This window comes from Eublepharis macularius, chromosome 11, assembly GCF_028583425.1.
Source record: "Eublepharis macularius isolate TG4126 chromosome 11, MPM_Emac_v1.0, whole genome shotgun sequence".
NCBI lineage: Eukaryota > Metazoa > Chordata > Lepidosauria > Squamata > Eublepharidae > Eublepharis > Eublepharis macularius.
Genome location: NC_072800.1, coordinates 70,312,165 through 70,568,764, shown reverse-complemented (window position 1 = coordinate 70,568,764; position 256,600 = coordinate 70,312,165). Strand labels below are relative to the sequence as shown.

The 256,600-nt window shown below is 43.2% G+C and overlaps 2 protein-coding genes across 2 annotated transcripts; both read right to left on the bottom strand.

Annotated features, from left to right (window-relative positions):
• Positions 1–41,963: 41,963 nt before the first annotated feature.
• GAD2 (glutamate decarboxylase 2) lies at positions 41,964–86,719 on the bottom strand. The gene is made up of 16 exons (XM_054991401.1): positions 86,644–86,719; positions 85,915–85,974; positions 85,523–85,672; positions 83,861–84,094; positions 72,328–72,418; positions 71,272–71,384; positions 68,604–68,719; positions 65,819–65,898; positions 62,805–62,859; positions 58,338–58,454; positions 57,582–57,646; positions 54,124–54,202; positions 50,544–50,693; positions 44,849–44,956; positions 43,535–43,624; positions 41,964–42,137 (listed from the first exon to the last, which is right to left on the bottom strand). The coding sequence occupies exons 1-16, from the start codon at positions 86,717–86,719 to the stop codon at positions 41,964–41,966; spliced, it is 1,758 nt and encodes a 585-aa protein (XP_054847376.1).
• A 5,530-nt stretch (positions 86,720–92,249) lies between these two features.
• MYO3A (myosin IIIA) lies at positions 92,250–214,758 on the bottom strand. The gene is made up of 37 exons (XM_054991488.1): positions 214,591–214,758; positions 210,412–210,546; positions 192,759–192,863; positions 190,707–190,806; positions 171,116–171,192; positions 167,805–167,950; positions 164,384–164,449; positions 163,465–163,620; positions 154,316–154,325; positions 153,841–153,966; positions 153,502–153,618; positions 152,003–152,107; positions 151,826–151,909; positions 149,377–149,579; positions 148,164–148,262; positions 146,677–146,791; positions 141,646–141,772; positions 139,884–140,094; positions 137,424–137,571; positions 134,510–134,663; positions 133,408–133,496; positions 131,447–131,576; positions 130,813–130,892; positions 130,635–130,676; positions 129,995–130,072; positions 127,133–127,338; positions 126,003–126,114; positions 124,801–124,963; positions 122,351–122,437; positions 120,149–120,272; positions 119,274–119,475; positions 118,359–119,207; positions 116,943–117,081; positions 102,708–102,817; positions 98,120–98,160; positions 94,686–94,826; positions 92,250–92,531 (listed from the first exon to the last, which is right to left on the bottom strand). The coding sequence occupies exons 1-37, from the start codon at positions 214,756–214,758 to the stop codon at positions 92,417–92,419; spliced, it is 5,160 nt and encodes a 1,719-aa protein (XP_054847463.1). The 3' UTR covers positions 92,250–92,416.
• Positions 214,759–256,600: the final 41,842 nt, after the last annotated feature.

Genomic DNA, 256,600 nt, shown 5'->3' with positions numbered 1-256,600 from the left:
ACTTGACATTATTTCTAATTGTATCACACAATATATAAATGATACAGTTAAAATATATGAGTTTAGGAGCGGAGAGTAACTATCAGCTGAGATCATAGATTTTTGTTGTAACCTTTAAATGGTTGTTTCAGGGGGATAGCCGCCATGTTGGTCTGCAGTAGAAGAGCAAGATCCTGGTCCAATAGCATGAACTAGATTTCCATGGTATGAGCTTTTGATAGTCAAAGCTGATAAGCTCAAAAACTCATACCCTGGAAATCTAGTTGGTCTTTAAGGTGCTATTGGACCCAGATCTTGCCCTTAAATGGTTAGCTCTTCTGGTCCACTCTTCAGGAGATAAACATTAGTCTTGGTTTTAAGCATAAGCCTGTATTATTTTCTTTGATAAGATTTGTCCCAAGTTCCAATATAGTTATAATCAATTTCTAATTAAATGGTTCAGTGTTTTTCAAGATACAGCCAGGATTTTTTTCAGTGCAGTCTTAATTAGAGTTACACCTTTCTCAGTCTGTTGCAGTCAATGGGCTTAATAAGGTCTAACTCTACTTAAGACAGCACTGCCAGTATCTGAAAGTCTTCTATAAATATGGAGATAAGTTTGCTTTATGCATTTTTTAATCCATCTGGCAGGTAGCCTGCATCTGATGGTCATGCTGTACTTCAGAAACAGCAAACAGTTGATGCAGCTGTAGAGAGAGTTATGAAGTAGTAGTGCTTAGGCTGGTTTGGAAATGCATTATCAGAATTCTGCTAAGATCTTAAACCAGGTTCAGATTTATTTTTGTTGGCACGGAATTCTTGGTTGCACTTGCTTTATTGGAAGCTGATCTGTATCATTCTATGATATCTTGCATGAACAGATGAATAATGGAGGCTCAGGGCCAAACTACAAGTGATGCCTGACACTAGTTGGACACTTGTCAGCTTCCCTCAAGTTTTGATGGGAAATGTAGGCAGCTTGGCGGAATGTTGGACAAGTGACAGTTGAAAAGTCCATTGGACAGCAGTCAGAGAGCCAAGCTACAAGACCAGGATGCCTGCATTTCCCATCAAAACTTGAGGGAAGCTGACAAGTGTCCAACTAGTGTCATGCATCACTTGTAGTTTGGCTCACAGTGATTGGGTTTTGATCGGCTGAAGTGCAATGCTGTGTAGAGTTGCTCTCACTGAAGTCCATTGAAATCAGTGGGCTTAAACTAGAGGAGTACACTGCCAGTGACTATGTGGTTGAGTTGGGGTGGGGGGAGTTGCATCCACAGCTAATGTAAGAAGCTGATGTTGTGCACTGGTTAAGATCATAAGCTGTGATCGTTCAGATCTCGTCTCAGCAGCAAACTCATGCCTTCACTTATTTATTTATTCCCCCTTCATTTAATATAATAATAATCACGTTCAATTTATATACCACCGTTCAGGACAATTTAACTCCCACTCAGAGCAGTTTACAAAATGTGTTGTTGTTATCCTCACGACAATCACCCTGTGAGGTGGGTGTGGCTGAGAGAGCACTGAGAGAGCTGTGACTGACCCAAGGTCACCCAGCTGGTTTCAAGCAGAAGAGTGGGGAATCAAACCCGGCTCTCCAGATTAGAGTCCTGCCGCTCTTAACCACTACACCAAAATGGCTTTCTCGCTTAGCCTTAGGATGAATTACACAATTAAAAAAACTGCAATAAGAACATACAACCAGTGAATAAAACAATTACAAAAGTAGAGAACAATGCACTGGAGAACAGTAATATATACAAGGAACAAAGCAATGAGAACTGTCTAAAATTTCACAGGCATTCACTATCAGAAAAACCCTTTCTGAAGCATTCCATTTTACACAAGTTGTCACAGCCTCAGTTTCCCAGCTGCAATATCGGGTAATAATATGGCATGGAGTGGGGGGGGGATAGCTCAATGGTAGAGAATCTACCTGGTATGCAGAAGGTCCCAGGTTCAATCTTCAGCATCTCCAGTTAAAAGGATCAGGCAGGAGACAATCCCATCTGTCTGAGACCCTGGAGAGCTGCTGCCACTCTAGACAGTATTGCCAGCTGATGGACCAAGGGTAGGAACAAAGCTTCATACTAGTGCACCTTGTGTAAGGATCATTGTGATAATGTGCATGAAGAACCTTGGACACTGAAAATGACATTGAAATGCAGACTGTTGCATTCCAGAATGCAAATACTCAAGTACACACATTTGTAAATAACTTATGAAAAACACAAATGTTTAAGTCTGTTGTTTGGATTTTTAAAATAAATTTAAACTGGGACCCACTCCTGGGTGCTGGGCACATCCTTTGATTGAATAATTCATAATTGTATTTTTACGCCACCTCTAGAGGGAACTTACCTGAGGTGGCTTACACGCTATATAAGACATAACACAATGCACCGTAACAGTGGTTAATTGAAACCCAGCATTAAAAAGTGTAAAAACATAAAACATCAAGCTGCTAAAATGAATGTTAAATCGTTCTTAGACGAAAAGCAGAAAATAAAATGGCATTAAAATCAACCACTGGGTAAATTAAATGTTTTTGTCTGGAGCCTGAAAATAGCATGGAGGCCAGGTGAGTAGGATTACCAACCTCAAGGTGCATTCTGGTGTTTTCCCAGGATTACAACTGATCTTCAGACTACAGATATTAGTTCCCCTGAAGGAAATGCTAGCTTCCAAGGGCAAAATCAATAGCAACACACCCCTTCTCGTTCCTTCCCCTTCCCAACTGCTGCCCTCCTCAGGCACTTCCCCAAATGTATTGTCCAAGGCTTTCACGGCCGGAGAACGATGGTTGTTGTGGGTTTTCTGGGCTGTATTGCCGTGGTCTTGGCATTGTAGGAACTACAATGCCAAGACCACGGCAATACAGCCCGGAAAACCCACAACAACCATCACTTCCCCAAATCTCCAGGAGTTTCCCAATCCCAGTCTGGAGTTGGCAACCTTACATATAGAAATTTCATTTTACCTGCATATAGGGTTTGTTTAAGCATTACAAAATGCCTACTTATTAGCAAACGTGTGTATGCATGTAATAGAAATACATTCTTATGCAGTCATCACACTAGCAGAAGACTGCATTCTGTACAGGAATTTTGTAAAATTTCCCTTACACAACATTTGTTCAGCAGCACATGTGTGTCATGCCAGTAGTGAAGGGATATATTTTCACCCGTTTGCTTCATTATTTCAAACTAGCCTAGCTAAAGATTCCCCTGTGATGTGTGCATAGGGGCTTTAATGTAATCACTTCAAAGCAAATATGACCTATGGAGTGATTTAAACTGGTAATCGCATCCGAATTGCATGACTGTGACCCTCGACTGAGAGGAGCATAAAAGACATCTGGGAATATGGATAGATTGAAAGCAGGTGGCTTCAGAAGAGGCTTACAGATGCTTTGCATCAAACACAAATAAAAGCCCTCATGTTCACTTTGGAAAGCCAAAAAAGGACCAAGATTTCATATACATTGTAAAATATTTTGTTTGCTCAAGGAAAAGGTTTGTTGGTTTTATTAAGAATGAAGGAACAAAAAAGGGGTGTTTATCTTGTGCCAAACGGCTGAAGGTATCTGAAGCAAGCATTTCCATTATTGAATCAGCATTAGAATTCCTGGAAGGACTTTTCAACCAGACTTTAAGTTTATTTAACTCATTTCTTTAGCTTTTTATACTATGCCAATGAATTCATATTTTATATTATGATCTGATGTTTTGCACACAAGTAATTACTTTTTCCTCTGTCGGTTCCAGAGAGAAAATGTAGGAAAAAGCACACACTGTGATTTTTAAGAGGAGACAAAAATTATATTTGCCATTTATCACTCATTTTATCAATCAGTACAGTATTACTGAGGGAATATGGCGGAACATAACTGGTGGAACAAAAAGAATAACTGGGCTGTGGTGGCGGCAGTAGTAGAAATAAGTTTGGACCCCCTCCCCCAACTCCCCTTTCAGAATTCTGTCAGCTCTTAGGGGCTACAGCAGGTGCCTCCTGACTTGCAGTTGCTTTAAACATTTTGTCCTTTTAATTGGTCACTTTTGAGTTTAGTTCACAAAATTTATATTTTGCAGCATACTCCAGGAGTCCTCTGAGGAAGTAGACCCATACCTTTTCTTTGCTTAGTCTGCTTTTGAATATATTGAGAGCCAGTTTGGTGCAGTGGTTAAGAGCGGCAGGACTCTAATCTGGAGAACCAGGTTTGATTCTCCTCCACTCATCCACTTGAAGCCAGTTGGGTGACCTTGGGTCAGTCACAGCTCTCTCAGCCCCACCCACCTCACAGGGTGATTGTTGTGAGTATAATGATAACACACTTTGTAAACTGCTCTGAGTGGACATTAAGTTGTCCTGAAGGGCGGTATATAAATCAAATATTATTATTGTTATTATTTTATTTCATTAACTGGAAATTTAATAAGTCTGTCAGTTGAAGTTGCTTTGAATGAATCAGTTGACAAATCACCAGTGTGATTTAGTAGCTCCTGTGTCTAATACTGAGATACCTGGATCTCAACACTTGCACAGCCATGAAATGTCAGACCTTAGGACAAATCCATTCTCTGGTCCATTGTGGAGAAAAATGAGATATATACAAAATGAAATAATAATAATAATAATAATAATAATAATAATAAATATAGCTGAAGAGAGGGGAGTTCTTGTGGGTCCCCTGCTTGTCATATCTAATTTCTAGGGCTCTGATTAAAGAATCATTCAGTTTTCTTTAATCAGAACCCTAGAAATTATATACGATAGTAAAACAGCATATTGCTTGTTAAATCTGCATATAATTTTGACACGATTAAAATAATAGATCTAAAATGCTACTTTCTTTTAGATATTTCAAGTACATGTAGCAATAGGATGCATTCTCAGATGTATGATGGTACTTGCTATTCTTTTAAATACTAGAACCAAAAATATTTTTAATTTTTTAAAAAATCAGCTGTTCAATTCATCATGCACAAAATTTTTATTGCTGAAAAGATATTTAGCCAACCAAATATTATAGCCTTTCTTGTTTCTTTTAATTCATTTTGCCTGTCTCTAGGCATAATTTTCCAGAGACAACTTAAGATAGGATCAAGTCATAAAATCTGCTGCCAAGCACAAAATCTAATCTTGCTGTCTTTCCTGGGAGCATACATAAATATTTGCAAACCTAGGTCCTTCTCCTGAATATATTCAGGGTCTTTTATGTAGCAATAAATGGATCCATCTTCCTATTTTTCTTTGTTTATAAGCCATGTGTATGCAAGTGATAATCTGTTTGCATGTACAGAAATACCACTATAGAAGTTTAGTTGGAGGACTGCTTTGGAACCCCATAAACATTCAGCGCTTGAGTTTGCAATGTTTGTTCATTCTCCGGCCAAAGTATGGCTAATCAACAAAATATGCTAAATTAATCCTGTTAAAAAGTCCATCCCCCAGTAGGAGTAGAATCTGAACATGAGTTTACTATCTACCAAGTATGTAGAGAAACAATATAGTGGCTAAAGTGCAGGAACACAATCTAGGAGACCTAACTTTGAATCCCCATTCTGCCAAGTGCTTAATTACCTTGGGCCAGTCACGCCGTCCTACCTCACAGGGCTGTTGTGAGGATAAAATGGAGGAGAGGAGAATGTTATAAGCTGCTTTGGTTATCTGTTGTTCCCAAGCTGTCATTAAACAAAGCTCTTAAATGGAATCCACTGGCCCCACCCTGACAACAGACCTGCATGTTTGTAGTAAGGCATGGTGGGGAGGGGAGGGCTTCCTTATCCTGCTTCCAGTTCATCTGTTCATCAGTCGGTCCTGCTGGACTCATAGGAGGCTTTAGTAGCTTCAACGAAAGCTCTCTTTATTGCTTCCAACTGGAGCCTATTCACATGTTACAGTGAACACGCATGCATACTACCTTGATGATAGTAGAAGAGCTTGAAAGGATGGCCGGCACAGATATATCCAGGGCTTATTTCGAGGGGGAATGCACAGGAACGCAGTTCCAGAAGTTCTCCAAAGAGGCCACATGTCAGGTGGCTCCATCCACCTGACTCTCAACAATTTTGGGCCTGTTTCAGCCTGGATTGGGGCCAAAACGGCCTGGATCGGGCTCTGACGGGTGGTGGATCACTCTCCCACTCAGCAGCGGCCCGATCCTGACCATTTTGGGCCCCTTTTCTGCCATTTTCAGCCCCTTTTTGCCATTTTGGGCCCAATTTCGGCCCTGAATGGCCAGGATTGGGTCCAAAACAGCCAGGATAGGTGATGTCAGGGGGTGTGGCATATACAAATCAGTTATACTAATGACACATGTCTGGTGATGGCAAGGGGTGTGGCATATGCTAATGAGTTGTGCTAATGAGTTCTTTCAGCTCTTTTTCTATGAAATGACCCCTGGATATATCCTACATATACATCTATTTGTAAGAAAGAGCCAACATATATTCACTTTGAAATTGAAACTAGGAACCAGTCACTGGACAAACATGGGCTTTGTATCACATGTTCAGCTGCACATGCATTAATTGTAACATGAGAATTACTCAATGCACATGTTTTTAAAAATCAAGTGTACACCATACGCACATTGTTTGTATGATAACTGTAACTTGTGAATAGTGCTAAGGAGGCATCATGAACAGGAGATGAAGTGAAAAATGAGCTGGAAAATGAACTGCAAGTCAAGAAATAGAGTAAAATAACAGCTCGGTCACAAACACTAGTACCTTCAGGCATATTATTTAAAAGCAAAACACAGAAGTATCATCCAGTGGGACCCACAGACGCAAGTGATAGAACATAAGACCTTCTGCATGCAAAATATGCACTCTACATCCTCAGTTATGGTATTATCATGTTAAATTCTTGAATCAGAGGAGAATTGACCCGCCAGGAATGAATCTTTAAATTGTTCTCATTCCACATGTCTGGTTGAGTATTTCAGCATTAATCTGAGAGCGCAGAAAAGTATAATGTACCTGGTCTGTTTATTAACAGCAGATCTGAGAGTACTTCTGCCTTTCAGGTACTTCTACAGAACCAGGTTCTGTTCTTGCTCCCATCTTCCAGAGCAGGTCATCCCTGAGATGGAAGGTAGAGAGAGTGATGGAGATGATTTGGCAAAATGGGTCTAAGAAAGATTCCCTGGTGATGGTGGTGGAATATAGCCGATTTATGGTGACCCCTGCTGGGGTTTCCAAAGTGAAGAGACTGACTAAGGTGGTTTGCCATTGCTTGCCTCTGCGTAGAGGCCCTGGTCTTCTTTAGAGATCTCCTATCCAATTAATAACCAAGGCTGAACATGCTTAGCTTCAGAAATCTGACAAAATCGTGCTTGCCTGGGCTATCCAGGTCAGGGTTAAGATTCCCTAACCATTGCTTTTATATTCGGTTCCATGGTTACTTGTGTGTGTGTGTGGGGGGAAACATCTAACCCCCATCCATTTTCTCTGCGGCTTTACTGAAAATAATCCATGTTCCCTTTTCTTACTGGTGTTAAAAATACATCTTTAGGAAAAGTCTCATGACTGCTTCCCTAGTTTGCCCTTGAGAAAATTAGAACAATATGAATTCCTCAAACAACAATTAGTGTTGCCATCTGTTACTGCCAGCAGATGGACATGATGATACCCTTGCGCTCTTTGCTTTAGAAGCAACCTTTATTGCTTTCCTCTATGTGATACATGCATCAAACTACATTTTCTCTCACTTGAGAGAGAAGTGCCCTGGAACCTTTTGCATTTTCTGTGCGAATCAGATTCTGTTTACTACTTCATACATGTTTTCAAAAGAAGTATCATAGGAGCCAATAGAACTAGAACTTGCTACTCTGAGGGCAGGTTGCATGCAAACTGACTGGTAATCTAAACTAGAACCCATGCCATGCTCAGTTTACTGGGAGCCAGTGTGGCCTGGTAGATGAAGTGGGTGGCTTTGCCGGAGGAAGCCCATGCTCAGAAAGTCAGTGTGGTGCAATGGTTAGCTTGTTAGGATAGGATCTGGGAGTCTCAGGTTTAAATCTTCAGTCTGCCAAAGAAGCTCACGGGGTGATATTAGGCCAGGCATTTCCCCTCATCCTAACATACCTCATAGGGTTGTTGCTGTGAGGACAAAATCAAGGCAGGGGAAAGATGTTGTAAGCTGTTTTGGGTTCCCACTAGGGAGAAAAGAGGGATATCTACTAATACTAAAATCCCCACTCGCCTATGGACCTTGCTATGAGACCTCGGCTTTGTTGCCTCCTCTTAGCCTAACTGCCCTCACCAAGTTACTGTGAGCATCACAGGGGTGGAGGAGAGCCACCATTTTTCAAGAAGCCTGGTCATTTTCTTGGAAACGGCATTTAGAAGAACGTTTTGAAAGCTGCAGAGGGATGGTTGCACCTCATTCTGCCAAGGAACCTCAAACCTACCAATTGGTGAGATTTTGCATCATCTCCTCTGCCATGTCTACTTATTTAGGAAATGAAAGTAGCAAAAACCTGTCAGGGGAAAGTGCACTAAAATTCCAGGTAATTATCTAGATGCTATTCACAAACTAATAATCTTTAACTCCCACCATTGCAACATCCTCACCTTCCTATAAGTCAGCCTGACAGATTTACACTCCAATGCATCTGACAAAGTGAGTTTAGACTCATGAAAGCATCTGCTGGAATACATTTTGTTAGTTTTTAAGGAAGAAAAAGCCTTGCTTTTTCATTCAGATACGAGGATTATAATTTTGTGTTCTTGACTTTGCTGTAGAATCCGCACAATTCATTTGCTGCATAAAGACAGCTATGAGAATCAATAATGTGACTCACCCAATGAAGATAAGACTGTTTGTCTAGCAGTGCCCCATTTTGTCCTAATCAGTTCTTTACTTTGGCTTTGTATTGGTGGTTGTTTGTCTAATATTTAAGAAAATTAAGAATCAGAGTACATATATTCACAACTAGAAAACATTTCCCCCAGAATTTTGTCTGCCAACCATTGAAAATAATTTATTTTTCAAAAGAATGCTTAAAGTAAAATTTTCCTCTAGCCCTCTTGGCCTAGTCTGGGTTGGCAAAGGGACAACAGGAAATGCCTTGTCTTTTTAATAGGTAGAAATGGACAGTTACAACTCTTCATGGCATGGAGCTAAATAACATCACCTAATAATTTCTACAGGTCAAACTGTTATTAAAGGGAAACAAGGGTTAAGAGTTTTAAAGCTAAAAACTCAACTGGACTAGGGAGACAGGCTTAGTCACGTGCAGATTTTAAAGCAGCTTATGGCAATTAGCTAGATTTGAGACCGGTAGCGCCTTAAAGACCAACAAGATTTTCAGGGTATAAGGTTTTGAGAATGACAACTCTCTTTGTCAAATACCTATGCAGAAATTAGCTGTGTGAACAATTTCATTGTGAACACAAAGTTAACTGGAATAAGACACATTTGGTCACATTTGATGTTTTCTGAATCTATGACTAATTCGGCATGCTCTAATGGACACCTTGGCATTTGTTTTGAGCTTAGTTTTATAACTAGATACTTTTGACATACAATGCATTAAACTGGAGGGCTGTGACATATCCAATTCTCCTCTAGAACCTGGTTACATAGACTGCAATCCTAATAACACTGTCCTGAGACTAAGCTCCAGGAACAGCACTTATCTTTGAGTAGGATTGTTCCCATCGAGATCAAGCTTAAAGAGGTGTACTGAGGCTTACTCCCAGGATGGTGTTCTTAGAATTGCACTGATAGTATATTCTCCTAAGGAAAACTGTCATCGGGCACCCTGGATACAGTGATATAATACAAAATTCCTCTCTTTTCCATATCACTTGCCGAACATTACTTGGTGCAGCTTTAATCACTTGAGTCACAATTCCATTTCACTGTTGCTGAATATATCAATGTGCCCCTTCGCATTTTGCTCGAGGTTGTTTCAACACTGAGAAATTATGTAGTAGAATGTTGTGCTATGGGATCACACAGAGGGATCTACAACCCTTGGAAGCGGGGGTTCAGGTTAAGAAGCCACCTTTGTTTGAGGTTGAGATGAAAGATGAAGCAAATGAAATGTGAGTGGGCAAGATGGCATCAGTTTCTTCCACCATCGACACAAACGTAACATAACTCCCATGCATTTTAGGCCAAACATTCTGCCTTGCATTATACTGATGTTTAACATCTGTGAATATCCAATACCAGGACAGTTGTGAATTCTTTTGCCAAAGATTGTAGTCTGCATCTCTGATACAGTCTTTCAAAAGTTTATATCTAGTAGGGATATGCACTGAAAACATTTCCTTTTCAGTTTTGGAGTTTCTGAAGGAACTATGTACCATTACTGTTTTTTCCCTGAATGGAGCATTGACAGCTCAGATCTAATCCTTTTTTTGTTTGTTTGTTATAATGAGTTTGGGCCCTTTTCTTTGCAATGAGGGTTTCCGGACTTTTGGAGGGCAGCTGTCAGATGCTAGCATAATCTTGATGGAAGGGGAGGAGATGGAGTATCCCATGAACTGTCTGTTTTTGCATACCCTATGTATCCAGTATTGATAATCTGTTTCTAAAACCTGTGCACCTATTCTAGCCATTCCAAGAATGCCTGTTTTGAGGACTGTTTATTTATTTATTTATTTGTCTGTGGCACTCTGATCCCAGATAGCGGGAGATACATTTGTTAATTCAAGAGTACATGGCTTGTGGCATCCTAAACAGAATGCCCTTTACTAGGACAGTGGCAGATCAAGAAATGCTTGTTTGAAATCGCATGGCCAATTAAGAGAGGTGTGACAGACTGCCGCTGAAGTTTGTAACAGCGGCAGCAGTGAAATTCTTATACATTTGCAGTTCTCAGAGATGTTTGGTGAGGAGGTCTGTTGGCCCCTGATGCAGTCTGGAAACAAGCGTTGTTGATGACCAGTTCCTTGTCGGGTCTCGGTCCTGCAGAGTGTTCCATCTCCTTGTTCCACCTGTTGAAAGAAAATGAGAAGAGTGCATCTACCTAAGAACTTACCTTGAACAGGAACGAGGGGTCCTCACGGCTTCTCTGGTTTGCTGTCTATGTTTCATCTCTGCTTTGAACTCTGATATGAACTTGATTGCACCATTGGATATTTCTGTATTGGCCGACTTTGAACTGTTTATTGCACATTGTTTGTTTATGTGATTTGATATGCTTATAACAGTATTGTTATTTATTCATTGCACTGCGCCACTTTAATACACTAGAATTTCAGAACCTGACTGACTGTATCCCTTAGTTGTGGGTTTCCACTTTGATTACTCAGTTTGTTGCTAAGGGAGCTTCCTTTTGTTTTACTCTGACTGGCAGCAGTTTTCCAGGGTCTCCAGCAGAGAAAGACATTGCCTGGAATCCTTTAACCGGAGATGTCAGTGACTGAACCCGGGACCTTCAGCACACAAAGCATGGATTCTAGCATAACAGTGTGGTCTGCCCTTGCCAGCTTAGCAATGCAGCTTCATTCTTGTTTTCTTGGTGAAAAGTCATGCGGAGTAGTTGACTTGCTTCAGATAGTCAGGGAGAGAACTGAAGTGCCACAACTGAAGTGACAAAAAAGAGAGCATCTGCTTCGGTGTGCAGGAGGTGCCAGGTTCAATCGCTGGCACCTCCAGTTTAAAAGATCAAGTAGCGGATGAAGCAAAAGACCTCAGCCTGAGAGCCTGGAGGACGCACTGACAGTCAGAGTTGACAATATTGACCTTCACAGGCCAATAGTTTGGCTCAGTATAAGACAGCTTCGTGTGCTCAAGGGGGAGAATAGAGCAGGTATCAATCCCTGCTGCTGTTGTTTGCCAGTCACCTGGCAAACTATGTAGCTAGTGGGCTACCGTGGTGGCTGGTGCCCACTGAGGTTGGTGGAACATAATCTGCAAAATAAATAAAAGCGGGAGAATTGCATTTCCCCCCTTTGGGTTGTGCTTTTATACACCAAGTTCATAGTCTGCTAATGACCTAACGCACAAGGCAACGTACAGGCTGAAAGAGCAAGTCCACCTGCAACCAGTGGGCTGGAACCTCTTATTCAGTGGTAAGGGAGTTTTATTTCCTCCTACTGCTCAGGGTTAAATTGTTCTGAACAGCATATTACAGCCAAGCAGCTTCCCACAAGGTTACATGCACACTGTGGTAAGCTCGGCAACAAGGATCTACACAATGTTTCCTTGGGTTCAGACCTGCTCAGTGACATTGTGGTTATTGTTAGCACAGTCCATTTGACTCTTGCAACATAATATTTGTATGCCCAGTATTGCCTCAACCGTCTGTAACATTAAGGACCTTTTCCAATGGTGCAGTTGTAACAATATGTAGTTAATTTACAGTGTGGTTAAATCTGGCTGCGTTTTACTTAGTACTAGATGATCTTAAGAAAACAGCCCTTCGGGCCCGTCTGACATGTTCTGAACTGCATATTCTCCATGGACTTTGTTTCTTTAAAGGCTTGTGCTTTATGCCCCCAACTGTATCTGTCAAGGCTTATGGTCCATCAGCCAGAAAAATATTGTTCCTTGGAGTTCACTTTCAAGGAGGGCCCATTCATTTCAACAGGCTCAAGGAGCCCCATACATCATTCCTGCTGTTTATTGCTGCATCGGTATGTTGGAGAAATGGCTCAGGCCCGCTGAGTCTTTTATCTACTTTCCATAAAAAGAAGGAGACGTGTTTTTCCAGTGTCAGAAATAGGACTGTCCAGCCTTATTTTACCAGTAAAATGCCAATCCTTATGCTACAATAAAGTCGGTTAGTCTTAAAGGTGCTATGAGACTCTTTACTATTTTGCTACTACAGACTAACACGGCTAACTCCTCGGGATCTATGCCAATCCTTGTAACTGATGAGGGAAATAGAGTCAGAGGGTTTACAGAATGCTAAGGTTTTTGAATATCAGCATGCACAGAGATTGCACTCCCGGCAGGATCCCTATCCACAGGGGCTGGTTGCAGATTTTTATGGGCCCTTGGGCACAGAAAGTCTGTGGTTCCCTTCATTGCAGCTCCCTCCCTTACACCACAGGTGCAGCTTTCTTCTCTCCCTGCAAACGCAAATAAGGGCCAAACTACACATTATGGCTACCGCTTGATTGCCAGGGGGATTTGCAGCAGGGCACCAGCATTGCAGGATCCCAATTCAGATCAGAACTGTGGCATGGGGGAGGGGCAAAGTGGCTCCTGCATCCCCCTGGGCCATTCCCGGTCTGAATCAGGTCCTGGTAGCACTTTAAAATTGAGTTCCCATGGGAAACCTGCAGCTGGCAATGTGTAGTGTGGACTTAAGCTCTTTACACCCTGACAGTGCTAGTGAGTATAAAAAGCGATTGAAAGCATTGCAGCTCTGCTCTTCCCAATGTTCCTCTCACAAGCCCACGAGTGATTGCTCCCCCGCCCCCAAGACCCTGCAATGTAGCAGGGACCTCTGGGGGCAATATCTTACTTTCTAATGGGAAAGTTGACTTGAAGACACAGCTAAGTATGCAATTCTCTTGTTCCCTCCTTCTACTGTTGCCAAATATTCGATTGGCTCAGTATCTCCATGCCGCAAGGAGCCATCTTCCAGATCATGGAGGTCTGGAGGAGCCCAGCTACAATGGCCCGGGATGTAGGTGCTGTCTATCCATGACAGAAGGACACCCAGTCTTGTACAACCCCAACTCCTGGGCTGGTTCTAGATCCACTGACCCGGCTCACTCAAGGCCACAGGCTGGAGATTAAAGACCAAGAGGCAAGAGCTCTTTGGCTTTTGCCCTTATTTTCCTGCTTCCGGTCATATCCAAGATAAATAGCCTGTAACAGAGAAGACAGAGAAGCCTGCAACAAAAAACAGAAGCTCTATGGTTGTTGTGGGTTTTCCGGGCTGTATTGCTGTGGTCTTGGCATTGTAGTTCCTGACGTTTCGCCAACAGCTGTGGCTGGCTTCTTCAGAGGTGTAGCACCAAAAGACAGAGATCTATCTCTGTCTTTTGGTGCTACACCTCTGAAGATGCCAGCCACAGCTGCTGGCGAAACGTCAGGAACTACAATGCCAAGACCACGGCAATACAGCCCGGAAAACCCACAACAACCATCGTTCTCCGGCCGTGAAAGCCTTCGACAATACAACAGAAGCTCTGCCCAAATCTTACTCAGTAGGCAAAGAGATGCCCCCTTTCTCCCCTGCTAGAAAAACCTTTGGTTGTCCCTAGGCTAAACTCCTTGGGGTTTCCTTAATTAGAACTAGGTTTATGATGCACGTTGGCCTTAAATATTGTTTACATTTATGTACACTGGCCCCAGAGTTAGATGATTAATAGTGCAATCCTGAGCAGAGTTTGTAAACTCATTGACTTAAATGGATTTAGAAAAGTATTGCTCTGCTGAGGATTGCCCTGTGAATGTCCAAATTAAAAAATGATTCCATTTCCATCCAAAAATCCCTAATCTCCTGACAGCTCTGGCACATTTGATCACTTATAATACTCTCTGCTCAGCCAGAGACCAGTGAATTCCTTGCAAAAACTTTCTGCTCAATCAACTGTGAGATTAGATCTATGGCATGTTTCCTATATTCACCAAAACAGAGCAAGTTGCTGCTTTGGATGAGTTATTTGCCTGGATTTCGTATTTCCTTTTTAAATGGGATATATCAACAGTCCATAAATTAATTTCCTTCAGTGCTCCATGTGTATCAATTTCCTTTTTGCTCTAGGTAAGTTTTTGTCCACAACGTCTCTCCATAATTTTTTTAGGAGTTCTCAGTAACAGAAAAGTTTTTGAAGCTGATGCACAGGAATAAATTCTGAGTCAAAGCATGCTTGAGTTCAGTGTTCAACCGCCACTGCACTCCTGTGAACTTGAAGTCTTGTTTGGTCTTTTCCATTGCCAGTCAAAGTGGTTCACTGTCAAAAACCAGAAGAATTCGGAATCCTAATAAACAGAATGACCTTGGTTGAAGACACAGCTAAACCCTTCTAGCATAGTACAAAAGATCCCAGTAAGAGCCAGTGATGTAACATGATATTTGAGTGAATGACCCCAATCTCTGGGTAGTGACCCTTAACTGTGCATGCATACTGCTGCTCAGAGTCAAAGCTGGAGAGAGAGATCTCAGATCTGATAAAGGTAGCCTAGGAAGAATAAACTGGCTTGAACTGATTCAGCAAAAAAGAAAGGGCTTCATCAAGTCCGTATGAAAATCCTGGTGGATGCAAACATGGACTTTCAGAAATGGGCATTTTAATACACCTAAGCTGTATCTCAGTGAAGATGGTGAGAATCACGCATTATGATTTTTTCAGCTATGTATGTCCCTCCTGAATAGCAAGATACAGACATGATTCAAATACATTTTGTTTCTTTGTGGATGAGCCTGGAAGATCTGCTGATTCATGGTTTTTGCTACATAGTTTAAAAAGATAAGAACAAATTGGTTTGTAGTTCAGAAAAAAATGACTAATTATGGCTAATTATAGCTTGAAGTGAACATGGAGAGAATATGCTCAAGGATAGCCCCATGTAGTGACAAGCCATTGTAACCCCCATGAGGTAACTGGTTTAGCCGAGTAGGGTGGAGTCAGTAGCTAGAGCCAGGCAGCTGAGGAAGGAGGTGGTTGCTGGAGGGCCGAATAATAATTCATATGCTCTTATCACCTTGAATAAGGTAACCAAATGTTGTATGTGAACAATATGACTTAAAGTGGTGTTTGTGTATTGTGTTTGGATGGTGTTACTGGGATTATATTGTTTTTGCAGGGCTGTAATTCCCCAAGAAGAGGACAGAAGCCTGGGCTACAGTTGCTTCGAATTGGAAGGATAGTGAAAAAGAACTCTTATTGCTTGTCTGATTTCACTAAGTCAAACTGTTTAACTTTTCAAAAACATTGTTGGTTTAAAGTTTTGTATGGTTGCACTTAGGAGTTTAAAGGAAAAAAAAGAGTTGTATTGAATTAATTGTTAAAAGGTTTTAAATTTTTTTAAAAAACCTTAAATTTGTGTGAAAGTTTGCTTCCTAAGCTCCATAGAATGCATGCAAGAGGGGGCTCGTTTGCCTCTTTGGGGAACGGACCCCGTAAATACTGGTGGAGATATCCTGTTGTTACTACTCTTGCATAGCCTTCCTCCTTGCCACTAATTCCCCATCTTACTCAAAACGAGGCCCATTCCTGGTAACAACAGTATTCAAACCTTGGTTTCTGCCAGTAAAATGCAGAGGAGGGGCAGGGCCCTTTCAAGGCTTGAGGGGAGAAGGCAGGGACTGACTTGGAGTGAAAAACAGCCCTGGAAAAGGGCCTCACCTCCACCCCACCCTGCCCCTGCCCCTAAAGGAGCGTGGCTGAGAGGCTGTTCACTTGCTGCTACTCTGCTCCTCAAAAGCCAGACGCTGCTCCCTCACCTTGGCTGGGGCTTGGGTGGGCTAGATGGTGCCTTCTTTGCCTCACCTCATGTGCTGCTTGAGCAGGCCAAGGGCTGGCTGCTTTGCCTTGCCTGACACAAGGCTTGGACACCACTTTCCCCACATTGTGTGGAGCTTGGGCGGGCTGGACACAGCCCTTCTGTGATGGGGCTGGCCTGGCCCAGGTGGGGGGAAGTCATCAGCCCACTGGGAGGGATTCCGGTGCCTATAATAGCCCATCCATCCTGGGAAGAAGAATTGTGGCCAGGCCTGAGAGCAACCACCAGGCAACTTGCTACCTTAAGATTTCTTTGACTCACTCAAGTCCAGCTGCTTTCTACTGCCCAACAGCAGCCACCCCACAAAAGGCCGTATGTATATTAGTTACAGTTTCAGACTGTGATCCGGGAGACCCAGGTTCAAATCCCCACTCTGCTATGGAAACTCTCTGGGTGACTTTGGAGAGGAAAACGGGACAGAAATACTTAAATACATAAATGGAAGTCAGAAAGTATGGCTTTTTAGGACCACCTTCATTGCAAGATATTCAGGCTGCCATCCTAAGAGCACTTTCCTGAGGGTGTATAGAATGGGACTTACTTCTAAGTAGACCTGCTTAGGCTTACTCTGCATGCTCAGCAAAACGAGTCTAACATTCTGGCCTGGTAATCAGAACTTGCTGTTCTAGCCACTCAGAAACAGCTCCTAAAGACAGACCTTCTATAGGATCTGGAGTGCATTCTTTGACTTGCATAATTAAACCACACACACACTCTTCCCCCCTTCTTTTGATAAAAATTCCATCAATACATGTATAATCACCATGAAATTGTGTATGGTATATGGGAGAATGCTGGGCATTATCATGTTGCTTTGTGTGTTAAAAACATTAGCAAGTAGAGAGCAGTAAGACATAGTTCATCCAGCTCAGTGTTGTCACCACTTAGCATTAGTTCTCCTAAGTTCTAGACAAAGGCCTTTCTGACCATTGCCAGCTAAGACCCTTGAACTAGAACTGCCAGGATCTGAATCTGGGTCTTAAAACATAAAAATCTGTACATTCTTTCCCAGGACTCCTACTTCTTCCATTTCTCCACACCCTCTACCCCTCTGCACACCCCACCCTATTCAATCACACCTGCCATTGTCATTCACTGGCTATTATCACTCTGCTTCTGTAGTCACTCCACTCTCCAAGATATAAGGACAGATGGGCCATTTTCACACTGCTTACTGGCCACGGAACGTCATGCCAAACTCCCAGAACGACAGCAACTTCCTGGTGCGATTTCATGCAAAATCGCGCCAGGAAGACACTGATCGTCTTCGTCCTTCTGTGCAGCCCCACATTGGGACTGCGCAGGCGCAGGCCAGCCGCGGAAAAGATTTTTCTAGCTTTTAGAGATGTGAAGGGGACGTTCGGATCCACCGCGCATGTGCGCCGGTGTTCCCACCAATTTTGAATGCATATATATCCGAACATCCCCGGCATTCCCTCAGTTCCTTTTTCGCCGCCATCAAAAAGGTTCTTATTGTCTAGCGTTATTTGTCTCTCAGCATCTCTTCGGAGTTTCTTGATCGTTTCCTTCTGCTGTTCGGTTTTTTCCTGTGTCATCTGTCGGGAGATACCGTTCAAAATGTCTCAGACATCTTTATTTAAAAAGTGTCTGAAATGCGGCACGAAAATGACACACTCAGATGGCCATGAGCTCTGTCTCATCTGCCTGGGCGAGGGGCACGTCGTGGAGCGTTGTGCGGTATGCATGTCTTTCACCCCGAAAGCGAGGAGCGATCGAAAGGCCAGGCTCCGTGCCTTCTTGTGGGATGCCAACCTTCTCCCCCCCCAAGCCATCGGGCTCATCGGGAGATAGGCCCCGCTCCGCCGCTCCGTCACCGGCGCCATCTCGTAAGTCGCCAGAGCCGCTCCCATCGGAACCGACAGGGCAACCCATTCCGGAGGCCCGATCTGACTCCGGTTCCGTGGATCGTCCTTTGAGCCGGAAGGCCAAGAAGCGTACGTCATCCAAATCGAAGCCCTCGTCCAAAGCTTCGGCCACAGAGGCTTCTTCGGAGCCCCCGCCTAAAAAGGCCAAGGCCAAGTCAAAAGCCAAGGGCTGTGCACCATCCCCAGCTCCAACTGTGCCACCCGGTACTCCGCCCAGACCGGTCCTGATAGCTGACGATGTGGTGAGTCTCCACACCCCGTCACCTCCTTGCACGCCTCCTCCGTCGGTTCCGGAGGAATTCCTGCCGTTCCCGCCTTTCTTGGAACCGTTTCAGCCATTCGAGCGTTCCCTGCCGTCCGCCCTGGCGCCTTCGGAGTCCTCCGTTCCGATGCCGTCCACCTCGTCGGTTCTGGCACCGTTTCGCTGGCCTGCCCCGGTGCCCGCTCCTCTACCTCCTTGCCAGTCTGTCCCTGGGATAGGGAACATGGCCTCCTGGCAGGATTTCGTGGCCTGGTTCCAGCAGTCCGTGCCCTTCCTGCAGCATCCTTCGGTTCCGCAGCCTTCCGTTCTGGCTCAGCCGATCGTGCACCCTGCGTCTGCTCCTCCTGCGGCTAGCGTGCTGGTCCATCCCTCGGTTCCTGCACCTCGTCCTTCAGCCCCGGTCGATCGCCGGACTTCGGTTCCGACGCAAACCCCGGCAGAATTTTCAGATTCCAAGGATGAGGAGGGCCTGGCTTCCCCGTCAGAATACTCTTCGGATGTGGCTTCTGACCCTTCCCCGGATGACACCGTGGGTGAGCTTCGTTCGTCGTCCCCAAACGACGACTACAGAATGTTCGCCGAGCAGATGGTGAGGATGGCCGCTGCGCTGGAGATAGACGTTTTCTCCACGACTTCCAAGCCCAAAAGCAAGCTGCTAGAGGCATTGTATTCCGGGTCCCCCGCGTCGGTGGCGTTCCCCCCTGTGGAAGATTTCATTGACAATGCCCTTGTGCTCTGGCAGACACCGGCGTCCCTGCCGCCGACGGCAAAGAAGGTCGAGAGGTACTACCGCCTGAAGCAGGACTGCCCGTACCTCTTCACTCACCCTAAGCCCTCTTCTATCGTGGCGGAGGAAGGTCAGGCTCGGTTCCGATACGGTTCCTCTTCGGCTCCGGCAGACCGGGAAGGCAGGAAGCTGGATGGCATGGGCAGGAAGATCTACTCGTCCGCGTCCTTGGGATTCCGTATAGCAAATTTCCAAGCTATAATGGGATCCTATAATTTATTCCTGTGGAGAAGGCTGTCCTCTTACCTCTCCGACCTCCCGGAGGATTGCCGCCACCTGGTTAAGGCCCTCCAAGCCAAGGCCATGAAGCTGTCAAAACAGCAGATGACAGCTGGCAAGGACGCCGCCGACTCTGCAGCGCGAGCGATGGCGACTTCGGTGGTCCTGCGTCGGCACGCCTGGCTCCGGTCCACGGCCCTGCCGCCAGAGAAGAAGGCGAAAGTGGAGGATTTCCCGTTCGAGGGGCCCCAGCTCTTCTCGGAAAAGACGGATGAATCCCTTTCCCTGATGAAGAAAAATCAGCAAACGGCCAAGTCCCTGGGAGTCGCCCCCTCAGCTCAGCTGTCGGGTCCGAGGTATCGTTATGGTCGGTTCTGATCCTACCAGACCCCTTATCAGCCTTACCAGCAGCGTCAAGGGCGGTTCTTCTCGGGCCAGTCCTATGGTCACCGATCCTATTCTACCCAGCAGCGTCATTCTTCCAGGTGCTCCGGCCGGTCCAAGGGCAGGCAACAGCCCTCTTCACCCAAGCCTTCAACCTCCGTGCAGAAGCCCTCTGTCTTCTGACTAAGCCTGAACGCTCCCCTCTACTGCCCGGTTCTTGGACAGGCTTCGGCCTTTTTTGCCCTGTTGGCAACTTGTTACATCTGACACTTGGGTCCTGTCTATTGTGGCCCATGGTTACAAATTGTTATTTATTGATGCACCTCCCCTTTCTCTCCCTCCCCATTGTTCTCCATGTTGTGATGTTGTGTTACACAATAATGTTATAGAGTTGGTGAACAAAGGTGCTGTCCGGGTGGTCAATGTCGCTACTTCCCCTTGGGGATTTTATTCGAGGTACTTCCTGGTGGATAAGAAGGATGGAGGTTCCCGGTCCATTTTGGACCTTAGGGGCCTCAACAGTTATTTAAGGGTTGAGAAATTTCGGATGTTGACCCTGGCACGGGTTATAGAGCTCCTGGAGGTTGGCGTCTGGCTAGCTATTCTAGACTTGAAAGACGCCTACTTCCACATCTCCATTTTCGAGGGCCACAGAAAATACCTGCGGTTTGTCTATGTGGATTCTGTGTATGAATATACGGTGTTGCCCTTTGGGCTGGCCTCTGCACCCAGGGTCTTCACGAAGTGCATGGCCACCGTGGTGGCATATCTACGGTCCAGGGGATGCTTTATCTACCCATACCTGGATGACTGGCTCCTGGTGGGACCCTCAGCTGACTCTCTCCAGGCCCATATTGCCCTCGCTTTGTCTGTACTGGCTAGGTTGGGCTTGGTGGTTAATGGGGATAAGTCTATCCTAACTCCGGGCACAGCCATTAGGTTTATTGGGGTTCATCTCGACTCTCCACGGGGCAGAGCCTTCCTGCCCCCGGATCGCCTGACCAGGCTTTCCTCCTTAGCCCGTCATTTCCTGCATAACCGTTTCCAAACTGCCCTTTTGATCCAAACGTTGTTGGGCCTTATGGCCTCCTCCACAGGGGTAGTTTTTTTCGCACGCCTGCATATGAGGCCTCTGCAAAACTGGTTCGTCCGGAGGTACAACCCCCTCACTATGGGCCAGCATCAGAAGTTCTCCATTCCCAGGGTGGTGCAGCGCTCCCTGGCCTGGTGGACTGTCCCGGAGAACCTGTCTGAAGGTTGTCCTTTTGGCCCTTTCCTGGCAGAGGTCACCGTCTTTACTGACGCCTCCAACCTGGGATAGGGAGGGCGCTGTGGGCAGCTCTCGGCCCAAGGTGTCTGGTCCCCAACTGAGGCATCCATGCACATTAACCTTTTGGAGCTTAGAGCGATCCATTACTCCCTTGCTTCTTTTGCAGATGTCATTCGGAACAGGAGGGTTCAGGTCCTGTCGGACAATACCACAGCCTGCTATTACCTCAACAAGCAGGGAGGGACGGTCTCGCTCAAGCTCTGCAGGGAAGCAACGACTCTCTGGAAGTGGGCCATGGTCAACAACGTCCTTCCCAGGGCCATTCACATTGCCAGGGAGCTCAACACCGCAGCAGACATACTGAGCAGGGTGTTTCTACCTCAGCACGAGTGGTCTCTCAACAGGGTTTACCTCCACCAGGTCTTCCGCACATGGGGTACACCACTCATCGACCTCTTCGCCACGGCCCACAACAAGCAGGCCCCGCTGTTCTGCTCCCGGGCCGGAATTGGCCGTCACTCCCTAGGGGATGCCTTTCAGATACCCTGGTCCCCAGGGCTCTTTTATGCCTTCCCGCCCTTTCCGCTCCTGCACAAGGTCCTCTCCAGGATGAGGGCCTACAACACCCACTGTATCCTGATTGCCCCACAGTGGCCTCGCCAGGATTGGTTCCCTCTCTTACTCTCCCTTTCACAGGGACGGTGCCTAGTACTACCACCGGCCCCGGACCTATTAACCAGGGATGGGGTCAGGCACCACAATGTGGCGGTTCTGAGCCTGGCTGCTTGGCTCCTGTGCGCTCCGGAGTAGGCCTCTCCTTGGAGGTTCTTAAAGTCATTCTAAATGCCCGGAAGCCGTCGACCAGGCTATCCTACCAGAGGAAGTGGTCATGTTTTTCCCGGTGGCTGGCCCCAAAACGGGTCTCTCCTTTTGATTGCCCCTTGCCTATGGTTCTCGACTACCTCCTATATTTGTGCTCACAGGGTCTTGCCTTCCCAAGCATTAAAGTCCATATGGCTGCGATCTCTGCTTTTCATGAGCAGATTGATGGAAAGACCGTTTTTACACACTGGCTTTCCAAGCAGTTCCTAAAGGGCCTTTTCAAGACCTTCCCTCCTAGGGCCCCGCCGATTCCTCAGTGGAGTCTGTCCCTGGTACTCTCCCAACTGATGCTCCGGCCCTTCGAGCCCCTGTCCACCTGTCCCTTGCCTTTACTCACACAGAAGGTAGCCTTTCTGGTGGCAGTCACGTCCTCTAGGCGTGTTGGGGAGCTGTCTGCTCTGAGGTGTGACCCTCCCTTCCTGCAGTTTTTCCCTGGTACGGTCATGCTCCGCACTAGCATGGAATTTCTGCCCAAGGTGGTCTCCAAATTTCACCTACAGCAAAAGGTGGTCCTCCCTTCCTTTTTTCCAACACCCTCATCCCCAGGGGAACGAGCACTACACACATTGGATGTAAAGCGTGCTTTATTGTTTTATTTACATCGCACCAAATGTTTCAGGAAATCTCCTGCCCTGTTTTTGTGTTACTCTGGCCCTCGCAAGGGCTCACCTGCTTCTGCCCAGTCCATCTCTCGCTGGATTGTGTCTACAATTAAACTTTGTTATCAGCAAGCTGGAGTCCAGTGCCCCTTGTTGGTTACCGCTCATTCCACTCGAGCGCAAGCTGCTTCTGCTGCCTTCCTGCGAGGAGTGCCGCTCCGGGACGTCTGCCAAGCTGCGACATGGTCCACTGCAGACACTTTCATCAAACACTATTCTGTGGACGTGAATGCACGGCGTGAATCAGCTGTTGGCACGGCTGTCCTGCATTCTTTGTTCAAGTAGACACTCACACCCGCCCCCATTGGTGAGATGCTAGTTATTCTCCCAATGTGGGGCTGCACAGAAGGACGAAGACGATAAACAGGGTTTCTCACCTGTAACTGTTGATCGTCGAGTCTCTTCTGTGCAGACACACATTCCCTCCCACCTACCCTGCTGTGAGTGCTTGGTTTCTGAGTTTCTCCGGCGGCTCAGGTGAACTGAGGGAATGCCGGGGACGTTCGGATATATATGCATTCAAAATTGGAGGGAACACCGGCGTACATGCGCGGTGGATCCGAACGTCCCCTTCACATCTCTAAAAGCTAGAAAAATCTTTTCCGCGGCTGGCCTGCGCCTGCGCAATCCCAATGTGTGTCTGCACAGAAGAGACTCGACGATCAACAGTTACAGGTGAGAAACCCTGTTTTCGTTCTGGGAGCTTGGCGCAATGTTCCGTGGCTGGTAAGCAGTGTGAAAATGGCCATGGACTCATATTCTAGCTGTATCGGAAGAAGTGAGCTATGGCTCACGAAAGCTCAAACCCTACCACAAATTTTGTTAGTCTTATAGGTGCTATTGGACTCTGGCTCTTTTCTGCTTCTAGGATCCCCCACTGTTCAGGATTAGAGGCAGAAGCCTCAGTGGTCCCTTCTCATCACACAAAGAAGCAGAATACGTTTGTGCAAATTTTCATGATTGTTTCAGATTGTAGATTCTGGTTTCTATCCAACTTTTTAAAGTGTAGCGCTAAGTGAGTCAGTTGCAAATGTTTTATGACACATTTTTATTCTAGTATAAACCTCTGTGGACTAGGGCCCATTTCATCCACAGTGCGAGTCCCTGAAATCTTAAATTAGAATAAAAACTGGTTAATCTTTAAGGTTCAGCAAAACACCTATTTATTTTATTGAGCTCTAAACTGGTTAATCTTTTAGGTTCAACAAAACACATTGTTGTTTTATCGAGCTCTAGTTGTAGACCTAACAACTGGTGACCCAGGGTGGGCTCTGGGCAGCAGTGGCGTCATGAGGGAACCAAGCTTCATAGCAAAGTTCAAGAGCTTATTCTTAAATGTATGCTTGTGTATTTCAATAACATTTTTAAAAACTGAAATGTTTTCATGAAGCCTTTTCTACCATCTGAATGGTTTAAAAAGAATACAAACATTGGAACAAAAATCCTCATAAAAATAGTTACAACAGTGTTATCCAAACAAATCAGATAGTCACTTCCCTGCCTTTAAAAAAATACAAAGGGGTTTGTTTCTTTGGCATTCGTAGACAATAGATGGGCCCATTTAATTGTTTATGACAATAGTCTTTTCTGTCAGTCCAGAGACACAGATGCTCCTGGGGAATAATCAGATATGGTCTGAAACATATAACAATGTACGTGCCAGATTCCTTAAGGGTCTTTTAGGATCCATTTACACCTCTGCCAGAGCTGTTAACACCTCATTAAGTTTTTCCCTGTGGATAGCTTTCCTCAGACATTAAATGGGATGAGGGGCTAGGGAGAAAAACTCTTCATTAGATTCATGGATCTAATAATCCCTCTTAGAATTTCTAGGCCTGAAACCCTGGCTAATGTGAGTTCGGCAGCAAAATTTAAGAGAGTGAGCTCAGGATAAATTATTTCTGCAACCCACTAGCCGAACTGGGCCCAAAATTCTAGACCTTATATTAAATGTGGCTTGTCGAGCTGATATCAGGGATGTTGAGAACTTCACACCAAGCTTGTTAGAGAACCAGACGTTCTGTTTTCAACAATCATGATCACACATGAACCAAGCCTTGGATCTCTTTTCACTGTACAGTTTGAGCAGGGGACCAAACAGCTTTGTGGCCGCTTTATCTCTGTGGTTTCTAACTTTAGCGTCTTTATGATTTGCAGCCTTATTTGGTATCTGCACAGTAGACGATGTCAGTGTCACCCAGAGTAGCTAGGTCATGTTGCTAAAGTGCACTGGTCACACAGTGTGTTCCCCCTTGCCCATCTAATCAAATTGGCAGCCGTGAACATTGTTAACACAGGCTTCAGACAAATACAAAACAGTAACTTTAAAAAAAACAGTTTATAAATCGCTGACAGGCTTGTTCACTTACATAGTTGGTTGCAGAATAGCATGTAGCAATGACAGGTTGGGGGATCGAGGAGAACTACAACTGCACTGTAGGGTTCCAGTGGGCTGGATCCTACTCCTATCCTTCCACTCCACTGAGCAAAGTTTGTTTATTTATTTAAACATTTTTATCCCACCTTTCCTTTTGGTGCAGGTTTGAAGCCTTCCTCCAATCGAAGGAGACTTCATCAAGCGGCTCTTCCAGAGGAGGAAGACAAGCAACATGAGCCAAAACGGTGGGTGCTTGAGCATCCTTAGTTGACGTATTTTTTTTTGTACAAGGTCTTCTGTGCTTTTGACAGCAGCCTGACCCATAAAAGTATAGAAGGCATTTGGAAAAGAGTTTGGATGAAAGTTGGGGAAGCTGGTGGTAGTTTTACATTTTGTTCTGTATTTATTCTCTTTCGAGCCTGCTGTTAGATGACTCAGAGTTTCAGCTCTGCTTTTCCTGCTGCATTTTTTAATGTTGCTTTTTCAGTGTTGTTTATGGTACAGTTTTGTTGTTTATGATGGTCTTAATTACACTATGCTTCAAGAGCCTTGTGCTATGAAGCAGCATAGAAATACCATAATTAACTAAGAGGCAAACTATATGAGATGAATGACATGCGTATGACACATGAATGCACTTACACGTATTTCCTCATTGCTTTCCTGTTCACTCACACGCTACGGCCACACTGCACTCGATCCCTTGCTTGGATTGGCACATGTTTCTTCCCTGTTCCTCCCAGATGAGAGATGGTATCCCATGATGCACCTTCTCTTCTTGCATGCTCAAACCTTCCTCTGCAGCTTTTCTGAGAGGGGGACTTGTTTACTCAGTTGGAAGTATCGGCGGAAAAACCCGCTAGGTTTCCTGAGGGGGGGGGGCTGAAAATGGGGGTTCCACACCTCTGCAGAGATCTTGCATCTATGGAAGCATCTATGGAAAGGGGTGGGTGGGCAATCCCCATGTCAGAAGCCATGGCAGCGTTTATTGCTGTCAGCTAGAATCAACTATTTCATGCCTGTTTGTCTCCAGCCATCTCTGATCAATATTATCTATGGGGGAAACTATGGGGTTATCCAGGGGGATAGGGGTGGCATTTTGCAAAATAAATGTACAACATTTTCAGGGGACCTACTGCTAATGGTCTTCTAAAGACCTACCAAGTTTCAGGGAGATTGGACCTTGGGGAGCCATTTTAATCCCCCCCAAGAAGGTGCCATCAGCCACCCCATTTTTTTACTATTGTAGAGAGAAAATGGCAGCAACTGGAGAAACCCATTGATCATGCCTTTCCTGGGGTTAAAGCTCCATGAAACTTGGAGGGTATTTAGAGGACAGTGAGGAGTAGGTCTCCTGCAAATTTGGAGGATTTTGGACCTTGGGGAGGTCATTTTAGAGCCCCCCCAAAGTAGGTGCCATCAGTCCCCCTTTTTTTTACTATTGTGGAGAGAAAATGACAGCAACTGGGGAAACCAATTGATCATGCCTTTCCCAGAGTTCAATCTCCCTGAAATTTGGGGGGTCTTTAGAGAACAATGAGGAATAGGTCTCCTGAAAATTTGGAGGATTTTGCTTTCAAAATGCCACCCCAGCCCCCAAGATAGCTTCCCTAGTTTTCCCCACAGGGAATAATGGCGATTGAAGGTGGCTGGGGGTACCTTTTTCAGGGCCCATAAAGTGGCCTCCCAAAGTCCAATCTTCATGAAACTTGGGCAGTCTTTAGAGAACAGCTAGAAATAGGTCCTCAGCAAATTTAGTAAAATTCAGTCCTAAAATGCCCCCCAGGCCCCCAGAAAGCCTTGAATCACATTTCCCTTTGGAAATAATAGCCTAATTTTACCAAGTTTGCTCTTTATTGCCAAGCCAAAGTGGAGAACAAGTACCTCCCTTGTTCTTTTCAAGTTCACGTATCAGGCATGTTTCTGAACTTTTGCTCAGATGCTCAATCATGTTGCCACGATCTTCCTTCCTTCCTCTTCCTCATCCCAACTGAAGCTGCTGCATGGAGAGGAGGAGAAGGAAGTTACGGGGGGGGGGTGCAGGAAGGGGGAGTAAGGAGGTGGTGGTTTCAACTAAAAATGGGAGAATTTAAAACATGTCATATTAAAAGCAAAACAGTTTGGGTGTAAGTTGGATCTAAGGGCAAAAAGAGGAGAGAGGGAAGCGGAAGCTGCCCAACATCGATGCTCTGCAATGACAACTTGCTGATGATGACTATGGACACTTGCAACTGTGACTAAACCAGTTACCTGACACGTGCACAGACTAGGGCTACAGGACCCGTGTTCACCCTGAGTAAAATGGACACAGGGAGGTAGGAACAGACATGATTCTAGACATTTGCATAGCCTCGTGTAACTTGTCTCATGTAGTTTGGCTCTAAATAATCAAAAAAGGTGAAAGTGGAGTGAAACAACATTGTGTGTGTTCAGTTGATGTTAAAAGTGCAAGAGAAGAGCCTCCCTTAAATAACATTGTAACACTTAGCACTATCAACAGTTAACTGTACCATGGCTACCTCTTGACAACATCAAATTCGATTAGATTACATTAGATTAAAGAGGAAAAATACCACTGGGTTATCATTTGATCATAGATGGTTCTGAAAACAAGTTATTTTGTGCCATTTCTTCTTTCTTATACACATAAGACCAAACAGAGTCTAAGAAAGAATATGTATGCTTATATATATTTTTTGCTTAAAAACAAGATTCTTTGTTTGTGCCACAGCAGGTTGATATGGTTGCTCCTGTAGGACATGCTGCTAGAATCTGAACACAAATGAACACCTGAAGATACCTTGAACTGAATCAGAATATCAGTCCATCAAAGTAAGTATTGTCTATTTAGACTGGCAGCGGCCCTCCAGCATCTCACTCGAAGCAACTTACATTGCTCTCATCTCCTCCATTTTAGGTAGGTAATTGTGTTGGTTCATAACAAAATCTGAAACTTAAAGTCATGTAATACCTTTTATTAAGACAAAGAATAGTAACACAACACAATGTGCAAGCTTTTGAGTTCTCCAGAGCTCTTAATGAGAGTGGATGTTTTTTTAAAAATGTAAAGGTGGTGGGAGAAGGAAGATCTTTCAGACATCTTGTTTTCTTCCTATATTGGGTGCTCTGCCAACTTCAATATGTGCAGAGCATCAGGTTGTACCCTTAGCCTTCTGAGAAAAAGAAGCCCAAAGCGAAAGCCCTCCAACTGAAACATAAAAATCTGTAGATGGGTAGCCATGATTGTCTGTAGCAGTTGAAAAGAGCAAGAGTCCAGTAGCACAGTTCAGAAGTGGCGACTCACAAAAGCTCATAGCCTACTACAAATGTTGTTAGTCTTATAGGTGCTAATGGATTCTTGCTCTTTTCTACTGATAAAAGCCTGTAGTTGATTGAGTTCTTTACCAAGTTGTTTTCATATTTATAATGGGAAATGAACGTAATGATAGGAGATTTTGGAATGGGGAATGATTATTTTTAATAATCTCATATGAATACCACAGGAGTAATCAATATTGGGTTTGATACCCTCTATGTTTTATAAACCTCTTATCTTTTCATGAAAAGGACTCTATACTTTTTGAAACATCTTTGATTTACAGAATGAATATTTTAGTAGTCACTTTGGATTTGCCCATCCCAGAACATTACAGATGTTATGATGCTATTCTTATTTTGTTCACCTCCCACCTTTCTTCCATCCTAGGTAGCATAAAGGGCAGGGTTCCAGGGATACCAGACACTGACTAGATCCCAGTGTGCTTAGCTTCAACAAAATTGTTGCACCATATGTCTTGATTTTAACCGTGTTAGCCCATTGAAGCAGAAACCAAAATGATCATTGTGGCACCCTAAAGAATAACAGATTTACTGAAGCATAAGCTTGTGTGGACTGCAGCCCACTTCATCAGATATATAGTTCTAGTATATTATGTATTCATCCTCTGTGTTTTAATGTCCATGGTAGTAGACTGCTTATAGAAATAGCAAACCACTTAAGTAAACAAACAAAACACCAGCCTGTCTTTAGGTTGCCAACTTTTAAACTGGTACCTCTAGGTAGCCGTTTAATATCAGTTTGCTCTACAGCAATTATCAGGTGATGTTATTTGACGCCATAACATGACCCCCCTTCTGCATATTATACCTTTTTAGATCATCCTCCCCCCCACCCCATGGTCAGTTGGCGTCATTATGGACCTTCTTAGCATGGGACCCAGTTAATTATCTTTTAAATTGTCATTGACACTTTTTTTAAAAAAAGTGATGAGCTACTTTGTCAGTCTGGTTGGCTGAAAAGCAGATTAAATATATTTTAAACAATATTTGTCTGGCCCAGGCAAGCTCAATCTCATCAGATCTCAGAAGCTGCAGAGAGTCTTCCAGCAAAGACTAGGGTTGCAGAGGCAGGCAATGGCAAACCACTTCTGTAAGTCTCTTGCCATGAAACCCCCACTAGGGGTTGCCATAAGTCAGCTACGACTTGAGGGCACTCTCCACCACTAACATAAGTCAGCTATGACTTGAGGGCACTCTCCATCACTGACATAAGTCAGCTATGACTTGAGGGCACTCTCCACCACTGACATAAGTCAGCTATGACTTGATGGAACTCTCCATCATCACCACCACCACCTGTGACAATTAACTCTGGCTTTTTCGATGTAGTGATTCCCAAAGAACTCAAATGCACTGGGAGTTTGCAAAACATTGCCAAAGAAAGTCCTCAAAGCCTGGCATATACTGGCATGTGGCAGTATGCAGGAGTAATAGAACAACATTAAGAAAAAATACTCATCCTGCAACACACTAAGGCTAGCATTTTAATGTGTGCTGCAAATAACTTGCATAACCTCATGTGGGATGAATAAAGGTGGAGGATGTAGCGATTGTTGTAATTTAGGGCTATACATCCTTCTAAGGAACATAAAGTATGGGAGTTTACACAAAATGCCTGCTGGCTAAAAGAGGAGTCAGAAAAGTAAATCAGAGAGCATGATCTGGAACACTCTGGAACGCTTCTGGTATGACGTGGAAGTGATGGGTTTCCAATCTAGTGTTTGGGGCCTATTTTAATCACATTGGCCCCTGGTGCAAACCCACACTTCCATGGTTGTGCCAGGAATGACATCATTCCCAATGCGACATGGAAGCATTTCAGAGCGCATGGGAGCATGCTCTGGGGGTTTCTTCACCCATTCTCGTGCTTTTCACACACACTCCGCAGGCCAGGTGAGAGGTAGTGGGGGGTGGAGGCTGGGAGCAGGGAATCCCCCACCCTCACTTGGGGTCTAGTAACCCTACACAGGGGCCCTGTTTTCCCCTTTCTTGAGCTCCATGTGTCTTCAGTCGCATGATCCTAGGATACGTGAAGCAAACAGTGCCCCCCGTGAATGTTTCTGCTGTCAAGGCAGCCATAAATGGTCCAATGTATAGGAAGGATTTTTTGTGTGTGGATACACTGGAAATTAAACAGATGGATAAAGTCTCAAATTGAAATTGCCATATATTAAACAGAGAGAACATATTCAAGAAAATGTTTGCACAAACTGGCAGTGTGGTGGACTCTCTTTACTAACCCTCTGTACTAAAGGTATGATCTGAATGTGAACAATTCAGTGGCAGAGAAACCGGAGTAAAGCATGGGACAGAAATGCTGGCTGGAGCACGGAAGGGAGGCCAGACTGCCAACAGCTTCTTCATAATTCATCTCTGCCTGAGGTACTGCACAAGGACAGAGTGAGAGGTGACAACATTTGCCATTTTTCATAAGTGCCGTGATCTATCATTTGTTTGTCAGGCAATAATTTGTGAGGCTGTTTAGCTAATATATAGGGTAGACATATGAAGAAAAAAAATAACCCATTGCATTTCTAGTTCGGAGTTATTGGGGGAAATAATGTTTGCATTCTATTAAGTCTTTTCTGACTGTTCTGAAATCCTTTTAATTTCATAGGGTGAAAGGGCTGTTTCAGATTCCCCACTGCTTGTAGAATGCTTTTTTGGGGCATAGTTATTGAACCTTCCAGGATTAATGAAATCCATACAATATCATAACAGTGGCTGATGAACCTACCAGGTACTTGAATTTCTTTGCAATGGATTATTAATCTCTAATGTGCCCTGATTTAAGAGCTCAATTTGGTAGATACGGGGTATGGATTCTCTTGAAGGAATAGCATTACAAATTATATAAAAATATACTGACAGCAGCAAGAGGGCCAGCATGGTGTAGTGGCGAGTAGAACACAGGCCATCCATCCCCCAATGTTAGTATCCCAAGGGATGATCTTCAGATCTTCTGGGGGGAGGGATTCAGGATTTTAGATTTTAGCAATGGCTTCTGACAGCAAAAGAGAGTTATTTGTATTGTGACAAAATCCCAAATCCTGTAGATTCTCCCTCCCCCACCACACCCTTTAAAAAGGTGGCACACAGCAAATGAAATTCAAACCTAACAGTAAGAAGTTGGTTGATGGCCATCAAGCACAAGAATCTCAGTGAATATATGTACACCAATATTAAATGATCATCACAAATGGGCTTGTCTGGAATTTTACTTTTAATAGCCTTTTATTATGAGCCTGTTTGCTATCTCAGACCCTCCCATGGTCTCTTCCTGGTTGATCTTTCCTTTGGACTCTGTTTGGCCACAGACAGGGCACATTTATTTGCTGTGATCGTTCCAGAGATCGAGAACACCCTCCCCAGGGAAATGCAGAGGGCAGCTGTACTGTTGGCCTTTTGTAACACTTTTGCAGATGGGCATTTTGCCATTAATATCATACGGAGGTTATTATTTTGAAAGAAAGTTATATAATAAATCATTGATTGCCTTTGAGTTGCAACCAAATCATGGCAACCTGAAGCCCACGAGGTTTTCGAGGAAAGAAAGGAGCAGAAGTAGTTTGCCATTGTCTTCCTCTGTATGGCAACCCCAGTATTCCTCAGTGGTCTCCCATGCAAATAATAACCGTGGCTGTCCCTGCTTAGCTTCCAAACACTGACAAGTTCAGACTAATCTGGGCTATTCAGGCTGCTTTTGTAGGTGAACATTTTGCCACTAATTTCATAAGGAGAGTATTATTTTGAAAGGAAGTTTTATAGCTGGTGTTTTTCTTGTTTTTTTAAAAATGTAATTGTCTGTAACCTACAGGTAAGGGTTTGTTTTTTACTTGGGTCACTGCGGTCAGTGAAAAAGGTGATATATAACTAAACTGGGGCCATTTGATGATAATGCTATATACTCTGGGGCAGTAGTGAATAAGAGGTTAAGACATCCTGGCTTAAGTTGTTAGTACTGGAGACCAGGGTTGAGATTTTTGTTCAGCCATGACATTCACTGGGCAACTTTGATCCAGTCACATTCTCTGAGTCTAACCTACCTCAATGGGATGTTGTAAGAATAAAAAGCAGGAGAGGAGAAGCACGTATGGTGCCCCCTGAGCTCACTGAAAGAAGAGTGGACAAAACGAGAGTATGATAGATCATATGTTGGAGTGAGAATGCCTGCCCTTCTCATACTGGTTCTTATAGTATTCCCACCTGTTCCTCCAATAGACACTAAAGTCAATATTTCATTTTTTTTTAAAAAGTGCAATTTGGTTCCATATTGAGCTACATTTAACTCTACAGCCACAAAGGTTGCAAATCCCTGCATTTCACCCAAGTTTGGCTTTACTCAGATGTTAGCCTTTATAACAACAACATCATCATTTGATTTATATACTGCTAGGATTGCCAGGTCCCTTGATTCCCCCGGCGGGAGCCTGGGAGCCTGGCACTTACCTTTTTTTTTTTTTTTATAAATTTTTTTATTTTCATAACTACAAAACACTACACCAGACTATCACAAGGAAAGGGGAGAGGGAAAGGACAAAGGGGGGTGGAAAAAGAAAAGGGGGGGAATGAACTACAAACACTAAACACTACACTTCAATGTTTCCCTTCATACTGTCATAATACAAAAATAGCTCCATAGAATACTGATGGAGTGGTTAATCATACAGAGAATAAACATTTCAAATTCTGATTAAACTTTCCTCCCCCTTCTAGGTCCCGGACGCAGTTCTCTCTGTGCAACTGCTGTTGCGATGCTCTCCTCCTCCTCCCCCCCCTCCGGCTCCTCCTTTTCTTCGTTCTTGGTGCAGCAGAGTTCTGGGTTTTTATTCTCAAAATCCTTTAGTTGATCTTCTGATAATATCTTATAGGCCTGATCTTTATATCTGAACCATATTCCTTCCGGGAATAACCATTTGTACTTTATTCCCTGGTCCCTCAGAAGAGCTGCAAACTTTTTATATTTAAAACGCCGTTTCCGGACTAGAAATGGAACGTCCTTCAAAATCTTGACTTTCAAACCCATAAAGTCCAAATCCGCATTGTATGAGTTATATAGGATGGTGTCCCGAATCTTTTTAGATGAAAAGTCAATAATGATCTCATGAGGCAACTGTCGCTTTGTTGCATATTTTGAAGAAGCCCGACGGACCTCCAAAATGGCGCTTTTAACCTCTTCTTTAGTCGTCCTCGCGGGTGTCGCCAGTAGTTCCGAGACCAAATCCCACAGATCCTCATTTTCCTCCTCTTTCACGTTTTGGAGACGCAAAATTGTCTGCGTTCGTTCCACCTGTAGCCCGATCAGCTGGTTCTCCACCAACTTCAGCTCCTTTTTTGTAGCCTTCACAAGTGACGCACTTTCCAGAGCAGACTTTTCTGGCCCCCCCGCTGCTGCCTTAATGGTTTTCACCTCGCTTTCAATTAAGCCCACCCTTTGATTAGTTTCGTTCAGCTTGTCAACAAAGGGTTTTATGGCTTCCACCACCGCCCTGCGCCTGGCACTTACCTTGAGGAGGCTTCAGCGTCTTTCTTCGCATGCAACGTGTGCATGCTCCTGGCGTGCGTGACAAGGGTCAAAGGGTGGCCCAGGAGCACTCCCGCACTTGCCAAAGGGCTGAACCCCCCCCCCTCGTGGGCCTGAATTGGCCCGAAACAGCCCTATTGCACTGCACAGGAGCATGCCATGGCAGGGCGTGCTGCCTGGGGGTGCACTGTGCTGCCAGGGGGGCCCTGGGGCTGTGCCCCCCCACTGACCAGGTAAGTGGGAGTGGGGGGAGGAGATGGGAGCAGGGGATCCCCCGCCCCAGGCGGGGGAATGGCAAGCCTATATACTGCCCTTCAGGACAATTTAACACCCACTCAAAGTGGCTTACAAAGTATGTTATTATTAACATACTTTGGTGATGCTGAGAGAGCTTCTAGAAGCTGTGACTGACCCAAAGTCACCCAGCTGGCTTCAAGCGGAGGAGTGGGGAATCAAACCCGGTTCTCCAGATTAGAGTCCTGCTGCTCTTAACCACTACACCAAACTGGCACATTTGTACCTTTGTGCAGAACTGGTGTCCGAACTGTACAGCTCCTGGTGACCATCTTCTTTCTATGTGTTACTAATGATGGTCCCCTTCTCACAGATTGTCCAACTCATTTGCCATTCGCAGAACCTGAAATCTTGTTTGCCCTCCGCAACCTGCCCCCCCGACTCCAACGAATAATGGGCTATTTTAGGAATCGCCCTTCATCCTGAGATGCCTCAAGCTGCTCAGCAAAGTTCTGTAGCTGCATTCCAGCAACCTACCGTATTCCTGTTATCCCTAGTTATGGCCTAACCAGTCATAAGACCAGGCCTAATTATTCTACCATGCTTTAAGAGCAGCATGAAGCAGGCAAAAAAGTGAGCCAAAAAGGGGGGCCTTGACGCAGTACAAGCTTACTCACTGGTAAACACAGTCTCAATAAACCCAGATAAAAGAAAATTCTATGGGCTGTTCCATGCGGTGCCTTAGTCTTCTGTGTGCTGTTGGTGTTCAATATTGTTTTGTTTCCCTTTCTCTTTATTGTATTTGGCAGCTGGAGAACTTTGTTGGGGGGCGGGGGGAGCAAACAGATGGTGGGCTTTGGGGACAGAAAGCTCTGAGTCACTGCTCAGCCAATGCTTCCATTTATATACTTCTCCCATTTTGTCTCCAGTCCTTTCAAAGTAGCAGTAATGATTCCTACTCATTTATCCTGAAAGGTGCTAATTAAGCTTCCGAAAATCTTTCAGATAATAGCATCCAAATTGGTTTAATGTGGGCCTGGGATCCAGAACCTATGCATCGGCTCAAAAAAGCTGACTTGGATCTTCGAAGCCCACCTGGCCCAGTCAGCTGTTTCTCAGCCAGCTTCATTATTTAATTTTAGAATCCATTGCATGGTGAAGGATGGCTCTGAGCAGCTAGCAACCAATACAGCATAAAACAGCCCTTTAAACAAAACACTGGATAATTTTACGGCATTGTTATCTCACTCTTTCTCCAAAGAGCCAACTGGGAGACCCAGGTTCAAATCCACAACACACTCTGCCATCAGAACTCATTGTGTGACCTTGGGCCAGTCATTCTCCATCGGCTTAACCTACCTTACAGAATAAAATGGGGAATAAATTTCCAGAAAACAATAGCACAGATACGTGCAGTCCTCTGATGCTTGTACACAGGGCTTTTTTTCTGGGAAAAGAGGTGGTGGAACTCAGTGGGTTGCCCTCAGAGAAAATGGTCACATGGCTGGTGGCCCCGCCCCCTGATCTCCAGACAGAGGGGGGTTTAGATTGCCCTCCACGCTGCTCAGCGGCGCAGAGACCAATCTAAACTCCCCTCTGTCTGGAGATCAGGGGGCGGGGCCACCAGCCATGTGACCATTTTCAAGAGGTTCCGGAACTCCATTCCACCGCGTTCCAGCTGAAAAAAAGCCCTGCTTGTACATCTGAGGTCAACTAGGAGCAGTGAAGGCTAAGCAATGGTGCTAGGTAACTTGCACCACTAAAACATAAGTGTGTTGGATTTCCTGGAAGCTAGATACCACCTACCCTGATCTGGATGGTCCAGGCTAGCCCGATCTTGGAAGCTAAGCAGGATTGGCCATAGTTATTGCTTGGATGGGAAACCACTAAGGAAGTCCAGGATTGCTTTGTAGAGGCACGCAATGGCAAACCGCTTGTTTGTCTCTTGCCTTGAAAGCCCAATGGGGTCACCTCACCATACATTGGCTATGACTTGATGGCTTCTTATACACACAGACTCCACCCTATAGGATTTCCCCCTTCATCTTAACACAATTTCCCACCTAAACCAGTGCACTGATGCTTCCAGTGGGAAAGCAAAAAGAAAGCCGAGGGTACAGAATCTATACTCAATCCTGGATTGATAAATGGAAATAAATTGACAGGCATGAGACATTTTGCTTTTAAAAAGTGAACATGAACAACGTTTACTCAGGAAAAAATACCCATGTGAGCTCAGGCAAATATTAAGATTAACCAGGCATGGTGAGGTTTCAAATAGCATTGATTGGTTCCTATGTTGCTGGGGTACATTTCTGTGTTCTACCTGTCTCAATACGCTTGGAAGGTCCATGGGAGTGTACTTGTTTGAGGCAGAGGGACAAGTCTCCATCAGGGGAACTTGCTTGCAAAGATAATTGCTCAGATTGAGGTCAGGCAGGGAATTTTTTTTTATCAGAGCAATGACCACAGGTTCTTGGATACTATCCCTGACTAGAGGGTGCTGTTGGGCAAGTTTTAACCTTGTAATTTCTGCTCATGGCCACACAGCTTCTATGGTGTGGTATGTTGACAAGGGAAACCACCCAATAACCTTACAGACCGGCCTTTAAAATGAACAGTGAAGCTAAAGTTTCATGGCAGAGAAGACCACATGATGTCTGTGGAATGGCAGAGAATATGGGGCTAGTCTTTGACCATTATCTGTTCTGTGGTTGTTGTGGATTTTCTGGGCTGTATAGCCGTGGTCTTGGCATTGTAGTTCCTGATGTTTCACCAGCAGCTGTGATTGGCATCTTCAGAGGTGTAGCACCAAAAGACAGAGATCTCTCAGTGTCACTGATGACACTGATGACAGTGGTGACACAGAGATCTCTGTCTTTTGGTGCTACACCTCTGAAGATGCCAGTCACAGCTGCTGGCAAAACGTCAGGAACTACAATGCCAAGACCATGGCTATACAGCCCGGAAAACCCACAACAGCCATCATTCTCCGGCCGTGAAAGCCTTCGACAATACATTATCTGTTCTAGTCAACATTAGGGATGCAGTGAATTTTGCATCAAGTGTGTTCAGCAGTTCAATTAACTTCCTTGACTGTGACGACCAGCCAGATCTCTAGCCCTGCTTGATCTGATATCAAACTACCCAAATATCTGCCAAACAAGTTTGCACTTTTTCTCAGAAGTACACATGCACGAAAACACTGCCAATCCAAACAGATCAGCAGCCATCAACATCCCTAATTAGATGAATGCTAAATTATAGGATTTCCCTCTACAGCATTTATTTATGACTGTTGTATCTGATCTGTAACCGATTCAACTGTCTGTTTAAACAATTGCCTACCAAAGCAGAGCAGCAGCATAGAGAGCAGAGCTCAATCAGGCCATATAAGAATGTGCTTGCGCAGAAAGCAGATTGCATGCATAGCACTGTTCGGAAGGAATATAATCAACCAACTTGCCAAACAGCCATGAATGGGTCAATGAACAGAGAAACACTCTGTCAAAATATTGGCTCCCTCTTTGCAGAGGAACCCTTGGGTGTTCAAGCCACCCTATTGGTCACTGGACACCTGTTGAGAGAGATGTCTGGGAATCGGATCACAAATGAAGGGTTGTTTTTTTTTAATAAGGGAGAAGAAAGTAATCCTAAATGTAATGAAAAATGCTGTCCACTTCGGCAAATAATAAGATAATGAAATAGCTCAATAATTTGTATACAGACAAGAGAGACTTCAAGAGGCTGTGATAATAGAATGGCATTATTTCTATGCTTATCACGTTGAACAGAGGATGTGTTATCAATGCTGAAACAATCATAACAAACAAGATGACAGCTGGAATAAAACACTCTAGTCCTCCTGACCTTTGCATAAAGATAACAGGACAGATGTTCCTGGCTTTTATGCTCTTTCAGGCCAGGAACAGAAAGCAGAGAAAGGAAGAAAACCCAGCAGACATGACATAGCCACATTTTACGTTTTTATTGGGGTTCTGAATGACACCACAGATAAAATACTTGAATCAAATACAGGAAGAACAGGTTGCCATGTACTTCTTTTCCCCAGATGCAACGGAATAAGATGGAAAAGAAAACCCTGCTGAGGTAACTCACATGAAAACAGCAAGTGAAGATCTTGGACTGGCAGGCACACAGAAGTAATATCTACACTGACTGTAATTAGCTTTTTATTTTTTAAAAAAATGTGCATGCAAGGTGTAACCCAGGCTACTTAATCACTTTTGCTATTGCCCCTGTACTCCCCCCCCCTCCAAGACCATTTGGTTGGCAAGCTGCAAAGTCTGGCAGCGATACAACCAGGCAACTTGCCATTCATTTTAGTAGAGTTTTGGCTTCTACCATTGGATTGGAGATTGTCTAGGAGCAGCTATCCTACTAAAAGGTGTCTTGGGACTGTGGTGGGGAGTCAATACAGTGACATCCCCTCCATCAAAGTGAGCGGCAAGGCCCCTGTGTGCAGTACCCGTTGGCATTTGGATAGAGCTTGGAGCAGATTGCTTTAGATCCCATTGGCAGAATTTAAATGCTTAAGCTTTAGATTCAAACATTGTTCATGGGTGGAAGGATCACGGTGACCTAAAGCAGATGGGTAAACTTGAACAATAGAGAAACCAGAACGGATGCAGGTCTTACAATATCAAGATTGAATACTGCTACCACACAGATAAGGACATCTCATTAATATATTGTACAAGCTTAGACAGCAACACATGTTGTTTGGCAACACTGCACAGTTTTAAATCTAAAGTGCACAGCCTCAGTAGGAGGTGACGCAACCATACTATCAAGGTAAATTGGAAAGGCAACACAGTTACAGACACAGATACCTTTTTGTTCTTATTTTGCAACAGCACAATGAGCCAGTACCCAAAGCTATGTCGTTCAGATCAAATCAAACAACATTACATTTGTTAACTTCAAGTATTTTGAGAGTGTAAAACAATATTGCTTTACAAACCCAGGTGGCCATGTTTTCTAGTTAAAGCTAACCCCCCCCCCCCAAACGTAGCTGGGGTTATAAACAGAAGTAACTCCAAGGTGTGAAATCCATCTATGATGGATTTTCCCACTGTATGGCCCATTTTGAATATAACTGTGCATCCGTGGTCTATACGGGTCTTCAACATGCCACAACAACAGTTTTCATAATGGGAAAAACCAATCACCCTAGAGGAAGTATGAACTGTAGCTAGAATACCTCCAGGAGAGGTGGAAATGCTGCCAAAAGGCTGAGTTTGGATGGGGAACACCAGGTTCTGATAACTATTAAGTTTAATGGGCTTTGGGTGAATTATTCAGTTTCAGCTTAAATCAGTCACAGGTCTGTCATGCAGACTATGATGCATCTGAAGTGCCCTTCAGACCATTTCAGGTAAGGAAAATGCCCGGGGGCGGGGAGGCTGAAGCCCTTTCTCAACACATGTTACAGACAGTCCCAGTCCAAATTGGTCAGGACACCACTCCGGTGTGACTATTACACAGGGTTAGGATCCCAGATCCAACCTTTTACTCCTAATGTTTGAAGTGGCCCTCTCAGTGTTCTTCAGAAGAAGGAGTAGAAATATAAATCTAAGAATTAAATTATTTTCCATCAGTGTTGTCTGTATTAGGCTAAGAGAAGGAATACAACTCACCACCTGCTTCCAGTACAGGAAATCCTGCACTTGGTTGTAAAGTGGTAGTTCTGGGAAGTCAATGGGAATAATCCTCTCCTTTTTTAAAAAAGGGAACAGTAAAATAGGAGATTGCCACGTTCTTTTCCTTATTGTCTGTGGAGTTGAGGGGAAGTGGTTGATTTTAATCAGTCTTGGTTGCACTGAGGAGGCATAAAGAGTTGTCATCATAAAAGATGGGTAGGAAATAGGATACTCCTGCATCTAGAACTACTCATGAAACCATAAATGTTGACAAATATGTCAAGATGCATCAAAATCAGTATTTTTTCCTTAGGGGGAAAACATAGATTTGTAACAGAAATATATGCTGGCCTCAAATCACATGAGACGCAAATAACTTAGGCAGCCTCTGATGATATTAACTCACAACATGAGCAGTGACCAAAGGTAAGTGTAAGCATTGACCAGAGGTCTGTGTTGTAGGTATATTCCAAGATGTTCTTCAGAAACCACCTATCTCTTTAGTGGTTTTATGAGGGAATTTTATGAGGGAATTGCTTCAGCAGGTAAAACCAGGCAGGACTTCACTATGTTGGATCTCCAACTCCTTCCAAAAGGCCTTTTCATTTTCAGTTACAAATACGATTTTGGCATGCCCATTTCATGTGCTGGGAGAGCACAATACGTGTGATCCTTTCAGCATGTGCATCCACTGTTTCATGTGAATAGGGTAACGTGTGTCTTTTCCAGCTTCAGTACATGCTATCAGGAAAACCAGAGTTTTGAGGATCTGCATGTGCATGCTGAAGTTGGAAAACACATGTGTTACCCAGCCTGTTCACACAAAATGGTGAATGCACGTAGTGGGAGGATTGCACCTAGCACAATCTTAATGACTTGAAAAATCAAGAACTCTTCCTAATCTTTTTCCTCCCCTGTAATGCAGATCCTCTGGTGCATGTTAGTACTGTGAATCTAAGGCACCTCTGCCTCCCTTCTCCATATCTGGAATGACAGCAGCCCTAGCAAAAAAACCTGGGTGGTGAAACTTGTGGACTACCCAGAAACTGTGGAGCTTTCAGGGGTCCCATATCTGCAACACACAAACAGGCTAACAGCACAATCTAAAACAAGTCTCATTGGTGAAGACTCCCAATATAACTTCAAGTTTAGTCTCTGGTAGGTAACCGTACTGATTGTGCATCTGCTTAGGTAGGCAACATGGGAAACTTCACTCAGAACAATACCATTTCATAATTTCACTGTCACTGATGTTAGCATTAAGAGCTGTAGTACTCTTTTGAGCTTTAGTACTCTCTTGAGTACCCTGGAGATGTATGAGAGAAGGGGACGTGTAGAAAGGAAACATTTCTTTTAAAGAATTTATGTGGAGTTAGGTGTCAAAATAAGCATTTTTAAAAGTTTGATGTCCCTCCTTAGACAGAAAATGAAGGATCTTATTTTTGGGTGGGTGGGGGGTTGCCCCATTAGTCTTTGTAACCCATATAAAATAAAAATCTCTATTTTACAAAATAGGATCTTTTTTTAATATATATGTATATATAATATATATTTCTCTTGCAAAATTATATGTATTTAAATACATCTGAACTGTTGTCATACGTAAACTAGAAATTTTGTCCTAACATACTAAGAAAAAAAGACAAAACATCTTTAGGCAGACATTGCTTTACGCATTTTGCCCTCATTTTATTTTGTGACTATTTGGGGCAATTTGACACTGTTCTGTTTGGCTGTGTTTAACACAAACTATCAATTCCGCTAACTGTACTAACATTAGGAGGGTGGAATTGCGAGCATTTGCATTATTCCTGACCTATTTGAATGCAGCCTATTTGTGGATTACCTAACTGGCAAAAATGGTATTTACAAACTCAAGGGAAGGGATGAAAAAGACTCTACAAAGGAGCAATGTTCTCTGTTTTAAATTGTACTCTACTTTGACGCCACAATATAGAAATAGATTCACTTTGGAACAAACTACAAATACATTCACCACAGTTTGTGACAACTTAATTGTCTACTTAGAGAGGTTTCAGCAATGCTTGGCAGACCAAATGATTATAAATCTTGCCCCAGGCGCTCTATTTCCTCGATCAGGAAATCGATGTCTTGGTGAGCTGCTGCTGGATTGGAGATAACCATACGGAAGAAGTTCACCTTGTCTCCCAGGGGCTGATAGCTGACCATGGTGGTGCCGTACTCCATCATTCGGGCTTTAATTACTGGGGCCACCTTCACAGACACAGCGTGAAAAGCAAATCAATATTGTACAGTCTCTTCTCTGAACTTACTCTGAGGCCCAGACTAAACATTTAACATCTACTAGAACTCATCTGGGCTGTTTTCACACATACCTGTAAGCATCCGGAAGATCGCATGCAACTCATAGCATGAAGCGTCTTCCTAGTGTAATTTCCTGGCATGATCCCGTTTAATGGTGCGATGATGTCAGAAATTGTGCCATTAAAGGGGATCATGCTGGGAAATCGCACTAGGAAGATGCTTCATGCCATGAGTTTTGTGCAATCATCCAGAGGCCTTGGGCATGTGAAAACGCCCCTGATGTCACAATATTGTGCATTTTCCACCACCCCAACTTCAGAATATTAGCTGTTATGTGCAGGGGATGGGCAAACATGATTTTTCATTGTTGACCAATGGCCAACCTGACTTTGCAAAGAATGCAGATGGGTTAGTCATTAGTCAGGAAGCAACACCAGTTACAAAAGATTGGGTGGCTAATGTAGTGGATAGTTCCATGAAAATGTTGTGCAGCAGTAGTGCAAAAAGGCAAACTCCTTGCTGGGGACTATTAGGAAAACAATCGAAAACAAAATAGCCAACATTGTAATGCCCTTGGATCTATGGTGTAGCTTCATTTAGAATAATGCATATTGTTCTGGTTGCTATATCTCATAAAAGACAGAACTGCACAGAGTGCAGAAGAAGGAAACCAAGATGATTAAGGGGTTGGAGCATCTGTCCTGTGAGGAAAGACTAAAGAGTCTGGGACTTCTAAGTTCAGGAAAAAGGCAACTAAGAGAGACATGGCAGGGGTTTATAAATTTACACATGGACTGGAGAATGTGGAGAGAGAACTTTTTCTCCCTCTCCCACAATACTAAAACTCTGGAGCATCCAATGATGTTGATGGGAAATAGATGTAGGATGGACAAAAGGAAATACTTCTTCACTCAGTGAGTAATTAAATTATGGCATTCTCTAGCAGTAGACAGTGATGACTGTGAGAAGAGTTAGCTGTAAAAGGGGGTTAGGCACATTCATGGAAGAGAAGTCCATACATTCATCTAAGACAAGTTCATGATTATCCCATGGACTGATTTTAGATGAATCAGTCCATGGGAATCTCCACATTCAGAGGCAGTAAACCTCTGAAGCCCAGCACTAGGCAGCAACGTCAGGGGCAGACCTTGACCTCTATGGCCTGTCTGCTGCTGCACTAGGACAATTGGTGGGGCCACCGTGTGAAACAGAATGCTGCTGTACTAAATGGACTGCTGGTCTTATCCTACTGGACAGATCTTATGTTGTATATTCCAAACAGTGCAGTCTTTTTTATGGATTCATAATAAAAAGTGGTGTTTCTTCTTTCTTACTTTCTTTTTTACCTTTGAAAGACGATTCAGTCTTTCTTCATTATCCTCCATATTCTGTAAGCTGGGAGGCACGTACCAGAAGCAAACATTTGTGTGCTGAGGCTAAAGGAAGAAGATGAATGCCTTAAAATAGCCCAGTGGTAATAAATTTCATGCTTTCCCCCTCTTCCACATGTTATCACTTCCTATGACAGTGATCAATGGCAGTGTTTTCTTTGTTGACTGAAGCGAGGCCCAGTGAGAATCATGACCCTTACTATGCCCCTTGCATGTGGAACTGTTTCTTGCATCTTTTCCTAACAAATATCAATGCCAGTGTGTAATTCCTTAAGACAGAGACACACACAAACACACACACTATAACTACACATCACTGAAAAGAAAGATGGGTATCACTATCAAATACTACTAAAACTGCCGAATAATAACTACAGTATCTTTGGTATATATAGCACCTTATAAAGGGGGGGTCAAAAGTAAAAAAGACAAATCGCTGCCCTAAGGAATGTTGCGTACTGAACTTTGACAGAAAGCCAGTATGGCTCAAACTTTTTGAATTCCAGCCGCCTTTCTAAACTGATAGTGCTGTCCTAAGTAGAGTTACATCCTTCGAAATCCCTTGAGGTTAATGGGCTTAAAAGGGTGTAACTATGATTAGGGTTGCATCACCAGGGTACTTTCTGCATTCCCCTCAGTATGTCACTGACTGGAATCTGATCCCCACCAGGAACTGGGCCAGAACCATGGCTTCCTGTGGGGACAAAAACATTTCTAGAACAAGGCCAGAACCTTCTGCTTTCCAGTACATTCTAAGTCCACGCCACAAATACAGGGAGTCTTTATGATGCAGGGAAGTGGCCTGGTGTGAGGCATGTAAGACAGGAGTCCAGGGATGGGTTAGGCCATTCCCACAATGTCTCTCATAAAAGAAAAAGATAAGGCTTTTACCATCCCTTTGCTGGGACACAGAAGTTCCAGAGTGGACTGATCAGAGTCAAATTAGGACTAGGAGACCAAGGTTTAAACTGCCACTCAGTCATGAAGCCCACTAGGTGACTTTGGGACAATTATTCACTCTCAGCCTAACCTCCCTGACAGGATTGTTGTGATGGCAACATAAGGAGAGAGAGGGTGACATATATCACCCTAAGCTCTTTGGAGGAAGAGTGGGATAAAATAGACAGATCATTAGAACAGATCAATATTCTTCTTGGGCTCGCTTCTTCTCACATAGTGTGGAATAACAGAGCCAATGGAGTTTTTGTTATTAGTGGAAGCGTTCCCTAAGAATCCACCAGCTTTTCAAATCTTCACTCAGATACATACCTTTCCATCAAACACCATTTCAAAACCATCTCTGTTCTTTATTTTGTTATAAAGATACTCTGCTAACTCCAAACACTTGTCGATTTGTGCTTCAAATCCTGTAGTGCCCTTTGGGACAAAGAAAGAAGAGAGGCGGGAGTGAACTAGAGCAAATATGTGAGGGAAGCTTGCAAAGCAAAATGATACAAGTGATTCCTCACCCCCCTCCCCATCACATATGTTACTCCTTGTGGAAAAAGAGAGAGGGCAAAAAAGAAAGAAAGATGGACAGTTTATATGAATGTCAGCATAGGATCCGGATGGCTTTAGAAGTGGGTTGGACAGCCTCTCCTTCACGAACCTATTAGCAATCTCAGCAAAATACAGTTTCCATGTACAGAGGCAACATATGTCTGAGTGCTGAATGCTGAGGATACAGAGTAGATGAAGGCTGTGCACTTCATGCCCAGAGCTACTGTTGGAAATGGAATCTTCATTTAGATGGGAAAACTCTGGTCTGGCCTTTTTCTATCTACAAAGCTCTTAAAGCTCAAGACAAAGCTCTTGCATCCTTACATTTAAGTCAGTGATATTAATTCAGTGGCTCAGCCACATGTGGCTCTTTGACATGCCAGCCATTGTTCTTCTCAACATGGTCCCCCAAAGTAGCAATTGTTCCAATGTTCCAGAAATGTGGGCAAGGAGACTGGAAGGTGGCTCCCACTTGAAAAGGCACTGCCAGAGAGACTGGAGGATGGGTATGCTGTGAACCTACCTGACCTGCAGGCCCCTTGCAAGGATGGAAGGAAAGAAATGTTCCTGTCCAACAACCCCCCTCCCCTTCTGCACAACCTCTTCACTCTCATTCCAACATCTGGGCAGCTGCTGGGAGGACTGCAAGCTGGCTGCAGAGAGTACAACCACAATCACCACCATAGCTGTCGCTCAGCTGGCCCCAGTGGTGCTTGCACTTCCATTCCTTGGAAATCTCACTTTCTTGCCTGAACTGTTCTGCTTCCTGCTGGGGAAGGAGTGAGAAGGTCAAGAGGGAAACCCTTCCCCTCATTCCAGATACACAAGAGCTGCCTAAGCTCAACACAGGTGGGGAGAGACGTGCACAGATTGACTCTGGTAAGTAAAAAGCTTATAGGTACATATTGAATGATTATTGTATTGTGTGTTTGATGGGGTGGTGTACAGAGCATACAGAAGTCATGCGGCTCTTTTAATAGATGCTAATTGCTAAAGTGATTCTCTGTGAGCCGTGGACCGAGTACCACTGATATAGACAGGACCAAAGAGATGTTCTTAAGGGCCAGATCAAGCATTCTACTGGAAGTTCTGTGAATCTGTTCCCTTTTCCTTTTAAGAAGCTCGTGCATGAAGCCCTGATTCACACTGAGTACATGGTGTATGAGAGAGGAGGGGTTAAGTCTCCCTCTTCCATGCCTGACCAGTACCTGTATATTTACCCCAGTTAGACAAATAACAGCACTGTGGAGTCATTTCGAGAGGGGGAATGGCACCAAGGAGGGCTTAACTCCCCCATGCCATAGTCTGAACCGGAGTTTCGTGACCTGCTGTTTAAAGGGAGGAAGGGAACACTTAGGATCGAAGAGATCTCACAATTGCTTCCCTAAGTGAGTACAGACATTTCAGAGCGCAAGAAGCACATGGGAAGCAAGACTAGGGGCACTGTAGGAGAATCCTGAGCAGCCGAAAGTTTCTCTTCTCTTGCAAACAGATCTCATTCATTAGAGAAACCAGTCAGAAGTCATGCTTGTTCTGGACATAGATTGAAGTGTGAAACTATGACGACTGCTTGCACAGAGGGTATTCTCTGGAGTATCTCTTCATACCTGCTGTCATCCAGAGGCAGTGCAGTGGAGTGGCTAGAGTGGTAGACTAAGATCTGGGTGATTCAGGTTCAATTTCCTTCTCTGCTTTGGAAGCTCATTGGGTGGTCTTGAGCCAGTCACAAACTTTTGGCCTAACCCACCTCACAGAGTTGAGGTGAGGATAAATTGGAAGAGAGGAGAATGATGCAAGGCGCCCTGAGTCTCCATTAGGGAGAAAGGTGGGGGACAAATGAAGTAAAATAAATTAAATAATTTTTTAAAATCCCCCTCCCCCCCAGCCACAGGTAGCATCCTGTTTGCTAGCTTTTTAAGGTATAGGTGTAGGACTCTATAGTGATATACTTACTACTAATTTTTTTTAGAAGGCAAGAAGCTTGCTGGTGGCAGTGGAGGGGAAATGGCAATTGTAAGGGGAAATAGAGGGGAAATGGTGCCGGACAGAGGCAGGGAGGTCACGAAATACACACTCTCTCATCCAAACTTTGACTCCAGTTTTTGTCTCCACACTCTTTGACTCCAATCTTTCCAGAAAGATCAGAGCAAAGCAGTTCTGGGAAACACTGGGGCAAATCAGGGAGACCGCAAGAAGAGATGGAAGGAAAAAGACTGGAGGACAATGTCACATGGATCCTCTTCCCCGGTTTGACAGCCAGGCCTGCATATATCCTCCACGTGGAAGCAGTCTTATTTAAATCGGATTCAAATGTTATGGTAAATCTTGTTTGTTCATGATAGGCACAGATACAGTTTGTTTAATGAGTTTGTGAACTCCTTCTTGCCTTTCCTCTCCTGTTGGAAAACCTTCCAGGTTTGGGGGAAAACGGCAGTTAAACTTTTTTGCTGTGGTGATCGAATGCAAGTGCTCAGAGAAACTGGGGATGCTTTCTTCCCCACAAACCAGGATTCTAAACGGCGAATGATTTAGAATCCCCATTTGGGTGAAGGAAACAAACTCCAGTACACCCAGGCACCTGCATTCAAACATCCAAATGAAATGAAGCTCCGTTCCGGACTTTAGAAACTAGAAACCTTCCATTCGACTCCATCCATGACAAGAGGACAAGAGAGACCACATGACCCTAACAAATGAATTTCTCTGGTTTGAGTGCCGGACTACAGTGGTTTTTCCTTGAGCTTCCACACATTCCATTTGTTTTCTTTCTGTGGTTTCCTTGCTGCTTCTCTATGATTCCTCAAATCAGAAAAAGCATGAAGAAACAAACCACAGAAAGACAAGTGGACAATGATGTGAGGAAGCTCAAGGAAAAACTGCTGCAGTTTGGCACTCAAGCCATAGAATCTCTATGTAAAGAGATCTGTCATGAATCAACAGTTGTTGTTATGTCATCTGAATGGGGTCAAGAATTTAAAACTGGCCCATATTCTTGGTGGCTTAAATCAGTGATTGAAATTGCCTCAATTTAAAATCCATCAACACTTCTGCAGGCTGTTAAAGCTTGTGACCTTTCAAGCAGAATACAACACGCCAGCTATTTTTTTGTACTTGCCGGGCACCTGTTTTTGTATTCGTAGACTAAGAAGCACAACTTGGTTAAAAAAAATATCCACACACTACATATGCAATACTTGACCTCGGGCAGTTGGAACCTGGCCCAGGAGTATCAATATTAGCACAATTACGATAATGTAATAACATAAACATTACACAAAATGTGCATTTCTTGTAGGCAGTTGAGGTAAATGAATTTACTCATCTTTAAGGCAATCTCAGTGTAGAATGGGGACTCATTAGGCAAAAAGCAGGGCTTTTTTCCTGCTGGAACACTCCAGAACGGTGTTCCGGCACTTCTTGCGTGTGGTGGCCTTGCCCCCTGATCTCCAGACAGAGATCAGTTCCCCTGGAGCAAATGGCTTAAGGTTAGCCTGCTCCTTAGAGGAGGGAGCACACACGCAGAGAGGGTAGGGGAATGGCCTGGAACGGGGTGCTGCTGAGCAAGGGAGCACTCCCTCATACAGCAGCGGCCTGATCCAAGCTGAATCGGGCCTAACCTTAACCATTTTGGGCTGCTGCTGGATGGGGGAGTGCTCTCCCACATGGCAGTGGCTGTTCCAGGCTGATTAGGGCCCAATCTGGGCCATCTTGGGCCCAATTCAGCCCAATTTGTGCCCGAAACAGCCTGGATCGGGCTGCTGCTGGGCTGGTGAGTGCTCCCCTGCACCGGAGCAGCCTGTTCCGTGCCAATTCAGGCCTAATCCAGGCTGAATTCAGCCTGATCTGGGTCAAATCGGGCCCCCGGTGGAGCATGGGAGTGCTCCCAGAGCAACCATGGCCTGCGAGATGAGATCACTTCCCGGAAGTGATATCATCATGCAGCCCTGGGAGTGTGCGTGTGCTGTGTGCGTGTGCATGTAGTAACAGGGGCACCACCTCCTACTAGGAGTTGCCCCGGATGAGAGTTCCCCCACCTCTTTCCCCAGAAAAAAAAGCCCTGGCAGAAAGTATTTATTTGGCAACATTTCCAAACTGTAAATCAGCTGGTCCTTTGAGAGTCCTTACAAATATACTCCAGAAAGGAACAGACTTTTAATTAGTTCCCCCACATCAATAATATGCTCGGCTCTAATTGTAGCATAAAATGAAAGCAGGTGTTCTAGTCGCAGTTTTGCCAAGTCTAGTTTTTAAGAATTCCTACAACAAAACCCTCTCCCTCTGCAAAAGCCTTGTAATGTCCAAAAACTAATCCCTGCTAGAGGGGAGATGCAGCGATTGCTTTCCTAATGTCACTGGAGCTACGCTTGAAATGTGCTAATCGCTGAAATTAACAATTGCTATTCATTTGTTCATTCTCAAGGTGATAATTTCATCAATTTCATAGAAAGCTTGTGCACCGTACATTGAAAGCCTGTGTTAGAGGCAACTGGCTTTCTTCTGAGCCAGTTCTGCAAGCCTGCCAAGCAGCAGTTGCCTAGCAACTTCACTACACAATTTCCCCTCATCCATCATATCTAAGCTGTTAGACCAAGACTGGCTGCTTTTGTTGCATCTTCCTGCATTTTCCAGCTATAAGCTACTTTATATATAGTTGCCAGCTCCAATTTGGGTAATTCCTGCAGATTGTGGGGGTGGAACCTGGGGTGGGTGGGATTAGGAAAGGGGAGGGGCCTCAGTGGGGCATAATGCCATAGAGTCCACCCTCCAAAGGAACCATTTTCTCCAGGGGAACTAATCTCTATAGCCTGGAGATCGGTCGTAATTTGGGAGATCTTCTACCACCTAGAGGTTGGCAATTCCAACTTTATGGCAGCTTTACAGCAGTTTTTCTGCACTGTGATTCAACAAGAGCAGCCACAGCTTAATGGGAGAGCATCTGCCTTGCACCCTGAAAAGAGTCCCACGTTCAGTCCCTGGCACGCCTTCAGTTAAAAAAGGACCAGGCAGTAGGTGATGTGAAAGGTCTTTACCTAAGACCCTGAAGAGCTGCTACCAGCCTGAGTAGGACTGGTCTTGATGGACGAGCATAAGGCAGCTTCCAGTGTTCCTGTGTTCAAGAGACACACTGTTTTTTAAGCCAGCAGCCAGTTGCTGTTATTATCTAAAGGACGCTGGAGGAGCAAGGCCAAATAAGCTGTAAAGATTTTGTATTCAAACTACTTGTGAACTTGCAGATTATTTTTTGTAAAGAAATAGCACAGAAGAGCCTTATATTGGTTCCACTGTTCTGCCAGCAAAGGAGTCTAAATATTTGGAAATAATTTGTTTACAAAATGTATATACTGCCTCTCTAGAGACCTGCTTGCGATGGCTAAGGATAAAAGAATTGGCATAGAGATAAAACAATCAAACATGTGCCTTATTCTCAGGGCTTAAGACACAAAAGCTTAATGGGAACGCTTACCTTTGCCCTCCACATAAGCCAGAGCTTGAAGACATCAACATGGCGCCCGCATTGCAAGGCTTTATCTCCGGTGTCATAGGACAGGTCGTAGTGCTTGTCTTGTTGAAAGAGGTAGGAAGCGTGCATTTGATTGCAGCTCTGCATGATCCCCTTGAAAAAAGCAGGAAGAGGCACAGTCAGGAAGAGTACAAGGAACAGGGACTGAGCATATGCCCAGCACTGGTGAGGGACCCCCACTAGCACTCGCCATCTCTCCTCCCCCGATGGTGCTCAAAGTGGGGAGAAATGGCATTGTGTAATGCCACTTCCTGCTAGCAACCCAGGGGTGATGTGCTATGTTGTGCAACACTAGATATTTCCCCAATTTCTATGGTTTTTACCATAGAGCTCCAAGGACATCCTAGAGTGTCATGCAACATGCCAAGTGATGCCACTTCCTGCTAGCAACCCAGAGGTGATGTGCTATGTTGTGCAACACTAGATATTTCCCCAATTTCTATGGTTTTTACCATAGAGCTCCAAGGACATCCTAGAGTGTCATGCAACATGGTGATGTCACTTCTTGTTACACAGCCAGAAGTGACATTGTGCAATGCCATTCTCATCTGTCTCTGTCCCTCTGAGCCTCCTGCTGGTTGCCAACCATAGTCAGTACCCCTTTATCTAAGGCACATTCTTTAAGAACTGGCAAGTCTGCTTGAGCCTGACACAATGAGGCCCAGAGCGATGTCAACTTTAAAGGGCTCACATGACAAAAAAGAATGCTTTATTCTCACAGGGGGGAAATATACCAAAACATGAAGTTTTATTTTCGTTCTGTGTTTACATGATGTTGGCCTGCCACATTAGAGTTTTTATATAGGCTAAAAGGATAAAATGGAGGAGAATGATGAAAGCTGCGTTGGGTCCCCATTGCGGAGAAAGGCAGGGCATAAAAGAAGGAAGCAAACAAACAAACAAACAAAGATTGTGTTTTACTGTATAAGTGAAGCTTTTAGTATGCATTTGTTTTGAACTTTAATTATTGTTTTTAGACTGTATTTGCTATTTGTTTTCCTGGAAGCCACCAGCAGTTCCCCGAGGAGCAACAAGGTGGGACACAGACTGCCTAAAATTAATGAATAAATACATACAGGATCATGCCAACAGAGCCTCTCTCCCTGTTTATCTATCATCTGTACCAATATGAGATCTTGTAGACAATGGGTTCCACCTGGAGGTCACCTGGGGCCAAGGCACAGGCACAAGAAAGAAGCTGGACTCCCTTCATCCGTGGATTCTTGCAACTGAACGTGTGGAGGAAAAGCCCACCAGGCATTTGGGCCATCTCAAGGCCAGCACCACTAGAAGGTGTGGCCTCACCAAGACCTCACCGAGTCCTTGTGCCATGCCAGGATCTGCCAAGTCCTTTGCAAAAAAACCCCATGGAAGTGGCCCCTGCAGCCCTAGGACAGATATGTATACCACTTCATTGTTTCATGACGAAAAGTAGGACACAAATGTCAGAAATAATCTTTATCTCAACTTTCCACGCAGGAGGAGGATACCTGGTTCATGACTGAGTAGGGAATTGAACCCAGGTCTCAACAACCTAGACTGAGTACCAAGCTGCATATTGTGCTCCACATAAGTAACCAAGGGGGGTGGGGGTGAGGGTGGGCAGCCATAATGCAGCTGTAAGTCCCTAGTGGCAATTCCTGTGTTAAAGTGCAGCAGGGCCCAAATTGAATTGGGACCATGGTGCAGAGGGAGGAGGAGCTCTTGCCTCCCCCCAGATGATTTTCAGGAGCCAAAACAGGGCACAAGGAATGTTATTTGCTTCATGGGAGGATCCGTATGTAAGCATTTGCATGTGCAGCACCCAGATGGGGCAAATAATGCCCAGGCAGCTCCAAGGCCATTTCAGTTCCCTAAAATTGTGCAGGGGGGAGGCAAGAGTCCCTCTTCCTCTATGCCAATCTGAATCAGGCCTGTGCTGCACTTTTATGTAGGAGCTGCCACCAAGGACTCACAGCTGCAGGATGGCTGCGAGTCCCTGTGCCAAGCTCGTGTAAAGTGTAATGTGTAGTTTGGCCCTGACACTCTAACCCCCCCCCCACAACACTAATTTTGAGTTTATGAATGATCTCATTTACCTGCATACTTGCCATGCACTCCCGTCTTCATTGCTATTACCACCATTGCTACAAAAGATTCTGCAGAAAATGTTCAAGGTTGGTAGCCCTTGATACTTTCTTCTTTTTTCTTACAAAACATGTCATCTCAAGCCAAAGTTTCACTGTCAGAAAGATGGGAGTGTCTGGTAACTCTAACCATGTGTTTCTGACTATTTAAGCCATTGGTAACAAAAACACAAGTACTGTTTGGAGTAGGATGCCCCGTATCACTGATTTTTAAATTCCCTGCCTTCAGGGAACCCTTCAGGGAACTCTACATGAAGGTTCATGTGGAGTGCTGGTTAAAGTCAGTTGTACTGACCCGTGAAATCAACATACAGTATACCTAAAACTAAGTGCTGGCTCTTGAGTATGCACTGTTAGGCTCACAGCTCAGAGGTTCCTCTGTTGTCTGCAGATACTAGACCATCTGTTTCTACCAGAAGACAAGAGATCGGGGCAAATGGGCCACTTAACAGGAAATTTCTGCTCTGGTAGTCAGGAGAAAGCAGAGTTGAGCCTCAGCAATTCTGCCTAAGCCTCAGGGGCCGCTTGACCCAGACCCACCCTCAGCCATGGAAGTCAGTGTCAGCTCATCAAGTCTCCTCTCTCACTGCTTCCTGTGTCGGGGACGATCCAGCGGGCGAGCCAATGCTCATTGTTGGCCCCACTAAACTGAGTAGCCCCACAGTGCTGGCTTATAGTACAGCAGGGGCCTCTCATTTGACTCACTCCGGGGCTGTTTTCACTTCCCAGTCCACTCCAGTAGGAGATCACTGGAGAGACTGCACTGAAGGCACTCAGGATGTATGCACTCCCCATTTTCAATTACCACTTTCTTGGAAGAAGAGGCACCTCCCTAGGAGAGGCAACAGAGTACACCTTCTCTTGTGCAAGAGTTACTCTGCATTCCCTTCAGCTGCATTTCTAGGAAGTAGAAGGTCACCCAAGGGCCTTTGCAACATTGCTGGGCTCTCTGGAGCAATCGCTTCATTGGCTAACATTTGGTCAAGGGCTCCCCAAACCTGAAGTTGCCTGGCATTGCCTAAGACACACTCAACATTCTCTCGTGTCCATGTTACAAGGGAAGACTAGTAGGAGAGGACAAGCGCCTTTCAGAGAAACGTTCCTCCATTCCTGATCTTCTCAACATGGAACCACCGAGTAGCTTCTGAGAAACGTAAGGATTCCAAAGCACATGGTTGAAAACCCACTTGCAGCCAAATTTCTTATCAGATCGCTGTTGTAACTGATTTTGGGATTTTGGATCAAACAAGGGACTACAGACATATGTCATGTTTTCAGAAACAACTGCCATCACTTTTAGGTAGATTAGTTGACGTCATCATCATGAAAGAGGGAAGTGGCACATGAAAAGGTGAAGTGCCTGAAGGGACCTGAGATGCAAATTGACCGAGACGTACCTCTTCTCTAACGAGCAGAGCAGAACACTGTAGTGGGACTCCCATCATCTTGTGTGGGTTCCAGGTCACAGAATTGGCCCTAGGACAATAAACCATTTTAAAAGGAGACATTGAGAGGCTGGATTGCAATCAGAGAGACACTCAGTAATCAATGCAAATAGGCAAACTTAAAAAGGGAGGCTTTTGAAAGGTCAAAGAAACACAGCTGAACATAAAACCGAGCAATTAAAAAAATAGAACCGTTGTTTGATACTACAGTCGTGTCTTTTATGAACATCAAAGAGAAGTTAATTGAAATTTATTCATACGGGCAACATGCCTTGGAAATGACTGAATGTTTTTACACAGATATTTTGAACTTTGTTTTGGAAGCTTAACAATGTGATTGTGCTAGAAAGACTAAGTTCTCCCCTGTTTCTTCATCCTTAAATATTCATATTGTTTATACAGTACTTTTAATATTCAAGATATAAAAGGTAAAGCACCGAGTCATTACTGACCCTTGGGGGATGTCGCATCACAACATTTTCTTGGCAGACTTTTTGTTACAGGGTGGTTTGCCATGTCCTTCTCCAGTCATCTACACTTTACCCCCAGGAAACTGGGTACTCATTTTACCAACCTCGGAAGGATAGAAGGCTGAGTCAACCTTGAGCTGGTTACTTGAACCCGGCATCCGCCAGGATCGAACTCAGGTCGTGAGCAGAGCTTGGGCTGCAGTACTACAGCTTACCACTCTGTGCCACAGGGCTCTTATTCAAGATATATTCTCTCATTAATTTGCTATATAAACTCTGTGAGACCATTATTAGGCCCATTTTACAGGTATGAAACTGAGGCTGAGAGAAAGGAAATAGAGTCTATCTACTGAATAAACTGAGATCTGATGCCAGTTTCAACTCCAACACTGTCTTTTAGACCTGTAGGGTAAGGGTGTTTTTTCACTTGACATTTTGGAATCTGAAAAGGTTACATAGACATACAATATGCATCCCTTACATTGGTTTGAATAATGATGATGCATTTAATGATGCAGTCCTAAGAAATCTTTCCTGGGAGTGCACTGACTAAAATGGGACTTACTTCTGAGTAGACTTGTTTAGTTTTGCTCCCCAAGAAAGCACCCCAAGGAACTCTACTCAGATCTATTCAATGGGGCTGATACCTGAAAAGGTATTCTTGGGACTCCCGTGTAAATTACTCCTCTCCTCCCCAGAACACATGGAAGCAACTGCTTTCCTGTATTCTGCAGGGGAATGCAGAGGAAAGAATTAGACCTATATATTCTGCACATGTGCAAAAATGTTGTTTGGATGTGCATGCAGCAGGTGTATTTTTAGGATAAAGATACCCTGCTATTGATACCCAAGAACAGGATATTAAATTAGAAGTAAACCATCTATAGCAACCCTAATTAATCTAAACTTTCTGTTCCAAATAAATGAGATAGTTTGTGGGTTTGTCTTTACTACTTTCTCTTTTTCTGGTGGAATTATCATGGCAATGGGTGCACTATTATTTCAAGGTTTTTTTAAAGGTTATTTTGATGTTGGAGAGAAAATCTCACCACTAAGAACTGAAATATGTCCTGGTGTGGGCACCGGTTGTCATAGGAGCAAAGATCACTTCCTGACACATCCCACTGATTTGCGGTGCTCCTGGTACAGTTCATTAGACAGCCTGGAGTGCTGCTTTACCACAAAAGAGAATGATTGCGGCAGTAATAGCATCATTAAAAGAAGCCTCTTGGAAAGGAGACACAGAAACTGGTAGATTCCATACAGTGAAGTGGATTTCTCAACAAGTAGCTTCACAATGCAGCTTGTTAGTTTGTGGTTTGCAAAGGGTAGTATTCATATGTTTTTACCATCACATAATGCACCCTCCCCAAAGAACCCAGTATTTTTTTTAAATGTATCCATTGCAAAGGAGAGAATGGCTGCAATCTGATGCATACTTGAGCACACCTAAACCCATTGACTTCAATGGGCTTAGATGCACCTAATTTGACATAAGATCTAGTTGCACATCAGCAGCACTGGGTATAACCAACTCAAAGTTAAGCTGTTTCAAGACTTTGCTACCTTTTCCTGTTTGTATGGGAGGGGAGACTCATTGAAATCGGTTGGGCTCCCCTTTGAGTACATTTAGATAATGTTGGACTACACACAAAATTTGTTTCAATGGAAGAGTTAAGCACATGTTCAAATTGCTCCTACTGAAATTAGTAGGACATAAAAATGCCTCATTCTGCCCAAATCATGCCATGCTATATAAAAATCTAAGTTTTATAACAATATGAGCTTAAAAAAATAAAATAGTAGACCACTATTAACACTGAAAATGAGAAAGCAGTGCTAACATTGAAAACGATGCTCAAGAGCATATCTAGAAAGTTCTGATCTGGCGGCAACTGGCACACAGTTGCAGTATTTCTGGCATCTAGAATTCAGACAGCATAATGATCACTGTATGCTAAAACATGCCTGGCCACAGGGCTTAAAGAAACGGGGCTCGAATCAGCATAACCTGTGCAATTCACATAGCTGTATTTTCACGGTAATTGCAGGGACTGCATGCTGTTTTGACTGCCGTTCACAATATTCTCACCCAATTTTCAATGTACCCCCTTTCCCCACCTTCTTTATTTACCCTTTATAATTTTTTAAAAAGTTATTATTTTTAAAATCCTAGTTTTCATTATAAAGGGTGATAAAAAGCAATGTCTTTGCAGTGCCACAGATCAAATAATAGGAATAATATCGGATTGTTTCTGTTATGCAAAGATATGCTCCATTACTTCAGTAGCTGGATCCTTCAGATGGCAAGTAGAATTCCACTTATGGAACAGGGTTTCCCTTTTCCTGTAGCTGCCCTCCACCTACTTCTGAAGATGAGGGTAATGGCCGGGGATGTGTGTGGTATGATGGGTGGCTTGCCACTGGAGGAAGAATCAATAGAAATTTGACCCTCCCTTGTGTGAATATGCCTTCTACTTGCCCTATTTGGATCCAACCCATTGTAAATAATACTGCTATATTTTACAAGAGCACTTTGATTGACTTTAATTTGTAGGCATTTAGTGCCTACATTTGTAGGCATTTAGTGCCCCACTTAGGTAAAGGTGCAAGCACTGAGTCATTATTAACCCATGGTGGGGGGGAAACGTCACATCACGACATTTTCTTGGCAGACTTTTTACGGGGTGGTTTGCCATTGCCTTCCCCAGTCATCTACACTTTACCCCCAGGAAACTGGGTACTCATTTTACCGACCTCAGAAGGATGGAAGGCTGAGTCAACCTTGAGCCGGCTACCTGAACCCAGCTTCCGCCAGGATCGAACTCAGGTTGTGAGCAGAGCTTGGACTGCAGTACTGCAGCTTACCACTCTGTGCCATGGGGCTCTTAGTGCCCCACTTACATGCACAGTAAATAATAATCATTTTTGGAACTTTACCTTTCAATACCGTTTAATTTCCATTTATGCTTCCTTGACATCAGCAAGCCACCGCCCCATGCTCCCTGCAAAAGAAGATCATCATAACCATTATTTCTGCTCAATTGCATTGATTTCTGTGTTGATATCCAAATGCTTGAGTCGATTTGGGGCCCGTTCTTTGCATGGCTTGGGAAGCAGCCAAAGAGACGGAAAGCCAACACCTGGATGGCAGTGAGAGTTATCCAATCATACCTTGATGTAATTCAGGTAGCCACCAACTTCAATGGCTTTAAAAGGGAATTCAAGGCTGACTAATAGCTATTAACACTGAGATCTAAAATGGAACCTCCATGTAAAGAAGCAGTATACCTCTGAACACCAGATGCTGGGGACAAAGAACTTGGGGTTGCCATCACCTTCATGCCTTGCTTGTGACTTCCAGAAACTGAGGACCTCAGGATCCTGCAGTCACTCAGCTAGGCAGCTAATTTCCACACTGAGGTGCATGGTTTTGTATTGGATCCAGTATCTGTGACTCAGTACCTAAGGACAGTGCTCTGACCTGGCAAGCCTAAATTCATCAGATCTCGGAAGCTAAGCAGGGTTAGCCTTGGTTAGTAATTGGATGAGAGACGTCCAAAGAAGATCAGGGTTGCAGAGGTAGTTTTCAAGGGCAAACTACCATGAAAAGCCTATTAGGGTTACCCATAAATCAGCTATGACTTGGTAGCGCTCTCCACCACTTCTGTCTTAGGACAGTAATCCAGTACTCACATCAACATGCATCCAGACCTTGTACTTCTTGCAGACATCTGCTATAGCTATTAGTGGATCAAACGCCCCGTATACAGTAGTCCCCGCTGTGGCGCTTACAAGGAATGGAACAAATCCCTACAAGAAAGAATGTTGCAGAAGAAAGAACATTCTTTTAGATTTAGATCTACAACCAAGCATCTACAATAGCAGAGATGTCATATAGTTAGTACATGACATTCCTCTAACCATCACATAAGGAATGCCCCTGATTTATTGCAAACTGAAGTTTAGGGCTGAACTAAACAGTTAAGAGACCCAAAACAGCAACCTGCACATATCCATTTGTTTCTTGTTCCTTGTAACTGCTACTGCAATACCGCACAGAGGGTAACATAATTGCAACATTTATTTCCCAGCCATTGTCCATTTCATGATGTCAGGCAGGGGCTGGGAATGTGGTGGCATCACACAATGTGATAATAGTAATATTATAATAACATTCGATTTACATACCGCCCTTCAGGACCACTTAATGCCCACTCACACCGGTTCATAAAGTGTGTTATTATTATCCTCACAACAATCACTCTGTGAGGTGTGTGGGGCTGAGAGAGCTCCAAGAAGTTGTGACTGACCCAAGGTCACCCAGCAGAGGAGTGGGGAATCCTGCCACTCTTAATTACACCAAACTGATATCACCAGTGAAATGTAACAGTTATAGTGTTAGTCTAGGACTCAGGGAGGGGCTGTGACTCAATGACAGAGCATCTGCGTGGCATGCAGAAGTTCATTTTGTGCCATCTTCAGTTAAAAGGGTCAGGTAGTGGGTGATAGAAATGACTTCTGCCTGATATCCCAGACACTTTCTGCCAGTCTAAGTAGAGAGTACTGACCTTGAAGGGCCTATGGTCTGATTCTGTATAAGGCTACCTCATGTATCCTGCACATGTTCGTGTGACTCGGGACTCGGGAGACCCAGGTTCAAATCTCTATGTAGCAATGACAAGATGACCTTGAGCCAATATTTCTCCTAGCCTAATCTATCTAACAGGGTGGTTATGAATATAAAATGGAAAAGGTGATCTACATTAGCCAAAGAGCAGGATAAAATTGTACTAAACACATGGATATCACATCTTACATATAGTAAGATAGACATTATGAGGAAGAGGGAGCAACTGTGTGCCAAGCAAACAGATATTGCTATTACCTCCATTTATATCCTGGCTTGGTTCAGACATCATGGAAAACCATGGTTTAACTAAATCAGCTATGGTTCATATGATTGTTCAAATGTGAGCCACTCCACTAACTATGGTCAGTCAAGGAACTTCAAGCTAGGATCAGAAATCATGGTTGGAAGTTGATGTATTGACCATGGTTAGTCTTAACTATGGTTTCACATGGTGTACAACTGTGTTCTTCCTGGTTTAATCCTGGCTTCTTCCCTAAACTGCCCTCTCTGCATAGCAGGCAAGAGACAGCAACTGGGTTTCTGCAGGGACAAGAACCAAAGCTATGAAACCAGCATTTTTGCTGGATTGGAATGATTGTCCAAGAGTGGAATCCTGGTTTGAAAAACTAACCATAGCTGAAATAAACAAACTGTGGTTTCACATTATGTCTGACCTACTCTGTAGCCTTTTCTTTGCTAATGTTATTGCAGCTTTCCCCTGTAGGTGGCAGCAAACTGCTAAAGTGATGAAAACATGCCAATGTTTCTTTATATCAGACTTTTTCCTGAAGCATAATAAAATGGCCATCTGGAACGGCCCATGTTTGTTTTTCAGTTTTGAACTCTGTTGAAAGAATAACCCACACAGTCTAAAGTTACTCTGCTGGCTGCTATCTGATGGCAGTGTAAGAGTCACTCTGCTCAAACCAGACGGCTCAGATTTAAAATGGATGCCTGTATCAATGGCTTCTATAAACTGTCCTCCCACAGGAAGTTTACAGCTTTTTAAATGTACTCTGTTTCATTTGAGGACTTCCCAACAAAAATATTTGCAGTCCTGAAATGTCATTTAATTAAAAGCCAGCCTGGAGTTGAACCACAAGCCTCAAGAGGTGGCGTTTCCCTCTCCTTCAGCCCAAATTACACCAGAATAGCACTGAAGAGGTTGTTTGAATCTTTCATCATCAGCTGAAGTTCCTTATACCGTCTTCTGGAATGCAAAATCTTAGTCACAGAGATTCTACTGTGCCTAGGAGGAAAGCCAAGGTGTAGGGGTCTAGTATGTTCACACAGTTCCCCACAAGGATATTCTATTGAATGTGGAATTCCCCTTTGAGAATTCAAGTCCTGGTGCATGAGGGTCTAATTCAGATCAGGGCAGTGGAATGCAGGGAAAGTGTTTTAAGACTTTCCTCTTCCCTGTGTTCTGGCGCGAAACACAAAAACTTATTCTGTAGCGATAGCTGCATGTAACTTTCCCCAGTAGGGCAATGGTCGCTTCCTGAGGCCATTTCAGGTCAGAAAAAAACAGCATGGAGGGAGAGTAGCCTTGCCAAATGTCTGCTGACAACAGGCAATCTACTGGTGATTTGAGCCTCCGCCCACTGATTGCCAGCTGATTGGTGGGAGGAAGAAGGCTGGGGGAAATGAGCTCATGTGCCTCTGCAGCTTTGGTTGATGATGTCACTTTCAGCACAGTCCAGAATTGACTACATCTCACCGGGGCTGATTTTTTAATAATTGGCCCCAAACACAGCATATTCACTACGTTTGGGGTTGATCGTTAAAGAATCAGCCCTGCCGCAACACCGTCACTTCAGGGTCACATCGAGAGTGACATCATCAACTGGGGCCACATGCGCACACAGGTAAGTATCCACTCTCCACTCCTCCCGCTAGTTGCCAGGGGGACCTGGCAACCCTGGAGTAGACTTAAGCGCCTTCTCCTTGAGCAGTATGGTCCTGAGCTGAATTGGGCACATGCATACTTGCAAACTGCGTTCCCAGCGGGGAACTCCTAGTATACATCTGATAGAAACAAATCTGGTAGCTACGAGGACCTTATAAAATGCGACTGGTGCTCAGGTCAGGTTTGGGTAGACCTGGGCTCAAATCCCTGTTCAGTCATGGAGCTTAGCTGGTGAGCCTGGGCCAGTCATGGTCTCACTTGTCTTCCAGGGTGGTTGTGAAGATGCAAGGGGAAAAGATAAACACACGCGTTGCCCTGAACTTCTTACAGAAAAGACAAGGGGGAAAGATATGAGATAAAGTGAAGCAGGTTGAACTCTTTTTTGTTGGATGAGTTAGATTCCCCAAGCATTGCCCTCTTGAGAGGCCGTGTGGAGTAATACGTGTCAGACTAGGAACTGGGTAATCAGGTTCAAATCCCCCACTCTCCCATGGAAACTTGCTGGGTGACCTTGGGCCAGTCACACGCTCTCAGCCTAACCAACCTCACAGGGTTATTGTGAGGATAAAACAGAGAAGGGGAGAACTATGTCACCTGGTTTGGACCCCCAATGGGAAGAAAGACGGGATATAAATGACGTAAAGAAGGAAAAAGAAGGGTTATTTCAGGGACAGCAGAGATCTGTTCAGCCTTAGGCTGCAGAGTTCCATCAAACCAGCTCAGTTACTATAAAGTTCCCTGAGGTTGAAGAGCTCTTCTGAGCTTTATCTTTTTGGAAGGGTGCAGAGACAATATAGATTCCTCTTTTCATATAAAACCAATTGCTGTCCTAAAATTTGTACATTTACTGAGGTTTCACCAGGTTCTTTAAAGGCACTGGTCTAACCCATCAGAAAGCTATGAATGAAAGCTTGTTTGAGAGCCAGTTTGATGCAGTGGTTAAGAGCGGCAGGACTCGAATCTGGAGAGCCGGGTTTGATTCTTCACTCCTCTGCTTGAAGCCTGCTGGGGGACCTTGGGTCAGTCTCAGCACTCTCAGAGCTCTTTCAGCCCCACCCATCTCACAGGGTGGTTGTTATGAAGATAACAATAACACACATCGTAAGCCACTCTGAGCGGGCATTAAGTTGTTCTGAAGGACAGTATATAACTCAAATGTTATTATTATTTTATGCAGAATGCGATGGTAACCAAACTTTTATACACAAAACATTTTTACTACTTGCCAGCTGGATTAATTTAAGTCGAGTTTTGAATAAATATATATCCTGAGTGTAAAAATTAACTTGTTGAAGTATGAATGAAAATATTTGAATTTATAACTAAATGAAGCCTTTATTGAATCTAGGAAAATAATCCAAACCTTTGGTCATGTAGTCCATAGGCCTTTTATGTTTTTATTAAAAAAACTTTAACTCATTCTGTTAAATTGTTAAGTTTTAAAGCCTACACACATAGAATCTTATTGTTAAATTTAAACTTGGATTAAGTTGTAAGAAAGCTGTAAGAAGGAAGTATTTTTATTCAATTTCATTTTTTTAATATTATTTTTTTAATTGATAAGAAATGATGAGGTTATTATCCACCTTGCCCCATTTCTTTAAAATGTGAATCCACTTGCCTTTTGCTTTGCCTCAATGATTCTCCTTTCAAGATCAGATGGTATCATTTTCCCTCTGAAATAAAGAATCAAAACAACATGGATCTGGATTGGGTGTTTGTCCTTTTCAATCAGCCTGCTTTTCAGTTTAGCTGACCACAGTAAGGGGTTGGACCATCTGAATTGTAAGAAAGCTTTTCCCCTTCTTACTGTGGCCCTCTGTGGTCTTTCTCCCTTCTCCTCCCTCCATGGATGCTTTTAAGGGTCAAAAGTCTCATGAGAACAGTGTTGCAAGGGGGCTGTACCTGGAGGGGAAGGAAGATCCGGTGATACAGTATCTATGCCTACTTAGAAGTTAGTCTTGTTTTATTCATTGACTTCCCATAATGTGTTTTTAGGATTGTTGCCTACATCTTCAGAAAGTGCCTTCATCTTAGCCAAGCAGTCCTTGGGGGATCCAATCCCAAAATAACGGTGTTCTACAACAAATCCTATTGGCAACTTAACAGTCTTTCAGGAAAAAAAGGTACCTAGCCATTTGTAAAGCAATATATTTCAGGCTACATCGTTTGCCTTTTTGGCTAAAATTGCATCAGGTAATGACACTTGAAGGTGTCTCATTGATGTTAACCTGATATTATCTGCCGTGGCCAGAGAGAAAAATCAAAGGACTTTCTGGATAATAATAGCTTGTGAATTCCTTTCGTCCTCCACTGGCTATACATCCTTCACAGTGCAATCCTAAACTGAGTTATACCCTTTTAATAGCAATGAAGTCAATGGGATTAGAAAGGTGTAACTCAGCTTAGGGTGGCGTTGCTAATTTCTTTGTAAAGGAGACCTGTTCTGCTCATGGCCCCCCAAGTGTTGTCCTCCAGGTGCTCGATAAACTTGCAGTGCCAGCTGCCCTAGAGGCTGCCACTTCTGTAGGAAGCACCTTTCCTGAAACATTCAGGGTAGTTGTGAGGATAAAATAAAGAAGAGTAGAATGTTGTATGCCACTTTGGATCTCCATTGAGGAGAAAAGTGGGAAATAATAAGAAAAGCATGGTACAACCCTCCCTGTACTGTCTCCCTTCAGCATTCAGTGGGAGAAACTGAATTATCCAATGCTCCGCATAGAGAAAAAAGTTTCTTCCTAAAGATTGAAAATTAGCATCGAGAGAGGCTATGCTAAAAACCTGAGTGGCTAGCTTTCCATACAAGGTTTCTTTTTAAAATTTTTATTGTGAAAAAGTTAAAAGATAGAGCAAAAGAAGGAAAGTAAAACATAACAAAAACACAACTACAAAGAGCCAACAGTGGCCTACGTACAAGGTTTCTGACATATAGAAACCTCACAGGCTAAGCTCAAAGTAAACATGGAGAAGATCCAGGTGCAATTATGCATGTGTCTGCCCATTCAGATGTAAAGCAAGGAGTGGGTGGACTTGCTGGGACATGGGCAGAATGCTATACCTGGTGGCAGTCTGTTATGTGAAACATTTCTCTCCCAGCCTGGCTCTGATAAGAATAGTGATCCAGGCTGAAAGAAAAATGCTTCAAGAAATGAAGCACAATGAGGTGAAGAGGGGAGGAGATCCTAATTTTATTCTTTCCCCCCAAAGTTCCCCTTTTAGTTAAACATAGAGCCAAGCTATAAGTGATGCCTGACACAGGTTGGGCACGTGTCAGCTTCCCTCAAGTTTTGATGGGAAATGTAGGCATCCTGGTCTTGCAGCTGTAATGGAGAGCCAAGCTGTAAAACCAGGACGCCAACATTTCCCATCAAAATTTGAGGTAAGCTGACAAGTGTCCAACCTGTATAAGGCGTTACTTGTAGCTTGGCTCATAGACAACTCCACTCCCTGTGTTATACTCGAATTGGAGGCCATGTGAACCAAAGTACATAGATTGTCTCAGAATGTCTGACTTTTCCCTAATAACAATCACAACCCATCGGAACTGTAGAATGGTGGGAGACTAATTTAATTATAGAATCATAGAGTTGGAAGGGGCCTTACAGACCATCTATTTCAACCCCCTTCCCAATGCAGGAACAATGCATCCCTGACAAGTATTCATCCAGCTGCTCATTGAAGTCTGCCAATGAGGGGGAACCACCCACATCTATTCTCTACACAGCCAATTCCACTGCTGAATTACTCTTAACATGAAGTTTTTCCTAATGTCCAGCCAGTACCTTCCCTCCTGTAGTTTAAACCCATTATAGCACATCCTATACTCTGTTGCCAATAGGAACAGCTCCCTTCCCTTCCCTAAGTGACAGACTTTTAAATACTTGAAGAGAGCCATCACGTCTCCCCTCAACCTCCTCTTCTTCAGACTGAACATTTCTGGGTCTCCCAGTTTTTGCTTGTAGGGCTTGGTCTCCAGGCCCCTGATCATCCTAGTTGCTCTTCTCCACACCCATTCCAATTTGTCTACATCTTTTTTGAAATGAGGTCTCCAGAACTTATGTATTTATTTAGATTTATACCCCGCCCTCCTCACGAATGGGCTCAGGGCAGCTGCACACTGCACAAAATGCTCCAGGAGAGGCCTGACCAACGAGGTATATAGTGAGACAATGGCACCCTGTGATTTGGATGTTATTCCTCGGTTGATATACCCCAAGATTGCATTCACAATCTTTTCCACCTTCTATTTTCCTGACCTCTATTTCTCCTTCCTAAAACTGGTATTTTACCCCATGAAGGAAAAAATATAAATCTCTGTGTGGTGGCTGTATAATCCTCCATTGTGGAAACCAGCACTTATTGAGGGGAAACAGAAAATTGTGAGGGGCTCTTGCTCCTTTGCCATGGTCCTGATGTTGATTGCCTCCCCATAGCTCTGAGTAAGCACTGAAAATCTGTGGGAGATCCCCAACAGATCTCTCCACTTCACATCTAGATTGGCTCTCCATGTGCCTGATCTCCAGCCAGGCCAATATAGGAGAATGCCACGCTGTCTGGTGAATGCCTTCGAAACATTACTTTCCTCTGCTTTTTATAAATGGTTATCACAATGCCACGTTTCTCAAAGGTACTTACCTTTCATCACATCTGATCAAAACCACACTGTCAGTACCAATTCCTAAGGCCGCTGCTCCTTTCTTCACAGAAAAATGACTCTGAAAAAGCACATGGATTAGTTTGCTGTGTTTATACCAATTCTGTTTTCTTTGACTGAAAGAAAAATGTTCAGGTTATACCCTTGTGATCAATTTGCCAGGAACATCTCCTGACAATAATATTCTTCTGTAATTCTTATTTATGTGTCCTGAAAAACAAATGGCAGGATCCTAGTGGGTTGTGGTCTTTATGGGCAGCTTAAAAACTATGGCAGAATGCTTGTAGATTAGTTTTTAGTCAGGCAATGAGTATTGTGTAATAATCTATCCATGTATCTATGTAGAATTTTTTTGCCTACTGCTTCCTCCAAGGGGCTCAGAAGAAAACACCTGTTTTCCACTTCCTCATTTTATCCCATCAACTATCCTGTGAGGTAAATTAAGCTGAGACTGTGTGACTAGCCCAAGGTCGTCCATTTAGCTTCATGGCAATAGGGAAACTTGAACCAAAGTCACCTAGGTCTTACTTGGCACTCTAAGGGGTCCCCAGCATTTTTGAGTCTGCAGGTACCGTGGGAATTCTGATGCAGTGTAGTGAGAGCAGTCACAAAATGGCTGACATAACATGGCTGCCACAGGAGGCAGAGCTAGTCTCAAAATGGCTGTTGTAGCTGACCTTCAGTTACACAGTGAGGATCCTTGTGTGATGGTGGCAGCTACTGCCAAAGCATTGTTTTCTAAAAGTCTGCGCAGCCAATCACATCTCCAATAGCCAATCAGAAATCTTCTAAAACACTTGGTGTCAGGAGAGTTGTTGGCAGGCACCATGATTCCCATGGGCACCACATTGGGGACCCCTGCTCTAACCACTACACAAACTTGCTATAACATACACAAAAAAATTCATGGTCGCTTCTTATTTACTGCACTTAGTATTGTTCAGGATGTTCCATATTTTCTCCAAATTGCATATTCCAAAGCAAGGGTTTTTTTTAGATAAGTGGAAATTTTCTTTATTGTTTTCTAAATGGATCCATATTTGAGTTAACGTGACAAAATGGCAAAATATCTAAGCTACCATGATCTCACCTGTGCCACGAATGAACTATGCAGTCTAGTCAAGCCCTTTCTCTTACACACAAGGCCAAAGCTCGCCTTTCTTGTTACATGGGGCTGTCACACTGTCAGGGGAAAAGTCACAGAAATGGATAGGAAAATCAGTGATTTCCTCATAGCCAATGAAACATCTATAACCCTGTCACTAAGTGAAAATGGTTGTGTGTATTTTTGTGTCTATTAATTATTGGCAACAGAAATATATATGCTGATTAGGAAAGCTCTTTTTTAAAAAAAATCAGAAGCCTTTTGCTACTTATAGTAATCCTTAATAAGAACTTCTGTCAGTAATCCTTCAGCCCTTCTAAGTGTCCTGCAGTGCCTACAACTAAATGAGGAATTTTTAATGGCTCACTTGAGCCTAAGTGTGCCTATGATCTTGGAAAAGTCATTCCGAGTCAGGAGAAATCCTCAGTTGCCTGAGCTGGATAAATATTTTAGGATCAATGTTTCTATCTATATACATACCTGTGTGTTATCTTCTTATGGAATTGTGGTTCTGGATACATGTATGCTTTATTCTCATTGTTTCCTATCTTGTTACCAAGTTTCTTAATAGTTCTTTTAAATGGTAATGTATTAATTTCATTTGATATTTTTATATATCCCCGCCCCCCTGAAGAAGCACGGGTGAAATATGCAGAGGCAGTATAACTGAATAAGGTAAGTTTTCTTCCCGTTGCACCATTTTACTTTTGGTTTCTTTGCTCTGTTTTTGGGGCAGTCCTCTTCTTCTGAATTTTGCATTGATAACAATAGTGACCTGCCATGCAGGACTGTTGTAAAGATTACAAGATAATCCACAAGACAGTTTTGTACAGTGGTTAGAGAATCAGCCTAGGATTGGGGACACTCAGGTTCAAGGCCCCAACTCTTCCATGGAACTTACTGGAAGATCTTGAGCATATCATACTATTTCAGCCTAACTGACCTCACAGGATTCTCATAAGGATAAGATTGAGAATTATATGTCTGAAAAACACAAGCAAGCCTGGTCTTTTCAGATATTGGAAGCTAAGCAGGGTTGGCCATGGTCAATATTTGGATGGGAGACCTCCAAAGAAGACCAAGGCTGCTATGCAGAGGCAGGCAATGGCAAACCACCTCTGTTAGACTCTTGCCTTGAAAGCCTCAGCAGGAGTCACCCCAAGCAGCCTATGACTTAATGGCACTTTCTACCACCACATGTGCACCACTCTGTATTTATGATGATTTATTTGGTGCATTTTTATCTTGCTTTTCCACCAAGGACCTCAAGGTGGTGTTCATGGCTCACTTTTCCTCTATTTTATCCTCACAGCAACCCTGTGAGGTAGATTATGCTCCCTGAAAGGAAAAGTGTATGAAAATGCACTAAGAAGCAGTGTTCCACAATGTTAAAACTTCAAATAAATGATAAAATTGCTCCCAACACTTATCTTACCATGGATGTCATTATACTTTTTACTGACGAACAGAGCCCAGCAAAGGTCACCCACATAACTGGATCAGATTAACTGAATATGCTTCTCCAGTATAAAACATACATCTCCCTTTGTACTCGGAGAAATAGGCTTCTGAAGGTCAGAGGATACCGAGAAAAGTGGCAGGTAGGACAAAATTCTAACAAGCCTTGTTTGATTAGCAAAACTGATAAAACAGAAACCTACGTGCTCGGATGTGAAGGCAACCAGTCTCGGAATAGCTGCCATTCCTTTCTCTTTAACTTCTGGAAACATCTTGAAACGTGCAATCAACATAGCATACATGTTAGATATGGCACCACCTGGAGTCCACAGTAATATACTGTTACTTCTTCAATCCAAAAGTACATTGCTTAAGTACAAACTACATGTTATACAAGTCATAAATTTCCCGCCTGATCTTAGATAAGGAAATGGACCATTCCCTTTGCCCCCTCCCGCCCGGGTAATGGGAAGGCCACGACCAAACAAGCCTTTGGCCATGAGAAGGCAAAAGCCACGTTACATTTATTTATCTAAGATATTTAGATACCATCTCTCTCTCAAGCATCTCAGGACTCAAAATGGGTAACAGCAAGATAACAACAACTGGAGTTTTAAAAAAGTAACATTAGAACAATACATTGAACCTATATTTAAAAAACCAATCTAAAAATAGCTATATTCCACTATCAGCATAACCTCCTACGCCCAGGTAAGCTACAATTGCTAGGAAAAAAGTGTACAGTTCTCTCCCTTCCTTAATCCTTCCACATCTTGCCTTTCTTTCTTCTGCCCATGATGCTGTGATGGTGCCCCTTTGTGAGGACAAAGACCCTCAGGCGAGAGCACATTAGTAGCTCCCTCCCAGCAGCACACTCTTAATTCTACCCATCTCTCTATAAAAACCAAGCCATAATAATATAATAATAACATTCGATTTATATACCGCCCTTCAGGATGACTTAACACCCACTCAGAGCAGTTTACAAAGTATGTCATTATTATCCCCACAACAAAACACCCTGTGAGGTGGGTGGGGCTGAGAGAGCTCCAGAGAGCTGTGACTAGCCCAAGGTCACCCAGCTGGCTTCAAGTGGAGGAGTGGGGAATCAAACCTGGCTCTCCAGATTAGAGTCCCACGCTCTTAACCACTACACCAAACCGGCTCTCATCTTTTAAGTGTGTTAGCGATGCCCCTCATCTAGATGACCCAACTGTCATATCAAGATGACCAGAAAGAATGTCAAACCTCACCCCCATCTGCAACAAATCAGCTGTTTAAATTCTGTTAATAAATTTTTGTTTTAGAAAGAGAGGAAATTGAGAGGATGAAGACAAGGATATAGGAACAAAGTTATTAGGACACTGAATCCATGACTGGATCTCACAGTATTTTTTAAATTAATAACCGCTGCATATATGTGCTTTCTGTGCATCAATTTGCTTGTACAGGGATGGGGAGGGATGTATTTAAATTTGCCCGATGTTGTTTTCCTGATCTAAATTGAAACTGTTTGTCCTTCTAGGGAAATAATATAGGTTTTCATATTTTGTTCCTCAATAGGGTTAAAAGCAGCTTTGGGGAAAGGGGAATTTAGAGCAAGAAAATGGACTGGAGAACAGGCTGAGAGAAATCATCTCCCTTCCCTGCTTGAGCACAATGGCACCCCGTGCCCTCCTCTCAGCTACTTCCAGCACAAAGAAACAGCTGGGATGGGGGGTCTTAATGACATTACAGAGCATCAACAGGCAATGACTTGCGCTAGAGTCAAACTAACAATGCAGTCCTAAACAGAGTTATACCTTCATAAGTCCATTGAAGTCAATGGGTTTACATGGGTGTAACTGTTTAGGATTGCACTGTAAATATGGCAGGGGATTTTTTTTTTAGGTGGCTGATCAACTTTGAATGTGTGTATCCATATAGTAATATCTGTATGTTTATCACATGGGGTAAAATAACAGCTCCCAGAGATGATTGGCAGGAAAATAATGCTGGGAGGAAAAAGTCATATCCCCTTCTTTGGATCTGTGGCCCATGGGAATCTGAATTCCTCCCACACGTACATACACAGAGGCTGTTATAAAACAAACCCTGTGAGGGATCCTCTTATAGCTACCCCATTGTCATATCTAGTTCGATTCTCATTTCTTATTCTGCTAGGTCAGTGTGTCCTAATGCAAGCTCCAAGATTCAGAGGTGGGAGGGGACAATGAAAAGAATTTTTTAAAAAATCTCCCCTCTCTTAGCTGCTCAGTCACATCTCCTGGCAATCAAGGTTTGATGGGGAATAGGGTGGGGGTGGGGGAGATAATATGCCATTGCTTAGGGCTTGGAAGTAAGACTATAAACAGGGGAACAGGAACATATTTCATCCCAGGGTCCCCCCCCACACACACACCATTTCCTTTGGTTAGCTTGCCAAAATGCTTGCTCAATATTGCCTGTTGAAGCCACCCCAATGAATTAAATCTATAAACCACATCAAGTATTTTGTTGGTTTGAATTCTGTCGGCACTTAAATTCTCTCAACTTTCAAGGGCTCAGTCACGATGACAGCTGCTCATTAAAATGCCTTTCATTCCCACCTACAACTCATAAAATAGTTGCATAGAATGGGACCACAAGGCAAACATCTCTTTCTCCCTCCCACCACTTAGGTGGCACAATTGGCTTGAAGGAAGTATTCAGCAGGGACAGGAATGAAAGTCCTAAATTAGCATAGCAATGCCAACTTTTTTCTTTCCTAGAGAGGGCGTTGAACATTTTGAGCAAGGGGCTTTTTGAGCATGCATGCTGCTGGTCTCCCTGAAATCACTGCAAAAAATGTAATGCATCACAGGCTTAAATACATAAAGAAAGATCACGCACCAGGTGAAAAGATCCCATCGCCAGCACCCCCCGGCCAGCCAATTATCTCTCTCATTTTCCTTAATGTGACATATTCCATAAGAACAAAAACTGGAGCAATTTCATAAGTGAACCTGAAACACAGAAATATACAAATTGTACAGTTCAGGTTAACATATCTATATCACTTCCCCTCAAAGACCCCAGATATAATAGACATTCCAGGATTATACCAATATTAGCTGAAAATGTACATTTATTTATTCACATCATTTGTGGTCCACTTTTCTCACTGGGAATCTCTCTACATGAGACATCTGACACATGAAGGGCCCATGTTCGGAGATGCAATGGTAGCTGGGAAGGATAGTTTAAAAAGACAGAGCTGGCACCAGAGCAAAGGCTTTGCTGTACAATGGAGCTGTGTGAAGGGGCTGTGAAATGCCAGAAGGGAAACTTCAGCTCATTATAACCTCTCCAGGTCAAGTCCAGCGCTGGGAGGCAGTTCCAGCCCATTTCCATTCCTCGCTGCCCTCTGATTGCAATCCCACAAAGTTTTAGACTGGAAAGTGAAATTGACAGATTCTTGGGGAGGAGAAGATGAAATTAACAAACCCTCTGATGAGCAATCTCTGCCAGCTCTGTCTTTTTAAACTATGCTTCCCAGTGAACATTGCATCTCCCTGCACTTGACAAACACCCACCGAGAGGTCCCGTGTAGAGAGACTCTGAGACTCAAGGCAAATTACACAATGAACAAGACAGGGATTTTCAACTTTTTTTTAAAAAAAAGACTGCTTTGAGGTACAAAGGTACAAGAGCATTTATTGTATGTAGCCAAAGGTGTTATAAACAAACACAGTAACTTAAAAGAAAAAAACACAAGTTATAAATATTAGCACTAAAATAACTCAGTCTAAAAGTTCGTATCTTAAAACATGGCACCCTTCTGATGCAACTCTTGTTCATATTTTCTAGCTGCCAAAGCAAACTTCTTTGAATCAATATTGTATTTGCTGTGTTTAAAGCAATGTCACAAGTCAGACTGGAAACACCAGTATCATGTTGATTACTTACATGTTAGTATTGGCTGTAGAAGTTAGCCAGTCTGCAGCTAATCCAACCATATCCAATCCAGTCGACAGCTGGTTGAAATACCTGGGATGTCCTGAATAAAATGGAAAAAGTTCTTTCATATTGGAAACTTTTTAAAAAATCATAGTATTAAATAATGTACTGTGTGTGTGTATTTCTTCTGGAAGAACCACCATAACAACAGTGGATTAAAAGAATGCTCTTGCTAAGATAATATTTAGGGATGTTTCTAAGGTATAACTTCTGATTTCACATTTCATTCTGCTTTCACGTTGCATTTCTGCTTTCTCTTTCATGTCTGCTTTCACGTTTCTCCAGTTTGGTCCCTCTAATGCAGTCTTCAGCAGACCACAGATGAAGCATTTAATAATAACAACAACATTTGATTTATATACTGCCCTTCAGGACAACTTACCCACTCAGAGTGGCTTACAAAGTATGTTACTATTATTCCTACAACAGTCACCCTGTGAGGTGGGTGAGGCTGAGAGAGCTCTTATAAGAGCTGTGACTGACCCAAGGTCACCCAGCTGGCTTCAAGTGGAGGAGTGGGGAATCAAACCTGGTTCTCCAGATTAGACTGCTTTTAACCACTACACAAAACTGGCTCTCATTTCCCCATGGCGCCAGGGAAATCTACTTCATGTGGCTTTAACTGACTTCATGTCTTGTGTGCCACCTTAAATTTACCCACAGCAGTGTGTAAAGGACAAGGACTCCCAAAGTTTCCTCTGCTGTCAGTGATCTGTGTGGTTCAGCCTTGTGTTAGAGAGATATCTGGACTATTGCAGGCCTTTGTGTTTTCAGCAAGAGGACTCCGTTTCTGCACTTCTTGTTTTCAGAATACCAGTGGCACCAGCACACTTTTACTTTTGCAGCCTTTTACACAGTTCTTAAGATCATGACGTTTGCTGTCCATTCCTTCTGTTTTTAAAAAATTGTTATCTCCAGCCTAATACAGAGTTCTAGTGATCTTGAAAACTTTGTGTCATTTTGGCTGGTCCTAATAAAAGATATTAAATGGACTTTTTCTTGTTTTGGGGTACTGCAGAAAGGTGTTTACAGGGCAGATAGCTCACTTACTGATCTTGACTGTCATGACTCCATAGACACAGAGCAGAGTTCCCCAACCCTTTTTGAGTCTGCAGGCACATTTGGAATTCCAACATAGTGTCGTGGAAGCTGCCACAAAATGGCTGCTGCAGGAGGCGGAGCCAGCCACAAAATAGCTGCTACAGTATAGCTTCAGTCATGCAGTTAAGATCCTTGTGTGGTGGAAGCAGTTTCTGCCAAAGCAGAATCTGCACAGCCAATCAAATCACCAATCACCTATCAGAAGCCATGCTTGGCAAAAACTCCACCTAGGCCCACCCACTTTTTGAAAACATTTGGTGGGCACCAGGAAAAGTGTCAGTGTGTACAATGGTGCCCACAAGCACCACGTTGGAGACCCCTGACATAGAGGGTCTCCAGGGATGAGTGTGGGGACATCAGAGAGTTTGTGGTAGTACTACCTACACAGGAGCCAAGGACTGTTTCCAGTACTGAAGAATCCTCCCAAAGAGGATACTAAACCAAGACCTAGTTGTCACAACTTAATGTGTGTTCATTTGAATTTCCTTAGCCTGAATTGATTTAAAAAAATCTACCCAACACAGCACAATCTCTCACTTTATCTCACCAATGATACCAGTGGACTTTCTGGAACGCATCTGATGATCGGTTTTGCTGTTCAGGCTTCTGTTGGGACCCTCAAGACCCATTGCCAAAGCCTTACTAGCTCTAGCTTTCCCCTTTTCCAACCAGCCACATCTCATATGGAGTTTCAGCTACAAGGACAACCCAAATCGGGAAGCGGACAGTTCATTACCACCTGTGTTTAAAGCTACAGAGAATTTAAGGAAAGTCACAATGGGAAGTAGGTTATTTTTTCACATAGAAGTCTTAAAGCCAACTCACAAAAATAATCTCCATGAGCCCACCATCCTGAAATCCAAAAGGCTCACTGGTTCTGCTACAGTCAGTGAAGGATTTATAGCTTGAAACTGTGCTTGAAGAGATGTATACATATATGAGTCTGAAAGCGATTTGCCCAGGCAAAATTACATGACAAGAAAATTGCAAATGAACAATTTGCCTCTAGCTGGGTCGCTAGGGGGAGTAGACAGATGTTGTTGTGAATATAGTATTCCTTGTTTTTCTATTCTCAGATTACCTCCTAAACCTATACACTATGGATTGAACAGATTATTTCAAAGATACCCTATCTCCCATCTTTGGTTGCTCCTACAGAGGGAGCAGAAAGCAATGCAAAACTACGGAATCTGATATTACAAAAATGAAAGAGTTTGTATGGTTTCTAGCCATATTAAGAGAAATGGATCTAAGATAGCTGTAATCTGCAGACACTTCAGCATGAACCAAAAAGATTCCTGGTGGTTGTATTCTTTTCAGTCCCAGCCCCCTTCCACCACAACCAGAAATAAGAAAGCCAAATTTACTTTGATTGTATTCCTCATCCTCTGTGAACGGAGCTCAGTGTGCCTTCTATCAATGGCCCTCCAAAGACCTCTTTGCTCATGTGCCACATATTGTCAATGAATACTATACTGCAGAGGCCAAAGCGAGTGCACCAGCTGCAAAGCCTGCTGTGGCTTGTAATATCCTCTCTGGTGAATTGCTGGTGATGAGAGGAGACAGGAGAAGTAGGAAGTTCGGCCGACTGTCAGTGCTCATGAGTCAAGGGGCCCAGGACAGTGCTGGGATTACTCAAACAGCACCAATACACATCATGTCTCCCTTGTCAGAAGCCATTGTTATAAATAGCTGGATTTCCTGGCAATTGTGATTTTTTTTTAAATAACCCAGATTAAAACCAACCATCACGGCCATAGCAAAAGGATTCATGAGAAAATAGGCAGCCCATTGAAAAGCAGCAATTCCCGTGTTTCTGGATTTTTCCATACCGATCTATTCTGAATTCTTACATTGAAAGAAAAATGTACCTGGGGTGGGTTGAAGAATACAAAGAACTGAGTAAAGCTTATTTTCCTAGCAAAAACTCTGTCTGGGCTTCTGTAGGCAAAAGAAAGAGGAACAAGTGCTTAAACAGAACTTGATTCAGGCCAAACACACCTGGTTCTTACTCAAGGCTATAGGATGTTGCCGCTTGAACACGAGCCAGGAGACACTGCAGGGCAATTAAAGCAGACAAAAAGGCCCACGATGGAAGTTATCAGTCTCCAGCGGTCTGCTATCTGTCACATGCACACGGCATAAAAGATCCAGCCCTGGAGACAGTTCATCTGCCATCGTACAGCACACAAAAACTCAGTATTCAAGCTGGGTAGATAGAGCAGCAGGCAGGAGAGTGAAGGAGGGTAGTGGAAGACATTCTTCTCTTCTAAATCTCAACACAGTTGAGGCTAACATTGCAAAGGCAAAAAGGCCACCCTTTTCTGAGCTTGTGACTTTATCTTTCTCTATTACATTTTTAATCTTATCTTCCCATGGTTTTCCACTTTCCATTTTATCCCAACAACCCTGTGAGGCGGATCCAGCGGAAAGAGAGTGGCTGGCCAAAAGTCACCGAGTAAGCTTTGTGGCTGAGTGGGGATCTGAAACTGGATCTCCCCCGTCTAGTTTTCTAACCACTACACCATACTAGTTCTTCTCCTCTTTGGAAGAAAAGTCTGGATAGAGATCTCAAAAAGCCAGAGAAAGGAATGGTAGGTTGAGTCCAATGCTCTCAAGCTTTTTGGGAGGGGATTTCCCCATCTCTGTTACATCAGAAGATCTTGGGGGAATGTAGGAGGCTGCACACAAGCAAACCATATGTTCTGCCACTGAGACCCAGTTTGTCACCTCCAAAGAGGCAAAGCCAGCTCTCTACCTCATAGTTAGGCTGGCTGTCATGAATGAAGAAGCTGAAAACATCTGTGATGCTTTAGCTAGAGACTTTCCCAGATGTTTCTGAGGCAGAGGGGTGGAGAAAGTGCTGTACAACACAGATGTAAGATTCAAGTCAGTTAGAAAGAAGATAGATTTTGCTCGAACTGGGTCCCACCTTTAACCCCCAAACAGCAGCATGAGATTCACGAAATAGCAAGCCTGTGGCATCATAGACACGTGACACTGTAACAGGGGGAGCCAGAGTATGAGTCCAGTAGTGTCACGGTCAGGACCATGGACAGCAGACCAAACGCGCCAGGGACGGGAAGCTCAAGTCCAGTAGGGGGAGGTATACCACAGCGAAGGTCAGACCCACAGAGGAAGGAAGCCTCGTCTCCACTGCTGAGTGCCTTTGCCTCACTCTCCTGCTGCTTTTCTTGCTGTGCATGCAGAGGGAGGCGGGAGACTTGCTTGCATTGCCTTGCATGCCCCATGGACACAAGTCCTTCCAAAAAGCAGGACAAAAAAGGCAGCAGCACCTGAGCGCACGAACATCACACGAAAAGCTGCCGAGCCAAAGGCACCTTGTGATCCGTGAAGAGATCAGAATGTCATCACATGCACTTTCTATGGCAAAGCAGCATAAAGAACCGCAGAGGAAGTTGTACAATCGGGTCCATAGCATTCCACACGCCAGATGGAGGCGCAAACCTGATGCACTCCGACTCGGGGGCCCGACGCTGTGCAGCTTCGGCAGAGCACTCGAGTCCAATGAAGGACAATTGTTTTCAGCACTTTGGGAACAGGATGTAACTAGTACGGCAGCCATACAATTCGTTGTTCCTGGCAAGCAACGTTCTCCTCACCCAAACCCAGTTCCCACCTGCTCAAAGGACAGGTCTGGGGGGTCAGGGTCCTTATGAAGGGGGGAAAGATCACCTCACTGGAACTGAACTTTCCTGACCACGAAGAGCCGAAATTTAATGACCCGCTTCAATAAAGCAAATGGTCCATCTAGTCCAGAAAGATTCCAAGCAACAGTTAATCCAACACCTCTAGGAGCTCAGAACCCAGGGATGAAGGTGAAGGGTGCGTGTTCCTAGCACTGATCACCAAGACTGCACTAAGAGCCAAGCTACAAGTGACGCTGTACACAGGTTGGACGCTTGTCAGCTTCCCTCAAGTTTTGATGGGAAATGTAGGCGTCCTAGTTTTACAGCTTGGCTCTCCATTACAGCTGCAAGACCAGGATGCCTACATTTCCCATCAAAACTTGAGGGAAGCTGACAAGTGTCCAACCTGTGTACAGTGTCACTTGTAGCTTGGCTCTAAGTCAAACCCTCCCTGTCTTTGCCCTCCCTGTCTTTGCCAGACGCTTCTTAGAAAACAGGCATCCCGCTAAAGCCTGACAGCAACAACAACAGCAGCGCCGCCAGGCGGGCATCACTTTCTCCTTAACCCCTCCCCCTATTATGTCTTTGAAAATTTACATTTGTTTACCCTCTGGCATTCAAACGTCCTTGATATTGATTGTACTAATCCCACACTATGTAATCCGCTTTGAGTCAGTGAGAAAGACGGACTATGAATGACATTAAATAAATAAATAAAATCCGGCAGTGAAGCCATCCGCCCAAGCTCGTCCCTCATTCGGCCTCTCTGCATCCCATGGTCTCTGCCTCAGCCACTACAGCCCCAAATGGCTCTCTTTTATCTCTAGAAGGCACCGGATGAAGTTTAGATTCGTCCAATAGGGGACTGGAATGAACATTCCATGAGATTTCGCCGGCCTATCACCGTCAAGCGTCCCTTTTAACAATCCTAAGTGGAGAGATGCCCCTCACCCAGGCAAGCCTGATCTCGTCAGCTCTCGGAAGCTGATTGGATGGGAGACCTTCGACCAGACCATGGTTGCTATACAGGGGCAGGCAATGACAAATCATCTCTGTTAAGTCTCCTGCCTCGAAAACCCCAGCGAGGGTCTCCATAAGTCAGCCGTGACTTGATGGCACTCCCCCCCCCAATCGAGAGATAAAGAAGCGAGTGATCCAAGCCCAGTCTAATGATCTCAGAGCAACGGAAGGAAAGCGATTGACAGTGCGATCCTAAAAAGGGGCCTAGGTCTGCCAAACGCCCCCCCCCACACACACACACTTACACACTTAAGCCCAGATGAGAAAGTAAGCCCCACTGAAGAGACCTGAGTAGGCTTGTTCTCTGGATCTATACATCACTGATGCTATGAGGCCGGTGCTTCATCCCCTGCCATTGATGAGCAAGTAGATTAGTTTCAACAAAAAAGAGCTCCGTGGCACCTTAAAGCCACAAAAATAGACAGGGAGTTGGTGGCACGTCAGGAACGATTCACAGATGCCTACTCCGGCAGAAACTGTGGCGTGATGGAATCCACCTGCTCAGGTGCGTGTGTTGTGTCCTCCCTAGGCAGGCGCCTTATGAAGTTAGAAGCAGCCGGTCCAAGGGGCCACGTACTGCGGGAAGCGCAAGGCTAGACGAAATCGAGCAAAATTCAAATGTCATTAAGAAAAAGAACAGAGACTATTCACACTGGCACCAGCGGGCGATATTGCAAGCCTCCAAGTTCTCCTGAGACGGTTAACACCTATAACGGCTGAAGAATCCCTGGTCCTTTGTTAAATCCTCGGGAGGTGGCATCACATTTCCACTAATCCGACAGTTTGGCCCTGGGGTCTCTCTGATGTCAAAGTTACCACTCAGCAGCAGCCACGAGGCTTGTTGGAGGTCTTCGCATTGCTACTTTACATGCCTTGAAAACTACAGTGTGAAAGTTCCTCATACATCCCTCGGTAGACCGACATCCTGCTTTCCCTTAAGCACGTTTTTCTGCAAGTGCGATTGATCGCAATGGGATTTACTTTCGAGTCTCACCGATTTCAAAGTCGGCTGCCCCCTTCGCGCGTCCGATAAAGGCCACTCAAACTTCACCCGAGGAAGCCCACGCAAGCAGAAATCCATTTGCATGGCAGCGCAGTTGTACCTGCAGAGTTGACAAGTAATTGACAGCAATAGGTCTTCCGACCTACAGGGTGCGGAGCAGGTTGTATTTTCTAGGCGGTGCGATCCTATTCACACCAGTCCTACTGAACTGAAGCGCGCCTGGTGTGACCTTTCCAGGGAAGAGCCCCCAGTCCCATGCAGAGTCCCTCCAGTCTTCTTGGCATGGCACGGAAATCAAGGGGCTTAGAGTGGAGCGCCTGCGCTTCTCATGCGGTCAAGGCGGCTTATAACACCCGTTCTTCGCCCCTTTGGAGCCAGCCTTGCTGCCCCACAAAGAGGCAGAATCTCGGCAATCTGTACAGCGCTTAAATGCGCCTAACTCCTCGATCGGACTACAAGGTCAAGGAGCATTTCGTACGGCAAAGGGGCCCTTCATTTAAACACTCGTCATCTCAACTCCTTTCTATCTCCCTTTAACGAACTCATCAGGGAAAAGGTTTTGTACCGCCTTTCCCCCGAGGCGTTCTTTAAAACGCCAATACGTTCCCTGCAGTAGGAAGCTAGAACGGTGGACTACACATAAGTTAATAGCTGGTGTTAAACTTTGTAAATTTGTATTTGTGCATTGTTTATTGAAATATACTTGAAACTGACTGTACTGATTTATTGTGGGATCCTCCTTGAGTCTTGGTGAGAAAGGCGAACTATAAGTAAAGCAAATAAATAAATGGGTGTCCCACCCTCAACTCGATCTCCGGCCTATGGCTAACCATGGCTGTGTGTTGCGTGATCACCGACAGGCACGCACATTCGCTCTCCTTCCTAAATGGGAGCACCATCCCTCCTCCTCCTCCTCCTCCTCCTCCCCTTCCTCCTGCCAGGGGGTCGCAGGCTAGCGCCCATCCCCCCAAAGTCATCTTTGCAATTGGGGACTATTGGCCAGGCGTCCCTCCAGGCATGAGAAGAGAGGCTGCCCAGCCACTCCACTGCTTCACAGACGGTCATAATTTGGGTTGCCAACTCCAGATTGGGAAATTCCCGGAGATTTGGAAATGGAGCCTGGGGAGGACAAGGACCTCAGCCGGGTATAATGTCATAGAGCTCATCCTCCAAAGCACCCATTCTTTCTAGGGGAACTGATCTCTGTTGTCAGGAGATCAGTCGTAGTTTCGGGAGATCTCCAGGCAACCCCAGTTGTGGTCCTCAAGGACTCGGCTGGTCCTCGATCCCGCCTGCCCAACAGGTGCCCCCAGCACTCCTGTGATCCACATTGGCTGCATTGGGTTGATGGACTGAAATGACATCATTCCTGTGTTGAAAATCCGGCAAGCTGCCAACATCTCTCTCTTTGCCCTGTGGGGACTTGTAATTTACCGCGCATTTCAGTGCATACCTGTAGCAGCAACCTATAAAACGATTAAACCAGAGCCGGCGGTTCGCAAAGGTGAGATCAGAGGGTTGCCTGGCCCGGAAGCTGCCCCCCCTCTCCCCTGCAATCTGAGCAATTCAAACCAGCCTCACAGTCCAGAGTCGTTGACCTCCACCGAGTTTGATCTTGCCTCATTCCCAAGGAGTTGACCTCCTGACGCTTCCACACCAGGCCACATAGCACGCTCCTAAGCAGCGCTACAACGTCCTAAGCCTATTCGCTGCACTGGTTAGAGTCGCACTGGACCTTTTAGGGGGTCGTTTGCGCAGGCCACGGTGCGCGCTTGCTTCAAAGCAACTGCCCCAGCTTTGCAGTTCACTCTTTTTCTGACTTCAATGGGGCTTAATTCCAGATGTTCTCGAGTTCTCTCACCGGTTTACAAACATCTGTTCTGGTTGACTGATTTGGGGACTGAAATAGGAGTCATGTTATGGAAAATTTATCTGGGAACCTGGAGGGATGCCTGGATGGACAGAAATAACTGGCGTGCGAGTCTGTGAAGCCTTTAAGTTAAATTTTCCTGCATTTTACAAGCCCGATCCAATGCCTGTTTTCTCAGTTGTAAGCCTCACTGTTTAGTGGTTACTGTGGGGCAAGGTTCTTTCCATTCATAAATTTAAGAACAGAAACAAATAAAAAAGCATTTGCGAAATGTCGCCTATTGGGCTTTGCATTCTGTGTTTACAGCAAAGCCATGAAGAACGAACACCTTTTTACAACCAACAGTCCAAATTCCATTTTTAAAAATCCACGGTTCATAAATGCACCTGATTAATCAATTAATATACACACAGCTGCACACAGTATAATCATGTCCATAAAAAGCAAATAAAAAGTTATGATCTGTCTGTCTGTCTGTCTGTGGTGTCTTACATTTACAGTGAAATCCTAAGCAGAGTTACGGCATTCTAAGCCCATTGAAGTCACCCCGCTCAAAAGGGTGCAACTATGTCTAGGACTGCATGGTTAATTTCTTTGCAGCGTTCCAGTTATTTGTCTACACAACACTGGGAACAGCTGGGGTGTGCGTGTGTGTGTGTAGGGGGGCCGCTTTTCTTTCTAGGTGCCCTAGGAGAGGCCGGACGCCTAGCAGGCATCGTTGGGAAGGAGTGATGGGTCTTCAACGTACGTGGAATCGAAGTAAGGCAATAAAGCTTAATGAAAACGTCCAGTCACGACTAACAAATCCTGTTGATGCCGACCGGGCTTCGAATGCATTGCGACAGGCTGGTCTCCTTCCATCCCACAGACTCGGGGCTCTCTGCTAGTAAGCCGGGCGGTTGCTCATCCTTGCCTCTGATGCCGGCGCCCGTCTGTTCCTAGCTGTTCAGGTGTCTTAAGAAAAAGCCTGTGCAGGAGTCATGCAAACTAGGCTGAGGCTGCAATCCTAACATCCCTTGCTTAGCAGCCAGTCTCATTGAATAAGATGGGACTTACTTCTGCGTAAATTCGCATAGGATTTCCCTGTCATTGCAGCGAGAGGTCTATGACGTTAATGCCCTGCTCAACTGGGTCCTGATCATTACAGTGTCAGAACACGTGTGTATGCCTGCATATATACGTGCACACGCGCACCAGTCTGTTCCCTCCCTCCAAGCTGGAACACTCTGTTCTCCACCGGCCCCGCGTTTGTTCTGGACTCTTCGTGGCCAGAGGCTGGCGACAGCAACGAGGCAGCCCCATCACGCCCCGCTGCCCAAGGGCGTCTGGCTGGCCACCGCCGGAGACAGAGAGATGGACTCGTCGGTCTGGCTCAGCCCAGCAATGATCGATGCTCTCTGCATTTCTCGGGGCTTCCCTCCCTCCTCTCCCCCTTTGACAGTTAAATTAAGGCTGCGATCCTATCTATGCACACGTGCTGGGGAATAAATCCCGTGAAAATCAGGGAACGCGGTTAGGATAAGATTTGCAGTGGCACAATCCATACACACACACGCCAGCCAATGGCACGTCTCGGGCGCTGATATGAATGGTTAAGGACTGTATCCAAAATGTGATCTTTTTTTTTTAACAGTGCAATCCTAAGTAGAATCACGCCGTTTTAAATCAATTGAAGTGAACGGAGTTAGAAGAGTGTGAATCTATTCAGGACTGCATCCATCTCCAGTGCTAAATGGCCGGATCGTCAATAATGCCGCCAGTCTTGGCGCCTGGACGCAGCGACTTGGCAGGGGTGTTCTTCAAAGACAACAATCCAGCAAGCAAAACAGGGGGTGGGAGAGGGGACGGTCTACAACTGAAAAAAGCAACGGAACAAAGCATTAAATCACTCGCATCCCAACTCAATAACCCAAATCCTCCAAGACCGAATCCTTCACAAAACCTGACAATGTGAAATCAATAGAAAATGCTCACACGTTCATAACTGCGTTTTGAATGGTTTTCCCTCCCGTCCCTACCAAAGGACTTCATTAAGGGTCGCGCAACCAGCTCCTTATCCTACGCCCGGGCAGTTCCGCTGAATTCAGCGCCAGGCCTTCGCTCGGAGCAATCCGAGTTCCCCTCCTTTAGACCGACAAAGGCCAGCCTGCCTTTGTTCATCGGAGCGCTGCGGAGAATTCCGCTACTCGTGTTGGTAAAGAACGAGTAAGACACATTCTGTGTGGATCTGCTTTGACGACACAGGGCCAGGCCACCGAATCCCGCTCGCAGGTTGCCTCTCGCACCCTTCGGTTCCCCCAGCCACCCTCCCCGTGCCTTCCCTTTGCTCCGAAAGGCCCAGCGGTCTTAATGTGCAACGCGACCCAAGACAGAAGAATCGGCCTCTCGGTTACATGGAACATGTTTTACCAACTGCACAAGATGGAGGCAAGTCTGAAAACGAAGCGACTGCAGGAAGACGGCAAATGTCCATGTCTCAAATCCTGGACTCCTCACGCTACAAAGCCTCTGTATATTCAGTTTGGAAAACCGTTTGGGGTCAAAGTCAGCAGCGCGATCGGAAGTCATTACAATTAGGAACAAACTCGCGTTTAAAATGACGCGATTCTATAAAACGAAAACAGCTACTGCCCTTAAAACCCAACACACCTTTGAGTAACACCCCCACCCCTTCAAATACATCGCTTTCTTCCATCGACCGAGACAGTTACGGTATTTGCTTCAAGCAACAGAACTGCAGAATAAATGCATCAAACCGGACAAACCGTGTGTGTGTGCGCGCGCGAGAGAGAAAGAGCGCCTGTGTGCAGTGGGATATATTCCGGACTTGTCTGTTACCTGTTTTAATGGCATATTTTAGCGTGGTCCTGCAATTCAACAGAATTTCTTCCAAGGTCTGGGGGTGATCTGCCAATTCCCAGTTATAATCCTGAAGAAGCTCATTTGGATAGTGGAAATCGATGACTTTGGTAGATCTATCAAAATTTGTCACCAGATATTGGAGCAAAATGTCCATAACATCTTGTAAGAAAGACAATGTGGCTACTTCTCCGTCGGAAGCTGGCAGAAGATCTGAAATGTTGGGGAACGAAATATGACATTGATGTTATGTTTAGATTTTGGACACGTTTTTCTACCTATAGTGGACTGTTTGTCTCTTTCGTTTTAAGTATTCTTTCGTTAACAGTGCAGAAAACAAGAACATAAACATTGCTGAATGAAAAGGGCTTTATTTTACAACTCCCCCACCCTGGGAACATACAATTTCCCTATAATTTAACACAATTCCGTGTTTAGGAATTAATTTATTGCTTGGAGAGAGGTCTGACTTCCTGCGTGTATTGAATATGGATTTATTTTGTTTTTTACTGAGCCACCATCCCCGCCCCCAAGAGAAGAAAATAAAAACACGAAATTAGGATAAAATGTAAAGAGTTTAAATGCAACACAATACTTAAAACCTTTATACGTTATGCGCGTGGCAGTTTGTAATGGGGCTTCTCCACCCCTAATTCCCCTTTAATTCTGACGTGTATGGCCTCAATTGCCCATACGTAGCACTCTCCAATTAGACTTAAACTGTTCTTGGTCGCTGTCCCTCTAAATGGTGCTGAAACCACCGATAAGTCTGGCAAAGTATCTTCAATATCCCTCGACGCAGAGTAATTGACAATGTTGAGGCCGCGTCTGTGATTTTGAGGAAGCCCATTTATCGGTTATATATATGCCCATTCAACGTAGAAGATTTTGGACGGATTTATTGAAGCAGAAAGATTCATGCCCCATAAATATACTTCTTGGCAAGGACTTCCCGAATTTAACAGCCTGATTCAAGTGCCTGGATTCCTCTCTCTTTCTCACTGTCTAGCGCGCACACATATATTGTCTTTTCATACCACTCCCTGGTGTAAGATTTGGAACAAATCCTTCCAGAGGTTTTTAAAAAACACACATGTAGCTATTCAGGCATTCTTTTCTAAGTGGAATGGAGAAAGACGTTTATTTACCGGCATGTGCTTTCTTTCTAATTCATCTATGGCTACAGAAAAACCACATAGGTCAATAGAGCCAGTGGAATTCTTTGAACTGCTTTCTAGACACCAAGAAGAAAGCAAATATATGCCTATGTGCATGGTTTCAAGAAGCCAGTTCGAAGAATGCCACTGGAGTTAAAGGGTCGCCTGATTTTCTCCATGTACGGACTAAACCACAGGTCCTCCCCACCGCACAACTGAAATGGTGTCTTGGCAAAGGGAAGCCATTTATCTACACGCAGCTGTTCAGCAACCACTGTGTCTCTTCTCCTTGCCAAAAGTCACTGTTCACATCCCACTGAAGTGAATGGCAAAATTCCTACTTATTTTAACCAGGATTGCTTTGCATTCGACCAAAATATTTTACTTTTTTTGGGGGGGGGGAAATGTCCCATGGACGAATTCCAAAATATACAACCAGCCAGATTCCAGTCTCTTCAACGTCCCTCCACCCCAGGGTAGTTACCTGAGGAGTGTAAAAATGCATAATTAATATCTGCTTTTTGGCAACCGCACGGCTTTTTATTGCAGGTGCAAGTGGGTTTTCTCGGGAGCGCAGTCGGGTCCTCTTTAGCCCCCGTTTCCATGGGCTTCTCCCCATCTCCGTACAGTAGAGCTAACAAAGACACAAACAGCGAAATCTTAATAGCACCGCGGAGACGCTCGGCACAAGGAGAGAAGCTCCTCAGGAGCACCGAATCGTCCACTTACTCTGGAAGTCCTCCGATCTCTCGCTACCATTATTATTTTTTTGGGGGGGGGAGGGGAGGGAGTATTTTGTTTTCCTTACTTTGCATCCCTCCCACGTTATTAAAGCCTCTTCCTGATTTGGGTTACAAACGTGTTGTCGTCGCTTACCACAGAGTTTGGTTGAAATGCCTCCTGTAAACTTCTGGGCAGCCTGACACCAAGCTCTCGCTGAGGGGGGAGAAACAAGAATATAGGATCAGACGGGTAGCTGGGAGTGGATTCTTCGAGACGCTCGATACACCCTCGCAACAGGGTCTTTATAGAGAGGCGCTTTACCCTCTCCTTCTCCCTGTCCGGTGTTTACTTAAGATTCAGCCTGATTATTGATGGAATGTGTTGCTACCCGCCTCGTGCCCTCGGTATGGGGCGGGCTAGAAATATTCAAATAAATATAGAACCTCGCAAGCTTTGGTAGGAAAGCATTGGTCTAATTCTCAAAGCCCGGAGGAAATGCATGCAACTTTCTAAGCGCTCTGATTCCACTCTCTTGTCCTCAACTCCCCCAACCTCCTCTGCCCTCCCCCTCCCCATAAAGGGGCCAGCAGATGCCGTGCGTCGCCTGCTCCCTGGCCAGGTAGGGTCCTGAGAGATATCCAGCAAGCTAGGTATTTAGCGGCGCTTCCAATGCCTTTGTGGTGCTCAGGTGAGCCGGCTCTCCAGGTGGTCTTTCAGCCTCGTATTTACTACTCCGTCAGGAATCCGCCTTCTCCGACTCCGGTCTTTCCAGGGCAGAAGCGGGTTAAAACAAGTGAGGTCAGGGTTAGGAAACCCATCCCGGGGATGAACTTTGCTGCTGCAGACGGCGAGAGATGGAGGCGTCTTCCCAGGGGCTCCTACCTGTACCGGGGTTGTCAGGATCGCCAGAGACATCTTCAGACCCGAAGGACCAAAAACCAGAGCCGGGAGTTGCCATCTGCGGAGCTGGTCAGAAGCCGGTGAAGTGCAGCGAGCGCGATTCGTGCGTGTGTGCGCGAAAGGGAGCGGGAGAGCGAGACAGAGGGAGGCGGGAGAGGGCGGGAGAGGGAGTGCTGGGGCGGGTGTGAACGCGAGGGCGGCGGCGGGGCGGCGGGGCCCGGGGACGAGGCCGGCGGCGCTAGGAGAGGCGGCAGAACGTGGCTCTCCTGGCGGACGCCGAGCGCCGAAGTCTGGGGTCGCCGAGCTCCAGCGAGCGGCGGCGCTAGGCGCTCTCCATGGTGCTGATGCGCTCCGGGGCTCAGTCCCGCTTCTGAGCCAGGCGGCGACGGCGATAGGCGCGTTTTTACGCAAGAGGCGAACGCTCCCTTTGCCCGGGGGTCCTGGCGTGGACGAGCGAAGGACACACTTGCCTGCGCCTGATCACGACTTCCTGGGAGGTGGCGGGGGGGGCAGTCCTTCTCTGGAGTCGCCTGGAGCGCTGAGGGTCAGAAACAAAAGAAGACGACTGAATCGGCGCGGAGAGCTGCCTTCCAGGGACAGCGCCGACGTGGAGAAAGAAGCCGACCCGGTGGAGAGCCTGAGCTCGGGCTCCCGCGCCCAGTCAGGGGGTGCAGGCGGGCGAGATGGCAAGTCGAGAGGGTGGGGAGCCTTCGGTTACGTATGCTTCTCAGGCTTTGTCTTTAGAGACCTTGCCAGAAATCTACAAGTGAGCGAAGGACAGGGTGCGCTCAGACCTCTAGTTCACTGTCGCAAGTTTCATCAAGCCGTGAGGTATGGTGTATGTATAGAATTATATTAATTCCGTCTATGGAAGAATTTGGGAGAATTGCCTTTGGAGCGTCACGGCTTGTCTGCCTACACGACGTTAGCAGACAAACCGAGCTGTCCACAAAGCAACTGTTGCTGGAACAAAATGGGATTGCATGTAAGGAGCAACCGAACTCCAAGGGCTACGGATCTCAGCTTCTGCTTCTATGCTTCTTGGAAACTGAGAACAATCAATGCTGCTTACATTCTGTGCCCTGAAATATAAACCAGTTCAAGAGAAACATGAAATTGGCACTCAGTGCAATCCTAAACAGATTTGCACCTTTCTGCAATCATGGGTTTAAGAGAGCACAACTCTGCATAGGATTGCACCGCTGGATATTGAGGAGCAGAGAAAGGAAGGCTACAGAGAAACCATTAGTTTTCTTTCAAAGCAAAATTTGGTGGTGCAAATTTTGGGGAATAAACATGTTTTCCTAACTGTGCTTATTTCATGGCTTGGGTGGTGTAATGATATCTTATCAGCCTGGCAGAAGGCACACTACTTGGAGGATTGGCTGCTTCCAGTAGTCAGAAAACAAGCCTTTCCCAGATACATTTCTTGCCTTCTAGCCAAATACTGTTAAATTACATTCCAAAGGCTTTGATATGACAGGAAGCAACAGTAAAACTGGATCCTTGCCACAATAACCCTCCCCATAGCAAGGTTGCCAAGGCTTTCCTTTTCATCCAAACACTATCATGGCCAGTCTCCACAAAGTTGTTTGAAGCATCCTTTCCACGTAGCTTCTCCATGCAGACGCTATCAAGGGTAGAGTAACTTACTATAGATCATGGGCAAGTACCCCCACCAGGAATATCTAGAAGGGGGTGTAGAAAATTAGGTTTCATGGAAACGAGGCACATGATGAAGCCACCCAGATATTTGCTGCTTCTTCCATGTGATTGGTCCAAGAATTCCTAGGAATGCAGCAGTGTGTGAGAACAAAGTGCACCCTACAGCTATCACTGCATGGTCATCTCCAGCAGTACTCAGGTGTGAACAGCAAATGCCAAACCCTGTTATGACTGTCACATCAGGTACAGCTGCTGTAGCTCAGTGATACAACAGCAATACTGCATGCAGAAAGTCCCCGTTTCAGTACCTGGCATCTCTAATTAAAAGGATCAGTTAGCAGGTGATGAAAAAGACCTCTGCCTGAGACTGTGGAGTGCTGCTGCTAGAATATTGACCTTAACAGACCAATGGTCTGACTCCATATATGCCAGGTTGAAAGAAGAATCCATGTGGTGGCTGTAATGAGAGCCAGTCCTTAGGTGCTTCCTGTCTTGCCCCATGGCTAGTTTCCTAGTTCTTTCTCTCTCTCTTCCTGGGGCAACCCAGGGCTTTCTTACCTTCATGAGGCCAAGCAGTGTGCCTTCTCTTGAGCTACAACAGACACTTGGAAGCAAAGGACAGGTCTGGATTACATAAAAGCACTCCTAGGACTCCCCATCATTTCTGTTTCTGTTCCTTTTCTTGAACTGTCACTCATGATGTGGTAATGGAATTTTTTTTTCTTTTTCTAAAATAACAACTACTTTATATACGCTGGGTCTGAACACACCTGAGATATTTGCCTGGAAGAGCTGGAACGATAAATGTAATGCCATGAACACTCTTACAGAAATGGAATGCTTTGGGCTCTAGTGCACTTTACCTTAGGGACTGATAAGAGTTATAGTTTGTTTTTGGTCTTATGAGGCCAAAACAATAGACAATTCACAGTGAGCAGGCTGCAACCAGTGAAGATTGGATATCCTAAGGCAGAAGACCCCAAGATGGTATGGAGGTTGAGATTTAAGCAGTTGTGTAAGCAACAGGAGGGACATCTAAAACAGAGGCAATACAATGCCAACTCAATGCTAAGAAGAGCTACACCCTTCTCATTTGAAGTTAGTGGCCTTAGAAACGTATGACTCAGTTTAGGATTGCACTGTTGGTGTCTTCCAGAGAATATGGAGCTGAGGACAGCTACACAGGCCTTTTTGTCTGTACCATAAAAAGCTGGAGAATGTGTGTTTCTTTGTTGGGGTGTCTTACCCCTTTCTGCCCTGCTCATGAAGATGCTTCTGGCTCAGCATGTCCATAAACAGGTGAGACCCCAGGTGGCTGGCTGCAGAGCAGATTTGTGAGTTAATGAGCTGCAGAGACAAATATATTAGTCTCTTCATCAAGTGATGCTGGAGGCATTAAGGACCAACTCCAGAGTGACAGGATGCCCGCAAGATGCTCACAGCAAACAGTAGATTCCTGATCTGTGATGTTCTTGTCTAGATTCAGGCTGAGACTCTCCATCAGAGTTGGGAAATCTGAAACTGGTGTGGAATGGGGAAGTTTTAGTTTATGGTAAACTTAAAACGTTTTTTCATTTTTTACTTTATTTATACCCTGCCTTTCACCTCAATGGGGACCCAAAGTGGCTTACATCATTCTCCTCTCCTCCATTTTAACCTGAGTGTGTGTGACTGGCACAAGGTCACCCAGGAAATTTCGATGGCAAAGTGGGGATTCAAACACGGGTGTCCAAGATCCTAATCCAAGCATTCTAACGACGACACCAGACTGGGGTCTGCTGAACATTCAAAATATGGACATAATTTAAAAAACTGGCAACTGGCGTTGTCATTCTTAAAAGTCTACATCTTACAGAAACATTTCTGATAGGCTTTTTAAAATCACATTCACTGGATTGAATTATTGTAGAAGGTTAGAGTAGCTACAAAACATTTGATGGAATGGATGGTGAGGGATCCTTAAATGTATTTCAAAATGAAGATGGGGGTTTATGTGTAGAAGGCTAACGCCATCTCTGCCCACTTGGTAACCAGTGTCTGCAGTACAGGGCAGTTGAATGCCAGGTTCTAGGCAGCCCCTCTTCCCTTGTTCTCCGATAGCCCATATAGTTCTTTCAATAGCATCGGAAGTGCTCATCTTGGCCTTGTGTTCTCCTGCCTTGAGAGTGTGTGGGTGAAAAGCTTACTATGTGAAAGGGCAGGCCTGGATTGTATTCTTCCTAGTTTCCCAGCTGAGAAAGACATACATGGAAAAAAAGAAACCAGGGTTTCAATGCTAAGGGATTTTATGCATTTTCTTTTCCCCTCCCAAATTGAATTCAGTGGGAACAAAGCCAAACTGTTATATTAAGGTTGATCTATTACAGACCATTTGTGTAACATTCAGGTCTACAAAGTGCTTTACAACCCTCATCACTGCTCATCCGCACAATCCGTCTTGTAAACTAGGTCAGTAATATCTCATTTTATAGACAGAAGCTGAGTAATTTGGCTAAAGGTCAGCCCCAGAGTTTTTCTTTCATGTCTATTCTGGTGCCATTGTTTTGTTTCATTCTCTTTAAGAAGGAAAAAAAACCTAGAAAGTATGCTGATGAAAATCAAACTTGCTGTTTTAAAGCAAATTTTCTATATCAACAACTGGGAAAAACCCATCTATACATTATAAATGAATAAAAACAGATTCTACACCAATGGGTAAGGTATCAAAGCTGTCAAAAATATAAGAGCCTTGTTGAATCATACCAGTGATCCATCCAATTGAGCCTCTTATTCGCTCAGCAGCTAGTATCCAGTTACCCTGGAGGCCAAACAAACAGGCCATAGAATCCAAGGCCATAGAATCCAAGTCACCGTATAGCACTTTAAGAAGAAGTGTGTTTGTGTGCATCGATGTAACAGAGTGGCCTTCTGCTGGAGATTTTCCTTGCACCAGTAATTTTAACTGGCAGCTGAGGAACACAGGGTTTGAGGGAGGGGGGAAATTTTTCATTCCCACCGTGCAGAAAACCTACAAGCCAATTATTAATCACTGATGCAGAAACTGGACTATTAACACAATATTCAGTATTTCGTTCTGTTCACTTCCAAAGGGGTGAGACAGATTATTGAAGAATCTGGTTCTTCTTGTTTCCCCCAAACAATTAAGGAGTAATAAACTAATCCACATTTTCCCAGTCATTATGAATCCTTATGAAGACTAAGAATTCCTTAAGAAAAAAAAAGTGCACCGAACTGAAGTGAAGGTAGAAGGAAAGTCAAGAAAATGCAGGAATTCATTATGTGTGAGCCATAAACTTTAGAAGCCAGAGAGAGCCTCACGTGAAAAACCATCTTTATCCCCACTCATACATGAATATCATATACTCACCCACTTCACCTACCTATGAAAAGTATAAGCTCCTAAGCAATACTGGTATAAAATATCCTTTCCTTTCAGTTAGACTTTTAATGATGTGCAAACATCATAAAAGCAAATAGTGGCTGTGCAAAGGAGGTACTTAGTGGATTCTTCCCACAGAAACATTCTGGTAGAGTTTCTGGTCAGCTACTAAAGATTCACTGTTTTGAACATAATAAATATTTCTTATACTTGGTGCAGATAAAAATGTAGATCCTTGTTAAATCATATCATTACAATATCAGAGAAACAATTCTCGCACATTTTTAATCTGTACATGTATTTTAAATAACTAAAATAATATTCATTTTAAAAATCATTTCTGCATGGAAGTTGCATAGATCTATGGTTCAGGAAACAAACCTGAGCAAAAGAGAGACCTGCATTTTCACCGAGTATATAGAAAACCAAAAAAAAAATCTTTTTAAAAAATATATACATACGATTTTTAATCAGTTATGGTAAACCAACAAAATAATTTTTCACACCCCTGCTCTTTGTTTTTGAAATTGCAGTTTAAAACTTGACCGTTTCCCCTGCAAGGTGCTACAATACTACTTGTTCACATGATCCAACACATGATCCAATATGATGGAGAGAAACAGACACACGTTAAAAAGGAATGGCCACAGTATAAAACCATACAAAAAGATTATGCTCAAGAAAGCCAAACTGCAGCAGCAGTAGCAGCAGCTAATATTGCTGGATAAGGCGCCGACGTTGAGAAGTTTTCCGTAGCAGTTTCCGGTAGTCGTAAGGATTATCCTTGCTTTTGCTCTCTTCCAAGAGGCTCCCTGTGACCCTCGGCCTAGGGATTAAGTACAGAAGCGCTAGAAATTAGAAGTCAAAACATTTACTTTGCTCAACATCACTACCCACGGCTGAACTTCCCCCCTCAGCAACTTCCCTTCATATGTTCCTCTCCCCCTCCCACTTTGCTGCCTTCTGCACTGGAGGGAAACTTGTTATATGCAAGGTCGGGGGAGAATATAAACTAAAACAGTATTTTGCTAACTAGGTGGGGAAATAAAAAGGGCCTCTGGGCCTCTTTTAGCTGCTGTGTACTTATCTGACTAGTGAGGCCTAATCACAAGACTTGGGTCAGGTAGGCTTTGGTCAGGGGTGTTTCAGGTAACATGACTTTGATCTAATCACACTCTTTTTTCCTGATCTACCTCACAGGGCTGTTATTGTTGTGAGGATAAAATGGAGAATGATGTTGTAAGCCATTCTGAATCCCATTGGGAAGAAAAGCAAAGTACAAACCTCCCAATCAGGGGTCATTTCATAGAAAAAGAGCTGCAGGAACTCATCAGCACAACTCATTAGCATATGCCATGCCCTTTGCCATCACCAGAAGTGTGTCATTGGCATAACTGATTTGCATATGCCACACCACCGGACATTGCCAGAAGTGTGTCAGAAGGCGCCACCTACACCTCAGGCTCCACCACAAAAATCTCCAGGTATTTCCCAACTCAGAGCTGGCAAGCCTACCTGGAGAAAAATTGCTTCAAAAGCACAAAGAAAATAGTCAAGATGTTAAATGGTTTTATTATAAAATCAACAACTCTACAATTAACGATTAACTAATACAATAATTATCAACTGGGGCATACTGACTCAGTGACTATAACCCTATCCTGGTAAAATAAGACAGTCAGTTCACACATGAACAAATATAACTTTATTTATTTTTGGTATGTGTGAACAAATCCTACTGGAATGCATTATGTCTGGGGTGCAATGGATGTTCTAAGCATGGTGTACGTTCTGTGATGACCCATTCACACACGCAGGTCATTGCCTGACATGGAAGCTACAAAATCATGTCTGTATAAACGAGCCCTCAGATTGTTATAAAGGGAATGTTTACACTTATCAAAATAAGTTCCTGATTTCTGAAAAGAATTCTTCAGAAACTCTGCAAACTTCTTCACTACTTTGACATCACGGTGAAATCTGGGAACAAGAGTTCTGATCAAAAGTGTGATTGGAGGGCACATGATCCCGCAGTCTGGCTGAAGCTAAGCTAAGCCCCTGTGGAACTGTAAGCTATCTTGAGTCCCACGATAGAAGAAAGGTGGGCTATAACTTCAAAAAATAAACCATAATGTGCAGCTATCTTTGCCCAGATCAGTTGCACAAGCAACCTAAGTTGTTTACTTTGTGCAGAAAATGTTTTTGGGGTGCCAATGAAGCAGCACAGAAGGTGGCATTATTGAGGATGTTGGACTATGATGTCCTGATCACATGATGTAGGCCAAGGTAACAGATGTCCTGAGGAAGCTCTTCTCACGACCCCTGTGACTACTACGCATGCACAATGAAATCTTCACTCTGAATTCAGGTAGCAACGTGAGGCCCAGTTGTTTACAAATACTTTGGAGTGCATCAGTGTGTGTGTGTGGGGTGGTGGTGGTGGTGGTTAGCTGTGAAAATGGTTCTGGGCTGTTTGGATTTGTAGATTTATTTGCAAGTGAGACTTACCTGTTCAGTGGGACTTTCTCCCAAGCAAGCATGCACAAAGATAGAAGCTTTACAGGCCAATTCTTAGCAGAATTGCACCCTTCTAAGCCCCCTGACTTCAATGAATTTAGAAGGGTGTAACTCTGTAGCCCTTTTACATTGCAATTTTAAGTGGGTCTACTCAGAATCCTACTAAAGTCAAATGGGGTTTTCTCCCAAGAAAGTGTTCTTAGGAAGTCTATCTTCTTATGGGATTTTAAGTTACATTGCGAGTTGTCTTGAGTACCGTTTTAATCAATTTTAATCAAATAGAATCAATTTTTAAAAATCTGTACATTTGCAAACGAATCTGGTGGCAATATTTTCTTTCGGTAATTGCTGTAATCCACCAAAGCACTTCCCAGACCCACTTATTCAACACATGCACATCTCCCAACGAATTCAGTGGGACTGCACAGTGTTCCGCTTTGGCTCATCTTCTGGTATTACTCACCCTTCATTAACCTTCAATGACGCACTCTTTGGCTCTGTTGGTGGTTTCTCTCTTGCGCTGGTATTATCATCATTTGAGGTGGAGTCAATGGAGGAAAATTCTTGGTAATAGCAATCATCGGCATCTAGGACCTTGCCCAAACTACAAAGGAATATGAGGACAATTTTGACCAATAGGGTAAACTAGTTTGTTGGCTAAGAGAGATTTAAAAAATATCAAGGTGACACTCGCACTGGAATATATCTACAAACACAGCAGCACTATGAAAGACTGCTAGGGAAAAAATGCAATGTTTAATATAAAAATATTGAGAGCAGAAGTACACACCACCTTTCTGAGGGCCATGTATTGTGTCTAGTGAGCTTGGTTCGGGGGGGGGGGATCCTCTGAAGAGGTGGATGAGTCTCTGTACAGAAAGAAACACCAGGGGACCCTACTGAATCCTGGAGCCAGAAGCCGATGCCTAAACCAGAGAGCTCACTTCTCATAAAGAAGAAGGAGTGGCTGCGGTTCAATGGCAGAGAATCTGATTTGTATGCAGGTGGTCCCAGGTTCAACCGCTGGCATCTCTAGTTAACAGGATCAGTAGCAGAGGATATGAAAGACCTCTGCCTGATACCCTGGAGAGCTTCTATCAGAGGAGAAAATACCGTTCTTGACGGACCAATGGTCTGACTCACTGTAAGACAGTTTTACATGTTCAAGAATCCTGGTCTTTGATTGGTTCCAGGAAGAAAGACATGGATCTGCAGGGCCAAATTTAGAGCCCTTCAGTTGATCCTTGGACTTTGCTGCTGCATTGAGGACATTTGCCCTAGTTGCCTGGCTGAAAAGTTTCCCCACTGTTTCAGCAATCTTGCCTGGAGCGTGTTTATTACTCTGGCTCCACAGTTGTTCTGCTTTCTCAAGAGCCCTCTTTTTTGGAATACTGCTCCTTTGTCCTGTTTTGTTACTTGATTTATAGCCTGCCTTTCTCACTGAGACTCAAGGAGGCTTACAAAATATAGAAAACAACGAGACAGTATAAGGCAGCCAATGAACAAAGCAAATAGGATTAGGATTACAGCATTAGAAAGCAGAACAACTGTGGAGCCAGAGTAATAAACACGCTCCAGGCAAGATTGCTGAAACTGATGAAGGTATGGCATACCATAAACAATGCAGGAAGTGGTTTACAAAGGTAGAAGACAGAATAAAATCTGAATCCCGTAGTCCCTTAAAGACCAACCACATTTTCCAGGGTATAAACTTTTGTGAGTCAAGGCTTACTTCATCAGAATTGACTCATGAAAGCTTATACCCTGGAAAATTTTGTTAGTCTCGAAGGTGCTACTGGACTGGAATTTTCTCCTGCAACTACAAAATAATACAGCAGAGCTACCCACCTGAAGCTCTCTTAACGTACAAGACTGTGCAATAAAGGTTAGATGATACATATGATAAACATTACAACAGACTACAACCCCATTCCTTTATAAAAGTGCCCTTCTAAACCTGCCCCACAGGTAAGATGGAAAATTCAAGCCACTTGGCTCCAGTGTCCATGGAAATCAGTTCACCAACAGTGCATATGCTTTGCCTTGTATATTTACAGACAGGCAGCGCAGGGCTATGCACAGCCGAACCATTCTGAGTCCACTGAAGTCAGTGGGTTTAGATGGGTGGAATTGCTTAGGATTACGTTATCAGTTACTACCAAATACATTCGAAGTTTCCAGTAAAATTGCTGGGGACACAGTGAAGGCCACAGTTGCATCTACAGCTGGTATTTTTTTCTGCAGCCCTCACCCAGTGAACAACATGGATGGGAGGGATTTGGGTTCAGTTTAATTTGAACCGGGGCTCAGCAACAGAACCTGATTTTAAATGTCAAATGTGAAATTGTGCCACCGGACCCAAAGTGTAGGAGTCAATGTGGATTTTGACAGTGTGCTTCATTCTAGACTCTGCAAAACATTGATTCTATAAAGGGTTTTTTAAAAATGTGCGTAACTGGTTTTCTACTGGATATCTCTTACTGATCAAAGAAAAAGGTAGACAAACCTCTGAGTGGTGCAGAGTTCCTAATCAGGTAGAAAGTGTGATGCGGTTTTAAAAAAACACTGCTGCATTATTTTTCTCATTCTGCACATCTCATTTCTCTGGTGCAGCAACCTTTGTCTATGGAAAATAGATCTCAGATTGTTGTTAAACCTTTCCAGATTTGTTGCTTAAGGATTTTAAGAAAGTTCTCAAAAAATCTTGTCAACCTTGAAAATGTGGCCAGAACCTTGAAATAAAAGTAATTAAGTCCTAAGTCTTCCTACAAGAGAGAAAAATCAAACCTCCCACATTCGGTGATATCCTTAGCAGTGCCCAGGGACGCAGCTTTTGAAAGGCACACAGCAAAGATGCACCTGCTGATTTGGGGGCTGCGTTGAGTCAGAAAAACACGACAATTACTGGGCAATTTTCCGCAGGGCCATTCTTACCGATATAATTGGGAGCTGTATTAGGGCTCCTTTTTAGAAGCCTCTCCTTTTCATGGATTTATGCATTTAACACCAATATGCACTCTGCATTGCAATTTGGTAGGCAAGGCTTCAGCTGAGCCACGGCTGCAAGACATTTAAATTCAGACTCCAGAGTTTTGTGGTATCAGGAATATGTGACATTATCAGGGGGTATGTCAGGCTCCGAAATGAATGAACAGCTTATGCAGATCAATAAAGCATGCAGAGATAATCGCCATCTTTATGCTTAACTGCTTTGGAGCAAGGCCAGAAGGCACAAACAAGAAAAAGTCACTCAACTTTGGTCTGGCCTAGGAAACCCCCTGACCTAATCACTGGGAATTTTTTTTCCAGCAGGGCCAGCCTCAGCATACTCTGAGTGGGGCAGCTGCAGGGACTCAGGGTTTTATTTATTTATTATTTCGATTTATAAACCGCCCATCCTCAGGGGCTCTGGCTCTGGTTTCTGCCAGGGTCCACTGCTGTTGACCTTGCTCCTCCCCAACTGCCCTACCTGCTTGCTTGTAAGCACTCCATGATCCATGCTTCTGACTGTATGCATTTCCCAGCATTGATAAGTAAAAGGGGTGCAGGTGGGTCCAGGCCACTGTGAGTGTGGGTGGTGATTGCAAGGGGTTGGGGGCAGAATGCACAGGCACATGGGTTGGTTTAAGGATCATCAGTATTTTACTTGGGACTGAGACTCTTCTTTGATAAAAGCTTATCCAAACTAGTGGAGAAATTTGTGATGCCACTGTAAAACTCAGATACCTAAAAGGAACTTGACAGTTCAGGATTCTATAATGAATTTTGTCCTTCAAAAGGCAAGGATCTCATTTTGCAAGAAATGGTCAGGTAGCAATACTTGTTCCTTTAAATTTGAGTTAACAATACAGCTAAGGAAATACCATGATCGCTTACTGTCGTGTGTACAAAAATTACCTGTTTTTTCTTGGTTTCCGTTTTTCCTCCTGGACTGATTTCTGAAAGCATAATTTTGGGACATGTTATTGTTAGGTGGGCATATTATACCAGAATGTAATTTACAATCATTTGTCTGTGTGCATCCAGGCCTATTTCCACCTCACCTTTCTGGCAAACATCGGACGCTCTTTCATCTCTTCCCTCATCCAGTCCTGAAACTTGGGCCATCCTCTGCATTATGATTCTTGCACTGATTTTAAACTGGAGATCTCATTCACAGACAGCCTTGTCTAACCCCTCCCCCCTGCACTTTCTGTATAATCTATATTCCGCAGATGTCACTTTTTTGTTCCACCCCATTTTGGGACTCCCTCTTCCTGGGCCGGATCCAGAGTAACTTTTCTGCTAACAGAAGGCATTTCTAACAACAGATCTTTCCCACCTCTCTCCCTCCCATTGCAATTCACTGATTTCTCCCAAATGCTGTTCCTGAAGGATGGGGAACCCTCAAGAATGGCATGAAGGGTACACATTGTGGTCCGCAGCAGAAAAAGGAAATTGGCCGAAATGACACCTCCTCTTTTGTTAGTGGAAAATTTAGCCTGGATCCAGCTCACTGCGATGGCAGAGGTACTATACTGTCCATAAAGGGCAGTGCTGTCAGATAGAATTATAGGACAATTCTAATTCCCCCCAATTTCAAAACTTCAAGGTCTTTAATCTTTTTAAACATCTTCCCCTACAAAGCAAAGCTAGTTGTCCTCCTTTGGGACTTCTAAATTGAAGGGGAGAATGGAACTGATATGGATCTCACTGGTACTTATATCAATGACCAGTTAGCGCCCCTACCATATGCCACTAAATTGGTTTTGGATTTGTGTGAGAGCGCTCACATCTTTTGCTAGATTCTAAAATAAACAGATTCACCCTGCAGTGTATAGAGCACTGAGCAAGAAGGGGGCTGACCTCTCCTGAAGCGCTATTATTTAATTTCTGTTTAGTGCCAGCAGCATGAGCTGCAGTCTGCCAAAATGATTAAGGTGATGATTTTAAGTAGACTCACTTGGAAATTAAATAAGACATCGGGTCAAATGACATGTGATGCTTCTCCAGATGTGTAATTTCATTCTAAAAAGCAGCCATAGTGTGCGTGAATCTGTGTTGGGGCGTCAGTGCTGGAAGAGTTTAACTCTTCCCCCTACAACTGGAGAGGTTCTCTGCAAACTGCTTTCAGCCGGGTAGGAGGAAATGATAGGTACCCATACATAGCTTGTCTTTTTCTCAAAGTCTCTCTACACGTTACTAAGTACCCAGGGACGCTCAAGTGAACCTCATTTCACATGTTCCCCCCTCCAGCTTTCCATGCACTCACTCACACCATCACACTTCAATTTGCTCTCCACACGTTTCATATCAGCTCCTCCTCAACTGCTAAAAGAATCCCCGTTTTCCCCACGTCCATTCATTCAAACGAAGATCTTGACACTTTCTCACACCTTAGAGAAATGCAAATTGGCACTTCAAAGGAACCTACAGTACTTGTTCTCCCAGCAAAAAGAGAGCTGAATTGGTGCTTTGCCCACAAAGGGAGCTCCTGTGAAAGCAGCGTTCACGTACACTGAGCAAGAACAGTCTGCGTGTGAATTGAGGACTACACATACAATCCTGCACTTGAGTGCCCCTAGGGACTTAGTACCCTGTAGGGAGACTCTCTGTTAGGGCTTAAAGATACTCAGAGAGCCCTTCCAATCTGCACCCCACTCCCTGCAGCTATTATGGCCAAAATAATGCTCTGGATTCAAATCATGGAATGCCAACATCATGTGTAGATTGGCTCATGTTTAAGCAGGCATATCCACCCAAACAATCACGGTGCCTAGTAAATGCTGTATCAAATCCTATATAGAGGGCCAAGCTCCACCTTTCTGTTATAATATTCATACATCCTTTTGCCCTATAGAGAGGGCAGGAAGGGGGACAAGATGGAAAAGACAGAATGTAGAATGCTAATTAACTGCAGGGTTGACAAATCAGCTGAGCTGGCTTAATTGCACAAAAGCCAGTCTAACCTCATTCACAACAATTTTACTAAAACCTCAGCAGTCACTTCAACGTATGTGGCTGCAAAATGGACTACAACTTAAAGCACCCAAGCATCTTTTTGCCACTTCCCAAGCAGTATGAGTCTTGCATTTATCCTTCTAGAGGAGCAGCCATTTTGTCTTTTGTGGAAAAAATCTTGCAGCACCTGAAAGACGAATCGGTTTATGTTCCAGCTTTTGTGGTCTGGAGCTCATTTTGTCTGAGGTATACAGAGACTTTTGCTAGAACAAAGAACTCTGTAAGGTGTCCCAAGGCTCCTGTTTATTCTTGAATTTGCAGGTTCATAAAGAGTCCCAGGATCTAAGATTTTTGGGGTACTTCTGGGCAGCAGATTTTCCCATGACTCGTGTGTGGTATGTGCTGTCAAGCTGCAATAGATTTATGGCGACCCCAGCAAGGGGCTGTCAAGGCACTGAGAAGCAGAGGTAGTTTGACAGTGCCTTCCTCCATGGAATCTTTCTTGGTGATCACCCATCCAAGCACTAACCCTGCTTAGCTTCCAAGATCTGATGAGACTGGGCTATACTATGCTGCCTTCCCTCCCCCCATGCCCTGTACAGCATTCTAATACCACATCAGATCATCACAATAAGGGGATATAATTCATACAGAATAACTGCATGCCCAATTTGCTCTTCAGTTTATGGCCCAGCTGCTGTGCTGCCAAACAGGGTCCAATTATAGATGTATGGAATGTGGAGTACAAATATGTGGCCTGGATGCCTCCCTGTCCTAAAAGATGCAATCATCTCTCTAACAGCGTTGAGTTTTGCCCTCATTTCTTCAAATCCTCTCATAATTTCTGATGAGTGCCAGCAATAGCTGCAGCCTGACTAAGCAAATGTATTTTGTCACCTGCTACTAAATAGGTCAATAGCAAGCATGTGCCTACAGCAAGAAGGCTTAATTGCTCTTAAGAGGAATCTAACATACAGCTTCTTCAATCTCTTCCTGACACATTAGAAAGCTTATTTCTCCCTCCTCCCCTTTTCTCCATTTAGTGGCCTTAAGGTTAGATTTAGAAAGCTGCCGCCCTCTGGGATATTTACTGTGGAGCCAAGAGATCTTCCTCAGGTCCTCTCTTGTCAAATTTTTCGGCCCTTTGTGAAAAGCAGTTGCAGTGCAGCATGCAACATGCATTCCTAGTGGTAGAGTCGCAATGAATGCTGAACTTTCACCAGGGCAATCCTACGTCACTGAGTCAGCTATTGACAAGTAGGTGTGTATCAGACTGCAGCTACAGCTACAAATCAGGTCCCACTGAAAGAATAGTTAGGGAGGTGGCTGTGGCTCAGTGATAGAGCACCTACTTTGCACTTGGAAGGTCTGGGGTTCAATCCTCAGCAACTCCAGTTAGAAGAAGATCAAGATGGGTAGCCATGTTACTGTCTGTAGCAATAGAAAAGAGCAAGATTCCAGAAGCACCTATCAGACTAACAAAATTTGTGGTAGAGTATGAGCTTTTGTGAGTGACAGTTTCAGATATAGTATCATGAGTACGAAAGCTCATACCCTACCACAAATTTTGTTAGTCTTATAGGTGCTACTGGACTCTTGCTCTTTTCTACTGCTCCGGTTAGAAGGTTCAGGTAGTAGGTAATATGGAGAACCTTGGCCTGAAGCCCTGAAGAGCTGTTGCCAGTTGGAGCAGACAATGCTGAGCATGGTACTGAGCAGTAGAAGCACTGTTATATTCATTTTAGTGGTGTTTGTTATACCTTGATTGCAAACCTAGCAGCATGGAACAGAACTGCCATTCACTAAACAACAGCTATGGAGCAGGATCCAATGACCCAACCAGGAAGTGGAAGTGCCCCAAAAGACAAGGGGGCGATGCCTGTCAGTTATCCTTGTGCTGCAGCTCCCAGCATTATTGAGGAACTATGACCCTTTATGTTGCTTTCTAAGAAGATGCCAGAGGATGCAGCAAGAATGCAGAAATGGCAAAGGCCAACTCTGCCAATTGAGGACTACTTGCTGTTCTCTGGATGAGAATCGGTTCCAGGTTTTTGTGGGTCCCCTCTCTTCCCCTCCTCTGCCCACCCATGCCCCCCGCCACTCATATTTCCCTGCCCGCTTGCCTGTATTCTCCTCCCCCAATTCCCACCCATTCATTCCTACCCACTTGTTTCTTTGCCAGCCCTCCCACTGCTCATACACTGTACCTCAAACGTACAGGGCAGTGTGTGCAACTGGGAGCACGGCTACCATTCACTTGCTGCCATTCACTTGCTGCACACCTTATTGATTTTAACCATATAACCAGGGATTTTTTTCTGGGAAAAGAGGTGGTGGAACTCAGTGGGTTGCCCTCGGAGAAAATGGTCACATGGCCGGAGGATTGCCCTCCGCGCTGCAATCTCAACTCCCCTCTGTCTGGAGATCAGGGGGCGGGGCCACCGGCCATGTGACCATTTTCGAGAGGTTCCGGAACTCTGTTCCACTGCGTTCCAGCTGAAAAAAAGCCCTGCATATAACCATATAATAGGACAGGAATGCATACATGTAGCAAAGTGTAATATGTCGAATCGTCAGGGTTGTTTAATGCCTTGGGTTTCTGAGGTCTTCTTGGGGTTCTCTGCACAAGGCGGGTATCCTCTCCTCTGGAGGCAACTACAAGAAATTTCAACACACGAGTAAAATTTTGTTATTAAGAAAGAGACTGGGCATTTTTATACGAGTCAAACAGTGAGCAGGAATGCATTAAAAGAAACAGCAGGTAAGAACATCTTCAAGGGGAAAAAATCCTTGCAAGATTATACAGGTTGTATTGTCAAAGGCTTTCACGGCCGGAGAATGATGGTTGTTGTGGGTTTTCCGGGCTGTATTGCCGTGGTCTTGGCATTGTAGTTCCTGACGTTTCACCAGCAGCTGTGGCTGGCATCTTCAGAGGTGTAGCATTTTGGTGCTACACCTCTGAAGATGCCAGCCACAGCTGCTGGCGAAACGTCAGGAACTACAATGCCAAGACCATGGCAATACAGCCCGGAAAACCCACAACAACCATTATACAGGTTGTTTTCATACAAATAAAAGTATGGAACTAATCTGACCAGTAATATGGCAGTCAAGCTAGTAAATCAGTTGGTAGATGATAAATTTCTACTTCTTCTTGCATTCTTGATTCTTTGATAGTGAATTCAACTTGCTGCCCATTGTGCAACATACAACAGCAGCCTGGCCAATGTCTATGAATTTTTTGAGTATTTGAGGGTGCCGCTTGCAACGTGTTCAAATGCCAATTCAAGCAGAGGAGTGAGCACACATCAATGACCAGAGAGAATTCTGATTTTTGTTTTACGGAATTGTATATTTGTTTATTTCATCTTGTAGACTGCCTTGAGGCAGAAATCTGTCATGTAAATGTTGTGAACAAATAAATAGGAATTCAGAGGAAACCTTACTTTGGGAAGTTTGCTTGAAGAGCAACAGATACCAGTCTATGGCTTAGCACTAATTCACACAAACCACTTTGTTTAACATTATTTTAACAACTATAAATGCTGAGCTAGTTTTCACTAAGAGGACAGATCTGAGCTTGCTCTATACCACTTCTCACTGTGGGTGTATGTGTCATATGATGGAATTCCAAACAGAAAAACGAATACTTCAATCTGAAGGAGTGGCTACAATTGTTCCCCTAATATCTAGTATTCTATATGGAAAGTTTTTTTAAAATGGAGGAACATTCAATCATGTGAGCTCCCACCTTCAGTAGTAGATACAATCTAGACACAAGCTCACCACATCAGTTACAACAAGGCCACAACCACATGACATCTGAGGTCCATTTTGTGGCCATGTCAAGATGGATCTGATGAGAATAGCCCTTTTGCCATCCTCTAGTTATGCTACTGAAACACTGGGTTCTTCTGCACACAACACTTTCTGTGAAGTTTGGTAGTTGTGGCAGCTGCCCATGCAGTATAATGGCAACACGATTTCCCTGCATTTTCCCTACCTCTGTCCCTAAAGTTGGCCATTCCTCACATCCATGCCACTGGGCGTCCTTTTCTTTTTACTGAAATTGATATATTGATATACCATTACACAGGAGCGGCGCCAGGGTTTTTGGCACCCGCGGCTGGCCAGTGGGCTGGGCGTGTGCGTGCATACACGCGCACACACCAGCCTGTGTGATGACGTCACATGTGACGTCATCACAGGTGCACGAGCGAGCTGGCCAAATTGCTCTGGCGGGCGGCTGGGACGGCACGTGGGTGGCCTCCCAGTTCTCCTGCTCGGTTGCCCCAGACGCCTGCCTGTGGCTGCTGCGCCCGGCCGCGGGTGTGTGCTGGCAGTGGTGGCAGCATAAGGGGGAGGGCTGCAGCTCCGTGGCATGTGCTCCCACCCCCAGCACCTCCTCCGGTGCCCCCTCCGGCACCCCGTGCCCTGAGGCAACCGCTTACCTGGCCTCAATGGGCGCGCTGGCCCTGCCATTACATTGAAAGCCAGTTTGGTGTAGTGGTTAAGAGCGCTGGACTCTAATCTGGAGAACTGGGTTTGATTCCTCACTCCTCCACTTGAAGCCAGCTGGGTGACCCTGGGCTAGTCACAGCTCTCTGGAGCTCCCTCAGCCCCACCCACCTCACAGGGTGTTTTGTTGTGGGGATAATAACATGCTTTGTAAACTGCTCTGAGTGGGTGTTAAGTCATCCTGAGGGGTGGTATATAAATCGAATGTTATTACTGATATGTTGATATGCCAATGGCCAATTTAAAAAACAAATCTCAAAACAGTCCCCTCCAATGGCATGTATGGGTGAGGGATGGCTGTGGAGACTGGGATGGGAAAATGCCCACCATGTGGGCAGGACCAGGGAAATCTGGACTTTTTCGTTCACACGGCAGCCGTCCCAGCTTTGCTATCATGTCCCCCAAAACACTGCAGCAAAGCAGGTTTAGGAAGGATGGCAGAAAAGCCAGAGAAGACCCAGGAAGAAGACAAATGCAACGTGATGCCGTGAAGGAGACCAGTGAGACACAAAAACAACACTTCCCGAATTCATCGTTCCTGGGGCAAATAACCTGTGTAGAAAAGCCCATTCTAAAACAACAGTAGTACAATGACCTTTTATTAGAACCAATCAAAAGATCATAAAATAATGTCAGGCTTTTGAATTCTCCAGAACTGTTCATCAACTGGTAATACATTCTGATGAATATTTCTGGGGGACCTGAAGGCTTGCTCCCATTTTCTGATATTTTTGTTGGTACTCATAAATAGGTATTACATTGCTGTTTAGGGAATTTTTATGTAGGCCAAGATGGCCACCTGTAATACATGCAAAAGAATCTGCTGATTTGAGTGGTCTATCCCCCAGCTATTCACTGCATTCCCCTTGGTCTGACCTTGAATCATGGATTTTTTACAATGTATGGTTTTGCCCACTCCCTATCAGTCCATCCATGGTTTAAGAAAGGAAAAAATTGCTCTCTAATGTCTCAAAAAGACTTTTTGTCTCTTGTGTAGAGGAAAATGCTATGCTACCAACATCATTTTAATTAAGAAAGTGGCACAAGCATTCACAATCAGAAATTATCAGTAATACATCTGTGCAAGCCCCAGCTAAATTAGCTATGTAACTTTTTCTTTGTTATGTGTGATAAATAAAGGCTTGGAAAGGTCATGATAGATTGGAGGACCAGAAGGAACCGTGGTAATTTACAGTGGTGTTTGAGTAATGATTACGTTTATTGTTCTAGCTTCTTATCTGGAATGCAGGCGGCTCCTAATGCAATGAGCAGACAATTATCCTCTAACATTTTGCCCCTGCAAGAACAACAGCACTTTTCTAAGTCAAGATGCATACAATTTGCTCTCAGCAATGAAATATCAATGCAAATCATTCATCTTACTAAACTGAAAGCACATATTAATCACTCTCTTACACTTAAAGCAGATACAGGTAGCTAGATTAGATCTCACTCAAAGACATTTAATTGTCTAATATGAACGCTAAAATGTCTATATTTTAGGGAGCTGGTGTAGCGAAACGGTTAAGAATAGGTGAAAAGTGCCCAGGGGAGGACTTACCGAATCACAGATGCAAAAAATGGCCCGACACAGCCACTATTCTCCGAGTTTTATCTCAATCGTTAGATAAATATGGAGATTATTGTAAGGATTACTATGCTGCACTTTGAATGCCTGAGATGTGCCGTACAAATTGTTTGCTTATTTTTGTATGGAAACATCAGTATGAGAGCAACTTCTAGAACCCCAAAGAGGAGGGCTGCCACACAGGACTGAAGGAAAGGAAGAAAGGCTCCTTTCCCTTGATTATTCCTTGAACCAAATCCATGCAACACTGCAGCTCAATGCCAGACTTCAGGGTACGTGCACCCACATACCCAGGGTACGTGTTTCCCCTTTTCCTCTAAAGCAACTATTTGAAAACACTACATTCTCGACCCAGCCTATCCGTCTGATTTCCTACTAACCTTCCACCATGGGTGGTCAACAGAAATAAGCTACAGGCAATAAAGCAAAAAATCAAAAGTTATCGCTAGAGCTGCGGAGAGTTGTCAGATATGAATAATGCTGCCTCTATTCATAGCTGAAGGCAGGCAAGCATCCCTGTTTGGCATACAAAGTGCTATTTTTGGATTCACACACCACAGCTGGAAAGTGACATACTGAACAAGTGAAGCTGAGGGAAACATGTACAATTATCCCTTGAACTATTACAGTCATTACAGAAATCGAAATGCCAACCGATTTAAAGGAAAACAAAAGATCAGCAGACGTTGCCACTCACTGATTAATGCCTTTATTGTGGAAAGGGGACTAGACAGAGGCGATCAGGTGGTAAAATTTCTCTCCGAAATCGTTTCTTCCCAAAGCACAAAGATGTTCAGGAAACTCTTTCTAATTAGAGACAAATCTTTACCTCTGATCGATGGCCCTAGCCAGCTGAGAAAACAGAAACACCGCTGTAGGTAAACATTTTATTTTATTAATGAAGTAACACTCAGGACGCTGTTGTATTTAATGCTCTTGTGGATTCCATGATTCGTATTTTAATGTTTTTATCTGCAAAAGACAATGATCCCTATGCTCCTGCACAGAGGCCCGATAATGAAAAAGAAGGAAGGCTGTACACTGCGATGATAAGCCTTGAGAGTATTCAGGAGCAGCAAGCAGTTATATTGCGCAGTAAACTGGGCACATGGAACTTCAGCAAGAACTGGCATCCTGTTTCCTTTGGCGCTACTGATGCCCTCTGTAGGTCACATCCAGTTGTGGTATAGAGAGAACTACTGAATATTGAGGACTGTTGTTACAGCCAGTCTGCTGCAATGATTAGAGCGTACAATCAGGATCCAGGAGACTCCAGTTTTGAATCCCCAACTCTGCAATGGAAACCTGCTGGGTGATCTTGCACTCAGCGTAACCCACTTCACAGGGTTGTTGTGAGGATAAAATTAAGGAGAGGAGAATGATGTAAGCTGCTTTGGAGAAAAGTGTTGAGGAGAAAAGTGGGACTTAAATGATGTAAACAAAATAAATTAGAGAGGAAATACACCCTGTCATACTTTTTACTGGTTGCAGCCCAACTAAATGGGGAGGAGCTGTAGCTCAGTGGCAGGACACACATTTTGTATGCAGAAGGTCCCATCATCAATCCGTGGCACCCCAGTTAAGGGAACTCATGTAGCAGCTGCTGGGGGAATCTTTGTCTCTCTAAGACACTGGGAGCTAAGCTACAAGTGATGCCTGACACAGGTTGGACACTTGTCAGCTTCCCTCAAGTTTTGATGGGAAATGTAGGCATCTTGGTCTTGCAGCTGTAATGGAGAGCCAAGCTGTAAAACCAGGATGCCTACATTTCCCATCAAAACTTGTGGTAAGCTGACAAGTGTCCAACCTGTGTAAGGCGTCACTTGTAGTTTGGCTCTGAGCCACTGCCAATTAGACAGTTACTGCACTAGATGGACCAATGGTCTGACTCAAAACAAGGCAGGTGCATTTGTTTAAACATGGCCAGTGTGGCAGAGCTTTTCCTTACAGACTGCCACCAAACAACTGGTCTGAGGCATCTAAGAACATTGGGACCTGGATGTCTTCCCAGTGCACATTTGATTCTTGCAATCTACCTTAGCTTGTTTTCTAACTCATACAAGTGACGAGCAACTCTGCACTGAGCACAGATTGTGCCATCTGCTCTGCTGGTTTTCAGAGTCAAGGTGGTAGCAATCTAGGTACCTGTCTTTCTAAGGATACTTCCTGTACTATTTGTAGGCTTAAATGCTATACATGGAAGTTGTCATGTTGAAGTTCTGAAACTCACTAGGCTGATCATTTGCAGCTTCAAGTATTCCTCTGTGAATATGCACATAACATAGTGCATTCCTCTGTGAATACACATAACATAGTGGAGAGAAGCAAACTCTGACTGGCTTTTCTCTGGTTTCAGAACTTCAAGGACAAAGGGAGAGCACCCATCCCTCGCGTTCCAATATTAAGTGAATTTTGCAGTTCCAAAACATTTAAGTTCAGAGGGGTAGCTGTGTTAGACTGCTACTGCAAAGCACGGGATCTCATGGCATCTTACAGATTAATTTTTATCCACAAGAGACAATGGTGTGGTCTGGATGCCTCCTTGACAATGGAGGCTCAGGTCACAGCAGTTGCCAAGTCTGCATTTTTTCATCTTCGCCAGGCCAGGCAACTTGTTCCCTACCTCTTGACCAGTGATCTAGCTGCAGTGATCCATGCAACAGTCACCTCCAGACTGGACTACTGTAACTCGCTCTATGCTGGGCTGCCCTTGAGACTGCTCTGGAAACTGCAAATGGTCCAGAATGCAGTGGCGTGCATCTGTTCCAGTCACATATAATACTGGTTTTGCGCCAACTGCACTCGCTCCCAGTTGAATTCCAGATCAGGTTCAAGGTGTTGGTTCTAACTTTTAAAGCCCTTAGCAGACTGGGACCAGCATACCTGTGAGACCGCCTCTCACCACATATTCCCTGGAGGCTGCTTTGTTCAGAAGATAAACACCTACTGGTGGTCCCAGGCCCCAAGGAAGTTCATCTTGCCTCAACCAGGGCCAGGGCTTTCTCAGCCCTGGCCCCAACCTGGTAGAACTCTCTGTCTATGTCAACGTGGGGCCATTCAGACTAGTTATCTTTCCATTGGGCCTGCAAGATGGAGATGTTCTGCCAGGCATTTGGTGGTTGAGGCGGGTGGGCCACCTAAGGTATTGTATCAGCCTCCTGCCATGGGGAGAGCATATGCCCCCCTCTTGGGTTATGTAACATCTATGACTGGCCACCTGCCCCGCAGGTTATTTAGTTAGAGGGATAGGCCAAATGTGCGTGGCTGTATTATAATTGATGAGTTTTTAATGTTTATATTGCTGCAAAATTTTATTTTATTTATTGTATATTTTAAAATGCTGTGATGTGTCCTGAGCCTGCTTGCAGGCAGAGTGGAACAGAAATCGAATAAATAAATAAATAAATAAATAATAAATAAATAAAATTTATTCTAGATTAGAAAATACGGTTTTGTGAACTAGAACTCTCTTCATCAAAGGTGTGGTTCCCCCCTTGACAGATACACATACAAACACAAGGTAATAAGCAAAACACCTGTAACAGGAAGGTCAAACGGCCACGAGAAGCAGAAAGTTCAGGGTGTGATACGGAAAATTCAAAATGCGATCGATAAAAGTACCATTCACAGTAGCAGTGATTGGTGATAATGCTGTCTCTTGAGTTTTGTTAAACTGATTAATGGTGACTTTTAGATAATACTTGAAAGATCGAAATGTTCTCCCACTAGTTTCTTTATATTGCCATTTTTGAAGCAATATTTGTGTCTATTTATTCTTTTGAGTAGATACTGACCAGTTTGTTCTACATACGCAGTGTAAGAGAATTCTTGACACAGGAGGATGAACAAGCGAATGCTCCCAAGGTGGCATGGCTGGTGTTACCAAGTCCTGAATTAAAGTTGCCTGATTGGAAATTGGAACAACTGGTATCTGGGTTTGGATCTCTATTAAGTGACCCACTGTTGTGGACCAGAAAGAGCCTAGTAGCCAAGGTGTGTGTCATTGTATAGCATGTGATTGTACAGAATGGAGATTAGACCTCTGAAGGGTACGTTGCACTGCTTTGGACTAGGAGCTGTAGATGTCACCTAGTCCTCTATCACTACCTTTCTTGAGTCTGTCTTGTAGTAGCTTGTTTCTGGTTCTCAGCGTGTTTCGTATTTTTTTTAGTGGGTATTGTGTTTCAAAGAATGCCTTCATGTGTTGAGTCCTTGTTCACAATATTTGAAAAAATACAGTTATAACTAAGGGGTCAGCTGTAGAAAAATACATTGGTATGATGGTACTCAGGTTAGATTTCTGATTTGACATGGCGCTTATGTGTCTTTTATGGAATTGGACTGTGGTGTCCAGGAAATGTATCTGTTGTACGGACTGGTCCCACTCCAGTTGATGGTGGGTTGGAAATTGTTGACTCTGTTGGAATTTCTAGAGTGTTTCCTTCCCATGGGTTCAAGTGATGAAACTGTTACCAATGAAACTCAAAGATATCTGTGGATAGGAGTTGAGGAAGCACTGCTGTAATTCAGCCGAAGACATGTTCAAATACTGCAGGGTCATGTTGCATACCTACTACTCACAGGTATACCTTGGCCCCAAATTATGGATGAGGACAAAGTGGCCAAGCCTGGTGGCAAGATATGCTGTGATGATGTCAAGGACAATGTTCCTGCTGACTAGTATCCAGTCTCCGTAGAGGATATTTATAGAGAGAGCCTCAAAATTTATAGTGGACAGGATCGTATTCTCTGAGAGACAGGAAGTCAGCAGTGTCTTGCAAAAAACTAGGGGAGTCACTGCCATAAGACATGAGGATAGATTCTATATAGCCAGAAGGACTTTGTGTGATTGCTCAAACAATGGGGAATCCCAGGGTGGCAAGTTTGTGTATTTTGGATAGAAAATTCATGTCCATTGCTCCTGGGATATGCCCATGATAGTTTATTCCTGTGTATAAGCTGGAACTTTCTTCACTAGTTCATTTAGGGCCTTCTGGTATCTCATTGGCACCTGGTAAAAAATGATCTGGAAAATGTGGTGTTGGAGAGCTGTCTCTAGGCCTCCTGTATGCAGTCCAGTTTTTTCCCTTGGAGATAGCAACCCCACCTTCATCTTCCTCTTTTATTACGTCAGATGTTTTTTGAGGCTGCTTATTCCGTTTGAGTGTTAGATGATGATTTGGAAGACTCAGATTCAATCCCATTAAGCTTGCCAGGCGTCCTTGGGCTAGCCGCCCTCTCACAGCTTTACCTTTATTGTGAGGGGGTGGGGGATGAGGAAGAACTAAGTATGCTATCCTGAACTCCTTGGAGAAAGATAGTGCAAGATGGGTAGCTGTGTTAGTCTATCTGCAGCAGTACAAAAGAGCAAGAGTCCAGTAGCACCTATAAGCTTTGAGCTTTCATGAGTGACAGCTCAAAGCTCATTTGTTTTGTGAGCTGTGACTCACAAAATCATAACCTATCACAAATTTTGTTAGTCTTACAGGTGCTACTGGACTCTTGCTCTTTTCTCCTTGGAGGAGGGGTGGGATAAAAATGCAGTGGATAGAATAGATAGATCAAGTTGTAAGTGATTATGTGCCCTGATTATTTCAGTCTGGGTATGGTGACAAGCATTCTACGTAAAAGTCTAGCATGCAGCATTGTGACCATGATGATGGGTCCATGTAGAGTTCTTCTTTTGGTGGCACTGGAAAGATGGAAGCTGTTTGTTGGTTCACTGAGCACTAGTGTGCTGGGAAGTTGGTGCTTGTTACTGCATTGATTGATGGGGGTGGTGCAGGTAATCTGAGTTTTAAATGGTGGAAATAGTGAAATGATTAACCTGTATGGATTGGAATGACAGCCCCTTTGAAATCTTCTGTGTGGGGCAGAAGGACAAATCCACAGAAATAAAGATTCTTCTGCCCAGCTATTTATCTCTGCTATATAAAGCTTCTTTCCTTACGAACAGTTATCTGCATTCCTTGGCTATGCTAGCATATGATGTATGGATGCTGCATGGTGTTCATTCATTTCAATGGAAGCCCCACAGAACAAGATGAAGACTGAGCTTCTTGTTCATCAACAAAGGTAGAACAATTGCCTTTTCATTTGGCAGGCGCTGTCTTGTTGAACATAGCAATTATTGCTGTTGTTGTTGTTGACGATGATGATGACATTCGATTTATATACCACCCTTCAGGACAACTTAACGCCCACTCAGAGCGGTTTACAAAGTATGTCATTATTATCCACACAACAAGACACCCTGTGAGGTGGGTGGGGCTGAGAGAGCTCCAGAGAGCTGACTAGCCAAGGTCACCCAGCTGGCTTTGTGGAGGAGTGGGGAATCAAACCCGGCTCTCCAGATTAGAGTCCCGCGTTCTTAACCACTACACCAAACTGGCTCTCATAAGTGAAACGCAAAGTGAACACAAAGTGAACTTTTCATCAATTTCAACTTGTAGTGATTGCAAACTTAAACTTCTTCTCTTAGAAAGGTTAGCACCATTTTTATAAGATGTGTAACGTTGGTCTTTTGTAACGATGGGCTAATTAAACATCTTTCAAAAAATGAATCTCTGAAGGGTTATACCTTGAATACAGAATATAAAACATTTAATGGAGGACAAGCTACAGGGCTTTTATGTTTTTTTAAAAACTAAAGATTGAATATTTGAAAAGTATTATTATTAATATGAATATTATGAGAGCTGCTCCAGATTCCATCCCAAATGGCAATTAAATTGTACTTTAGTTATGCAAAAAAGCATGTATACCAGTAAAAAAGAGAGACTCGTTCTTAGTTAATTAGAAATCTCAATCATATTTCTACTCAAAAAGTGACTAAACCCCTTAGGGTACATAAAGAAAATTAAAAACTAGCATCCCAGAAACACAAATAAAAGAGTCGTTTTTTTAAAAAAATTAAAAAAGCATCTATATGTTTCTCTTTAAACAAAATCTCCATTACTCATATGCATTTATTCAATAAAGAACAAATAGTCACTATGTTTCATCAATCAAGCTTGGATTCACAGACAAGTGATAAAACATTAGAGGGGAGTTTTTCTATGCATGAATGCATCGAACCAGTTCAACTCTTATGGATTTCCACTAAGAATTGGTTGTTCAAGCATACAATCTACAGCATATTGAAACAAAAAAAATTTACCCTGAAAATGCCTTAAGTGTTGTGTTGCATCTTTTAACACTAACTTACACAAACTTAAGATGATTTTTAGTTTCCACCAAACAGCCCAATCATGTTGACTGTTAGATACATTTCTCTGATTAGGTCTTCAGAAAGTGGGCTTTTTAATCTCAAGGATGCTTACTAGGAAGCATCCTTGAGATTAAAAAACCCACTTCCTAGTCCCAGTTAACACAGTGGGCTGTGAGCCTTGTAGTGCCTGTAATCCAAATTTACTTCCAAAAAAGGTTGTTAAGATTCAGATGTTTGTTGAAGTCCAGGCATACCAGATAAAACTGCAAGACAGCAAAAATACCATTGTTCATTTCTGTTATTTACAAATTTGCGAACTGCTTTGTGTAAAATGTTTATAAAACTTAAGTGTTTGTGGTTGGCATCCAAAATAGCTTTTGAAAGTCTTATCTGTGACATGTGGAACATCGTAGGTTTGTAGTGGTAAAATTAACTTCAAGTTGGCCACAAATGTGAAAATGGAAGAATTTCAGAATCAACTGTATTCTTATATAACTGGCAGTCTTGTGTGGCTTTGAGCATTTGGTTAATACCAGCTGTGTAATTATGCCACAGATTGTAGAGGTTCTATAGGAGCTCCCATCACTATTGCTATGGTCATCCTTATTAATTCTGCATGCTTGCAAAAATGTTATCATTCTTGGTTCATTCCTGTGCATTTCCCAAGTTTTCAATGTACTAAGCACCTTACAGTGAGGTCTTAAACAGTTACACCCTTTTAACCCCACGGGGTTAGAATGATGTATCTCTGTTTAAGATTGCACTGGCAAACCGTTATTTCCTGTCATAAACATAAAGAGGGAGGTAGAAGAGATGTAGGCCTAATCACAGAGTTGCAGCTATTCTCTTATGGTTGCATTTTGAAGAGAAGCGTTGGCTACATCCAAAATAATCTTTGAATAGTTAATCCGTATTATCGAAGAATGATGACTCATGCTGTCAGATCATGCATAAATGCATACTAAAACCCTATTTAAAGCTGCTAAAAGTCGTTAACTTTAGCAACGTAGTCTGACAAAGGTGAATGATCTTGCCAGAATAATGAAGACAGCTTTCCAGTTCTTGATTCTGTCTCACAAGGTCAGTGAAAAATAAGACTGCCACTAAATCAGTGGGTTGGGATCCAATGACTTTCTTCTGCTAAGCCTTCCACTAATGGAGAAAGACTTTCATAGCTGGACAAAGAAGGGAGATAGGCTTAGCAGAAGGATGTCGTTAGATCCAGGCAGGGTCGGATTGATGGGGGGGGGCAGGGGGGGTAGTCTGCCCCCCGGTGCTGCCAAAGAGGGGGTGCCAGGCGCAGCTGCCAGCCACCGGGAGTGCGCCAGTGGCAGCGCGGGGGGCTGAGCAGCTGCCCACACCGTTCACCTGCCCAGCAGGACAGGGAGCGCATGGCAAGCTGGCTGCCCCCTCAGTGGGGAAGGCGAATGGCACGGGCAGCCTCCTAGCCGCCCACGGTGCTGCCACTCCACTGGTGGCACGCCCCGCCCCGCCCCGCCCCATGTGATGATGTCACGGAAGTGACATCATCATGCAGCGCCAGGAGCACGTGCGTGCTGCACGCATGCGCAGGAGATCAGACTTGGGTTGCCCTGGGCACTGGCAACCCTAGATCCAGCCCTGGATCCAAGTGAGTGCAAGAAAGTCATTGGATCCAATTTGCTGTTTATAAGCTTAGTTCAAAACGGAGCTCTGCAGGCAATTCCTGGTTTGTATTAACATTATTATTTTTATTATTAATGTCATTTATATGCTGCCTTTCTTACTGAGACTCAAGGCGGATTACATGTGTGAGATAAGTTCTACAGTCAATATCAAAGACATTTCAATAAACAATACCATAGGGTAAACAAATGCAAGTTTACTAAGACATAGCATTAGCAAATATGTGATGCAGAGTTGAAGAAATGCTGAAACAAAGCATAAGCAATTCTAGGACTGATAGACAACACAGAACTTACCCAGTAGGGTCATACTTAAAGGAACAGGTAGTATATAGGAGCACATACTTAAAGCAACAAATAGTATGTAAGGCAACATAGTGGTGAAGTCTATGGTTCCTAACTCGCTAGTGGAGCATCTCTTTGAGACCACCTCCCCACAATACAGTCCTCCTATCTGATTAAAAAGTGCTTTTGAATAATTCAGTTTTGTATCATTTGTGGAAAGCCAAGAGAGTGGGGGCTCTCTTGACTTCCTCAGGCAGGCTGTTCCACAGGGAAGGGGCCACCACAGAGAATGCACGTATGGTCAGCTGTTGATTTTGCAGCATACCCTGTTCAGATGAGCGAAGCTGCCATGGAGGAACATGCAGAGAGAGGCAGTCCCGTAGGTTTGCCTGATTTAGCAATCTCAGACAACTGTGGTTATGCAAACTGGGAATGGGAATAAGGAATCCAGCTGTGGGCCATGGCACATTTAAAATTAGGAACATGACATCTGGAGTGAGTCAGCACCAAAGATATGAGCATATAGTAAATAGTGAAGGTCAACATTTGAAGCTGCGGAAACAGCATCTTACCTCTTTGACAACATAACTCACTTGGCTTTACTACTAACTTAGTAGATTTCAACCTTTTCAGAATCCACCTTTCAACCCAATCACTGCTTTTAATATTTTTAATCTATATATACTCCTTCTGTTTCTATTCCTTCTTTTTCTAACCCCATCAGTCTTTCTTCTTTTAAAAATAAAGCTCTAACCCTACCCCAAAATGGTGGAGGTTTTTTTTCCACTTTAGATTCACCTTGTGCTCACTTGTAATTCCAAGCCCCAACATGGAGACCAACCGTCATTTTTTCCCTGTGTTAGCAAATTTCCTTTACTTACAATGTGATTAATTCCAATACAAGAGTTTACTGGAGGGAATATTCTGGTACATCCAATTAACTTTCCTGTGCGTGTGTGCCTAACTAGCTTGCTAGCAATATCTGGGGTCATTTCTTTGTTGATTCTTACCTACTATGCACCTATATTTTGTGGCATATTATGGGGTGGGTTGTAGAGGTATAGGGCCAAGCTACAAGTGACGAATGACACAGGTTGGACACTTGTCAGCTTCCCTCAAGTTTTGATGGGAAATGTAGGCATCCTGGTCTTGCAGCTTGGCTCTCTGACTGCTGTCCAATGGACTTTTCAACTGTCACTTGTCCAACATTCTGCCAAGCTGCCTACATTTCCCATCAAAACTTGAGGGAAGCTGACAAGTGTCCAACCTGTGTCATTCGTCATCTGTAGTTTGGCCCACAGTCCTCCTTTTGGACAAGGGCCTGGGAGTGCATGACCTTTTGGATACTCTTATTTATTCATTCTATTATTTAGGGTTTCTGTACAATATGTCACTCTGGCTCTCCTGGGCATGGACCTCTCCCTGTTACTGGATGACAGAATTGTACCCGCTCAAGCAATTGAAATCCTTTAAGTCCCATTCAAGGTGCTTCTGAATAACGAGACTGATTTTTACCTGGTTGACGCACACGAGGAGAAAGGTGGCCGTTCATTTGCTTGTCTTTGGAGAGCTTCACAGGCCTCAGCTGATGCGACAGGATCATTTCATTCAGTTTCTGCTGCAGCAGCAAATAGTCCTCTGATAATTTTGATATCTAGGAAATATAATAAAAGTTGTTTTAATGGCAAATCAAAGGGGGAGGGACAGTAACGAAAGGAGTGAACCAGCTCCTCTGTCACAGAATTCTATTTTCACACATACCTTGACTGTTCCTTAAAATGTGTACATGTTGCAGCCATTTTGTTCTTCCTGTCTGAACGCCCAGAGACAGGAGCTGAAGGTCAAGGACCAAAGGGCTTTTGGGCCATTAGCCTGTAGCTCAGGCCACATGGTGAAGGACAAGGTGGCTCACTGGATTCAAGACTGGCCTCAAATGCAGTTGGTTATTCTTGTTTATATACTTAAACTGTATTTTTAATTGTATTTTGATTGCATTTTGTTTGTGAGTCACTTCAGGGACTTTAACCTCCCCCTTTAACCACGGTCCGGAGAGAAATCAAGCCCCTATTAATCTGTTTTTTCACAAAAAACACCGAGAAACCCATTTCTGAATAGCTGAGTCCGAAGAACAGTCAGAAATCAACAGCTCATGTCTGACTCTTATGAACTGCATGGACAGTACAGAGCTGTCTGCTTTCAGATTTGAAGGTATTGAAACTCTTATGCTAAACCTCCTCAGGATTTAAGTCCTAACTTGTACAAATGGTATCTTCTACAACTCTGCAATGCAGAGGATTAATTTTCAGGGAGCTGTCATCTAATGCAGTGTATTCAGCCTGCACTGACAACACTTTCTCCCACCAACCCCAGCTGAGGGGAGAAATTATGGAACTGGGGTTGGTTAAGGGGAGGAGTGGGGGGCGGGGAGAGAGAAGACAGCAGTGCCATCAGCCCACTTCTTCTACCCAGAGGATTATCGATCAGCAGGAAAATGTAACAAAATATCTTTTAAAAAACTAATTCCCAGTAAACTTTTACCCTGGATTAATAGGTACTTAAAATATAGACAGAGATTATTTAACAGAGATGGGTAGGAAGTGAAGCAGCAATTCCAAATTCCAAACTTAGGCAACACAATTACAGCTAAAACTAGGGAAGTGACAGAGTCTTCTCTCTCTCTTTTTGGCCTTCCATACGTTTCCTGCAGTCTTTCCTCTAGCTTGGCCGGCTTTTTATGGTGTTGGTGCTATAGATCTCTAGAGGTTACAACCTCTCTTTTATGCTGCTCACAAGACTATGTCATTCTCTGCAGAGAAAATGCCTGCTCTCCTCGGGTATTTTTCTTCCCCTGTTTCCCTGCCAAAATACATCAGGGGGCCAAAAACATAGGGCTAAATAAATAAAAGACATCACCCTCTCTATGTTTCTTACCTGCTTTGAGAAGGCTGCCAAGTCAGACTTTTCTTTCTCGGCACCATCTTTTAAAACAGTCTTTTGGCCTTCAGTATAAGCACTGGAGCTTTGCCTCTCTTTCAAGGCTTTAGAACCAAGATTCTGACTCTGCCCTCCTCCACCTTTCCCCTCCTGGTTTTGACAAGGCAATTTCCCTTCTTTTCTGAGCTGCCCTCTTTTCCGGTACCCTCGATAATTACTCTGAATGACTAACGCTGCCTTCTCTTTGTCTCCAGAGCTTTGCTTGCTGGCTTCAGTATGTTTCTGAGAGCCTCTCACGGAGCCTTTCCTTGTACTGCTTTTATTTTCAGAGGAAATTGTCCTGCCATGTTTCAGAGACCCTCTTTCCAGGTGGCTGTCTTGGGTAACAATGGAAGTAGGGCTTTTCTTATCAGTGCCACTTATCTCCAGAGGTGTCTGTTGGCTATGTTCGCTTGCCCTTTTGATAGATGCTTTCTGAGGCAAGTGCCTTGAATCAGCCTGGGTTTTGTCTTCCTCTGAAAGCAATTTTGGAGGCTTTTGTTTCATTGATGGCTTTCCTGCTTGGGGAAGCATCGCTTTGTCTTCTGCTGGTGCCTTCTGGTCCAAGTTATCATGGGAGATGCTTGGAGCGCGAGCAACAGCAACATCTTTCTGATCTATCTCAGCTTCTGCTTCTTGTGCTGTACTCTGAATGATCTTCTTGTCTTCTTTGAGGCTTTGCTCTGTAGACGGCTGTTGCTCGGTCTTTTTCTGGCACTGCTCCTTCACCTTTTTACGTTCTCTGTAACCCCGATAGTTACTCTGAAGGATAATAGCAGCTTCCTCCTCAGTTTGAGAAGAACACGGCTCTACAGCTGCATTGCCCTCATCATGTGGAGAAGAGCTCTGCTCAACAGCTGCGCTGCCCTCAACATGTGGAGAAGAGCTCTGCTCAACGGCTGTGCTGCCCTCAACATGTGGAGAAGAGCTCTGCTCAACGGCTGTGCTGCTCCCAACCTCTGGGGGAATCTGCTCAGTAGATGCCCCCACTTTAGCCTCTGGTGTCGGTTCATCTTTTTTCTTTTCATTCTCAGCAGCTGCAATTTCAGCCTGTTCTTTCTTGAGAAATGATTCCCTAGAACAGACACATTATATTTAGGCAATATTACAGCAGACAGATATTGCAACCTTATAGCACCACTTAGGGCAACATTTATATATTAAAATGTCAATATGATAAATTTAAAAAATAAAAAAATACAGCAAGAAAAGGGACCTGAAAAATGAAGATACACATTTTTGACTAGCAATATTATTAAGTATTCCAAAGATAAGCTGTTTCAGATTGTTTAAGAGGCAGTTCGCTTTTCTCATAAAGTGGAGTCCGCTGGGCTAAGCTACTTGATGTGCCAGTGTATGAGCAAAGATGTTGTTAATTCTTTAGCACCATCAATGTACTTGGTGCTTTACCCATAAGAAACAGAGGACAACTAGGCATGCTTGAGCATCAACTGGTTTGGCTCAACTCCTGCTCGTAAATTGGGAACAGAGAACTGTTAGCATGTGACCATCGGCATCTCTGCAGCTGAGAAGTGCATTGAGGGTATCTCTGGGGAACAAGACACAATGCTCAAGTTTGTATTTCATGCAAAACCATAGTTAAGACCAACTATGGTTAATAAAGCAACATCAAACCATGGTTCCAGATCTGGATTTGGAAGTCCCTAACTGACCAGTGGAATGACCCATGCTCAAAGGGCAGAAGAAGGCACTATAATGGAACACTGATGTAAGGAAACAAACAATACCTTTTCCTCTTGAAACTCTTCCTTTCCTTGAACCCCCTGTAATGTGATTGGATTGTTGTTGCAGCTTTGTTATTTGCATCCTTTATTTCTTTAACTTTCTTTCTTATTAAGTATCCTCTTCCAACTGACAAATTATAAAAAAAGAATACAGCTTTCACTAACAGTTTTAAATGGCCACAGCACAAACTTAGGCTGAATTTACACAAAGAACTATGTAGGTTTGTGCCTTTTTTCTGTAAGCCAGTTGCCTAAGAATTTATTCTGTCTCTGGAAACGAAGATCTCCTTTATCTCTGAATATCTTCTAACATACCTTTCCACAAAATGGGAATCGTTTGTCCCATTTACTACCAAGGCTGCTGTCAGGAGTTCCTGTGGTGGGGCACCTGCCTTAAGTCCACAGTCTCACAGAGAGTCCTTGCCCTAGATTAACTCCATCGATCTGTCAGTGGAAGGTGCCAATGGATGAGGATTTTTTCTTTGTTCTCCGTCTTTCCAGATCTGGAACAGTTGATGGGACCCTCATGGCCTAATAGCCACATGGGATGGGGGCTGTGATGAGGAGGTGGAAGGGAATGAAATCAATCCTCTTAACACTTCTGTGCTGATGGCAGACGAAGGAGATCGCCAATAGCACCCCCTTCCTCTTTCTCATTGCAGTTCCTCAACCCACATGACAATTAGTCCACACAGATCCTGCAATTCTGAGGAAAAAACTTGCTCAGGTTTGGGAAGGACTTCTGGAGGAAGAAGAACAAGATCCACACTATTTATTTATTTCATTTATACTCTGGCTTTCTCCCCGATGGGTTTCAAAATGGCTCGTGCCATTCTCCTCTCCTCCATTTTATCCCCACAATAACCCTGTGGGGTAGGTTAGGCCAAGGGCATGTGACTGGCCCAAGGTCATCCAGCATGCTTCCATGGCAGAGGGGAATTCAAATCTGGGTTGAACTTGTGACCACTGATCACTGGAGTGGTTAAGTGGTTCGGCTGTGAATCAGCACTCTACTGGTTTGAATACCACTACTGCCATGAGCTCAGTAGATGGCCTTGGGTAAGCCATTCCTTTCAGCCCCAGCTGTATTATGGGATAATAATAACACTAACTTGTTCACCGCTCTGGGTGAGGCACTAATCTGTCTAGAAGAGCAGTATATAACTGCAGTTGTTGTTGTTGTTGTTGTTATCTTCTATTCTCCAATGGGAGATGAGCCTGGTAGATACAGAGGAAACAGCAAGTAAGAAAATCATGTATTGCTTCCTCCTAATGAGGCAGGAGCCTCTTTTGTTCTGCCTGCACTGATGGAGCTAAAAATGATGTGAGGGTGTCTCCCCAGTACAGCTGTAACAAGGAAAGAAGTTGTGGTTTGGGGAACAATGCAGCTATAACTGGGAAAAGTGGCTGTGAGTGGGAGGTGGAAAAGAAAACTATGAAGGAGAGTCTTTGGACATCTTGAGCCCTGGGACTGATAAAAATATTCTAGGGGCCCTGCCCACTGCTACAGACCATGAGAGAAGAACTGGTGAGTGAATAGACATCACTTTATTCAAGGCATGATATAAGCAATACTACCAGGACTAAAGAGGAGGGTACACTTGAGAACCATGTTTGGGGAATGAGGGCCCAGGATCCAAGTCAATCTCCTGGATTCAAACAGTTTATAATCACTTTTCTCTTTGCACCACCCCCATCTTATCAGACTTGGTACCTGTCCCTTCCCATCAGTTCCTTTTCAGTGCAACAGCAAACTTTCTCAGGAGTGCGCTTACAAATTCCACTCAGCCTCCCATCCCCTTTTCTTGGCCTTGCAATCTTCTCCTCAATTTCCCCAATTCTGCTGACTGTTTCACTTCAGCCCCCCCTGACCTGCCTGGCAGCCCTTGTCAAGTTTCTGACTTCAGCATGCCTCTCAACTGGCAACTTTCCTTTTGCTCTTGGAATCTAAATGCTTCAGCTTATTTCCCTTTGCAGGGGCTTCTCCACCCCTCTGCCTGCCGACCCAAGCATATCTCAATGACACAGTGTGAGAGCACAAAGCAAAAAAGAAAGGAGAACGGGACAATAACCTTATAGCATTTCCCATTTATAGAAGATACACAATAAAGCAGAGGCTGCACTTATCTCCTCTCTGATCTAGATAAGTATCCACACATTGTGTAAAAAGAAAAACCTGAACAAATTAAAACCATCAATTCTTACCAGCCTGGAGTCTGGTAACACGCGTTTCCATTTTCGATGAATTTTTTGTCTGAGTATATTCTCTACGAGTAGCATAGCCCCTGTAAGCTAAAGACAGATGGTGAAACTTTGTAAGCACTTGCTCCCTGTTAAAAAAAATCTACTGCTATGTACCCCTTTGTGGCAAAGGGAAGAAAAATTTAGGCAGGTGTGCCCTTTGGAATGAAGAATGATTTGTTATGCAAGGGTCTATTGCTTGTGGCAAGAAAGCACAATCAGGTTCATTACAAAAAAAGTAAGGTTCTCCATGCTAGAAATTCAAGACCAAATTACTAACATCACTGGTGCAAGGCCCATGAACAGGACTCACATGTGAAGAGTATGGCTCAAATTGCCATTCTTCATATTAAAAGCATGGAAGCGATAATCCATAATAGGATGACGTGTCCTAGTTTGTGCTAAAGGCCATCTTATGGTTGCTCATATAATGGCTCAATTAGTCTTATCTTGGATCATTCACACACTACATTTTTACAAGCGGAGATCTTTTGTTATTTATTATTTTTTATTTATTTTATCATATTTATATTCCGCCCTCCCCGCAAGCAGGCTCAGGGCGGATAACAGCATTAAAAACATTTAAAACATTTCATTAAACATTATCATAATGTTAGAAAAACAGTTGGGCACAGTGGGTGGTACAGTGGCCAAGAGGGCCTTCTACCAGCTGCATCTGGTTCACTAACTCTCTGCTTTCTTAGGCTCAACTAATCTGGCCACACGAATCCATGCTTTTGTAATCTCAGTTAGATTACTGTAATGCACTCAATATTGAGCTGCTCTTGCTGCTGGTAGTCCAGGATATTATCTGGATTTTAAATTCTATTTGGTTTTAACTTATAAAGTTTTAATTACTGCTTGTTGTAAGCCACCTTGACCCAAGAGGAAAAGCAGAGTATTAATGTTTAAATAAATAAATATGCAGGTCTTGTGAGGTTATGGCTAGGTGAGTAAAGGGAAGACGTAGGGCAAGGCAAAAATTGTCCGTAGACAGCAAGACCCACAGTTTCTCTTTGTTGTTCAGAGCTAGCTTGATTAGAAAGTTTTTATTTAGGTCAGGGTATATGATATATCGAGTATGTTTTAACAGCCCATTCCTCCAAAGAGCTCAGGGTGGTACACATGGTTTTTCTCTTCCCCATTTTATCCTCACAACAGTCCTGTGTCATAGACTGGGCTGAGAAAGTGTGCGTCGTCCAAGGCCACCCAGTGAGCATCATGGCAGAATATGGAATTGAACCTGGGTATCCTAACGCCAACTCTGACACTCTAAACACTACACAGCTTGTGAAATCTTCCATAGTTTGCAAGAACTACATTGCAATAGTTTCCACAAATGGATGGGGGTCTGAAGATATTCCTTGCTTGGGCCATTACGGCCAGCCCACAGAACAGGATTTGAGGGAGAAAAGGAGGCTAAGAGGCCTAATCTCCAAGTAACCCTTTGTAGTGCCCTTCCTCCTCTACCCACTTCTCCCATTCTGGACGGGATGGTCCTTGCCTGCCTGCCCTGCTAACAGATCTGTCACCCACCTCACCGATAAGAATGGCTAAAAGTGGCTTCAATAAGGGAAAAGCAGGGCTGCCCCCTCCCCACTGTGGTTTTTAGCTGCATACTTATGGCATTTTTTTAAAACATTCGTTATACATGTACAGTGTAAATAAATGTGAATCCAAGTACAGGTATCATGTGGGAGCAAAGGTTGCTTGCAGCTCTCTGTCTAGAATAAATGTGGTGGCAAACTCACAGAAAGTACCCAGCACATTTTTTTTATCTCACTCTTCTTTCAAGGAGGTTAGGGAGGCTTATGTAGTTCTGCATTTTTCCATTTTATCCTCACAAGAACTCTGTGAGGCAGACTAGGCCGAAAGAGACCGACAGGCCCAAGGTCACTTAGCGAGCCACGCATTTGAATCTAGTTCTCAGAGATCCTAGGCCAATATTCTAATCGTTACACCACACTGGCTCTCACTGACTTTCTGGCCTGTTGACATAAGGAGCGTCCTGGGCAGAGATGATTGGTTTCTGAGTAGTTCCTTTATTTGGCAGAGGAGGGAAGGCAGGACAGGCAGCGGAATAAATATCCGACTGCTGGACCTGAGGGAGAACCGCAGGCCTGCGGTTCAAGTGCAAGCCTCGCCCACCTGCCTCGAATCCCAGGCCATCCGTGATAGGGCAGCCCGGGGTTCAAACTGATTGGATGATGGCCGGCCCGAGGGATGCCAGGCTGGCCCTCCATCATGGCGGCCGCTGAGCCTGCCTCCCCTCCTGCCTGCCGCCAGCAACCAGGTCCCAGGTAAGTCTGGAGCCTTCATTTCTCAGGATAAAATGTCATTTCCTAGTCTTAATGCACATCACATATACAACAAGCCATATTTGCATCCAGATGTATATGAAGTTAAACATTTACCTGACTGTATTTTGATTGCACTTTCTTCTCTTTTCTCCTTTAACTTTTTGTATCTCTTTGAACCAAGCCATCCTCTGACATATGCTTGAATCAAAACAATCCTGTTGATTGTTTCCTTCCGTATTAAATTTAGCTGCTCTACATGGTAGTATTTGAGGAACACCTTTTAAAACATAGAAAATATGTAATCAAGTGAACATTCCAATCTATAGACAATACCTTCAGCACTGAATTCTCTATCGTGAAAAATATAACATCTGTCTCAGTAATTGAACATTTGGCCTCTAGGAATATGTATCTCCATGTCTTTGGCAATCCGGATCCAATACATCACCTTTGATTTATCATGGGAAACCACTGGGGAACACAAGAAGATAAATTCCAAGGTGGACAAAGTGTCCCTGGAAAAGGTCAGTTGACTCTATAACCAGGTAAAAAATGTCTCCTTCACAGAAATGCCGACCTTGAGTCAGTTTGCAGTTATGACTCAATGACAAATGAGATGCTCTGTGACTGTCCCCTTTTTAGATGCATGGATGCACCCAGTAACATGGCTACAGCCAAGGTCAAAGGCCTCAGTGACTTTGATCTCCAACATTCTATATGACTTTGGGTTTATCCACTTTTCATTCATTCAATTATGAAGACAAATAAGATCATAAGATGGCATGTTATGGGATGGGATACAGTGTGAGGACTATGCAGGGGTCCCCCCACCTTCTTGGCTTTTCCCTCTAGAAGCCATTTTCAACCCCATGAAAGTTTGTTCCTAGGGTTGCAGTACCTATATGGAGTAATAGCCAGAAAGGCCAGGAGACTGCCACGGGGAGTGGGGAGTGGGGTGAATTTGCTCCATTCTTCCTCTTCTGTCAGTTGGAGCTCAGTTCATGGAAGAGGAAAACTAGAGTAGTTCACCCTCTTCCCTCTGCCTACTGTTGTCTCTCATTACATGGTAGTAACATGACAATAGTGTGGTTAGGGTTAGGTAAGGACCTATTAAGTGAATAAAGAATTTGAGAGAGCATTTAATCTCTATCCCTAGCAACTCCCATTCAAACTGAATTGACAGAGAGCATACTTCGATCAGTACCCTTTTGCAGTCCCTCTAGAATAATAAGTAAAATAATTTATCCTATTACATTTCAATGGGATAGAAACAGGACACTCTTGATGGATTGACTGCCAATGTGAGATAATACTACCTTAGTTTTACCAAGTATCCAGTTATCAAGCTGGGCTTTTTCCAAGATTGCAGCACATGTCTCAGGACTTACGGGAGGGTTGTCGCTTGATTTGTAACACAGGATATAATATCTACAAGGAAAAATCAAAGTGTTGCACTTAAGGAATACACGTAGTGATGAACATTTATCTTAACCTTTATCTGAGTTTCATTCTTTGCATGAACTGATGCTCATGCTGTTAAAACTGCAGTGGATTTGTGTGCGTGACATTTAAACACCAAGCTAGAGGCTAACTGAAGACACAAAGCACAGCTGCATACACAAGCACCCTATAATAAACACTGATACAAAACATCCAAATATTTAATTTCTATGTGTATTTGAGCTGATCAGCTTATTCAGAAAGGCCATAATGTACCGACTCTACCACTTCAGAATGTAAGTGGGGGTACCATGTTTGTGTCCTCACTGTACATTGTGTATACAGAAAACTAACACACCAGAGACAAATAGAAAGCTAGCCTCCAAACCTTTCCTCTTGACATACTAGATTTCCACAGGTAGTAAGTAAATAACATGTGAAAGAGTATTCAAGCATGTGATCTTACTCTTGTGGGGCACATGCCTGAGAAACTTCTAGGTGTGTTTTTCTGAACATTCAGGACTGGTTGACATAACACCAAACCATGGTTCAGCGATACATTAACAAGAAACCCACCTTTGCTTCCCATTCATTTGCATGGCAAAAAGGATTATAGGAAGGACAGTGCAACATGTGTGGTACGCATGAATCAAGATGTTCTACTAGTGCAAAGTTCTCCAAACAACATCATATGCACATTTTCAGAAGCTTTCTCCCATCCTGAAGGCTAATTCACTCAAGAATGAAAGATCAAGTGATGGCCATCACAGACACAACTCTATAGGCACAAATTTTGTATTGCCTCTTGTCACCCAAATGAAGTGTGTTTAAGAAAAGTCTGCACATTCAGCTGGCGTCAAGTGTTCACTTAAGTTTCTATATGCTTGATCATTGATGTTCGAGTTTGTGCATACCAAGCCCTAGTATGGTGCCATCCAATACTGGAGAGGAGTTTACACAGGCTTTTCAAAAGAATAAATTCAAGTCTTCCTTTACAAAGGCATACCGTTTTATGAAGTTAGCAAAGAGAATGCGATGAGAATATCCCTGTCTCCGAATTCGTGCAGTTTCAAGAATCCCTGTGTAGCGCAGCTGTACCAACACCTTCTCCTTGTCATACTTGTTTGCGTGTCTCTCATTGTTTGGCTTAATGCAACGGACAAAGTGAGGTTGGCCAACCACCATTTTAGATAATAAATCCATTAGTGAATACTGAAAAGAATTTGGAAAGAAACATTTGAATAATATATTATCATTCATGCAAGTGAGCAAGCTCTTTGCAATCTGCTTAATTTCCAATCTACTTGCGTTTTGTACCATTCATGAACATGTCTAGAACTTCTGTAGATACCTATAGGTCCTGGCATAGCTGCAGTGTTGTCATGCTGAAACCAGCTATCCACTGACTCTGCAGTAACGAGTTTTCCATGTTCTGATATTGGCGTGCTGAGAACATTGCTTAGATGAAAAGGGGCAAATACCCATAATTCAACAAAGGAAAATAAACTAAGTTACTACTTGAAATGTGCTGTCTGTCTGAGATGCAAGAATCTTTTCAAAAAGGTGCTATAGGACATGGAGGAGGAAGAAGGGAAGAAACTGTGCGAGATCAATTTGATCGCCTATATAATAGACTGAAAATATGAGGAAGCTAAGCAGTTCTCAACTCAAGTCCTAAATTTTTTACAAAAAACCATTGACATATGGCATAAAATTTATCTAAGGTAAATGGCCTCTTATGTTGAATAATCCATATTTCCATTTCCTAACTGTAATTTTTGATTTCAGAACCTACATTTACTCTCAGTGTCATCTTTGTTCTAAATCATATTATGGCGTTCAATGCTTAGAGTTATTAATATTGTTTTGTCATTGTCTATGATTTGGTGTTTATTGGATGTTCCCTGCCAATTCTATACCCAATTATGAGCAGATGGAGGTGTAATTGCAAATTGCATGAAATCATTAGCAGCTGCTCTGACAAGCAATGGTCTTCTGATGGGTGTTTTGTGAGAAGTCTCCAAGACCTATTCTTATTCAAAACAAAAAAGCTAATTATCCGTATCAGAATGACTTAAAAGAAAATTACAGTAATGATGTAATAGCATTCGACATTGTGCTACTCAAGGGTTAATTTTAAGGAATATATTATGTTCTCTTTGTACAATTACAGTTTGCGCTAACGTCACTGCTGTATGAATGGCATAATAATGAAGTCCAACTTATTTGGACAAATTAATTGATAAAATGTTTGGCAGGAAGGCTTTTAAATGCTTCACTGAACAACAGAGAGTTCATTTTCTTCTCTGCCTATTTTCCATGTATTTTCATCTATAAATTATGATCCTCTTCAGCTAGTGATACTAATGTATCATGCCAATGAAATAAATAATTGGCTAAACTGATGTGGTGGTATGGAATGTTCAGTTGCTCAGGGACCTAAACAGTTTGCAGTCCAGCTCCTGTGAGGGTAAATAAAACTGGCAGCTTAGCAATAGAGTTTCAGAGAAATTCTAGAATGTCCTGCGACACCATGATGTCACTTCTGGTTACACAGCCAGAAGTGATGATGTAGCATCACTTGATGCTGTTTGGTAAAACTATACCTTCCCAGACTCTCAGGGTGGATTAAGGGGTAACCTACCTGTAGGCAAAGACAGTCAAAAAGCTGAGAGGGCGAGAACATGGATTTCCCATATTACTTAACCTGAGTCAAACATTTGGCTGCAGATGATTAATCTTGTAGCTATTTTGCAATAGATTGAGTTTTTCACAGAAATTACAGATTTGGTAAATGTAACTCAGTCAGTATCAGATATAACAAAGATTCCAGTTTGGTCATGATGAACTCAAGTTTGTTTATTCTCATGCTTGGGGGCTCCTGTCCTCTTCCAAACGCCTGTCATATGTGGAGTCATCCTAGATTTACCCTCAACTTGTTGTAATATCTGGATTTCAGTACCTCAACATATGGAGTGTTTTTCTTAATTACAAACTGCAATTTTAAACCACGAGAAGAAATATATCCCAATTAGTTCCAGCACCCAAATGTGAATGTCATAACAATTCCGATTATATGGAAGACTTCTTAAACCACAAAGCATTTGGTTCTGCACAGAAGGGGAGGAAAGTGGATAGAGGAACTGTATAAGTGTGAGAGTTAACCAGGACTGAGCTCAGCATAAACAAACCAGGGTTTTTCATGACATCCTCATTCTGTAGAGTACACAAAATAACCTCTTGTGAAAAAGGTTATCAGCTGAAGGAAATAATGCGATACATGGAAAAATGGGAAAACTACCTGAAAACCTGTCTATGATTTTCTAAGCCTAACCTACCTCACAGAATTGTTGTAAGGATAAACCGGAGATGGAGAGAATTATATTGTTAAGCTGTTTTGGGTCCCATTGGGGAAAAAAAGAGGAGTATAAACATTTCAATAAATAAAATCAGTATGCACACAGAAAGTCTCATATTTAACCCCTGGAAGCTCCATTTGAAGGATCTCAGATAACTGGGTTGGTAAAAGATCTCTCCCTGAGATATCCAGTTAAAGCAGATGTCCTGGACTAAAAGGGCCTGAAATGTGACAGTAAAAGGCACCCTCTTATGTTCACTTTGGAAGTAAAGTCAAAGCATTGGAAGAGAAAAGTCTGAACATCTGAAAAATGGCAAGGTATTTAATAGCCTTAAAAATGTTTTGCCCAAACCCTACATTATTTAGATATTATAAACACATCTTTACAAGTGAAATACATTATCCCTAACAAGAAGCAGGATAGCATTTGCAAAAATGAAAGGTGGCAGGGCGGCATTCGACATTTACCACACAATACATAATATTTATATATAAAAACTGAGATCTTACTCTAAAATATGAAGCAACTGTCTGAGTTTTCATATTGGTTGTTTCTCTTGGGTGATGAGTGGTATCTTCTGACTCACTCTAGATGTATCAAGAAAGAAAATGGCAGTTCTTATCTTGACAACTGTAGCTTATTGCAATAACTCAACAAATTGTTCTTTTAAAAAATGCCGTTAATAAAAACAGTTATTTTAAACTATAGAGGCTATTGAGCAATAACTAAGGTAACTCAGAAAATATTACTGAAGTCACATCACAATATTGTATGACACTGTACACACATGCAGAGAAACACACACACATACTGAACACAGTTTGATAACTGAACATACAGACATCTGTATTGTAGGGAAAGGTAGCTCTTGGGTATCAAATTTTTCCTCTCACAATGCTGTGTTTCAGGATTATTTGTAACAGTGCATGATCATCCCTATTAGAACCTTTTGCATGTTATCTTTTTAAACTAACATAGCAACCTGAAATGTATTTACTTAGAAGTGAGACTGTGAATTCAACAGCGCCTACTCACAAGTAAGCATGTTTCAAAATGAGAGCTAGGATCAGTGAATAATTCATTTTGTTTTCCTTCACGTAGTTATAAAACTATAGTCAGAAAGAAGGGAAATGTAGGTGTTTTTTTTACCTCACGGAAGGAATACGAATTGCACAACACAAAGATATCCAGCTAAGCAGAAAAGAAAATAGGAGAGAGGGAGAGAAACCAAGGAAGGGGTTACTTGCTTACTGTTTGTAGCAACAACAACAACATTGCCTTTCTCTACTTTGAATATGGTGAGAGAGCAGCCATGCCACTTCCTTACCTTAGTTTGGCTGATGGATTTCTGTGGAGTCCACATTTGGTAGTTTATTGCAGTCTTGCTTTTACTGTGTGCCAAATTACCTAAAGGAAGACAGAAAACATGCTGCCATAACAGGTGTTTTCACAGTACATGGAGAAGCCTGGCTTTGCCACCAAGCTTACTCAGACCAGAAAGTTGAGTCCAAACATGGCTACCAGATGAGTATACCAGCAAAAAAACTGTGTATATTTATGACTTATTTTGAGACCTTGTGTGTGTCACTTCCTAATAAAAGTCTTGCAACAATCAAGTCTTGGCTGTGGAAATGCTAAGGATTATTGATTAATTTGTCAGTTTTCAGTAATGTTAAGTTGTACATTTTCAGTAAGGCAAATGGGCTTTTTATGCCGAATTTTGTTGATTTCTAGCTCAGAATTTTGACATTGTTTGTCTTTTTAATAGTAAAAGGTTGCAGACACTTTTCTTAGAAGTACTTTGCCTGGCTCCCCAGGTCCTTAAGCCAAGCCAGGTTTATAGAATCGTGTAACCCTAGTCCCCCTTGCCTCATCACCTTAGTAGGACTGAGACACTAGCCCAACAGTAAGGGTTAAGATGGAGAAAAGTGAATTAAATCTCGCACTGAAAATGCTATTACCTGTTTTTGTAAGAGGGTGGATTACCAGCTGTCTGGTCAAATAGTTTTCTGAAGATCGCAACAGTAGTACAATGTCTGCTGGCAACGTATCCCTGTTTTTAGCTAAGAACCCGCCTGCATTATAAAGAACCTGTTTTGAAAAAGGTCAGTAAAAGTTATTACACAATATTTTCCTCATGCTTATTGTTTATCTCAGACGTATTATTTTCATGAAGTAGGAAATGCACTGATTCTGGCATGCATTGAGTAAGTAAGGAAGAAAAGAAGGAAGTGGATTATTTCGTTAGGAAAAACCTGGAGGGCACTTGATTGCTGGCTGGCCACTCAACTGCCATATTGCCTTGTACTAAGATATTACCACAGAAAAACAGAGCCAGTGTGGTGCAGTAATAGGATCTGGGAGATCCATGTTCAAATCCCCACTCTGCCATGGGAAATTGCTGGGTGACCCTGGGCCAGTAACACACACTCAGCTTAACCTACCTCACAAGACTGTTGTGAGGATATTAACAGAGAAGGGGAGAACGCTGTAAGTTACTTTGGGTTCCCTTTAGGAAGAAAAGTGGGATATAAATGAATAAATAAATAAGCCAAACTGGAGCTCCATAACAAAGTATTTTCTGAAGAACCACATACTCAGAACAACGACTCGTTTCAGCAATAGAATACCGCAAATGCCATTCCTCATCTCTACTTTTAAGGGGCCGGGTATGGGGCATACTTTGTAGGAAATCCATAGAGGAGAGAGAGCAAGCCCTGTACATCACTAATGTATTTTGGCTGATTAATTATCTAAAACGTTGCATCAGGACTCTGACGCAATGTTTTGGTGATCCTAACACCAAAAACACACACTTCAATGTGATCACCCTCTGTACCACATGGCAATAGAGATTGCCTGGTTTGAACAGTCTCCTTCAATGCCAGCCCTACTCTTCTAAGAGGGCTGTTGGCAATTGCACGAGAAGCAACCACATGAGTGACTCAACATGATCTATGTTTGCTGATGTAGCTATTATGAAATGAAGGTGCAATTCCTTGTTGCCATACAGCACTGAATATTATCAGATAGGTCTTAGGTAACGTAGCCTTACAATTGCAGCTTATCAAGTAATCATAAACATGTTTTTTTTTAAAAAGAGGTACCACTGCCTCCATCGCAGTGAGTCTCTGACCACAGAGATTCTCTGGGCATCCAGGAAAGTGGGCTTACTCCTTACAGACTCTCCATGGGTAAGTATTTATTTATATATTTTCTCTTGAAGACTCCACAGATGATAGGAGACAACATGATTCCTCTCACTTGACTTGGAGCTTCTAGGAGCACTCCTAAATTGTGGTTCCTTCTGGCAGGAGCACTGGGCTTAGGCCAGTAAGTGACTTGGCTGCAGAACAGGTTACCTGCAGATCCATCTCCTCGTGTCCCTCCGCTGCCAGTTCAGGACTGCATTTGTGCTGTTCTAAGCTGTGGGGCGGTTCTTTCTCTGACAACAGTGGCACTACGTCTCTTCTAGCCTGGCCGTATTTTTATCTGGCTAGACCATGACAATTCTCCACAATTCTGTACATCCCCCTGCCCACAGTGAGTATGTTTAGGCTGTTGGTGAAGGGAAGATGTAAGAGTTCCAAACTGTTTTCAACCTCGTTGCTTATGAAAGCCTTGAAAAACAATGAGAATGTCACGGCAGTTTGCTTTTAGGCTATGATGCTGGAGGAAAACTTTAAACTTGCCACATGATGGAAAGATGTAAATGAATGCTGAGGAGCAGTAATTTTAATTATTCCAAATTTTGATTATTACAAGTTAGGAATGATTCATAATATTAATTTTTTTGCCTTTCCCAAGAAATGGCAAGTTTTAAAAATTCCTCCAGTCTTTGGATAGGCACAGAATATTGCAATTAGTTAGCTCAACTTCTGTGAAAGATTTCCAATTTTGATAATATTGATGAGTCTTTTACCTTTCCAGCATAATGATAAATCCCAAACGTTAAGTCAATTCTTTTCGGCCTCCAGAAATATTTTGACTTCAAGTTGTCTTCAAATTTTTCTGTAAGGAAACACACTGATTGTCTTCTAAAAGGTATAGTATAATAAATATATTAAGTTCTTGCCTACCAATAGTACTAGTTTGTATTGTTTATGCCAGCTTCCCACCCATCTTTTCTCTGCCTGCAAAGAGGAACACACAAGGATGTTTTCATTACAACCTTAAATATTTCATAAGATTTTGATACTTCCTTCTTTGAAAGAAACTCACTGTAAGAAGGTTACTCTGAACTTCCCTGGGTAAAAACAGCAGAACAGATCTAGGTGTTATAGCTCTTTTCTGAGTATATTTTATGAACAACAAATATACATTTCAGAGATGCTTTGAGTACCCCTAAAAACGGTAAAAGTAGTCCCCTGTGCAAGCACCGAGTCATTACTGACCCATGGGGGGACGTCGCATCATGACGTTTTCTTGGCAGACTTCTTACGAGGTGGTTTGCCATTGCCTTCCCCAATTATCTACAATTTACCCCCAGGAAACTGGGTACTCATTTTACCGACCTTGGAAGGATGGAAGGCTGAGTCAACCTTGAGCTGATTACTTGAACCCGGCTTCAGCCAGGATTGAACTCAGGTTGTGAGCAGAGCTTGGACTGCAGTACTGCAGCTTACCACTCTGCGCCCTGAATACAGCCACATTGACAACATTTTCAAATACACTCTTTGACGAGAAATATGCCAGCGGTTGTCAATTCGCTTTTACATACCAAGTGCCAAGGGTCAGTTCCAGGTATTTTCTGTCCCAAAGCCATAGTATAATCATTACCTCCTTCTGTGCACCACCAGTTCGGAGCAAAGTCCCAGAGGCAATGAGTCCAAGCCAGTGGTCATGGTTCCAGGAAGCAGCACCCGTGGTATTCTTGGTTCCAAGAGGAAAAACCAATTGCCTCCCATGTCACCAATGGCTGGGAGCAAGCTTGTAGCACAGTGACACCCTCAGTATGCTGCTCCAAGCAGGAACGGGGAGGGGGATTGGCCGGAGAAGAGGCCTTGAAACTGTTTATAACTTACCCACAAGTGTCTGATCAGTGGCTCGTGGGAAACGGCTTTCCTCATCAAGAAGAGACAATAACCCCATAGGCTTTTGGAGGAACATATCCAACAAAGGCCTGTTGTCCTCATACTCAATAACTCGAGCATCAACTCCTTCGTACAGGTATTCATTCTGTAACAGATGACAAAAACCTACATTAGTTCAAATAAACCTGATCGGTAGCCACTAGCCAGAGGCTGGATGAATGTATGGAGGACAGAAGAGGCATGAGACTCCTCCCTTATTCATTGTTCAGGACATGCCATACGAACAGGAGGGTCTTATCTGATGCCACATTAATAGTGGAACCCTCAGCAGAGCTATATACCATTCCAAGCCTATTTATTTCAAGGGATTTAGAAAAGTGTAACTCTGTTCAGGCCTGCACTGTTCTTGTGTAACACAAGTTTTTGTGGAGTACAGTCCATTCCTTCTAATGCTTAAAGTGTGTTTTCAGCAGATATAGGTAGATAATATTATATAGATAATATTATCTATATTATCTATAGATATATAATACACACATACATTAGAAAGTGTGCTGTAATTCAGAAAAGGCCAAGAGTCCCAATCACTTCCTCTATTTAGCTAGCTTACAAAGAAGCAGGAGGCTTGACATCTTTGTTCTCTATGCATCAGGTCCTTCCATAAGGCACCCAAAATGGCAGTGCTAGAGGGGTCTATAGCCCAGCAGAAAGGACTCCACCACCCACCTGATGGTCAAGACCCACAAGTTGAAGATTACTGCTCTAAAGCCACAGCTCATGTGTTGCTTAGTAGTCCTGAAAGTATTTCCTCATATTGCACTGAGGAGAAGAAAACTGATGATTATCTAATGAGGGACCAGAGGTTGATTCTCATACTGTTATCTTTTGTTTATATCACTTGGCCATAGTGTTTAAAAAACTAGGATGGTATAACTGAGGAAGATGTATAACATCATGAAAAGCTAAAAAGCTTTAGCAAACTGCACCTCAAAGAAGGATATAGCAGAAGTGGCTGTCAAAGAAAAACCACTTCAAGAGAATACTTTCTAAAATAAAGCTTTTCAGTTAGCATCATATGGACATGCAAGGGCTTCACTTAATCACGTCTCACTTCTAGTTGTATCCTTATACTTACAAATACTCACTTCTAGTTATACTTACAAATGATCAGAACCAGCCACAGATGCCTCGTAACATTTGATTCCCCCCCCTCCACCAAGGCCTGTTTTCTTAAACAAATACCTCATTGCCATTTATAGCTGTTAAATATTCATTTTTCACCCTTTTAATAAGCTCTCAAAATCTGGCCACTGACCCTTCATGTCCATTCGCTTTTGGTAACCGCATCTAATTTTATTTCTGTTTTAAAAAATTTAATCACATCTCACCGTGTTAGTAAATTCCTTACCTTCTGAATCAGGCAGCCAATTTCCTAAATGAAATAAAAGCAAACTGCCACCCCCCCACCCCCTCAGAAAGAAAATTCATTGTTAACATGCTTGTTGGCAATTTACTAAGAAAGTAAAACTGCTCGGTTTGGGCTGTTTATTTTTGGTGCTGTTGAACCATAAATTACTCAGCGCACCGTATTCCTCATCAAAACAACACTGCATTTGCATCAAACCTATTATCACCATGTTCTGTTGCCTGGATACAGTAAATGGGAAGCCTAATGCATTTTTTCCAATGGACGTTAAAATAACAAAAAGCAATCAAATGGTTGAACATAGAACATATATATAAACAAAAGTGTTTTTGTCATCTTTTGGTTCTCCAAAATAGAAAGTGTAGGTGACCTATTTCAGAGAAAATTCTGTGTTCAAAAGTACCAAGCTATATATATATATATATTTAAGGGTCATCAGCCAACCAGAGAAATCCTGGTAATTAATTTAATAGACTAATTGACTAAATCTGCATGTATTTGAATATAAAACTCAGTTGTTCTAAGGAAAAGATTCTGTGTTGTAGCAGACGGTATCTATATGATGCACCCTCCCTTCTCTCATATACAGGGAGGAATGCTTCCCAAAGAAATATTTGCCACATGAGATTCGCACAGGTAGCTGTATTAAAGAAATACGTTTCTTTTGATGGGCTTGTAAATTTGATGAGAATGTAAATTTCCACTAATGGAAGGGGGAGACTACATTCACCAATTACCTCTGTCTCACTGCAGACCTCCAAGTCATCCTGAACCGTCCTTTTTCCCCAGGAGCAACATTTCAAGGAGCATTTTGGGATGCAGTGGAGAGGGAACAGGTGAGACAGTCGTATCCCTCTAATGGAAGTGCCTTCCATTAGTGGGGACTGAATGGATCTCTTGCTTTTACAAGTCTCTGTTGCTCAATTCTAATTCTATTTGATTTTATTGACTTATTATTGCATTTGTAGTTTTAAGATGGAAACCTGTTTCAAGAAAAAAATTGCAGAGAGTTTCAGCAGTGTATAAAATAAACAAATAAATTTGGTTTTAATTAATCTAACCAATTAAAATTGACTAGATGTTGTAGCCATATGCACAAACTGAGGGCTTTTCTACACAGGCTGTCACAAAATGCTTCAGAAAGTTACTTGTGTAAAGGATTAGGGACTATTGTCTATGCTACTGCATATAGCTCATTCTGCCTGCTGCTGTATGTAAGATCCTGCTATGTACAATATGCATCGTTAAACACACCATGTTAATATTTATGCTTTGCTTCAATTCTGTTTCCAGATTTCTGGTTGGTTCCAGATTTCTACAATTCAAATACTATTGCATTGTTTATTGGATGTCCCATCCTGTTGATTGTATCGACTTACTCTGTGTAATCTGCCTTGAGTCTCAGTTACAAAGGCAGACTATGCATCATATAAACATAAAGAAAGAAAGGAATACCTACACACGAATGGTAATGCCCACCTGTTCCCATGCAAAAACATGCTGATTGAAGTAGAACTGGATCTGTTCATTGGCAATGTTGATGCAGAGCTGTTCAAAAGAATTTTTTTTGAAGTTTTCAAACCCAAAGATATCAAGAATCCCAATGTTCAGTCCCTCGTCACTTCCACTGAAAAGACATAGCATGTATATTATATTTTTTCCTTTGTTATTTCACATCACGTTCAACATCATAGCGGTTTCAAGAATACCACCAGTGCTCTGGGACTATTACCACTGGGATGACATCAGGAAAGGACTGTGACAGATTCCAATATGCTACCCTGTAAGGGGAGTGAATCAGAGGCTAAAAGAATAACTGTGAACTCCCATTCTGTCAGTTCGACGATGTGTTGCCCTTGCACCGTGGGCAGCATATTCATACAACACAAAAATATTTGCATAACCCATAATTTGTATTGCAAATTTGACTTTACAGAAATATATTGCCTTACAGCAACAAACCATGATTGAATCAGGGACAAAAAGCTCTTTCATTGCAGGAGCAGCCAAGCCAGAAAGATCTGAACAGAAATAAAATCGATGTGTTTTGCTGTCCAGTTCAAAAAATAGAAGATTGATGATGTTGTTACTGTTTTACTACAAATGTTGCTTTTCTGAGGCAGAAAGACAGAGGATCTGTTTAAATTCAAAGACTCATGCCTGATTTACACAACTAGCTTTTTACATGGCTAAATCAACAGAAGTTTACTTCCTCTATGGATCTGAGTGCATTGCACAGGATTTGTGAGCCATATTCCATGTATCCAAAGCACAGTCCTTAAAATAGGCTTCAGGTATTTTATAAGGCATATTTTAAGAACTGTGGTTTGGACACATGAAATATGGGTCACAAACCCTGTTCAATGAACTCAGATCTGTGCGCTAAACTAGGGCACAATAAGTCACTCTCTGGGTCATTCAACAAACACTTTTAGTATGTCCACGTATCATTTTTCTTCCACCACTGAATGCAAGATAGCATAGGGGCTCCGAGGTGGCCTCCTATCCAAGAACTGACCACATCCTGACCCACTTAGCTTCAGAAACACTTCTCCATCATATGTTGTCTCATCCTTAGGATATCCATCCATCCATCCATCCATCTATCCATTCATCCATCCTGGACTGCCTTGCACCTTTGTAATTCACTCTCTGCATAGTTTTTATGGCCTTAGATAATTTTCTGTTTGCATTGTTTTCTAATTTCTATAATCCTAATCCTGGATATTTTGTGCCGCCTGATTGAATTGTTTTCTATATTTTGCAATTTGCCTTGTCTCAGTGAGAAAGGTGGGCTATAAATGAAATAAATAAATGAGAAGCACAGCCGAACATTTACACCCTGCCATGTGGAAAGGCAGGGTGTAAATATTTTAATAAATGAAAAAACTAAACAGTATTATTGCACTAAAGAGATCATGAAGAAACACAACAATGAACTAAATGTTCACCCTTTCCCCATGAACTCGCTTTAGCACTACAGGCAAGTATTTAGACAGGAATAGCTTCATGTTAGGTTTAGAAAGTGTTTGGTTTATTCCATTGAAGGTTCAGGTCCTAAAATTCAGGACACATTTCACTCCATCAGCTCATCTTGCTTTGCCTTGTCTCCCCTTGTTTTCTCCACTACAGCTTGGTTCTTGCCAGCGTGGTTCTTGCTACCAGGCTGTTCCTGCTGAGCTAGGAGCATATACTCAGGATCACAGCAAGTACCAATTAGCTGAGAGCTGAGCAGGAACAAACTCAGGACCGAAGCACCTGGATTCAACGATCATATTGAAAATTCACAATCTAGTGCAAGAGTTTTTCCATGATATCACGAGAGTTATAGAATATTCCTCCGAGTGATACTTCGTAGGCATTGTGACTTGATGGTTTTAGGAGGCAGTTCCATTACTGAAGGTTACATCAGACTGCTGGATCGAGCTACTTCAAAAAGGAATCTTGGATAATTGGAATAGAAAGCTTTAAAACTGGAACTCGGGCAAATTTTCATAATCTTTTTCAATGTCTGAATGGGAGGTTATTGCACCATGTATTATGTTTACATTTTTACTGTGTCAGTGATTCAAGTTCCAGTTAGTCTTTATTGTTTAATGTATTGTTATCCACCTTGGGTCCCAAATTTTTGGGAGAAAGGTGGGCCTACAAATGCGCTACAAATTCCAAACTGAGAGACAGTTTGGTGTAGTGGTTAAGAGCGGCAGGACTCTAATCTGGAAAACAGGTTTGATTCCCCACTCCTCTGCTTGAAGCCAGTCACAGCTCTTTTAGAGCTCTCTCAGTCCCACCCACCTCACAGGGTGATTGTTGTGAGGATAATAACACCACATTTTGTAAACCACTCTGAGTGTGGCATTAAGTAGTCCTGAAGGATGGTATATAAATTGAATGTTAATGTTATTATTAGTTTAAATAAATCAATCACAAAAATGTTACCTTAAAACTGTATCTGGCTTGAGCAGCACGTTGATACGGTTGACTATCCAACTAAAGAGACGCCCATACAGCGCTTTGGCTGTAGCATCTCTTACATCTGTCGCCTTTTCCATTGTATTGGGGCGTATAATGGTTTCCCCGCGGGTCACCACACAGTGCGAGGTGAGAGCTTCTTGCAATTCATCTGCCTGAATACATAGCAAGGAAGCAGCTGGAAAACAAAGAAATGGCAACTGTGTTCAGATCTCGTACCGATTTTTCAAGGAAAGAAACAATTCCTACAGACAAGGCTTTATAAAGTTACTCTTTTAAAAGTGTTAAAGTAAAACTTCTGTTCTTTGTTCCTACTTGTGCCTGCTGAAGGAAGAGGGAAGCTCCCTAACAGACCATAGAATTTACAGATTGAAATTTACTAATGAACAATACAAATAACACTTCCAGGATTACCAGACTGAAATGCAAAGACATGAGACACTTTGGATGGGCCATCCAGTTCTAGAGGTCTAATACGTTCTGAAACATAATCTTTACTGGAGGGTAACTATTCTCAAAAAAGGTTCCCCTACCAGGGCAGATACTAGTGACAAGGCACGTAAAAAACAACGTAGAATAAATATGTGTATGTAGACAGACAGACAGACAGACAGACAGACAGATACTCACAAAGCATAATAAAGACATAAAGAAGCATAAAAAGTAATCTAAAAAAACCAGCCACGGCATAAAAACAGTATCATAGTTAACAGCCCAAAATGGTCATTGCACATTTTGCAAGCAGGATTGTCAGCTACTGGATTAGACAGCATTCTGGTAACTACAAGATGATGTTGCCTCTTGTCTGAAGATGATCCGTTATTGAGAAGTAGCTTCTTTACAGAAGTTGCTGTTGTAGCCTGCCAATCCCATTCACATGAGGGGTATTTTAGCAAATGCACAGTAAGAGTCTATCAAGTTTTCAAGTGCCACAGGTATCCTATGTATTCTTTTTTGGAGATTCATTGGGGCATATGGCTAAAGCAGCAATTACAATGACCTTAGATTTTTTTTTTACCATTACACACTGAGCATCAAGGATTTCCCAGATTCTAACATTTCCAAAGCATCCCATAGCAGACTTCTGCTGATGAATGGAAGGAATGGCCATGTTTTATTATATTTTATTTGTTCTAAGCCACTGCTCTTCCCATTAGGAAGAAAAGAGTAATGGAGGAAAAAGATGTACAGTACAGGTGCCTGTCTTTTTGTCCCCTACCATGACTAACCAGTAACCACTGTTCTATCAGTGAAAAAAAAACCCACTGGGGTGGGGAGAGGTTTAAACTCCTCCTACACTACTTGGCTCCAGTCCAAATTGAGGTCTCCTACAGTTGGAAAATATTAGGAGATCCCATCACAGGTCTCCCACATAATATGTGCATTAGCCTTTAGTCTTTTTTCTAAAATCCTGCAGTGTTTGGGGGCGGGGTAGGAAGGCTTTCCCTTGAAAGAAAATTTCAAGATTTTGGGTACCAGGAACACAGACTTCACAGATTTAACTTGGCCAGATGGAGTCCAGTACAGGTTCTCATCAGCCAGTCTTCAATATGCAGAGATTCATAGACATACCGCCAAAGGTGTGTTGGACCTAGGCTATTTAGAGCTTCATAGGTAATGAACCACGATTCCTTGGACATGCAGATAACTGCATGGTTCATAATTAACTAGACAGCTCACTTAATCACAAAAGGCATTTAATTATGTGTAAAAAGGAAGGAAAACTCACAATTCTCAAGAGGCGTAGGATTGGAAATGATGCTCTTGTCAATCATGTGCTCAGTTACCACCGATGAAAATTCAATATTGCCCACATTTAAAATGGCAGCAAGTATGCTGTACACGCTCCCTAGTTCCTGAAAGACAGACACACAAAAAACCAGGGCAATTATAGACTTGTAATTGGTGCCTCAGGCTGCAAGCAGCATACTAACCTTTCCTCATTTTAATATTAGAGCGGTCCTGAGAATCAACATTTTATCACTGACTGCATCCAATTTGCTTTAGCCTCCCCTTTGGATGAGAAAATATTTAGTGAAAGTTACATAGTTAAAACATAAGGCCTGACCGGCCACACGGGAGTGACTCCCAGACTGAGCTGTAGAATAAATGCACCACATTAAACTATCTCAACCCTGTCTAGGTAATTGGTCAAGATTCTTTGCCTCTGCATGTTTACTCAGAAGAGAATTCTGCTTTGTCACTCCCAGGTATGTGTGCATAACTTTAGAAGCTTTATCATTTAATAGTCACCCGAGCTGTGCACTCCTAAGCACAGTTACACTGTTCTAAGCCTACTGAATTCAAAGGACTTTGATGGGTGCAACTCCACTTAGGATTGCACTGCAGGATTCCCGTGGGGCTGAAAGAAAATAATTCTCAAGACTACAGAGGAAGTTTGTGGGCATGGTGTCATTTAGAACCTGGGTTTCCCACACCCTATTGTCTCAGTCTAGCAGACCGCATTGGTCTGATCTGCTTACTGAGCTTCCAAGACTATCTTGACTGTCAAGCAGCAAATGCTTTTGAAAACCCAGCAGTCTCACCCAGTCTTAGGATTCTGAGATTCACAACACTCCTGTGTGGTAGGCTGGACTGAAAGAGAATGACTTATCCAATATCACTCAGTAAGCTTCATAGTTTTGTAAAGATTCTAAACCATTTCCCACGTCCACATCTAGAGACTGTACTACTGTATACTGTCTGTTGCTATAAGTAAACTGTTAGTTTCCATGTTGTTTAATATGTCATGGTAAATTTCTTATGTCTTGTTTCAGCATTGTTTCAACTCTGTATTTTATCTCTGCTTGTTTTTTCAAATTTCTACAATCCATATCCTATTGTATTGTTTATTGAATGTCCCAGCCATTGATTGTATTGACTACATTGTGTAATCCGTCTTGAGTCCAATTTAAAGACTTGGTTTTCACCTGTTAACAGCTTAAGATCAAGGTATTTGGCTCCTCCTATCCAAATTAAGATCTTCATTGAAAGCCCTTCTTGGGTATCTCCAACTTCTGAGGTTAGGTGGCTTGCTATCAGTAACAGGGCCTTATCTATGGTGGCACCGCCCTAACTGCAGAATATTTTCGCCAGAGTCATCTGTGAGGTGACTCAATTGTTTTCTTAAAGAAAGTAAGACATAACACTTATATTCCCATGTGCTCATGATTAGTTACATGTTGGTATCATTGACTGCTTTTGGGTGCCTCTCAGTTTTTTTGGTGTGTTAACTGATGTGTTATTTATATTGCATTGCTTTCACTGAATTACATGCCGTCTTGAAGATTGGAAGGCAGGGCAGAAATGTCTTAAATAAAACAAATTAACCACAGAGATCAGGACACCAAGATTCACTCAGCTAATAATAACAATTAGTATTTAAATAACACTTTCAGTATTTAAAACACCACATATATATGATTTACAACAAGCCTGCAAGGCAGACCAGTATCATTATCCTCATATTGCAAATGAGAAACTGAAACTGGGAGTGGCTTGCCAAAAGTCACCTACTGACTTTGTCTGCTACCGTGGCAAGATAGGTAGCAGAGATCTCCCAAATCACAATTCAGCCACTAGGCCACAACATACCAACAAGGCAAGCAATGCTTTGGGCTTGTGTTCCTTAAATATCAGCCCCCTCATGTTGTAAAGGCAAAAGATATTTGAGGGGATTCTATAAAAGCTATGTATGGTGGGAGTGGTAGACCTATCTATTACACTTCAACATTTTATTCTACAGAACTATTATCTGTTTCTCCCCTCTGCCATTTTATCTTCATGAGAAGCCCATGAGGTACATTGGGTTAAGAAAGGGAGTGAGTGGCCCCAGGCCGCACAGAGGTTCTGGTCTGGGGTCTCCACAGCCCTGTTCTGAAAATTCTGCTGCTACTTGGTTCTGTGCTGGGTGATATTATTCGCAGGAAGTCAGAAGAACCTCACAGGTTGAATGCAAGCACTTTGGATAACCCAGTAGCAATCCCAGCCAAACAGGGTAATTTGTTTGGCTGAGGGTTACAAAAACAGAATAAAGAAATAGCACAATGTGCCAGTTCTAAAATTATTCTGGGCATTTCTGAAAAGATTACATTCCCTTTTGTTATGGCACTGGGTTACGTGTTTGGGACTGACATTTTTCATGCTCTTTTCCCGTAAGCGTTAAATGTGACCCTATCTGCCTGGTATGTCATGATTACTGTTTACTCTTGGCAGCAATTTTCTGCTACTTTTTGTTTTCTGTGCAACCTTTAGTTTGAAGAAGGAAGAAAGGAATATACAGGCTGTATACTATGGGAACATGCTACTTTTTCTGTGAAAGAGGAAGATTTCCTACAATGCTTACAAGGTTATTTTTATGATTCCACAACATCTTCTTGCCCTGGATGCCTTCTAAATATGTCAGAATAAGGGGGAAACTTCAGTCCAACGGACACATTTCTTTTTCTCCCAGGGGATGAAGCTACTGTGTTTCCTCTGTGGCTAAAATGTAATCACACCTAAATAAGCAGGAATTCTGACAATGAAGATGCCAAGTTCACAAGTGTGGCTGCTGATGGCATCAATAAGTATAACACAAATCAAAGATCTCTGTATTCACCTTTAAAAGGTAGATGACAGATACAGCCTCAGTTCAGATGAAGTCATATAGGAAGGTTTAACACTTCAATCACTGCATAGTGGCATTAATCAAAACTTATCTGTCTCTCCACTGTTATTTGTACTTTAATGGGAAAAGATGTTTTTTTTAAAAAGAACCTTTTTTCCCCTCTTTATTTCCACTCTCTGCCATATAAAGGCCCTAGGTGTTCTGATTTCTACTGATCTTATTTACTGCTGGATTTTATATTTTCAAAAGCAATAACTATTTTGGGGCTTCCTTGTCCCAGGACCCTTTGTTGCAACTTGACATACATATGTAACCCGTGTATATAGCATCACCTAATCTAATTAAGTTTGCATCACTTCCTGTGAAGACGTCAGTAAACGACTGTCTTGGAGTCTTTTCTGTCATGTCCAGAAATACCCAGCCTCCCCCATTTTTTGTGCTAAACAGAACTTGATGAAGAGTTCTGATCAACTTGAAAGCTGGTTCACTGCTCTGCTCCTACAAAAAGACATCCCACCACTGAGGTGTTGGGGTGTTTCTTTGTGGAATGCCACTTCCTTAAGTCCTGTTAAGTCCAGTTCAGCGGACCACCTTTCAACAAAGGTGTACAAATTATGTATTTCAGCATCTTTTCATAGAATACACATCCAGAATTGATTCCAAAACAAAGTCGTCTTGTAGAAGCAATAGCATGAAAGCAATAGCCCACAGTCTCATTAACCCCAATGGAACGAAACTGAGATCCAAGCTACAAGTGACACCTGACACAGGTTGGACACGTGTCAGCTTCCCTCAAGTTTTGATGGGAAATGTAGGCATCCTGGTCTTGCAGCTGTAATGGAGAGCCAAGCTGTAAAACCAGGACGCCTACATTTCCCATCAAAACTTGAAGGAAGCTGACAAGTGTCCAACCTGTGTAAGGCGTCACTTGTAGCTTGGCTCTGACTTAAATCCCAGATCTCTAAGCCCACTGATCAAGATCAAAGATGTCTACCGGCAAGTGCTGCCTTTGGGAAAACATTATAAAAACTGTTCCTGACAACCTTCTGTAAACTATTATATCAGCCAGGGCAAATAAATGGTGATATATTAATAGCAGTGGGAACAGCTTATTTAAAGCACCTTCTTTGACAGTTTAGAGCAGTATCAAGTTTCCTCTTGTAAATAAGTGCTCTGTGCATGATTGTTTATTGCGCTTCATCTTGCGCAACCAAAATTTACTCACAAGCTTTGTCATCCCCCATAAAAGGAGTTAAGGCAGCCTAGCTGGAGATGGCACCTGCAATTTTCTATATGAAAGCTGATCCAGCAGCCCCAGAGCAGAGTATTTTAAAGACCCACCAGCCTAGACTTATTGCTAGATATTACAAGAGAAGTCTAAGAGGCCAGTTGCAAAAAGGGAAGGAAGGAAAGAAGGAAGGGAGGGAAAAGAAAAGTTAAAACCAAATTAAATTTCAGTGTTGAAATTTTTTTAAAATCTGAAATTTGGTAAAAGAAGAGGTTTTGATTTTCAGTTCTGGATAGGAAGACATATATTAAAAACACACTGTCCAATGCTTATCTTAAAATATTCAAATTATTGTGTTTTTGTAGCAGCAGGGAGTTAATACGAACTAGACACAAAAGGTGGGTTGAGCGTTAAGTGGACAGTTCAGTCCTGCTGGTATCAGTGGCAAAGCCCCAGTTTTATTAAGGTCATGGGAAAAACTTGATGGAAAGTTGTTGAGGTTTTTTACAATTCTGTAGTGTATCCAATGGAATTCAAGACCAATTGAAAAGGGTGCTGGAAAATTCAAGCAATTATGCTTTTCTTATATTAAACCACGTCACCCACAAATCTAAATACAGCTTTTATTTGGCAACCTGCCTGGATCTCAGCAAGTTCGGGTGGGGGCGGTGGGGACAAACAAACAGGAGGATGGGTGATCATTTAGAAGGCAATGAAACATAACCAGGGGGCCATTTTTAACTTAATAGGTTCAAAGTTGTGCAAAACACATTTGAAGGACTGAAGTAATACATGATTATAAAAAAACTTACATATACGCCACCAACATTAAAAGAAATTTCCTTTTACTAATTCTTGCTTTGGCTGGAAATATGTGACAATCCATTTTATTAAAGAAAAAAGTTAGGATTGCCAGCACGCACCTCCATTGTAAAGCCAATCACTTTGAAGCACTGTTCAATTAATTCAAACTGGGATTTATAGAACGTATTGTTCATGAAATCTTGTACTGTTCTGAGATGTTCATTCTGCAGGTACCTAAAGGGATGGAGGGGGAAAGAACCTGAGAATTCAAAGCAAGTGCAGAACAAATCTTTATTCTAAGGTTCATTCTAGGAAAGAGATCCCATTTATGTATTTACAAGGGTTTATTTTATTTTACAAAATTTATACCCCATCTTTCTGCCTTCACAAGGACCACCAAGGCAGCAAGCAAATCAATATAATAAAATCATATTTTAACACCATTAAAACCATCCAAAAACAATAACAACGTGTTATTAAATAATTAAAACCAGAGCTAAAATACACACAAAGACATTAAAAACAACTATTAAAACACTGGGCAGGACGGAGGGATCACGGAGGGAATGCCAAACAAAAACAAGAGTCTTCTTCTGCTGTTAGAAGATGGCAACAGAAGGGGACAGACAAATCTCCCTTGGGACACATTTCTAGATTTTTGAGGCCATGACCAAGAATGCCCTCTCTTCATATCAGAAAGTGGTGTCACTCAAAGCAGGGTCTCTGAATATGACCGTAGTGGTTGGTAGGTTCACAAGGGTGTAGGCAGTCCTTCAGGTATGTTGGACCATATAGGGCTTTAAAGGTCAACACGAGCCAGGTTTGCATACTCCCAGGTGATTATGTTATTTCTGGTGTGACCCAGAAGTGACAGGTTGTACCAAGGGCCAATTCTTTAAAAATCAGCCTAAACTGCTACATTTGGGCCATTAAAAAAAAAACCTGGCCCTGACACAACCCATCTATTCCAGGTTGTATTGGGAATGATGTAATCACTGAGAGACACAGGTGTGCATGCACTTCACACATGTGCCTGCCATTCCCAGATGCCTCCTCACAGTGGCCAGGTGAGCAGCACAAGAGGCAGCAGCGGATCCCTCCCACCATAGAAGGAGGTGGAGGTGTCTCTGTTTTTGTGTCCCGTCATAGAAGGAGACCTGGCACGCCTAACACAAGCACCAGGAGTTGTGTCTGGAAATGAACTGAGAGCCAGTTTAAACGGGCCAAGATTGGAGTGATGTGGTCCCTACAACCCATTCCACTCAACATCCTGGTGGCAGTATTCTGCAGCAATTGAAGCTTCTGAACACTTTGCAAGGGCATCACCATGTAGAGCACATTGCAGTAGTCTAACCTAAATGTAACCAGGGCATGCAGCCAGATCCTTTCAGCCCAACAAAGGCTGCAGCTGGCTAATAAGCCGAAACTCATAAAAGGCACCCTTAGTAACAGCTGCCACCTGTTTATCCAGCAAGAGCATCCCCAGACTATGGACCTGGACCCTCACTGGGAGTGCAACTCCATTCAGAACACTGACACCTTAAATTCTTTATGTGAAAACACTCAGTGGGAGAGCAACATAAACACAGCAGAAACAGAATGTTACCTGGGAGGCTTATGTTCTGCTAATTTATAGTGTGCTAGTTTCTTCTTCTCTGCCAAACCAGCATAGATGTAATAAAAAATATGGAAATTCTTCTCACCTCTGAAATAACAAAAACTTAATATGGCAGGTATTACAACGAAATCAAAATTGGACTAAGAATATCCAACTTCTACTTCCCTGATGCTATACAGAAATTCATGGCAGAAGTGCTCATATTTATTCGTTTTGCAGATTCTACATCTATCTATAGGTAAGCACCGAGTCATTACTGACCCATGGGGGACGTCGCATCACAACGTTTTCTTCGAAGACTTTTTATGGGGTGGTTTGCCATTGCCTTCCCCGGTCATCTACACTTTACCCCCAGGAAACTGGGTACTCATTTTACCGACCTCGGAAGGATGGAAGGCTGAGTCAACATTGAGCTGGCTACCTGAACCTGGCTTCTACTAGGATCGAACTCGGGTCGTGAGCAGAGCTTGGGCTGCAGTACTGCAGCTTACCACTCTGCGCCATAGGGCTCCTATGTCTATCTATACCAGTCAATAAATGTTTCATAGTACAGCCCTGGGCAGAATTGTGCCCTTCTAAGGCCACTGACTTCAAGGGCTTAGGTCTGCAACGTAGGAGAGGCAGCAATAGGCACTGCCACCCTGGAATATGGACTGTGAGAGAATGAAGTCTGAAGCTACTAGAGTTTGTTTGGTTTTGATGGTTGTTTCCTCAGTACATCACTGCAAGCATGTTTAGTGGAATTGTGACTAATAAGTGATAATCATAAAGATGACGGTAGGAGAGCAACACTATGCTTACCCTGACCCCTGGGGAAACATAGCTCCCTTCTGGACCCATCAAATATCTATGCATTGCGCAAAACATTTGAATAGGGCTCCTAGCCATAAATTCTGGTGAAGGCCCAACTGAGGAGATCATTAGCTCACAGACAATTCAAGAAATGATCTTCTCATTTGGGCCAACACCAGAATTTATGGCTAGGAGCCCTATTCAAATGTTCTGTCCACTGGCTCCAGAAGTGGGACAGGCCTGTGCACAACAACCCTACACAACTTCTATAACTAATGTGCAGGTGTTTCTGGTGGGCCCAGAAGCGGTACAGGCAGCCTCAATCTACCCCTCCCCTCACTGCATTTACCTTGTCCTGCCCATCCTTTCTCTTTTTAGGAAATGGCTGACTGTTCCCCCTTTTACTTACACAGCTTGATGGATGACTCTGGATTTTTCTAGGAGATATTCCGAAATCTGAGCACTCACAACAGTTCCACTAGAAGTGAACTTCATTTCTAGATATTTCCCAAACCTGCTGGAATTGTCATTAATAATAGTGCCTGCATTTCCAAAAGCCTCCACCAGATTGTTGACCTGGAGAATCTTTTCTTGCAGCGTTCTGTTATTAGCCTACGTTCAAAAACAGACATTTTCAAAAAATGCAGTTTCTCAGAATAGCCATCATAAAAATATTTTTCCCAGTACAATATACTTTTGTTACAGTTTTCTTATTCAGAGATCACAATAAACTCTTGCTTGATAAACAACAGAAAGTAACGGTGGGTTCCTTTCCTAATGAGCAGAAAACAATTATTTGAATCCTCCTCTGCAGAAGGAACGTTGTGTCCACACACTATTCAGGGATCTCATTATGTCTAAGAACATGCCTCATATTTATTGCCTGGCACATACAGAAGAGTGTGGCAGTGCTCTGTTTAGTTACTGATTTTGCAGAATGCAGGCATACTGCTATTCCACCAGGATTTTGTTGCTGATCACAACACACATTAAACATAACTGAAATAAAAAGTGTAAGATAACTATAGGAAAAACATTGGACTTACAGTTAATTTTCTAGTCTGTCCTAATGATGAAAGGCAGTCAGGAATGCTCTTATGCCAGAAGACAGGACTTGAAATCTTCTGGAATTAGGAGATAAGGAGTGACCCCCATGACCTGGACTGAGTCCTAGTTTGGGTTTCTTAGAACCCGTGGAACTCTTAAAAATCGGTTTGAGACCAATGGTCCAAATCAAAGAATTAGCAGTAATAGAATACAAGGAAAAGGAATCCCCTATGAGGCCCTGCAATAACTAAGCACCTCACAGAGCATGCTAGAAAGCAAGCAATTCCATCAGATCCTGATGGTATCAGTGAATAGATCAAAACTCTTCCAGTTTCAATAAGCAGGCCAGCGATTGTTATAGTTCCTCCAATCATGTTAGTGTGTACGGCTTGTGCTCAGAATTTCTTGGTGGCTGCTCCAGTTTGATGGAATGGGTTTCCCAAGGATGTGACGTTCAAGCCTTGCAAAGATTTCAGAACTTTTTCAATGTGCTTTCGGTGGAGGTAAGTTAGTAGGATGGGTAATAGATAATGACCTGCTCTCTTTTTTTTGTGTTGCACTCTTGTAGACTTAAGATTTTAGCTGATTTTAATAATATAAGCGGCTTTTGAGTCCTTACTGATAGGAGAAAAGTGGGATATAAATACTTTAAATAAATAACATAATGGGAGAGACTGGCGCTCTCTCACTAGGACAAACAGGAAATTCACAGTGAATTCAATTTCCCTTTCTTGTACAGTCGGGAAAGGCAATCAGGAACTAGATACTCAAAGAGGCAAATCCTCTCTGGGACGGTCAGAAGATCTCCAGACCTGCTTCTGTTTAGAGCAGCGGTTCCCAACTTTTTTGGTATGGTGACAAGTCCAAATTTACTTTGTATGACGACCAATCCAGGACTGGTCCAAGAGACTGTTATTTCAACTGTGCCCTGCCATTGGCAGGCAGGGAAGGAGCAAGGGGGTGAGGCTAGGCTGAGTTATTTAAGGTCCTTTTGGACCAGACTGAAGAGGATTGGTTGGGGGATGCTCTCTGTTGGAGGTCAAGCCCAGAGGCAGGAGCAGAGCAGAGCAGGAGCAGAGCAGCTCCCAGACTAGCGGGAGAGGAACAGGGCGACATAAACCTCTTTCCCTCCCCATTCCGAGGTCACCTTGGGCTCAAAAACAGATGGAAGCCCCATCACTCCAGGCACAAGATGTGCCTACACAGAGAAGGGGAGCTAAGGGGCTAATGGTGCTTCCATGAAATAAATCTTTAGGGAAAACTCTAGTAAAAAAGGGGGAAAAAACATGAGCCACAAATAGGGCACAAAAGCCCTGCCTTCACACTGTAAAAATAGGCATGGTTGTTGCCTCCTAATACCAGAAGATTTTGAGCTCAGTCTTATAATACAAGAGCACAGTGATCAAACCATTCCTGACTTCTTTTCTTTACTGCACACGAAAACAAAAATCAAAAGCAGCAACACTGCAGGTGTTACAACCTTATAATATAATAACACAGTAGAACTGTTGAAGTTTAAACTAACTCTGCAATGAAATAAGAAAGTGGGGCAAGCAACTGTCATGGGAGCTAGAATTCCACCGTATCAGAACTTCAGAACTACTGTCCAATCCTGCTCTTGGTACAGAATAACCTTGCTTCTGCATGAGATGGGACTCGGAACACGGCCTAAAGAGTAGGCAGTAAGGGGCAGGAGGGTTCATATGGCAAGGTAAGAGGGGAGTTGGCATGGCATATGAAACGCAGGAGGATTAGTAGAGGCCAAAAAAACCCCTAAAAATGTTTAGGAACTGTCTTACGCTAAAACATACCCTTCCAAGGATAGTAAGCTGCTGAACCAGAAGATGGGCACTTTGGGTCTTTCCTGCTCCGCTTTCTCCAGAAATGACAATACACTGAAGGCAAGAGCAGAAGGTTGTCTGTGAAAATCATCTCTCTCTACCATTAAGTGGAGTATCAAATTTGGCTTTGCAGATCACTGTAGTTACCTGATCTGAATTGTAAGTGATCATAGACTGGTATGCGATATCAGCCACAGCAAAAATGTGAGGTGGATTGGCTGTCCGTTTGGCCCCAATGTACAGTTTGGAATGCTTGAAAACCACAGAAATATTGTTTATGTTATTCACATATGCTATACAGTTGTGTTTTATTGTGTTAGTAGTCTTATTTGACTGGTTTTAGCCTAGTAGGATCTTATCAGTAGTCAGGCAGGGTTGGCCCTGGACAATACGGCATACCAGGCATGGAGGGCTCTTTAGTGTCTGCCTCCATTTTGTTCAGCATTGAACCCTTTATTTGGATTGGCATACGTAGCCCATATCACAGCTTTGGCAACTGAGTGGCATGCCTGATTACACTCTGTAAATGTCATATCAGTATATAAAAAATGAATTTGTTCCCTCTTTGTTTATAGAAGCTTTAAGAGTAACTGAAATGTACTAACATCAAGAAATGGAACTGTGCACTGGGTGAGACAGTATTAAATAAAGGAGATGGCCTTAGAGTAGAGATGGGCACGAAACAGAAAAAAAAGAACCATGTGGTTCGTGGTTTGTCGCATTTCACAAACCATGAACCACGAACTTTCACGAACCTGTTGCCTAGGAAACTGATTGATCGGCGCCAGGCTGTCTGCAACGATGAACCAAAAAACAAACCAAATGAACCAGCCTAAAGTTTGTGGCAGTTTGTCAGAAATGGGCTCTGATGAACTGCCAGTTTGCGAACCACGAACCGGCTCGGTTCTTCATGAACTTTGGTTCATATTTCGGTTCGTGCCCATGTCTACCTTAGAGCATTAACACTAAGCCTTTGAACCACTTGTTTCCACTGCTGAGTTACTAGTTGAATAGATGGTCCATGCTAAGTGTTTCTTGAGCCTGGTACCCTCAAATTCCAAATCTCTAAGCAGTTGACCAGGTCACTTGATCCAGCCCTGTACCATACTTTTCATAATGTAATATATGGAACCTGCTGAGGAACATTTCATATTACACATATGAAAGGGATGTGTTCCAGAGCAGGTAAATAGCATTGGTACCTGCAGCCTATTGGGGGTACCAAAAATGCACGTTACAGCAGTAAGCGCTACACAGATTTCCCAATCCAGCAAGAGAAACTAACAGCACCATCCCAAGCAGTTACACCCTTCCAAGGCCATTGTTTTTACTGGACATAGCAGCATGCAACACTGCTTAGGATGGCCTTGTAAAGTAGACTTCTGTACATGCAGCAAATGCATTTGCCAGGCTCATCCAGGATCCAATGAACCCTCTGGGTGGGTCTTTTGACATAAAGATGGACTACCACACTAGTGGCTGAGTGCAACTAAAGAAGGGCTGGGGCTTTATGTCTAAGTGACTATCTTACAGGTACATGCTAAGAAATAACATGTCATCTATAAGCCACATCCTCAGATCATTTTACCAAAGAGCATTCAGGCTGGTAAAGTTTGAAATTATGGCAAACAAATTCATTTTCACACCTTTGTAGAATAAAGGTCTAAGTTTCGAAAAGGATTGATTGCAATGAGAATATCTCCCACGTAGGCATATATCTGATCCCTGGAGTAGCTCTTCTGCAGTTGCTCCGTTACTGTATTCTGTTTTTTAAAAAAAAACAAAGAGAGAAGAGTCTAATTTTATAAGAAATATTAACAGTAGTAAATACCCCCTGTACTCTGTAAATGAGGAAACGAATGGTGAAGCCTTTAAATTAACTTGATCTGACATTGGGTCTTGGTGGTTTCAGCCTCTACACTGTTAACACAATGTGTATTACTTTATACCAGGGATAGACAGCCTCTTCAGCTCAAGTACCTTACCTCGTCTAGTACTTCCAACATTGCTAAATCATCTACATCTTCCTGATTTGCAACTGGAGACCTGTTATAATTCCCCTTCTTGGTATGAATACGCTCAAATCTGTGGAGAGAGAGAGAGAAAGAAGGCTTTTCCTACAGAAAGAAATTCCTACGGGTAGTTTAAACACCAAGAGACAACAGCCTAAAGAGAAACTGCTATGCTGTTTCACCTAAATTCAAAATGGGGAAAGCAAAACAAAAAAGAAGGGGAAATTCTACTTATTTACTGCTTTTATACCCCATATTTCCCAAAGTGGCTCACATCCTTCTTTCCCCCTCAATTTTATCCTCACAACAACCCTGTGAGGTAGGTTAGGTTGACCAGCAAAATTTCCATGTCAGAGTAGGGATTTGACACTAACTGCTACAATACACACCTACAGATATTCAAATTCCCTAGTGAGATATTTCTTGAAGATGTACCTATGGCTTTCACCATTCTAGAGCTATTCAGGGATGCACCGTGCCATGCATCAGAGGTCTTCCCAAATGGTGGCTACTAGAGAGAAACAAATTGGGGAGTTCTTGTAGAATAGTGAAGAGAGACACAGTTGGGAAAGTCTTGGCTCCCAACAGTACTATGGTCCCTGTTCTGGGCCTCTCAAGGCTAGTGCTGCAATGCAATGGCCCTTTAGCACTGACTGCTTAGAAGGAAGCTGTTCTTCTAGCCCTGGAACTGCAGGGACAAAGGGTCATTTTGACCTCACTCTCCTTAAGGAAGAATTTGGGGATATGGACATGAGGGTTGGAGGATATGCATCTCATGCCACACCCCAACCCTTTTTTCATTCCCTATTCCAGGATACCTTAAAGCCAGCTGGGAACAGCCAGTGTGGTATAGTGGTTAGAGTGTCTGACTAGGTCTTGGAAGGCTCGGGCTCAAATCTCCACTTATTAAGTGACTTTGGGTCAGCCACACTCTTCCTGTGTAGCCTACCTCATAGCGTAGGAGAGGAGAGAATCAGATACACTGCCAAGAGCTTATTGGAAGGAGGGTGAGACAAACATGTGATAGACAGTCTACCCTCTCCTCCAAAAGAGTCCTGGAGGTGATTAAATAGGATGGAGGGAGCACTTTCATCTGACTCGAATGAATGTTGCTCCCCAGACCCTCCACTTCAAAGGGATCAGAATCTTTAAAAGCTTGTAGAATCCGGACAGAAGGAAGAAGATTTATGGCCCAAAGGATGCAGGCCAGAGACATATGCCAGTTCCTCATCCCCCTACCCTAGACACTAAATTCCCTCCCAAACACACCCTCATGCTTTAAGATGTTGCAAGCTAAACTGGGGCTGTCAACTCCAGGTTGGGAAACTTCTGGAGATCTGGGGATACAGGTTGGGTACAGGAAGGAGTTCAGTATGGATGTGATGCTATAGAGTCCCCCTTCCAGAGCTGCTATTTTCTCCCCAGGAACTCATATCTGTAGTCTGAAGACCAGCTGCAATTCAGGTTGGCAACCCTAAGCCAAACCCTCTCCATCTCATATTCCTTTCTATTTCTTCTGAATTGCCTTTCAATGTCCCTTCGTTCCTAGAGGGCAGTGAGAATGCCGAGTCCTTACTGGATGGTTTTTCTTTTCTGTAATTTCCAAATAAGTATTTCTTCGGCATAGCTGGGGATTTCCCTGAGTATCCAGCAATCTGTACCTTGTCCCCAGATGACCTCATTTCACTGCTCTGTTGATAGGCGTGACTATCAGGTTCACAATTGGAAGGGGTGATGCGAGGATCCTGGGCAGCTCAGGACATTGGCCTTTCTCTCCCCTTTTCTTGCCTCCAGCCTCTGGTCAGAAAATTGGTCAGCACAGACTGCCACACCAGAATGATCCCATAATCCTGAAGGATTTAGGGTCATTTACATGCTATTTGGCATGCAGTTAACATGGGCTAAACATATCCCTTTTATGAGCTTAGTTCATAGGTCAAACTTACTGTTTCATGTTTTGTTCTGGAACAGAGACTAAGAAATGCACTCAACACACAGGCCTGCTTGAGTCTGAATCTGAGCACAATTTTGACCGCATCTTCAATATATATACTTTCTCTCTAGGGATACTCCCTCCTGAAGCATCCCCGTCAGCAGGGCTTTTTTTCTTGGGAAAGAGGTGGTGGAACTCAGTGGGTTGCCCTCAGAGAAAATGGTCACATGGCTGGTGGCCCCAGCCCCTGATCTCCAGACAGAGAGGAGTTGAGATTGCCCTCCGTGCCGCTCGGCGGCACGGAGGGCAATCTAAACTCCCCTCTGTCTGGAGATCAGGGGCCGGGGCCACCAGCCATGTGACAATTTTCAAGAGGTTCCGGAACGCCATTCCCCCGCGTTCCCGCTGAAAAAAAGCCCTGCTCGTCAGGCTTGATCACTGGTCTGACCAACTGGAAGACCTACTGTTGTCTTTTCTCCCACCCCCCGCCTGCCACCTCTTTCTGTTTGTTCCTAGCCCTTCAATTTCACAAGAGCAAAATCTAACACATTCACACCAATAGCGTGCAAAAGGCTGCCAGGCAATTGAAGCCTCTTGTGTGAAAGTATGTTTTGAAAATACCCTGCAGTTCTAAAGTAAAAGGTCATGGTTTGTAGGACAGCACAGTTTGCCCAGAAGAGCCCTGCATCTGAAGCATTTCTTTGCTGATACTATATTTGAACTGGGCTGTGGGCAATTTGTAAGGACAGATTATTCGTGCCTTTTAAACCAATCTATATTTTGGGTACAATTTTTTTGGTGAAGCAGTACGCGAAGGTCATCTTCTTTTCTATGCATGCCTCTCAATAGGGTGACCTTGAAGAAATCTGCATATATCCCTGTCTAGGAATGACAGATGTATGAACTGACAGCTTACACTTCCTCACGGTATGCTTTTCACATCTCCCAAGGGGAAGTCAAAGAACTTCTGTCGAATTATCGTTTCGCATTGCTGGTGTTAAATCGTTACATTCTATGAACTATTTTTGTCATGTTACTGAATAGATAGAAGTGTTGCTGAGATAAGCACACACAGCTTACAAGTGCTGTTGATGAGGAGAAATAAGCCTAGACTCTGGGATGGCTTCCACACTCCTGTCGCTCTCATCACTACTGCACATGCATAGGCATGAGCATTGGCAATGGGATTTCCCATGAGAGTTTTCCTGCACCATTTCCTGCCATCCGCTGCACAGCCATCATTTCCCCCGATACGCGACCTTTAAAAAAAACCCGATTTTTAAAAACTGGGTTCCCAAGAAAAACGGTATCCACGCTGAACTGAAAAAAGCAAAATGAAGGCAATGTGGGCAGGAGAATGCATGCTTTCCCATACAGACAGTATGAAAAGTGACTGGACAGCATTCTTTTGAAAAAAACATCATAATAAAGGCAGCTGAGAAACAGTATACTGAGGATGGGGAGAACTTGGAAAGAAGGCAGTTGATGCTCCTACCTTCCAAAAAAACCCCCAAACCCTCCAGTTTGGAAGTAAAGGTGAACAACAAAACCTATTTGGAAGCAGCCTAGGAGAATTCCTAGCATTTTCTGCCTGGATTTTCCTTACAGAACTCTAGAGGGTTAGATCTTGTCATACCAGTGGTGGTGCTTTCTTCCAGCTCCAGTTCCTCCCCCTTAGCCTCCTGAATCAAGGGCAGGCTCCTTGTCACCATCACTAACTGTTCTACAACTCTTGCACCCAGAGAAGGCTCCTCACAGCAGAGGAAAGTGCCACTACTCATGGAACAGATCAGCAGGATCCAACCCTGATTTCCTTTCCTTGCCATGCCTGTTGACCCTTCCCTTAGATTCATACAGCAGTATAATAAACATTTCAAGGGATGTTTACCAAGTATGAGGCTACTGTACTTTGGTCACATCATGAAAAGACAAGATTCTCTGGAAAAATCAATAATGCTAGGAAAAGTGGAAGGCAGCAGGAAAAGAGGAAGACCTAAAATGAGATGGCTTGACTCAATAAAAGAAGTCATGTCCTCCAGTTTGTAGGATCTGAGCAAGTCTGTTAATGATAGGATGTTCTGGAGGTCTTTTATTCATAGGGTCGCCATAGGTCGGAGGCCACTTGATGGCACACAACACACACATCCATAAGGACTGCTTTATGGAAGCCCCAATATTGTTTACCATACAAACAATACAGAAAAGACTGAACTGAGCAAAGCTCAAAAACATTCCGGCTGTTTTATTGTCAAAGGGCACAGATAACCTAAAGGGAAACAGGGTTGCTTCACTGCTTTAGCCCCAAGAGAATTTGTTTTAAAGGCTCTCAGTTAACATTAACCAATAAGGCTTTCTGTCCCATCATATTCCTCGACATTGCAGATACAACATATCTACAAATTCCCACCATCTCATTTCATTCTATGAAATTAATATTTGTATTTGCAACAGATACTTGATTCCACTGCCATGCACAGCCTGATGGGCTGTTTTGTGAAACCTGTATAGACAACAAAATTACCCAAGACAATTATTGCTTCTGCTCTGTTTCTCCTCCCCCAACCTCCTTCCAATCAAAGCAAAATGAGGTCGCCGTAATTCTTTAGGCCCAATTGTCAAAATGGAGAGCAGTGATTTTTGATGGCTTCTAAAATAGCACGGGAAATGGCATGATTCATGAAGGGCTCATCTTCTTATGGCCACTGGAATAGTTTTTCTGACAAGGGTAAGTCAGCTAAGAAATTTCTATTGGGAATAGCAAAAGAATAAATAAGCGCATAAGAAGAAGAACCCCTCTCCCCCTCTCAAACATATGGGAAAAAATGGAGATTAACATAAATATGATCAGAACTCTGACTGATTCAAGAGCATGGAACAAGTGTATTTTTTTAAAAAAAATATTAAACATTTTGATCCAACCTTTCTTGTGGCAAATGGCAACTCAAGGAAGCATACCACACTAGCCAAAGCGAGTAAACAGGTACATGAGAAACCGACAATCATACTTCACAGTAACTAAAACTTCTATACCAAGCTTTCACAAGCATATGTAGATGCCAGCAGAATTCTGTCAAAGGTACATCTCCATAAGACAGCTTTGTGCTTGGAACTAAAAGGAGCCCCTGCAGTAACTTATTCCAGAGAGCTGGCATTGCTCCTGAAAAGACCTTACTGGTGTGGTGACCAGACAAATAGCTTTTGAAGACGGCTCCAATAACAGGAGAGGTCTGAGGGTTTCTGAGGTGGCTCACAGGTTCAGGTCAGGAGCAAAGTCATTCTATCCAGGTCCCAAGTCAAACAGTAAAGCTGAGTACTTGGACAGGAGACAACCAAGGAAGTCCAGGAAATGGCAAGCCACCTCTATTTGTCTCTTCCCTTGAAAACTCTATGAGGGGGGTAATGGGCTGTGACTTGATGGCACTTTCTACCACCAAATGGGGGTATCTATTTAAGGAGTCTCCCAGAAGGTATTTAGGAGTCAGCTGCAATGACAGACAGTTTACTATACTATGAACGAACGATAAAAACACACAAAATTCAACTCTGAGTTCATGCAAAAGAATCAAAGAGCAGAAACTGTCATCTTTTGACTACACAACTGGAGGAGGAATTTGTTTGTGTAGGCAGACCTGTGAAAGTGTGAAGAACAATTTCATCAGTGAAGTGCATTTTGCTTTCTAGCGTAGCTTTACCTGAGTGACATTCCCCCTCCCCCAGGTGCAGGTAAATAAATGACCCAGAAGTGTCTATTTTCCCCACATATGATGCAAAAAGGCCCTCTTCCTTAAGGCAGCCGATTCAATGCTAAACACTATTAAGTGTTTGAAAATCATCTAGTTAGCTTTCAGATCTTTCACCTTCAAGGCCTATCATCATAATTGCCATCTTCCCCATTTTTATCTCTCCTTCCTTCAGGGAGCTCAGGGAGGCACGTTTCCCCTTCTATTTCATACTCACAACCACATTACTAGGTAGGCTAAGAGACAGTGGCTGGCCCAACATCATTAAGCTTTACGATCAAGAGCCTAACTAGCATGACTTGGTCATTACCTCATCCACCTTGAGGGCCTTCAGTCAGATATGAGTTGTACGTTGCCTTGTGAAAAATCAATTCCTAGATGTGTGGAGCTCCTGGTTTAGTTTGGAACTGCAGCATGTGGAGAAAAGGAGTTATGTCCCACCACCTTCATTGCTTTCCCAGCCTGAAACAGCCTAGGAAGAGCTACCCTGGGGTAATTTCTGTCAGGCCTGGCTAGGGGATTCCCTCAGACTCTCCACTTCATCAAACACAGTTGTATGAGTTAAAGGTCTTTAATAGGTATTGCTCCCTAGAAGCGCACTTGTACATAGTAATTGCCTGGAACGCCAAAGCAAAGTCTTCCCTGAGAGGTTATACCTCCAGTCCCCTCCTCCCAGTTCAAACAAGAGTCAGTAGAAGTCAGCGAAAGTTCTGAAAGAGATGCAGGGCTGAGTTTCCCAAGGTTGGTTCCCAGATGATCCAGCTGCACTGATAACACCACTCAGCCCAAGCAAAGCATAGCCAAGATACAGTGAAGGAAGAAACTACTACCCATCCCCCTCCCAGAGGATATACATTCACAGGTATGGCAGGCAGGCAGGCAGGCCTGTCTGACAATTTCAGGTTGGGAAAACAGCATGGTGGGAAGGCTTAAGAACCATTTTCTCATGGGTTGTAGTCCCAATTCAAACTGTTCCCCCCCTGTGTGCCTGAACTTAGTTCCCAGCAAAATACCTGCAGTTTACTTCTTGAGGCAGATCCTGGCATGACCCCAAAACATTTTAATGCACAGTTATGCCCTGAGCAGGGGTCTGAACCTGGGTGTCCCCCATCCTAGTCTGATACTCTAACCTCATACACTGTTCTGGCTTTCTGCCCTGTCACATTTCATTGCACAGCATGCTTTCTATGTGTTATAGCATTTCTCAAGGTCTTCCTGGGAATTCCATCCAAATGACTGTATGGTTAGTTTGTGTGTGTGCGTGTCTCACTGTCAGTGTGAAAAAAATCATTGTAGCAAAATCTAAATGGATGAGCTACAAAACCACAAGCTTTGCTACAATTCTTCCTGGATCAGCAAACACAAATAGGCAGATGAGACAACAGGAGACAAGATGATCTTGCCAGATAATGCTTGATGGAATAACCCCTGCGTGAGTGTCACTTTTAGTCATCTAATTGCTATGCACTGGAGCATGTTAGGGCAGGCAAAACTGTCCTTTGTGGGTGAGCTGTGGAGGAGGAAATGGAAGTGAGTGTTGTGAAATACACAGGAGCCTTTGCAACATGTTAGCCGTCAAAAGGCTGGGCTTATCATGGCAAGTGTTACCTGAACATTGACATGAAAGAAACTTAAGAGTTCCATTTAGAATTATCATCTCAACCCAAACAGCAGAAGTACATGCAGTTCTGTTCTAGAACCCAAAGGATGATGAGAATATACTAGGCACTGTGGTGCAGATATGGACTGCCACTCAGACAGAAAATACAAGCCATTCCAAGCCACAGTTCTATGTCAGAGATGCAGTATTTAGTATTGTGTGGCAGCAGCCAGTTTGTTCTGGTCTTGCAGGGGGAAAAGCAAGCATTAGCCCTTACGACTATGAAGAATGGCCTCAAAGCGTGCAATGTTTGGAGCGAAAATTTATTGCCACCACTACTAGAGTTACTACTTAGGGAGACCAGCTCTCCCACTGAGAGACCTCCAAGTCTCCTTCTTCATTGCCTACCACCACTGGGCAGCGTGGCAGAGGAAAAAAATGATGAAAGCAGTGTTATGCCAATGCTGGATGTCACTTGCAGTGAACGCCCACTCTATGATTCGAACAAAACTCCATGGTAAAGCTGAATTACAGAGAATCACATCTATGTCACATCGCTTCATGGTATTTGCTGGAAGTGACATTGCATCATCAACGAGACGTCATTCCCCAGTCCCTTTGTCTCTCACTGGTTGCCAGCTAACGGTTGGTAACCCTAATACTACTAGTAGTACTATTACTTGTATTGCTAAGCAAGCCCCGGTGAAGGGATGGGGGTAACACATATTGCCAATGAGAAAATATTGTGGCATGAATTGAAAAAAAAATGAAACCCCCCTGAATCCTGGAGGAAAGACAGAAATCTAAATCTTTTGTAACATAAAAATAGCAACATGGCCTCTATTGCACTCAGAGGGTGTAGTTTAGAAAGGACTTCAAGCTTGTTGCTCACATAAACTGACTAGCTTGAATTCCTGCCTTAAGCACCTGGCTTTCTCCTTAGCACCTGCTCCTGGCCAATGACCCAGCGTAGCCTTCTTTCTGCATTTCTTTCTTACATCCCAGATGCTTACAAACCTTAAAAGGTTCTTCTGCCATGCTGGCTGGAGATTTCATTTCTGTGAATGCACATAATCATCCTTATGAGACAAATTGTAGACTATAAAAAGAAAAAAGCATATCCTCCTAATCTCACTGGAAGACTGAGAGAAGACATTAAGCTGCCACAAATATCAATAAGAAAAAAATGGGACAGGTTTTAATAAGATTTCTTTATGCAGCTCATTTGCTATGAAGAAAAAGGGACATTAACAATTGATATAGTGTCAAAAAATCCTTTTACATCCTATTTTTCATTTTTAAAAAAATCTATTATCCTTTATCTTGAAGCAAGTCATAAATATATCAATGCTAACCATCTAATAAGTTTCACATCCAGTATGTTAATTTGATGAAGCTGTTTCAGAAATTCTGACATTGAGCTAAAACATTTTCTGCAACATGAACCTGATGGGAACACTTACAAGGCACAGGACTGTGAGCTGCCTGCATATACTAGCCAGCTTCCTATGGATAACAGCTTAGCCCAGATTTGTGACCAAGATTAACACAGCTCACTAGCCACGGCTGCCCCACTAGAGAAGATCTGCCTGGGACTGCAGAACGGGGGAGGCGTTCAACACATGGCAAACCACAATTAATCCCGGATAGGAAGCATTTGGATAGGAAGAACACAATTTGTGGAGGCGTGGCTCCACGCCTCCCAGCAAAAATACCTTTTGCAAGAGACAATGAAACCAGTTCCATTCTACAGTATGGATGTTCAACAGTAACATTTTTTCAACCTTAGAAATGCTACATGCCACTATTTTCTAGTGTGGTAGAAGCCATTTCCTAGACATTATCAGTCTCTCTACACAAGCGACTTACTTTCTGTGTGGTCTTATATTCACATGTACTCTGTCTCCCTAGCAATACATGTGTAACCACAATGGGAGAACAAGTGTAAGATCTTTCACTTGAGCGTCCCCATGTAAGATCTCTTGTGTAGACAGACTCTATGAAGGATTCCTCTAGAGTAACTGGTTTGTAAGGTACAACATGACCACTACATTGAGTGATGATGGGGCTGTTGTTCAGACCCATGTTGGTTCAGCTTTGAGGAGGGCAGGAAAAGGTTTTGTTCATTGCCCCTTGCCGAAGGGCAACCCAATTTTGGAATCAGGTTTGGACCAAAGGCATACTCAGACTGGGATACCAGAAGAAAATATCCTAAAGAAACATCTCTCAGAAAATGTGCATTCTAGCACCCATTTTAATAGCATGAATTAAACAGTTTTGAAAAATGTCCTTTTTACTGCATGCGCGGGGGGCAGGGAGATTACCTTGCTCTTTCTGTGATTCCCATTTGCTGATGAACATCAATGAATTCCATCAATTGCATCTGCAGAATGTTCTCCTTCCCCTCCACCTGCTTCACAAATTCATGCTGCAGCAGGTCAGTCACTGTGGGCCGTTTCTCATAATCTTTGGTCAAGCACCTGCACTAGCAGAAAAACAACAACACCACAACTTGGTGTAACGAAAGATGGGTGGAGACAGAAGCTGAAGCCGAATGCCAAGCAGGGCATGGAACAAGTATCGGGGGTGCTATCCCCCTACCAGATCTGGAGTGAGGGAGAACCGTCTCTGCTCTCGACTCACCCTCCACGATAGCACATGAAGCTGCTTTATACTGTCACACCTTTCAGAGTCTCATGCACATATATAAAAAGACAGCTGGATATTTGCAGGAGAAATGCGGCACTGAATAAATGCGCGTTATCTATTATCTCTCACTCTACTCTCTTCCCCGCATCTAAAGAACAGGCATAACCCCAGTATTATGGGGCATCACTCACGGCTATGGAAGTATCATTTTGCCCCTGCCCATGCTGAGTTCCCTGTTACATCTCTGATGTAACGCTATATAGTTACATCAATATATGTACATTATCTATATATCTATATATATGTAATATCTATCTATCTATCTATCCATCCATCCATCCATCTATCTATAGAAGTAATAATACAGATCTAATAAAACATACAAACAATTCTTTCATCCATAGCTGCTAGATACTAGAAATTCTTCTGCATTGTCTGCATAGCAGCCCCTTTTTAAAAACAACAACACTGCTTTCCTATATGAACACTGGAATGCTTTAGATGCTGTTTAAATAAACAAGATTACATGGTTATAACTGCAGTGATGTGCATTCATACATTTATTTGCTTGTAAATGGCTTCATCGTCACTCACTTGCTGATAAAGTCATTGAATTCTGGCGACCACAGCTCCGGCTGCCGTAACGTTGGAGGTGGGTTTCTGCATAACATGGTATTACAGTAGGTTAATATCTAGTATTACCATAGGTTAGAGTGTATGTTGAACAAAACAAGAGTAAAAGAAGTCAGTCTGAGTAGGGAGTTTGTAGATGAGTCACCAAAAACAACCGAGTTTGTCTCATTTCAAAGGGCCTTGTTTAGAAAAGTATAGTGCACCAATGATGATCCGGATGTTACACAGCTTACTAAAAAGAAAAGAGAATTGAACAATCTCTGCCAAATAAATCAAGCGCAGCTGTAATTTTCCAACATGTCAACAGAACGATACCGTTAATGAGCTATTCATCATTATTTATGCGATATGAGGAGCCCTGTAAAGAATAGTCTTTACAACGTTTTGGGTCTGCTAATATTGTCAGGATTAAATGCAATGATTTTACTTTCATAACTCACACAACCATGGCCCAAGCTCTCCAGTAAAGAGTTCTTTATAACCTAGCAATATGGAAGTTATTCTGCACTCAGAAAGACATGAGAAATTTACCATCAGTTGAAAGCATACGACTGAATTCCAACCAGGATAGAGCTGCCGATCCCATCATATCCAAATCTTGGGTTATCATACATCCCAAATCCTGGTCTTATTGAGTAATTAATTATATTGATTACTACTGCTGTTGTTGCTGTGGCTGTTACTACTACTATTGCTAATACTGTTACTATTACTATTGTTATTGTGTGCACTTATACACAATGCACGCAATGCATTACAGAGCAAAGGTCCCTGCTCTCAAGGAATTTATAATCTAAAATGTGAGGTGAGGAAAACCACAACAAGGGGACGGAGGTAGGAATAAACAGGGGGAGAATATGTTTATTTCATTGCTGAGCTTAGTTTCAGTAGGGGATGGAAACTAAAGAGTTGTAACAAGGGCTTTACAGGAAAAGTGGGTTTTGAGGAATGGTTTGAAGGCACCGTGCAGGTCTTCTAGGCGGCACCCAGTTACAAGAGGCAACATCATTGGAGGGAGCAGGGGGTCTTCAAAAGAGTGGTGCTGGAGGGTCAGGGATATGAGGGGATATAGGATATGAGAACAAAGAATAAAGAGTTTATGCTGGATCCCAGAAAGAGCAGGAAACCAGTGTAAGGAACTAAATGATGGCTTCACGAGGTCTGAGAAAGCAGGACAATTTTGTGAAGACAATGTGGATAGTGGTGATGGTGCTGAGGAGGGGCAACAGAAGGCAAGACAAGGGAAGGTTACAGTAGTCATGGTAAAAGCAGACCAGAGCCCGTATCAGAGTTTTCATCAAGGCAATAGAGAAGAAGGGATGTATTTTTGCAATGTTGTGATGAACAAAGGGATATGACTTAGCGGCACCTGAATATGGGGGACAAGAAAGAGAAAAATCAAATAAAAAGTCAAATATTCATGCCTCTTCCAGAGAATGGTGTGACACTGCCAATGGATATGGAGGGTACAAGGAGAGAAAAGCCAGGGAAAGAGTGAGGAGGTCCAGCACTGGGTATGTTGAGTTTGGGGATGTTGATTATATATCCAGGTGGAAAGTCCAAAAAGACCACTGGAGATGCATGACTGGATGAAAAAAATCAGGGGGGGGGAAAGGGGGGAGAGAGAGAGAGAGAGAGAGAGAGAGAGAGAGAGATGAAAAAAATCAGGGGGGGAAGGGGGGAGAGAGAGAGAGAGAGAGAGAGAGAGAGAAATGTGTATAATCAGCATATAGGTAGTAACTGAAAGTCATGGAGTTTGATGAGATCAGTCAGGGTAGAAATAAAATAGCTGAGCACCAAGAACAGGTTCCAACTGGCAGAGGAAAAGCAGGGAAAGGGCTCCCACCCCCACCACACCGTGGAAACTTTGCACAAGCAATTATATAGCTAAGAAGAGAACAACTGAGGACAGAGCCACAGAAACCTACGGTATGAAGGGAGTCAAGCAAAACGCCAAGAAAGACAGCAGAGGGGTTAAGGAGGAGGATGACTTAGTAGGGACTTTGGATTCGGCAAAGGGGCAGTCATCAGTGATTCGGGTGGGATGGCAGGTCCAGTGGACTGCAGATGCTAGACTGCAGGAGCTCAAGAAAGAAGAGAAGGCAGCAGTAAACAGCACATTTTAAGCATTCTAAGACTAAGAGGGGAAGGGGGAAATGGGTGGTGGTAGAGAGTTGGAAAAGGCCATCTAAGCCCAAGCCTTGCTCAGCACAAGAAACCCAAAGGACAGCATTCACAACCAATGACTGCCCAACCACTGCTTGAAAACCTCAAGCCCACCAGCGGCATGTTTGAATGGAACAGGAAAGGAGATGCAAGAGCAGTGATGATACTGCTGATAGTTTATAAAAAGTAGGACATGGGATACTGCAACAATCTTTTTAAAAAGGTTGTATTTCATTTCCTTATTATTTGTATCCTACTTGAGAGTAGTATTTTTGTCTCACCACAAACTCATGATACAAGCTAGGCTGCAAGATAGCAATTTGTCTCTGGCAACCCAGTGAGCTTTGTAACTGTGTGGCAATTTGACCCTGTTTCTCCCAAGTCTCAGTTCTACCTGCTCGTCACAACACCACAATGGCACTCTTGGTTTCCTTTAACTAATGTTTCTGCTTCACTGTAGCTAAATCTGAACAAGAGGTTTGGAACAGATCATTACCCTTCGAAGTATACTTCATTTCCCCCGTATAACATCACTACAAATGGAAAAGGAAAAATTGTGAAAATGAAAATGTTTCTGTTGCATAAGCAAACTATGCTTGAGCCACTAGCTGTTCTTTAAGTACTGCATTATTTGCATTTCAATAGCCCACAGTGTTGTCTCCCACTTTGCGTCCTGAATTGCAATCCTGCCACCAAAGACTAGGAACATGTCCTTGCGGCACGGATGCATTCTACATGATGGTTCTCAGGGAAGTGTTCCTAGCATTATGCCTGTAAGATGGTGGATCCAAGCCAAGAGGCATTCCTATATCAGATGGAATAGAGTGCCCCAGTCCAAAGATGCAGGGCGTACAGCCTAAAACGAACCTTCTAAGCATCCATTTAATTTAGCAGCCAGAACTCAGTCTATGCTACCTGCTACCAAATGAAAATATTTTCATGCAGTTAGAAAACATACAATACTGTTTACATCACAGAGTCCCACATCTCCAGACACTGTCTTGAACACAAACTCCTGTTCAGATACCTGATTTCCTCTCTAAAAAGTAAAATACAGAGAGTAAACTGAACCTATGTCATTTTACTGGTGAAAAAGAAAACGTACTTAATACATTGCAAAAACCACAGAACCATATAGTTTTCCAGTATTATCATGGCTATGGAAGAAACTACATGCCCAATTATACCTTGGTAACCACATGCACTGAGGCCGTACCTGGGTATTTTGAAAAGGGCTCTCATAGGATGCAAATCAGCCAAGGGTGGGTCCCCATCCCCCAGTTCTATAGCGGTGATTCCTAGTGACCACGCATCACACCGGGCATCATAGGAACTATCCAGCTGTTGCTCACAGGCAATCACCTATTAAGATGAAAAAAATACGTAACATACAAAGCATCTGGAGAGCTACCCAGATAATCACATTGTTTCTGCCTGACACGGTTCTTAAGCTTTCAAGTGCAGCAGCCAGAACAGCCATAATTTCAGGCTTTTTATATCCGCTAAGCACGAAGTGGAAATATTCTAAAAAGGTGAGTAGTTAAATTGTATTTTGATCCTCTGTGCCGTCTGTGAATAACTGCCATGCTGCAGAAAACAGCAGAGAGGCAGACACATAAAACCACGATGTGCTGCAGCAACGCCAGGAAAGAACTCCTCTATGGTTCCATAGCTATTGCTATGGTAACAGAACATCGGCGTAAGCATATAACATTTCAAAAAGAAATTTAAATTGCTTCTTTGTACGATGGAAGGCGTTGCAATCTAGAACCCAATAGAGCTCACATATTACTAAGTACACAGGATGGGTCTGGAGCCTTCACCCTACGTGAACTGTGAATTCAGATGTGAACTGGGAGTTCTTCTCCGTTCCCTTGCACAGGGTGCCCACTGCAGATCAGGACTATGGCGTGCCTGGAGAAAGGGCTCCAGCGTTCCCTCCTGCACCAGTTCCCAAATCAGAAATGGTCAGAGAAGATGTTATTGGGCATGTTAGGGAAACCCATATATTCCCTTTGATACATATAATTTTTTCCTAATAGACCAAAGAAAGCCTTCCTCTGGGGCCCTTCAGATTAGGGAAATGGCGGCAGAGGGAGGTTGAAGCCCCTTATAATAATAATAATAATAATAATAATAATAATAATAATAATGATGATGATGATGATGATGATGATGATGATGATGATGATGATGATGATGATGATGATGATGATGATGTTTATTGCTTTTCCGGCCGAAGCCACAAGCCATACACACACCAACAAAATATGAACTGTACACTTGAACATACCCAATTCACATAGACATAACTCGTCATTATCACTTTAAACTATCTAAACTCATGAAAATCTTGTTTCTTTATCACCGTGGCTAAAAAGGAAGCCACTATAGCAGAGGTTTGATTGTCAGGAAAGTTATCAGACAATAACACTGAGATTGCCCAAGGAATGAAGGGAAGCTTTTCTTTTAACATAATAGGAATAATAAATCTCTCTCTTTCCTTACTCCACTTAGGGCAAAAAACTATTATATGATCCAAGGTCTGTAACTTTCCTTGTCCACAGTCACAAACTCGTTCAGAATAAGGGAGTCCAGAGAAACGACCAGAAAGCACTTTAGAGGGGAAGGAGTTAAGTCCAGCCAATGTGAAGGCTCTGCGTTGAGCTGGAATCTTTAAAGAATAGCAATAAGATGGAATAGCCTCTGGGGGTGAAAGTCCCAGGGATAAGCCCAAACATGTACGTCTGGCTCTCTGGAGAGTACTGCTGTAATCGAGATCCTTTAGTTTTAATTTTATAACTCTTAGGGCCTCATTTGTCTGTAAAGATGTTATATCAATATCCAGAATTTTTAGTTTCTGGTTAATTAAATTAGTTCGGCTACTCTTATAGGTATCCTGCGAGATCAAATGTGCAAAACCTACTTTCCCTGAATTGTCCTTGTAAATTTCCTTGTTCAAGAACAACTTAAAGGCTGTAATCCATGCTCTCTTCTCAATTGAGGGTTGGGCGAATTCCACCCTAAGTGCAGTACCTGCTACGCATCTTGGGACTGAAAGCCCCTTATATGCAGGCACTGCAGTCTCAGTCCAAATAAGGCAATCTGTGAATGGGGACTGAGAAGAACCCGTAAGTCACACCTGACTGTTGCGCAGGGTGAGGGACCCAGACACAACCTGTGTACTCTGTAACGTGGGTACTGACCTTTATTAGAAATAGCAACCCATCCTCTTCAAGACATCGGAGAAGGCCTTAAAGGTCAGTGGGTCATCAGGAATGGGTTATGTCTACTTGGATTAGATGAAGATTTAACTAGACTAGCTGCCTTCTTCTTATCTTTAATCTGGACTGGATAACTTGCAACTCACCAAGCAGAACTCAAGTCTGCCAACCATACATGACAGTCCATCTGATTCAATAAACGAAGTCTTTGTATTGCCTACATGGAAATGCAAAAACAAGAGGCAGGACCCAGTACTTGGCAGGAGTTCCGTGTTAGGCCTGATGGATCACACTTGTGAATCCATTCCTTTAGAGGTGCCCTAAACAAGCACCTCTAAAGGAACATGATTTGGTGCTCACATGTTGCAAAACAGCTCAGTTTCCTGGCAAGCATGATTATTTCGTGCCACAGTGTACCCAAATACCTTACCTTTTAACACTGTGAATACAACTCTTGAATAACAGGAAAAGTCACTAGTTTAAATATAGTTTTTCACATAAATCATGAGATAGATTGAGATGTTATGCCCCAATCCTGTGCTCTAAGTGACTCTGAGACACATGGAATGCCATGTGGCAGAACTGTCCCATCCACCTCAGTATTGGGGAAGGCTGTACATGCGCTCAAACACAGATGCATGTATACTTTTCAGAGCACAAGAGCGTTTCACTTCCCGCATGAACTCTGTAAGATTTGGACTGAAGCTAGCACGTGTCTATACCTCTGAGCTAACCTTCCCACTGCCATTGACTGGGAATAAATGACAGCAATTAGTAGACTCTTCATCAGAGTTTTCATTCTGCCTCGACACCCTTGATATAAAATCCCTTGGGATTCCTAAATGTGTGGCTTGAGTTGAATATGGAGAACTCAACTTACTATATTTGCTTAGTTTTGTTATTTCCTTAGGGAAACACACACACACAAGAGACATGCATGACATTACCCGAGCCAGTAAAATACATACATTACTTCATTGCTTTCGATCATGAATGCCATAGACTGAATTTTAAACAGGAAAATGAAAATCACAGAGCATATTACAATGGACTCCTTTATGGAGGAACTTCAGTGCAAGGTAAGTTATTTTGTTGTTCTCTAATAAAACCCACTGACTCATCCCCTTATTTATAAAGTAACCTCAATGCTTATCTTACGGACAAGGTCTTCAAAGGATTTGGAGCATCACAACAGAGAGTTCTAGAAAGTTGCAGAAACAAAAAGAACTGGGAAAAGTAGAAGCTAAAAAAAGAAAACATAAGCAGACAGCACTAAAACCAGGAATTAATAGTCTCATCTAACCTCAGGAGCCATCCAAAAGGGAGTCCCCACTGACGTATTCCGCCGGAGACGAGTACTGGTCAGCTGAGCAGATACACCTAAAAAGAGACAGTCAGCTGGACATCAGTGTGACAGTTGTACTTAAGGAGCACTGTCCAGAGGTCATCACTCCTTTTGTTATCTCATGAAGGCATCACAACATAGTGTTTCCCCTTTAAAGTCTTTTTTAGCATTTCTGCCGTCCTCCGAAAGTAAGCAAGCAAACAAGCAGTGCTCTGCCACAGAAGCTGGTAAATATTCCTTAAACATTCTGCATTTCCTCCCCTGCCAATGGCTTAAGAGGAGCTTGAATTTAGTTCCAAATGAGTATTTTTACAAGCAGTCCAGACTGCACATTTTTGGGGACGGGTGATTATAGTATTTCTGCATCCTTTTCTTAGCAGCAGGAAAACCACAACGAGCATTTGAAAGAAGCAAACTACCCTTTTATTTAAGGCATCATGCACCTTTTTAACACACTGGTGGTATTCTTTTTAAAGGAACAGTACCAGTACAAGAATTCATTATTTATTCATTCACTCCATTCCAGTGTTACAAACAAAATGGGAGTTTTAACAGCTTGCTTGAGTTAAAAGTACTACTAATGAGAGAATGAGAGGTGGGGGGGGGACTGCCACCAAGCATACGGCAGTTGTAGAATAAAATCACAGATTTGTGCTAGAATATGAAATATAATGACATCATAGAAAATGTAATTCACATAATGGAATCCTGTTACCAAAACATGCATCTGACATTTGATTTTCAGGGAATCCTTGCCACAGTGGGCTGGATCCAGCCAGCCTCTTCATTCATTATCACCAGGGCTCATTTCGAGGGGGAACACGCAGGAACGCAGTTCCGGTAGTTCCCCAAAGAGGTCACATGACAGGTGGCCTCGCCCACCTGACTCTCAGCCATTTTGGGCCCATTTCGGCCTGGATTGGGGCTGAAATGGCCCGGATTGGGCCTCTGATGGGTGGTGGATCACTGTCGCACTCAGCAGCGGCCCAATTCTGACCATTTTGGGCCCCTTTTCAGCCATTTTCAGCCCCTTTTGCTATTTTGGGCCCAATTTCGGCCCTGAATGGCCAGGATTGGGTCCAAAACAGCCAGGATAGGTGGTCAGGGGGTGTGGCATATGCAAAACAGTTATGCTAATGACACACTTTTAGTGATGTCAAGGGGCATGGAATATGCTAATAAGTTATGCTAATGAGTTCCTCCAGCTCTTTTTCTATGAAATGACCCATGAGTATCACCCATTTCTCTTCCTTACTACAGTCTACATCCCACATGGCTTTTGAACATGCATATTCCATGGACCACAGAATAGTCCTTTTTGGTGGTTTGTGCCCCCCCCCTTTTATCAAATTGGTTGGATCCAACCCACTGGTTTGTCTGCCAACAGAGAGAGGTTGGTGAGAATTCAGGGGCACATTGTAGCATCAAAATCCTTGGCTTTATGCTTGCTTCATATTTTCTGCTACTGTTCCCTTTTGTATCTGTTCACTGAGTGTCCTGACTATTGCTCATTATTGCATTTTGCTCAGTGAATGTCCAGTTGTTGATTCTACTGCATTTCACTTGCACTGTGTAATCCACCTTGGGAGTGCTCCCACTCTCATGACCAGCGCTAGAACATCACTTCCAGAAGTGACATTGTCGCATGCAGGCTGGGAGTGTGTGTGAATGACCTTTTAAGTACCAGCCCCCTCTTCTGCCAGTACCAGACCTGGCAACCCTACTCCTGGGGGAACCTGAAGATCTCCCAGAATTATAACTGATCTCCAGACTAGAGAGCAGTTCCCCTGGAGAAAACGGGAGCTTTGGAGGGTGAACTCCTGGCATTACATCCCACTTGAAAACCTTCCCCTCCTCCAACCTTGCCCTCTTCAGGATCCACTCCCGAATCTCCAGGAATTTCCCAATCCAGAGTTAGCAACCCAAAGTCTAGGCCTGAGATGCAACTGACAGAAGCTACAGTAAGCATTGCCAGGCACGGCCCAGCAATCAGCGAGGGATAGGGGGAGGTGGGAATTTACTGGGAAAATGAACATCCTTTTCCGTGCCATGAAATAACTTCTGGTGCAACCCACAAGCAACAATGTCACGCTGGGGACGACGCTTTAGCGCTCAGCCAAAAACTATGTTTTTGACCAAGTGCTAAAGCACTGCCCCTGGCATGATGCAATTGTTTCCAGGTTGCACTGGGCATTAAGTTATCATTGGGGATGACAATTGTGCTCCTCCCATTTGGCTGGCCATTAGCAGGCAAATGAGAACCCCAGTGGCTTGGCTAGAGAAGTTGGTTGGCTTACTTAGAGATCCTGGGTGTAAAATATTAACCTTTTGCTTGGCAGTAGTCAGGCTGTCTCTCTCTCCCCTTCTATAAGGGAATGAGTGTGGCAACACGGCAAAAGAGGGGAGGATGAGGGAACATGGCAGCTGACATCCTTTCCCGGCTACTGGGAGTAGGCAGGCCCAGAGCCTCCCAGCTTTTTGTTCCTCTTTGGCCCCCGTCCCAGGCTTGGGACCTGCCTGCAAGAGAGGCACAACCCACTGACCAACAATGGAAGAACCACAACCTTATGTACTTCTGCATAACTGTTTGTTGTTTGTCAAGCTCACGCAGTTGCATTCATGTCTAGTGAACTTGGAGAAAAACAAGAAGAGTCCATTTTTTCCTCACCCCAGACAGAACACACTTCTGAACTAAATTCATCCACTCTGGCCCAGAAAGGGGTTGCAGAACTGGACCTTTTTTGCCAAAGAAAAGGAAGTGACTGAGATTTTTATTACACTACATTGTCAGATTTGATTATCGCAGATTGCTTCGTGAAGAAAACAAGCAAGCATAAAGCTAGCATTCACTGGCATGACATGCTCAGTTGAAAACACAGTTGAAAACTCTAAAGTGCCACCAATATTTAAGAGCGCATCCTTGTTCAGATGCAACAGAAAACAGGCTTCAAATTTTAATTGCAAGACAAATTTTCTTTAGGCTTATTTTTTAATTATCATCATCTTTTTTGCTGTTGGCAGCGAACTGGCATTTCAGATTACAGAGTCTCGGTTGTCTTGATGAGTGATGTTTCCGTGGGCTCTCATCGCTTGCAAAAAGAACCATGATGTCATGCCACAGTTGGCATTATTCTCTTCCAGCACTTCATCAGCCAGTCATGCGTAATACAAGACAAGTCTTTTTTTAAAAAAAAAACTTGCAAATATCTGACAATAGCTTTTCCACTGGCTGGATGTTTTTTGTTTTTTTTAAAGAAAGGCGAAAGTGAAAAATGATGAAATTGTTTTTGGATGAGAAACAGTATCATCGTTTAAATACTGCATAAAGGCAGATGGATTAAAACCGCAGCACAGACCTTATACAGATGAACATTTATAGTTAAAGACATGGACAGAAACAAAGCTAACCACACATTTCAGACATACAGGTGCCTTTTATACTTGGGGCCAAACTAGATGTGACACTGTCTTTGTGTCCACTACAGGAATGCTGCCGTCATTTTAAAACAACTTAAAAATATTGCAAAGGGGTCTGCAGCACAACAGGTCGAGGCACTCTTCCCCCTCCCCTTGCCTTTTCAAGTGCTGAAATGGCCATGTGCCCCACCCCACCCCCGGCCCACTGTTTGAAAAGGCATGGGAGAAAAACAAGAGCACCTCAGTCTACTGCTCAGGCCCTTGTGGCATTTTTAAATCACTTTAAAATGGCAGCAACATTAAAAACTACATTTTGTTTCCATCTGTAGATGGACAGTTAACTCTCATATTATTGATCTGCTCTGTTTTGTCTGTGGTTTTCTACAATCCATGGATAAATAGATAACCTGATCGTCATTATTCCAAATATACTTGCCGTGTGTCAGGTCCAGTATATATCTAAACTGTACTGACTCCATTTTCTAATGCTTCTAGTGTTTAAGTGCTTTCTCCCCAGGTGCACCAGTTCCCAGGCAGCATTCCCACCGGAGGAGACTGTTTTGTCTAACACCGTTCCACCAAGCATTGGCCTTGAAGGAGAGCAGCTTCCCAAGACTGAAAGATGTTGTTTTGAGAACTGTGGGGGGAGGCTGTTCCAGATGGGTATTGTTACTCTGTATCCTATGCTTGCTCTTCATTGGTAACAATGATCATGTACCATCCTGAGTCTCCTATTCAGGACAGTGGACTATAATGGACCTTGTCTGCAGTAAAGTTTCCTTTCTCAAACAATGGACTTGTGTTTGCTTCTAAAGGGAACCCTGTAGTGAGAGCCTTATTTAGCCACAGTCTGACATTTTGTTACCAATCATGTCTGAGTCGGGCCCAGCGGAATCCAAGGTTGTCCCGGACAGGGATCCTTTGTTCGATCCGTATGCGTCTCCCGACAATCAACCTGTACAAGCCCAAGACTCCCAGGAGCTGGGAGCAGCCGGGAACGGAACCGGAGCTTCCACTTCCACCCCGCCTCTCATCGACCTCAGCACTCGGGACGAGACCGAAGGCGACCCCGGGGCAAGGCCGAAAGCGACCGCTCTCCCCTTGATCTTGGTACCCACCCCGTCGGAGTGGGGAGCCAGACCCCGAGAAACGAGAGAGCGCCGGGCAGGTGGACTCCATCCACGAGTTTCGATGGACGGGCGCCGAAGCCTAGAAACCGTCCCGGAGCTAGATAGCAGCCAACCATGGCGATATTGGAACAGGACGTTCGAGCAAACGGAGGGGGACACGTCTCGCCGCGGCGCCCTGAGTTGGGATTATTCCGAACTTGCCCCGTGGAAAGAGCCAATGGAAGTCCCTGAACAAAGTTGGGAGCAGATACAAGGTCGCACCTATGCGGTAGATACCAGCATCTCGGCCGTGACAGGTATGGCCAAGGGAATTCTAGCCGCGAGGTCGCGAGTCGTCCAAGGGGACCCTCCTCCTTGGGGCCCCTTTTCCCCGGTGAGTGCAACGAATGAAGGTTCCATGAGTGAACAACCGGGGCCAAGTCGAATGCAACAGTTAGAAGCTAAGCTGATGGATATGGAAGAAAGTTTGGCTCATGCCATTCATTTAATTTCTGCAATGGGAGCAGGAGAAAGACTGTCCCCTGAAGAGATGGCGATACAGATAGCTACCCTCCAAGGTGTCATCTCCTATCCGATGGAGGAAGTTCAACAGCGGTCGTCACCTACCGGCGCAGGGGGCACCTATCCTGGCGAATTGGGAGAACAACCCAAGGAACTTCCCACACAGCAGGAAATTCCACCGAGAGGGGATAACCCGGTTGAGCCACCCGGTAAGACTCCCGTTGAGAGGCCTACGGAAGGGGAGGAAAAGCCAAGTGATACACCGGTGATACCCCCCCATACTTCTCCTATAACGGTCCGGCCGGACCAAGCGGGAGCACCCGCGGCCCCATCCGAGGGGGGAGCCCCTGGTCAACCGCGAGAAACTGTTCCCGTCGGGCAACCTTCGGGAGACGGTCTACCAGCACCACGAGGCCAGCCGTTGCTTCCCAGAATAACAACGCCTGGAGGGGCAAGCCCGCGCGGCCTCCCACCCGTTCGACCCTCGCCGCTGCGGCCCCTCTCACCTCGACCACAGCTCATACCGTTGCAGCAGCCCCAGGACCAGCCCGTCTTACCACCTCCGAATCAACCGGGAAGGCCCGCACCTCTACGACACCTCCAACCCCCTCCTCAGCGGCCGATCTCCACTCAACCACACCAGCCTCCTCCACCTCGACAGCTGCCGCCAACGCCTCCCGTGTTACCAGCCAGGCCAAGACTGCCGCCACCTGCTCGCCCACCACTGCAGCCTCCGGCCCAACCGAGACCACCCCCGGCAGCTCCACCACGACAACCTCCGCCAGCACCGCCGGTCCAACCTCCGCCGGCACCGCCGGTTCAACCGCCGCCAGTACAGCCGCCACCGTTGCCCCGACCAAGGCTCCAGTTACCTCCTCCCGCGCCCCAGGCGCAATTAAGACTGCCGATGGACTTCTACCCAACGCCTGCTCCGAGACAAGAACTCCCGATGGGCTGGGTGAAGTTGGAAGCCACCTTTGATGGGGATCCCTCCAAACTGGGATTTTTCTTGGTGCAAGTGGTACAGTTTTTCAACCGGTGGGGGCACCTTTTTGGCAGTGAGGCTAGCCAAATTGAACATCTTGGATCTCGTTTACAGGGCAAGGCAGCAGATTGGTATGTGGGACTATACAATGTTGGGGCCCCAGAACTCGATACTCTCCAGGGGTTAGTGGATGCTATTCGAGCACAATATGAAGACCCCTTAGAAGAAACCCGGGCCCGAACAGAATTGCAAGCCATCAAACAAGGCAGCATGTCAGCAAGAGACTATGTCACAAAATTCCGGCAATTAGCAGCCAAGTGCCCTAGGTGTGAGGAGTCCACAAAAATTATTCTGTTCAAACAAGGACTTAACCCGAGACTTTTGGACAGAGCCCTCATGCAAGACAATCCCCCTACACTGTTAGGTTGGATCCAACTTGTTTGCGAAGTGGAGAATCGCATTTTAGAAGTCCGTTTGGTTGAACAACAACAACAAACGGGACAAAGAAGACCATTGACCTTACAGAGGGGAGCACGGGGAGCTGGCTACGCCACCCGTGGAGCGAGAGATGCTAGATGGCAACAAGGGCTGTGCTTGCAATGCGGACAGGCTGGTCACTTTGCAGCACAATGCCCCTACCGGCCTGTGCAAAGACCTCCGCTTCAATTACGGCGTCCAACCCTTGCTCCGTTTCCTACGCTCCAACGCCCGACTCCAGCTCCACGAGCGAATAGAGGCCGCGGCGCTTCCCAAAGGCCAGCCTCAGAGAGAGGGCTGGAAGCGGAAGAAGTTATGGAATACGATCCCGCTTCCCCATCTTCAGAAGTCAATCCAGAAAGTCCCCAGTCGGGAAACGAGATGGATCTGTCGTAAAAGGACCCAAACGACAGATCCGCCCCAAGGCCGTCCCTGCACGGAACCGGCCACCTGGGTCCATTTTATTCATGCCAGTGACTCTAATCAACCCAGAGAGAAAAATGCACATTCGGGTGCAAGCTCTTATTGACTCGGGCTGCTCGAGAGACATCATAGCCCCAGCTCTAGTCAATGGACTGGTCTTACCAACTCGGGATTTACAAAATCCAGTAATCTTTGAACAAATGGATGGTACCAACATGAATCCTGTCACAACTGAAACCATCCCGGTGATCACAGGCATGGGACAACATTGGGAGAAGAGGTCCTTTGTCATCAGCTCTACTGCCAAGTACCCGTTAATTCTAGGCAGCAAGTGGCTATGTGATCACAATCCCTACATAGACTGGGCACAAGGATGTATTACCTTCAGTCATGCCAACTGTAAAAATCACCGTTGGAATCAAAACTGGGGAGAAGATCCAACTCATAAGGAAAAGGCCCTCCTCACCCAAGAAGAAGTCAACCAAATACCCGAACCGTACTGGCCTTTCCTAAATGCTTTCTCGGAGGAGGAAGCTGATACTCTACCCCCGCACCGACGAACGGACTGTGCGGTGGAAATTTTACCCGGAGCCTCACTGCCCAAAGGACGACTCTATCCCATGAGTCTCCATGAACGCGAAGAGCTCCGGAAATTCATCGACACCAACCTCCAACGAGGGTTCATCCGCCCAGCCTCTAGCCCCCACGCCGCTCCAGTCCTCTTCGTGAAAAAGAAGGATGGGGGACTCAGACTGTGCACGGATTTCCGAGGACTGAATGCAGTATCCACCAACAACGCCTATCCTATACCGCTCATCCGAGACCTTCTCAACGTCGTGGCCCAAGGTAAGATCTTTACGAAATTAGATCTAAAAGATGCTTACTTCCACGTTCGTATCAAGGCAGGGGATGAGTGGAAAACCGCGTTTAATACGCCCCTCGGACAATATGAATACTTAGTTATGCCTTTTGGATTGACGGGAGCCCCGTCTGTATTCATGTCCATGATAAACGAAGTTCTACACGAATTTCTGTACAAAGGGGTGGTGGTGTACCTTGATGATGTTTTAATTTATTCGGACACCGAGGAAGAACATATTCAAATGGTACAAAAAGTCCTAGCCACCTTGATGAAGAATAAACTGCCCATCAAGTTGTCCAAATGTGAATTCCATAAAACCGAACTCACTTACCTCGGGTATTGTATCTCCCAAGAGGGTCTGAAAATGGATCCAGCCAAAATACAGGCGATCCAAGATTGGCAGACACCCACCACCCGCAAAGAACTGCAATCCTTCCTGGGTTTTGCCAACTTCTATAGAGACTTCATAGCAAATTTCGCCCAAATCACACTCCCCTTAACAGAGTTGCTGAAAACCAAAGATAAAGGGGACCAAGCTAAAAAACCCTCTTCCAAACTACAATGGACCCCCGATTGCCAAATGGCCTTCGAATGCCTAAAAAAGCAATTTGTAACGGAACCCATCCTCTCCCACCCCAACGAACAATCCCCCTTCATAGTACAGGTCGACGCCAGCGATACGGCGATAGGGGGGGTTTTACTACAGAAGGGGGAGGATGGGAAATTGCGGCCTTGTGCATTCTTGTCTAGAAAGTTTTCGGAGGCGGAAAGGAATTGGAATGTGTGGGAGAAGGAGGCCTTTGCAGTAAAAACAGCCCTTACTAACTGGAGACATTGGCTGGAGGGGGCGCGATACCCTTTCGAGGTCTGGACAGATCATAAAAATTTGGAGGCCCTCCGAAGCCCACGCAGACTGAATGCCAAGCAATTGCGGTGGGCGGAATTCTTTTCCAAATTCAACTTCACTCTAAATTATCTCCCGGGCAAAACTAACTTTTTGGCGGACGCCCTGTCGCGCATGCCCCAACATAAGAGCAAGCGGGCGGAGACTGTCGACACGGTCTTCTCACCTACGCAACTTGGGGGCGTGGTGACTACTCGCAGCCATGCCAAGCAGCCCCTCCCGGCCAACCAAGAGTGGAAATCGAAACTTAAAACTGAAGTGGAGAAGGAGGGGGATAAAGCTCCGCGAAACAAACTAACCCAATCCCCACAAGGGGATTGGCTAGCTGGGAGCAAGTTTTATGTCCCGGACAGCCTCAAGCTGGAGGTCTTGCAGCGCTGTCACGATGCTCCCATTGCTGGACATTATGGGTACCTGAAAACTTTACACCTAATTCAAAGACAATTCTGGTGGCCAGGCATGCGCAAAGACATTTCCCAATACGTTAGTTCCTGCCCTGTTTGCCTCAGCGCAAAAACCAGAAAAGGGAAACCTCCGGGTCTCCTGCAACCATTGGAAACGCCGAACAGGCCCTGGGAAGTAATCTCCATGGACTTTATAACTGATCTACCTATTTCAAAAGGACATAATTGTATTTTAGTTGTGGTAGATCTGTTCTCCAAACAAGCTCATTTTATCCCCTGTACTGCTATACCTTCCGCTCGAAAACTAGCGGATCTGTTTCTAAAATACATCGTAAAATTACATTCTTTTCCGTCCAAGGTGATTTCGGATCGCGGCGGACAGTTCGTTGCCAACTTCTGGCGGGAGCTTTTGAAAATGTTGAATATTGAGCAAGGCATCAGTTCAAGCCACCACCCACAAACCGACGGGCAATCCGAAAAAACAAATCAAATATTAGAACAGTTCCTTCGTTGCTACATCAATTTTCAACAAGATAATTGGGTGGACCTTCTCCCTCTAGCCGAATTCTCCTATAACAACAGTGTACACGCTTCAACGGGAGAGGCCCCATTCAAAATTGTATACGGAACTCACTTCAATCCCTTCCCATTGGACGCACCCCCTCTCCATTCCTCTAAATTGCCAGATGTATCTTCGTGGTGGGGGGAGGCGGCGCAGCAGTGGACTCTTATTAAGAAACACCTTGAAAAAGCCAAACTGGATTATAAAAAATACGCAGATCGCCATCGTGTGGCCGAATGGGAATTACAACCCGGAGATCATGTGTATATTTCCACAAAAAACCTGAAACTAGCTCAGACAAGCCGCAAACTCGCTCTGAAATTCCTGGGACCTTTTCCTGTGCGCAAGATAATAAATAAAGTGACTGTTGCTGTAACTTTGCCCAAGAATCTGCGCCATGTGCACGATACGTTCCATGTCAGCCTTTTAAAGAGAGCTCCCACCGACAACAAATGGCACATCAAAGCTCCACCCATTCCAACTTTAATTGACGACCAAATACACTATGAGGTACAACAAATTTTGGACTCTAAACTCAAGCGAAATCAGCTTTTTTACCTCATTAGATGGAAGGACTTTGATTCTGGTTACGATGAATGGGTGAACTCTGCACATGTTCATGCTCCTAGATTAACCAAAGCTTTTCATACTCGCTACCCATATAAACCAGGGGGGGATCTGTTTTAAGGGGGGCAGAATGTCAGGTCCAGTATATATCTAAACTGTACTGACTCCATTTTCTAATGCTTCTAGTGTTTAAGTGCTTTCTCCCCAGGTGCACCAGTTCCCAGGCAGCATTCCCACCGGAGGAGACTGTTTTGTCTAACACCGTTCCACCAAGCATTGGCCTTGAAGGAGAGCAGCTTCCCAAGACTGAAAGATGTTGTTTTGAGAACTGTGGGGGGAGGCTGTTCCAGATGGGTATTGTTACTCTGTATCCTATGCTTGCTCTTCATTGGTAACAATGATCATGTACCATCCTGAGTCTCCTATTCAGGACAGTGGACTATAATGGACCTTGTCTGCAGTAAAGTTTCCTTTCTCAAACAATGGACTTGTGTTTGCTTCTAAAGGGAACCCTGTAGTGAGAGCCTTATTTAGCCACAGTCTGACAGCCGTGCATCTCCCTATTAAATGCCATCAACAGTTATGTCGGCATGTCTCTTTACCAGGCACAGAACAATGATAACAAAAAGGCTCTCTTGATCAAAACCAGAGATGCTCAGAGGTTTATCTATTGATACAGCTTAGGATGATGAAAAGCAAATATTCAGCTCACCCATGACTCACCGCTCAGTATCTGCTGAAGGTAACGGGAGAATTTTCTTTCTATTTGGATAGCTCATTTGATTAGTTCAAATGAAATTGATTCAGCTAATCATTTTGTTTTAAAGAATGACTCACATGCAGTTTATAGCGAACTAAGGGCAACATTAGACTGGATCTAAGAGGATGCTACTGGTGCCATGTGACTACAGAGATTCTCTTCAAGTTTTAGAAAGCTTTTGGAAGGTCACTGTGGGCCAGAACCTCACAGGGTTGGACAGAGGGTGCTTCAGCAGAGATGATATTAATGAGGAAGTTTACATCCGCATTTCCAGGGATTGATTTGTTTTAAATGGCTGTGTCAGGCTCCGCTACCCCAAGGCTGGAGTTCTGGGCTATCCCCCCTTCTTCAAATGCCTTGTACAGCCTTGAAGGGGGGAAAGAAGCCTCAGAAATGGGAGGAGGGTTTTTTTTGTCTCCATCCTGTTCCCTCTTTCTCTAGCCATCTGTCACCCTGTGCAGCTCTCTGGAGTGGCCATACTCTTCCTCCCCAGCTTCTGCCAGCCTGGCTATTTAAAGGAGCCCCAAGGATGGCCCCTTTCCCTGGGGTACCCCAAGATGTGACAAGAGGGAGCCAAGGGCTCCCACTACCCTGCCTCCCTCCATGAGGCCCTGCGTTGGGGTTAGCCTGTCTCCGCCCACCTGTTTTCATCTTCCTCCTCTGGCCATACCTCTTGCAGGCCTCACCCACCAGGTTTCCTGGCTTCATGCCTTTCAGCAGGCTGCTTGCTCCCACAGCTTCCCTGCCTGCCACCTGTGCCACACAGCTGCTGCAGGGGGCAGCAGGGGGCACTCCAGGGCTTGCCTTCTCATTCCTATCAAGTTGGGGGGGGGGCGAGTGGCCACGGCCATTGTTGCTGTCACTTAGGGTCCTTTCTCTCACCGGCATCAGCCCTTCCTCTGGCCTTGCGGCGTCTGGCCACCGCCTTCTCAGCAGCCGTGAGGCTCTGGCTGTTGCTGTTGCTGCCGCTGCTCCTCCCAGGATCCACATGGATGGTGAGGGGGGAGGGGCAGCCAAACCCAGACAGGCTGTTTCCATGTTTCCACATGATCGTCTTAACCATGTTCACAAATAAAAAAGATGTACTAGAGATTTTTTTAAAAGAGACAGTCTATAGCATGCTCCTAAGCATGTTTATTCAGAACTGAGGGCCAAGCTACACATGACGAATGACACTTGAACGGCAAGTGGATTGAGTGGAGGGCGAGTGAACAGGGAGAAATACACTTGCTGTTCAAGTGTCATTCGTCATGTGTAGCTTGGCTCTCAGTCCCACTGCTGAACTCTGTGTTTACAAACTAGCATGTGTTTAGAATTGAAACCTTACTGTGAAATCCTAAACTGAGTTCCATCTTTCTAAGGCTGTTACCTTCAGTGGAATTAGAAGGGTATAATTTCTTTAAGACTGCACTGATAATATTCTTGAAAAAAATTTAGTGGTTCAAGACACTGTGATGATTATAAGAATCAATTCACTGATTCAATTATTGCAGTTTGCAGAATTTTAATTAAATTGTTCACTAGGATGTGTAGTGGTTAGAGCATCAACCTAGGTTCTTGGCGATCCGAGTCTGAACCCCTCATTCTGCCATGGAAGCTTGCTGCGGACCGTGGCCCAGTCACAAACTCTCAACCTAACCTATCTCACAGTAGGATTTGAGTCAAGTGGCCCCATAGAGACCAACAAGATTTTCATGGTATGTGATTTTGAGAGTCAATGCTTCCTCCTTCTGAACCTCACAGAACCTACCTCACCAGGTTGTTGTGAGGATAAAATGGAGGAATGACAGGGTTGCCAGGTCTGTGCTAGCAACCAACAGGGGTCAGAGGAGACTTTTGGGCAAAAACTCTGGTTTTGTCCAAAAACTATGGCTTCAGCAACAACATGTTGGAATCACTTCCTGCCTCAGAAGAACTGATGACAGCAAGTCTGCTGGCAACGTCATTAGTCTGCCAGTGGCCGCATGAAGTTGCCAGTCTGTTCCTGTTTCCCCCTTTAATTTCCCCCTGCCAGACAGCTGAGTGGTGGTGGGGAGGTGGATGTTGGGGGCAGGGGACTACCACACACTACCGTGACAGACTGACCAGTATAAATAACACTAAAAGTTAGTTTTCATAATTTCTGCAAAAGATTAACTTATTTGGCTAAAGAGAAGTTTAAAATAAGCCCGTATGTGCCATCCTTAAAGAATCCAAGATCACATAACCCTTTATTACTCTCCCCCTACCCTTTTCCTGTACAATTTAGTTTATTCATCTTTGAGATCCCTTATCTCTTTCTTCTTTACTTCTCTTTATTCATCTTTATGTTGCATTCCTCAGGTACTTTTTTCCTTTCTAAAATATGGACTTCTCCCTTCTGTGCTTTTTCCATTCCTTACCCCAGGAATGCATTATCCACGATATTGTGAATTTGATCCTTTTTAGACTGTAAGAAATCCCTAGGACACAGATAAAATAAATTTAATAAAATCAACTGAAAAGAAATCTGTTTCTTTTGTCTCTGGTCACTCTATATCCGGAATCAGCAACCTTTTATAATTAAAAGGCTACATCAACATCCAGAGCAAGAGACCAAAGAGCCAGCAAAAGAAAGCCTATTTGCATAACCAAAAATATATAACTTAACATTATTGAAAACTGAAATACTGTTTAATAATCCATACTGCAGCCCAAACACTGATTTTTGTGAGTCTTTTATTAGGAAGTAGCACACACGGGATCTCAGAATACTTTTTACGTTATTTGTAATTCGCCTTTCTCACTGAGACGCAAGGCAGATTGCACAGTGTGAATCAGTGCAGTCAATCTCAATAAGTAACAAATAACAAATATATTCTGGAGCACCCAGAATGGTAGTGTGTTGATAGTTGTAGCCCTCAGCCTTAGATGTTACAGCAAGACAAAGCATTTCTATAAACAGTGCCAAGTGCTTAGAAAGATATCACTTGGATCACACGGTAAATTAGCATTCACATGTATATACTTTTTTTTTAAAAAAAAACCTCCCTTGAAATCTCCATTTTGGGGCATTTTGGTCAAGAGACACATATCTCATACAAGACTCATGAGTCATGAGTCCATCTCTACACTTGAGTGTTTTGAAATTACTGCTATTTTCAAGAAAGCTGGTTGTGGTCTGAATTACTATTCCCACAGAAAAGTCCTCAAGGAATGTGACAAAAAGAACTGGGGGAGATTTTCATGCACCAATTCTTGCATTCAAATGCCCCCAAATTAACATAAACATTCAAATCATCTTTTTTTCTGGCTGTCAACTTCCTACTCAGAACAAAATTCAAAAACAAAAGCCACGTAATAACTGATTAAGATTATTTTGTTATGGTATTATGTGCATTTTGGTTTTGGATCTTGCTACAGATCAATAGAGACATCTGCTTTTCTTTCTCTATATTCAGAAGCAAAACTTTCTCCGTATCTTATCTATTTATAGATCATGATTTGAAATTCATTAGTAAGTCATTATTTCATCTCCGAATATATGTAACTGTTTTCTGTAACCACGCAACCTACAGCACATTACACATGAAATGAAAACAATTTAAACAAAATTAAGTTAATTAAACACAAATCTAATTAATTTGTGACTAGTGCTATATCTGGGTCACATGCAACACATTTAATAATGCAAAGATAATGAAAGTCACAGTAAATGCCTCAACAAAGTTAAACAGTATAAACTAAAATGGAATTAGCTAAGTACTAGAGAACATGCTTTGTCTACAGAAGGCCTCCGGTTCAGTCCCTGACTTTTCAATGTGCCAGTCTGTGCAAAATGAGGTTAGGGGCATAAGCCTCAAAGTGAGGCATAGAAAAGGTTACCAGGCCAAAGCTGTCAACATCTGGATGCAACTGTGGGGCAAGACTTGGCATAGTGGCATCACTTCCAGTAAAAATTGGAAGAGAGGGACTCCATTAGAAACCCTAGGATTCACAAAAACTCTGTCATAAAACCATAGAATTTTTGTTAATTCTACAGAGTCCATGATGACACTTCTGGGTTTTACCAGAAGTGACTTAAGTGCATTGGTGTGATTCCAACATACACTTCCTCCCACCGCCCTTTTCTTCCTGCTGCCACCTGAGGTGCTGGTGGGCAAAGGAGCCGGATGCAAAGAGGTCTTCCACTATACCTGGCATCTCTAGGCCTAGAGCTGTCCTGGAATTACAATTGATCTGCAGACTACAGAGATCAGTTCTCCTGGAGGAAATGGCATCTTTGGAGGGCAGTCCACAGCATCATATCCTCAATGAGCTCCCCCCTCCATACTTTGCCTTCCTAAAGCACTTCTCTCAAATCTCCAGCAATTTCCCAAACTGGACTTGGCAACCTTAAATGAGGTATATTTTTCTCTGTTATGTAGCATGGTAAAGAAGGATGATCAGCCAGATTCCTGCCTATGTTGTCTGCAGAGTATTCCCAGGGGTTCTATGCATGCAATCTTCTACTGGAGATGGATACCTGTCACAGCAATATGGATTAGAGCACATTATACTTAGTGATACACAGGGCTTTTTTTCAGCTGGAACGTGGTGGAACGGAGTTCCGGAACCTCTTGAAAATGGTCACATGGCTGGTGGCCCCGCCCCCTGATCTCCAGACAGAGGGGAGTTTAGGTTGCCCTCCACTATGCTGGAGCGGCGCAGAGGGCAATCTAAACTCCCCTCTGTCTGGAGATCAGGGGGCAGGGCCACCAGCCATGTGACCATTTTCACCGAGGGCGATTTAAACTTTAAAAAACTCCCCCCTTGTTCCAACTGACCCAAAGTAACATCATTGGCCCTGGGAGCATGTGTGCACTTTGCGCGTGCACATGTGGTACCAGGGGCACCACCTCCCACCAAGAGTTGCCCCCTGTGCTGGCAACCCACTGAGTTCCACCACCTCTTTTCCCAGAAAAAAAGGCCTGGTGATACACATGTATTTTACTGAACTCCGCATGAACTTTACTGTAGTTTTTTTTCTAGCAGGTGGCATAACTTCAAAGGTGCTCTTTCATCTCTGACAGCCAATTAAAACAGTGAACAGTAGCAGATAAATGTTCTCTAGCTGTTATGGACCAATGATGATCTGATCACTTAACTTTTCCTGCCATCTTTACTGATTTATATACCTTATCTTGCATCTGGACATAATGTCACTTTTTGGTTAGGTAGAATGTCACATGATTGAAAATATGAATAATTAATTAAATCTCAAATCAATCAGTTTATCTATGTTATCACATGTAAAATATCTTAAGATTTCTGCATAAGATATCATATAAAAGTGTTAACCCAGATAGCAAATCAGGGTTTTGCAAAAAGAAATCTCATGAAGAACTAGGTGAGAAATTTATTCTTGAAATGTGTGTTCATTGAAACTGTGATGCATTTCATAGCAAACCTGATTGATTTAGATTTAATTGAAAAACGTTAGGAGACTTAATTCTTGTTGCCTTCATCTGTTCCATCTTTGTAGGTTTTATCGGAATAATCATTTATATTTTGATATCTTGCTTTATTAAAAAGACTAGAGTTTATTTTAATAAAAGGATAAATATTAAGTTCTAAAGAGGAGCCTTTGTGTCTTGGTGGAGGGAGTACTACAAAAAAACCCGTATGAATTATTTTGTACTGACAAACAGACTTAAAAGAGGGATATCTGTTTTTAGGTCTCAGTTCACAGACTGAATACTGCTCAGCATTTAAAGATACAATCTTTACACTGAACAGTGGGAAACCTTAATGAGTTGCAGATATGGTCTGTTACACACCCAGGTGCTTAAGAACTTCTTTTCCATGAGAAAGAACCTAAACAGTATCGGCCTATATTAACCATAGTGCTCAAGAAAGGTCACCAAGTTCAAGCTTTTATAATTCAATTTCTGCACTGTTTATGCATTATGTATCTTTTTGTTCTTTCAAGAAGAGTCATGTTCAAGGAAGCAATATGATTCCATCCCAGAATTTTCTGGGTTTTAATTTCTAGAAAGTAAGTAAACTTTTTTGTGCCGGAAACAGGAACTATGAAAAAGGGATTGAATGTATTTTACTCTAGAAACTTCTTCATGGAATAGGGTTCACGTTATTCTTTAAAGAGAAATCCATATTCTTGCTCCCTTCTCAGTTCGGCTCCTCCCAATTCAAACAATTACACCGGTCAATTTAGTGAACAGAATGAATTGATTGAGAATCTGACTCAACTTTGTAATTGTTTTATATCCCACCCAGCTAATAGCCATTAACATTTCCTGTGCAACTGTGTATGAATACATCTGACCACTTACACAATTATAACTTTCTATACCCCTGTGGTGAAGAGGTTTTTTGTAAATCATATTCCTTATGCCTGTAAGCGAGGTATGGTGAAGATTCTCTGACTTAAGTCAGAACAGCATATTAAAGGATTTACTGAACAGAACTATCTGTTGTTGACAATGTGACCAGGGATTGTTTGTGTATAGAGAGAAACTTTGTCCCAACTGATCTGCTGGGATCCTCCCTGTGATACATCTGAGGAGTACCAGCCACGTTTGCAAGTTTAGGAAAATTTCAAAGCCCTGCAGTTTAGGGCCAAGCTAAACGTGCAGGTTTTTAAAGAGTTGGGTCTAGATTCCCCGTACCCAAGTTGAGTTCCCTGCAGCCACACAGCACCTTTGGGGAACAGCTATTAAAAAATAAATAAGAGCCCAAAAGGCCTCAGAATGCCTCCGCAGGGGAAGGAATGGCTCCTCCCTCTCCCCTCAAGCTGTTTCGCCTTGTCAAAATATGGTAGGGAAGGTAGGGCTTTCCCCCCATTTGTTTGCTCCACGTGGAGTATTCTGTACACATGGACAATATAAATAGGGAGTAGTGGAAATCCCCCTGTACTCTTGTGACACAGGGAAACAGCTTAAGGGGCATAGGAGCAGATGCTCCTTCCCCCGTGGAGGCATTCTGAGGCTGTTTGGGCTCTCCTTTATTTTTTAAACAGCCATTTACTTTTTAACTGCTGTATGGCTGTGGAAACCCAAGTTGGGACTGGGAAACCCACACACGTCTCTTTAAAAACCTGCACATCTGGAGAGACCCTCAGCCAATGTGAGAAAGGGAATTACTTTAATACTGCATCAGGCTTTAAATGTGCAATTACCAGAGTACCAAAAGCATGCAGATGAGACAATGCCATCAAAGGTCAAGTAACACATTTTAACTGCATGCAGCTGTCTCACATGATGTCAACTGGTGGAGTACCTACACAATCATTGCTAAAAGTGTGGTGGGAAGTAAACTGGATCTTTGGGTTTCAATCCTACCTAAGTCACAGATTTATGGGGAGAGAAATCCTTATGGAAAAATTACCAGTGAAAGAATAATACATTTAGAGTTAAGATTGTGCTTCACTCTCTTCCACTATAAAACAGAAACATCAAATCAATAAACACAACAACAGAAATAATTAAAATTATGAAACTTATTAGAAATTGTGCACAATTTGCTTTCATGTTTGTTGGGAGGAGGAACACATTTCTTACTGTAAAGCTTTTCTCCATAGGGAGGCACGGACATGATCCAAAGACTTCCAAGGCTCATAGTTTGTTCATGACATTTGAATGCTGTAAACATCTATCTCATTTACAAACAGTTAAGTTCTAGAAAGGTAACCATGCTAGTCTGCAGCAGAGAAAGCACAAAGAGTTTTGTGGCAACTTAAAGACTTAACACATTTATTGTGGAAAAAGCAATCATGAAGAATTTGATATAAAGTACATGAAATGTATTTTAAACAGCCAAGCATTTCCCCCTGCAGAAATCTATTTTAAATAAAGGTAACAAAAAGTCATTCAACATATCTGTGGTCAACATGTATCATGATTGATCAGTTTTATTCTTTGTTCTCTGTTTGTTTTACGGTTGAATGAGGTGTTTTTGTTCTGTAATGAATGAGAGACTTTCAAACAGGACTTGACCTAATTAAAACTGAGCGATCTGGCCAGACTTATTAACATCAAAATTGCAGAAGGAGGCATAAAATTTTAAGATGGAAAAGAAGGCTTGCAAGACCTTACACAATCTGGGCTTTCCTATTACACCCATGACTGCTAAATTTAAAACTAGTTTTAGATTAGAGGGAATTTACAAGAAAAATATTTGGTCTGGACCAACTGTACCTTCTGCTTAGGGCATGAAGGCCCAACTTGTTTCCTCTTATAGTGGCCCCAGAAAGAAATACTTAGCTAGGCCCAAATGCAGCTGCAATTGACAGGCATAGTTTAAACTAGGGCTTTTTTTCTGGGAAAAGAGGTGGTGGAACTCAGTGGGTTGCCCTCAGAGAAAATGGTCACATGGCCGGTGGCCCCACCCCCTGATCTCCAGACAGGGGGGAGTTTAGATTGCCCTCCGGAGGGCAATCTAAACTCCCCTCTGTCTGGAGATCAGGGGGTGGGGCCACCAGCCATGTGACCATTTTCAAGAGGTTCCGGAACTCCGTTCCACCGCGTTCCCGCTGAAAAAAAGCCCTGGTTTAAACATATGATGTTAATGACCTGTTAGTTCCTAATACATTGCAACTTACCAAAATCCACAAGTTTAACACCTCCTTCAGTGGTCAACAGGATGTTATTTCCCTTGATATCACGGTGGATGGTTTTGTTTTTGTGCAAGTGCTGAAGTCCCTGTAGTTTCCAGTGTTACGGCATTTGTAGCAAAGAAAAGAAGAAACAGTCAAAATACACCAGAGTATATTTTAAGACATTTTCAACCTAATCCTGAGATACAGCTACAATAAAAATCCAAGTGGTTTCATTAGTATGCAAAATACCCAAGCAATGATAATTTATGGAGGAGGAAAATTAATATGCATTTCCCAAGCCTATCTCATTTTTATGCCAGCCTTCTTCCAAAGAGGTCAGGAGGATTCCCCATTTTATAATGCTAAGAGTCATGTGAGGTAAGTTAGACTGAGGGCCAAGCTACAAGTGACGAATGACACTTGAACGGCAAGTGGAGAGCAAGTGGAGGGCAAGTGAACAGGGAGGAATACTCTTGCCGTTCAAGTGTCATTCATCATTTGTAGCTTGGCCCTGAGACAGACAGTGAGTATATGACTAGCCTAAGTTTCACTGCGAGTGGAGAGTTGAACTTGGGCCTCTCTAATTCTTGGTCAAAATTCTAGCCACTATGGGTCTCAAGCCAGTGGCATTTATAAATTCACAATCCCAATTTATTTATTATGTTTATTCATATTTACTCTCTACTTTTCTCACTGAGATTCAAAACAGATTACACAGTGTAGGTTAATATGATCAAACATTAAAAGAAACTGCAATAGGGTATGTATTGCAGGAATTTGATTACAAGCAAAACCTCATACAGAGCTGAAGCAATGCTGAAACAAAGCACAAGCAAATGACATATTAAATGATACAGAAATGACTCAGTAGGTTCACAGTAGTATAGCCCACAGTTCCTGTCTCTTTACCAGCATCTATCTGTACCATTTCCTTACAGGAGGCCCAATCCATGATATACCATGCTGGGATCGAGATGTAATTCTATCATATTAAAAAGACTGCACCAGCACATCATGAAGACTAGTTTTGGTATCAGAGGCAATTATATCTCGTCAGGATGCCCAGCTGTTGCAGGTATACATCCTGTTGCTCTTGGCAGTGCCCCGCATTGACTCATGTAGGCAAATCTCACAGTTCAAAGAAAAGCACATGCAATGATAAGGGAATAAAAAGAGGGGTCCTTGCTCAGTGGTAGAGCAACTACAGAATGTCCCAGGTTCTAATCGCTGGCATCTCCAGTTAAAAAGTAACTGGTAACAAGTGATGTGCAAGACCTCTGCCCAGGACCTAAGACAGTCACTGCCAGTATGAATAGACAATACTGACCTTGAGGGACCAATGGTTTGATTCAGAATAAAGCAGCTTCATGTGTTCATTCATTCATATTGGTTAATATTTTGAACGTTTTTCTCAAGAGGAAAAACCTATGGCTACACACACACACACAGAGACTCATTGAATGTTCTTAATAGCACCAGACGGTTGTTCAGCAGAGGAATTAAGTCCCTGCACCTCTCCTTGAACAGCAGATCAATATTAAGAGCCACCTAAGTCGAGCCCCACATGCACAAGATGGTGGATCAAGATAGGATACTTCCCTACCTTAGGGCAATGCCCTACCTTAATGCTTGCTTCCGTGCACATATTGGCCATTTCCACACTCATTGAATAATGCACTTTCAATGCACTTTAGCAATCCTTTGGAAGTGGATTTTTTGTTCCACACATGGAAAAGCAGTTCCAAATGTTCACTAAAGAGTATTGAAAGTGAATTATCCAACATGTGTGGAAGCAGCCATTATAAGGAACTGGATCAGACTGAAAGAATGTAGCCACAACCCAACACGAAAGGTTGATAATTTCCTGGGAGTCAACAGTCTTTAAAATAATGCTGTTACAGTGAAATCCAAGGCAAAGTTACTCCAGTCTAAGCTCACTGAAATCAATGGGCTTTGACAGGAGTAACTCTGCTTAGGATTGCACTGTTAGTTCCCTATTAAATTGCAGCCAAAATGAAATGGCAATATTTTAACAAGGTGTTCATTTTTACTTACCATGAGTGCTTCATGCAAAATGTAAGCGACGAGAAGTTCACTCATTCTTTCCCCTCTCTTTAAAAACCCTTTCACGAGGTCAGTCACAGAACCTCCATTGCATAACTAGATTGGAAAACAAGTTTAAAAAGGAAAATCATTATAACATATCCTGGGTTTTGGTATATTCCATTTCCTAAGACTATCAGCTCAGAATGCATTTTGACTTCATTCATTCATTTTAAAAATATTAAAACCATCTATTCTTACTCACAGGTTCAGAGTGAGTCATGAAATTCCATATAAAACTGTTCAGGTATATCACGGTCCCCACAACCCAAGTTACATACTAATTAAAAGTCAGTGGCTGTCGTATTATTTATTAAAACAAATTGAGGCACAATAAAAGTTAACCACCTCAAGCACGATTCATTCAGTAGGAGAACATGCTTAACTCTCCCACTGAAATAAACCAGCATGGATCCCCATGTATCAAATTGGATCACTGTTGATTAGATAAAGCATGTTCAGATGTACATAAATCGCCAGAATGCTTTGGACTAATTCTACTGACTGTTACAATGTTGCAACTCTCAATTCCCATAGATAACATCTCTGACAGTGCAATCTTAAGAACAGTTCCTTAACAGTGCAATCGTAAGCAGAGTTATTCCAGTCTAAGACCACTTATTTCAGTGGGCTTAGACTGGAGTAACTCTGTTCAGGATTGCATTGTAAGACTAAGCCCCATTGAATAGACCCGAGGAGGAGTCTGAGTAGGATTGTTCTCTGGAACTTCTCCAGAATAAATGACTTGACAACAGTTGTGGCATGGTTGTCAACAGCACTCCATCTCTTGTCGAGAAGAAGGCAGTAGTATTTTGGAGGTATTCTTATTTGAGGATACAGGTTAGTACTGTAAAATTTTAACTCTATGTTTTTACCGATCTGCAATACTGTCCTCAAACAACCTGCTACTTCAAGAAGCGAATGAAAAAGCATAAGGCAACTCTACCAGTGTGCTTGAGGGAGGCTTCTGCCAAGATTAGGGTGGCCAGGCAGGGCAGGGCCTGATAACCAGCAGAAGATGAGGGGTGGGACATGGGAGAGCTGCCAGCTACAATGTGACATCGGCCGAATCCACATTACCTCCGCGCGTCCCGGTGTTGCGCTAAATGTCCGTGAAACACCCGGAAGTATACGTCTTTCAAGCGCGATTTCTGAAATCGCGCTTGAAAGACGCTATACTTCCGGGTGTTTCGCGGACATTTAGCGCAACACCGGGACGCGCGGAGGTAATGTGGATTCGGCCATCATTTCCAGGGGAAACCTGGAAATGGCATCATGCCTCTCTAGGAACTGCCATAAACTCTGTGGTAAAAATCTAATCACAGAAATTAATATGAAGAAGTTGCACAAAATTTAGCCTAAAACCATAGCTTCTGGGTGAGTCCTCAAGAGATGTGATGTCACTTTCAGGGATTTTTTTACAGAAATGATGTCACACCGTCATTGATGATGATTTAAAAATTTTCCCTCCCACCAGCTGTCAGAATACTGGTAAGCAATGGGAGTCAAGGACAGGGGAAATCTCCACCCCTGGCAGGAACCAGGTAATCATTAACAAAAATGTGTTAATCTTTAATGCTCAATTAAACTAAATGGATGTTGTTGCTGTTGTTTTAAGACTGCATGAATTAAGCATTCAAGGCAAGTATTCCAACAGATTTGTTAAATGTACAAAAGAATGCAACTACAACCCTTTCTCAAGACTGCGCACTATTAAAAAGCATCCCTGTAAATGGGAACTTTTAATCTATGAGGGAACTGTCACCGTTATCAATTTTCCTATTGAAGAACCGGTTCCAGAACAAGAATTATCAGGCAAGGTATAACCACGGCTATCTCCTGAGAATGGAAACCTCACTTTGGTCAGGGCTGTCCTACAACAAAACTAGACCAACAGTTGTGTCTGTTCACTGTGCTAGCATATTTATTCACGGCAAACAGGTTGGGCTTATTTATTTTTGACAAAGTGGAGACAGCTGCACTAGAAGATATGTTGTTTAAAAGGGATTATTAAAATACTTGCTAGAAAATGGGATTAGGAAGCACATGTATAAATGTGCCAGTTTCTGAGCTGTGGAAACAAAAGGCTCCCCCCACCCTCCCCGATCATATTAACCTTGTTCTATTTTCTCCACAGCTCAAGGAAAAGCTCCTGGGCAAAGTGTCCCCTCCAATATAATTGTTCTTTTTCCATTGTCTAATTTTACTAATTGTATCTACACGCCTTTCACGTGGACTTATGTTTGGAGTCAGAGATCAACAGATAAGTAGGCACTTCTCCTCCCTTCCCTCCAATGAACCCACTAGGCTAAACTTACATACGACTTCAGCATTAGTAGAAAAAAATTAAACGGATAAGCAGATGGAAATGAAGATAAAGCTCTACGACTGGAGTATTATATAAATCAAGGAGGAGCCGGACCAATGCTTGTTGGGGATGCTTTAGGCTGTTCCTGCATTGGGTTGGACTAGATGGTCTGTAAGCCTCCTTCCAACTCTATGATTCTATAAGCTCTATGTCACAGCTTTAGACCACAGTTTATTAAAACATCACAACTAAATTGTAAGTGCAGCTGAAGTAGACATACATTTGTGTCACAATGCTGATCTGGAAATAATTGAACTCAGTGACTGTATCTATTGATTGGACTGTTTTGCAAAGCTTTTTTTTTAATGGAGGCATACCCATTCATACAATCATACAAACCATTCATACAAACCACTTCAGACCAGGAACATATTTAACTGCTGAATTAGCATTCCTCTAAAAAGTTTAACACAAGCTCTCAGCCAGGTGGGGACCTCTTATTTCCTACTCAGTATAGCTGCTGATATCTTGCATATTGTGTCTATTTACCTCATTTCATTCTACATTAGGTTCTCCATTTTGACTATCTTATAAGAGTTGAGAGGGTCTTGTACTAATGATGAGTGAACTAAGTACTCAGATTGGCTCCTCAGATTGGCTAAGTACTTCTCGGATTGGCTCCTCGGATTGTTTAGTACTGGCCTTTGTAACATCTCCTATGATGTACATTCATCTTTAAACAACAGAAATGGCACCGGAGGCATTTTTAAAAATTCCAAAATAACTAACTAGTTTATTTATTTTAGAAGGGAAAGGTCAGGCGAAATCAGGGGTTGAAAATTTCTGAGGTAATTCAACATCTCTCTCTCTCCCTCTGAGGTAAAATTCAAACAAGAACAGACTTTAGTTCTTATGCTCTTCATAGATACTTAAAGGCTTCTGTTTTGAGGCTTTGGTTCCCTTGTTTTCCCTCAAACCCTCTATGATAGCTTCTTTTAGTATTCTCTTTCTGTTCTGGAATTAGGAAGGCTGGTACCCACTTTCCAATACCCCAATCCCCTTCTCTTCACACCCCAGTGCCTTCTTTCCGTTGTTAACTGAATCTGATGATCTCCACAGGCAGTTTCCAACCACAGCTGACCAGGGGTCTCTTCACTCTTCAGAATAATCTCCCTGTTTTACTAGGTAGGGAAAATCTCATCTCCTTAGAAGATGTATCCCCTTTCTTTGGCCCGTTTGGAAGTCTGCATCTACTTCCCAAGCCTCCTTGCCAACATTCCCCAGTTCTCCTGCCAGTGTTAAAACTTCTCTCCATTAGGACTTCATCTTCCAACACACTGGATTCCTCTCTGCTAGGTCTGAAAAAGACCTCTTTCCAGCTCATGCTACCCAATCAGATCCCTTGGAGTACCCTGTCACTCAAAGCTCTCTGATTCTGTGAGGTATTAACTCTTGACAGTCCTATAGGTCTGGGTGTGCAGCTCTTCCAGGTTTTTTAGAAAGTGCAGTCCATGATCCATCCCACCTCCCTACCCCTTTCTGTTATTTATATGATTCACGCTTGATGGATTTACATGCTTATGCATCTAAAAAAGTAGGCTTGGACTCATGAAAGCTTAAGCGGGAATAAATTGTGTTAGTCCTCAAGATGCCACAGGAGTCACTACATTTTGCTGCTGCAAACACCCACCTAGAATGTTCTCATGTGGGCCACCTGACTTTGCTTTCTCCATAGCCCTTCAAGCCCTGCACGTCACTTCTGCCTCTTCAACTCAACCAACACTGCGGTAGGATGTTAGTGCTGAACTGATCCACTTTTGATTCTCTTGAGAGAAGTTGACCATTCCTGAGCTAAATTCTTCTCTGTGCAACCAGATCCCTTTGGGAGCTGGGGAGCAAAGCTGCAACTACAATAAGGAACCACTTCTGCTCTTTGGACTGGATCCAACCTGCTTTTCCACTCAATCTTTCCCAATTCCCCAACCTACTGCAGCCCCTGTCCCACATGTAGGTCTCCTGATTCTCCACGTAACTGTTTTGGGTGATCCTTCCTTCCTTTTTTCACTAGCCGAAAAGTAGTTTTAATCTAAGTCCAGTACATTTTTAAACAATCCCACACAGGCTCTTTACGCTGGTATTTTCATCATCTCTTTTCATCATTTGTCTAAAAAGTTCTTTTCCTTGAGATAAACTGTCTACAGACAACCTGATACTAAATGTATTTGCCAAAAATAAAGCTACGTCATGTCCCCAAGTCCACTTAACACCACAGTTCAAAGGGAGCATTAAAAATACCTGCACTTTTTTGATAACTACTTCTCCCAAACCATATTGCTAAGTTGTCATTGGACAGTGTAACAAAATAGGTACTCAAACTAGGAGGGATTAACAAGACAATCACATAAAATACATGATGCATTGAGGCTATTTATGAATGGAATGCAGCACTATGTTACTATAGGAAACTATAACAGTATAATTCAGAGGCCCCACTGTACTTATAACCTCCTAGAATGCACTTGAACTCTTTGATGTACAAATCCTAAGCCACAAAAGGCAAACCGTGTTGCTGACAACTCACTTCTTATCCCCACGCATGCACAGAATGCGAGGATAAGAAGTAAGTTGGGGCAAAATGGTTTGCCTCCCCACTGCCTTGGGGCTTCTCAGCTGGGCAGAGAGAAGGTGGGTGAATCGCTGCTTTCTCCCTGCCTAGCTGATCCACGGGCGAGGTAGGGCAGTGGTGGAGCCCACCTGCCTGCTGCTTAGCTGGGCAGGGAGAAGGGGGGCTCCCTTCCTGCCACCTCTGATGGCAGTGGGGCCGTGCTATGCCTCCCCACTGGCTTTACGGTTCGTAGAGGCCTGCTTGCAGAGCCGGTGGGCCGGCACAGGGCAGGCTGGTGTGGCCCTCCCAGAGCCCCACTGTTATAGCCTACTGTACTTGTTTTTACAACGGGCGCTGTTGCTAATAGCATATAAATAGGGAATGCAGTTTGCCCTGCTCTACTGGCAAAACTGTGTGTTTGAGGATCCTGGTCAGAACCAGTTTTTCTAGGGTATGCAAGATTCAACTGGCTATATGATATTCTGACCCAGACCTGCTAATGCTAATTTTGGTTGCAATGTCACTCTGGAGCCATAGTTTTCCATCACGATTGGAGCAATGGGGGCACTACTTTGCCACTCTCAAGGATTTTTCAAAAGCCCTTATGCTTTTGTGACATGGCAGCATCTTTTCAAGTAAGTTTCTAATTTAGCACCTCCTATAGTGACTAGGATTGCCAAAATGGCAAAGTACTTAAGATGGGGGTGGATGGGTAACAGGTAACTTTAAGCTCCAGTAGCCAGCTTCTGCAGTCTGTGGCCAAATCCTCTCAGGCCAAGCTGTTTGGAGACCAGACACCTCCAGTCATGTTGTCATTGCTCCTTCCCTGCAATTGCACTGCAGAAGTGTGTATTTCTGGAGTTACTCCCAATGAGGCCTTCTTCTGCCCTTCTTGATTAAACAGAGTCAAAAAGATGTCTTCAGCTAGCCTCATAAAAGTATGTTTTAATATGTTAGTTCACAACTGGAAACAGTGCCTTACATTGCACCTGGACTACAGAAAGCCAGTGGAGATGCCTGCCTACCAATTAAGAAGAAATTTCAATGTTTGCTTTTGATCCAGACGAAGAGGGTTGGAGTGATATTCTTCTCATCATGATTACAGCCCTTGAGAACCAGATGCAATGGCAGAGCTACAGATTCCAATTCATTGCATGATGAACCCAAATGCCTAGGCTCAGGGAGAAAGTAGTTTTTCTCCAGGCACACCACAGTGTGCTTTCTCTTGGACTGGGGTGAGTGACAGGTAAGATTCCTGAGATCCTCTCCTGTTGACTTGAATCTGCAGAGTCACTATCCAAGGTGACCAGAAATTAAGACATGACAGACACTACAAATGACTGGTTCATGCCCACTGCAGTAAATTACAGCTTGGCAAATGGCTGTCCATAGTCACCTTATGTCCAATTCACAGTGCCTGTTCCTCATGTCCCTCCAGTAATCAAGAAAACTCATCACTCCAAGGGTCACTTCTCATCTACACCTCCCTTTGCCTGTCTAACAGGGCTTGGTGGTGGGCTAATTGAGAAGTGCACAGAGAATCCTTTTACAATAGATTTATAATAAAGCACTTGCTTTTGCTGCGTGAAATGTCATTTTAAATTGCAACCTCATCATCAAAATCATCCAGCTTTTCTTGCAGCTTTTACTCATCGTTCATCTATAGCACAGGTGACACATTTCTATTCACCCTGCTCTATTAACAATGCATGGGCAGTAATCTCAGCTAGCCAATGATTCAGTACTGGAATCAGAGAGAGAATGCATTGAGCCCGTAATAAGCAGGTGGGATGGGTTATCAAACTCCAGCGCCATTAGATACCCCTGAACATTTCTCCTGGGCAGCAATAAACCTGGTTCAAGACTTCTGCTTCCTCCTTACCCATCACAAAGTTCTTGATCTTTCACGCTGTGCTGCCTGTAGATTTACAGAACACTACCAGTATTTTGCTAGGTACAGGCTGGATAAAGATTTGAGGGATCCTATGCAAGAATCTCCCGGGAAGTGTAAGCTGTTTAACTATGTCCATAAGCACACTGCAGGTTAGATCCAGCCTAAATTTTCTGCTCATGCAAAGCATCTGTCAGTGGAACAGAATGCTCCCACCTCTGATCCTCCTACTGCGTTCCCACTGCTACTCATGGGGTGCTTAGGAACAGGGTAAAAAGCAGATCAGGGAGCTGCAGCAGAAAGGGGGAATTGGTGGAAATTACCCCATGCCTTCCATTAGTGGAAAATTTAGCCTGGAACCAACCCTGCATCTGCAGGAGGGAGCAGAGATTGATTATTTCGCAATCTTTTAAGTCCTATCACTGCTAACTGAACTGAAAGATACTACCTCCAGGTGCCTCTTCTGCTGCCTCCCGGGAACAAAGGAGGGGGAAGGATGTGGGGCAATGGGCTTTGTCAGATAACTAAAGCACAACTTGATGCTGGCGATCTTGTTGTAGAGAGCCACCTTTCCATCTTAGAGCCACAGCAAATACATATTCTATACTCTCAGACATCGCTGGTCCATCAAAAAAAATTCTTTTTGCACAAACCCTCCCATACACCTGCAAAGAACTTTGAGTTGGTTGAAAAGAGGAAATTCTCACTGAATACACATTTTGATTCTGGCTGCTATCCCTCCAGTTAGAATTCAAGCATCCAGGGTCATGTTTGCCATAACAAGCATCCAGCATAAAAATGCTGGGACAAATGTCCACAGCTTAGTGCAGAAGGCTGCTCTGCTTGCAAAAGGTCCCCCAGGTTCAGTCCACAGCACCTTCAATTCAAAGAATGAGGGGACAGGAAAGACCTCTGCTTGAGAGCTGCCTGGAGAGCTGCTGTCAGTTAGCATAAACAATACTGATCTTGACAGACCAATGGTGTGACTCCATATAAGACATTTTCATATCCAGGGGCAAACCCCGGCCCCTCCCCCATCCTCCAGAGCCTTACACTAGCATTGACCTGCGCCCAGGCAAAGAGGTCTTTCAACTGCACAGTATGACTGGGAATATTCAGAGGGAAAATTTAGGGACAAGATGTGAGTGGCTGGATTAAACCTGTCTAATACCTATGAGAAGATTAAGATTTCAGAATGCATTATTATTAAAATCATGCACAATTTTTTCCTCCAGATTATTATTTTATTAAATCTTCATTTCAGACTTGGAGTTCTAAAATCTGCTTGTGGGAAATGTGCCCATAAGCAACAGCCATTCCTTTAAAATGTACTGCAAAGAGGATTTTGGGAAAAACCAAACCACTGCTTTGCTCATTCGTCACTGCAACTTTGTGTTGAGCAAAAAATAACTGCACTCACAATCTGTATTTTACAAAGCACGCTTTCATCTGGCGTTTGCTTTTCTACCAATTGATGAAAACAAAGTGTTAAGAAAGGATTTTTATTTTCCACAATGGTGTGGGCAATAATGTATGCTGCCCAAGGAAGAGGTAATATATAATTTCTCCCCTCAGAAAACTGTGAGTATTTACCAGATTTCAGTGGTCTAAAAACCTACTTGTAGTCACAAATCTTTGATCCTGCAGGGAGAAAAAGGACATAATTTAAAAGGCCAGAATTACTGTAATTGGGAAGCAAAGAAGAGGCCTCGTGGGGTATGATGATCAGAAATGGCAAAATCAAGGTTGATTTAGAGCTATAATAGATCAGAAAAGCCAGGACTAGATTGAAAAGAGCAATTATAAAAGGAGAGCATGGAAAAAGAGATACTTTAGTCTAAAGAGCAGAGAGAAAAAAACTCTCATTACTAGGTCCATTTACCAGGCCCATTTATATCCTGTACATAGCTTCTTTTGAAAGACAGTGCATTATACTGCATTAATAGAGCACATAGCCAAATAAAATAGACCTCATAGCTACTCTATTTTCAGCACCATTGATATTTTCAGAAATAATTATTCTATAGTACACTATTTTGTCGTCATTCAGAAAGTGGTTTCAAGTAAAAGCTCCCTTTGTCTATATTGTACATGCCCATTGTTTCCACCCAGGTGGTAAGCCTAAAATTAGTACAGGGAAGGAAATCCACAAGAAAATATTATACACATGGACAAAGGAACGAGACCGCTATCATGTTTTTGAGAGAAGATCAAAGGGGAGGGAGGAATTGGCAACTCCCTTGATTTTAAATAAAGAAAAACATTTTCTACAACCAAGTTCTTATTTATTTACTTAATTTATACCCAGCCAGTCTCTTCAATTGGAACCCCAAGTGTCTTACAACAGTCTCCACTTCTTCATTTTATCCTCATAACAACCCTATGGGGTAGGTTAGGCTGTAGACTCCAGAGTGGGAAATTCCTGGAGCTTGGAGGGGTGGAGCTTGGAGAAGGTGGGGTTTGGGGTGGGGAGGGATCTTAATGAGGTATTATGCTGTAGAGTCCACCCTCCAAGCCAGCCACTTTATCTAGGGGCAATGTTCGCTGTAGCCTGGAGATGAGTTGTAATTAGAGATGGGCACGAACCGCATTACAAGCATCAAAAACCCCCCAAAATGGCAATTGTGACCCAGCGGATCGTGATCGTCCACGGCCAACGATCCAGCGGTCAGGAGAGGCCTGGATCGTGGTTTTCGGGCTCGGTTCAGGAATCCAGACACTCAGGAGCCAGCAATCTCCTGGCAACGGAGCCAGGGGAATGCCTGAGCTCTGTCTACTCTCCTTCTGTCGCCCTGGAAACCCAAATGGAAGCCCAGCTTTCCTTGATTAGCAGGGCTTCCTTCCAACCATGGAGCTGCAAAGCAGTTACAAGTTGGGAGAAGACACCCAGGGGAGGGAGGGGGAAGGAGGTGTTCTGTAGCCATGGGCACTCCAATCTCATCCCTGCAAACCCTGATAGGCAGCTCTGACGGCCAAACACAGACCTCCTGTGTTGCTGAATGGGACCCATGATTATAAATAGCCATGGGCTGGGAACAGCGGCGCACCCCGCTGCGTTTTCCACGATCCACAATCTGGGTTCGGTTCGGGGACGGGAGATGGTCGTTGCTGTTCGGGAATTCAGGATCGTGGTCTGTACCGAACCACTTTCCACTGGTTCAATAAATTTTTTTGGTTCGTGCCCATGTCTAGTTGTAATACTGGGAGATTTTATTTTTTATTTTATTTTATTTATAAAATAAATCATGAGAAGACAAGATTCTCTGGAAAAAACAATAATGATAGGAAAAATGGAAGGCAATAGGAAAACAGGAAGACCCAAACTGACATGGCTTGACTTAATAAAGGAAGCAAATCTTCCATTTTACAAGATCTGAGCAAGTCTGTTAAAGACAGGACGTTTTGCAGGTCTTTCATTCATAGGGTTGCCATAAGTGGGAAGCAACTTGATGGTACGCAACATACACACAGGGGGTGAAGTAATAGACCTCCACCTGAGTCCCTGGAGGGGTGGAAGAGACAGAGCCAACTTCGATAGAGCAATAGTCTGTCATTTCTTTACACATGCTTTGGACTGTGCAACTTTTTTTTTTAAAGGAGAGCATTTGCTGGCAAAAACAATGGGGAAAAAAGAATTCAAATACACACCACTGTCGTTTAGGAAATGCTATTGCTAAAGCGAAACCTAATGGACTTTCCAAAGAGAGATTGTAGTCCTGGGATACATTTAACCCACTTTTGCCCTTGCTAACAAAAGGGGTCTTTTAGATTTGGGGATATTTTAAAAACCTGCTTCACCAGAAAAACTGCTGGGAGAAAAGATCTACTTGGTTACTAAGGGAAGCACGGCTTCTCTCAAACCACCTTCCACTCTCTTTAATTATCCTGCCTAAGTTTCTGTCTGCACAGGAGACAGGATTTGTTACCATTTCCCCCCATCCTGCAGAACAGCTTGCAAGATCCCTTGCAAGCTATTCCTGGGGGCCACGCATCCCCTGGGACTCACTCTCAGTCCAATATAACTCATGAGTTCCTGTGAAGATAAAATGGAGGGAAAACCACTACATAACACGCCCTCTGCTTATTGGAGGAAGGCTGGGATAAACATGTTCTAGACAAATAGATGGTAGGGTTGCCAGCTCCAGGTTGGGAAATTTCTGGAGATTTTGCAAGTGGAGCCCAGCATGGGCAAGAGATAATGCCATAGAGTCCACACTCCAAAACAGCCACTTTCTCCATTTTCTCTGGGGCCTGGCGATCAGTTGTCATTCCGGGACATCTCCAGCCACTACCTGGAGGATGGAAATCCTAAATTAAGGATATGCATATATCACACTCAGTTTATATATTGCAGGGATTTTAGTCTCTGATTCCAAGGCAACATGAAGCAGATCAGTTCACCACATGGCAGAGTATGTTTTAATCGAATGGCTTCTTGTCTGTCAGTATTACTGCAAACAGGGTGTAATTTTTTTCTGCAATGTATTATGACTTGTTAAGATTGGGGTCTTAAATTTTTCCATATGGTTGGACAGAGTATTAGTAATCCATGACTGGTGAAGCTGAGTAGAAGATATATCCTGTGCTACCAAGTTTATTTGAAGGAACAGCTTATCTCCCCTGCTTTTTTTCCAGACATTTAAGATGACTGAAAGTTTGCAGGGTTCTAAAAATGCATTGGTGTCTTTGTTTGTATTTAATTAAGAAACTATACTATAATATTCCTAAAGTTATGTTTGCTTGTGTGTGGTACATGTGTATAAAATTAATTTTGATTTTAATGTATAAAATCTTTGGGAGATTTTTTCACCTTTTTAAAATTTTGCAGTTAGTCACAGGCACACACATCAGGGTTGCTGTTTGAAATAGAAAACATGCCCCATACACAACAAAACAGAAAACAATGACAATACCGCAGCAATGTATGAGGAAGGGTAGGTAGAACTAATACCTTCATTTCATAGCAACAGAACAAGTCTGTAACTAGGGACATTAGCAGACATGTATGGAGCAAGCTATGACATAAGCCCCATTAATTCTCCCACTGGAAGGTAGATTTTCCCTCCAAAATGATCAAGATTGCTTGCTATGGCTGGACAGCCTCTGGTAGCATGTCTCTGGGTATAATTTAAAGGTCTTTTTGTTCCATACTTTAAAACATGCATATTTATGGCTTATATCTCAGCCCAAATATTTGGTAGGGAGAAGCAAGAGCCCAAGACTTCATTAAATGAAATGGCACTAGAGGCTAAGTAAAGTTTAAAAGGAAATGGCAGATTTATTAAATAGGCAGGGTCAGTATCTAGATAGGCTGGGAAAGTAGAGCTGAGGTAAATTTTGATTGTAGAACAGAATAGAATACTTCACAAGCATTAGAAATAATAAACTTCTTAAAGCATAGTTTCAGTAGTTACAGATATTAAAAGTGACAAGTTGGTAGTTTCAGACTTAGGTGACTTTAATAAGGTTCCTTTCATAGATTTCACTTTACACCTTAGCTGTTCTGACTTCAATACAGCACTCTTTTCCCTTTACACCAGACCTAAAGTCCTCCTCAGAGTGGAAAGTTTAAAAAATGTCAGTCAGTCACTGCAAGGGTATGGAAATAAAATGAATGCAGACAGGGTTTTTTTCTTTTAATGCCAGGGATAGCACCATCCCTACTCCCCCCAACATGAATCAGTAGAAAGAAGTGTGCCTGTGCTGAAAGGCACCTACTTCAGGGGTCAGTAAAAATCAAATTTCATGGTCCAATTTACTTGAAGCTGGGAGGGTGTCTTTAGATTAGGGAGAAGCCTGTGCTCTGTGCAAATTTGTTGCCATTATCTGCCCCACACCCGCCAATGGATTTCTCAATGAAAGTAATGGTCCCAAACCTCTGGAACCCAAACCACCCACATTTGAATCCTAAACTAATATCTCCTACATAAACATAAGCAATCACAGTAAAAAATTCTCCTTCAAACCTGAATGATTTTTTTCTTGGCAGAAATCCCTACTTAGGAGGGTGTAACTCTACTTGGTATGTCACTTCAATTCATTTGATACTGTTGTATAATAACCCAATAATATATTATTTTTCCTCTTTACAACCATGAGAGCTAGAAAATTGCAAGACACGACAGACTTGCAGGATTTGTAACTTGGTTGTGAGATTTTAGGTTCACCCTCCATGCAGATTCTTTTTAGGTGTCCATGCATACCAAACAGTGTCATAACCTATTGCTAATTCCTTACCAAACATTTGATTCAATTCTTTGTATAAAGCAGAGCTCACAAGACAATAAAGACAAATCTACTGAGGACGTTTACAGTTCATTTAAATATTTATACATCTTTCCTGTAGAGTTCATATGAATGAAATGCCAGCGCTTGATATTAACTTTTAAAAGATCATCACCAAATAATATAACTTAGTATCACTTCAGGCAGGCTTTAAATTAGCAAACACTGCTGCCAACGGGATCACAATAATCCTCGATGATAATTATGCTTTGGGATTAGCCATTTACAATTAGCATTTTTAATTAACTTCAAGGGGAGCTTTAAGGAAAAATTCAAAGCACAACACTGTCAGAGCTTTCGTGCCAAACTACAAAGAGGAATCATCATATATTCTCCTATTTTATTGTATTAAAGAAACAATGGAAACTAGCGCTCCCTTTTCAGACTCGAATATACATTGGACAGTCTTTTCCCAAAGCAAGCCCACAACAAAGATCACCTCAGAGCTTCCGTTCGTATGAACTGGGAATGAATGAGAGAACTTCTGCTTGAATGTGCCTCAAATAAAGTGTCATGTTAAGAACATATAAACAGCCCTGCTGGATCCAACCAGTAGTCCATTTAGTCCAGCTACTTGTCCCACACAGTGGCCAACCACTTACTATGGAGGGCCAACAACCGGGCATAGAGGCTGAGGCTTTCCCCTGGTGTTGGCTCCTGAGTCCTGACATCAAGATTCAAAGACTTAAAACAGTCAACATGGCTAATAGCCACTGATAGACCTATCCTCCATGAATCTGTCTAAATCTGACCCCGGTGACCACCTCTGCATCCTCTCACAGCAAATTCCATATTTTAATCACTTTTTCAATAAAGCAGTACTTCCTCTTGTCCAACCTGAATCAACTGCCCATGAACTTTATTGGACGCCTCCAGGTTCTAGTATTTTGGGAAGGGGAAAAAAACTCCCTCTATCCACTTTCTCAGCCACATGAATAATTTTATAAAAACCCACTGTATGGCTGCCATACTCCAGGTGGGACTTAAAGATCTCCCAGAATTACAACTGATCTCCAGATGACAGAGATCAGTTACCCTGAAGAAAATGACTGCTTTGGAGGGTGGACTCTATGGTATTATACTCTGTTGCAGTCCCTACCCTCCCTGAACCCCACCCTCTCCAGATTCCACCACCCAAATCTCCAGGAAATTCCTAACCGGTGTGGTGTAGTGAGTGGAGCTGAGAGAGCCCTGAGAGAGCTGTGACTGACCCAAGGTCACCCAGCTGACTTCAAGCAGAGTTGTGGGGAATCAAACCTGGTTCTCCAAATTAGAGGCCTGCCGCTCTTAACCACTACACCAAACTGGCTCTATGTCTGTTTGAAATTACTGGATATTTGAAGCAGAGTAAAGTAAACTCTATCCAAGTTTAGATCTCAGTAAGGATAGGAGACCCAAGGACAAGAAAGAGATGCTGTTTCAGAACTAAGAAATAGCATACCAAGATGCATACAAATTAGGGTGGGTAAAAGAGAAGGAGGATATTAACAGTAGCCTAGTATTTGACTGCTAGAATGGCTGTAACATAGAAGCTAAAAGGCTAGCATTGGACAGAGAATGTCCCACTGCAATGCAGGGTTGTAGTGCTGGGACTACTTATTTATTTATAGTCCGCCTTTCTCACTGAGACTCAAGGCAGATTATGTAATGCAAGATTGCTACAATCAGTACCGAGGACATTTCCATACAGTATCAAGGACATTTCCAAAAACAATGTCATTGGATTTTACAAAGACATAGCATTAGCAAGGATCCAGTACAGAGGCCGTCGTCACACGGGCATCTCTTCCGTTAAATTTACAGCATATAGCGTCCTACCTGTTATCGGCACAGTAACGTTTCTTTGGGTCACCTAACGGCTCTTCGCGCCACCAGCTGTCGACACCGAAGCACTCTGTTCTGTTCTCTCTAACCGCGCAGAAGCAGCTCCTCCCCCCCCCCTTTTTATTATTCTGGTGTTTAATTCCGCTATAACGGAATAACAGCATATAAACATTCCGTTAGAGCAAAACATTATGACCCTTTTGTTTTTCCAACTTTGAAATTATATAAATAGCCCTTTGCCCGCCGAAAACTCCGTGGCTGACGTGATCCCCATCGCTGAAGACTCTGCCATGGCGATTGAGTCATTTTTACTTCAGCAGAAAGTTTGCATTGTGTTATGGCGTTATAAGGACATAATAAAATAAAAGGGGAGTTGCAGGAAGAAATGGATTCTGGGATTGAAGGGAGGGCATAGGACGTTGCGAGGCGAAATACATCGATGTGAGGCATTCACACTGAGGCACAAAATAGCGCAACTATCAAGCACAAAGCAGAAGAGAGAAAATCGCTACAGTGTTGGAATAAGGTGGGTGTTTGCCGGGAAATAGCGCCATTTTAGCGCTAAATAAAAGCCCGTGTGACGACGGCCAGAGTTGAAGAATTGTTGAAACAGAACATAAATCAATTCTAGGACCAACATTAGATAACATGAAGCACAGGTAGTATATAGGAGTACATATTCAAAGCAACAGATAACATGCAAGGCAATAGTGAATAGTGGTGAAGTCCATGGTCCCTAACTTATTACCAAAGCATCTGAGACCCCTACAATACTTCCCTCCTATCTGAGAAAAAAACCTTTTTGAATAATTCAGTTTTGCATTGTTTGCAGAAAGCCAGGAGAGTGGGGGATCTCCTCACCTCCTCAAGCAGGCCATTCCACAGGGTAGGGGCCACCACAGAGAATCCCCTATACGGGCTGCTGTTGATTTCGCCCATGTGCAGGGTGGCACCTGCAAGAGACCCTGTTCAGATGAGCAAAGCTGCCGTAGAGGGACATAGGGAGGGAGGTGGTCCCATAGGTATGCTGGGCCAAGGCCGTGAAGAGCTTTGTATGTAATAACCAATACCTTGAACTGAGCACAGTAACTGATAGTAAATGTCTTCCAAGATCTGTGCCTTCCCAACAAGCATCACTTCAGTCTTGTCTGGGTTCAATTTCAATGTGTTATTTTTCAGCTATTTCACCACAGCTGTCAGGCAGTGATCTAAGATTTCTACTGCCTCCTGTGGGGACCTGGATAGTAAACTTGTTGCATCTTGGGATCCTTCAGTGCAACCCTAAGAATGCTTTCCTAGGAGTAAGCCTCATTGAACAGACTTGAGTAACATTCTGATTAGATTTGCTTAGGATTGTTCTCTCTGCATGGAGCACTAGTAATTTACTGAAGCTCCAATACATACGACAAACCAAACTTCTGAAGCTAAAATATATATCTCACCAATAAGAGACACAGAGAGAAGAAATGTCAACATATTCGATGTGAATACAATGCGTTTTGGATCAATGCATTTTGAGTTGAAGATTGGTCTTTTGAATCAAGTGACACTGTTTCCTAAAAGGAACTGCTCAAGACAGTCACAAACTTTCATATGCACACGAACAACTACCTCAATCAATTCTTTCTAGGATATGGTTTTAGCTACCCCAGGAAAGAGGCTTTCTGGCTCTAAAGCCATCAAGACACTCTCTCTCTCTCTCTCTCTCTCTCTCTCTCTCTCTCTCTCTCTCTCTCTCTCTCTCTCTCTCACACACACACACACACACACACACACTCACTTTTTCACGTGAAGGACACTTGATTGTTTTCGCAAGTTTTTCTGGGAACTGAAGTCCCTCTCCCCCGCCCCTTTTCCTTCTGTTCCTTCCTCTCTCTGTTAGAATCGCTGCCTGAAGAGCCAGAGAAAGCCTGCGGCAACAGCAGCTTTGGCAAATCGTTCCTCCAGTCACAAGCCTGCTCTCAATGATCTTTGGGGGCGGGCAGCTGCAACTTTCTCCCTTCCCTGGGCGTCCTGCTCAACTTCACCGACATGTCAGCTTTCTCCAGAGTAGCTCCCTGGGAGCAAGACGATTTGCAAAAGCTGCTGCTGCAGCTGGCTTTCTTTGGCTCTTCAGACAGCGATTCTAACAGAGAGGGGAAGGAACAGAAGGAAAAGGGGCGGGGGAGAGGGAGTTCAGTTCCCAGAAAAACTTGCGAAAACGATCAAGTGTCCTTCACGTGAAAAATGTCACTTGTAGCTTGGCTCTGACACACTCTCTCACTCACTCTCTCTCTCTCTCTCTCTCACTCACTCTCTCTCTCTCTCTCTCTCTGACATGTACAGTTACTGCCGGAAGTTATACAGATCACAACCTTACCTATGGCGAGCCCTCAGAAAGCCTTGGATGGACTGGAAGTAGAGCATTCCGATGACTACTTTACAAGTAACCTGAATCACTTCAGCACTTATGGCCTGTAAAAACCAAGCCTTAACGTTGCTTCTAGAAAATCATCATAGGTTCAAACTTTGGCACATCTCACAGACAGGAAACCCAATCCCAGACAGACCTTTCCATGTGATTGTGCACTCAAACTTACTCTTACAGGCTTTATGTTTGCCTATCATGAAGATCACCTTGGATTATGGAAAGCCAGCAGTCCCTTACAAACCTAAGAGAGGAGATCTCATCCAATATGAAAAAATCACCTACCTCCAGCACCAGCCAGAGCTGATCCCCATCCTTCACATCTTTTTTGTAATAAAGTCCATAAAACTTCACTACATTGGGATGATCAGAGAGCGCTTTCAAGATGTTGTACTCAGCTTCAATTTCCTCATCAATGTCCTAGGGTCACACAACAAAAGCAAGCAAACAGGAAGTTAAAATGGCATCCATGAAAACAATCCCCCATTCTGAAGATTTAGTGACTAAAATCTAAAAATATTGAAAAAAAGAAAAAAAATTACAATGCCAAATTACAAAAATGTGCTGTTATGATCAGTTGTAATGTTTTGTACAGTTCAGCTAAAATGCCTGAGAGAAGTTCAGTGTTGATGCTTGCAGTCTCTTGCCAAAGGAAGGCAACAAGTCAGAGACAGACACACAGACACTTGGAAAGGGAGTGCTGGAGGAAGAATTTGTATCTGAAGGGAAGATGGTTTTTTAAAAATCCACCTTAGTCCAGTTAATGCTAACTGCATGTGTTGCGACTTCACTGCACAAGCCTAGGTTGGTATTCCCTGCGGGATTCTACAGTGACTGCCTTTAAGAGAATGTAAACAATAAAAACACCTTTTCTTCTAAAGGTGAACACTTGAGTCTGTTAACTCTGTACTGTAAATTATTCAGATGAGAAAAGTCACGCTTCTATCTCTCATTCACCTTTCTGTTTTGATGATATCCTAACGTAAAATTTGAGAGGTAATAAAAAAAATCACGTCAAAAGCCCAGAAGTGAATATTTCAGCGTTTTATCGATTACAGCATAAATGGGTGGTAATTATTTGAAAAAACACACAGCATACTATTGATTCTCCGTTTTTCAGGCTCTCTCCAGCTTAGCATTCTGGAAGGCAAATGGAAACTGCAGATCAAGTGCCTTTGCTGTTCATTGCAATGGCTCCCTCTGCAGCCACTAACAATTCCTTCTTTTCTATAGAAGAAAACTGGAAGTCTAGTCAGGGCTTCTTTGTGTGTGGAGGTAGGGGTTATGATGACCAATTCTGTACTAAAAACAAATTTGCATGCTTGTATGACCATCCCACAAACCTAAGGAATACATCTGAGGACCAAGCTACACATGACGAATGACACTTGAACAGCAAGTGTATTTCTCCCTGTTCACTTGCCCTCCACTCAATCCACTTGCCGTTCAAGTGTCATTCGTCATGTGTAGCTTGGCCCTGAATGTAATAACATATGAAAATCAGGGCACGACAGAACTACGCATGCAGATTCTTGCTACCGGCACATTTTCGATCTTTGAGCGTATTTTGGTCTTCTGTCTACTCACATGTGTCAGAGAAGGGAAATCATGGGACAGTATGAACAATCTACCCCAGAAGGTGAGAGTATCCAAGGAGAAAGAGTAGATTCCCCATAGCAGAACTAGTACTTCTGGTTATGCAGCCAAACCAAGTGCATCACAATCTTTTGTGTACTTCACAACCAGTCCCTAGCCCGCCCTTGATACTGCTCAATGCCTGTTTGCTGTACTCTCTTCCACTTCCCCTCTGTAGTTTTCAGCCTTGGTCCAGAGGCTATGGGCGCTATTCTTCCCTAAGAGAGGAGTATTTGATAAGCAATTGGCCTTCCTTTGCCTCTCACATGTAAAGCATCTCTTTCAAAGAGGAGAATGAGAAGCCCCTGTTGAGAATGGCATTCCACTATTCCAGTTTGTGCTGGTGGTTCAGAACCTTTGCTTTCCTCGGTTATCAATAAGAAGCTTTCCTGGTCTCTTCCCATTGATGACGGTAGCTGAAAATAGTTATTCATTTAGATGAGCGTTGAGTATAAAGAAAAAAAATCAGCTCTTTCTCTCTTTAGAGAGACACCACAAGATGCTTTGATGCATTTAAATTAATTTCATGCAGATGATAATCTCGTATGAATGAATCACTAACACATTCACCGACATACATTATCCGATGGATGGGGAGGAGTTCAATTCTTTGGAAGCAAAACTACAAAGAACTTGCAATTTGCAAGATACTTCTTCTATCTGGTGGAAACTCTTTATGGTGGGTTTCCAACCACCCATGTGTGGAAGTTTTCATGCGTTATTCTTCATTCCTGCAGCTCCTTGTGATCTCTGAAAAGATCATTATTGGGACTGCAGGATCCATGTGGAGGAGTAAGCACGTAGGTTGGTGACCTGGAGCAAGGGGGGGGGGCAAGGGAATTATTTGACTCCTTTCTCCTCAATGGAGCTGAACTTGCAGAAGGAAGATGAACTATTTCATCCCCTTCTCTTTTTCCACTCCAGCCCATCCAACCCACGCATGCATTCTTCTGTGCAGATCCTATAACCCTGGAAATGACCAGAAGGGGCTGAAGAAATGGAAAAGAGTATGAAGAAACTCAATGTTCCATGCACGGAATGGGAAGCTACTACCAAACGTTTTGAACTTTCGTATACTGCAAGCCCTCACATAAAGGACACTGTCACATCATGTTTTGTCAATGGTTGACCTTTTTAAGAAATGTAAAGTCAACAGACCTTAGAAAAGCTGAGAAAGGACACACTTAAATGACATGGAATCTAACCTTGTGAGCCATGCAAGTTCCCTCCACACATTACCCTATTTCCCCATCAGTATAGGAGGCTTCAAGCAGATACAAAAATAAAGAGAATGCACAATACTGGCAGGCAGAGAGTAAACTCTTAAATAACAAAAACACCCCATTAGTATGTGTAAACATAAGTTAATATATTCAATTAGATACTAAATCAGCTTTGTGCCCTTTTAGTATCAATTCAGCTATAGTCTGAGAGTACTCAACATGGCTCCATCTCTCAGACTGAGCAAGCCTAAGCAGCTGCCTTGGGACACAGCACATGCATCTCGAAGCTCTAAGCAACAAGGGAGTGTAACTAGATAAAGGAAATAAAGCTGATGAGAACAAACTATAGACCCAATAGGTCTGAAGGCCAGGTAGGTAACAATTCGGTATATCAAGAGACAGATGCAAAGAAATATAGAAAACATAAGCCACCAGAAGCCAACCTTCCCCCCTCCCCCTGCAAATGTCTTGCTATTATTTTGAAAGATCAGGCTTTTGGGGTGTGGGGAGAGTCCTACTGTTTTAGGACAGCCAATGAGAAACCATTCTTGCACATACTTGATTTTCCAACCCAGTGTATCAACGGCGATTCAAGAAGGCATTCTTGGTTTGAGAAATTGGAGTAAGACACAGTGGAGGAGGTATTGTCTTAGGAACCCTGATATGATATCATGAACACCAATTCCAACCCAGATTTTTGACTGAGCTGATACATGCATGAGAACAAAGCAGTAAGAAGCTCCTATCAACCCATACTAGGCATGAACAAGCCTCCCAATTCTGTGTCACAGAAGCTTTGATACTTGTAAATTAAGAAGATAATGTCAGGGTTGTCAACCATTATGGCACTTGAGAAGATGCAGTTCTAACCAGAGCTCTGTGTGTGTATGTGTGCAGAGTGCTGTCAAGTCACAGTTGACTTATGGTGACCCTGTAGAGGTTTCAAAGCAAGATGTCTTCAGACGTGGCTTGTCATTGTCTGCCTCTGAGTGACAACCTTGGACTTCCTTGGTAGCCTTCCATTCACATACTAACCACTGACCAGCTTAGCTTCTGAGATCTGACAAGATTGGGCTAGCCTGGGCCACCATAGTAAGTCAACTGAAGACAATGAGCTTAAAAAGGAATATCTCTGCTTAGGATTGCATTATACAGCACCTAAACTATCAAATTCAACATCGTGTAGAATGCATTACCATGAATATCCATGTGTGTGTACTGTATGAATATTTATGAATGTCCAGCCTGTTGTACTTTCACGTTAGTATGGGGAAATCTCAATGTGTTTCCCCTTTCCTGATACTTTACTTGAAGATTACTGACTCCACATGATGAATTTGTGACTCAAAACAACTAGCATATCCATGTTCCAAGTCAGCGCTCAGGTTAGCCAGCAGTTCTAGAGATGGTGGTATGTGGAAATATAATTTTATTTTTAAAAAGAATACTACTGCAGTGTTCATGCTCAGGGGAGGAGGGAAAAAACCATAGCAGTAGCTATAGCACAAAATAATTTACATTGCACATTGTGTTTGGGGGAGCCTATTTTGATAAGAGTGCAAGGCAATTTTGAAACAGCCACAGCTGGTAACTTAAAGTCGCTTACGTGAACTGGATCCAAGATTTTGACCGCTGCTTTGCTCCCATTTTTCTTGTTGAATACCTTAAAAACTTTGCCATACGTTCCTTTGCCGATAGTCTCAGTTATTTCCCAGGTATCCGAAGGATCGGGAAAGCTATCAAACATTATTGTTTTGCCAGTTAAGGTCTGCATCTCAAATATTAATTCCTAGAAACAAAACCAAAATTTATGCATTGAATCCATAATTATAAAAAGTTGAATCTCATCAGGCAAGCGCACACACTTATAGTGCTTTTTTACAAAAACAAAGACCAGGACAGAAAAAGGGCCATTATGACCATACTTACTTGCTCAGAACTCAAGACCGCCCTACTCTTACCTTCCTCTCCAGCCCCTTTTTTAGATTAGATGCAGAGGAGTAGCCGTGTTAGTCTGTAGTAGCAAAATCAAAGAGTCCAGTAGCACCTTTAAGACTAACCAACTTTATTGTAGCATAAGCTTTCGAGAATCACAGTTCTCTTCATCAGATGCAGTTCTCTTCGTCACATGCATTTGACAAAAAGAACTGTGATTCTCGAAAGCTTATGCTACAATAAAGTTCGTTAGTCTTAAAGGTGCTACTGGACTCTTTTTGATTTTTAGATTACAGGCTCTTAGGGGAAAGAAACTCATCTATCTGGTGCTTATCAGTCTCCATAAAGCACTGTATAATTTATGTTTGTAAGATCTAGATCCTGCCCCTCAACAAAAAAGTTCGGGGGTGGGAAGGGAGCTTACAAATAAAAGTACACAGTAATTAAAAATGCAATGCAAACATTAAAAATGATTGAACTAAAATGATTGACTAAAAGCAGCACAGAATAGTGAAAGAGTACAATATAATGGTCTTTCTTCTATACCCAGAACCCGCTTAGCCTTCAAGTGCCCTGGCCCCAAGAGGTGATAGCCAGCACTTGGAAGTAGGCCTGGAAACAAACTGGTCGCCAGGGCAGTTGACTGAGAATTGGCAGGACGTGTTACTTCAAGGCAATGTCAGTCAACAGGCTTGCCCACATTTTGCACCAAGAGAACCTGCTGAATAGGCAACTCCAGAAATATTCTGCATGCAGTCAGACCATTACTAGGTCAAACACTGCCTGTCAACAGCACACCAACTGAAGCCAGCAAAAAATACTAAAGGCACTGCATATTGATGAGGAGATCTGCATCTCTATGTGCACACTCAGATCTATCAGCACACCTGTGTCTTTAGGAGTAGCGGAACCCCAGCCTGACTAGGGCAACACTTTGGAAGCCTAACTGGCCAATATCAACACCATTTTAAATGGATGATCTTCAAGGGTATTTTTTTTAGCCCTCATCTAGTCACTAGCGGAGACTCTCCACTGCCTCACCTGATTCCAATAAAAAGGAGAAATAGGTTTGGTTCTAATCTGCGTATTGATGATGCCTCACTCCAAATTCCTGAACTTTCTCACTCGATGGGTACATATAGGTATTAAAAAGCACGAAGAATAAGATGGAATCCTGAGGTCCTCATAACATAAACACCATGGGCTCAAGCAAGTAACCCCCCTACCCTACCTTCAGAAATTGACTGGCCAGATAGGAATGGAACCCTGAAAGCATAACTCGGGGTTCCAAGCCTCATTTGTGTCAATCTGCCCAAAAGGATTCCAAGATTAAAAGTATCAAAAGCTACAGAGAGATCTGGGAGAATCAACAGGGACACACAACCCTGGTCTCTTTTCCAGTGAAGATTGTCTATGAAAATTGTCTATGGCCAAGTAGGAATTTGGACCTGCATTTCCTAAGCCCTTGACTGGCACCCTAGACACCATACCCAGGCTAGTTTAGCAGTGAATCTGAAGTCCTCCATTCGAATAACCACTGCTGCCATATATTTATTGGGTAATCTTTGGCTAATCACCTTCTGTCATAGCTTCAGCCCTCATCCGTCTGCAATATGAGAACAATGCTGATCTACCTTTCAGAACGGTTATAAAGATTACTGAATAATAAAATTATGTAAGATGATTACATAAATAAATCATACAAAATGGAGCATCTGTCTTTTGGTATACACGGACCTTGCACAAAGATTAGCAATTAGTGAACAAAACCCGTCTCTTTTCTTTCTGGTGGCTCTCAATTATTGTAAAAAATAGAGAGGAAATAAGGGTAAATTTTCAGCAAGTGAATGCTTAATCAATATTTACAAAGAACAAGCTAGATCACAAAGTTTAAGGACCTTTTAATTTTCTTATTACAAGCCAATGAAAATTTACAGTGTCAGAAAAATCAATTCAGTATTACATTCTCTGAAGTTTATTTGTTAGAACTGATGACAACAAAGAACTGGGTCACCAGTAACCCAAGATTGACTTGCTTTTCCTGCAACTGATATCCAAGTCAGAAATTACGGCACAGTATTAGATAACAGCGCAAGAAAGGAAAGGCCCTTAAACTAAACAACTGAACATACTTAAAATGAGGCTGATCCTACGTCTACGACAGTTTGAAGCTCTCCTCCAACAGGACAGCCACTTAAATTGGAGGAAGGTTGGATCCATACCAACACCTAGCCCTGAAGAGGCCACTTAAATGACAATTCATCTATCTAGAAGGAATCTAAAGCAGGAGTTACTCAACACGAGACTTGTGATTACATTAATATGGGTATATTAAACTTACAATGATTTCACTCAGCTACAAGGTTTACTGTTGTTTGGATAAGGGGTTCTCCAGCATTCAAATGATAAGACATTAAGACTTGGACCATCAAGCCAATACAAAATCGCACATGTATGGGCAGGAGTGGCTGAAATATACTCTAACCCTCAACACTTCCACTGCAAATGTTTCCTAGAGGGTTATTAGATCTGTGGCAGGGAACCTTGCATACAACTAGTGACTGTGTGTATATTTTGTCTTATGAGTAATTAATTCCCAATAAGGAAACTTACAGCATCACAGACATACCTCAAGTAATGTTACTTGGTAGCAAGCACATGGTTTATGCAATGTTCATGGAAGCAATAACTTCATAGGAAATTATTGTGGGTGACATGTTCATCACTTAATTAAGGGACAATTCTACCTAATTTAGAACAACATATTTTTAATGCAGTTTTTGGAGCATTGCTTTACTAAGCTTGTTATTACTCCAACAGGAAAATGGACTTGAAAGTCTCTGGCAATCTAAGGCACAAGCAGAGAATCCTATTTATGAATTAAATGGGAATCTTTAAGCATTGACCTGGATGACATACCCATATTGTAACATACTTTTGCACAATAAAGTGACAAATCACAAAACAGCTTAGAATTCTTTTTCTCTTAAAATAAAGTGTCTGGAAATAATCTAATTGGAATTGCCACTAGCAATCCCACAGTAGATGCAACCTGTTTCATCTAGTTGACAGATGGGGAGCTAAGGGCATAAAGGCAATACCAGAGTAAATAAAGAAGTCACTTGTGGTACTGATTACATTGTGAGTTCAAAAGAAGCCATTGCTTTGGTAAACTGTATGAAAAAAGTAGCAGATCATTTTCAGATTAGCAAGATTCAGGTCCAGTAGAACTTTAAAGATCAATCAGATTTCCAGGTATGAGTTTTCAAGAGTCCCTTGGACCTCAGCAAGGGGCTTTCAAGAGTCCCTTGGACTCTGGAAAGCTCATACCCTGGAAATCTAGTTGGTCTTTAAGGTACAACTGGACCTGGATCTTGATCTTCTACTGTAGACCAACACCCTACCTACCTGAAACCATTGTCAAATTATCTTATCACTGAAAACAGTATCCTCTTTTAAAAGAATACTACTTCGCCTCCCTAAATAGCCTTCCAGCAAGGAGAAAAATGAACTCTTCTTCATTAGCATCGCTGTTCAGCACACGGTGTACTTTTGATTATTCTGGATCAAATCAGAGCTTTTGGATTTCATGTTTTAAAATCCTGCATCCATTCAGATCGTTGCGAGATTTGCCACTTATGGCAATTATCACTTTAATAGTACCACCGTTACATTAAAAATAAACAGTAGTCTTAGAAAAGGTGCTCCAAGACTCCTGTTTAAGAATTTTGCTGTGCTCCTTTTTCATTTCCTGGCTAGCAAAATGCATTTAAATTGAAGCAAACCCTGTTGATGTCTCTCCTGATTAGCTCGCATTTATGCGTGGGTATCTGCCGCCAAGTTGCAACCGATTTAAGGCGACCCCTGCAAGGGGCTTCCAGGACAAGTGAGAAGCAGCGGTGGTTTGCCAGGGCCTTCCTCTGCAGTATTTCCACCCAAATCTCAACCCTGTTTAGCTTCCACGATCTGACGATATTGGGCTAAACCATGCCGCCTTCCTTTCCAGCATTTATACACACACGTGTGTTTTCTATGCCACTCGGGCTTATTACCTACAGGCAACCGAATTGTTCAGAGATTCTAAAGATGCAAAGGAGTTAGCCGTGTTAGTCTGTAGTAGCAAAATCAAAAAGAGTCCAGTAGCACCTTTAAGACTAACCAACTTTATTGCAGCATAAGCTTTTGAAAATCACAGTTCTCTTCGTCAGATGCATCTGACAAAGAGAACTGTGATTCTTGAAAGCTTATGCTACAATAAAGTTGGTTAGTCTTAAAGATTCTAAAGACTCTGATCCATCACGCCTGCTAAGGAGTACGCCCAATGGTCGTATATAGAGCAATATTTCATTGAAATCAAAGGACTCCCTCGGAAAGGTGTGAGCTGGTCTTTAAGGCACTACTGGACCTGAATCTTCCTCTTCTACTGTAGGGTTACCCACCTGAAACAGAGTTTACTTCCCAAGCAAACAGGCATAAGACTGCCCATTGGCTAGACTTTTTCCCCAGTAGGGGAACACGGTCCAAGTTCAGCTACAGTTGGCTAGAATGGGCGCAGGCCACTAGCTGCCTGCCACTGTGCGCCTTAGGGCCAAGCTACAAGTGACGAATGACACTTGAACAGCAAGTGGATTGAGTGGAGGGCAAGTGAACAGGGAGGAATACACTTGCTAGGCAAGTGTCATTCGTCACTTGTAGCTTGGCCCTTACCCTTGGAACACGTGCTAACTCCTTACGCTCCTTTCCCTTGGCGACCCCGCCTGGATTCGCGCCCGCTCCCCTCGGCTAGAGGCTGCCCTCCCCCCTCCGCTAGCAACCAGCTCCTGCCCCCCTTCGACGCCTCTTTCGCATCTTCCTGACGTCAAGGGCCGAGAGCTCCACTCACCTCGCCTGGGGCAGACGCGGCGCGGGCCTCAGGCAGCTCCCTCCGGCCCCCTGGAGAGCAGCTCGGGCGTGGTTTGGGGGCTGCAGACAGCTCCTTCTCCTCCGCCGCTTGTGCGCTCCGACAGCACGGCCCGTGCGAGGCAAGATTGGAAAGCGGGCGGAGAAGCGCTTGCGCTCACCTCCCCAGCTAGATCGGAGGATCAGGTTGCTCCGGAGTAAGCAGCTTTGGCCATTAAGAATCGCGCCCCCTCTTTTGCCTCTGCGATCACGCAAGTCGTGCCCTGGGGTGAATCGCGGGGCAGCCGCTTCTTACTGCCCCTGTCCCTAATTTCCCGGCAGTCCAAAGGGAGAGCGCGCCGCTTTTTCGGCCCACCCCTGCAGCGTGCAACAGATTGGGAGCCTCCAAAAGCGGCCGCCCCGCCTCTGTACCAGCGGCCACCTGGCGTTAGCAGACACCCGCAAGCGGCTTTGCCTTAAGAGGCGAGCGCGGCTCGGCTCCTCCCGCCTTCTCGTGGTCTTGAAAGGCGCCGCTGGTATCCGCTTAGGCGCTTCTCGCCGGGCAGTGCCCTTAAAACAGAACTCCGAGCTGGTAGGGAGGCATCCGGTCTAGGCGAGGGAGCAAGCGAGGTGCGCTTAACACAGAGGTTGAAAAATGTCACACTTTGACAGCCACCCTCCTTCCCACTCTGCGACCCGTTTTTACCACTATTAATCACCTGCTCATTTCTGAGTAATGTGTGAAGGCGATATCAAAGGCGGGTCCACCCAACCCAGGACTGACTGTCCTGAAAGGCTCCGGGTTCAAACAGGGACTTCTGATCCTGTTACCTGAGCTCCTTTAACGTAGGGACCCGCGACCTTTTACAGTTAAGAAGATAAACTACCTCAAAATTCAGAGCAATTGACAAAAATCCAGTATAAGAAAGCCCATCTGCATAATTAAATCTGTATAACTTAGCATTACTGATCATTCACATGTTGGTTAACAATCCATAAAAAGTTCCGCAGCCCAGTGACTGGTTGTTATGAGTCCTTTATTAGGAAACGGCACACATAAATTCTTTCATTTTTATTTTTAAATAATTTTTATTGGATGGGTCAATATATATAAATCACCATACATACTATAATAAGCACCATAATAAATCACCATATTATTCCCCCCATTCCCCCCCTTTTCAGTTGACTTCCAACAGTTTTCCATTCCCTTCATTTATACTAAACCACTATCTCCTACTATATAAACTTAAGTATTTCTACATTATAATATATACTATATAATATAACCTAACCTCTAATATAATATAACCATAATATACTCATCTCTATCATATTCCAAATATATTTCTAATATTCATTTCAATATTACTATATTCTTCTTAACATACACTATCATATTTCCATCACTAATTGCAAACCAGTAAAGATCTATTCTCCCCTTCTAACAATTATCCAAAGACCCACACACAAATTCTTTCAGTAAGTAGTAAATATAGACAGGAATACCCTGAATGATTGTTTTAGCGCACTGGCACTTGGATTACTGCAAATGGTTCACCTCTATTATCTCCCTTTCTGTATAAAGCATCTCAAAGAAGTCCTTTAGAAGGCAGTGTGGTGTACTGGTTAGCATGTTGGACTAGGATCTGGGAGATCCAGGTTCAGGTCCTCCCACTCCACCACAGAAACTTGCTGGGTGGCCTTGGTCCAGGCATATACTCTCAGCCTCATCTATTTCACACGGTTCTTATGAGGATAATAAAATGGTGGAGAGGAAAATGATGTGAGCTGCTTTGGGTCCCCATTGGGGAGAAAGGTGGGGTGTAAATAAATAATTTTTTAAAAAAATCTTTACCAGTTATTCCCTTTACATACTGTTTATTCTAACATCCTACCTACCCCCTCCAATAAAATACAAGATTTTTTGTTTTATTTAACGAGCCAGATTCATCTCTAAAGCCATAGGTTGCAGACCTCCCACTTTAATAGAAAGTAGTAAAGTAAATAAATAAACAGAACATGTCAGAGCTTGGATAGTTCTTCAGCTGACTTACAGTGAAGTCCCTCTCCTTAGGTTCTTTGTCTGGCTGTCAACAGAGAATGGAACTACAAGTGACAAAAGGCACAGGTTGGACACTTGTCAGCTTCCCTCAAGTTTTGATGGGAAATGTAGCCATCATGGTCTTGCAGCTTGGCTCTCCGACTGCTGTCCAATGGACTTTTCAACTGTCACTTGTCCAACATTCCGCCAAGCTGCCTACATTTCCCATCAAAACTTGAGGGAAGCTGACAAGTGTCCAACCTGTGCCTTTTGTCACTTGTAGTTCCGCTCACAGTTTACATGGCTCTTTTGGGCTGAAGCTGAAGGGCTTTTTCTTATGATCCTCATGGAAACCACAAAGTCCTCTCATATATTAGCAATTTAATTTTGCCTCTTTTAAAATGGGTTTTGAGGATTTTTTTTAATTAAAAAAATGACATTTTTACTGGATTATATGAGCCATTTGGAGTCTGTGATTAAGTAACACTTCAGCTCCTTCCCAAATGTCCCCATTTGTTAGTGTCCAAGCAGGTTGGCTGAAAAGAGGCACAGAAGCAGACTTAAGAAAATAGTTATTCTTTCATGAGTGCTTCTTTGGTCCTTACAGTTGCAAGCCACTTTTTCTTCCAACAAGGTGCCAAAGATGTACCTCATTGAACTTAGTTGTATAACTACCCTCAGAATATTCTCAGAGTCACTCTTGCAACAACTGAACACACCTGATGGGAAGCCATAGTGAGCCACAGCTCAGTTCGTGGGTGTAACCTAAACATGAACCATATGCTAATTCCAACACAAAATGGAAATCATCCAACTGCTGGACTCAGACAAAATACACTATAATGTCCAGTTAGGTGCCTGTTCCTCCTCTTGAAAACTTACAAGGAATGGGATGTTGTAATCCTTCATATTTCTTTGAATAATTCAATACATGCACCTGCCATGTTCTTTCTTCAGAAGAACCTTTCAAAACTGCATTTTAGCCACCCTTTGAAGAAATATATAGATAAATGTATCTATGACAAAGCTTCAGCTCCTTCCAAAATGTCTCCATTTTGATTCATCAACAGGAAGGGGGTTTGCTGAATAACCAGTAAGCATTTCTCTGAACTGGAAAACATCAGTTAAGTGAGAAAGCCACCAGTAGGGATAGCCCAAGAGGCAATGGAGTCATCAGATGAAATCAAGATGGCCTCTTCTCACAATCTCAGACTCCTGGGTCAATGGTGAATGCTGCGGCATGTCTGGGAGATCACAATCTGAGGGAGATTTGTATGAGGGGGAGTGAATTTAAATGACGATGATGATGCTCCTCTGGTACTGACCTACTCTGTGCCCCAATACACCTAAATAGACTGCTCCAAGCACCTAAATGGATTTTACTCTCACAATAGGACAGAGGCGAATTCCACGGAAACTTGGCTGCAAACCATAGAAAGCCGGATGCAGCTTGTTTTCAAGTTGTGATTTCTAAGGTTTGTTTTTGTGAAGTTGTTTTATGATTTTACTGTGCTGTTTTACTTATGAGTTGCATTTAGCAGGTCTCTGGAGAGACAGTATTTGTTTTCTTAATAATTAATTACAGGTTACAAGCTACACCTGGAAATAAGCTAGTGCTCACTGGGCAGTACAGGTATTATATACCCTGTGGAGGTTAAGTACTCTCAGTAGGTTGCCAGTCCTAAAAATACTCCTGAACCCTGAATAGCTGCTTGAGAAGTCTAGGAGATGAAAATCTGCTCAGTTTCTGCTTATCAAGCCTCAGTTAATGGCACAGGAGTCACACTAGGAAAAAGTTGACAACATTAATGCTACAGCTAATGCCAATTTTTTCAGTCATTAGAGTTTCTGGGAAATGACTGAACTGAACAGTCTTCTCCAGGCAAATTTGAACAACATCATGGGATATGTCTTCATGGTATTCATCCTGCTTGTGAATCCAAAGGCTTTAGGTGTCAAATCCATAGGTGCATCTGTAAACATTCCTGGGTCTTTCACTAATCTCTAGAGGATATTCCAAAAATAGCCATCTGGGGATTTGCATTGGGATTTGTCATTGTTTCTATCCAATTAGGAAGGACCGCAAACAGTAGTACAAACCACTTTATGTTTTCTGGAGGGCTGAGGCCTACAGGAGCACAGAAGGTAGTAAAAGACTTGTTAGCACTCCCCGTCTATTTTACAAACCATTCCCTTCATGCTCTTTCCTAAAGATGCTCGGCCCAGACTTTGAGAGAAATCTTATTCCTGTAAGAAATGGATAGAAGAGACCGGGTTTCTTTTAAAAACCAAAGGCCTTCCTTTGTCATTTGTATTTTGCGGCTAAAAGCCACCCCACCTGGCTTTCTTCCTTAAGTGCAATTCTTAAAGATGCATATCTGGATCTGGACTGTCCTTACTTTTTAATTATGGCTTAGTACTAAGGTTGCCAAATCCATCTTGGGAAATTCCTGGAGATTTGGGAAGGGGGGGTAATACCTGGGAGAGGCAGAGTTTGCTAAAGGGAGGGAGCTCAGCAGGGAGATGATGCCAGAGTACACCCCTGAATCACCATTTCCTCCAGGTGAACTAATCTCTAAGTCTGTAGATCGGACTCCAGGCTCCCCTTCGAAGTTTGTAGCCCTACCTCAGACAGAGATGTAAGAGTGCGGTTCCCTTAGTACCAAAACGCCTGTAGGAATGGCTAGAAACAGATAAGAGAATCCAATTAATACTAACTTTTTATTTATATTACCCCAACATAAATTCTGGTTAAATTGTAGATAAATGAAAAAAGTAGGTCCCTGCGGTATTTCATTACCCAAATTGTCTCTGGGAAACCACTTTTATCATTCATGTTAATGTGAATATAATATAGCATATCCACACCTAGCAATTAACCCAAATGATAATCAGAACTCTGTACTCTCATGGAAACATAGTCTTTTCCTGTGCAATTTAGCTAGATGAATAATCATTGAGAATTGGATAAAGCATTCTGTATTCCAGAAACAAAGAATGAGGAAAAAATCCTCAGCATTTCCTTATTGCGGTCTTTCTGCAGCGCTAAGGGAGTGCTGAGTTAAATGATGTCCTCTTTGTGTTAAATAATACAACTTGGCAAACTCAGAGTAAACTAATACACAACTGTTTCTTAAAACTACTACGTTACTAATTAATGTAATGGCAAAGCAGGCCACATTTCACACTATTCTTCAATGCCAGATGACAAACTTTAATACAGAAAATGGGTTACTAATATGTTATTGTTAGTAATTTTTCTGGCATTTGTCAGTGGAAAAATGTTAAAATGCACAATGCCTTACAGAGTATGTGCACAGTATGTGCAGAAATACAAGATCACTGCCCAGAAAAGCTTACAATAGCGACTATGGTCAAGTAGGTGAGGGAAACAGAATGATTATTGAATCCAGAAAAATGAGAGGGGAGGAAGGCAGAAGGCTTGGTATGCCTAGGCCAGGTGGATTCATGCCTGAAGAAGCTGGGGGAGCTCCTGTATCTGGCCTTGTTTGCTGAGAAAGAGGTGGACGCTCAGTCCAGGAGTGTTCTTTTAGTTAGATCCAGGGCTTTTTTTCAGCAGGAACAAGGTGGAACAGAGTTCCGGCACCTCTTGAAAATGGTCACATGGCTGGTGGCCCCGCCCCCTGATCTCCAGACAGAGGGGAGTTTAGATTGCCCTCCGCGCCACTGGAGTGGCACGGAAGGCAATCTAAACTCCCCTCTGTCTGGAGATCAGTGGGCGGGGCCACTGGCCATGTGACCATTTTTGCCAAGGGCAATTTAAACTTTAAAAACTCCCCCCTTGTTCCAGCTGACCCAAAGTGATGTCGTTGTGCAATCCTGAGTTCCACCACTGAGTTCCACCACCTCTTTTCCCAGAAAAAAAGCCCTGGTTAGATCTGATTCAAAAGCAATTTCCCCTCCTTGACAGTGCCGACCATGCCACACTGATCTGGCCTTCTGTAAACTCTTCAAATTACTGTCACTCACTATACTATAATGCTCCCCAAACCCAGAAATTCTAAAGCGTATTTATGGAATGGAGAAGCCAGAGGAGTGATGTAGGTTAGGGTTTGTGCCCATCATGGGCACAACTCCTAGTTTGTTGTGATATCTGAATGCATCCACTGTCATCAAACAAATCTAAATACATGGCAACAAAAGTCATCTTCAGGCAAAATATCCCAGGTGACAAAAGCTGATGTGCCCATGTGCGCTGGCCCCACCTCCCAGCTACTCACAGTCACCAGAACACTCCTTGGGCAGTGCCTAAAGATGTACTAAGTGTGTGCATAAGGGCTCCATTCTCGTTGCTGGGAATACTGAAAAATGTGAGTTCTTGATCATGGAACGAGAGTTTATGCACATAAGTGCCCAAGTGCCATGCGCACAAGTAAGTGCACAAGTGCCATGCGCACATCTCAGCAATCACACAAGGGGGGGTAGCATGCTTGTTCCTGCCACCCCATGCATGTTGTTTTTGCCCAAACGTGTCTTATGGAGAGTGCTAGAAGGCAGCATTTAGAAGTCTGCTAAAACTTTCATATCTGGGTAGTGCTGCCATCAAATGGGCCCTTTAACAGTCTACCTGCCAGATCTCTGATAGAACAGGGCCTCTCCAGCTGACCGAATCAAATAGGTACCTTTGGACACCAATTCCTGTCTCATTAATCCTCACAATAACCCTGTGAGACACCGTTTCCCCACCTCACTGTGGAGGGGGCAGTGCAAAGGTAGTCTCTGGCCTCCTGCCATGCTACTGCATGGTGGGACGAGGAGGACGGGTGGGGCGAGGAGGACAGGTAGGACTCCTCCTTGCCACCTTTGTGCTTTGCTACTGTGTGTGGAACAAGAAAAATGAGTGGAGAGTAGGTGCCATCTTTCTGCTCCCTCTGGTGGTGGGAGGAGAGGGGCTCGGGCTAACCCGGCTCTCATAGAATATGATATAGAAGTCTCCAACCACAGTCTGTATGACGAAGTGGATTTCATCTGGCTGATTCTTATGGTTGAGCTTTACATACAGGCAAAAACAAATGAAAGGAGTTTGTCATTTGCTAAGCTGAAACATCATCTGTGATCCATCTGCACTCCCAGCATCCACCAGTCCTTTATTTGCAAAAGTCTTCTTTCTTCCACAGACAATAATGCGATTTCAACTTCTCTCTTTAAATTGCACCAATTGTCCAGAGGATAATAGGATACAAAGAAGAGTGAAAAAAATAAAAGCAGCTGGAAAAATAGGGTTATGATGAATGCACCCGGGGGGGGGGGGACCCACACTGGAGCCACGCCTATGTGCAGTTGCCTATGGATGGTTTTTAGTTTTAGTTTTTTTTACTTTTTTGTATTTGTATTTCAAAGAAGATGTGCAGGAGAGGTATTGATTTTTTCCTCTGGTGCTAACTACACACAGCAAGAGAAAGAAATGTACTGTGAACTTGGTTTTTTTGCTAAATTTATGGAAATTGTACCATCAATGCATTCTCTCATCCTGATTGATACTGATGAGCTTAATCCTAACAAAATGGAAGAAAATGTTGCTGTGATTGGCTGTTGTGGAAATTGGGCATCAGCCCCAGATGATTTGGGAGTAGGATCTGGGAGACCCAGGTTCAAGTCTCCGTTCTGACATGGAAGCTCTCTGGGTGACCTCAGACCAGTCGCACTCAGCCTAACGTATCTCATGGGATTGTTGTGAAGATAAAAATGGTGAGGAGACTCATGTAAACTGGTTTGCAGTTCCCGTTGGGAAGAAAGGTAGGGTGTAAATTTAAGTAAGCCAATGATGATGCAGTCCATCGGATTTGGTAATGGTGAGCTCTCTTCCTGTTAGCATTCACCATGCTAGCTTTCGTGCTCAACTTTGGAAGTACCAGGTGTGTGTATAAAGGAGGCTGTTTTGTGTAGAAAGCTTGATCTGGGTCCAAGTTCCATTTCTGTCACAAAGTCACGATAGCCTTGATCTAGTCACTACATTTCTGAGTCAGATGTGTCTTATTAAAATGGGAAAGGCGACTACTAAGAATGACAACCCTTTTCCTAGAGAATGGTGCGTATTCTTCCTCAGCCTCCAAGAAACTAACTGCAATCCTAAGAAGAGGTGCTCCAGTCTAAGACTGGGAGTACCTCTTCTTAGGATTGCACTGTCAGTTGCTGTACCTCATTATTTCTTTATTTATAGATTTATTATCGGCTCCCTCCGCGAACGGTCTCAGAGCGGATCACAGCATAGGTAAATAAGTTTACAATAAAATCAACATTAAAAGCATAAAAACCAGTTTACACAGTAAAATTTGGTGACCATCCATATTGCTCAACCCTGTCTCAAAAACATTCCTGGAGATGGGGCGGGCAGCACCTTCTGTCCTGAGGCTCCCTGCCCGCCTACTATATGGCAAAACTGGTTCTTTTATACAAGGAGAAATAAGAGGGTGGACAAAGAGATGATCAGTGCAACTGCTGACTAGGTGGAGGGAAAAGTCACTCCAAGGAAAGATGCCCACGTAATGCATCATTATGCATGATGAATGAGGCATAATGCTGGGGCGTGTCCACACCATAAGGGAGGATGTCTATAGCATGTTAGACCATTTTATATGTCATACAAGCAGGGCTTTTTTTCAGCTGGAATGCAGTGGAATGGAGTTCTGGAACCTCTTAAAAATGATGACATGGCTGGTGGCCCCGCCCCCTGATCTCCAGACAGAGGGGAGTTGAGATTGCCCTCCGCACCGCTTGGCGGTGCAGAGGTCAATCTAAACTCCCCTCTGTCTAGAGTTCGGGGCAGGGCCACCAGCCATGTGACCATTTTCTCCGAGGGCTGAATTCCACCACCTCTTTTCCCAGGAAAAAAGCCCTGCATACAAGCCCTTCTTTTAAATCATATTGGTAGGCACTTAGTGTGAAGAAATGGCAACTGAGGCCCAGTGCTATTAAATACTACAGCAGTGAGTAATGAGCTTTAATTACAGTACTAATACTTGTGCTTAATTAGCTTAAGTGAGGCATATGGCGCACATACTGTGTTGTGAAGCGTACATGGATTATTGATATCAGAAACCACCACTATTCATTTATTGAGCCTAACCTTGATCCATCTGAATGCAGTGCAAAACAGCTAGAGGAATGATCCCTCTTTAATAAAGGCACAATTATATCATGGGAAGCATCATTTGGAAAGCGTGGTAAGCAACAGAGCTACACTGAAAATGAGGCATTTGCAATTTACAGTTTTGTATGGGCTTCTTAAAGAACATGGACACTTGGGCTCCTGTGCTGCATGGTGACAATATGGGAGGTACAAAATATATTACAACCCCAACTGTCTCGCTGCAGGTTGTTTAGAGCAGGAGCCATGCAGATGGAGAGCAGGCTGTAACAAAGACCCAACAGAAATGAACCAACAGATATAAAATACCATGGAAGGGGGGGGGAAATTAACCACAGATACTGTGTAAGATAAACTTCATTCAGAGACCTGGTCAAGCTCAACTAACTTAGCACCGGATCTGCGCTTTCTTGGGGACTGAATGCAGTTGCATTAATTTTATTCTACAGACAAGAACTGCATTTTACTGTCTTCTGATACGAGCTGAAGTGTGTGGCGTTTGCACCTGCTAAGTGGAAGAGAGCAATTTGCCAGTTAATTCAGGAAGTCTTAAGAGGGACGAGATAACATGCCTCGGCTTCTCGCTTTTAATTTATTGAATGACAGTCTCCAAGGGAATCTAAAAATAACTTCATCACCATGCAGGATGATATTGAAGAAATCCACATTATTTGACGCAAGCGTATTATTGACCTAAAAGCTGATGGGCCATAGCTTGAATTTAGGATAACATTGTCTAGATAAATTGCTATGAAGAATTGCTCTGGAACTCCAGAGTAATCACAACACCAACTTTGCAGCAGGAGAAAGGAGACTTTCAGCTTCCTTTAGATGTCATAGTAAAATAATTTTGTCAAAAGAGTAAGGAAGAAAGATTCCTGTTCCCTAGATAGCCTTAGCACACTACTGGGCGGCATCACCCTATCTTCTTGGTATGCCAGCTACATTCCCTTTTCAGTTCATTCTTTCATGAAGTCATTGGAACCAACTATCTTATACATACAACTCTACAATTAGCTGTTGCAATTGAACACCTAAACACCTGAAACTGTCTTATATATTGAACCAGATCACAGGCCCATCAAGGTCAGTATTGTTCATGCTGACTGGCAGTGGCTCTCCAAGTATTCAGGTGGAGGACTTTTGCATCCTCTACTACCTGACCCTTTTCACTGGAGATGATGGGGATCGAACCTGGGAACTTCTGCATGCCAAGCAGATGCTCTACCACTACACCATAACCCAAGCTTCATTAAATGCTCTTGTCTTGCACATGCGCAGAAGTTATTGGTCAAGACCAATGACAAAGCCAAGCAGACCATTGTCTAACCAAGTAATAATGTTTTCATGATGTGTGTGTATGTTTTCTCGAAGTCACAATTCAAACATACAGTAATCCAGACCTTTTCCAGCAGTGTTGTTGAGCATCTCTGTATTGCTATCATTCTTCTACATTTTTGAGCGCTCATATTCAATGTTTTTTTCTAGAGGTAGATATTGATAGAGAAATTGACAGGAGAATCCAAAAATCCTAAATCTCATGGTAAGGCCTAAGGCCCTGGGACAGAGCCAGCTTGGCACAGTGTTGGGTTGGGGTACAGTGACCCACAGTGCTATCCTAAGTACAGCTATAGCCTTCTAAGCTCATGGACTTGTGTGAGTCTGCTTAGGATGGCAGTGTTAGGTACAAAACCTTCACTCTATTCTGAGGCTCCCTTGGGCCAACCACACACTCTCAGCCTAACCTACCTCACAGAATTGTTGTGGGCACAAAATGAGAGAGGGAAGAAACATGTATGGGAAAGGTGAGATAAAAATGGTTAGATACAGACTATTCAGTTGGAGAGCTGCTGTAGCATAGTGGTTAAGTGGTTGGGCTGTGAGCCAGTACTCTATGGGTTTGAATCAATCTTCTGCCCGGAGCTCAGCAGGTGGCCTTGGGTAAGCCACTCCTCTCAGCCTCAGCTTCTTGGCTGTATTGTAGGGATAATAATAACATTGACCTTGTTCACCACTCTGAATAGGGCACTAATCTAGCTAGAAGAGTGCTATATAAGCACAGTTATTATTATTATTTTCACATCTAATAATGTGCAGAAACAGTATAATGCCACCACAGTAAATATCTGAAAATACTTTTGATTTTATTGTGGACTTGTGGTATCGAAAGAAGTCGGAGAACCTTTTGCTGTAATGTTGTTGAAAAAGATTATCAGGTTTCTGACCAGGCCTCAGAATGGCCCAGCATTTACATGAAGGATATTTCTTCTAGGAAATAAACTGAATTATAAGAAATAAACTGAATTATTTCAAAGAACATTCTGTAACTTTATGGTAAACTTCCTGGCTTCATGAATAACAAGTGTAGGAACAGGTAAACACAACAGCAAGCCTTTGTTTGCTATGACTAATTCCTGGGAACTTCTCAGTTTCACACTAGTAAAGCATTCCTTATTCATGAAGATAGAAGAGTCACTTTTCTATTTCTACAATTTAACTAACAGAAAATATAGCTCACAGCCAATGTAGTACAGAGAACCATGAAATTAGTTTTTTTCCCAGGACTCATGTTTTGGTCAAAAGTCAGTGACCCTCAAACAACAAATCAAGACCAACCAATAGTTTGAGGATAAGAAATAAACTCCCCTCTCCTCTGGCTATAAGTTTTTTAAAAAATTAATTAATTAATAATAATTGTACAACAAGGAGTCAACATTAATAACTGCTCGATACAAAAACTGACAATAACAAAATAAACAACATGTACAACCTACTGAATCCCTTCAGACTCTCATCGTTGCTAAATAAACATTGGACAGGCATTTAGGGAATTCCTAGATGTCAAAAAATTCAGATCTCAAAAGCATGGATTTGCTGGAACTACTTCTTGTTCAGCAAGATAATCTACCACTGGGAGCCAAAATTCTTGGAAAGACCTTTGATATGTTTCCAAAGTTGGCATAGTTGTACTACTCCCCCAAATAGTTGAATAATTGGGCAGTGCCACTAGCAATGTAAAAAATCACCCACCTGATCATAGTCCTAACATTTAGGGCGAACAGTTGGATTCTATGAAGTTTGGTTGGGGTTAAGTACCATCTGTTTAAAACCTTGAACAAATTAAAACATGCTCTGGCTACATGTTACTTTTAGGTAATCTGGGCACATTACTGATATGGTATGGACCATACTGTTTTCCAAAGCAATCAATTATACCACTCCAACAAGTCCCTTGTTCTGATCAAAACAAGTCTTTCTCAATGTCTGCCAAGGGAGTCAAATATTGACAGAATTTTGTATTAAAAAATAGAACAGAGTAAAGGCTTCATTGGGATGCTGTTTGTTTCTGCCCAAATCATGAACAAACCATCCATAATTTGATTTTTAGAGCAAAATGGGCAGACACAAAAGCATCAGAATCAGTCCATAGGCACATTCCTGTTCAGGAGGCTCTGATACTAGAAGAGGGATAAAGAGAAAAGTGCTCTGGAGGAAGAGGCTACCATGAAATGAGGAACTGGAGGGCAGGGGGATCACCTCCCCCCACCCACTGGTCACTTTTCATTAAAATGTGGAATGTTATGCTCTGCTTTATATGGCAGATCCGAGTTTAGACAAATGGGCCCAGTGCTATTTCCTCAAGTTTGGCTGTCCATTGCCAAATGTTGTAGGACTATTTTAGAATTAAGTGTATTTGTCAAGTTATCCAAACATGCCATTACAGTTTTAATAATATCAATACATCTTGAATAATATGAAAATCTATAACCAGTATATTGCCCAGAATCTCCCTATCCACTGAAAGCATTTTTTAAAACGACACTGATGAAATTTCAGTTTGATAATTTAAGGTGATGTGTTCGTCTTGACACAGAAAATATAAAGATTCAGAATATATTTAGTGAAAAAATAGAACACTTGGTTAGACCAAATCAGAATATCATGATTGTAAATACGAAAAATAAAACTAAGTTCTTTTTTTGCCGCCACTTTCCTTTAAAAGACTGGTGAATATTCATTGAAAGGAAATAGGTAAGTAGGGCTTTTTTTCAGCGGGAACGCGGTGGAATAGAGTTCCAGAACGTCTTGAAAATGGTCATATGGCTGGTGGCCCCGCCCCCTGATCTCCAGACAGAGGGGGGTTTAGATTTAAATTTAAACTCCCCTCTTTTCTGGAGATCAGGGGGCGGGGCCACCAGCCATGTGACCATTTTCTCCAAGGGCAACCCACTGAGTTCCACTACCTCTTTTCCCGGAAAAAAAGCCTTGTAGGTAAGCATATCCCTAATATCTCTTTCTGTTTCAAGTAGCTTACCATTTTATTTAATTGTGACATCCAGGAGGAGTTTTTTCCTTTTGGAAAAAACAGTCTGCATTACATCATTATCCTGTGCATGTTTGTTGTAAAATAAAACCTTCTATGGCCAAGTCATACTTAAATAGGTTTGACTTGGTTAGGATTACAACCTTCGCTCTTAAAAAGCAGAGGCGACTTCAAAATGGCAAGCAAGCACTATACTGTTCATGTTATTGGTATTCCAGCTTCTGGTATGTCTGTTTAATTTCTCGCTCCGCTGATTTTCAAATGGTAGAAGTAGCAGGGGATCATCACAGTGGTAGAAAGAAAGACCCTAATCTCTGAATAGCTAGCAGGCAAAAGGCCAGAGAGCATCGTTATCTAAAACAGCAGAGTGACAATTGAAAACATGGATGATGGTAGATAGCGGGAAAGTTGGAAAGCTAGAGCAAAAATGCCAGGTTATGGGTGCTTAAATGCTTCGTATCATTCTTGAAAAGCTTGAATATTGGGTTGGAGGCAGTTAGAACACAGATCAGGAAATTATCATATCAATAAGAATACATTATGATCAACTAACCTAATGAACAAACTCCATAGAATAGGAAAGACAATAATAATGAGGGAGGAAGCCATGAAAGAGATCTATAAAATTATGCAAGGGGCAGAGAAAGTGGATAAAGTAAATTTTTTCTCCTGGCCCCTAATACTAGAAGCCAATGAAATTGAGGAGCAATAGATTCAGGATGGATCTATTGCCTTGGGGACCCTATTTTGGGCAGAAAAGTGGTGTACAAACATTTTAAATAAATAATAAATAAGTACTTCTTTACTCCATGAGTAATTCAAATGTGGAACTCACTGCAAGTGGACGTAGGGATGGCCATTGGCCGCAAACATAGGTGGCTTTATAAGGGGATTAGACAGATTCATGGAAGAGAAGTCCATCCGTGACTAACCATGATACTGCACATGAATGTAAACATCATTGTTAGGAGGCAACATTGGGGGAAGTTCTTGGCCTCTGTTCCCTGTTCACTGACCCTCCAGGGCAGCTTTGCCACTGTGTAGAATAGGATGCAGGACTAGATGGACCACTGGTCAGATCCAGTAGGACTCTTCTTATACTACCCACCCACTATATTGAACTATGCATTCACAAAACCTGTTACCAGGTCGCTCTTCTCAAAGGGCCAGATCAGAGATACGTTCCTTACCTGGTCAACAAGTGCTTTATACTGCAGGAACTCTGGGTTAAAAAAGAAGGGAACGGTAGTCCCCTGTGCAAACACCAAGTCATTACTGACCCATGGGGGGGAGGGGCGGTCGCATCATGATGTTTTCTTGGCAGACTTTTTGTTACGTTGTGGTTTGCCATTGCCTTCCCCAGTCATTTACACTTTACCCCCAGGAAACTGGGTACTCATTTTACCGACCTCTGAAGGATGGAAGGCTGAGTCAACCTTGAGCCGGCTACTTGAACCCGGCTTCCGCCAGGATCGAACTCAGGTCGTGAGCAGAGCTTGGGCTACAGTACTGCAGCTTACCACTCTGTGCCACGGGGCTCAACAAGTTCCCGGTCAACAAGTGCTTTATATTCTTCATGAATCTGACTGCAGGAACTCTGGGTTAGAAAGCATATATTCAGCCTGGGTGATGTATGGCTGGCCTGGGGCCTGGCATTGCCCATTTTTAAAAAGAACTTCCAGTTGCTCTTCCTGTGATGTAGCTCCAGCCGTCAAAGGAGCTGCCATCTGGATACGCCTTTAGACATCTAGACATCTTCTTTTGGCAAGAAATAGGTGGGTCGTGTAGTTCTTTGGCTTGTGTCAAACTTCTATAATAGACTATAAATCACTTTTTAAAAACTAAGCAATATAAAGCTCTTCATGGAAAAAAATACACTAAGAAATATATCTGGTGAAAGAGGTATGTGGCTTAGCACCAAGGGGGAGCATATGAAGTAGCTGTGTCTTTCACCTGAAGAGATTATTCTCCAGACATCGCTATACTGCAGAGGAATATATCACAACAGAAGAAAGCACAAAAGCAAAAAGCAATAGACAGCACACAGCCGGCAGAAGTGACTGTTAAAAAAAACACATATTAACAGGGCTTTTTTTCAGCTGGAACGCGGGGAACGGAGTTCCGGAACCTCTTGAAAATGGTCACATGGCTGGTGGCCCCGCCCCCTGATCTCCAGACAGAAGGGAGTTTAGATTGCCCTCCGCGCCGCTCCAGTGGTGCAGAGGGCAATCTAAACTCCCCTCTGTCTGGAGATCGGGGGCGGGGCCACAACCCTTGTGACCATTTTCTCTGAGGGCAACCCACTGAGTTCCACCACCTCTTTTCCCAGAAAAAAAGCCCTGCATATTAATATGCAATCAGAGCTTACTGGAAAGATTCATTTACATTTGATCTCTGATCCAAAAGCTTTTTATCTCATTTCTCTATTAAAATATTTCTGCCGCACTTTTTGGTCACAAGATTGTTAAAATGACTTATAATAATATACCTATTCAAATATATTTTAAATTGTGAATGGAAAAAACACAATTACAAATTAAAGATGCCGTCAGACTGTAGTTTTATTTTGCTACAGACTAACACAGCTACCGAGTTAGAATTAATAACAATCAATTAAAAGGCAGCTGGGGGCAGGGGAGGGAATGTAAGTGAGACAAACCAATAAACCTAAGAATCGTTCAATCCAGCAGAATTAGAAAATGAGATAAATTCAGCAGAAATATTAAGTTAAATATAAAAATCCCCATGAACAAAACAGTCTTAATTTCTGAAAAATAAATTGGAATGGTGCCAAATCAATCTCATGGAGGAGAGAGTCCCACAGCTTTGGTGTCATCATCAGAGAGGCCCCATTCTGTGTTTCTGCCTGCTGAAATTCTGAAGGGGAGGACCACAAAGCAGAAGGACCCTTCGGGATAAACTTAGTGAATAGGTAAGCTTATGCTTAAGAAGGCGGTCCTTAAGGAACCTTGATTCCAAGCCATTAAGTGGATTAAAAGTCAGAACCAGCAGACTGAATGGGGTCTGGAAAGAAACTAAGAACCAGTGAAGTTGGATCAAGTTGGGTGTACTGATGGACTAAGACTGGAGAGACCTAGATTCAAATCGCATTTATTTATCCTATTGTATTGTTTTTTGAAATGTCCTTGATATTGACTGTGCTAATCTCACTCTATGTAATCTGCCTTGAGTCTCAGTGAGAAACGCAGACTATAAATGACATAAATAAATAAATAAAAATGGGCCAGTCATTCTGCCCCACAGTCTAACCTATATCATAGGATTGTCTTGAGGATAAAATAGAAAGTGGAGGCCACATACACCAGCTTGTGCTCAAATAAATATACCAACTTGTCCTATTATATATTATAATCTCAGGTATCTAAATTCAAATCCAAAGCATCTTGAAAGATGCAGATACTAAAGTGAAATAACATGGTCCTTAATAAATCTGGCCCTGTAGGGGGCAATACTATCAAGGAGCTGAGCCACTATTCACTGTGCTATTCTTTCCAAGTGAAGCAGATAAATTTCTGAAACGGCAACAAAACAGCTATGGGGCTTTTTCTTTATAAGCACAACCCTTAACTCTTTTTTATACACTGACTGTTATGTTTTAAACTTGTGATCCGATCTTGAATCTAAATTCCATGTTTTAAGGCTATCCCCTATGTTTTTTTGTCCATTGGCCCATAGGCTGCTAGATTTTTCTCCTTGATAGAGCAGTCAACTTTTGCTGCAGCTCATATGTTATTTTTTGGCATTGTGACCCCTTCTACTCTTCCAGCCTATTTCTATAGATTGACAGAAACATCTCTAAATATCATAAGGCTTTTCTTTTGGCTAGGTTAAATGCTTTTCCCTCCACCATCTTACTGAGTAGATTCCAAGGAGTAGCTTACTCAAACAGATTGTGCCCTTATGGATCTGGTGCAGTTGAAACTATGACTGTTTTCACATGGCTAACACCTCCATGAAATTGCGCAAAACTTACGGCACAATGGCGCCTTCATAGTGCAATTTACCATTTAATGGTGCGATTTCTGACATCAGCACACCATTAAATGGGAAATTGTGCTATGAAAATGCTGTCATGCCACGAGTTTTGCACATTTTCCCAGAGGCATTAATCGCTATGTGAAAACGGCCTATAGCATATTCTTTTTGGCTGTGTGTTGGTGATCCTTTGGGAGATCACTGAATTCAGCTGGTGATAACTTCCAATGCTATTTTCACCTTTCCAGCTTTTCTGTTAGCTGGTACCAATTTTGGCTACAAAAAGCAAAAGTTTTGGCTACAGTGGCTGTTATGCAAGGGTGGAAATAGAGTGATTTGTGTTGCCCAAGACTATTGGATCATCGGATTGTAAGTGAAAGAAAGATTCCTGTGAACTGCCTTAGAAGCCAACATGTGGTTAAAAAGCTGGGATTATATTTTAAATAAATTGCACACCTGAACAACAAAGCAGTCTGCGGAGTGATCTAACCTTGCCTCTAAATGGGAGAATGTCATCGGGCACAGTCGTTGGGCATTCCGAGCACACTCATTTTGACCTCCACATTCCATGGCAATTTAAAAGCAGCACATTGCAACTTAATCTCATTGAATGTCCTGGCCTGGGTGACGTAAGCAGACATTCAGATATGCAGAGAATCATCATGGTGTAGTGGTTAGAGTGCCGCACTAGGATTTGGAAGACCCGGGTTTGAATCTTCACTCTACCATGAAAGGTTGCTGGATGATCTTGGGCCAGTCACTCTCAGCCTGACCTACCTCACAGGGCTGTTGTGAGGATAAAATGGAGGCAAGGAGACTGATGTAAGCCACTTTGAGTTCCCATTGGGGAGAAAAGCAAGGTTTAAGTCACATTAAATAAAGTAAATCATATTTAGTGTTTTGGACAATCCATGGCATAACACTCCATTCTAATTTGTAGCATCACTTTACCTCACATGGCCTATATAATTATTACCAAGGTGTCTCCTCCCATCCATGAGAATTCAGCAACACACAATCCCTGTTCACATGTTACAAAAAATGCACATACATACTGCATGTATATGCATACCAACATGCATTCACTTTAGGAAATAGGATCGGTACCCGGGTATATGTGGGGTTTATCACAAATTCAGCTGCCCACGAGTTGAATGTAGCATGAAAATGAACACACATAAAAAAAATCAAAAGTATGCTGTACATAAATTGTACATGTGTTCACTGTAAGTTGTGAGCAAGGTGAAGATAATCAAGAAGAAACAAAGAAGAAAGCAAACAGGGCTAGGTGAGGTTTATAAAATATGTAAATGCCAATGAAATGGACCTGGAAGATGGCTGACTCTGACCTGTTTTATCATACTATTCAATGTGCATCATAAAATATGAAGAATGGGAAAATAAAACAGTCAGAGACAAATCTGAGAATCGTAAATCAATGCTAAAAGATGGGAATGCACAGTACAAATGCGCACAATAATGATTTAGTCCTTTCTTATCAAAGAAGTCCATGTGTGTTAGAAAAAAATACTTTAAAAGTGTAACAAGAACAAAGTAGGGTTCTGTAGTTACCTAATTCATTGCACCCTTTCTCAAAAAGCTTAGGATGATATGGTCTGCACACATGTATTGTCAGACATGGGTGCCAGTTTGGTGTAGTGGTTAAGAGTGTGGGACTCTAATCTGGAGAACCAGATTTGATTCCCCACTCCGCTTGAAGCCAGCTGGGTGACCTTGGGTCAGTCACAGCTTCTAGGAGCTCTCTCAGCCCCCCCCCCAGGATGATTGTTGTTGTTGGGATAATAATAACATACTTTGTAAACCACTCTGAGTGGGTGTTAAATCATCCTGAAGGGTGATATATAAATCAATTATCATCATCATCATCATCATCATTATTAAGCTGATTTAGGCTGTAACAACTGGCTATATAGAAGCAATCCAAATCTGGACTTGGAACATCCTGCTCTATTAGAGGGATCTATGAAAAAGTGAGGGGACTCCACAAGAAGTTTGGAAAATGGACTCTAGTGTGTGTGTGTGTGGGGGGGGATTTATTTGAGCACCATAAAATACTTCCAAGCACTAAAGGACACTGTGGCTCAGCATCTGCTTAGCATGCTGAAGGTCTACGGTCATAATATGTAAACTCAGAAGACAGATGTGGGGGTGCAGAAAGAGGAAATAGCGGTGCAAGCTGAAGCATCTCCAGTAGAAAGGATCAAGAAGAAGGTGATGGGAAAGACCTCCGCCTAAGCCTCTGGAGAGCTGCTGCCAGTCTGAGTGGACAATGCTGACCTTGAGGGCCAAATGGTCTGATTCAGTATAAGGCAGCGTCACGAGTTCAAAAGCCAGAATATCGTTAGTATGACTAGTATGAATGTAGTACCTTCATAATATGTAAACTCACACGACAGGTGTGGGGGTGCAGAGACAGGAAATAGTGGTGAAAGCCGAGGAATTGTATTACATACTCTCATATAATCTTGCCTGGGGAAAGCATTTGGGGTGGTTTCTAAGACGGAAACTACATGAGATGCCTGACATGTCGGTTTCCCACAAGTTTCCATGGGAAGTGTAGTGAGAAACAACAGCCGCTCAATGCAATTCTCCGCCAGGGAGAAGAGGGAGAGAATCCCTCCCATTGCTTGAGGGCCATATTGAGGAGGACAGCCCAGGAAGCCAGCAGCCAGCCCACCACATGCCCACTGCACCATGCGGCGGTGGTGCCCAGTGCTCCCTCTTCCTCCCACCTGAGCCAGGAGCACTTGCGGCAGCCCAACCACTAGCTCCTACTCAGGGACTGAACAAATGCCACACATGCTCCACTATCTCCCTAGGACCAAGGGCTAGAGAATAGTCCTCTCGGCTCCCTCTGGCTGCTGCCAGTGCGCTCAGATCCCTCCGGCTGCCAGCGGGAGCGCTCCCTCCTTGCAGAGCATGGAGTCTTGTGTAGTTTCCCTCTAAGAGTCTGGGTAGCTGGTTGTCCAAGCAGACCATGGATCTGCACAAACAAAGAAGTTTGGAATTCCAGGATGGATGCTGAGGTCAGGGTGGGGACCCAAGCAATGACTCATGTAAACACTCAGGAAGTGCACTGAAGCAACCAAGCAGGGGAATGGGGAGTGAGCACAGCAAGGGAGCTGAAACTCAGGGTACCCAGCAGAGTGGGATGCAATAAGGTCTGATCACTGAGCACACATTGAGGGGCTCTTGTGACTCTAATTTAAAAGGGAGCTAATAAGAAACAAACCATTTTATTTCCCCAGGATCAGAGAGAGGTGGGGAGTTCTGGGAGCATGGTGGTGGCATTCCTGGGCCCTGGGGGCTTCTTCAGATAAGGAAGGGAAGGGAAGGTTGGGTCAGGAAGGGTGCAAGAGGCTGTCATAAGTAGAATCATATCCTCCAGCAAAATGGAGGCTTAATGGTCATGGTGGCAAATGTTCTCCCCGCTTCCATTTTACTTTCACAACAACCCAATAAAGTAAGGTAGGCTGAGAGATTGTGACTAGCCCAGAGACACCCAGTAAGCTTCCATGGCAGAATGGGGATTTGAATCGGAGTATCCCAGTCCAGAGCCTCATCCAACACTCTAAACTCTAAACACACCAGCTCAACAGCAACAAACCCTCAATTCTTGAGTTCTGTAGATGCTTGGTTCTGTTTGTTCTATGTTATTTTCTCAAAATAATGGTACTGTGTTTGCTTTTTGCCATGTCATTTTTATCACACAGGAAATTTCCTGAACTAATGAGAGCCACATGGCCGTGCTGTTTAGCGTGCGGGACTAAAAATGGGGTGAACCAGCATCAAGTCGTATTCAGCCATGAATTTCGCTGGGTGACTTCGGGTCAACCATTCTTTGTTATCCTAATCTATCTCATGGGGTTGTTGTGAAGACAAAATTGAGGGTGGGTAGGGTTGCCAGACTCCAGGTAGTGGCTGGAGATCTCCCTGAATTTCAACTGGTCTCCAGGCCACAGAGATCAGTTCACCTGGAGAAAATGGCTACTTTGCGGGGTGGACTCTATGGAATTATTCCATGCCGAGGTCCTTTCCCTCCTCAAACCCCACTTTCTACAGGTTTCTCCAGGTTTCACCCCCCAGATCTCCAGGAATTTCCCAACATGGAGCTGGCAACCCTAAGGGTGGGACTCGAATTTCTTGAAGGAAGAGCAGGAGAAAGTGTCATAAGTTATATGTGGGGTGTACACTTTTAATACAACCATAAGTAAATATTCTGTGTGTGTGTATGCCATTTCTTTGGTTATGTTGATATTTTAGTGTGATTCAAGTATTTGAAGGGCTCTCCCATAGAGGATGTAGGAGAGTTGTTTTCTGTTGCCCCAGAGGGTCAGACTAGAAACAAAGGGATAAAATTAAAGCAAAAAAAAATTGGCTAAACATTAGGAACAACTTCCTGACAGTTAAAGCGGTTCCTCAGTGGAACAGGCTTCCTTGGGAGGTGGTGGGCTCTCCTTCCTTGGAGGTATTTAGGAAGAGGCTAGAGGGCCACCTGACAGCAGGGATGATTCTGTGACTCAATATGAACATACGGAAGAGGGAGGGCATGAAGGAAGGAAAAGGTGCAAGGCTCTCGTGGCCTTTTCTTACATGCCCAGGGTAAGGCTGATCACCACTTTGAGGTCAGGAAGGAATTTTCCTCCCGGCCAGATTGGCTGGGAATCATGGAGGTTTTTTGCCTTCCTCTGAGCATAGAGCAGAGGTCACTTGGGGAGGTGGACGGGGGGTGGGTAGCTGTGAATTTCCTGCATTGTGCAGGGGTTGGACTAGATTACCCTTGGGGCTACTTCCAGATCTATGTTTCTGTGTCCTTTTGGGAATGTATGGACCTCAGAAGGGCCAGTTTGACTTAGGGATTTTGCTCCAGACCTAGCAAAAGCACATTGCCTTTACAAAAGGGAAGGGGTCTTTGCAGGCATCCTATGTTATTGTTTTTATTATTTTCTACTTATCAGTATGTCACCTTTGGCGGAGAAAGCAGGATAAACAGAATTAAAATAGATAATAAAGAGTAGCTAATAATAAGTTAAGCTTTTCCACATTGCCTCTGAATTTCTTTTACAAAGGAGCCTGGAATGCTTTGCCACACACATCATTCTCTGGAGACAGATTAAACAGACCCCTTAACTAATCATTTCAAACTAGAAATCAGAAATAGAGAGACTCTCGGAGAGTGAATATCAGACCTCCTGTCTCTTTACTGACTTGGGAACTTCCTATGACATGACAACTACAGAGCGCACCTATTGTATGTTTTATTGTAAATGCAGCAATGCTGTTATATTTAAAAGAAAGCATTACACTGGAGCTGAACTCTTCCATTGTGTGGTCTGAATGGAACAAAACTCTTTCATTAAAGAGAAGCCCTTGAGTATGTAAATGCCAGCCTGTAGGTACTTAGGGCAGCTGCTAATCACAAATGCTTGAAATGACAATTTAAAGTTTCAGTGACTAATCCTGCTTTTGTTCTCTCTGCACTGTGAAGGTAATGTAAATGACTGTGATTTGTTGCAATGGTTGTAATGATGTTGATTGCATTAGAACCTGTCAAAAACTCTTTTATTTTTTCCAATAAGGCAACCTGAGCGGTGCTGGCAATGACAGCTGGGCAGTAGATTTATGGCAGAGATGATTGATGCTCTGCCTGGAGCATGCTGGGTCAAGTAAAGTAGCTGGGTAGAAGAAGAGGGTCAGTCAGAAAACTGAAGTCTTCTCAGGGGAAATTCATGACCTCTAGAGTTATCAAAAAGCCCCCACAGGTATAATGAGACAGGAATGGCAGAAATAGCAGAAGTCTGACAGCCCAACTGCGCTAAAATTTTTTAAATAAATAAGGTCTGTGTTTATTTTAATGTCTGCAGGGGCTTAATTTGGCTCAGGGTCATGGTGAGGAAGGAAGAGGGTCTCCTACCTTCCCTCCCTATGCTGTTCTCCATGCCAAAAAGTCCCCCCCCCCCGGAGAATTATCTACCCCATTTTAAAAGTTCCACTGCCACAGAATGCTCAGTGAAAATGGACCCAACTCATTCAAAAAACGTATCAAGTGGTTTGACTCTCAGTATATTCTAAACATGTGATCCGTTCTACACATGGCAAAATCACCAGGCTGATGACAAGGGTTTACTTTGCTGGGTATCTGCCGAGGTCCCAAATGATGGCAGGTGAGCAGGAATCGGTACTAACTAATCAGCTGCCATTTGTTTGTCTGTCCCCTCTCTGTCTCTTTGTGTCATCACTTTTTCCTGCAGCCTGCAGCATTCAGCCCCTTGCCCCTGCTGAGGTTTTCAAGGCAAGAGACTAGCAGAGGTGATTTGCCATTGCCTGGCTTTGCAACCTTTGTCCTCTTTGAAGGTCTCCCATCCAATTACTAACCCTGCTTAGCTTCTGAGATCTGATGAGAGCAGGATTGCCTGGGCAATGCAGATCAAGGTCAGAGGGGTATTAGACAGACCAAAACACAAGTTTTCTAAAGTAATATCACATCACCATTACACTCAATTTGCAGTTCAGCCTATTTACAAATAGCGTTTTCTCCTGAACAATCTAGTACTGTTTCCCAGCAGTCAGGTATCAGCCCTCTAGAAATCAAACCACAAGACATTCACATTGAAAATATGCTGGGGCATCAAGAGACCTAGAAATGTCAGCTAAGTGCTGAGTCATCAGAATTCACAGGCTTTCCCTTCCAAAGGGGTGTCGTTTGGTTTGATGCAAGGGCAAATGTACAGAGTCACAGCTACCCTCTAGCATTATATGAAGATTCCAGAATGTTAAAAATAGCTTGCATTTGTTGAGTCGCATTAAAAACATCAATAGTTAGAATCTCGCATTACAATTTGCCAGTTGTTTTCTATGCATGCATGGCTTTGGTAGTTGTGGTTTTAAGTAGCGAACGTTTCATGCCTATTGATTTTGCATAATGGTTATATGGGTTTTTAATTGTGATTTTAGGCATTTCATGCCTGTTGTTTTTTTCCAGCAATGAAGTCTGTTTATCTTAATATACTCCTCTAAATAATCACAGTTCTAATCCTAAACCCTTTGTTTGAGTCACAGGGGCCACTGTTTTCAAAGGCCACTTACAAACATAGCAACACACAGCCTCCTACATTTGGCTGCAATACTAAGAACACTTTCCTGGGAGTAAGCCCTGTTGACTTCTCAGTAGACCTACTTAGGAGGAATGCTCCCTTAATCATCGTGCCATGTTAACCTCTCCTTAGGATATTACTCACTACCAGGGCTTTTTTTCAGCTGGAACGCGGTGGAACGGCGTTCCAGAACCACTTGAAAATGGTCACATGGCTGGTGGCCCTGCCATGGCATGGAGGGCAATCTAAACTCCCCTCTGTCTGGAGATCAGGGGGCGGGGCCACCAGCCATGTGACCATTTTCTCTGGGGGCAACCCACTGAGTTCCACCAGCTCTTTTCCCAGAAAAAAGACCTGCTCACTACCATGTAGCACCAGCTAAGCATGACATTACCAATTGTATCCTTGGAGGATGAAAGGACACCTCATCAAAAAGAATACTGAAAGGCCTTCAGCTAGTCGATGCTATTGGGCATCTGGAGGAAAAGGCCATCATGTTTCATTCGTATATGAAATAGTTTCTATATAATTGGACTTTGAACATGGGGCCATAAATATGATGGGTAGTTAATATGGCCTGTCAAAAGGCTCCCTGAGGTTCAGTCCAATCTTTTCAAACCTCCTCTTCTTTATTGACATAATCATTTTAATCTGTACTACACTTACCCTTTCATTACAATTGGAATAATTGTTCTCTGTAGTGTAGTTGCAGCAGTTCTTTTTTCTCTCTTCTGGATCCAAGCCTCTTAAAATGGGATGGAATAATGAAGACTAAATGTTAGGGACTGGATATTTGGAAATGTCAGTAGACATTTATGGGGCTGTTCTTTTTTTAAAAACCGGAAGAAATGCAGTCAATTTATCACACAATCTCATTATCATGGATTTGATTTTTAGAACAATGTTTCATTTTGATGCTTTGTAGGATCTGTAGACTGCCTTCCATGGATGCCAAGCCGAGGAGGAGGAGATTTGGGCCAAATAATTCCTTATATAGTGAAGAAATTGATTTTGGAAATTGAATTTGAGGTATGCATTACAAAAATTCTCAAGCTGAAAATATATTGCTGTTTTGGGTTGTTAGGTTTTCCAGAATGGTAATGCAAATCCCTTTCTAAAAAATACGTGGGTTTTTTTGTGCTGGGGTGCTTACTGTCCATAAAGCAGCAAATACCTTGTTTTTCTTTCGCTCTACTGATTTCCTGTGTAGTGGCCTGGGGAAGGTCGCTCTCAGCTAGCTCAAGCCAAGTACAGGGACTGGCAGCACTTTGGTTCTGGCTCTCTCCTTCCCTCCCTCTTTCATGTGGGTGGAGCCTTTTTTTCTCTGCAAGTGGGATGGTGGAGGGCATCTTGTTCAGGGGCCCGTAGGATTGGATCCTTTGGTTCAGTTCACTTGAAACTTGGAGGTTCTTAGTGGACAGGCAGCACTAACTTCCCTGCAATTCTTGTGTCATTTGGTTGAAAAATAGAGAAAAACAGAGAAAATGGACCAGGAAATAGGAATGCTTTGCTTTCAAATTATAGAGTTGGGGGGCATAGAATTCAACAAACAAATGCAATGGGAAAATACATGTCTTATCTATTAATCTACCAGAAAACATTACAAAGGAGTTCATGTTCCATGATGTTTAAATGATAAGCCTGAGTTTCTTCTTTTAGTGTTGCGTATTCAAGGCTAAGATATACTGCAACATTCTAAGAGGCCCATTACAGAATAGTATAATGGGTGGATCTTACACCAATCCTACCATTCCACTAAGCAAACTTTGAAGCCCTTCTCCTGAGATAATCCTCCACTTCACCCTATTCACTCTCCTTTAGGGATGTGCACTTCAGGTTTCCAATTCGGGTTTTTAGATGTCACCATTCAAACTCTGCCCTTTCTTTCACTATGTACCCTTTGAGGTGCAAACACAGGCTCGGTGTGTATGTGTGTATGTTTGAGTGTGTGCATGTGAGAGAGCTGCTACACATGCCCTCCGCCCAGCATGTTAACTACCTTAGCCCAGTCAGGAGTTCTTGGTGTATGCATGGACAAGCAGCCAGGCACCCTGCATGAGATCTTTGAACACAGTCTGATACCTTTAGAAAGAAAAATACATTTCTAGGCACTAGAACACAGGAGCACTGGGAAACTATAGCAGAATATTCCTGAGGTGTTCCAGACTAAGAGTGGAACCACAAGTGGCAAAAGGCACAGGTTGGACACTTGTCAGCTTCCCTCAAGTTTTGATGGGAAATGTAGGCAGCTTGGCGGAATGTTGGACAAGTGACAGTTGAAAAGTCCATTGGACAGCAGTCAGAGAGCCAAGCTGCAAGACCAGGATGCCTACATTTCCCATCAAAACTCGAGGGAAGCTGACAAGTGTCCAACCTGTGCCTTTTGTCACTTGTGGTTCCGCTCTAAGAAAAAGAAACAAAGCAGGCTAAGTTGTACAAGTCACAAGTTTTATGTTGGCATTCCATTCCAAGGAACAGACACAAGCAAAGCTGGAACTTTGAAACAGATGCCAGTCAAGGCATTTCTCCCTTGTTCTTTGGGCCTTGGCTTTCACAGAGTGTGCTAAGCTTTTAACCCTTACCCTCCCCGAAAAAATATCTTTCCATTTAACCTGATATAGATTTAAAAGTTTAAAAACCCACTAAATCCTACAGCCAGAAAGATGTGCTCTCAAATCCAAGTTATCCAGATGGAATATATAAACCTGTTAATATTCTCCAAACAGTGCATAACAGTGCATGCAGGTGTTAATAGAATAGAAGTAATCTGGCAATAACAGAAGTAACAATCCAGCCAAAGTTTAGTACATTGGATTCCATTAACTTAAAGTCTTTCCCACTGAAATAACTGGGACTTGAAAACACATCTGCAATTTATTAAAGTAATGACTATCTTGTTTCCAAAAGTAGGGTGACTGTATAGTTGCAAGATAACGGATTGGATCCAGAGAAACCTGTGGGGAGAGGCTGTGGCCTACCAGTGGAGTATCTGCTTTGTATGCAGAAAATCCCTACTAGATTCCTTGGAGCCCCTGAAATCTCCAGTTAAAAGGATCAGGTAGCAGATGAGGAGGAACACTTTGACCTGAGACCCTGAAGAGCTGCTGCTGGTCTGAACAGACAATACTGTCCTTGATAGACTAATGGACTGGCTCAATGTCAGACAGCTTCATGTATATACACAACATTTCTGCAAATGCACAGGACTTATGTGACGGATGGCAAGTTTTAAAAGCCTGGAAGTGCTGTACAAACAGCTGAAGAACTATTAAAGGTTAATTCCTCACAGACACAGAGAGTTTTGAGTGACAGGCTACTGGGTAGTATGGGCTCTAGCTGAAAGAGTGATCAAGTGTGAAGAATTGGGAGATGGCGTCCTAACAAAGAGCAGTTTTAACCCTGGCAGGAGAACTGGGGAAAGTTGGCACGGAAGTTTGGAAAATAGGTGCAAACTCCCAAATGGGCCAAAGAAAGGAGATAGATCTTCTAAGAAAAGGAGATTTTCCCTACCCAGTCAAACAAGGAGTTAGTTCTGGAGAGTGTGGTTGGAAACTGCCTGTGGAGACCTTCTGATTCAGTTAACAACTGAAAAGAAAGCACTGGCATTTGAAGAGAAGGGGATTGGGGTACTAGAAAGTGGGTACAGGCATTCCTAACTCCAAAAGAGAAAGAGAATACTAAAAGAAAATATACTGGAGTGCCTGGAGAAAACACAGGAACAAAAGCCTCTAGACATAAGAATCTAAGTATCTGTGAAGAACATAAGGGTCGCTTCCACATGCTCCATTTGTGTGTGTGTGTGTGGGGGGGAGGTTGTCCCTGTCCCAAAGCTGCATCTTCACAATCCACTTTGAGAAAGGTCCCAAAACAGAAAATGCATTTTTGATCTGCTCCTTGTCATAACTGACATTGGCATATTCCCACCCAACTTTATTTTTTTTGAGCGCATGTGGGATTGCGCTGTACCATTGTCCCATCTTTCAGCTTCTGTAGAAACTGGGCATGCATAGTACAGCATTCTCTACCATTGATCTCAAAGTTTTAAATGCAAAAGTGTTTCATAAATATGCGAACAGTAGAGTAGTGTGGTCGCATGATTCCATATCCTACTATATAAAAGGCAAACTGACCACTCACTCCTTATCCCCGTGCAGGCATAGTACGCAGGGATAAGAAGCGAGTTGAGGGCAAGACGGTTTGCCTCCCTGCTGCCTCCTCAGGCTTCCAGAGACATGGAGAGGCTCAGTGTGGTGGCAAGGCCCTCGCAAGGTCCTGCAGCAGCTGGGGGTGGGGCGGGGCTCCCTGCTGCCTCCGCAGGGCCTTGGGAGGGCCATGCACAAGCCAAGCGGTGGCCAAGAGGCCAGCAGAGGAGGAGCCCCTGATCTGTTCCCCAATCCCCCCTTCGACTGATGCTGCCAGGGGAGGCATGGTGGAGGGAGTGCTGCTAAGGCCCATTGTAATTGACAGTCCAAATGTTAAATGATCCAATGTAGCAAGCACTGCAGTATGATTCCCTTTATCGTAATAGTGCAAGGAGTGTTTTAAAAAGTCTAAAGAAGCAGGAGGGAGGGTTATATGATTGCACACGCGAACCAGATGCTCACATGCATCTGGGGGTAGGAGAGGTAATGACAAGAGGAGGGGTTGGAGAGCTCTTCTGTGGTAGAGCTCTTCTGAAGCGAAAAAAAGCCTCCAGATGCATTGATACAGTAGATTAGTGCGCAAAAAAGCGGCATAAAAAATGAAAACAGAACAAAACAAGTTTCACAAACAGCGCTTAAAAACTGGGATCATCATCATGACCTGCTCACGCATGGGAAACAATGACGTATGTAATGAATGAAATAACCTGCCAAAGTTCCGTTAGCTGGCTGTCCTGTTAAGGTTGTGTGGAAACGACCATGAACTATAGTCTGCTCATGTTCTGATTTTACCTCAGAGATTTCTATGTTGAATTACCTCCGAAATTTTCAATCTTTGATTTTACCTGACTTTTCCATTCTAAAATAAATAAAACAGTTATTTTTGAATTTTAAAAACTGCTGGTGCCATTTCTGCTGTTTAAGGACATAGAAGAGGGAAAGAAGAGGCAGAAACGCCATAGCTACTATCCAGGAGTTTCACACAGTGCTGCTTCAGAGGGACTGGGGGTGGTGGTGTTAGTGGTGGCACAGAAGAAATATAAAAAGGCTCTTAAGGGTGTCCAGAAACATCCTTGCTCTTCTCTAGATCCAAGGCCATGTTGCTTTCTGTGTTGTACAATGAAGGTGGGAATGAACATCAGACTTGCTGTTCCTTTGGAAACACATTATTACTATTTCCATCAGACAGTTATGAAGGAACCAGTCAGAGTATGCAGGATGGTCCATACGTACAAATATATATGTCAAAATCTTTAAAAGACTGCTACTATCTGAAATATAAGCATCTTGTCTCCCTTGGAGACAGCTAAAGCCCCCATTTATCTAAATTATCTTGGTAATATGACAGAGTGATTGCTCACTAATGGTCAGTAACAGTTTTCTTTGTCATTTTCCTAGTCATTACCTCCTCTGAATGAACTCCAGAATAGGCTGCCGAGATGTCGTGACTGGAATATCAACCAGCCTTCACAAGTGAGACAATTCCTATTAAAGTAGTGCACCTAGATATCGGGCTTTTTGCCATTTTCATTTATGAAAAATCATACTCTTCCATTACAGATCTTGATGAGTTTAGAGATATTTTACTCTTCAGCAGATGAGAAGCAATATTTATTTTTCACAGCTGCCTTCTGTTTTCCTGCTAACATACAATACATAGCAGCTCTGCACTCCATGGTCTCACCGGGAAAGATCTTTTTGTTGCTGCTGGTATTTACTGGGGTTTGTGATCTAGTCGGCGGCAAATTTTTTTTGGTTTTGTTTGACTTGGATGTTTAAGTCCATTTGCCCTTTTGTGCAGGCTACAGGGAATCGGAGATTACACATGCAGACTGAATCCAATTTTCCCTGCTGGGTATATGAAAAGCTCTTAGCTGAAAGCTGGCACATGGATGGACCACCTCTGCCTTCCCAAAGCAGTGCTTTCCCAGTTCTACGGATTTGCAAGGCCTGGTTCTCACACTACAATTCCAAATTATGAAAGGGTTCCCATGCTTTCCCTTTTTCTTTTAGAAAAGATGCAGCCATATTGCAAAACTGAAAAAAAAACATGAAAAATACCAAGGGCAGCATGGGATGTGCACTCACCACATCAGAAGCCATAGTATTGTTACACAGTATTGTTTTGTATTGTTACTTGCAAACAAAGCTATGCCTAAAGCCATGCCCAAAATTCATACTAGTGGCTTTCTGGTAAATGACTGAGCCGGGTCTTGAATAATCATCATGAAATCAAAATCAGACTTGAGTAGGATTCTGAAATAGACCTGCTTAGGATTGCTCTCTGAATTCTGTCTACACATGGGTTAGCTTCTTGTCTCAGATCCACCACATAGCACATGGTGATCTGTGTAGTTCCATTCAATATGCAGAAGCAAAGCAATTTTTTGGCCACAGAATAAATATTGGAACAAGGAGCTGATACTGCCATGGCTGCCAGATGAAAGAGCCTGTATTACGTACATGTCTGCAAAATCATGTTTTTCTCTGTAATGCTTCATTTTGTATGGAGTCATCCTCAAAAATGGTTGTTGTGGATTTTCCAGGCTGTATTGCCATGGTCTTGGCATTGTAGTTCCTGACGTTTCGCCAGCAGCTGTGGCTGGCATCTTCAGAGGTGTAGCACCGAAAGACAGAGATCTCTGAGAGCTGCTGGCGAAACGTCAGGAACTACAATGCCAAGACCACGGTGATACAGCCTGGAAAATCCACAACAACCATCGTTCTCCGGCCGTGAAAGCCTTCAACAATATATCATCCTCAAAAACTTGATACTTTATACACTTCATATACCTTGGGGAGACACACTGATGTTTTTAAAAATACGTACCCAGTTTCTGGGTCTCTGGTACCACTCTTCCAGTTTGTTCAAGCAAAGGAAATGAATGCCACACTTTAAACTGAAGCAGGAAGTACTCCTATGGGATATGGGGGGGGGGCACTGGCCTTTGTTGGGGTTGAGCTGTTGATTGGTCTTTTCTCCCTGTCAGTAGGTGGTGATTGGTTGCACCTGTGTGCATCACTCAGGGGGATCATCATCGGGCACCACTACTTGATTGGTGGGTATTGCGGAGGTTGCTATGGACACCAGCGTGCTTGCTATGTGGCCTATGCCTTCAGCAGGGTCAAATGTTGTTTCCCCCCCTGTGGAATGCCCATGGGGATCTGACCAATGCCACCAGGATTAAGTGGCTGGCTGGTTGCCACTGCCACAGTTGCCCTCAGGATTGGGCTGCCCACTATTGATTTTCAGATTCTTGTTTCTACTTTTGTTATCTAGGTATTTGTACTTATTTTCCAAATCTTTAATTTAATTTAAGCATTTATAGTAGCATAAGCTACTCCTGCATTAAAGTGCATTGTTCTTTCACTCCCTCTGTTGATTCTGCTGTGCTCAGTGTTACATCTTGCCTCAAGCTCCAACAGCTTTTCTTTCATCCCATCTAACCTCTGTTCTGTAGTTCACTTAATTTCATCATTTTTTTGCTATTTTTGCTAGAACTTTTCAACGTTTTCCTCAGAGAATTTACATTCTACTTTAAAAACATTTTTATGGTCCAATGAAGTGTGACCATCATGGCAATCTTTGACAAGTATCCGTATGTGAGAATAATGAGCTATGTTCCATGTTTCTAAACTGATAATACATAGCAACCCCCTTCATATATGGTCATATATGGTCACATGTCACTTTTTATAGTCTAACAACTAGTTACAATCTTACCAAAAATTAGTAATGAATATTACCACCGCATCTAATTCACACATTTATCCTGTTAGAATAACTTGTTTCAGTCACAGTAGTGGTGGAGAGTGCCGTTAAGTCATAGTTGACTTATGGCAACCCCTGGTGGAGTTTTCATGGCAATTGCCGTTGCCTGCTTCTGCAACCCTGATCTTCGTTGGAGGTCTCCCATTCAATTACTATCCAAGGTCAACCCTGCTTAGCTTCTGAGATCTGAAAGGATCAGGCTCACCTGGGCTATCCAAATCAGGATTTCAATCACAGTATGGCAAGATACATATTGCACATTTCCCCAGATAGCAGTAAGTAATTTTCAGTTCAGTCACGGCACTCTATTGCACTTTGCCCAGTTTATCAGCAACACATTCCGATTGATACTCTCCATGCAAAGTAATAACAGTGCAATCCTAAACAGAGTTAGTCCAGTCTCAGCCTACAGAGAATTGTTACACTTTTTACAGTAGTAATCACATCATTTCATACTACCCCTTCAGCAATCTAGTTATTTCATATTGATAATATTAGTATCATAGTTTGAACCGAGAAAACAAATTTTTACACAATTGTTACTTTAAGAATTTAACTTGGATAACAAATTGATTATTGGACAATCCCTTTATAATTATTGTACAGCCAAGAAACACAACTGTGTCTGTCAGCCTCAAACAGTCATCGTTTAAAAGGTCCAGGTCAAAGACTCAAAGATATAGGACTCCTCCTTCAGTTATTTCTCTAATATTTGCTGATTTCAAAGGTTTTTAAAACAAGAATTATTCAAAAAGTTCCTTTGATATCTTCTGCTCAATAACTTTACACCACTCCTTCTATAAAGAAATTACCCGAAAAAAGGTTTTAGTTTCAGCCCAAACAAATCATTACATACTCCAAACCAGAAAGGACCTAGTTCTGCACTGGAATGACCTTCCTTCACTGATGACACAGAAAGATTTTTTTTTTAAATGTATGCTGTAACTTTCTTAAATACAGGAGGAGGATCAGGAAGTGCCTCACTCAACATCAAAGCTGTGACCTTCTGCCCTCCAAAGCCGCAGTGTGCGGCAAGGATACCTAACTGGTGGTGAATTATTGGAGGCAGAGCAAGTGCCTCATGTGCTCTCCATGTCTCTCTTTTACATTGTTACGTTGCATTGTAGTGGCCTTTTTCTATATGTATGTATGTATGTATGTGGCTCTCCAAGGACTCAGGTGGAGGTCTTTCCCATCACCCTCTACCTAATCCTTTAAATGCTGATGCAAGTTGAAACATTTCAGAGTACAACATGACCATTGCCATAAACAGACCATCATCAAGTTCTCTTTCTTTATCAGGTCACCCAAATATGTGATGGTTGACCTTTTCTCTGCAAGCAAAACTAAAATGAGGAGGTTTATAAGATTTATAAGCATTTTGGAGAATAGAACAAAGAAAAATAGTTATCCTGTGCAACAGCTAACTCCTAGAGCTTCCTGCTAATCTCTGGAAGTTTAACAGCAGTAAGGGGGAAGGACTTGGGTACAAAATTCCAGGGACCCAGGTTGCCCTGGGGCCCACAAGGGACAGGCAAAGTGCCTCGGAGTTTATTAGCAACAAGCCTGCTGATCTTGTGTAGGTTTTTTGTCTGATATTTTATTTTTTATTTTATTAATAAGATTAAAAGCCCAGTAAAAAGGGCAGAGCAATAGAAGAAAAAAAGTAAAGAAAATAATGATGATGATGATGATGATGATAACAACATTCATTTATATACTGCCCTTCAGGACAACTTAATGCCCACTCAGAGTGGTTTACAAAATATGTCATTATTATCCCCACAACAATCACCCTGTGAAGTGGGTGGCGCTGAGAGAGCTCCAAGAAATTGTGACTGACCCAAGGTCACCCAGCTGGCTTCAAGCAGAGGAGTGGGGAATCAAACCTGGCTCTCCAGATTAGAGTCCCACACTCTTAACCACTCCACCAAACTGGCTCTCCAGAATACAATGAATACAAAGAGAGAGAAAAAACAAACTTACATCTTTGATCAGAGATAAAACATTGTCTACTTTTATGGTTAACTGGAAACCCCTTATTGACTTTCTGCGTGAGACAACGAAAAATGAACTGATGATCTGTGATTCTGATTTTTAATAAGATAAATCTGGAAAAATACATAGAAGGGGGGCAGTACTGAAAAGGTAATTTTTGGAGATATTAAAATTAAAAGTATAATGTTTGTTAAAATATGATAGATGTAGAGAAAAATGGAAAATGAAACGTGTATTATTTTTATTTTTTATTTTTTTGGTGTAGGTTCTTCTGAATACAAGGGGGAGACAAATAGTCTGGGATGGCATATGTAGCTCCGTGGTCAGCTACACGTGTCCCTTTTTGCCCAGATAGTTTGCTTGTGCATGGATTTTAAACCTGTATATTTTAGATTCCTTTGGTACTTGAGAAGAACCATCAACCTTTACTCTAAAACATCAATAGCAAAACTGAACAACAATATTATTAAACATTATTACCTTGCACTGCATTTTAGGAAACTCCCTAGAATTTCACAGCTAAGCCTGTTTGTATTCAGCAGGCATATGACCGGCATTAAACTGAAAACCTCTTAATCCATGCATAAACATAAAAGAACACTAACAGATTTGATTAAGTTTGAATGTGACCAGTCAATGACAGACATTTTTAGGGTGAAGCTGTATATCCTGACTGTTTTCCGCTAACAGCTAGAAACATACCGCTGGTTCTCACCAAGGCTGAAAAGGTATTTTTTTAAAATAAGAGTTAGAGTGCAACTGTAAGCAAAGTTACATCTTTTCAAGACCACGGAAGGTAATGGACTTAGGTGTAGCTCTGCTTACAATTGCACTTCTAATCATAAACTCAGCAGCACAGAGCAGAGTAGCCACATCCTGTGACTGTTTATTGTGAGGGTCCCTTCATTGAGCTCAACGGGGCTAGTCTCCCAATAAGCAAGCTTAGGCTTGTACCCTTTATCCCTTGCAAACCCTCAAAACAGTTGCCATATGAGTTTCTTTCACTGACCCCCATTTCTTCGAGGGCCGGTTCCATCGGTCCAGTCATCCTTCTTGTCTGAGCTTCTGCATGTAGTATAGCAGCACCCCTTCATCCGGCTCACTGCTCTAGCTGGCTCACTAACTCCCGCTGATTCCTCAAAGAACCTGGAGTGTTTTCACAAAACCACATTCCTGAACATTCTTACAGTGAGTCATTTCTTAAAGCAAAAGGAGTTACAAATCAAAGACCAATCACATGACGGAAGCCCCCCCCCCATTCATTCCAGTTGTGTGCACTTGTGCTCTTATTGCTCAGTAGTCAAGACAAAATCACTGGGCACATGTTCAAAATGATTCTTAGTGTTGCTTTTATTTGGATTGGGGTGGGCGGGGGTGGGCAACAGGCCTGATGAAAAATATCCTGTCCTTTTAATAGAGGGTTAATATGTAGAAGTGGGCAGGTGAAGCTTTTCATGGCATGAAGGTAACTTCCCATTAAGCTTCTGTTAAAAGAGTGTGACTTTCCCCCCCTTTAGGTAGCTGGCAACCCTACTTATATTTAAATGTTTCTATCCTGCTTTTTCTCCACTACAGACTCAAAGGAGCTTACAAAAAATCACAAAAATATAATGGAGACAAAAAAATTGCAATACTTTGTCTGGCCCTGGTGCCACTTGCCTGACTCACTAAGGGTCACTCTACATGTTACTTCTTTTACAAGTTTGCCATGAAGCCAACCCATGCTCCTCACAGCAGCTCTGGGGAACGGCTTCTATTAAAAAGGAGAGTGCAAATGGGCGTGGAAAGCTGCCACCAGGAGAGGGAGAGCTCCTGCCTTTCTCCCAAGCTTTTTTTCCATGCAAAAACAGTGTGGTGGTGGGGGAGTTTTCCCATTTCTACTGCTGCATGTGCACACAATACACATGGAGCACATGGAGCACATGTGCACATGGAGCAGCAATCTCCCCTCTGCACTGTTTTTGCATGTGGGAAAAAAGCTTGGGAAAAGGCAGGGCTTCTCCTCGCCCTGGCAACAACTTTCTGAGCACATTTGCATGCTCCCTTTTTAATAGAAGCCAATCCCCAGAGGTGGCGTGTGGTGGTGGATTACCTGTACTTCTTGATCTCCAAAGTATTTCCAGCAATCTGAATAGACCTAGACTAGCCTGAGTTTATCAGAGTTTGGAAACTAAGGGTCAAAACACATGATACTCATGGGCAAGTGTGAGATCCAGGTGGTGGCGAAACAGCTGCAGGGGTTCCTGAATGAAATCTCAGCTCTAGATCCCTTCCAGTCCGGCTTCTGCCCAGGGCATGGGATGG

What these genes read in the sequence shown, in the direction of transcription:
- GAD2 (XM_054991401.1), bottom strand. Translation starts at nt 86,719, where the DNA reads ATGGCAACTCCCGGCTCTGGTTTTTGGTCCTTCGGGTCTGAAGATGTC. An exon ending in TTGATCAGATGTGATGAAAG is followed by an intron (nt 62,860 to 65,818) that starts GTAAGTACCTTT and finishes TCTTTATTTCAG; the next exon opens with AGGGAAAATGATACCATCTG. An exon ending in TCATTGAGGCAAAGCAAAAG is followed by an intron (nt 58,455 to 62,804) that starts GCAAGTGGATTC and finishes TCTTTCTTGTAG; the next exon opens with GGATTTGTTCCATTCCTTGT.
- MYO3A (XM_054991488.1), bottom strand. Translation starts at nt 214,758, where the DNA reads ATGCAGACCTTAACTGGCAAAACAATAATGTTTGATAGCTTTCCCGAT. An exon ending in AAATCTTGGATCCAGTTCAC is followed by an intron (nt 210,547 to 214,590) that starts GTAAGCGACTTT and finishes GTGTGACCCTAG; the next exon opens with GACATTGATGAGGAAATTGA. An exon ending in TGTTAAACTTGTGGATTTTG is followed by an intron (nt 171,193 to 190,706) that starts GTAAGTTGCAAT and finishes GTCTCTTTTTAG; the next exon opens with GTGTATCTGCTCAGCTGACC.